We start from the raw sequence: 288,358 nt of genomic DNA on the forward strand, positions 1-288,358 counted from the left end.
ATGGCTATATCACCATCAATCATTGCAGTTTTGGAATCAATCACACAATTAAATAAATTTGAAAATCCAGAAACGTTGCAGTGTAGTGAGCAGCATGGAAAACAAAACTTTTATTCAAATTATATGGTTATAAAGAAAATCTAGCAAAGAGCGCTCCCTTTATAATCACTGAAGCTATCAATTCAGTGCCTGCATACTGAGATCTACACTCCTGCAAAAAAAAAAAAAAAAAATAATAATAATAATAATAATAATAATAATAATAATAAAAAGATATAAAATGGTTAACCCTGAGCATGTCATGGGTCTGGCCTATGAGAGTAAAAATCTGTTCAGTTTGACCAATATTATTCTTGTCCTCATCATCATCATCATCACTTTACAAAATGCTCCATACTTAAATGAACTACAAATCATTAAAACAGTATTAATGTTATTCTCACACTAGTCTTTGACTGTGAAAAAAAACCTTCAAACTTGTTTATTTTCCCCTCATTCCCCTTGTATCTTCTTCTTATCGGCACATATGTTTGCACAAGCAGGCTTTTCAATTAGCACCTTCCTGACAGTGTGCGAAAGATAACGCAAACCCAATTACACACAGCACTGCAGATAGAGCCTAATCCATTTACTGAAACGCACACACGTGGTACCTCAGGGGGGCCTCTTCCCTCTAACAGACATTCACTGACACTATCTTAAGATGAGTGAATAGGAGAAGAGACAATGCACAAACACATTAACACACACCAAAGGGGAATCAAAAACATAATACAACACTGACAGGCTCCTTTAGAAGTGCTTTTCTTAACAGTCCAGTCTGTCGAAAAATAGATTGTGTGTGTGTGCGCAACAGAGTGCATTTAAGTTTCTCTGTATTTTTCAGCGAATGTAATAATTGTTCTGATGTCATGTAACTGAATGTAATGTAGAATGCCATCAGAAAACAGTATAGGGCGGATTTGAACCTTCATTTCAACGTGTCTGGAACATGTGCTAACGGGATAGTGGAGCTTTTTAACACTCCCATGAAGCCAAGGTCATGTTGCATACCTGCAGAGATGTGATGATGGACTGCACCTCATCCGCAAAGTGCACCGCCACCAGCTCAGCTGTCTTAGCCGAGTTTAAGCTGACCAAATCCTACAACAGAAAAACAATGAGAAGAACTGATGAGATTTAAAAAAAAAAAAAAAAAATCAGGTTTCACCAACGTATCAGGTTTCAAATATAGCAAATATAAAAAGCATTTTTATAAACTCTTTTTTTATTACAAATGTCATTGGCAATAATAATAATTTCTTATTTTTATTTTTGTTGTTGCTTTAACCCTGCAAAGCCTGACATATTAAATAATTGTGCAAATTATTTTCTATTATTTGAAAAGGAACAGTTGAACATTTAGACAAAAAAAAAAAAAAGTGCTGCTTCTGCCGCTGTTTCTGGTTCAAAAGTGGCTTGACCTGGGGAATGCGGCACCTGTAGCCCATTTCCTGCACACGCCCGTGCACAGTGGCTCTGGATGTTTCTACTCCAGACTCAGTCCACTGCTTCCGCAGGTCCCCCAAGGTCTGGAATCGGTCTAGTTTAATTTTTATCATTACATTATGGAAAATAATGAACTTTATCACAATATGCTAATTTTTTTGAAGGACCTGTACACTGTTCGTTCATTGGCCAGAGGAGAACTGGCCCCAGACTGAGCCTGGTTTCTTTTTTCTTTTTCTCCATTCTGTCACCTGATGGAGTTTCGGTTCCATTTTCGGTTCCATGCCACTGTCGCCTTTAGCTTTTGGCTTGCTTAGTTGGGGACACTTAATATTCAATAATAATATTGATCTGCCTGCATTGACACCATTATATGAGAACTGAACTGAGCTGGACAATGACATCACGGTTTTCTCCAGAGCGGCTATATACATATATATAAAAAATGAACTAAATGATTAACGTTTTTATAACAAAAATAAACCATCACTGAATTTACGTAAGCTGGACTATGACTCTATTTTCTTGTAGAAACAAACTTTGTTGCATTATTTTCGAGTTATCTCTGTAAAGGGCAATATGAATAAAGGGTGATTTGACAATACAATTATGAGAGATGACCAAATAAAAAGCCTCAAAAGCCTGTTGTATCATATCTGATTCTCACATTTTAACATGATTTTTCTAAAACATGATGTATGGATCATTAGGTGAACCTAATTTGCTTCAGTCAGGTAAGTGTTTATCTTGAAATATATTACTAACAATATAACATCTATACTTACAGTTTACAGAATTATACTAAAAGGCCTTTTACTTACTATAAAAGTATAAATTATCAATCAGAAGGCATGTTGAAATTTGTGTACCGCCGGTCTCTCAGCAAAGTTTTGAACATTTAGGTAATGTACAGGCCTGTATCAAATATGATACCGTAGGCTCGAACTGACAAGGACTCCACAAGTTTGAACAAAATGATGATCATTGTAGTCCAGCATGTTCAAAGAGTATCTTTTGTGCTTCAATTGAAGCAACAACATAATTTCTGCAAATAAGCTGACATGTTCAGTCACAATTTTGCAAATCATCATTTTCATTTATCCTTTATTTTATGTTTCATGTTTCTAAAAAACAAATTTATTTCAAAGATTGAAGCCAGATTTTCAATGTGGACTCAACCGAAAGACTGTCAAACGACGTGGTGGCATCAACTGATTTTAGTGTTCTCAATTTGAACAATCAGAATCAGAGGAAGTAATTTGGACAAAGACCATTGACTGAACAAGATGAGAGAGAGCAGGGCCTGATGAGGCTTAAAATTAGCTTACTGATGCCTGAGCTCTCTCTACCTGGAGTGTGCAAGAGGAAGAATTATTTGAAGCCTTGTTTGACTCACCTTGATGTGTTGAAGGGCTTTGACCCACACCAAATGTTTCTCCTCTGAGCTGTAGCCTGGCATGGACAGAATGTTATGGATGTAGTTGAAGAGCTCTTCCTGGAGTTAGAGATAAAGATTAAGTAAAGGAATAACAGGAATGACAGGAAAGAAAAGAGTGAAAACGGAGCGATTGAGGTCGAGTACCTTTCTCAAAGAGTCTTTCAGGTAGCAGTCGACTATTTTGTCGTAAAGGTGCTTTTTTTCATACATAAACTCACAGATTTGATAACTGAAAGAGAGAACAAAAAGAGAGACAACAATAGAAAGGTTTGATCTTCAGTATAAAGATCACAATTTCAATGTCTTCACCTTGAGGAAATCAATATGATACATTCAACTGCATTCATTATCATTTATTTATTATGATTTAACTGCAACCTCGTGGCTTTTGAAGTCTAGATTAGAGTGGATTACATACGCTTACTGAAACTAATTTTCCTGGTAGTAATTTCCATGTGACTATTTTTAGGCCAATTAACTTTTTTTCTTTTTGCATTGAGACATTTCAACACAATTAACCACATTTTTCCCCTCATTTTCCTTAAAGGTGATTATCATTACATTCTCATTACTTTACTTTAATGCAAGAAAAATTTTTTAAATCAGCATTAAGTCTGTGCAACAAATACTTTCATGATATACCGGTGCACTACTGTTCAAAAGTTTAGGATTAGTAAGATATTTTCACGCTTTTTTTTTTAAGAAACAGTATTTATTTGGTCAAAATACAGTAAAACAGTAATATTGTGAACTATTATTACAATTTAAAAATCACAGTTTCTTATTGTTAGCAATTAAGAAAACAGCTAAATATTTTTGTGGATATGGTGATAATTTTTCAGGATTCTTTGATGAATACATTAAGCTCAATAGAACATTTATTTGAATTGTTTTTGTTTTTGTAACCAATGTAATATGCTTAAATAGTCTTTTAATTAATGCTTAAAAATAAATATATATATATATATATATATATATATATATATATATAAATATAATTTCTAATTTCTTTCTTTTGATTTCAGGGTGAAATATGATCTGGACATAGTCTTAGTCTGGACATAGTCTCACCCATGTGCACTTAATTTATTCTGGCAAGAAAATATATAACTAACATTTATGTATCTGTAACAGAAATGTTCTATTACAGTAACCTAATTAAGGTGCATATTAGTGAGTTGACTCTATGAGGTAAATTTAATTAATCAACCACATTTCCATAGAATATGGAAATATATGTCACCTTGAAACATATGCAGGACCCTTAAAAATTATGATTTGTTTTGATGCTATGAATGGCTTGTTTATGTTGTACTTTAGAAGATGGATCAAATCCTCATCATTCAAAAAATAAAGGGGGGGCAAACTCATTTTGACTATGAAGTCGAAACACTTCAGCTGTTTATTTGTTTGGTGGATGAATCTAAACTGTTTTGCTTTCTGATTGGATGGTATCTTACAACTCTGCCTTCTCTGCGAGCTCAAGGAGACGGCCTTCATCAAACTGGACCACGCCACCGACCTGCAGCAGCTCCAGCAGAACCTGACACAACCAAAATCAACACATCATGTGAAGATCAATCAATCTTTTAACTAATCTTGAGTCAAATTAAGCAGCGTTTTAAGACGGGTTTTGTGTTTATACCTGCTGTCTTTCTGTATGTCTGGAGTCATCATCTGGACTACATAGAAACTCTAGAACCTGCAAAAGATAATGAGCAACGGATAAAAGACACTTCGGCAAAACATCTTCCCATGTAGGAACGGTAGAATAATACTGAAATCCCAAGTGTCAACTTTCCTGACAGTAGCTGAAATACTTCCAGACTGATTTTAAATTGATGTGATTAATTTAGATCAGGCCTCAGTGCAGGGTGCAAAATCATGAAATATTTAACGTGCAGAAAAACAAGCATACCGCTTCTAATGTGGGTGAGCTATTTTTACAGAAGTTGCTAATTTTAATATCCAAAACTAACACCTTCTTAGAAATCTTTTGATGTTACCATTACAGCTCTGATCAAACATTTAAAAAAGCCAGAATACTGTAGATGGAAAAGGTGAGGGACTAAAAAAATGGACTATGAAAAAAAGCATACAGACACTTCACCTGGTCAAACAGCTTCCGGTTAACAAAGAGGGTATTATCTGCTTTGGCAAGTTGTCGAGCCAAGAAGGTGAAAAGACAGCCGACCTGAGATGGGGTGAAGTCGGAATTGTCCACCATAACCTGGAAAGTGTGCACACACACAGGGAATTTGTTAGCGTGTGTTTATAGACACTGCAAACATGTTTTTTCTTAAGTTGTAAATAAAACAAAGATTATTTGATATTATTTGATAATTTTTTGCAAGAAAACACTATTGCAGTCGTTCTACTTCAAAGTAGGGATGCTCCATCGATCAGCTAGAGATCGAAATCAGCCGATAATCACATTTTATAACTCGATCGGTACTCACTAAACTTGGCCGATCTCACAAACCGATCACAATTTGATGACGTCAAAACAGTAGGCGATGTTGACGCCATCTTCGCATGTAGTGAACGCGCCTTGCACACTTCATATGGATTAGCCTACATAAACAGAGAGTAGGCTACCCCATTTCTTATCGATTTGAATTGTTGTTTTTTTCAAGCTTTGCGGGCGCCTCCGTGTGCTATTATATTGTCTGCGATATTTCGCTTCTTATTTATTAAATCCAGCCAATTGGTTGATGAAACATTGATTGAAATTAAGATACAATTTTTACGAAACGAAATTCACTTTAAAGAATGGCTTTCTACAAAACAAAACTTAATTAAGTGGTCAAAATCATATCTGATCCACTCCAAATGTCTCCTGATATATTGGGCATCTTATGATCCTATCTTACCTTATCTCACGCGGTTCCTTTTTCATAATCAACATTGATGAAATTTAAAAAAGAACATTATATAATATAAAACAAATATGAAATGTATATTTATGTTTTTAAGTTATATTTAAAGTCAGACCACTCCGCTTTTCTCGTGTGTGGCCTATACATGCATGTGTGTGTGTGCATATGGGGGAGGGATGCGATTTTCAAATAATAATCGAATAATACTCAGCCATCTTCGAATATTATTTGTACTTGAAATCCCCATCCCTTCTAATGAGTATCATCAAACTACTCCAATTTGTTATTTTAGGAGTTTAAATGATTTATTTATTTATTTTTTGCTCAGACTTGTATTGGACAAGGTTTAAGTTACATCAGACTTCTCTATTTTAGGTGATTTTAATGTTAATGTTGTCCTCCAAAGTTTACTATTGGACAATGTTTAATTAAACCTTGTGGGCTGCATCAGACTGCTCCATTTTGTTTGTATTTATATTTGTCTTATATTAAGTATATTAAGCATTGGTATCGGCCGATCACCATGACAAGAAATCGGCTATCGGTATCGGCTGCAAAAATCCTGATCGGAGCATCCCTACTTCAAAGTCATATTTAATTCAATGTGTCTTGTCCAATGGAAGTTTTTCCATCGCATTTCAGAAGATTTTACTCAAGGAAGGAGATTAAACCACAGTATGTGGTACAGTTTTTAATTATTAAGCCATTTAGTAACATACAAAGCGAATTCCAGGAGTTTTTAACTTTCTTGTAATTAAGTCATGATGCAGGATCTTTTTATCGAGTTATTGATAATGTTCGTGTGGTCTCCTGAATGTTAACAGGATTTTGGATAACGTCTGTAATTTTAGTTCTGTTTTATTATGACATTGATAACCGAGTTAAACAATTAATACAGCTAACCTAGTTGAGTTTACATCCTAACAAACTGATTTGCTAGCTAATGCAGTCCTTAGCAAACTACATCTGTGTTTGGCTTGTAAGTATATTATTTTACATTTTAACATGACAGACGATTAATGCAAGCGCTAGAACTGCTTTATTTTTTTACGAATTGGTAATTTATTTACTATTCAGACATTGAATATAAATAATTTAGTAAAATGTTGTCTGTTGGTGTTATTGCCTTATGTTCAGATATTTTTACTGAACACATAATAAGTATTAATACTTCACAAATGAATTAGAGTAAAGTAAAACAAAAATAGTAAGCAGTCAGGAGTTTTAATAAAAAAGATTGTAGCAATTAGAACTTTACTTGGGAATTTCTAATTAAAGCCATCAAGAATTGTGTGTAGCCTTACTTGAAAACATGCTTGTAAATGCTACTTCGATTTTTTTTTCAGAGTAGTATTATCTTTCTTCAAAAACATAAACCCAGGCTTTCTATAAATCACTCACTCAAGTTTGGAATCTTAGAGAAATTTAATCCAAGCAGAACTTGTAATAGAGAGCTTTTTTAATCTGTGTAATTCATGTAAAATGTAAAATGGTTTCAAAAATGGTAAAAAGTTTGAAAAAGACGAGCATTAAGTTTTGCTGAATTTTTGGCAGAGTTATGAGAGATTCAGTTGGGGCCTGGTCTCTGTCTATTATGAATGAAAAAATGATTACAGATGGAGAGAGAGAAACGGAGAGAGAAGAAGCAGAGAGAGAGAGAGAGATGACTGATGATGATTTGAGTTGTTGAGGACTCTTGAATGAGCTGTGATGAGGAAAGGGAGGAAGACTGCAGGACTGAGCCGGTTCTCCAGCAGATAAAATGATCCCATTCACATGATTTACATTCCAATGACTAAAGCTTTTTACACAAATAGAGGGAAAGTGTGTGTGTGTGTCTGTGTGTGTCTGTGTGTGTGTGTGTGTCTGTGTGTGTGTGTGTGTGTGTGTGTCTGTGTCTGTGTGTGTGTGTGTGTGTGGCCTGGTAAACCCTACATTATGGGGACAAAATGTCCCCATAAGGATGGCAATATCTGAAATCCTTGTTCGTGTGGGGACATTTTTTGGTCCCCATGAGGAAAACAGCTTATAAATCATACTAAGTGATGTTTTTTGAAAATGTAAAAATGCAGAAAGTTTTCTGTGATGGATAGGTTTAGGGGTAGGGTTAGTGTAAGAGAATAGAATATACAGTTTGTACAGTATAAAAATCATTATGTCTATGGAAAGTCCCCATAAAATATGGAAACACTACGTGTGTGTGTGTGTGTGTGTGTGTGTGTGTGTGTGTGTGTGTGTGTGTGTGTGTGTGTGTCTGTGTGTGTGTGTGTGTGTGTGTGTCTGTGTGTGTCTGTGTCTGTGTGTGTGTGTGTGTGTGTGTTTGTGTGTGTGTGTGTGTGTGTGTGTGAGACAAAGAGGGGCAAAAAACAAAGAGTGTGAAATATGTTTCAGTCACCTTCAGTAAAATGTCCACAATCCTTTGCTGATACTCCAGAGCCTGTTTGTCATTCTTGAAGTCCTCAAATGTCTGTGAAGCAAGGATATATTAACATTCAGATCTGAAAGGGCAAATTAACTACAGTACACCCTGACTAGAACATAACACATTACTAGAGCACTCATGTATTGAGTAATACTTATTGAGTTATGGATTAACTAATGCACACCAGCGCCAGGACATTGAGGAACTCTCGAGTGTCGAAGTGCAGGAGAGTTCGGATGTAGGGATACACTTCCTCTTCCAGTGCAGCCTCCACCGAGTGCAGACGAATGAGGAACTCAAACACCTGGAATAGATTCAGAAATACCATATTAAATGCACAACACTGCTTTTTAATGAATCCTGGAAGTACTGTATAAATTGATAATAAAGATATTTTTAACTCTAATTAAGGATGAATGATATATCACCATCATATTGCTTGTAGGCAGATATTGGAGGGTTTTTTTTAACTAAGAGGTAGAGTATTGGTCGATTCTGGATATATACGTAATTGCAGATACTGCTGTTTTTTGTGCATTTAGATTACCTTTGCTGTAATCTAACACTTAAAGTTAATCTTTAAAAACACTAATTAAACAATATAATTTTTAGCAAATCTCCAAATGAATATCCATTTTTATACTGTATATTATAATGTTGTGATGCCTAAATTAATTTATTCACTGTTCAAAATGTTGGGGTTGATACAATTTGGAAGAAGTCTCCACAAAGGCTGCAAGAACAACAAATAGTAAACCAGTAATATTGAGAGATATCACTATGATTTAAAATAGCTTACAATATTAATATGTTTTAGTGTAATTAATTCCTGTGATGTGACAGCTGAATTTTCCGCATCATTACTCCAGTCTTCAGTGTCACATGATCCTTTAGAAATCAGTCTAATATGATGATTTGGTGCTCAAGAAATATTTCTTATTATCATCACAGAGAGTTGACAGTTGTGCTGCTTAATATTTTTGTGGAAACAGTGATACTTTTTTCAGTATTCTTTGAGAAATACTGTATATATAAGCAGGAAAACAAACGTTTTTGTACCAATGTAAAATTCTTTAAAGTCAATTCTGATCAATGCAACAACTTAAATTTCCTTTGTTATGGCATTTGTTTTGATGTGTGCCTTATGCATGTATGCATTATTGTGTAACCATGAAAAGGTAACTATTAAACCCCCGGTTTAACAGACAAGGCTTAAGCCTAGTCCCAGACTAAAATGCATGTTTGAGCAGTTTTAACTGAAAGCAACTTGCACTGACATATCTTATTATAAAGAAATTATAAACTATTTAAATATGCTGATGATATGGCCTTAGTTGGTCTTTTTTATAAGAATGATGCTGTGTCTGATTATTTAGCTCAGGTTTCCAGGCTGGAGCAATGGTGTAGGTCTAGCTATCTGTCAATTAATGCTGTGAAAACAAAGGAGCTGATTTTACATCATGCAGAACCATCCCTGTCGCTTACTCTCTGTGGTCAAACAGTGGAGATAGTAAACAGTTTTAAGTATCTAGGTTCACACGTGGATGATAAATTGAGTTTCACTGAAAATACTGATTGCATCTGTAAAAAAGCTGGGCAGAGAATGTTTTTAATTAGGACACTGAAGGAGTTTGGTGTTAGTCAAAACATCCTGGAGAAAGTGAATGTCAGACTGATAGAGTATTCTCGTGTTTAATATCTCGGTCTGGCTCGGTCACTTAACACTTAAATTTTTTTTAAACAAAAATAAGTTGGCCAGTCCTGTACAGCTCTATATAGAAAGGCCCTGAGCATCATTGAGGACAATAAACAACCCCCTCCATATTGAGTTTGTGCTGCTGCCTTCAGGACAACGATACAGAGTGTCGTGTAGTCGATCTAGTGTCGTGTAAACTTCATTTAGCCAAGTCTGCAAAGCCGACTCCGTGTTAAAAATATGTTAGACCTATCACTTCTGCCACTAAAAATTGCTTTATTAATAATCTTCCTGATCGGTTTCATCATCTCTGCATCCCAGATAGCTTAGAAGAACTCGATATTGCGACATAAACTTCTTAACACTCTCCTTTCCAGCACTTTAGACACAGTTGCTCCGTTGCGCTTAAAGAAAATAGTCCAACGCCGTGGTACAACGAGCACACTCAGGCCCTAAAGAGAGCAGCCAGAAAAATGGAGCGAAACTGGAAGAAAACAAAACTAGAGGTATTTCGCATTTCATGGAAGGAGAGCTCGATTGCATACAGAGAGGCTTTTAAAACTGCTAGATCTACTTATTTTTCAACCCTATTAGAAGAAAATAAACAAAACCCTAGGTATTTATTCGAAACAGTTGCTAAACTGACGAAAAATAAAGTTTCAAGCCCAGAAGTTTGCAAGCAGCAAAACATTAATGACTTTATGACCTACTTCACTTATAAGATTGATAATATCAGGAAAACAATTATAACTATGCAACCGTCTACTACAGTATTGCATCAGACAGTGCATTGCAGTCTCAATGACGAAAAATTCGATTCATTCATTGCTATAGGAGAGGAAGAATTTTCTAAACTCGTTAAATCATCTAAATCGACAACATGTATGTTAGACCCTATACCGACTAAACTATTGAAAGAGATGCTTCCAGAGGTCATAGATCCTCTTCTCAATATCATTAATTCATCTTTGTCATAAGGATACGTACCGAAAACTTTTAAGCTGGCTATGATTAAACCGCTTGTTAAAAAAACACAACTTGATCCTACAGAATTAGTCAACTACAGGCCGATCTCGAAACTACCTTTCCTGTCAAAGATACTAGAAAAGGCAGTATCCACACAACTATGTTCCTTTTTAGAAAGAAATGGTATCTACAAGGATTTTCAGTCAGGATTTAGACCGTACCATAGTACTGAGATAGCTCTCATTAGAGTCACAAATGATTTGCTCTTATCATACGATCATGGTTGTATCTCGCTATTGGTGTTACTCGATCTTAGTGCTGCATTTGATACTATCGACCACAACATTCTTTTAAATGGACTCGAAAATTATATTGGCATTAGTGGAATTGCACTAGCATGATTTAAATCATACTTATCTGACCGTTATCAGTTTGTAGCAGTAAATGAAGAGATGTATTATCGATCAAAAGTTCAGTATGGTGTACCACAAGGATCAGTACTAGGACCGTTGCTGTTCACTCTGTACATGCTACCCTTAGGAGATATCATTAAGAAGTATGGCATTAGTTTTCACTGTTATGCTGATGATACTCAGCTCTATATTTCATCAAGCCCTGACGAAACTTACCAATTCACCAAATTAACGGAATGCATAGCTGATATAAAAAACTGGATGACTAGTCATTTCCTATAACTTAATTCTGAAAAAACAGAGATTCTAATTATTGGACAAAAAAATTCCTCACGTAATAACCTAGAATACTGTCTAACACTTGATGGCTGCTCTGTCAAATCCTCATCGTCGGTTAGGAACCTGGGTGTGTTCTTTGATAGCAATCTTTCATTTGAAAGTCACGTGTCTAGTAACTGTAAAACCGCATTTTCCATCTAAAAAATATATCTAAATTACGTCATATGCTCTCAATGACAAATGCAGAAGAATTAGTTAATGCGTTCATGACATCAAGGCTAGATTATTGTAATGCCATTATGGGTGGTTGCCCTGCACGCTTTATAAACAAATTACAGCTTGTCCAAAAAGCAGCAGCTAAAGTTCTTACCAGAACCAGGAAGTACGACCATATTAGCGCGGTTCTGTCAACACTGCATTGGCTCCCTATTAAACATCGTATACATTTTAAAATATTGCTGATTAGTTACAACGCACTAAATGGTTTAGCTCCCCAGTACTTGAGCGAGCTCTTAACACATTATAGTCCTTCACGTCTATTGCGATCTCAAAATTCCGGCCAGTTGACAATACCTAGAATATCAAAATCGACTGCTGGCGGTAGATCCTTTTCCTATTTAGCACCAAAACTTTGGAACAAACATCCTAACATTGTCCGGGAAGCAGACACAGTCTGTCAGTTCAAATCTAGACTAAAAACACATCTCTTTGGCTTAGCATACACATAACACATTATAGACTTCTACTATAATTCAATGTTAGGCTGCATAGTTTAGATCAGCCGGAACCGGGAACACTTCCCATATATCCTGATGTACTTTGTACATCATTAGAAGGATGGCGTCTACGCTAATATTGGTCTCTCTGTTTATCCCGAGGTTTACCGCAGTCCGCCGTATCCAGGCCGTATCTGGATCTGATGAAGGACCTGTGCCTGGACACAACGACAACACAGTCCTCAAGTGTCAACTAGTCTCTCCCTTGTGACGGCCTCCTTCCCTTTACCTCTGTACTGATAAAACATTGTCGGGATAATTCCGATTCACGTGGCTACGCGGAAGCGATAAAAAATTCTCAGAGCCACCAGGCACTGTTTTATGCAGATGAGCGGCCGGATAGCATTAAAGAATTTTCTGTTAGAACGGTGTCGTGTTAGCAGCCCCTAAGTTAACAACTAATGATCGTTGCGACGGAAGTGAATCAATCAAAACTTTAGCTGGACAATAACTTTATTCTAGAGCTGCTGTAAAGCCAAACCAATCAATGTTACTTTAATTTCCTATTATCACTGTAAAGCTGCTTTGAAACAGTCCGTATTGTTAAAAGCGCTATATTAACGAAGATGACTCGACTTGACTTGACAGAGTGCCTCTGGCAAACAGGAAGATCTATAAGCAATCTTTTATACCTAGTGCAATAAATTTAATGATTAAATCGCACTAAATGGTATTTTACTGGACAGAAAGTATATCATACACGGTGTGTATGGGGTAAACTTCAGTGATGTGATGTGATGTGATGGGCAGAGAGATGTACTGTACGGCACCGATGTGATATGATGTTGGTATGTTTATATATGTTCATGTTTGTATAGTGATGTTTTTATAGGTCTGGTGAGACCAAAAACATTTTTTGGACAATAAAGTGGTATTCTATTATATTCTATTAAAATATGTTTGTGCCATTGTTTTGTCTCAAGATGCACATCAGTAATGTTTTTTTCTAAGGTACGTTTATAAAAGTCACTTAAATCCCATAATTGAACTAAGGCCTAATCCTGGCTTAATCTAAGCCCTGTCTGTAAAACCGGGCCATAATGTATTAACTGAGCTTGTAATTGTTGCTAAAAAGATGTAATGTATGACAAGGAATTAATGAACACATTATGAAAATATGAATTCTATAGGTTTCAAGTGAAGTGTTAAAAAAAAACACTGTAATATTCAAATCTCTCTCATTTGTTCTGCATATATACTCGGGGGCCAATCCCTCTACACAATAACTAAATCGAAATTCAACCCATTCTCATCGGAGTACAGTACAGGGCTGACTAGTTGCCATGGTGACCAGGTGGTAGAGTTGCCCACTAGCGTGTGTGTTTGTGTGAGAGCAGCACGTACCAAAAGGTTAGTCATTATCTCCTATTCACACACACATTAAAAGATGTAATTGGGCATCATTTGAAGGTGCTCATCTTTGCGACGCCAATGTTGTGTTTTACAGCTGGGAGGAGGATGGGCTCAAGGACACGGACCTGCAGATATGACACTGTGTGTGTGTGTGTGTGTGTGTGTGTGTGTATGTGTGTGTGTGTGTGTATGTGTGTGTGTGTGTGTGTGTGTGTGTGTGTGTGTGTGTGTGTGTGTGTGTGTGTGTGTGTGTGTGTGTGTGTGTGTGTGTGTGTGTGACTGTAGAGGAATGTGTGCATGTGTGTCAGTGTGTTGAAGGATCAAAGAGGAACAGGAGTCTCTCTGGGCACATGTGTCTCTTTGAACATGACCCCTTAGGGCCCAAAGATGATATGCCAAATTCACACACAAGATCAAAAATCCCTCTCTCATTTTAATACTCCCTGCATAACTTATATTGTATTGTACTTTGTAAACTTCTGTGTTCTACATGTACCTGTATATACATACATACATACATATATATATATATATATATATATATATATATATATATATATATATATATATATATATATATATATATACATATTTTGCACTCAAAGAAAATTCTGTAAAAATGGGACCCTATGTACGGTTACTATTTTACATAATGAATCATTTTACATAATTGTATTCACAAATATGTGTTTTCATAAGTGCTTTGTTGTGTTTTAGGGTTAAAAGGAATGTCTCTAAACTTAACCGATAATGTCCTGAAAGAAAATTACCCGCACATTTTCAGTTTTTCTATGGATCTTTCTTCTTGCAGTGTGTATACTGCAGCCCATCTTGAAACCCAATGCTTTTTTCCCAGAACATTTTGTCTTGTCTGAGTACAGATCATTTCTACACATCATTGAGGTAAACAACCCAGTCTGTCACGCTTTTCACTCAAACTTACAGAGTTTGACAGCACTCTATGAGAGTGAGAGAGTGAGAGAGAGAGTGAGAGAGAGAGAGAGAGAGAGAGAGAGAGAGAGAGAGAGAGAGAGAGAGAGAGAGAGAGAGAGAGATAGAGAGAGAGAGAGAGAGAGAGAGAGAGAGAGAGAGAGAGACTAGCTTTTGGTTGTGTGTGAGATCCATGTCTGTATTTAAGTTCCTTTGGAGGTTGTCCATCCCTGAACGAATTGCTTGAGCACTTTGGATGGGCAACAAAGAGGAAAAAGCCCTGCTGAGAGCAAACTGCTGAGAATACTAAACACGCACGCGCTTCTGTTTTCTATGGGATCTGTGCTGTATAAAACTGAGGCAGAAAGAGTGGCGTGACTCATACAAACAGAACAGACATGAGTGTTGTGGTGTTCAACTGTATGTAACATGAGCGTGTGAATGCAGAAATTAGCAGTACACTTGCTAACCAAACAATACACTTTCGCTCAATGCTATCTGGGTTTAATCAAACTAGTTACCTGGTTTTTCACCTGAGGCACCAGATCTTCAGGAATGTCACCTAACGGATAGGCACGTCCTGCCAAACAACAGCTGGCAGAGGAGAAAGAACAGATGTGTTATGGCCTGCAACTGTGCATTATTGCAGTACTTGCGTACAAAGTCACCTCACCTGATGTACACCAGCAGTTTATTTCCCATCACAACATGTTCATCTGTGATGGGAAACAAATGGAAAATGTGATTATGTACACTGCAGTTCAGCATTAGCTGATTTCAGAATTGTTTTTAAAATTTAAATTTTTTAAATCATTTACACTGTTATTATATTATACATATATCATCTATTAATATCAGTGTTCTTGGCAGATTTTATACATTTTGACCATAGTAATGTTACATAAATATTTATATAAAAAATGTATAAATACAAATACAAATGTTTTTGCTTCAATTAACTTATAATTATTGTGCAAGTAAATAAATAAACAAACAAACAGTGTTCACATTGTCTTCTTGCCTTATTCCAATTCACTATGGTAAGATTAAATTTACATCATTTACTTTTGCATATTTATGCGTTCTTAAATGCATGTTAAACAAACTCAGAGATGGAGTTTGTGTGGAGCAGCATTTACTCTGAACTGAGACACTGTGCAAAATCATAACGTACAAGAACTCATTGCCGAACACACAGTGCTAATATTTATTTAATTATATCACAGCCTTTGTGATTTGATAATCGCAAGCCACATGGCGGTTTTGGTTTTATTTTGACTAGTTCAAAATATTATTTTGTAGTTCAGCACTACAACTATCATTACTATATTTATAAATTAACATTAACCTAAACTAATAAATGCTTTACAAAATTGCTAATTGTTAGTTAATGATACTCTCTCCTTATGGAGGATCGCTATACCACTGTACAGATAAAGCGTTGTGGATTTTTTCGGTTCGCGTACCTACCCAAAGTGATAAGATAAAATAAAATTCTGCATCAAAATTTATAGACAAGACAAGTAGTTTGTTTAGGCATGGTTTGTAAGGAATTACAAACCTGCGCACATATATTCAAACGCACATAACTATTGAATCAATTCTTAATGCGCATGTGAACGCCATCAGCGTCTATCACAGGTTCACGTTTAAAGTCTGTTTAGAGAGAGCGGTGTCGTCTTAGCGGCCCCTAATTTAATAACAAATGATCATTTAGATGGAAGTGAATCAATCAAAACTAACTTTAGCTGGAAAAAACATTTTTCAAGAACCACTATAAAACTAAACCAATCTCTGTTACCTTAAATTATATGTTTATCTCTGTAAAGCTGCTTTGAAACAATCTACATTGTTAAAAGCGCTATATAAATGAGCATGACTTGACTTGACTTGATACCTAATCCAACTACTCTACCAAATCAAACAAAATCCATTTTTCAATGCACAGTAAAAAAAGAAAAGAAAAAGAAACGGACATTTTCTGAGATAGCTCCAGCCATAAAAAATGGGGACATCTTGTCACCGTATGTGGGATGTGTTTTTTTATGTAGTTCAGGTGTAGTTCAGTTCTCTGTTCTACCTGTGAGAGGCTTTCCTTCTTGCAGATGAGGACCAATTGCCTGAAAGAGTTTCTGGAAAGCAGGAAAAATAAAAGTAAAATAATTTATTTAACATAATATTTGTTACAAGTCAACAAATAAGTAAATGGGGTCCCTTTTGATTTCATTCTTTAACTCTTAAAGTGGTCATGAACTGCATTGTTTTATTGTTTTATAATGTTTCCTGGGGTGCACTTATAATGTTAGTGTGATTTACATCATTACATCAAAAATGGTCTTAATTTAGAAATAAAAAGCATTTCTCCTACCCTGATTTTAGCCCTCTGATTTGCACACATGCATGTATAGGCTACACACCAGAGCATTGTGAGCAAAGCGGAACGGTGTGACGCTTAAATAAAACTTAAATATACGTTTCATATTTATGTTTGAATTTTTTTTTTTTAAATGTCATCTATGTTGATATGAAAATGGAACCGCATGAGATTAGTAAGATAGTGTGACAAGAGGAGTCAAGAAAGAAAGATGGATGGTTTTGTTTTTTAGAAATCCTTTCTTTAAAGTGAATTTCATTTAGTATAAATTGTATCTTAATTTCAATTAATGTTTCATCAACCAATTGCCTGGATTTAATAAATAAGCAGCAAATATAGCAGACAATATAATCAGGACACGGAGGCTTTATCTTTGCAGCCGACACCGACACAGAAAACACTAGTTTAATAATAAACAATTAAAATGTCTCATGCATAATCATTACTTTTGCCGGTTATTTGTGGCAAGCTTTATGCGTGCACTTGAGATGCGGAATAGGCTATATAAATTGCGAAAACGCTCATTATGGTTTAGTATTCTTTCCCATATATATTTAAGTAATTAAATTAATATAAATATGCGATTAGACTAATGGCTTAAATTAACTACTACTAGTCGACTAAAAAAAAACTTTAATCGTGCACGGGCAGCCCTAGGCCTACTTATTTCATATATTTTCTAGTGTGCAGATGACGTAGTCCCCAGCACGTTGCAGATCAGCTCAATCCGCACAATTGTAGTTAAAAAGTATGTATATATATATTTTTTTTTTAATTGACCTATCGTTTCGCTAGATAAGACTCTTCATCAGCTGCGATCGTGCACAGCATTTTCAAGCACTTCAAAGACCTTTGAAACTGCATTGATTTGGACTTCAAAACAGTGGTTGTCATTGAAGTCCATTATTTGAAGATAAATACAGAAATGTTTTTGTGGCGAACAGGACGAGGCGCGAGGCCGGTGGCGTAAGTGTTAATGAGCGACACCTGTGGGACGCACCGGTCTCGCATCTCTCACGGAGGAGCGGAATAATAAAGGAGCGACAACGTTGATGATCGGGAGAGGAACAGGCCTGTGTTTTATTTGTTTGATTTTGATTTTGGTAGCCAGCAGTCGTCCGCGAGGGGCTGCTGGCGGTTCTTTTTGTTTTGTGTTTGTTTTATTTTAATAAAGTATTTAGTGTATTTAGTATTTAGTAAAGTGAATGTTCGCCGGTTCCCGCCTCCTTCTTCCCTGAACTTTGCAACAGTTTTCCTCAAAAAACTTATTTAAGAGTAAATTATTAGGAAATTTTCATTTTGAGGTGAACTAATCCTTTAACGCTGTAGTAAAGCGTGCGGTAATCATCTTCAGCTTCAGCGTGTGCTGCTCATACAGCAATGCACAACTAATAATGATTGGGACTGTCATTTTAAATTACAATTACATAACATTATGAAGAGAAGAATATTGTAATAAAACATTGTGAATTAATTGGGTTTGGTTTCCGTGTTTCATCCCGTTGCTCCAGGAAGAGCACGTCCACAACATGAGTCATTCTGAATGGCACCTAACTTAGTTCACCTGTGCATTCCCGTCATTTTGTGCAGATATAATTTGTTATATTATGTTTATTTTGTATGTATCTGATTAATCTCATATAGGATGTGTTTCTTTGAGTTAAATAACGCGCTAGCAAAGTACTCCAGTTTACCGGTGTTCATTTAGCGCGCAGCTCAAACAGCAATGCACGACTAATAATAACTATGATTGGGACTTTCACATAACATGAGAACACAATTTTAGTAAATCGTTGTGAATTCATTGGCTTTAGTTGTCGTTTTCAAGGCGTTATTCCAGGAAGAAAGTACACATTCGCATCTGAGGCGGCGTTGGTGACACATATTAGTCAGTTTGAGGAACATTTGCAGATCCAGTCATGCTGTTGTTGCAGTAGACACATATTGCAGTATTAAGGCTTAAAGATTAATTGATCGTTAAATTAAACGACGATTGATCATGGAAATTTGAGAAAATTAACATCCCTAACTGAAACCAGTGAACATTTGACAAAGGACATCTGACTGTACATTGAATCATTACATAGTATAAATCACTGGTCACAGATCAGGCATTAGAATTAAAACATTTCCTTGCATGTTGTGACATTTATGTCGAGTCCATATCTTAAAAGCCAGTTTGCAAAGCCTGCGCGACTCCACATTGAAATGAACTGAGCCATTCACATTGTTAAAAATAAATAACCACATTCCTAGCATTAAGATCCTTTGAAAGGTAATGTTATTTTTAGTCCAGTGATCCTGTATCGCTCTCTCCTAACACTCACTAACATGCCAGTGGGCGGGGCCAAAGTTGCAATGATGAAGTGGTCGTTGATTTTCTTCTGCAGAGGCGGTCTTTATCCTATCTATTACATAGGCACATTCCACAATGATTCTTTCGCTGGGCTTGGTTACAATAAAAGCTGTTTTTGGACTAATAAGGAAGTTTTCAGTCCTGAAACTTACAGGATATTCTTATTATATGATGACCTCTTACAAGTCAAAAGATAAAGGAAAATTAGATTTCTTAGTTTATGACCTCTTTAAAACATTTCCACAACATAATGCAGCCTGCTGAGAAAGTGTTTCTCATATCGTGTTGAAGATGAAAATGTATACAACACTGTAGTCTAATTTCCAAGACATGGTCACATAATCCAGCATAACACACACAAGTGTTTGGTCAGTGTGTATTTGTGTGACATTTTGGCCATGAAACAAATGAATCCCTTTCTCGGTCGCCTTTCATCTAGGGTTCAGAAGATTCCTCTGACAACAAGCCTTTCATCTTCTTTTCTAGCCTAATGGTTAGAAACACACACTAAAAACCCACACTCTATGGGCAAAAACTCACGTGTACACATCAAAAATGTGCACACACACCCTTGAGGTGTCCCCAACGGCTTACCGGGTTTCTGCTTTATGTGGCAATTAGACCATCAGAGTGTGAATTAAAAGCTGGAATGCATAACATTTGCCCAGTTTTTGGCCCCAATTTGCAGTTTGGACGAGATCATGCTAGTTGCCGTATGTCAGAGCCAGTCTGCAGATTTTGGCCATTGCTCAGATTCTGATTATTTTTAGCTTCAGACTATGATTCCATCCAGTTGGATATCAAATGTGTTTGATATTTTGAGCTGTTTTAGAAGACATTGTAGTGACATATTGTATCAGCCCATTTACTTAAAAGGTTAGCCATACTAATTTGCCATACTGACCACTAGAGATGCGCGGATGGGCTATTATTTCACCCGCAACCGCCCACAAAACTCATCATCCGTCCGCCATCCATCCGCACCAACGTTTTTGACTAATTTTCCCGTCCGCCATCCGCTGATACAAGGCGCTGCTGATGACAGCCACAAGACTAGAAACTAGGGCTGCAACAACTAATCGATAAAATCGATTATAATCGATTATGAAAATCGTTGTCAACGAATGTCATTATCGATTAGTTGGTCTGCTTACGTCACGGGGAGCGTTTACTGGTACGCACACACACGCAAGGTCTCTCTCCCTCAGGCGCTCTGCCGAGCGAGCGCGCTACACGGTTTGGAGCAGTCTCTTCTGTCTCGCATGCGCGCTCTTGCTTGCGCGCTCTAGATTTCGGGAGTTTGAACTAATTCGCGGGCATTAGGGAGCCGCAATCAATATGCGGGAGACTCCCGGGACTTCCGGGATGTCTGTATTTTGTCTCGAGCATCAGGTTGTGCAATCAGTTCGCTCGCAACGTAAGTGATGGATTAAAATAGCGCTACCGCAGAAATAGGTTAAATTAAAACGGTGTTTACAAAGTGAAGCACTAAATATAAAGGCAGTTAATAACAGCAGCAGTAAAATATTGTTTTTTAGTCACTGTACTCAGTGGTTTTCAGCGAATGCTTGTGCACTAATGCATAATTTCTCCTGTCCTTTACTCAAGCCTGTTAGCTTGCTGGGTAACGTTACCTCCATTCCGTTCTCTTTTTATAGCATTTGTCTACTAAGTTTTAATTGTTTTTCAAACGCGATCTACTGCGGCTCTACATTCACACAATTGTTTTCAGTCTTTCTATATTTATTTAATCAATTTATCCTTATATTATATTCTTTTATATATTATATATATAATATATATTATATTCTTTATCCTTATATTCCTTATATATAATTAATTTTAAATAAAAATTAAATGAATTATATATTTTAGATGTTTTTAGTTTGTTTTTAGTTCAGATATTCACATCTGAACAACATGTCTGTGTAAATTTGTTTTAACAAAAATTGTGTTAAAACATAATATGTTGGATATCATTTTTTTTAACAATAATCATGTTTGTCAACTTGCCATCAGCAATTATCATTAAAAACAATGCAAATATTGATATTAGTAAAACTCAATGTGTGGCTTTTGCACTTTTTAAAGTACACTTTTACACATAAATACCCTGATTTACGGTTTTATTTAGTTATAATAAAAAAAAATCTAATTTAATTTCTAGCCGATTAATCGATTAATCGATTATCAAAATAATCGTTAGTTGCAGCCCTACTAGAAACCGCCCGAATTTAATTCAAATATTTTTTTCCGTCACGTCATCCGCCCGATCTGCGGTTTATCCGCGGAGTCCGCGGCTATAACCGCCAACCGCACATCTCTACGGACCACGTCAACCAAGACCGAATCAAAAAGCGCTTGCCTTGATTTCTTCGCGATTCATAACAAAAAGTCGCCACAGCAACTTCTGCAGTCAGCTCTGGTACATCCGTGTTTGTTTTCATCTGTAATGTGTCTCCTATATAAAGGTGCATGCTTCTGAATGAGTTTGTTCCATTCTGAGTGCCATGAAAGTGTGTGATCCTCACTCATTTAGTGTATGAAGATCCCCAATTCTTCTCAATAACCATTTACAAATTTGGCAAGAGTACAATGCCAAGTGTTTTAAAATCTGTTCAGATTGAAAAAGTCGTGTAGTGTATTCCAGCCTTAAAACACTTTTTTAGCACAAAGCACATTGAACACAAACAATCATACCTCCATGGGGCTGATGTAGTCGTTCATGCCACTGTTGAAGACGTAGATCATAGCATCATACAGCTGGTTATCCCAGCACATCTGCACCACCTACAAGCATCCATGTTTTTAGGTAGACATATGTTGACTCGTAATACAGAAAAATACGCACATACACACCTGTTGTATGTCCAGGTTGGTGATGTCCATGTGGACCAGGCATCCCTCCACACTATCCATCATGCCATTCTCCTGGAAGTAGCTGAGGAGGTCTCTCATGACAGGTGCAGTCAGACAGCCAATCCGCTCGCTCAGAATGTAGGGCTCCAGACTCTCCAGAAACACACCCCTGGCCACTGAGTTTTCCACCAACCGAGGGTAGATTTGGTTAAACAGTAGGTCCCTGAGCAGAAAGTATTGAAGTAATGTGATTAAAAAGCAAGACTTGTTTGGAAACACAATATTATAAAAAGCAGAATACACAACAGTAGAAAATAAACGCAGAATCTTATAGTACATGTAAAATCCTACAATTCATCATCAGAATATCTAAATGTGTTGGTGAAAATTGCTTCAATAGATCAAAAGATCGCTCAGTGATTGTTTTGATACCACTCCATCACGAGGATAACAGGTTTTCAACACTTAACCTCTCTCACTAGTGAGATGATATTCTAAAAATAGCTATTATATTATGTTTACACCCCATTCCCTTTACAGTTACTGATCCTAAAAATTGAATTATTTATGTTGATGTAGCATTTCAAGCCTACTGTACATTCCACATCCATTAAAAAGCGTACTTAACATGGTAAAATGTACAGTATATTACACTTATATTCTATGGAGCTTGGGCAGATTGAAGCACATGCGCATGCCGCCACTAGTTCAGTAAAGTCTATGAAGTTTAGCAGACCCTAGTCTCTCTCAACCTCAGACGTCACGCTCACGGACCGTCGGCTGAACGTCTGATGCATATGGCACACTTTTCTGGAAACACTTCAGGAGTTTTGAAGTCGTGATCTAATTGGTTGGATTCAATAGGATGTCTGGGAGACGCGTGTCGCATTCTTTAGATGTACACCGGTGTGTTATTGTAGGGACATCGACATTATATTGTCACGCCCCTAAACATGACACGGAACAAAACTAACTGTGATTGGTTGCGTTATATGTCAGTCAAACGTCCTCTTGGGCAGGTCATGGCCAAGAAAAGCTGCGATAGAGTCCAGACCTTCTGCCGTCAGTCTGAAGGTCTGGCTACGAGAGACTAAGCAGACCCTTGCAATCTGGACTAGCCTTTATGCTAAATAAAAATACTCACAATATACCCATAAAATTTAATTCATGCACTGGGTAAAACGTCTTGAACGCTTTAAAAAAAATACATGGATCTGTTGAAGCACCAACCATGTTAAACTATATGCTTCAGCGCATGCAGCACAGTTTCAACCAGTATAACAAAAACTATAATATGAAAAACATCACCTAACCTGCCTTTAAGTACAAAACACAATGGAAGGCACATGACCTAAAGCTATAAATGCAAAGAAATGTGAAAATCATACAAGGTTGTCATCAACCTCCAGTCTACAAATTTCTGCAAATCTTCCTTTTTCAAAAATAAACCAAATATTATCTGTTTATAATGATCATGCAAGGCAAAATTTCACCGGCAATAGATAAATATTATAGGCAACTGGTCGCTCTAGTGAAGAGGTCTGTCACATGCAATAGAAGAGCTCTTTGATCAAAGTACAAACACTGAACACAGTATACAAAGCCTTAAAATGAGCATACAAACTACAGCTACAAACTATATGCATCCTTCAGTATAATGCATTAGTGACCGATTTGAATTCTGAAATTGAAAGTATTCGACTGATTAACTGGAAATGCATTTAAAAACAAACCTACTGTGATAAGGGCTTATCAGTTACTGAGGCAACAGTGTCAGAAGCACCTGGAAAGGGAGAGAGGAACAGAACTCTATACTAGAAAACAGGAAGTGATCACAGGGGTTAAAGTCTCTGTGGTGACAGTATGATAGGTAGTGGGAGTGTAAAGCTTGTGTAGCTCATAGATCAGCTAAAGACTGTATACACCAATATTGTGAAAATTAAGAGGTCCTCAATTTCTTTCTTTTTTTTACAAAAGCTGTGAATCAATTTTTTTTTAACTATATATATGAACGTTTTCTGTGATTTATTAATTATTCATGTAAGTGGTTATAAATTAAATCATTAAAAATTATTTAAAAAAATATTTACACATAAAATGGAAGTAGTATCAACATAAAGTATTTTAAATATATAGTATATTTTTCTTTAATGTAATCTTCTGATACAAACACAACAATGCTGTGTGAATATAGTGTATTAACATTATATTTGAAACCCATTTTAAACATGAAATAGTCCTAAACAGCAATTTATAAAATTTTTGTTAATTTATTAAAACAATTACAGAATATAAGCAATCTTGATCATGATCAATCAAACATAATAATTATCACATTATAATAAAGGTCACATTTAGCTTTGCCTTAATTTACTTTACTTACTAAATAACTTTCAGAACTCAAATCTTAATCCCTAAGCAGCCGAATTAATTTGATCCACAACTTTGCAAAGTCACGCAGATCATTAAAGAACACAACAAATGAGAGTCCATGTTTACACATGTTTATATGCAGCCTTATAATCTTTTAATAATACGATTTATAGCTCAAAACTGTGAACGCCTCATTCAGAAGAAAAATCCAACTGAGCTTCGGTCACGCTGGGGTTAAATAAAGACCTAAATAAAAGTGATGGATCTATTTGCAAGCAGTGTTTTAAATCAAAATAAACATAAGGTACAAACTTCTCAGGTTCTAAGAAAAAAAAAACATGATAAACAGAACAACCACAATAATAATGACAAGATCTGACAAAGAATAACTGAAAAAGAAGGTTTTAGATACACAGGGAAACACTAGGGACCAAACGAGGTAATAAACTAGACACAGGTGTGACACATGAGGGCAGTTCAAAAACCATGGCAACAAATGAACATTTATACCTTTTCAACTAAAAATGCAAATCTTTTTTTTATGCATTTTGGCCAATTATTTACACAACAAGGGCGTTTTGGGGGCCTGAAAACGGGTTTCAATGTACAAGGTTTTGAAAACGATATCGGTCTTGTCTCTGTGTAAACTACAAAATTGCAAATTTGTGAAAATGGTGACGTCATATACATGCGTATTACATAAGCTGTGTCCCAATGTGAAGGCTGCATCCTCCGAAGGCCGCGGACTTCGAAGAACGCAGCCTATTCGTCCTTCGAAGGACGCACCATGTAGCCTTCGCATGATTTCCTTAATTGGCAACCAGGTGTTCCAGATTACCGCTCCTGGCGCCAAGCAACGGTGCGAGAGTACAGCTGCCATTTTGATAATTCGTTTTATACAATTGAATAAACAGGTATGGATCCAGAATTGGCTATTGTCATTTTTTTTGTTTATATTTTACTGGAAGACATGGTGAGGATGTTTCAGTCATGTATTTTCGGCTTTAATAGCCAAGATCATGGCCAGAGCTGGTTTGCTGCGTCCCAATTCAGAAGCTGCTTCCTGAATTGCCAGATTAGGCTACACCTTAAACTGTTCAAGTATTGGGTGTTAACTTTCGTAAATAATGTAATGAAAAGAAAAGAAAACATAGCCTACATAGGCATATGGTTCAAATGTTCACTTATATAGGCTACCTTGATGCGATTTTGTAGGCTAGTGTATTATTTTTTATTATGTAGCATAAATGGACAAATGATGAATATGGTAAATATATATTTCAACCCCGTATTATGGAGGGGAAACCCTCCATCTGTAGGAAAAAACAAAACAATCCGTGGTGATGGTTGTGCAATCCGTCCCTTACTCACAATATTTTATTATAAAAATACAAAATTTTATTTGTGTAAACTCACAATAACAAGAAAACTTTGTGCTTTTGTAAAATAAAATAAAAGAATCGGGCGCGCTTTCATGATCGCCATGAACTGAAGCGCCTCTCAAAAAATTAACTGAAACAAAATATAGCCAACCTATACAAAGCTTGAAATGTCCACTTTTAAACTAACAAATTCGAATATAATTTCCAGGTTCTAATTTGGCCTTAGAAAACCAGTAAAATCGATTTTTTACCATATTCATTTGTGAATATTTCAAATATTTAATAAACGGGAAAAAAGTCATAAACAAAAATCTGAAAATACGTCTATTTATTTTTTTGCGCAGCATTTGGTGTGTACAGTTCAAATTCAAATTTTGGTGCTCAACTTTGCGTTTTAAAAATAGCCTAACAGCCGTTCATTTTTCGTTTTTCAATTACGGGTTAAAAAAAGAAAAACGAGTGGACGCAAAGGTACATGGACATTATATTATTATATTTCAAATAATGTAGGCTATTTGTAGAAAAAGTTAGTCTTGGGTCCGTGTACTTTTGCGTCCATTCGTTTTTGCACAAATAAAAGTAGGCTAGTTGTGAATGATGTATTATTCTTTTCTGTATGACCAGAAATGGAGTAAGTTCTTTCCACTGTTGATATAAAAATGCATGTTGTTGAGTCCGCGCCTCCACAGCCACACTCCACACACACACTTGGATATGCGTCAAAATGTTGTGTTAGGCTATTTATGACAATCTTAGCCCTGTATTATTATTGTCTAACCATTTATTATGACTGACATTTGACAAATTGCTTTGTTCCTTTTTTTGATAAAAGCGGCTTCTATGCAGCCTAAATGTACTAATAATAATGATAATTATTATTATTTGTGTTTATAATTATAACTATAAATGAATTCACTGAAGACAGTCATATGTTAATCATAAAATAATTTATGAATGTTTTAATTTTATATAAAACCTAACCTTGTGTTTGTGTTATATTTCTTTTTTATATGTGAAGTCTTTTTTTGCTTATTCTATTATACTGAGCTTTTTTCTCCCATAAAATGGAGTTTTAGAAAATTGAAGAAATTATCAATTTTAAAAAATCAAGTTTATGCAAAGCATCCCTCATAAACAGGTGGCCTGGTTGAATCATCGTGGGCACGATTTGTTAAACCAAGGGAAGTTTAAGAATTCGTGAGTACAGTTTATAAACTGAGGGGAAGGATTGCACAACCGTGGCCACGGATTGTTTTTTCCCCCAAAAGAGACTTTCCGGGCTCCGTACTACGGGAATATAAAACCCAGTTGAATATAAAAAAGTGCAGTTCAAAGTTACTCCCACTCTTCATCGGTAGCTGTCACAGTTGCTAGGCGACAAGAACAAGCATCCGTCATTTTTTTTTAATAAAAGTGGTGTCGTCAACGGCCCGCAATGACTTATGGGGTAGGATCGGGTAGGATAGACCGCGAAGGATCCATTTATGCATCCTTCCTTTCACGGGGAAACGAAGGGTGCATTTGGCGTCGCTTTTGAATCAGGGTAGCCTTCGTTGCGCCGCGATCACGCAGCCGGCCTTTGAATACGGCCTTCGAAGGATGCGAAATTGAATTGGGACAGCCTTCATCGCGCCGTGGTGACGCAATCGGCCTTCAAATGCAGCCTTCGAAGATGCAGCCTTTGAATTGGGAACATCCTTCGTCGCGCCGCTGTGACGCAATCAGCCTTCAAATGCGACCAATCAGCCTTCAAATACGGTCTTCGGAGGACGCAGCCTTCGTCTATAGGTGCGTAGTTTTTCTTCACAAAGTGACCTCGCCATCTACTGGCCTGGCATGCATTATACAGCATTTTTAGACGTATTCGTGGATCGTTATGGCAACTGTACGTGAAAAAAAAAAAGCAAAGAAAAAACTTTTCCATTTTTAGTACATCGTTGTGGTGTAAACGTAGCCTAAAACAACAGGAAACTGAACTGGAAACAGTGCAAATCAAACAAGATCACAACAAAATTCAAACCCAGAACAGACTTGACAGCTTGATCCAGAAGAGATTTCTATATGTCTAAAAGAGATTTCTATGTCTAATAATCTGTTAAATATAAGAACAAACGCAACGGAATCACCTTTTAATCAGACTAGTTTTAGACAAAAATTCCTTGTGTACACACACAGTTTATTTGAAAACCAATAGCCATGCGGGCGGGTGTAAAAAAAATTGACTACCTTTATTTTGAACATTTTGAATGATTCAAAGTGTGCAGAAGACTAGATGGAGGAAAAGTTTTTAAAAAAAGAAGAAAAAAAAAAGAAAAGCTTTCTGATGTCAAAATAAGAAACATGTAAATTACAGATCATGTAATTTGGGTTGACACTTTCAATGTGAAAAAATAAGGCACAGGATTTCCCCATCCCTATTCCCCAACACTTTCCGTTCTGAGCCCTACCCTCCATCACTAGGGGAAAAAAAACATTGACATAAGAAAAACAGGACAAATTGAGTTCTATTTTGATTTGATACAAGACACTTCATTTATCTTTGATTTCTGATGAAAGAGTCTTTACATGTACATGGTATCAGCCCATATTTAGAGAGCAAATAAATCTGAAGCTGAGTGAAATTTATTTGAAATGATGAAATTTTCTGCATGGCTACTGATGCCTATATGGTGATTAGAAACTTGGCCCACACAGTTACAGTGAGGGGTTTGTGGGAAACAGGATGGATGATTTTATGATAGCATTGTGGAAGTCAAAGTCATTCAACATTATTATTCATATAATTTTTTTCCTCACCTATTTCTTTCACAGAGAAAGAGAAAGAGCCCAACCGAGTAAATGTCAAAATATGTGTGTAAAATAAAAACAAAGAGAGAGAACAGAGTGCCAAGGACCACAGTGGGAAACTAAATTACCTGGGGCATAATTACGAGGTTGAGATTTAAAGGGTCATGAAACACTAAACTACATTTTATGAGATTTTTTTTGCACGCAAGCATCTGTTAGTTTTAACTGTAGGATAAAACGGGTTAATTTTAAGCCTTTTTGAACCATTTACAAATTTAAAATCTGTATCAGCAGGATGTGGTGTTTTCTTGCAACTTCTGCAACATCTTCAAACTGATGACTAATCGATGTCTCATAATTATTTATAAGACTGCATGTCCTTATCTTATGAGAAGACGCTTCTCTTAACTATTTAAGAAAGCACATGTTGATTTCCTTTGACAGATCTGTAAAAAAAAAATTCTGACAGTAACAATGTTTTCTATTAAAACAGTAACATACTGTAGAAAAGAAAGCATTGTGGCCAATAATTTTCATGGTAAGCAACTGTTAATTTACAGCCCATTTTCAACACTAATCTACTCTATGTATTACGGTTTTTTACTCTAGTCTATAATACTAGGCTATCATGTTTTATGTTTATATATTCTTTCTATAATAAACTCAAATACATGATTTTGGATATTTCACTTAAGCAGTGTTGAGTGCATAATGACAGAAATTTCCATGACTCTTAAAGATTTCATTCATTAAATCTATTTATTTTTTTATTTATTTTAATAGTCATCGCAATTTTAAGAGTTTTCCAGGTTTGCCATGACCATGAACTAGACCCCCCCATAGCAATTTTCCACCAGAATGGTTCGCATTCGGGATCTGGGTCGGTCCCAAAGAAAGATCGGCTCATCTCCGGCCCTAAAAACGTGCTGGTCTCGGACTGAGTCAGAGAACGGGGGGCAAAAATACTCATGCTATGTCAGTTTTATGAGAGATGCCAGTACACTAGAATCGCTCCCAGTATGTAAAACATAAGTGCCGCACTGCCTGCACAAACACCGGGACATGCAATGTTTGTTTTAACACTAGTTAGTTATAGTCAGGTAAACAACATGTTGCAGCATCAGGTCACCGTTTGTTTGTCAAGTCTTTGGAAACACGCAATTAATTTTTAACAGGCTCCAGTTTTCCGGCTAAGAACTGGCCAAGAATGGGCTCTGGCTCCAGAACGCAAACCATTCTGTTGGAAAAAACCTACCAGAGACGCGTTTTGCTCAAGAGTGACAGGATCTCACAGTTCGTCCCAATATGACAGAACACATTGCCCTGAAGGGGACGGGTCTTCGAAAGCCCCAAAATACACACACACACACACACACACAACAATGTCAACACACAGACACACATTCACACATTTATGTTGAGAGACTCTGGCATTCTGTGAACAGCAGGGCTCTTTAAACAGGACAACATCAGGGAATGCATCAACACACTGTAACAACTGGCACACAGTGTCACAGCTGTATATTTCACATCTAGAGACAGCACTATTATCTCATCTCTATACCTCAAACATGAGTCAACAGTGTATATGAGGACAAAAGCAGAAACCATCAAACAAGCACATACAGTAAATTAGACATTTCCTTGCATAAACTTTCCATCTATGCGTGCGTCATTGACAATAACAATGTCCAAGATAATAAAAATGAGAAATTGTTTCAAAATCTAGTTTAAAAACAACATCTAACATGTGAATATAAGCCAAGTTCTGAAATATAATAGTTGTATTCAGTTTGGTTTCATACATTTTTAGGAGGAAATAAAAAATAAAATTGTCAACAAATATTCCATATGTGAGTGACATGAACATAAGTGACATGTCTTTTGATAAATAAGTCAAAATTGACCTTGACATACATTTACAGATGTGGTCAGAATTATTGGCACCCCTGGTAAATATGATCAAAGATGCCTGTAAAAATAAATCTGCATTGCTTATCTTTTGTTCTTTCATTTAAAAAATTTGCAAAAAAACTAACCTTTCATTGAAGTAATAGTATTAAAGGGGTGTGTGTGGTGTGGAGGGGAAGATCACATTGTGAAATAAATGTTTCTCTAAAACACATTGGACACAATTATTCATATATTCAGTTATTAGACACGACTGGAACTTCAAACAGGACCTGGTTCTATGGTCAGATGAACTAAAAAAGAAGAGCTTTTTTGGCAGCAAACCCACAGGATGGGCTAGGTACAAACAGGGATAAAAAGTACCCCATGTCCACGGTTAATATACTGCTGGATCTTTAATGTTGTGGGTCTGTTTTTTTGCTGGAGGTCCTGGACATCTTGTTCAGATACATGGTATCATTGATTCTAGCAAATACTGACAGTTGAAAAAATCAATACCTAATGGCCTCTGCTAGAAATCTTCTGGTTGGATCTTCCATCAGGACAACGATCCAAAACAAACATCAAAATCAACAGAAAAATGTGTCACTAAGCACAAAATGACCTGAACCGTATAGAAAATGATTGGGCTGAACTGAAGAGAAGAAGCGCCAACATGGATCTGGGAATCTGAAGAATCTGGAGAGATTCTGTATGGAGGAATGATCTCTGATCTCTTGTCAGGTGTTCTCCAAACTCATCAGACATTATAGGAAAAGACTCAGAGCTGTTATCTTGGAAAAAGGAGGTTGCAACAAGTATTAAATAAAAGGGTGCCAATAATTATTCGGGCCAACGCGCTTTGGAGAAAAGCATTTATTTCATAATGTGACACCCCCCACTTTCAATTATTTTACTTCAATAAAAAAAAGTTAATCAAAAATAAAAATAATAAACAATGCAGACTTATTTTTACAGCTATCTTTGATCATATTTACCAGGGGTGCAAATAATTCTGACCACAACTTTATAAGGGACTTAAGGAGTTTATGATTTTCTTGTCACACATCAAGAAAGCTACATATATGTTGGTTTAACGCTGAGTTGGTTCTGGAAGACTCATTCAAATATTATTATTATTATTAAAAAGACTGAGAACTGCAGAAGTAGATGAAAGTTAACCACCCAAAATACTCGAGCTCTATCAGTTTTATTCAACTTTAAATTTCCTCTACCTGATAGATAACGGCAACTGCTGCTTACAGCTATATCATTTCCAGATGGATTACCATGGAGTGTCTGGTCATGTACAACACAATAACAAGGAATTACATGAGTGTATGATGATAAGAGAGGAGAGGCAGAGAAGAGTAGAGGTTGAAAGCATGAGGCAGGTCTGATAAAGGCAGCTGCTGACCTTTACTGGCACTGATAATGCAAGAAACAAAATTACACAGGGTGGGAAATTGGCCTGTGATAATATGAGATGAGATAATATAATATGAGAAACACAACACAGAGCATTGTCATCCGCTCGACTGACATTACCACAACATCTGATTAACTAAAAGAACACAACCAATGGCAGTAATACAACATTCCCCTAAGTGTACAGCTTCTTTACACAATCTAATTTCATTGTTCTTAATATATTTGAAGAACTGTTGTCATCTACACTGTATTAAGGGTTATACCACAGCTAATCTGGGAAACAGGTGGTATAACTTTTCCCCAGAATTTCAGTTAGAAGGAGTTGAAACTAGTTGCTTAAAGTCAGTTGACAGATTTCACAGAAAATCAGTGTATGATGGGCTAAAGACTAGCTTCAGTCTGTTCTCATTTGTCACACATCTAATAGAAACTAGAATCTTCTGAAATCATACAGCAGCTCTGGATCCTGAAATAAGTGAAGAAGATTATCTGAGTAAAGTGGTTTACACACAAGTAAGCTAACGTGATCACTAAACATTAAACTGCCTAATGTTACAGCGAAACATGTCAAACCACAAAGAGGTATATGACTTTGTACGCGTTGGGGGTGTTGATGGACTCAATCTACTTAATTATGTTTTGATCATGGATCTGAATCTGATCGAGGAGAAATCTTTGTCAAAAACACAATTTTCTCAGCTTTTTGTTAGTTTTTCTGTTTATTTTTTTTTTTATGAAACATCCCCACATTCAAGTGTTGATAAAAAAAAAAACAAAGCTAAATTTTTTTTAGGGGGTTAAAAGCAGAGGCTCTGTTCTTTCTTTTGATATATTGACTGTCTACATATTCACAAAACAAAATATTGTAGGAGCCATTTAATGATCAAAAAAAATGCTGGTGCTGACAGGCAAATACAAAATGGGCATGGTCAAGAGTTAATTATTGTTAACTCTTTCCAAGTGAGTTAGGAGAAAGTGAGAAATAGAAAACTTGGATTGAATTTGGAGTTGAGACTTTCAACGCAGAGGGAAAACTGCTGTTGATGCACTACACTAACATACTTTGGGGAAAAACTTTAGGACCCTGTTCCTGGATCAGAGGGAATATGAGGTTATCTGCTGACACTGACCAACACTGACACACTTCTAGAGAGAGAACAGATGGAGATGATAATCAGCACGAGAGAGAGAGAGAGAGAGAGAGAGAGAGAGAGAGAGAGAGAGAGAGAGAGAGAGAGAGAGAGAGAGAGAGAGAGAGAGAGAGAGAGAGAGAGAGAGAGAGAGAGAGAGAGAGAGAGAGAGAGAGAGAGAGAGAGAGATGTGCAGGGCAGTAATGAGATGTCTGAGAGTTTGGCCCAGGGATATGTGCTGCCAGTTTTTTTTTTGTGTGTGTGTGTGTTTATGTGTGTGGATGCATGAATCTGCTCATGTGTGTATTATTCCAAGGTCTTCACAAGCCACAGGCAATGAAAACAATGAGATTGGAAGACCATGAAGAACAGAAAATATTTATGAATTATGTGCTGTTTATAAAGATATGAATTCACTGATCATTTCTTACAGAATTTATACTATACAAACCTTGTGTGTGTGTGTGTGTGTGTGTGTGTGTGTGTGAGAGAGAGAGAGAGAGAGAGAGAGAGGGGGAGAGAGAGAGAGAGAGAGAGAGAGAGAGAGAGAGAGAGAGAGAGAGAGAGAGAGAGAGAGAGAGAGAGAGAGAGAGAGAGAGAGAGAGAGAGAGAGAGAGAGAGAGAGAGAGAGAGAGAGAAAGAGAGAAAGAGAGACTGTCTCTTCCATTTAAGTTGCAGTTTTCTCATTTGAGGATGTTTATCATTCATCATTATTTTCTAATGGTGTGTGTGCATTATAATGTTTAATCAGATCGTTTATCCAACCAAGAAATGCAGAGCTTTAAAAAGAACAAACAAGAACAATTCACCAATAAAACTATGTTTATTTGAATAAGGACCATGGTAATTTTATACTTTGAAGTTCCTTGAAATACCACATACTAAATACCATGGTCTATGATTATGTTCATCTTTCAATACAGGGATACACTCCACTTTGTATTTTCAATATTAACTAGTCGATGGATAACCAAAATGGCCACTGTATTAAAGTCCCCATGAAATCAAAATTGAATACGTTTGGCTTTTAGAATGAATGTTAGCTTTACTGTTATCTATAAGCTAGTGTGCTCCGATATGGACCAATGATTTTGATGACATCATCATGCTTTACCTTCTCATCAGATTTTCTGTCCAATCAAATGATCTCTAGAATCTAAAGTGTCCCGCCCCCTACACTATAAACAGACGCTGGATCTGCGTCTGAAATTGGTCACTTGTTCACACGGTTATTATTTTCTATATGTTGAATGGCGCATAGTGCACTATATAGGGGATAGAGAACGATCCAGAAATTGTAAATATGCTTTCCATTGGGACGAATAAAGTTTCGTTTCGTTAGTGTCACGTGAACTGCCGCAGCGCACACACATTCTTCTCCGGTCCAGAGACACGATAACACGGAGCGAATCATATGGGAACAGAACCAAAAAGAAAGAGTCCCATGCATGCACCAAAAAAAATATTTATGCTTTAGTAACAGTTTCATATTAAATCTAGAGTGGGGAATCTTTTAGACTGTGGCTGTCACAAACTGTCAAATACGGCTTTGCCGAACTCAACAGCTGGACAACTGTAAAATAAGCAAAGCGCTATTGGCTATCTTAAAAAAAGGGAGGAGCTGCTCTATGTCCCGCCCAGTCTTCCTGTTTAAGTAACCATGGCGACAGACGTGGATAACTGCGTTACATCTAACGGCACACTCACGCTGTTGTTGTTTCGTTCAAACATTATGGACCATGGCAAGCAGACTTTGGGACAAAAGGAGAAATAAAACGAGGATCAATATCAGCATGGCGTTTTCGAGATGCAGAGAGCTCCATGTCGGCAAGTAACTTCGACTTGACAGAGACGCAGCTCTAACATGTAGGCTTACTTTATTAGACAGGTGAGCAAATATACATAAAACAAATCAATGTTATATAGCTCAAAACATGATGAAATGTTAGAACATGATCAGTACTGTTGATCTAGCTTACTGCTAGTCTCATACAGACAAACTAACACACAGAATAACATTATAACTTTCAACACACTCAAATGCTGTTTAGTATGATAGTGTAACATTAGACCAAATGAAACAGCGCTGCGTTACCTTATAAGTGTAATTCGTCAAATAAACTGACCTGTATGAGTAGTAATTCAGCACTTGCGTTCGTTAGAATTAAATGTCCTTATTCCTTTATATCCGTGGGACTCGCATGTGGCGCTGATATCTGTCTCTTATTAGCAATCGCGCAACACGTATTAGCAATACTTAAAAGTATTGAATATACTAATCTCTCTTTTTTCTTATAAAACAATATCTAAAAAAAAAACTATCAATAACTATTGAATCAATAACTAAACAATCTGTAACTACTGTTGTTATCCAAGAACATACAGTTCTTTAAACTTTAGAATAACAAAATGAATTGTAGTTAATACATTTAATATATAATACTCTTAAGTTCTGTTAATTAAAAAAAGTTTTAAAAATAAGAATAAACAGGAGATATTTTAGCCTATATTGTAGCCTTTAGCCTTTAGCCTTTGAATATTGTGTTGGACAACAGGGGGCCTTTGAGTCAAAAAGGCTGAGAACCGCTGGAAAGCATGATCTTCAACAGTACTGACTCAAACTGACTCAAAATTAACTGTCCAGAAACTGCCCTCATTCTTAAAAACCATAAATATAGAAATTCTGTCATGATTTAATCATCTTCATCTTGTTCCAAAACTGTATGAGTTTATTTCTTCTGTGGAAGAAAGAAGTGTTTCACCACTTGATGTCCAATGTAAAAACTACTCGAAGTACTGCAGTATTACTACAATGCCATCAAAGTACCACCTACAAAAAACATGTTGTCCAAAATGAATAAGAGGAATATTAACTTTTGACAAACCAGCTATAAATCCTGTGTGGCTGAATAAAGTGCTTATACTAATGTAGAAAAGCGGGAAGTTGATGGAGGGGGGTCAGGGGTGCTGCATCCTGCTGATCTGAGACCTGATGCTGAAATTGGGCTGAGTGGCTGCTGGAGCTTACATGAAAGGGGCTATGTCCAAAAGCTGAAATATGTATTTCAAGGTAGGAATACATCAAGGCAGTCTGAATCCAATGTTAGCTTCACTTCCTGTCTCCTGAGAAACCTTCATCTGATCGATATTTAAAGGCAGCATAGATGTATCCTTTACTGCCTTTGATACCCCACGTGATAGTTGATGGTCAGTTTCTGTGCAAATGAATGTTTTTGACCAACTTTTCCCCACTTTTGATGTTATTTATAGCGAGAAATTACTATTGTAGCAACTAAATATTTGCTTGGTTATCACTCTATTCTGTTGCTTTATTAGATCAAAACCGCTACGCTGCCTCAGAAGTCTGTCCGAAATCAGTTTTGTGAGCCACCTTCGTTCGCAAACACTACCTGCGAAGTAATTGTCTGAAAAGGCAGCGGGGCAACAAGTCAACTGAGTTGAGATCTGCTCTTCATCACACTTCTTCCTCAAGTTAACAAGCTCCGCTCTGCTGGGTTATATGTGTGAGTGTTAACACAAAGACAAACAAACTATGATTTAACACTATGCAACACATTGTCACAAGACTCAAGATATTCTCCCACCTTTTAATCAGCAAACACAAACAAGCACATACATGCACATACATCCACTCACCCTCTCCAGATTCTCATTAGCACTCCCGCACACGCACATGCACACACACACACAAAGCAGATTATATCTGACAGTGACAGAACAGAAGATGTAGAAGACAACATAGGAAACACAGTGACAGTCATTCACATCACTTCCTGTAGAGTAGGAACTCTACACATTAAAAACTTTTTTAAAAATTATATTTTTTAGAAAGTTAAAGATTCCGGAATCAATTTAAGGTCTACAGCATCTGTTGTTTACAAGAAAAACAAAAATAAGTTAAAAGAAAAAAGAAAAAAAAACGTAGAAAAACTGTTTAAAGTAAATGAGAGCCAGCATTTAAGAGCATTCAGCGGTCAAAATATGTTGTTTCAAAAAGGAACAGTAAAAATTTACATAACAGAAAAAAAACTATTTGAAATAAATGCTGTTCATTTGAATTTATCAAAATGTATCAAATAATCACAAAAAAATATGGTTTCAGGAAATATATTAAGCAGAAAACTGATTTAAAATTGAAAATAATCAAAAAAGTTACTTAAGCACCAAATCAGCGTATTAGAAAGACTTCTGAAAGATTACTAGAGTAATGATGCTGAAAAGTCAGCTTTGACATCACAGGAATTTAAAATATATTAAAACAGAAAACAGTAATTTGAAATTTCAATATTTCCCAATATTACTGTTTTACTGTATTTTTGATCAAATAAATGTGGCCTTAGTGAATATAAGCCTTTAAAAATATCTTACCATGCCCAAATTTTTAAACGGTAGTGTTATTTATGCATTATACATATATATATATATATATATATATATATATATATATATATATATATATATATATATATATATATATATATATATATATATATATATATATATGTTTTTTTTACTGAAATGATTTTCAGTGGTAATTGATGCCATGCCACAGCAGCGTCCACAAAGCTTAGGTTGTATTGAAACCACCAGAACATGTAATTAATGCTTCAGACATGTTTGGCAAACTCATGCTTCCCAGAAAATAAACAAGCTCAGAGTTTACTGTGTCCTGAGTGTACACATATAACACCGTTCTATAGAAGTGTTTTTACTGTATGTGTGTAGGAAAAAAGGTGTCTATACACTTACGTCCTCTGTAGAAGGAGACAATAATCCACCATAACAGGAACCATGTCCTGGAGAGAATAGGAGTGATCGGGTTTAAAGGAAAAGAAGAAAAGAGAGAGACAGAGACAGAGAGACAGAGACAGAGACAGAGACAGAGAGAGAGAGAGAGAGAGAGAGAGAGAGAGAGAGAGAGAGAGAGAGAGAGAGAGAGAGAGAGAGAGAGAGAGAGAGAGAGAGAATTCATGAATTCAGATGCATACTGTAATAAACTGTATACATAAATATATTTACTTCAGGGTTGCCAAAGTGAACTAGAGAATGAGAAAGAAATCTGTCTCCTACACTTAATCTAACATGGAACTAGGGCTGGGCGGTATGATATATACACACACACATTAATGTTATAAAGAAACATGCATATATGAGAAATTAAAGAGCGGGATGTGCATGATTTTAAAAGTTTTATTATGCACAATAAGTTTAGAAAAAAGTACTCAATGCGGTGCTCACGCTGACTGAGACATACCCGAAACAAAAGCACAGAAAGCTGCCTCTCTCAGACCGAATGTGATCCTGATTGTGCTTGAACAGCCAAATACAAACAATTATGTCAAAATGTCCATCGTTTGGAGATTTCACGTCAACACAGTTGGTTATGTCTTAAGTGAATGCAAACAACTGGATGTGTGTCAGTATAGTAGACCTGTGCATTCGGTCTTAAAGTGACAGCAGCCTATACCTGCGGCCGCCTGTCCTTTAGGTAACAAAAGACAAAAAGTAAAACTCTCACTGCTCTTGACTGAATAACTTTAGCATCTTTAATAAGAATCAATTTATATTTAATTCATACAGTGAGTATTATGTGTTTTAGTGTTTTATTTTTACATTCAATTATTACATTTCTGCAAGTGGTGCTCAGTGCAGAGCCAAATGATGTCCAGCTCCCCGTCTCTGGACATAATGGCTGGAGTTTTGTTTAGCGATAGTGTTAGAAGGGATAGGGTGTGGTAGGACCGTCTAGTTCCACCCATTACGTCCAACGTAATTATTGGGTTTCATAATATAAATATTTTTGACATAGTATGTTTGAATACAGCTGACTCATTTACCTAATTTGACTAACTAAGACTGGTCTTAATTGTCTATCAAATAAATCAATAAATGTATTTTTATAGAGCACATTCATACAGAACCGAGGTTGACCAAAGTGCTTTTCAGTGAATAAAAGAATCACAATGAATTAAAGGGAACAAGATAAAAACAAAATAAAACAAACAAACAAACAATAGGCAATCAACAATATATAAGAGACCCAAAATTACATACATAGGGAAAGTTAAAAGTCAGGGAGAATAAATAGGTCTTAAGATATGATTTAAAAGCAGTGATAGATTAGGCATGCCTAATATAATGAGGAAGGCTATTCCAAAGTTTCAGTCCAGCGGTAGAGAAAGCACAATCACCACAATTTTTTACGTTTAACTCTAGGGGGAGTGAGTAGGTGGTCACAAGTTCTTAAGGTTCAAAGAAATGAAATGTGGTCATATTTGCGCTTCCCTTTGAGCAGTCTAGCAGCTGTGTTTTGTACCAGCTGCAGATGAGAAATGGAATCCTAAGCAGCGCCATAATACAGTGAATTACAGTAGTCAAGCCGAGATGGTACATCGAAATTGCTTGCGGATAAAAAGGGCTCAAATTTACTAAGGCGGCGAAGTTGATAAAAACATGACTTGACAACAGCAGCAATCTGTTTGTCAAACTTTAAACTGCAGTCAAATTGGATGCGCAAATTCCTTGCACACTGTGTATTATATAGGGTGAGAAAGCGGAGGTCAGAATCAAAAGCACTGTTTTCCTTAGTGCCAAATACGATTTCAGATTTCTTTTAGTTAAGTTTTTTTTGTTTTTGTTTTTTTATAGCTTGAAAGCCATTACTTAAGTTCACTCAAGCAATGTAACAATGGCTGAAGAGAGTGTTTATTGTTATGCTGTAAGGGAAGATAGATTTAGGTGTTGTAGACAAATAGATGAAAAGACTCAACATACTGTATTTATCAAAAATAGCCCGGGGGGAGCATATACGGTGAAAACAACCAAGAGACATGTTGGAAGATGAGAGATGCCCCAGGCAAACAGTAAACCACCTATTTAGACAAATAAGAGGGAAACCACTGTAATACAGTACAACAAAGTCCAACAAAAGACTAAGCGTGACAGAAGATAGAAATACCAATGGTGGTGAGTCTGCTTTTAGCTACTATGCCAGCCGCAGCTGGAACCAGCTTCCAGAAGAGATCAGATGTGCTCCTACAGTAGTCACAGTCAAATCCAGAATCGAAACACTTCTGTTTAGCTGTGCATTTACTGAATGAGCACTGTGCCACTGTGCATCCGACTGTTTGTACTGTATTCTACTTTCTTTTGTATTCTTAACGGTTTTAATTATTCTTATTTATTTTGATTATTTTAATTTCGTCTATGTAAAGCACTTTGAATTACCATTGTGTATGAAATGTGTTATATAAATAAACTTGCCTTGCCTAGAAGTATGTCGTGACTCGTGATCAAACAAATTGAATGCAGCATTTGGATCTAAAAGGACTATAGCCATGGATTTACCAGAATCAGTCATGAGAAAGATAGCATACAATCGGCTCTTTTAAGAGTCTCAAATGACATGTAAAGCTTTACAAACCTGATTTAAAAACGTGATTGATAGAATTATCTGATAAGACAGACAGTACAACTTTCTCCATGATCTTTGAAATAAAAGGCAGGTATGAAATTGGCCGAAAACAGGAAAGAGATGTAGGTTTTTTTAAGATATGATTATACCACAGCAGACAGGAAAGGTGGCGGTATGTAAGCATTTATTGAATACTGATAACAGACCAGGAGAAACTGCATCCATAATTTGTTTGAGGGAACGCAGAGGAATAATACCCTGTGTGCATATTGTGGGCTTAAGGTGTTAAAAAAAATGTCTTTACAGGGACTTAAATTAAGTGGCTCAAACACAAACCATGTAGAGGAACATAAAGGAGATTAATTTTGAGGTTCAAACCAATGACGCTTACCATAATTGTCTCATAATTGTCTTATCATAATTGTTTTTATGCATTAACATTTGGACTGGGCAATATGGCTAAACAAAAATGTTTACAGACACAATATACACATTGATAATTATGTATTTTCTCTAAAATAGCTTAAAATAACTATAAGCCATTAATAGTCTAATAGCCATTATTGCCAAGTAGATTTAAATGTAAATGCAAGAAGTAAAACAGTACAACTAAAAATCATGGCATGTTTTTTTATTATATATCTGTGAACTTTATGCCTCTATTTTTGCCTTCGTTTTTAAGGAGAGACAAGAAATGGTAAAAGAGAAGAGAGGGAAATGTGATAGGGAAAAGACCTCAAGCTAGAACTCGAACTCAAACTGAGTTTGTCAGAGGGCTGACTTATAATAAATAACCAGCGATATTTATTTATATTTTTACAAAAAACATTTTAATATATGATGCAACAGGTAATCTGTGAACTGAATTAGTGTTTTGAACCAAAGCTTGTGCAATTTGTCAGAAGTTTAAGTCAGAGATGTAATAAAAATATATATCTGTCTTAAAGGCATAGATCACCCAAAAATGTTCTAGTTTTTTTCCAAAAACCAAAATTCTGTCATCGTTTACTCATTTTTGGGTGAAGTATCCATTTAACACTCATGAACGCAAGTCAGGAGTCAGTGAAGGATTGTGAAGCAACTCTAATAACATGTTCTGTTGTCCGAATAAAACATCCACATTAAAATAATTATTTTACATTTCTTCATTTTATATCAGCAACATACAATTGTGAATATATTGTGAATATCCTAATTTCTAAAGAATCATAGTCCAATGACCATGGGTGAAGTAATTAAATGTGCATATTCCTTTTACAGTAAAAAAGTGTGTCTAACAGACAGGCAGTTAGAGCAGCATAACATTACACATTGCCCTAGATACACAGAGCTAAATCTGCCATTTGGCTATGGTGAGTGCCTTATTTTTGTGATGACAGAGTGCTTCTTAATGGCAAAAAGAAATCTGAGAACGAGCGAGACCCAGAGGCAGAGGAGAGATGACATTAGTGAGCCATTATTGTATGTGGTTTCCGCATTATGAGATGCAGTTTAAAAATGGATGCCGCAGGCCAAAAATCGGACATAAAGGAGATTGCATCGCTCTATGAGTCTGCTCTTCTCTTTCTCACCTCTCTAAAAAAGATTCTATTATGCTGAAAAACTCTTCAGCTCAGTCTAACTCTCTCATTAAATAATATCAAAATTGTTAAATAACAAGATATGGAAAAATATTTTGTCTAAACCTAATGATTCCCTAAAATATTCCCCACCATTTTAGAGTGCTTCTCTGGGTGACCCATTACCTGGAAGTGCTGCTCCATCACTTGGATTTTCCCTTGCTCTGGACACTTTTTCAGAGAGCGATCCACATACTGTAACAACATTTCCACCATCTGTGAAGAGAGAAAAGCAGGAGAATTTGCTATTTGTTTTTGCTCAAAAAATAAATGGAGAATAGTTTTTATATACCTAGTATGAGAAGTTCATTTAGCCATCATAACTATCATTTACAGCACTACAGATAGATAACTTGATTCTGAAATCGAGTCTCAAAAGAAAAAAAAAAAGTTCTTACTATAATAGAGGCAGGATTCCGGTGGAGTTTGAGAGTAGAGTTAATTCTTGGATTTATGGATAAGTTTAAAGTTATATATTATACTACAGGGTCAAGATTGAAACATATTTATTTAAAATAAGTATCAGGTATTAGATATGTTTATTTGTATGAACCTTTATAGTGCTAAAAAATTTCACATATATGTAAACTAAAAGGCGTGATTTAAGGTACAACATGAACATTAGCACTTTGGCTAATGCCAGACGAGAAAATTAAATAAATACGCAGAATTCTGAACTGAAATAAGTTTATTATCCATTTTAGGTTTTACCCATTTTTTTAGGCATTACCCATTAGCAAACTAAAGTAAACCAGAGGGTGCTGCAAAATGTCTTTTGGCTAAGTATGCCGACACTGGATACAGCAACAGAGCCCCATACTACCACACTTCCCCCTCCATGTATGATGTCACACAGTGAGGACTTATTTTACTTGGGGCCTAAAAACCCCAGCATGAAGAACTGAAGAGTGAAGACTGGCCATAAGACCTCCTAACTGTCTTCAGAACATCTCTAGTGGTACTTTATGGCCTAGACAAGCCTCTTTTTCTTATTCAGGCCCTGTTTACACTAGTGTGTAGGGCTGGGACAATAAATCGATGCATCGTGAATCGAGAAAATTATTCTGGATCGATTCTGAGATTTTCCGAATGCATCACAATTCTCTCTCGAATCAATTCTGAGCTTAGATTTTAACAGCAGATGGCACTGCATGCTTTAGATACAGCCATACTCTGCTTGCCTCCAATGCCTTGCGCATACCACTTGAACCTTTAAAAAAAAAATCATTCCTAAAGTTCAAACAGGTTGAAGCGAATTACAAGGGTGTTTGCAGTGGGCGGTTTACATTAATCTCACGTCATAAAAGCTTTGAGGTGCAAGTACATTCTCAGACTCAGTCGAACGCACGAGCGCTCTTCTTAGTGAGCATTTGAGCACGCGGTTAAAAACTATCCTATAACGCCATCTGCGGTTAAAAAACTAACCTCAGAATCGATTCCGAGAGAATGGCGATGCATTCGGAAAATATTGGAATTGATCCATGAATCGCGTTGCATTGATTCATTGTTCCAGCCCTACACTAGTAGTGTGTTTTTGTTTAAAAACGCATAACTTGTGCTATGGATACGCCTGGAGTCTACACACTACTACGGAGTTTTCGACCCTCGACAACGGAGACTTTTGGAAACACTGCTGACCCTGTTTTAGTTTGAAAACTCAGATTTGTAAACAAAGCAAAATGGAGACTTTTGAAAATGAAGGCACGGCAGCCCACATTACACTACCAGAATACTCTGGTCTGTTACGCTGCCTGTCCACTAGCGCAGAGCAGAGCGAGCGTTTTCAAACTACTCCCATGGAGGTTGAGCTTCACACTCGCGGGCTTCCATAGGAATTTATTGAACGCTCGCTCTGCTCTGCTCCAGTGGACACGCACCGTAACAGACCAGAGCCATCTCTCTCAACAGCTCTATACCAGTCAAGCCTCGATGACCGTGTAAACAATAACATGGAGACAAAACGGCAAGCTTTGCTGGCTTTGTTGTCCTTTTTAGCAGCCACTGTGCAGTTAAACTCTGCATAGGCTAATACTGCAGCTGCCTACATGCGCAAGAGGCAAGTTATTATTGGAGCAATCGACAACAGTCGGCAATTGTTTACACTACGCGCATGCCCAGTGTGCAGGAATGGTCGTGTGAAATGAGTTTTTGGTCTTGTAATGTGGACGGAGATCTTTTCTGAAACGCAGTGGAAACGCTAGTATGGACGAGGATCGTTTTCATTTTCAGTTTCAATTTTTAGCTCATCGTTGTCGTGTAAATGTACCCGTGTCATTGTTGTTGTTATTTTGTTCGTTTTTTTAATTTTTAACACCATTCCAGCTTCTATGGCTATGTTCATGGTGAGACCCAGATTTCAGATGTCATTGTATTAACTCCAAGAGTCTTACCTTGTCCGCAACCACACCTTTTCTCTTAGCAGGGTCTGCAAATAGACCTGTAACATAAACGCATCACATTAGGATTTTGTGATATAATTGGAGCATTCAAATCTGTTTAAACCCTAAATCAAACATCTTTCTTTCTTTTTTTCTTTTGGTGGGAGACTTTTTTTTCAAAATCTTTTATGGTCTTGGAAAATTAAAGACTGAGAGGCTCAAAACTCCAAGCATTTTCACAGAAATAAATAATTTTAAAAAACTAATAAATCAATAGAAACACATTTTAGAGTGGATGTTTACAGAAGGACTGACCCAACACAGCTTTGGCGGTGCCCTCGTGGAAGGACCAGGCCAGAGACAGAGCCTCCATGAACTTCTCCTGCTTCAACAGATGGTCCACACGCTGCAAGACATCAGAAAGACCCTCATCACTATCAGATTCACTAATGCTTATCTGATATCAGTGATGTGTTATAAAATAATGCCTTACCTCTCGCCAGTTCCTCAGGGTCATGATATGCACAGACTATAAAAAAACAGTGATTAATTAACCAATCTAATACAGGGTTCAACAGTAAGAGTACCCTAATGACCTGTGGCAGTGTAAGAGTTTTAAGCCAAATGACAGAACTGTCATTTTACGAGTTGGATTTTTATATCTTGCAAACTTAAACATTTGTTTTTCTGTATTAAATTAAACATTGTTATTTCAAATTGTGCTGATATAAATACATCAAATTTTCAATAGGGTTGATATAAGAATGGTGAAATTTTAGACGAGTGATGCTTTTAAAAAAACTTTTAAAATAATAAATATATACTGCTGTGGCAAGCAGGACGGGGCCGAGATCCATGGGAACGGAGCGAGGCCGGTGGCGCAAGTGTTAACCAGTCACCAGCGCGCCACACTGGTCTCGAGTCCCACGGAGGAGCTCTGGAAGGATAAAAGGAGGAGTGACGACAGAGCAAGATGAGAGAGGACTAGGCCTGGACTTTATGTTGTTTTGTTTTAGTTTATGAGGCAGTCGCCCGTGAGGGGCTGCCGCTTTACTTTCGTTTTGTTGTTGTGTTTATTTTGTGATTAAAATTGTGTTCAAATGTGCCGGTTGCCACCTCCTCCTCCTTCCCTTATCAACAAACTTTGTTAACTTTGCTTTCTTAAGAAATTTACTTTTATTCAGCAGGATGCATTAACTTAATCAAAAGTGATAGTAAATACAAAAGAGAAAAAAAGAAAAAGCACCAATTCCAGCATATTTGAATGGTTTCTGAAGGATTATGTGACAATGAAGATTGGAGTAATGATGCTGAAAATTCAGCTTGACAGGAGTAAACTACATTTTCAATATATTACAATTATTTTAAATTGTAATATTTGAAAATATCACCATTTTACTATCTTGAACGTCATAAATGCAGCCTTGGTGAGCATGAGACTTTTTCAAAAACTTTTGATTGGTATTATGAGAATACTAATAATAATAAATGAGAACACTAGAATATTATACTTTTATTCACATATGCTGCTAAAATATTTTACTAGTGAAATAATGAAAATTTGACTAGTGAAAATTTTGGCAATGCAAGTAAAAACCAGAACAAGCTGGAGAAAAAAATATCTGAGCCCAGTGAGGTACATATATTAAATGTATTGGCAGAGCATAAAATTAGAATCATTCATAAAACTGAGGTGTTTATTCAAGCACTGGCTGAACTATTAAATAAGCAGCACTTGGGTGAAGTGATACAGGGCACAAGAATTAATGTGACCTCCCAAAGCTGGCCCACTTCCATGTCTAATGGATAACCCACGGGCAATTTGAATGCAATCCTTCTTCCTCATTCTCCCTCCAGCTGCCCCTCTTTCCCTTCCATTTCTCTTCTCTTCCCTTCCCTCGCTCTGGCTGCAGGTAACAGGAAGTTCAGCAAGGACATTGCAGAGAGCAGAACTCGATGAATATTCAGGGTATTAGCATAATAGCACTTGAGTGTGCCAGAGTTCATTCAGAGGAGTCAGACAAACTTACAGCCGAACACAAGCCACACAGCATGTGCTACCAGTCTCAGAGTTCACAAGATACCCTTGCAAATCTCATGTATCAATTACACAACATTTACAAATGTAAAACAAACAAAAAAAAAAGATTATTTGTTGGATAGTTCTGATGTAGACCTTAAAAAAGTAATAAAGCTAAATCTTCATAACCAATATCTATACATGACAAGTTCCAGTGTCTTTGGCAAGGCAAATCTTGAGGATCAAGCTAAGCAGGGACAACACATGGAGTGACATGGCGACTGGCATAATCCCTCATAATCTAGTTCAGATCAAAACATTTAATTAGTTTAATATGTACATCAAATCAGCTTTTTAAAGACGGAATTTCCACTAGCCAGTTTTTCAAATGATTTGCCCAACACTTTTCTCAGCCAGTTTTTCACATGGGGAAAAACATCCCACACACTGTTAAAAATCGTTTTCTCATTGGCTAAATGTTTTGTCCATCAAAAATGTATCACAAAGGCTGGTGGTATACAGAGAAAATGATCTTAAGACATCACACCGCTTGTATATTATGAGTATAACTATCGCCTTGTTTTTATTTAGAGGCCGGCTAATTTTGTTTGTAAGAGTCTAATTTACAACATCATATACACAGTTAAACGGTGTGCGGAATGTATCATTTCTTGGAGAAAAATGACAGGATAAACCTTTCAAGGACAATTTTCCAAAGTTCTGTGGATTGGATTTATATGGGTGTTATGGATTTCATTTCATTTGTGCTCTCAACACAAATAGCTATATTACTGTTGCTGAAGCATCTATATCATAAAACAAAGACTGGATATCAACGTTAAGATCTTTCAAATTATTTGTATTTTGGAAACTTTAACAACATTTTTGGATAGCAGTCTATTACATTAACTGACATAACCGGGAATTGGAAAGAAGTCACCTCTCTTCAGACCAAACAGACAGGCCAAACCAGATCATTATATTTTTAAATGGTAACCGTTTAATAATAAAATTACATTGATAATTTTTAATGAAACAAAAGATCAAAACATATTCCAAATTTCAGATGAGTTACAACCCCTTTCTGTTCTCCTGTCCCCACAGGCTCTTATGATGGAAAGAAAAGTCACATGCTGACTGCTGTGACTGTGCGAGATTCCGCATCCTTATTCTTGCAATTTTGTCAAATTAGATACAGATTCAGAGCTAAGTGCATGCATTTGTTTAATGATGTAGCTGCCCACAGCAGAGTGTACTCTTATTTTTTAAACATTATTAACTAGCTTTTCATTTGGTTATAAGTGGTTTCTATTTGGAAAGGAGGACAAAGAACACTGCAGCTAAAACATTAAAATTGATATAGTTCCGTTCAGAAACTAAGCAAAACGACAAGCATTTATTTCAATTGCATCAATGAGGGATTGTACATTTATTTAACCAAATATTTCAGAAATATTGATTGACCACATATCTAATTGTATTGGTGGAGACAATGGACTCTATGCATTGCTCCTTCTGTATTTAGCCTCAGTAGCCACCGCAACATCTGTTGCAACACAGTGTATCGAAATTGAGAAATTTCAGCACAAAATTAAACTGAGGACAACAGAATAAAACAATACTGATACAATCCACCTTTACGGTAAAGGCATTTAAAGTTTCTGGAATGCATACTAAAATGCTATGTTTTAAAATAGTGTTAAAATGTTTTGTTTTTCAGTAATTCTATATTGAGTTGTGATTGCTAGTTATTAGCAATATGACAGAGGGAGTTTGCTAGTAACTATGGGAAAATACTAATTGCGTAGAACTGAAATTTTGACAGAAATACGTAGGCAGTAGGCCATTCTTATGTGCTTGTGTTCAGTGTTATCATGAGTGGCTTTACCTTTGTTCCCAGATACATAATCTGCCCTGCATTGCTGCAAACAGACTGGTAACATGTCTTCTCTCCAACTAGTGCCTGAAGATGTACATAGCAATAGTGATTTAATGTCTTCACCACTATATACAAACAACAAAAACTCATTTGTCTCTATATGCCTGACACAGAGAAACTATAGAAAGAAGCTTCACATCTCATAAATTGGGTTCTTCATGCGTTTCTGAACCTAATGACCAATGAATCTTGAATCTCTGCTCTCACAACCGGGGCTATTGTATTGTAACCGGGCCTAAAGTATATTGTGTATCAGATGTAAATTGTATACTGCTGGGCTCAAATTAACCTTCATGTCTACATGAATAGTTCAATGCCAGAATAAAGCAGTAGGATTATGGAAGTAAAAAATGTCATTCATTTCCTCCTTAGAAATATATGAGGGTCTAAAGAGAAATCTCCCTTGATCCAACAATTAAAGTTGTTACCATGGAAATGAGAAATTCAGCAAAGAGTGCACTACCATGCAACTTCCATGTAGCAACGTGAATGACATAGCAGAATTATAATTGAAATTTCGCAACAAACCTAAATAATTTGATATGTTTTACTTGACTATGACTGAGTATATTGTACAGTTGTTTTTGATCAGTGCTATTATATATATACTATTATAGTATTTAGTAATATTTTGAATTAACTTTTTTTTTGTAATTTTTATTTTATATGATGTTGTCTTTTTATTCGTTTTTTTTAAAATATATTTAGCTTTCATTTGTTTTATTTCAGTTTTAATAATTGTATTGCTAATTTACTGCAAACGGGTTATGTTTTTTTTATTTTAGCTTTACTTCAAATGACAAAAATTATTTATAATGGTTTTTAATGCAGTTTTTGATCCAATGACATCAAAGGGAGCATTTGCTGTTGCACATTATAACATGCACCAGACCAAATGGTGAAAACTTACCAGTGCTTGGCTGACATTTCCACCAGTAGCGAGGGATTTAAAATGGCTGCTGTTGTATACCAGCTGCAACTCAGCCATGTCCACTGTTTCCAGCTCCTCCTGACTGGGCCGATCCACCACTCGCAGCTTCTCTGTGCTGTCCATTAACACAAGCGTTCGGGGGTTTATCCACTGCCAATAGACAAGAGAACATGAAACTGCACATTGCCATAAAAGTAATCAAACTCAAAAGAATGTTAATGAGGGTCTGACTCACGCTCAGATTGATGAGGTCACAGTTGAGTTGGAGTTGTCTCTGTTTGATGACATGGATGGTGCCAGACTCATCTTTTTTAACCTGTGCACCAAAACAATAGATTGGGTTTATTATTGTATGACCTTTATTAAAAGTGAAGTATGCCACTCGTTTGCCACGGTTCGGACTAAGGGGTCAAGGTTTGATTGGGTATCATGGTCCAGTTAGTCCAGGCTGTAAGATGTTGTAGCTATACCATCTGGTTCCAAAAGCATTGTTCACCATAGATGCCCAAGTATGCATTTATTGGGCTTTTTTGTTAGTTACTTAGTTGTTTTTACTTATTTTATATTCAATATTATTTATTTATTAATCCATTGTATTTTGCTATTCTGTTTTTTTATTTTATTTTATTAAATGGCTATTGTTAGATAGTGCTAAAACTCAAAAGTTTTTGCAAGCAACATATGTATTACTGATTTTAATTTTTAGCAAATGTTAAACTAGTGCCCGGAGTTTCTGTGGCTCCAGAGTGATTGTCCACAAGAAGTGATTAGCAGTAGGGCTGCACAATTAGAGGGAAAAAAATCAAGTTGCATTTTTTCTGACAGATATTGTGATTGCCATTTAAAATTAAATTTAAACAAATAGGCTACAGGTTTGCTATGCATTGTCGTCTGTCGCTGTGGCTTCTCACATGTAAAAGAACATAGTGCCTCTCTCCACACTAAAACACACAGCGCATATATTGAATTAAATCACAGCCTTTGCAGTTTGATAATCTCACCAAGTCATATTGAGATTTCAGTTTTAATTTGATTAATAGTGCACCCCTAATTTAAGGATCAGGTAATTTGGTCCTAAAAATTCTTGCGTGCCAATCAGCAAAAATGTATCCGTAAATATACACTGATGAGCCAGAACATTATGACCAGTCACAGGTGAAGCGAATACCATTGATCATCTCCTAACAAAGCCACATATTAGGGTCTGGGTAGATTATATGGTAAAGAAAAAATCAGTTCTCCCAATCATTGTGTTGGATGCAGGAGAAATGGGCAGGAATAAAGATCTGAGCAACTTTGACCAGGGCCAAAATGTTATGGCAAGGTGACTGTGTCAGAGAATCTTTGAAACGCATCACACTCTGCTGCGAATGGGACTGTGTAGCCACAGACCAATCAGAGCGCCTATGATGACCCCTGTCCAACGCCGAAAGCGCCTACAATGGGCAAGCGAGCATCGGAACTGGACCTTGAAGCAGTAGAAGAAGGTCATCTGGTCTGATGAGTCACATTTTCTTTGACATCATGTGGACAGATGTGTACATGTGTGCCATTTACCTAGTGAAGTGATGGCACCAGGGTGCACTTCATGTGGAAGATGACAAGCAGGTGCAGGGAATGTGATGCTCTGGGCAATGTTCTGCTGGGAAACACTGGGTCCGGCCATTTATGCGGACGTACATTTGACATAACACCTACCTAAACATTAGTTCAAACCAGGTACACCCCTCATGTTTCCCTGGAGGAAGTGACCTTTTTAGCAGGATAATGCACCCTGCCACACTACACACATTGTTCAGGAATGGTTTGAGGAGCATGATGAAGAGTTCAATGTGTTGCCCTGGCCTCCACATCTGTGGGATGTGCTGGATCAACAAGTTTGATCCACCTCGCAACCTACAGGACTCGAAGGATCTGCTGCTAACGTCTTGATGCCAGATACCACAGGACACTTTCAGAGGTCTTTTAGAGTCCATGCCTCGACAGCTCGGCGCTGTTTTGGCAGCACACAGAGGAACAACAGCATATTACGCAGGTGGTCATGATGTTTTGGCTCATCATTGTGTAGTTTTCTCCTTAAATCACATTATGTCCTTATTTTGGACAAACAGGTACAGTTGTCCCTCCCCAAACCATTAGTATATCCGACCACTTGAGATGTTCGAACATAATTAAAATGACACAGTTCACCTTTAAGTCAAGATTCCAATTATCACTTTTAAAAGAGTGTTGCTCAAACATACCAGCAGGAAGTGGATGGTGTCTCCTCTACAGAAGGCCAGAACAGGGTTGATTGCTTTCTGTACTGCCACAAACTGCCACGCCAACAAGGGAACGCTCGTAGGATCCGTCTGCATACAAAAACGTAAAAATGTATGAGATGGTTAGAACTGCAATGATTAAAGTCCAGACCAAAAACACTCTTATCCTGCCTGCTATGTTCATACTGCCACACTTGCTGGTGCTTTTTAGACTTTGCACTTAATTGGCATCATTTCCTACCAGCAGAAATAATCATCACTCCTCACTACACTGACTTTTCCTCAGTGAAAAGGATACAAAGAAAATGTTTGCAGGAACCTCAAAAACTCCATCATAACCCAAATCAATCATGTGAAGGCAAAATTGAGTGATATGTGCATGCTAATGGGCAGTTGGTCAAAGTGCTCTGTAGTAATTGAATCCAATTTAGCTAAATTTAATTGAAGAGAACAACCTCCACACAGGCAAAACAGTTAAACAGTCACTTAAGGACCAATGTGGAATCTAAATGTAACTTCCAATAAAAAGTTTTACAGTTTTCTTACAGAAAAAAGTGTTTATCTAAAATGATGTGGCAGATATCATGCACTGACATGTCTAAATTTAGTCAGAATAATCAATTTGCAGATAATTTGCTCTAAAGCATGAAATGAAAGTTAAGACCAACTTTACTTCCGCATTTTGAAGTATTTCTGAGTGAAATGAATTATTTGGGCGAAAATGCTCAAATGTATGTGCATTGGTGAATCATCTACAGTAACACCAGTAACATAAGAAAATAAACATGATTTGTCAATAACTTTTTTTTAATTATTATTTCACGCCAACTTTAAAATCGAAAACTCACCCTCATGTCGCTCTAAATTCAACAAATGCAACAAAACGGATCTTTTCCATAAGCATTATGATCACGGGCTGTCAAATACAATTGCAATTTTGAAGTTGAACAAACGTATAATGGGTTTGGAATGAAATGACTGAGTAAATGACAGAATTTTCATTTTTGGGTGAACTAACTCTTTAAAGGCCAATTCACACCACTCAGAGAAACACCAACAAACACCAACAAACAAGTCTGCTGTTGGATTTATAATTTTATGAAAAACAACTGTAATGTTCACACTGCCCCAACAGACACCAACAAAAGCTGATTGTGAACATGTTCAGTCGGGTGAAAACAAACCCCGACCAACGCCAACATACGCCGACCGGGTTCACATACTGATCCAACAAAACCCAACAGACGTGTTTGCTGGCGTTTGTCTAGGTGGTGTGAACTAACCTTAAAATATGCATGATTACACTGAGATCAGGGCTGTGTAAAGTTAGGTACTGCAGGATAAATGTATCAACCTGTACATTATATTTGCAGTTGTTGAGAAGAGGAAAAACACTAGAGATGCAGACATTCAAATGTACGTGCTGTGAAAACAAATACTAACATAAATCTTAAATACAGAGGGTATAAGTTCATGATTTAGATGCTGTGTCAATAGCTGCTGGAAAAACAGAAACGGGCATAAACACACTCTGAGAATGAAAGTGTGTACTGCACCTTGCCGTAGGGAAAAGTCATCCACACTTTGAGTGAAGGCTTCAGTCCTATCAGCAGAATCTGTCAAAATAAAGAGTTCAGAGGCTGAATAAAACTGCAGTCAGACAGAGAGGATCTGATTGTGTTTGGATGTTAGTGGCTGACTGGTGCCTCAAACAAAGAAGTAATTCATCTGACAATACTGATATCAATTACTTTCATGCTAAATAAAACTTAATTTAAAGCAAAAAAGCCTACAACTCAGCACAAGATATTATAGATTTCACCCAAATAAATGAAAAATATAAGCCCTTTGACAACACAAATTTCACCCAATTTAATGCAGTGATACAGTGACATATACATGTATGATACACACTTCCATTCATAAGTTTAGGGTTGGTAAAATTGAAGACTGGAGTAATGATACTGAATTTTTTTTTGTTGCATACGACAAACATAAAAAAATACTTTTTTTACCCTGTTTCTAAATTTCAAGTTTCTAAAATTCCATTGTTTAGTCTACTATTTTTATACCAAATACTAGAGCTGCTCAATTAATCGTTAAAAGATTGTAATCTTGATTCAACCACACACACCATTTTATTCCTGAATGACAGCGATTCGCATTTTTTTTTAAATCTAAAGAGTTCTTGGAATCAGCAGTTGAAAATTTCATTAAGTCATAACGACACATCCACACATTAATTGAGATATCGCAATAATACTTAACATCATTATAAATTTTGCTGATATAGTACTGTGAGAACTGTACTTTATGAGTATACCTTAGTGAGTGATGCCATGGCCAGAAGGGAGTACTGGGTAATGGGATGATCTTTCAGTTCAGGTCCAGCATGTAGAGGCTCAACACAGCAAACCTCACCTTTAGAACCACTGAATAAACACCTGGATTCACACGTCCTCATTCCCATTACCCTCCTAGAGAAAGAGAGAGAGAGAGAGATTATGAACCACTGATAATAGATTGCCAGCAAAACAGCAGTGAATGATAAGATGCCTTGACAGGTTATAAAAATTTGGTTGTTTTTTCACTAAACAAAGGCATTCGGTGGAGAATGAAGGAAAATTTCCTTCTCCAATAAGGCATGAAAGACTACTGAGATAACACCATTCATCAATTGATACGGATTCGGATAATTAGATTTCTTTTGGCATCTATTGGAATTATTAAGTCGAGGGGTGTGACAGAGCTCTATTCTAAGCCATTGGCAGGAAAAGCAAAGAAAAAAGAAAATAAATTTGAAATGTGATGCAAATTTGAACACAATACTAAATATTTCAGTTAGTGCTTATAATAAAAATAAATATAAAATAAAATTGCAGCTTTAAAAAATATATATTTTTCTATTTTTAATGTAATATTGAAACACCAAACTTCATGTAATAAACAAATAGAAACTTTTAGGGCAAAAAAATATATAATTATTTAAATGCGAAAACCCTTTTAAATGAGGCATGGCATTCTGTTTGGCATTAACCAATCACATTCAAACTCTTAATGAAAAGTAATTATACTCCTGCAGTCATCAAAGTGATTCTGATTAATGCTGGATACATTTCAGATGCTTCTGTAGGACATTATTAGTATTTTCTTGGCAGTATTTTATTGTGAAAGCCTGGCTTGCGAAGAGCTTACAAAGTGAGTTGGGATCTCTCTGTGGATCAGGAGAAGGGTAAAAAGTATTTCCAAAACATTAGATGTGCCATGGAACACCATGAAGTCAAGTGATGAAAATGTTGTTTTAGGTTTTTAGTTTTCAGTATCAGCCTATGAGTCAATGTCAGACAGACAATGGATGAAGCTCTACTGCCCCCTGCCCAAACTTTATCTGTACTACAATGTTACAATGTCACTTTTGTTTATCAAATTAAATACAAGTTATTTCATGTAATATAAACCGATGTACTTTAATTCAATCATATCTTGACTTTTATAAAGCACATCTCACCTGAATGACAGCTCAAACACTGATCCGCCACTGTCATTACATACAGCTAGCGCCGGGTGGTCAGTGAACTGCAGAAAGAGAGAGAAAAGTGCTTTATTCAATGTCAATTAACAACAAAATGTGTGAAGTACATACATAAGTGATGTGCAGAACCTTCACATGTAGTATGGCAGTGCCGGGTGGATGGGCGTCTGTTATAGTGCGGAGCAGCTTCCCATTGGCCAGATCCCACATGGTGATCTGCATTAAAAATAAATGGACACTTCCCATTAAATATGTACATAAACATTTTATCTGACCAGACCATTATGAAAGTTATTCGCAATCGAGATCGTTTGTCAGTTTAAGGGTTTGTTGCCGCTCACCTGTCCTTTGGCAAAACCACACAGTAGTCGTGTGCAGTCATGATTAATACTAAGAGCTGACACCGCACCATACTCCGCTCCTGTCGCTGTGGTGCCCAGGCAGAGACGCAGAGCCTGGTTCTGATCTGAAATCATAATTTACAAATTAGGAAAAAGGAAAGTCGAAGCAAAGAATTTATGCAAATAGTAATTTTGTAATAATACTTGCAAATGCAGCCGCAAGTAAAACACAAATAAATAAAAAGCGTGCAATTATTATTCTACTACAAATAAGATGCTTTAGCTGCTTTAACATGCTCTTAGTATTTCATTTCACACTAGACATGCAAACAGCATGTATTTTTTGGTGCCCATTTTAACAGGTTAGAGCATTCACACTGCTCGAAGTGCACAGGAATTTTTGCTGTGCTTTTCATGTTGAATTAAAATGACAGTTCACTGTTCCTGGCCAATTATCAACTTCCCTATTAAATCATACACAAGGATCAGCCACAACATTAAGACCACTGACAGGTGTATTGAATAACACTGATTATTGTGGCAAGCCGGACAGCGCGGAGAGCCGTGGAAACGGCACAAGAAGGATAAAAGGAGGAATGACGACAATGCAAGATGAGAGAGAACCTGGGGCCTGTTTCAATAAGGAGGTTCAACAAACTCAGAGTTAAAACTTGAACTCTGAGTTGACTTACCCTGAGATGGGAAACTCTGAGTTTTCAGTCTCAGAACAGCTGAATTGAGCTTGTTCAATCAACTCTGAGTAGCTTAACTCTGAGTTAAGCACGTGCACCACGACTATGAAAAGCCATGATCAATGGAGCTCCGAAATTACGATTCACCATGGCAACAGCACCCAACAAAAAGACATCCACATACTTCCGAGTCAATACACAAATATAATTCTTATTCACTGTTATATTATCAGGTAAAAACTGACAGAAAGGTAAGTTATTGAACTAATATTCATTTGCATGATATCCCACAGGCAAAAAAAAGAAAAAAAGTGGCAGCAACTAAAAACGAACAATAAATTCATAATTCAATCAGTTAAATCTTTAAGCATAAAAGGTTCATTGCTGTAGGCTACATGACTTTACAAACATTTGACATATTAAATAAATATAATTCAGTGTCTATTTCAGTATAATGCTCTTTTCACATAATTAAATGTTCTCTAATCCAACCTATTAATTTTTTAAAAATGAAATGAAATTAACGTTTGACTTCTACTGGGCCAACAGCAAGAAGGCTGCACCTGCACCATGACTGATAGATGAAGAGGAGATACACAATATTGGAAGAATATTAAAATCCAACAGGAAAAAGAATAACTGTTGCTTTTGTATTTGTAGGAAATAAAGATGACCATTCCATAAAGTAATCTCTTTCATTTTCGGAAGGTGCGATGATGGGAATATGCATGTCATCAATGCATCAAACCACATTGGAAAATCTAATTATTAGGTTACTTTCAGAGGTTACAGCAAGATGTTATCAAATGAACGTCATTTATCAGATTAGCCTCATTTAAACTGATTTCTCCACCACTGTCCTGCAATCATGTGAAACTCCTCTTTGATGGATCTCATGAGTTTGTGTGCAGGAAACAACACAAAAAACTCTCAGAAAGAGCGAGGCACATTTTCCTCCCTGCTCTGATATACCACGGTAACTGACTCGGAGTATAAGTTACCCCTCTTTCAGAAACGGGCTTGACTAGCTCAGCTTTCTCAGGTTTGACGTACCTCCCATTCTGAAAATGAAAACCCAGAGTTTGCCTCATTTCAGGGTTAACATTCTCAAGAGTTTTCACTTAACCTCCTTTCTGAAACAGCCCCCAGGCCTGGACTTTATGTTGGTGTTTTGTTTAATTTAAGCAGCAGTCGTCCATGAGGGGCTGTCGCTTTACTTTTGTTTTGTTTAGAGATGCACCGATTCGCCAGGGATCGGAATCAGCCAATTTTCCACATGATCGGCCAGGAACCAGCCAGGAACCAGCCAGTCAGTCTCACGTCTTTCTGATTCCGATCCAGTCCGTTTTGTTGCCAGTGGCACAGACAATAACATTAGCTGCATGTTCTCGCTCTCTTCTCTCAGATGGCGAAGTTAAACACACCTGCCTCCTCTCACTTGTCTCATTGGCTCCGATTAATAAGGGCTTGTATTGTGCATAATTGTACTAATTCCCGCAGGTTTGACTAAACGACTGGGTCAGAGCGTCTCCAAAATGGCTTGTCTTTTGGAGTGTTCCTGGTATGCAGCGATTAGTATCTACCAAAAGTGGTGAAAGGAAGGACAACTGGTAAACCAGCGTCAGGGTCATGGTGCCCAAGGCTCATTGATGCATGTGGGAAATGAAGGCAAGCCCGTCTGGACCAATCACACAGGAGAGCTACAGTAGCTCAAATAGCTGAAAGACTTAATGCTGCCCATGATAGAAAGGTGTCAGAACACACAGTACTTCACAGTTTTGTGCGTATGAAGCGGTGTATCCGAAGACCACTCACTGTCCATGATGACCCCTGTCCACCATCATAGTGCCTAAAATGGGCACATGAGAGTCAGAACTGGACCATGGAGCAATCCGATAGGCTCCACCTCGCAACTTGCATGACTTGATGGATCTGCTACTTCTGTCTTGATGGATCTGCTACTTCTGTCTTGGTGCCAGATACCACAAGACACCTTAAGAGGTTTTGTTGAGTCCATGTCTTGATATATTAGAGCTGTTTTGACAGCATGAGGGGCCGTGGATATATGCGATATTAGGCAGGTGGTTTTAATGGTGTTAACCAGCGTATGTCTACTGCAGTGGTTCTCAAACAAGGGTCATGGGTACACTAGGGGGCCTCTGCAAACTTCCCAGGCTCTAAGATAACTTAAAATTACTTCTTTTTTTTTAAGCAACAAAAACTTCAAAATAATATTTTTGTCTTTGAAAAGTGTGATTTTAACTAGCCTTACTTTAAGTGTGATTTCTATACCTGGTCACGTAATGTAAAACAATAAAATTTTCTAAGTATGGCAAGATCTAAAATGTGTTATTTTGTAGAAAATGGAAGAGTAAAAAAAAAAATCTTAATCAAGGATCATTTGCAATGTATTTGCCCGTGTGATGTTTTAGATCCCGTAATATCAAACCGAGACATTTTTGGAGCTTGATTAAATGCTTGATTAAATGCATAATGAGGACGACGTTTTAATCTATGAAACTTGCAGGATGTTTTAACAGTACAAAGAACTCTTATGTCAAAAGATAAAGGCCCCTTTAAAACATTTTGGACAACTGAAATTTAGTTATTTTAATTGCATTATTTTAGTTATTTTAATCCATACTGTTTTCACACTTACACAGACACAGTAACTGTTTTTGTAAATTAAATGAAAAATTTAAAAATAATACAATTTAAAATTAATAATAATAAAACTTTATTGTATCATCAGTAGCAAAAACCACAGGAGCTATAGAAGTATATGTTAAGTTGAAGACTAATTGTACCATACTGTATTAACTACACTACACAGAATTCTACAGTATATGGCTTAACATCTTATATTGTGTGTGTGTGTGTGTGTGTGTGTGTGTGTGTGTGTGTGTGTGTGTGTGTGTGTGTGTGTGTGTGTGTGTGTGTGTGTGTGTCTGTGTGTGTGTGTGTGTGTGTGTGTGTGTGTGTGTGTGTGTGTGTGTGTGTGTGTGTAGGGGGGACATCACATCACAGAAGAGTATAGCAGTGAATCAGACAAAAAAATATAGCTGACGCTGATCAGACGACTACACAATAATCTGCGGCTCAGTTGTGCACTACAAACGCCCAGTATGAAAGCACATGCAGCTTTTTGTGCCGCTTCTGCTCTGCATCCAGTGTGAAACGGGCATTACTGTATTGCAATGCTAAACATGATGGAATGGAAAAAAATTTAAACTGTGATATAAAAAAAAAATATTGTACTATATTAATACATTACCTTTTCCTGAAAAATCCACCCCAGACAAGCCAAGGCAGTGAGATAGTAGTTTAAAACACTCAAACACATACTATTATAGTAGTACATTTAAATAGTAATAAAACTGCATTTTGATGTTAAAGGGGCATTCGGCAACTATTTCAACTTAATAAAACCGTTTCAGAAATCATTTGGATGGTTTAATAACCTGTTCCGGTGAAAATTGTGACTTTCCCCGCTCCCCCCAGCGTTCCTAGGCGGAAAACCAACCTTGCAACATGGGGACTAACGTCCCAGTAAGTTGGAAATAGGAAGTCTCGTGAGAAGCGAGAACGAGCGAGAAACACAAACTGCTTTACGGCAATTCGACATAAACACACACGCCGCCCTCAATGTGTATGATGTATTACACACCTCGGTAGATATACTCCACACGATAAAGTTGACCGGCTCCGATAGTAACAAATGCACATGAGCAGCGGTAGAAAGGGGGAGGAGGGGCCGCAAGTGAGATTTTTTACGACATTGTTGTGAAATATACGCCTCACAGCTGCAGGGGGAGCTCGATGAGAAAACATGCGACAACAGAAGTGAAAATCAGCGAAGAAATAGCTAGAGTTGCCGAATGCCCGTTTAAGAATAAGTGATAAGCACAGCGATAAAGCACTGTGATAAAGTGCAAAAGATTAAAAATATAACATCTTTGCAAAAAGCCTTAAAGTCCCCCTGTGGTGAAAATCAAGTTTTTAATGTTGTCTGTAAGTCTATGTGGTGTTTTTAATATGCTTTAAGACAAAGCTGAGTGTTTTCTCATTAAAACTGCAGTGAAAAAAAAGAGTCTCAAAAACGTTTGAAGGTTTGATATAGACAGTGTTTCTTACGTCACAAACTACTTTGTAACCAATCACGCCAACGTCCTGGCGGGCTTTAGCGTATCATTAACAGCGAACTAGCAGGGGAGTCTCGAGAGATGCCAGGTTATCCCGTAATATTTTTTTGTTGATATGAAAAATAGGGTAGAATTAGCAATATAGCAGGACGATGTATATTACGTTGTTATGATGAACTATATGCCTTTCCCCACTGACGTTCTGAGTTCAAAGCGTTTCTGAAGTTTGTTAGAAGGCAGTCTAAGATGGCGAACAGGAACATAATTTGTGTAACATGAGCAGCACATTATTAGCTGTTGGATGACATAGTCAAGCAAAGGTCTAATCATATTAATTACAGTTATGTGTCTAATATTGTAAAGAGCGATACCATTCTGCATTGTTTACCTCAGTAAGTTGGCCGAGTGAATCTGTGAGCCGGCGTGAGAGAGTGGAGGCGGGGCTAATTTGCATATTCATAATCCACGTGTACTAAATGAAGCAAGGGTGTAGAGTTGCATTCAAGCTATTTTAAGGCATGAAGAATTTTTTTTTCACTGGGAAAAAAAATTAAATATGTAATTTTGGTGATCAAAGATGAGCTTGAAGGGATAAAATTATTGACTACAGGGGGACTTCAAATAAATTCCACTGAAGTGTCCTTTATCAACTTTAACACAACAGGACAGAAATGAACGATGTGCTTACCAAATACCAAGGCCAGACCATGTGACGTCCCTACAGCAATCACATTTGAAACAGTCTGCAAACACAAAAGCATTTCAGACATGAAGAAAAAAAAAGAAAAAAATAATAAGTAAACACAAGTAAGTCAAATACTCACTATTGCAGTTGGCAAGCCAGCATCAACTTTATCCTAATGAGAGTTGGAAAGAGTAAAAGTACAAAATTATAGTAAAGAGAGAAACAATTTCACAGGTATAGAGGAAATTTCTTTTGAAAGAGTCTCTGGTTTACAGCTCTAAATTATTAAAAAAGGATTGTGCACTTTTCAGAACTGAATTGACAATGCCTAAATTTGAAATCAAAAAAATATATGAATTGTACTGCTGTATAGTATAGTTTTTAATAATACATTCATTTATTAAATATATGTTATCATGCATAAAACATACTGTATTTACACACAGCATATTTAGTATAGGTTAGTATAGTATTAGTATAGTATGGTATAGCATAGTATAGTATAGTATAGCATAGCATAGCAAACACCAGTGAGCCAAAACATCATGACCATCTGCGTAATATGCTGTTGTTCCTCTGTGTGCTGCCTAAAAAGCGCCGAGCTGTCGAGGCATGGACTCTATAAGACCTCTGAAGGTGTCCTGTGGTATCTGTCATCAAGACGTTAGCAGCAGATCCTTCGAGTCCTGTAGGTTGCGAGGTTGAGCCACCGTGGATCGAACTTATTGGTCCAGCACATCCCCCAGATGCTCAATTAGATTGAGATCTGGGGAATTTGGAGGCCAGGGCAACACCTTGAACTGTGTGCAGTTTGGCAGGGTGCATTATCCTGCTGAAATAGGCCACTTCCATTTCTTCAATCAAGGATTGTATCTGGTCTGCAACAATGTTTAGGTAGGTGGCACGTTAAATGTATGTCCACATAAATGGCCGGACCCAGTGTTTCCCATTTCCCACATTGCCCAGAGCATCACATTCCCTCCACCGGCTTGTCATCTTCCACATGAAGTGCACCCTTGTGCCATCACTTCACTAGGTAAACAGCGCACTGCTGACCAGGATCAACCCACAAGCCTTCACGTTTCAAAGATTCTCTGACCCAGTCACCTTGCCATAACATTTTGGCCCTGGTCAAAGTTGCTCAGATCTTTATTCCTGCCCATTTCTCCTGCATCCAACACAATGATTAGGAGAACTGATTGTTTCTTTACCATATAATCTACCCAGACCCTAATATGTGGCTTTGTTAGGAGATGATCAATGGTATTCGCTTCACCTGTGACTGGTCATAATGTTTTGGCTCATCAGTGTATAAGCAGTAGATTAAGTATTATTACTCTTACCGCAGCAGATACTATCTGTGCTGAGATGCCTTTCAGCACACTGCGTCTAAGAACAGATCCATGTACTGTAGCGTTGGTTTCCACTGCTTTCCTCCTCCTGAGATGAACATACACAAACTAATTACTAAAAGGAAAAATACTATATTCAATCACAAACATGCATCACAACATCAATATAGAGCATGTGCTGTCAATGTGTAGCCAGGTAAAGAAAGTGTCCGTTCCTCTTTAAGTGTGTGCGGTCTCCACTGTCAGAGCTGGCCAGAGAAGAGGTCTCACAGGAGTGGGCATCAATGTTCTCTGTGTTCAAAAGACATGTATCCTCTAGAATAAATGGCTCGTCCTCATCTTCAGGCTAAAAAAAATATTTTTGACAATTGAAATATTAAGCATGTCAAAACAAAAATACTATTACAAAACAAAGACTATAAATCTTACTATTAAACTAAATAGTTTTGGTTTGTGAAATACAGATATAACGAGAGAAAAAAGCATACATACTTTACCAGTGAAAAGTTTGGATGAATATAGCTGAATTTAGATGATCATGGTCGAAAGGCTTATTCTTGCAGTTAATTTAATAGATTATCATTAAAAAGTTTGGGGACATGAAAGATGCTTTAAACTGATCGAATAAAACAATAAACATTTACCATGTTACATAATTTTTATATTTCAAATAAATGCTGTTCGTTTAAAGTATCACAGTTTCCCCAATAATATTAAGCAGCACAACAGACCGTTTTCAACATTTATCGTAATAAGATGTCTCGCGTCAAATCAGCATATTACAATGATTTCTGTAGGCTAATGTGACACTGAAGACTGGAGTAATGGCTGCTGAAAATGCAACTGTGCCATCTAAGGAATACATTATATTTGAAAATATATTAAAATAGAAAACAAGCAGTTATTTTAAATTGTAATAATATTTCACAACATTACTGTTTTTATTGTATTATTAATCAAATAAATGCAGTAGGGGTGAGCATTATATAATTCCTTCAAAGCCATGATTAATAATATCTTACCAGCCCCAAACTTTCCAACGGAAGTATATTAATTGTGTCTACATATCAACTTCTTTATGAACCATTTTAATTTGAATTTGAATTTTGAGTGGACAATATTAGTGGATATGAGTGGATAACATTTTGATCACCCCGGCCCATAATTCGCATTAAATCTGAAGTGTGTAAAATACTCATGTAGTGAGTGAGTAGTTGTGCCCTAAATGTGACTGGCATATCTGCACATCTAAAAGGGTTCTGCTGAAGGGTGACTATAAAGGTAAAAGACATCCTGACATACTGACCTCATTCAGAATGCTCTCCAGGGTCGGAGGAGTGTCCACTTGTGGGATGTCAAACTCTTTATCATCAATCTAAGAGGTAAATAATTCTTAATATCAATATACTTAATAGTAAATCATACATGTATCAAAGTAGCAAGATGCCTGGATTGACTGTGAATACTTTAGGCTTCTTACCAAACATACTGTACATAATAGCAGCTAACGTTTGAAAATAACATCAACATTTACAAAAGCATATGACACAAATCCCGAACTAATTGACTAAGAAAACCAAAAACACATTAAACGCAGTGATATCAAACACTGCATGAGTAAAGTGTCATTAAGGTCAACACGAAGCTTATTAAAATAATTAACAAAATTAAACAAAACCATACAGACAAACACTGAAGCAGCTCAGTCTTACCGCCTCTATTTCCATTAAATTGAGCTGTGAGGACGCAGAAACAAGACTGCGACTGTCTGGAGATTCAGACATTATACAGTCTTAGCTCAGCTGTCGGGTGTAATATCAGTTATGTTAAATGTTTATCAGTTGTAGCAGTAGTCATAATGCTCTGCAGCAACAATCTAACGTTACATCCTTGATAGTGTCGGAAGAGGTGGGACTTAACGGCTTACGTAACCATTCCACTTCCTGTTTAGAAATATTTGTAATTTACAATGCAATGTTCCTTTTTATGTTTTGTTTTGCGTTTAGTTTATTTATTTCTTTTCACTTTGTTCAGCCCAATTTCACTTCCGTTTTACACATTGACTGTAAAAAAATAGTAAATGGTCAAATGGTTTTACATCTTTTGCCATTTTTATAGTGAAACAAAACAACATGGACATTAAAAGTTGCATGTTCGGAACCTGTCAAATAGCAATAATAATAATAATAACGACGATTTAAATTAATTATTTTTTTCTAAGAAGTTATTTATTTACAATTTGCCTACATATCATGACTAGACTCACTATAAACCACACGGACTCCTTTAAATAGTTTTTATTAATTATTACAAATAGCTTTTTTTAAAGTAGCCTAGCCCATGTTAGGTTCTCCACTGGATAATATGCAGAGGTTTGCTGCCCCCATGCGTTCAAGATTATAATAGGTTTAAGCATTTCTGAAATTATTCAATTTGTTGATATTACTTTACACATAATTTCTTAAAAATGTTTGCCCAATTTGGAAACGTGTGACACTGTGTAATAGTTTGTACTGTATCATATAGCCTACCATAGTGTATAATTAGAACTCACACGGGAATCAGATCCCATTCCCGTTTACACATAACTCAATATAATTCCATTATAGCACAACAACTATTTCTCACAACAGGTCATGGTAATGCACACTTCTTTTTCACACAGTGCACTCCCTTTAAATAATGGTTATTATTGATAAATTCATATTAGATTTACTGTCACATCAGTCTGAATAGGAGTGACAGTTCTATTGAAAAACAACCTAACTGCTTATGAAACTGCAGGGCAATTATACCATAGTGTATAATGTATGAGTTAGATATGGTACACTAACCCATCCTTTGTTAATGAGAGACCTTTTCCTCTTTTCATCTGCTGGCAGAGATACACCAGAGACGGCAGGCAAATGTCAACCTCTCATTTCAATGCTCTGGAAAAAAAAGGATACTGGTTCTGTTGCGATATGTAATGACAAACCTCACATTGTTACTGTTCCATTCAGTTATTTCTGATATGCAGAGGAGGTGTGACAATATAATTCCAAAAGTGCAGCCAGTTACTGTGTATAATGCTAAACAATCAGCAGTGTGCTTGTTGTCTGGAGTTAGTCGAGTTAGTGAGATACCACTTTCTCTTATTTAGAGATATTGCAGTTCTCTGCAGGGTTCTAGGAGAAGTATTTGATTGCTAGTCACAGATGGATGATCGTACACAGCTCTCTGTTTGGCTGAAGGAAGATCTGGGAGAGGAATCCAAAGACGGGGTGGTGTTTCTGGCTCTGGTTCACGGTCACCCTCAGGAACATATTTAGAACCAGCATCTCAAAATAGACAAAATGAAAAGACCATACAGACTGGTCCAAGAACACTATAAGACCAAAATTCTGTTTATGCAATTGAATACTGTATTGCAGTCTAGACCTGTTTTATCTATCTATTACCATGTCAGTCATATCCGACTCTTGTTGAGAGACTGTCCATGAATTTTCTTGGCAATTATTTTTTTTCGGGGTAGGTTGTCAGGTCCCAACCCTACCCATTACAGACTTGGGACACACACATTCACAATTTAGTGTCTTCATTTCACATATAGGCTACTGCATGTTTTTGGATTGTGGATTAAACCCAGACAGACACAAGTAGAACAAGCAAACTCCAAACAGAAAGGACTCCTGGTCCAGTCGGGACTTGAATCGGGGACAATCTTGCTGTGAGGTGCGGTCCTTGGTTTCACATTTTTCCATCAATATTGCGTTGTTAAAGCCTGCATCTGACCACAGGATTCAAGGGTACATGTCAGCTTTGTTGGTATGATAATCAGAACCTCAATTGTGCTGTTGTATGACCAGGTAAACGTGTGAAAGATATGCACGGATAAAGAAACATTTACCCGCATTGTGCTGGGAAGCACTGCATGCTTGCATAAGTTTGATTTATGGAAGATCTACAATAAGACATGCTAGAAGAGGTATGAAATATCTATTGCCATCAGACAATGATGCAAACTCTAACCATCGGAGTTCATTTGATACTGAAAGCGGTTAACCAAAGGCTTACAGAGAACGAACAGGGGTTATGTTGTGAAAAGTACATTTCCAATATTATTGTTTTCAAATCTGTAAATCTAAAAAGTCTAGGCTACATAAACCAAAATTTTACTAAAAATGTGGGGTTTGTACGATTTTTTAAAGCTAATTAATGCTGCATTTATTGGATCAAGTTAAAATATAAATTGTATATATATATATTTTTTTTTTAAAGTCATCTATCCCTGTTATAGCAAATCAAAGCTTTATTTTCAGCATTACTCCAGTCTTCAGTGTCATATGACCATGTCTTATTATAGTCAGAGATGAAAACATAATATTTTTTTTTCAGGATTAGATGAATTGAAAGTTGAAAAGAACAACATTTATTTAAAAAAGTAATCTTTAACAGTGTCAAATGTAATTTTCCTTGCTGAAGAAAATAATTATTTTCTATAAAATTAAATGAAAACATTCGTTAGTGACCTATAGGATCATCTCGGCCAGTCCTTCGGGAATTTGCAGCTGGCTTTTATGTCGATAGTGTTCAAGTTTAAACATGATGAGATATAATTAATTTGGGGTATCAATGGGCAATCTTTGGTTTTATCAATATATTGCTTGTTCCAGAGCAAATCGACTTTAAGGGGAACATTAAGGTTCATAACTTTATATAGGCTTTCACTTAAATCCTGTAGGTAGGCTACTAGAGTGCTGCTTGTACGTTGGACTGAATTGTTTGCTTGTTTATTTCCCATTGTCTTTTATAATGGCCACCAGGGGGCCCCCCAATCGAGTTTAAAAGTATATATATATATATATATATATTTTAGATGACTTAAACAAGTGACATAAATGAATGAATGAATGAATATGAAAATTCTGATTTAATGATCAATATACCTGCCAACAACTGCTGCTGTGTCAACCAGCGTTTAAGTCATGCGCATAATCTAGACACCTCTCGAGTTTATAGACAATTCGTGCGCAACTGCCCATATAGTCACGGTATCGGTTTAAGTTGGAGAAAATAGCCGCAGGGGAACTTAACCTTCTAGGTGTAAGGGTAGCAGTTTGAATAAATAATAAGCATAGCAGTTTGAACTCTTCTCCGCTTTATTATACCACACATCAGATCACTAACTCCAAAAACCCGCGACACTCCCAGTACCAAGTGCGCACGACCCATTCCTATCTACAGCAAGCCCCGAGGGGAAAAATAGATTGCATACACACATACAGCGAGCGCCAGTACATCATTACCGGTATTATAGTAACAGACTTTGTTGGATTCTATCATGTACAATCCAACAAAGTCTGTTACAATAATAATAATAATAAAGATTTTGAGGACAGTTACACTGTATTGATAATAATATTTTTACAGTTTTCAACAATAATTGTCATTGTTGAACCCTTGCTCTTATTATGTTTCTGATTTCTCAGTTTTGTCATTATTTTAGTTATGTATTACAGTTTATTTTACGTAAGAAGTTTCAAAGAGTTAGTAAAAGAGTAAAGTAAAAGTTAAAACTATTTTATTTAAGTAGGCATCTATTTATCACGGGGGCATGTAGCAAAACATGTCTTAGCATGTCAACATCATCTCAATTCACTGCAACACAAAATGGCATATAGGAGAGGGGGCGGAAACATACATTTCTAATTGAAACTCATCAAGACAGAATAACTCACTAAATGTTATGGAGAACGGAGAAACATCTGGCTGAACAAAGATAGAGAATTCACGGAGAATTCTCTGCTAGACTGTTAATTGAGCAGGGCCAGTTTTACTGTAACACAGGACCTGAGATACTTGCAGCACTAATTGGCCTTCCAATGTTCCTAGAGGAACAGAATGAATAAGTGTGTGTGTGTGTGTGTGTGTGTGTGTGTGTGTGTGTGTGTGTGTGTGTGTGTGTGTGTGTGTGTGTGTGTGTGTGTGTGTGTGTGTGTGTGTGTGTGTTGTGTGTGTATGTTCCTAGAGGAACAGAATGAATAAGTGTGTGTGTGTGTGTGTGTGTGTGTGTGTGTGTGTGTGTGTGTGTGTGTGTGTGTGTGTGTGTGTGTGTGTGTATTTGTTCATAAGTGAGTGTGAGTCAGTGAGAAAGCAACAGAGGGAAATATAGACAGACAGAAAGAAAGAGCAAATGCATTATAATTTCAACCAGGGACTGAAGCAGGCAAACCAAGTGTTCCTTCAAAAGGGAGACACGCTTTCTCAAAAAACTGGTTAAAGGTTCTTCACCAGTTCATAATATATTGATGTTTGTATACTTCTTTATATGATACAATGCTTAATAGATGGGATTTTAAAATGTAAATAATTAAATGTAATGGTACAGTTACATCAGCAAGATGTCAGACATCAGTATATATCCACATCAGGGTCCAAATAATTGTATTTTTCTGAAGCATTCCTTTTTTCTTTTTTTCTTTTTTGTAAAATGCAGTCATCCCATCATAATCATGGTGATTATTGTGTATATTACTGACTACATTGTGTTTGAACAAAATTTATACTAAAATTCATTGGAATTCATATTCCGTAAAGCATGTAAACATGCTAACCTGATTGTCATAACTCAGTTAAGCAAAATGTCCGCGTTTCTAAAAATCTGAATTACATAGCTGGCATAATCATTTAGAGTCATGTAAATATGCACTGTAACTGAGCATAAATTCACTGCAACTGAACATCTGTGTATAAAGGAAATTCTGTGTGGTGTTATATACAGAAAATTGTGAAAAGTTGAACTTTAATACATTTTAGGAGCAAGGAGACTGGATTTCTCAAACAGCAATACAAACCATTAAAAGCGATTAAAAATAAAATGAAAAGAAACATCCTGCTCTTCATTTTTCAATTAATTTCACTCTTGTGTATGTCAAGGACGTGAATGAGAATTCACAAAGTTGATTAAATAACTGCGCAGAATTAAATGCAGCATAATAAATGGCATAAGCGAGCATCTCCAGTCTTTCTCAAAGACAATAGCACACTGGATGTATTTTTTTGTTGTTGTTTTTTACATTTTCCAGTTTAGAGGAACTTTGAGTCACAAATAAGAAATGTGAATTACTTGAAATTACATAAAACCCATTTTAGAACAACAAAACGCCCCCAAATGTTGTCTCAACTATTACATGAACAAAGAATTTCAAATTTAAGAATACTGATAAAATGTTAAGGTGTGAGTTCCCAGCATACACTATAGCATGAACAAAAATTAAGCGGTTACTGTTATCAGATTTATTTTTCGCTGTTAGCTGACTTTTATTACTGTTGTTATTGTTTTGTTATTATTGTCAGTTATTTTTTGTGTTGTGATGTTCAGAGCTCATCTTTTCATATTTTTTTATTGTGTGTGTGTGTGTGTGTGTGTGTGTGTGTGTGTGTGTGTGTGTGTGTGTGTGTGTGTGTGTGTGTGTGTGTGTGTGTGTGTGTGTGTGTGTGTGTGTGTGTGTGTGTGTGTGTCCACAAAGATGGCAATATCTGAAATCCCTGGGCTTGTGGGGACATTTCTTCGGTCCCCATGAGGAAAACAGCTTATAAATCATAGGTGAATGTAAAACTCCAGACAGTTTTCTGTGATGGGTAGGGTTAGGGGATAGAGTATACTGTTTATACAGCATAAAAATCATTATGTCATAAATATGGACTATCATTTTTTTTTCTCCATCATGAATTTTGTTAATTTTGCAAAACTGTCTAAAAATAAAACCAGTCGTTTTAGTAGTACACCATGATACTGAGCGTGCCTCTGCTCTTATTCCGGATTCTACAAAGATTCTGCGAGACATCCAGATTCATTTGTCACTTCTTAGAGAAGCGGGGTTTGTTAAGCTGAAAGAGACCACCATTTCTACAGAAATTTAAGAATCTGTCAGTCACATGACTGGACTTAAGCCTTTTCCTATAAGACTTTGGGGGGACATCAACGACTGCATCATCGAGATCTGACTGCTTTTGTACTCCTGAGAATAAGTGTATTTGTGTGTACATATGCTGGTGTGTACATGTTTAGTGGACATGCATGCGTGTAGAGCAGCTGCTCGGTAAGATCTGAGATAATCCTCCTTAAAAATACCTTTTCCAGCTGAATGCTTGTCAAAGCTCAGCTTGTCAAAGAAACTGGTCTGCACATCAGTGCACACAGCTGGGTACCACTTTAGCTGGGATACTCTCCCAAGCTGCAATGAAAAAGGAATATACACTATATTGCCAAAAGTATTGGGACACCCCTCTAAATCATTGAATGAGTATTCCAATCCCTTCCATGGCCAGAGTTGTATAACATCAAGCACCTAGGCATGCAGACTGCTTCTGCAAACATTTGTGAAAGAATGGGTCGCTCTCAGGAGCTCAGTGAATTCAAGCATGGTACAGTAATAGGTTGCCACCTGTGCAATAAGTCCATTCGTGAAATTTCCACACTACTAAATATTTTGTACAACTGTTATTGGTATTATAACAAAGTGGAAGCAATTGGGAACAACGGCAACTCAGCCACGAAGTGGTAGGCCAAGTAAAAATCACAGAGCAGGGTCAGCGCATGCTGAGGCAGTGCGAGTTTCCATGGCCGAGCAGCTGCATCCAAGCCTTACATTACCAAGTGCAATGCAAAGTGTCAGATACGGTGGTGTAAAGCACGCCGCCACAGTGGAGACGTGTTCTCTGGAGTGACGAATCACGCTTCTCTGTCTGTCAATCCAATGGATGAGTCTGGGTTTGGCGGTTGGCAGGAGAACGGTACTTGCCTGAATGCATTGTGCCAAGTGTAAAGTTTGCTGGAGGAGGGATTATGGTGTGGGGTTGTTATTCAGGGGTTGGGCTTGGCCCCTTAGTTCCAGTGAAAGGAACTCTTAATGCTTCAGCATACCAAGACATTTTGGACAATTTCATGCTCCCAACTTTGTGGGAACCATTTGGGGATGACCCCTTTTTGTTCCAACATGACTGCACACCAGTGCACAAAGCAAGGTCCAAAAAGACATGGATGAGAAAGTTTGGTGTGGAGGAACTCGACTGGCCGGCATAGAGTCCTGACCTCAACCCGATAGAACACCTTTGGGATGAATTAGAGCGGAGACTGCGAGTCAGGCCTTCTTGTCCAACGTCAGTGCCTGACCTCACAAATGCGCTTCCAGAAGAATGGTCAAAAATTCCCATAAACACACTACTAAACCTTGTGGAAAGCCTTCCCAGAAGAGTTGAATCTGTTATAGCTGCAAAGGGTGGGCCAACTCCATATTAAACCCTATGGATTAAGACTGGGATGCCATTCAAGTTCATGTGCATGTAAAGACAGGCGTCCCAAAACTTTTGGCAATATGTTCAGTCACATTTTTCTCAATAAGTGATAAGCAAAGATATAAAATGTCTATAAGTGTTTGCAATTGCTTGCAGACATTTATTGAAAAGACGCTGTAACACAACACAACATTCCATGTACTAAATGTCAGAAAGTGTTTGATCTAATTAATTTACAACAAAAGTAAATGCAGTAAGTAAAATCAGCTTATTATTTTCATCTTGAAGTATTTTAGAACTAAGGGGTAACTTCTGGCTTTTCATGCAAAAGGTGGTGTAAAAATATATAAGGCTGTGCTCAGTTTGGGATGATGCATCAGTTTGCAAATTGCATTAGAGGAAAGTATCTTCTTAATGACTTATTACATTCAAAATATTACAGTTTTTTTCGATTGCTAAACGACAGTGAGCACAACTGGAGCTACATGTGCAAAACTCTAACTACAGTCTGTACAGCAGCAGTTCATGTGGGCTAAACTCTAGTTTGTTTTTCATTGCTTGAACACAGTTTTGCTTGAACTGTTTAGCTCAGGTGACTGTTGGTAGTGCAGACTGTAGTTAGAGTTTTGCACATGTAGCTCCAGTTGTGCTCACTGTCGTTTAGCAATAAAAAAAAATTGTAACATCAAGTTGATGATAAACTCTTCTCTGTTCAGTCATAAAATGCTCTCACTGTCAATCAGTTGTAAACTTCTGACTCTGCTATCAACAGCCAGTCAGACGGGGGCATCGGTTCACACATGACTGGCTTTCTTAGCTTTGGTTTAGTCTTTGCATGGCTCTTTATCCATGGTTTACCTTCTTCTGTCTCTATGGCTTATCTTCACAGGAGTGTGGAAGAGGCTGTGAGCCACCACAACTCCTCCAAGAACATGCACAAAGACATTCATTACGATGGCTTTACCCATCACTCCAGTGAAATCTGCTAAAGCTGTAGTATCCCAAAGCACAAAAAAAGCCAGTTAGCTCAGGAATCTCAAGGGATATTTAACGAAGCATGAATTTATTTAAAACTCCCGTGCTTTTTGTTAAGATAAATAAGCAATGAAATTCCTGAGACCAAAGGGATAATTCCCACAAATGTTTGAATAACAAAATGTATGTTTTGTCTCTTTGAGCATAATGAGTAATAGGAACTTCTCTGAGATGCTGAAACCTTCCAAGTTGAATTTCTCCTCCACATCATGGGGGAAATGGCTCACAGCCAGTGAAAGATACAGGCCAGTCTGCCATGGATGGTTAGTGTTTCAGCTAGACAAATGTCTCAATCTATTCTGTGTATTCCCTCAATTCTCTCAGCTTCACTTAGAGGGTTTTTATACTCCCATTGCTGGGCAGTTTTTGCCCAACAGGACAAATCTATATTTTTGCTTTCTTGATAAGTAGAATTGACCTGTATTTAAGTGTTTATTTTGTCATTTTGGTCAGTATAATATACAGATTTTCTGCCAATAACCCTAGCAAGTAATAACAAAGAATTGTTACAGGAACTATTTATTATTTTACCCTTAAAATTACCTTTGCTGGTGTAACCTAATGTATTCAGGTTGTTTTAGTGCTATTAAATCATATTTTTTTGTATTTGAATAAAACTAGTTAATTTACCGCATGTTACCTCGTGAATTACACTTTACATCTAAACACCTCTGACAAAAGTTTTTCAGTGGAGTGTAAAACATTTTAGTACTTTTAATGGAAAAATAACTGATAAAGTAATGTAATGTTACTTACGGTTTAAAATTATATGTTCTTTAAAATACAGTATATTCAATTTTACAGCAAAATATTATTACAAGTGTTCTCAATGGGGGGCCTGGATATTTAGTGAGAGCAATCAAAAGCATGATCATAAGAAATGTTAACAGACATGTTACAATATTCCCAATTCCATTCAATTTAATATGTGTGTGTGTGTGTGTGTGTGTGTGTGTGTGTGTGTGTGTGTGTGTGTGTGTGTGTGTGTGTGTGTGTGTGTGTGTGTGTGTGTGTGTGTGTGTGTGTGTGTGTGTGTGTGTGTGTTTTGTCTTTGTTATTATTACAGTTGCTGGAAAGACCAATTTTGATGAACTTTAAGTCATCATGTGGCCATCTGTTACACCACCTGCATTATTATAACTTCATTTACAGCAAATAGCTTTAATAGCTCACACTGGTTGGTAAATTAACATGATATAATTTACAGTAATGGCATAAACAGATTGTAACTGTAAAACATAGTAATCATCATCTACTGCTGACATCCACACTATTTTATGACAACCACAAGTTTTTACTGTAAGTTTAACAAATTTTTTTCACAGTGCAAACTCAGAGCTGAAATCAGACCAGATCATTCCAAAGAAATTCCTGTCATCTCTATACAGCGGCTTTATGCTGGGCTTAAATGTCATGCTGTAATTGATGGACTTAACGTTCGGGAAATACAGTATCTGCACAACGTGTCTACTACTTGATATCTTGAGTTCAGCGGGTTCAGCGTCTCAGAGGGGGCGAACGCTGGTAACACTGACCTAGAAACATGTGCTTGTGAGTCGGTCTCACATGAGGGCTGAAACCAAATCCGTTTGTGGCTCGTAGGATAGATGAGGAATGCAGACTACAAGAACGATCACCACTTGTTCGCATTAGAAAAAATTCTCATTTCGAAACCTATTCGACTCAGTCCCACTGGATGAGAGTAATGTCTTCATTTATACCGTTGCACAAATTGTTAGGACGTGATTCAATTAGTTTTGCTGGCCCTGAGCTCGCCCACTTTGCTCACATCACACTCTCTGCGAGAGAGAGAGAGAGAGAGAGAGAGAGAGAGAGAGACGGGCCCGCGCCTGGGAGCTGTCCCAGGCAACATGGTGCTGAACCGCAGCGAGAGCGAGCATCCTCCGGCTTTACTGATGATCATCATAAACAACTCGTTTTATAACTGCACAACGCCTTTCGTCGCATGAACCGCAACGCTTTGGATTACAACGCAGGAGCCACTTCAGTATTTTTATTAAAATTCATTACGACGGAGTGTGGATGGCAAAAACATTTCCTCATCGTCGACCGCGAATCTGTTTCTTTTCAGGACTGATTTTCGAGTCATGTTTGACATTATATGGGACAGTGATCGAAACTGCATTGGGATTTCTGCAACAAGGGCTGGGTGCTTAATGTGATAGGCTGCCTGTAGGCTACTAACGTTGGCACCTTAAATTTTTCAGAAGGGGACTTGTGCGGGATTAATTTGTAAACCGTCGGACCTGAAACATGAGAAGAACGCAAAGGACAATTGCTGGCTAATAGTCAAGATTGTGGCTGGATTTCGTTTCACGCAAGACACTTTGCGTTCACATTAACACAAAATTACACGGTAGTCCGCGATCGCATCGCTATTAAAGATTGCTAATGATCGTGGATAATGTGTATTGTAGAACAGAAATTAATAGCCTATTTCATGGCTGGTCCACTGAGCGTGTGTGTGTGTCGTAGACTTCTAGTTGTTTAATTAGGAAAAACCAAGGCTGCCATTTGTTTGGCTCTCCTGGCGAATATACAGTATTTCTGTTTTCCTACTTTGATGAATAGATGCCACTACCTCAGGACAGGAGCTCTTTGTCAGAGGCTGTTCGCGGGAATCCCCGACATTTTTCCATTCAAATCGGTGTAGCCTACTTGTCCGCAGTTTCATGTGAAAATGTTTGTATCTGTGTGGATATGGATATTGTTGTAGATAACAGCTCTAAAATCCCAGTAAACTGTTTTGTCAGGTAACCTAAAATGTGCTTCACGTGGTAACATCTTATTGAACTGGTTTTATTCAAGTACAAATATTATTTAATATGACTAAAGATGTTTAGTAAGGTAACAACTGCACGTTTCCTCTTTTGACAGCTACTAACATGTGCGTACAATCGTCATCTTCACAGTGGAACACCAGCGCGAGGAATCGCATCTGATGTAGCTCTCAGAAGAACTGTTGAAAATAAACACGTTCTCCATGTTCAAACGGTCACTTGGGGTGAGTGAGTATTGAGTATGAGAAGAAAGCGGTGTTGCTCACGAGACTGAACCGGCTGCACATGTGTTTCTTCCTCGTTGGAAACCAAACAGTAAGTTCTGATATGTGACCTGCTGGAGACCAGTAACAGATAGCCTTAGTTTTATAAGCCGTTTAAAAACATAGACCGCCTTTCCATTATTCATAAGACGGGCACATGTTGTTGGCTATCGGTGTCATTGTATGTTGTTGGGGATTGTTGAGTCGCAGACCGATGCTGCGCCACCAGGGCAAGCAGAAAGGCCGCTGTTGCGTCTTGTTCAGTGACCTGAAGGTTTTCCTTCTCAGGCCACCGGCACCGTCGGCATCGCCACCTGCCTTCACACCCATGAACGAACTAAACGCGGAGGGCAATGCGACGAGCAGCGCCACGGAGAGCCACTCTTTAGCCAACGGACATTATCAGCCGGTGACAGGTGAGGCTTTGGACACACTAGGGCCCGAAGACTGGACTCATAGCGCAGTGGATACGCCGAGGACGCTGGACTGTTGCAGCTCATCTGAGGATTGCTCTAAGGAGAAGCTGGACGAGAGATTATCCCTGAACAGCTGCACGGACAGTGGAGTCAGGACTCCGTTGTGTCGGATATGTTTTCAGGGCCCAGAGCAGGTAGGGAGTTCACTTCATGCATTCTGTTACTAAGGCTGAATGGATGATTATTGCACAGATTTGCTCAATACATATACCTACTAAACTGTGAGGGGAAAATCAGTGAAAACCTGTTCTAAGTTAATTGCACTTTTTAGATCACTTTGAATGTAATTACTGGTGAAGAACTGAAGTGGAATGAAAACAAAGATTTTGTTATAATATACGTTAGGTTAATATTAAGAACATTTTCACAAACAAATTTCACTGCATGAATATCTATACAGTGGGCTCAAAAAGTATTTGGATACTATGAAATTTAAGTAAAAAATATATGAATGTGAATGCATTACATAACAATATAGCAAACTAGTAGCATTTATTTTAAATAGATAGCACAAGTACATTTTAAAGCAAAACATCTCATTAAAATTATAAAACGGTTAGTAGGCTACTGTTAAAAACTAATGCAAATGCATTTGGATATTTTCTTGGTGGATTCTGGAAAATGTTCATAGGTAAATGAATAGTTCACCAAAAATTGAATTCTGTCCTCGATAATGTTCCAAGCCTGAACAACTTACTTTCTTCTGCAGAACACAAAAGAAGATATTTCTTGTTGTTCTGTTCTTGTCAAAACAACAAGTCAGTGGGGTTTTTGACCCTGTTGACTTTCATTGAAAAAAAAAAAACATAACAAAAATTAAAACACACACAGATTTTCTAAATATCTTTTTCAATAGCCTATACATCTTTTTTTTTTACTAGTTCCAGGGAAGAAAGAACTGCATTATTAATGCATTACAATAATCACCAAAAGTGCAGGTAGTTCTGTGAAAAGGTCAAGTGTTGTTATTCAAATGTGTCTGAATACTGTATGTGAGATTCCACGTCATTGCTGCTGTTCTTGAAGTGATTTGTCCCCATAAATCTGACTGTTACTCTGCTTCAGTGGTTTTATGACAGTGACATTTATCCACATGCAGCTACGGTGATTTTGTTTCTAATGGAATGTACCACATGACTGAAAGGTCAAGGGTGTGGACACAAAACATTGCTCAAAGATTTAGGGCCAATAAGCAGAACATTCTTAGCCTAGAAATCTAGACGCACCCTAGCAGCAGCAAACATTATTTTGCAGAAAGGGTGGTCTAGCAAATCTCCATAGACTTTTGAGCTGTAAAAAACAAACTCTGGTCAGGCCAATCACATCGTGTATAGAGTTGGTGGGCGGGCTTAACATAATGACGGCAGAGTTGTGACGGTTCCGCGCATAGTTCCGCGTGATTTCCCTGCTACTTGAAAACAAAGAAGATGCTGCTGGCGAACAGCGGTCTTTCGAATCGGCTTTGGCCGCGACTCTGGATGACTTGGAGTTAAGAGAACGTCACTTAAGTCATTCTTAAAAAAGGAAGATGTGTTCGGAGTTTTGACGACCGGATACGGCAAAAGTTTAATATATCAACTAGCTCCACTGGTGGAAAAACGCATGGGACTCACTCAGCCACAGCCGTCCATTGCTCTGGTTGGTTGTAGCGCTGTCCTATTGCGTGCAGAGGGAATTTGAAAGACAACCGTTTATCCCGCCCCTCGGATTGAGGTATGCCAATTGTTGGTTCCCAGACCTAACATCTTAATAGGTCTGGCTTGCCAGGCTAGAACATTCTGTGACAGTTACATACTTAGTATTAACAAGTCCTCTTCACAGGCCTGATTTAGCCTGTAAACGCATGTGACATTATATTTTTCTCTTCCTCTCCCCCCTTTCTATCATTCTCTCTTTCAGTTGTTTCCTGTCTTTTTTCATTTTCACTTTCCACACGTCTCTTTCTCTTTCCTCTTTCCATTAATGTGGGCTGTGGCAGAGTTGTGTGACTGCGGGCTGATGGATGGGCCTGTGAGTGTAATGAGAGCTGTGTAGAGAGCAGATGGGACTGAGGAGATTCTCTCCGCTCTGACTGAGCTGTGTATATGTCTCCAATCCAGACACACATTCCCCTCTTTCTTGCTCTCCTCTCAACTGTATGCTTTGAATTTCTCCAGCTGTCTCTCCCTTTTCTATCCCATTTACTTTCAGAACCCCAAGAAGGTCTCCTGTTCCCCTGAATCTGTCAGGGAGGCAAGAAGGGTCCTTCTCTTCTGTACACAGAACACACAGGAATAATTCCATGCTTTAGACAAGAAATAATATTTCTCACTTGCACTCTCTCATCCTCAAACCCACTGAGAAAAAAATGCCCTGTAACGCCTTAAGGTCTTGTTTTAATCGGTGTGAAAAGAAGAAATGGAGAGGGAGAAAATCGTCACAGATCCTGGAGTAGCATAACACTTTTTCACACCCTGTTGTGAGAAACCAAATATGTGAACATCACTTCACCTTTATCAGAGAGAATAATTGGGCATTATTGGAGAATATTATTGTATATATGACACAGAAAGACTATAAACCATTAATTTAATTTTTAATGATTTGTGTGTGTGTGTGTGTGTGTGTGTGTGTGTGTGTGTGTGTGTGTGTGTGTGTGTGTGTGTGTGTGTGTGTGTGTGTGTGTGTGTGTGTGTGTGTATAATGTCCTTATAGGATAACAAAATTTCAACAAATATTTGTCTGTCCACACTTGACACAAAACTCCTGTGACATATGGTGAGTTCAAGTCTTCTTGGGAAGTTTGTAATTATGACATCATGTGCATTCAAATACTTTGGGTCAGAGTAAGATGGCGATGTACCATGCATGTCTACAAAAAGTATAGCAAGAATTTGTAACTTATAGAAAATTATTAAAGCATGCACATTAGGTGTGCTTTTGCTTTTTTATGTTTTTATTCAATTAATGAAGGTTCTGTAAATTGAATCGATATTAAATCGTAATTGTACGATACTACTCGTCTTTTGTACATGCAACTCATTTTCAGTCAATACAGATGATGCATCCATTGGTTCCATCATGTTTTCTCAGTGGCACAGAAACACAGGGCTCAGCAAATATTAGGCTACGTTCACACTGCAGGCTGAAACGATCCAATTCCGTTTTTTTTTGGCCCTATGCGACCTGCATCTGATCTTTTCATGACAGTCTGAACGACACAGATCCGATCTTTTCAAATGCGACCCAGGCCACTTGGGTATGTGGTCCAAATCCGATATGTATCCGATCTTTTGAAATGCGACTTCAATCTGAACGGCCAGGTCACATGTATCCGACCCGCACGTCATTGATATGCGACAAACGTCATCATTCTGCGTTGAAGTAGGCGGGAATGAGAAGATAAAAAACAACTATGGCGTACGATGCTGAGACCAGTCAATGGAAGGGAAGCGAGGTTTCTGATTTAATTAATATTTGGGGGGACAGCTCTATTCAGGCCATGTTTAGCTACTTCCGCAAACATCAAGTGACATCGTTGACCGTTGAGTACTCTTCTGCGCATGTGGGTCACTTCTGGGTCATTTCACGTTCACGTTCACACAGGAGATCACAAAAGGTCGCATTTAATTGGAAATGTGAACGGCCTTGCAAAAAAATCAGATTTTTTTTTAAAAAATCGGAATTGAGCATTAAGCCCCTGCAGTGTGAACGAGGCCTTAGTTTCCACATTCGTAATAATGACTTTGTGGTGGTGTTCATGTGCGTTTATCTTGTAAAATACATGACTTGTAAGCACCAGTAATAGCAATGAGAACACATCTGATGTTTAATATGTAGTTAATAAACATTTCATAGTGAGCAAGGCTACCAAGTGTGATGCTTCAGAAATAGAAATCAAGAAAATGACTGCAACTTTGCCTGAACATTTCCTTTGTGTTTGGCCAAACAGGTAATCCCACCTAATATTAACATTGACCAAAATTATACAAGTATTTATTATGTTGTTTACTAAATCGAAGAGATCAAACAAGTATTTATTGAATAATTTGGTGTGGAGGTGGTGGTTAGGTGAGAAAGAACAAACTTCCTTCATATCCTCCATAATCAAGCTCTTCTAAATGTTCTCAAATGTTTTCCTACTTTTCCATTTGCTCGTTCTCTCTCTCTTTCAAAATCTATTTAAAAAGTTGGTGCTGTAGAATGCTGATGATGCAAAATCCCTATGTGACCTGCATTAGCATGAGATTTCTTTTCTTACAAGATGCCTTCATCTGTATACTACACTGTTAGAACTTACCAGGCTTTTTTTACAGTAAAATACTAGCAACACTGTTGCCTGGAAATTACTGTTAATTGTGCAGTTCTTTACTATAATCTACAGTATGTTACTGTAAAAATACCATGCACTAAAATAAAACTCGAGTTAACTAATTTCACTTGCAGAAACTGACTGTCTTAAATTGACCAACTGTCGTTTAAATGTATTAACTAAAATTTATAATGCACCAATAATGTGAGCAAAGTATTACTTTGAACTTACTTCATTTGAGACCATTAAAAAATATTGTAAATAAAGAGATGTCCACTGGACCAGCAACTACACAGTCACCACCTGTTAAATAAAGCAACATGCAACGTATTGTAGCGTCTGGACCAATCACACACACACAAATTATTCATTATAGTTAATGAATTAGTCCGGCAAACTCACTCTCCCAACAAAGGTCCATGTAACTTCCCCCGAAACTAACATTACAATGAAGCTAACACCACTGGCAGAACTCAGGGTCCTGTTACATTGATAAGAATTTTTACGACCTCAAAAAGGGAATTCCTGAGAGATGTGACACTCACTTACTGAGAAGGAGAAATAAACCCTGTTAATCCTATATATTCTATATATATAACCACTTGAGAAATGTATGTATCTAATTTTCCCATCTCATGATTTTCCTTTTATGTTGTTTTGGCCTATGTTTTCTTGTAAACTCTAATGGGTTAATGTTTCAGACTTTGCATACTATGGTTAACCAAAATCATATGTGTGGCATGTTTGGTCTCTATAAACTCCCCATTTGTTAATTTACAATACATTTTGCTAACTTTGTGACACATGGGTATTATAAGAATCTTGAAGATTCTTTTTCTTAAACACCCAATGAAATTGCAGATTCAAATGTCCTGCTCGAACACAAAGGGTCGTAAAATCTCCCTCCAAAGGGCCAACTTCTTATTAGCTCACACACCTCCAGAGGGTGTGATATCTTCACTCTTTAAAAATCACTGATCACAAGATCAAGTCCTGCTGATGTGAAGATGAAGGCGAACTAGAAGTTTTCTAAGGACCCCCTAGCTTGTGCCAGGCTGCGGCCTTGTCTTTCCATTCACCAAAAATCCTCTGACTCCAACTGGTTCTTTCTCATCAAGACAACATCAGCAAAGGTTTGTGCAAATTGCATCAGGACAGTTTAATTCAAATGGGTTAGACATGCAAGTATCAAACTTAGTCTCATTATTTAAAGGATTAGTTCACCTCAAAATGAAAATTTCTGTGACGGCAAAAACCACAGAAGCAATAATGCAAGTGAAGGAATATTTAATGTACAGTTTCACGGTCAGATGACAACAACAAGACTGGTAGCGCAGGGACAAGATGGTCAGGGTCCACGTGAAGAGTCTTGAAGTGAAGTGAAGTGAGAGTCCAGGTGAGGTGAGGTGATCCACGGCAGTGATAATCCCAGGGAAAACACGAACAAGACACGAGCTGACACGCCGACAGGAAAGGACAACCACACACGAAGGACTTCCAAACAATGATCTGACAATGAGAGTACAAAACAGTGAGTATAAATAGGGAATGGAATGAGCTGCAGCTGGTGAGTGGATAACGATCAGCTGAGCGCTGATCAGCTGGATCGCTGATCAGCAGAACGGAGTGGTAACGCCAACTCACACACACACACACACACAGATAACAACAGAAACACGAGACAAGAAGGAATCAATGAATTTATGAACCGTGACAGTACCCCTTCTCCTAAGAACGCCTCCTGGCGTTCCCAGACTCCCTTACCTGTCGATTGTAATCATCAATAAGGGAATGATCCAGGATGTCTCTAGCCGGTACCCAACTTCTCTCCTCCTGACCGTAACCTTCCCAGTCCACCAAGTACTGGAATCCGCGTCCCCTCCGCCTCGAGTCCAGAATACGATTTACCGAATAAGTGGGTTCCCCTTCTACGAGTCGCGGCAGGGGAGGAACCGGGGCTGGCGGATTAATACGAGAATAAAACAAGGGCTTGATCTTGGATACATGGAAGGCGGGATGAATCCTCCTGTACACTGGAGGCAATTTGAGGCGGACTGTCACCGGACTAATAATCTTGGTGACAGTAAACGGGCTAATGAATTTGGGAGCAAGTTTATTAGAAACGGAGCGGAGAGGGATGTTTTTAGTAGAAAGCCACACTCTTTGACCAACGACGTATACGGGAGGCTTAGACCGGTGGCGATCGGCCTTGGCCTTGGTGCGCTCCCTCACCCGGACTAGAGTCTCACGGGCTCTAGTCCAGGTGCGGTGACACCTCTGGACAAAGGCGTGGGCGGAGGGAACCGCGACCTCGGATTCCAGACTGGGAAAAATAGGTGGCTGGTATCCTAAACTACACTCAAACGGAGACAGACCCGTAGCTGACACCGGTAACGTATTGTGGGCGTACTCCACCATAGACAGTTGCTGGCTCCAAGAGGAAGGATTCTTGGAGACCAAACATCGTAACACCCTTTCCAAATCTTGGTTGGCTCTCTCGGTTTGACCATTGCTCTGGGGCTGAAACCCTGAGGACAGACTAACAGTCGCTCCCAGTAATCTACAAAACTCTTGCCAAAATTTGGACACAAACTGGGGTCCTCTGTCGGAGACCACGTCTGTCGGGAGGCCATGAATACGAAAGACGTGATCTACGACTATCAACGCTGTCTCCTTTGCTGAGGGTAATTTGGGTAAGGGAATAAAGTGAGTTGCCTTCGAGAATCAGTCCACCACGGTTAAAACCACCGTGTTACCCTGAGAGGGTGGGAGGGCGGTGATAAAATCTAGAGCGATATGGGACCAGGGTCTCGAAGGAACAGGCAGCGGTTGAAGAAGCCCATCTGGGGGTCGATTGGAAGTCTTACCAGTGGCACAAACTGAGCAAGCCAAAACAAAACTGTGGATGTCACGAGCCATACGTGGCCACCAGAATCATTGCTTGACTAAAAAACTAGTACGGTTAACTCCCGGATGGCAAGCCACGTTGGAACAATGAGCCCACTGGATAACGTCAGACCTTAATTCCTCTGGCACAAATAAACGGTTCGGAGGACAGGCGGGCGGAGGCATTACCCCTTCTAAGGCCGTCTTGACCTTCGATTCGACCTCCCATACGAGTGTGGAGACGAATAGATTCCCCGGTAAATTGCACTCGGGAGTAGACGGGCGTTGGGATCGATCAAAAATGCGCGATAAAGAATCGGGTTTGATGTTTTTGGAACCCGGGCGGTACGAGAGAGTAAAGTCAAAACGTCCGAAAAAAAGTGCCCACCGAGCCTGCCTAGAGTTCAATCTTTTGGCAGTTCTGATATATTCCAAATTCTTATGGTCGGTCCAGACGATAAAGGGTACCCCTGACCCCTCCAACCAGTGGCACCATTCCTCCAACGCTAACTTGACTGCCAACAACTCTCTGTTACCAATATCATAATTGCGTTCGGCAGGGGATAAACGATGGGATAAAAACGCGCATGGATGAACTCTGTCGTCTGTGGGAGAATGCTGAGATATCACCGCTCCTACCCCCACCTCTGACGCGTCGACCTCCACCACAAACTGCCGTGATGGATCAGGGGTAATCAGGATGGGGGCCGAAACAAAGCGGTCCTTTAGTTTGGCAAACGCTGCCTCAGCAGCGTCTGACCACCTGAACGCAGTTCTGGGGGAGGTCAAGGCGATCAGAGGCGAGGCTAATTGGCTGAAATTGCGAATAAAACGCCGGTAAAAATTGGCGAATCCCAGAAACCTCTGTAGGGCTCTACGGGAATCTGGGATTGGCCAATCTACCACAGCCTTAACCTTCTCAGGATCCATGCGAATTCCCTCAGACGACACAATGTATCCTAGAAATGGAACAGACTGTGCATGAAAAACGCATTTCTCCGCCTTGACAAAAAGCCCATTCTCTAACAGCCTCTGAAGCACTCGTCGGACGTGCTGCTCGTGTTCCTGTAGAGAAGATGAAAATATCAATATGTCATCCAGGTAGACATAAATGAACTGATCAACCATATCTCGCAGCACGTCATTGACGAGAGCCTGGAAGACTGCTGGGGAGTTGGACAGCCCGAAAGGCATGACCAAGTATTCAAAGTGCCCCCTAGGGGTGTTAAAAGCAGTCTTCCATTCATCCCCCTTTCTAATGCGGACCAAATGATAAGCATTACGTAAATCCAATTTCGTGAAGATAGACGCTCCCTGCAGCCTCTCGAAGGCTGAAGACATCAACGGCAAAGGATAGGTATTCTTTACCGTGATGTTGTTCAACCCTCGGTAATCAATGCAAGGTCGCAGAGATCCGTCCTTCTTCCCCACGAAAAAGAACCCCGCCCCCGCTGGAGAAGAAGAATGACGGATGAACCCAGATGCTAGAGAATCAGAAATATATTTCTCCATAGCCTCCCTCTCTGGGACAGAAAGTGAATATAACTTGCCTTTAGGCGGAGACTTACCTGACAGCAAATCTATAGCACAGTCATAGGGACGATGAGGAGGTAGAGAAGCAGCACGAGACTTACTGAACACTTCCTTCAGGTCCGAGTACTCCGCGGGCACGCTAGATAAATCCACTGCCTCCTCCTGAAACACAGAGACAGCAACAGACGAACAGGCAGACACAAGACAGGACTCATGACATCTACCACTCCATTCTAACACTGATTTCTTAAGCCAGTCCATCTTGGGGTTGTGTTCAGTTAACCAAGGGTGTCCGAGAACAATGGGTGCAAGTGGTGAGTTCATGATGTAAAAGGAACATGTCTCAGTGTGGTTTCCAGATGTGGTGAGTGTGATGGGTCCGGTGATGAGAGAGATGGTAGGAAGATCTTGACCGTTGAGTGCCTGAACTGCTATTCTACTGGTGAGTGGTAGAAGGGGAATGTTAAATCTTTGAGCAAAACCATGGTCCATGAAGTTACCTTCTGACCCAGAATCCACCAGTGCCTGACAGTCGTGATTGTGGCCCGACCATCTTAGTCTTACCGGGAGGAGGGTCGATGTAGATGAGGTCTTCGCAGCGGAGATCCCACCCGACAGTAGCCTCAACCTTACTGTCGGGCTTGGCCTTTTACAGGACAGTTGTAGGCAAAATGTCCAATGGCCCCGCAATAAAGACATAGTCCTTAGGATCTCCGCCTCTCCTTCTCCTCCCGGGAAAGCCCAGCTCGCCCGACCTGCATGGGCTCGTGATCGTAGACGGGGCTGACCGCGTCCGCGCCGCTGGATCGTGGACTCTCAGCTCCTCCCCTGGCCCGATTCGTAGGTGCTCTCCGTTCCACTCTCGATAAACGTACGTCCACACGAAGGGCCAGATCCACGAGTCCGTTGAGAGATGTTGGAAGATCCAGGGCGTAGATCTCCCTTTGAACGCGGTCAGCCAGCCCATGCAGGAACATGTCCCACTGCGCCTGCTCGTTCCAGTGACACTCTGCCGCCAGGGTTCAAAATTCGATGGAGTAATCCGATACTGATCTTTCCTCCTGTCGTAATTCTGCAAGCATCCGAGCCGCCTCTCTCCCGGTAACTGCCCTGTCGAAGACCCTTTTCATCTCGGCGGAGAGTGTCTGGAACGAGGCGCAGCATGGATCCTGGTTCTCCCACACCGCCGTTCCCCAGAGAGCCGCTTTCCCAGTCAGTAATGTGAGCACAAATGCCACCTTAGATTCCTCCTGGATGAATGTGCGAGGCTGCAGGGCAAAGTGCATAGAGCAACGTGTTAGAAAAGCACGACAGAAACTTGGCTCACCATCGTAGGTCTGTGGTATGGGTAGGCGGGGTTCTGACTGGGAAGCTCCCTCAGATGGAACGAGGGGAACGGCCTGGTGCGGGGGGCGCAGCGGGATCACGTAGCTGTTGTATCTGCTGGGTGAGCTCGGACACCTGCGCCACCAGTACTTGGACAGCGCGTCCCGTCTCATTGAGGTTCCTCTCCTGGGTTTCCATGCGTTGAATGCTGGAGTTAACAAACTCCTCCAACGGATTCACCTCACTCGCTGCTTCCATTATCGGTCAGATCGTTCTGTGACGGCAAAAACCACAGAAGCAATAATGCAAGTGAAGGAATATTTAATGTACAGTTTCACGGTCAGATGACAAACAACAAGACTGGTAGCGCAGGGACAAGATGGTCAGGGTCCACGTGAAGAGTCTTGAAGTGAAGTGAAGTGAGAGTCCAGGTGAGGTGAGGTGATCCACGGCAGTGATAATCCCAGGGAAAACACGAACAAGACACGAGCTGACACGCCGACAGGAAAGGACAACCACACACAAGAGACTTCCAAACAACGATCTGACAATGAGAGTACAAAACAGTGAGTATAAATAGGGAATGGAATGAGCTGCAGCTGGTGAGTGGATAACGATCAGCTGAGCGCTGATCAGCTGGATCGCTGATCAGCAGAACGGAGTGGTAACGCCCACTCACACACACACACAGATAACAACAGAAACACGAGACAAGAAGGAATCAATGAATTTATGAACCGTGACAATTTCCTAATGATTTACTCACCCCAATGCCATCCATGATATCCATGTCTTTCTTTCCTCAGTGGAAGAGAAATTAAGTTTTTTGAGAAAAACATTTCTTGATTTTTCTTCGAATAATGGACTTCAATGAAAACCAGCGTTTTGAAGTCCAAATCAATGCATTTGCAAAGGTCTTTGAAGTGCTTCAACGGACTGTGCACAATCGCAGCTGAGGAGGAGGGTCTTATTTCGCGGAACGATAGGTAATAAAAAAATAAAAAAATATATATATATATACTTTTTAACTACAATTGTTCGGATTGAGGTGATCTGCAACGCGCCGGGAACTACGTCATCACGTTGAAAGGTCACTGTCGATGTCGCGGGCCCCGGCAGAAGTACCGCCCTACTGTTTACAAAGCAAAACAAATTGTATTGGTCGCTTTGTAAACAGTAGGGCGGTACTTCCGCCGGCGCCCGCGACATCGACAGTGACCTTTCAACGTGATGACGTAGTTCCCGGCGCATTGCAGATCAGCTCAAACCGAACAATTGTAGTAAAAAAAATATTTTATTTTTTTTAAATTCTCAGCTGCGATTTATACAATTCGTGGAAGCACTTCAAAGACCTTTGAAACTGCATTGATTTGGACTTCAAAACGCTGGTTGTCATTGAAGTCCATTATTCGAAGAAAAATCCAGAAATGTTTTCCTCAAAAAACTTTATTTCTCTTCAACTGAGGAAAGAAAGACATGGATATCTTGGATGACATTGGGGTGAGTAAATTATTAGGAAATTTTCATTTTGAGGTGAACTAATCCTTTAGGTATCCTTACACCTTTTAAAGAAGGACGTGTTAGAACTAAACTTATGGTTTGCTCAAGGCTGTTGATCTGCTGAATTTCAAACAATGAGCAACTTCTTGCTTTCCTGTATTCTGCTTCAACTCTCTTTCCCTTGGTAAACTGTATGCATGTATGTATGTGTATGTTAGTGTAGTTTAAGTGTTTAGTCTAGTTAATAAAATCTTGTTCATGTCAAACGTAAAGTTTTCCGTGTCTCAAGCTCATATCTGGAGTCACTAATCATATCGATCTTGACTACTTGCTCTCTTAGTAGTATTTAGTAAGAAAGAAATTTCCCATGCCCCGGAAATGTACATTTCTATTAATTAATTAATAACCAATATTGAGGGTTCACAGGAGGAACTGCGTAATTGGTTGTTATGTTAATGTAGCTACATCAAGTTAACCCAATTAACTGACCCAAATATTCATAATCAATTATAACAAGTTATGCTTGGTTATTAATATTTTATAGAGCTAATTTGCTTCAATATCATCAATTTTTCTTGGTCTTCTCCTGGACTGAAGCACATACTCTACTCTTCAGCACAATGGTTACCCCAAAAAACTAAATTTTACAGTAAACTACTGGCATATACCTGTTTTATAACTTACAGTTTATTACTGTTAAAATACATGTTGTGTGTGTGTCTTTTTATCTTACATTGTTAACCCTTTCAGCCCCAGAGGAAAATCCACACTACAAAGAGTAAAAAGTAACATTGACAGTGTTGCAGTAAAATAATGAAGTGATTATGTAAGTGATTGTTGATCATTAGTGATGAACACCTGCTGTTAACAAGCAGAATCACTGAAGGACAGAGGAACACACAAACAGAAAATAGATAAACACAAGAACTACAACTGACTTCCAGCCATTACACATTATAACACTTATTATTAACCAGTATGGCTTTATTTCTGTCATACATCTACAGAAGTTGTTATTGAGATGTTTCATTGAAAATGTTTGGTTTGAAGTAACCATTATGTATCAGTGTTTGCTTTAGTTGGGATGCTGACCCTTGCTTTTTTAACATTAGTTTTTCTCTTGCTGCTCGAACTGTATTTTTGGAAGCCACACTTCTGCACACATGCATGGTTTGTGAACGCAGTTTGTTATATTGATTATGATGACAAAATCATCATATAGCCTGGTCGTTCACTGATGTCATTCAGAGTTTAATCCTGTATCAAAAGTGAAACTGTGAAACTACAGCAATCAGTTGCAGTGACAAATTGTTTTAACACATCATTCACAACCAAAGAAACGAGAGTTACACTGTCTTGTAGAAATACAGATATATAAAAAATCAGCACACATCTCTCAACAATGGTGGCAATAATTTTTTCTTTATTTATTCATACTGCAGTGCATGCTGGGAGTTTTATACTATCCTGGAACCCAGCATGCATTGCGACAGGAAACTTTTGATTTTCACCATTGTCAAAGAGTATAGAAGTACCAAGAGGCGAAACTCAATAGAACGTTCCATTGCAACAAACGCACACATGCGCAGAGCTGCAGTTCCGCCATTTTGGACTGAACGCAACACAGCTGTCATCAAATTGAACGATACCGGTTCCAATTCAAAAGCGGTTAAGGGAACTAAAGAGTAGTTTCTAGTTTTTAATATCTAAACTAAAACGGCGTGTTGAGTAATGTACAACAAAATAATGCTTATGGATCGGTTTATAATTAAACAATTTCGTCATAGAGCATGAAAAATAGCTCTAAAAATAGCTCACTGAAAGTTGTAATGAGCAGGTATCGCGCTTATTCAAGCACGAAAGAGAACTGGATTCTGGCGCGCTGTCTGTGCATCGTGTGCGTGTGCGTCAGAACATTCACAGACAGCGCGCCAGAATCCAGTTGTCTTTCGCACTTGAATAATAACACACACATTTATGCCAAAATTCCCGTTTTGTCAATTGTATCTTTACAAGAACAGTCTTAAATGAGTTAAATAAAATCTTAAATGAAAGTTAAGAGTAAATGAGAAAATTAAATGCGTAAGATTCTGTCATCAGCGACAATTGACAACAGCCAATTCTGTCAGTAAAGTTAACCAAAGAACAAAGGGGAACAGAGCAAATTACTCACTTTATAAATTATATATAGATTAATCCTTATTAATGTATGCAGTGCAGACTATTTGATAACCTTATTCAATTTCTGTATTTCGTACCTGTTAGACAGGAAAGGCACAGGTAAATATGACATTTATTATGGGTTGTGAGGATTGTTTAAAGTTCACTTAAATTAAAAGTTGTTATATTTTTGAAGCCTAATAAATGTTTCACTTTTTTTGGGGGGGGGGGGGGGGGGGTCCTTTTCATCGAGATATCAGTAGCTACATGGCCTTCATTCATAAAAAGATGCTATTAAACAATTATTTAAAATATACTGTCTCTATGTTGTTTTGACATTACAGTGGAAATTGGGTCTCACATAATTTCAATTTTATTTACACACGAAACATTAAGGGTGAACATTTTTGACTTATAAAATGATTCTCTCAAGTCTTGGCAATCTATTAAACAATAAAAAAGTAAGAAATCTTTTTGTTATACATACATAGTTTAGTAGCCTATTTTTATTTTTGGCAGAATTTATTGTTATAATCAACTTAATTATTTCCTAGATTTTGTATCACCACAGTCCCTAAATATATGTAAATGCAGGAAATGGGATTCAAATAGAAAAATAAATTCCCCTATTTAACACAAGACACTCGTGGTACGTAAATGCATTCAGTAACTGACAAAGACAGGGCAGAAACACAGGGCTTAAATAATCAGAGACAAACGAGCAGACAGGATAACAAGGGGGCGTGGATAACAAGAAACACCTGGGAGAACTAATGACAAGACAGGGAACCACTAAACATGACAGGACACAAAACCACATCGTAACAGTAGATCACATCATTTCTGGCTGCATTAACTTACACACAACAAATCAGACATTGTGCAAGTAAAGTGCACACATTTACTACAAATAGAATGGCAATGGTAAGTATATTAGCTGTTCTATATGTTTTAGTCTTTAGTTTTATTATTCATCTTGACTGATAAAAACTTTGTACAACACATGTTACATGTGATACAGAAAGAGAGAGTTAATGTACAGATGACTTAGCTTTAAAAGAAATTCTGTTGCGCTTCTGTTTGGGCTGTGAGAGTTGTCGATTTTGGGTCCGTAATAGATGATGGATTCTGACTCTATTGAATAGTTTCACCACGTATACAAGAGTGTTTTTGCACTTTTCCTTATCACACACAACTTCCCTGCACTCACTGGTGTACATCCATGCTGCTATTTACGTATGGAGACGTAGGCCTACGTACGCTGCTCACTTTAACGTTAAAAAAAACATTTTCTACTTTACCTCTCTGGATCTTTGGGGAATCTATGAAATGCTAGTTGATTGGTTGTACACTGGTAGTTGTTGCAGCTGATGGCAGAACACTGTTTTCTTTGTTTCCAATTATTTCCAGAGATAATGCTGTACAGTTGTGCTAAAGGTAAAAGCGTTGGTTCAGTCCAAAATGGCGACAGCAGCGCCATCTAGCAATTGTTACCAACACTGCAACGTAGTTTCGCCTCCTGTTACTTCTATACTCTTTTCCATTGTTGAGATTCATATGCTGATTGTTGATGTCTGTCTGTGTCTGAGTCAAGCAAGAGTTCAAAATGTTTTAATGCAATAAATCATTTCAATATCCTTCAGAATAACTGATTACAGAAACATTGCTGGATTTCATGTTGTATATTTACAGATATATGATAAATATTAAATACCCATAAATTAAAAACCTATACACAGGATGAGATCATAGAATGAGACAAGTTCAGGGTGTTTATGGCATCATCACAACAGCCAAAAACACCTGATCATCTTCCTCTTGGCTTTTTCTTGCCATACCAAATGTGCTTTATAAACTCACAGTTACAGCAGCTAGAGAGAAACAACCTGGTTGCATATGCAACCTTCAGGGAACGGAGGACATAGTAGACCCTATTCAGTTCACGGCAACTACGTCCGATGTTATTGACTGAAAAGAAACTTAAGTTATAAATTCAAGGGTCAAGAGACAAACTAAAGCAAGTACTGATCTCCATCATGGTGACTACAAACTTTATTCAATAAAAACATCAACAACTAAATATCTGTTAATTCTCAACAAGTACTTTTGTACATGTATGAAAGAAATAATATTAAATTAGTTTGTAAACTGGTTTCACACTCAGTGTAGCTGGAAGTCAGTTGTAGTTCTTGTGTTTATCTTTTTTATGTTTTTGTTTCTGTCTTTCAGTGATTCTGCTTGTCAGGTGTTCATCAGTGTCTGAATTCACTCTCTTCTTTTCACTCACTCTGTCAAGTGGACTATATTAGTGAACAAATGTAGTGAACAGTGAATGAAGGTATAGGGTGTGATTTGGAACACAGCCAAGGATCAATATCAGCCTGAGTGTCAACTTTGAGCATTGTTATTTCACAGTATAGGCTACTTTCTCGAAAATTACAAATATAACCCAGAATGCATTGTTTTCTATGGTATATTACTGTTTTAATGGGAAATGGTATGATACTGTCAGAATTTGGCTTTTTTTTACAGCCAGTGTTAATAGTGTTTGGGAAAAAAAAGCACAAGTTTGGATTGCCATAGAGAGCGGATGCTGATGTAAATGTGCAGACGGATGATGACAGTTTGAGCTTGCATGAGAAATATTTACAGTTTTACAAGTGTACTCCGTTACAACTGTACTCATTTACCCTTACATAATAATGGCAATAATCATGACTGTGAGACATGTCCCTTGAGCAGCTCTGGTGCCTGATTATTAGTGGATTAATCTTGGACCATGTTTCTTTTTTGTAGAGTCAGCACAACTTTAAGTAATATTACAACAGCAACAGTGTTGTTGATCATGTGGATTTCTTTTTGTAGGATTCGGCTGTACTGTATATAATCACAACCGTGCAGTAACAACAGTTCAATAAACAAGAAGTTAATTATTGAGTGACTTTTCATTTACACAGAATATTGCTGGTTACTGTGTCTATTTATATGGAGTAGCACACACATGTGGGGGGAAAAACAAGATATTGTGGCCACAAATTTAACAAAATTATTAAAACAATATCTTTTTTTTCACATGTCATGCGAGGACTTTGTATATTTATGCTCTGCCAGTGACAATTCCAAAGCCACAGCAGAATTAACATACAACAGTGTTTTTGAATGACTTGATTGAGTGAATGATTCAATCATTCACTCTTAAAAAGAGCCACATAAAGCTACAATATGTAATTTTTTTCGTCGCTAGGGGTCACTGACCGCTTACAATAATAAAGGCGTAGGTTTATGACGCATAAGCGGAATTATGGAACTTGTCGTCATGCCGATGGATCTAATAATGTTTATGGATGAGTGAAAACATTCATTTTTTTAACATGACTGTGGTATCAAGCAGGTCGCGATTGCTAATAAGAGACAGATATCAGCGCCACATGCGAGTCCCACGGATATAAAGGAATAAGGACATTTAATTCTAACGAACGCAAGTGCTGAATTACTACTCATACAGGTCAGTATATTTGACGAATTACACTTGTGAGGTAACGCAGCGCTGTTTCATTTGGTCTAATGTTACACTATCATACTAAACAGCATTTGAGTGTGTTGAAAGTTATAATGTTTGTGGTGGAAATTTTAGACTGTATATTAAACTAACCATGTTTCTAACATCTAACATTTGAATTCAAAATGTATGTTTCCCCTTTAGTTGAAAACTCATGGGAAATGAAACTAGACAGATGTCTAGGTTTGAAAACTTGTGATTATGAAGTAATGGAGAACCAATCAAATTGTAGAGAAATTATGTAATGTATCATGTCATTTTGCCACACCCCATACTATAAAAACTGTTTTGTTAGTGTTTACTGGTGGAATTCTCAAAGGAATTTGTCTGAGATCCACCGGCCTTGCTTCTTCTTGGGAGATTCTCTGAGTATTGCTCGAGAACTCTCCCGGCTGTAATTAAAAGCATTTAAAGGACATTTGCTGAAATCTGTCTGATATTACTGTTACGCAGCAGGTCAGTTTAGGGAAGCAAGTAAGCTAGAGTTAGGGAACTCGGTCAGTTGTCGACGGAAGACGCTGGAGCTAGAGTATAAAAGTTATTAAGTGTCGATTTGGAGACGCTTGGTTAAGTGTCGATTTAGGAGACGCTTGGAAGTCGACGAGTAGACGCCCCAGATATGTATTAAATGCCGACGTGTAGACACTTGGGTGTTGACTGGATGCCCCAGATAAATTTATTTACAAGGTAATTGACCCTTCGCAGGGAGCTTGATTGACAGGTGATCTGACCAATCATACTTCGCCATACGCCATTTTGTCCGACAAAGCAGTCAGGATAGATAGTAGATTAACATGGGAGGATTTGAACTTGAAAAACTGAATATACTGACGCCTTTCCGCGGTTAAAACAACATTCCTTCTTATGTTCATTCATGTTTATTTGATGCTATAAATGAACTAGAAGGAAGAGATGATCGGTTCATGAGCAGCTTTAACTGAGGCTCTACAGGGATCTGTCACGACACATTAAAGAGCCACAAAACGGTATTTATTGTTTAATTTTTTTTTAAAAATGACCAAATTTGAAAGGTGAGACTTTGTTTAATATGTTTAATATCAAAAGTAACCGAAAAGTAACCTGGTCTGCCCTGTCTGTCAGCGTATTGTCAGTCTCCTCTCTGATCCGCGATGTATTTTTCACTGCGTGAGAACATGGTGTGTGCGTGAGAGCGGCGTAGCTTGTCGGACATAGCGACAGTAACTAAGGGGGGCTGGTCTTTGCGAAGGGTCAATTAGGTTCCAGGTACGTAGTTAGGTTTAGGGAAAAATCTATTACTTGTTCTTCTGTGTGTTAGTTTGTTTGCTATATGAGACTAGCAGTAAGCTAGATCAACATTAGAATAATATACTGAATATATTGTAACATTTCATCATGTTGTTGAGCTACACTGTTAGAACTTACCAGGTTTTTTTTACAGTAAAATACTGGCAACACTGTTGCCAGTAATTTACTGTTAATTGTACAGTTCTTTACTGTAATCTACAGTGTGTTCATGAAAAAATGTACTAAAACTCGAGTCAACTAATTCCACTTGCAGAAACCACGTGCCTTAAATTGACCAACTGTCATTTAAATGTATTAATTAACTAACACTTATAATGCATTAATAATGTGAGCAAAGTATTACTGTGAACGTATTTAATTTGAAACCAAAAAAAACTTTTGTAAATAAAGAGATTTCCACTGGACAAGCAACTACACAGTCATTGCCTTTTAATTAAATCATCAGTGTTTCTAGATCTTCTCTTGGACTGAAGCACAGGCTCCACTCTTCAGCACAATGGTGACCCAAAAAACAAGATTTTACAGTAAACTACTGGAAACAGTGTTGCCAGTATAAACCTGTTTTATAACTTTCAGTTTATTGCTGTTAAAATACATTTTGTGGGTGTGTCTTTTTATCTTACACTGTTAACCCTTTCAACCCCAGAGGAAAATCCACACTACAAAGAGTAAAAAGTAACATTGACAGTGTTGCAGTGAGATAATTAAGGGAATATGTAAGTGATTGTTGACCATTAGTGATGAACACCTGCTGTTAACAAGCAGAATCACTGAAGGAAAGAGGAACAACAAGAACAGAAAATAGAGAAACACAAGTACTACAACTGACTTCCAGCCATTACACATTATTACCCTTATTATTAACCAGTATGGCTTTATTTCTGTCATACATCTACAGAAGTTGTTATTGAGATGTTTAATTAAAAATGTTTGGTTTGAAGTTACCATTATAGAGATCAGTGTTTGCTTTAGTTGGAATGCTGAAGTTATAACATGAGGTTTTTTTTTTCTGCTTGAGCTGTGTTTTTGCAAGTCACACTTGTGCACACACACAGATTATGCATGATTGTGGTTATTATGATGACAAAATCATCATATTAGAGTTGTGACGTTCGCGAACGAACCGATTCTTTTGAACGACTCATAAACATGAACGATGGGAGCCGAGTCGCGGCTGGAGGGGAGCCGTTCTTTCTGTCGTTCTTTTTTCCTATGTGTGTTTCACACAGATGCACACAAATTAGCTCCTCAGTTATAGGGGAAGGGGCGCACCCAGCGCAGGGGTGCTACTGCTTAACATCATGATGATAATAGTTGTGCACGCGCGCGCATCCTTTACGTGAGTACTCCAGTGGGAAAAAAAACCTACGTGCCTCTGTCATTGGGTAGGAGCGGAGCCAATGACTTGTGCACGCTGCCGTCAAGCTGGCTTCTTAAAACTGACTAAATATTTAAGAAGAGCCAAAAGAGTCGTTTTTTTTATTATTTTTTTTATCAAAATGTTCTTGTGGGATAACAATTGTCTCGTGTGGAAGTGTTAGTGTTTGTAGTAAAAGCTGTTTTGCACAGAAATTCATTGCAGCCGGCTTTGTTTTTGATGTTAATTTGTGAGTAGGTATTGTATGAATAACATAAGTCAACATAGCTTTAAACACACTTTGTACTAAAGGTAAATCCAAAATAGTGATGTCACTTTCTAAGCAGGGGGATGTTGTGCAACCCTATAGAATATAGTCCACACACGACAAATGAGGTAATAATCAATATTTCAGAATAATTCAAACTCAGATATTGGTGTGTGATATCTGAGTTTTAATTATTTGACTACAAATCTCACCTCATCATTCCTCCCAGTGATTATTTCCTGGATAAACTGAGATACCCCCAAGCTGGCTTCTTAAAACTGACTAAATATTTAAAAAGAGCCAAAAGAGCCGTTCTTTTGAACGGGTCTTTGAAAGGAACGGATCGCCAAGTTCCGGATCCCCTCAAAGAGCCATAAATCCCATCACTACACCATATTGCCTGTTCAATCACTAAGGAATTCATCCTCACTCATTCAGAATTTAATCCTCAACCAAAAGTGTTACATTACCACCACCGTGAATCCACAGCAATAAATTACAATGACTCATTCTTTTAACACATCATGCATAAACCAAAAAAACAGAGCTACAATTTCTTGTAGAAACACAGAGATAAAAGGTGTCTGTGTGTGTCTAAGTCAAGCAGGACTTTAAAATATTGTAATGCACTATATGGCCACAATATTCTTCAGAAGACCAACATTACAGAAACATTTATTTCATGTTGTAGATTCACAGATATATGCTCAATATGAAATTCCCCTAAATTCAAAGATTATAAACAGGAAAGATCTGAAAATCAGACATGTCCAGGATGATTGTGACAACATCACAAAGGCCAAAAACATCAGATCAACTTCCTCTTGACTTCTTCTTGCCACAACAAATGTGCTTTATAAACTCACAGTTACAGCAGTCAGAGAGAGATGAACGATAAGAAGTCCATGGACAAGAGACCAACTAAAGCAAATACTGATCTCCATTATGGTGACAACAAACTGTATTATTAACTAAATCTCTGTTAATTCTCAACAAGAACTTTTGTACATGTATGACAGAAATAATGGTAAACTGGTTTGTAAACTGTTTTCACACTCTGTTGCTGGAAGTCAGTTGTAGTTTTTGTGTTTCTCTTTTTCAGTTCTTGTTTCTCTGTCCTTCAGTGATTCTGCTTATCAGGTGTTCATCAGTGTCTCGATTCACTCACTTCTTTTCATTCAAGTGGATCATATTAGAGAACTAATGTAGGGAATAGTGAATGAGGGTATAGGTTGTGATTGTGAAAACAGCCTCTGAGTGTCGACTTTGAGAGCTGTTAATTCACAGTATATTCCTGTAGGCTAGTTTTGTTTTCTACGGTATTACTGTTTTAATGGAAAATGGTATGATATTGTCAGAATTTGGCCTTCTTTTACAGCAAGGGTTAACAGTGTAGGCTATATAAAATATATTTGTTTTATGTACATTTGCTCACCTGTCTAATAAAGTACATGCTAGAGCTGCGTCTCTGTCAAGTCCAAGTTAATCGCGAACATGGAACTCTCTGGATCTCGAAAACACCATGCTGATATTGATTCTCGTTTTATTTCTCCTTTTGTCCCAAAGTGTACTTGCCATGGTCCATAATGTTTGAACGAAACAACAACAGCCTGCTGCTAAACGTTACGCACTACGCAGTTGTCCACGTCTGTCGCCATGGTTACTATGGCAGTACAAGCGGAAACCAGGGATAACACGGATATTACGACATTGACAGACGACAGTTGAACAGGGACGGGTACTATTTAAAATTGTGAATTTCTCTGAATTTACAAATTCTTGGAAACATTTTAGGATAATGGAAGTACACAATTGAAAGAAATATACAACACTGTGTAAGTGGGTTTTGGATATTTTGATACAAAATTCTTACACATTGTACCTTTAATTAATTCCTGAATGAATCTATGTTTTTGAACAAATCTGTTGGGTCACTTTTCAAGTCCCAGTGCTGTTGAACTGTTTACCAAAATGATAAGGATTTGTCCTAAAATTGTCCAAAACCTTAATTTTGCCTTGGTTGTTTTCAAACCTTCGGAGGATGCTGTAATACAGAAGGCAAGTTTGTATAATATGCATGCGATAGCTAATACAGTTGGGGTTGTTTTGTGTTTTTGAGTCCCAGTCCACCCTTGACTGCAGCCAACACTGCATCCTTCTCTAGCAGTGTGTGTGTTTAATAGAGGATGATCTTGGTTAAAAAGAATCACTTAAAATTTGCATTGCAATAAGCTTTTAGAAAGCACATTAAACACAGTCCAATGCTAAATCAAAGCATTTCTCTCTCTCTAACTGTCTCAAACACTCTCACCTCCCTTCAAGTATGCGAATAACTCAAAATACGATTTGTTACTCCCCTCGAGTTTTAATAAAGGCTCAAGTCGTTCCTGGGTTTTAACGGGCATACAGCGTCCCTATTGCAACAAATTATGATTTCCGCACGGAACAAAAAATAAGTTCCACCCTTTTCCTCACAGTTTTTTCACAAAAGAAATAAACATGAAATTATTATTTATTGGCCATGAAACATTATTTCAAATCATATGATTTTTAACCTCATATATATATTTATATTTTAATTGTGAAACATATTTAACAGAAATTTATGAGTTGCCTTTGATTGCAGCTACACGATTTATTTGATCTCTGCTCAGGGCTGATTACAAGGATACTCTCTTTCATTTCTCTTCTTCTCACAGTAGCCTTGCTGGTTCTTTTACTGTTCCTCTCCTTATTTTCTGTCCCTTCGTGCCTCTTTAACCCACAAACTTGTGTATAGGTTGGCAGTGTCTCTCTCTCATTATAAAACATGGTTATTACTCGAGCTTGGTTCCTACAGAGGGCTTGTTTCTTTCTGCTCCCATGAATGGGCTGCAATGTAACGCTGACCTAACATCCAGCGCAATAAATTAAGGCTGTGCTCACCGCCGAGGGCTGTTAGGGGTTATGTGTAAAGGATCAGTCATTCAGATTGCATTGATAGTTCTGCTTTAATACCACAATTAGATAAAGTGGCCTCTTCTCCCACTCTGACGAGCCGCTCTCTGATCTCCCATCACAGATCTCTGCTGCACAACGTATCATTACAACCCCAAAACATCAATGATTATGGATAATTAATGTAGAGAAAATCAAGTGAATCTGAATGTACATTCACTTCCAAAATCTCCCCGTCCTCAGATTAGACTCATAACAACGCATGTCAAATGAAATCAGAGGGACTTGATTTCATTTGCTCTGGGAATTATCTGCATTCAGTTTTCAATGTTCTTCAGTATGGATACTTGATCACAGATGAATCAGTCAAGTGAATCTGAAGAGCAGCGTCCGCATTTAATACAGGTTTCATTACTGCATCAAAGACACAGATTTTCCCAAAGCTAATCTGTAATCTGTTTAGTGCAGAGACTAGTGCTGAGATTAAGGCCTATCACAGTAATCCTGTTAATTGATGTTTGTTTGTGACGGATGAAATGACACACATTCATACTGTGTTTGTCAACCTGGAAACTCTAATCCTCTCAAAGGGAGAGGAAGTGATGGAGAAAGCAATAAACGCCATTGACACACAGAATACACAGTATACATATAAACACAGCAGTCATTGTAAAAGAGTTTCACTTAAGTCTCTTAAAGCCAAATCCAGCTATTTTCCATTGAAAAAACTTCAGCTGTGTGTTATGTGTGAATGTGAATTTATGTACAGCTTAGGTGTGTGTCTGTGTGTTCCAATTATAACTTGTTTAAATGAAATTAAGAAATTAACTTTGACGGTTTCATGTTAAATACACTACTGTTTAAAAGTTACAAAAACTCAATTTATTTCAAATAAATTTTGTTCTTTTTGACCTGCTATACATTAAATAATCCTGAACAAAATGCATTACTATTTCCACAAAATTAACAGCACAACTGTTTTCCATACTGATAATAATAATAAATGTTTCATGAGCACCAAATCAGGATATTAGAAGGATCTCTGACGTGACACTGAAGACTGGAGTAAAGGCTGCTGAAATTGCCATTACAGGAATAGGTTATATTTGAAAATGTATTTAAAAAAAAGAAAATAGCTAAATCTTACTTATATTTCACAATGTTACTGTTTTTATATTGTATTTTTGATCAAATGATTACAGGCTTCTTGTGCATAATATTAAAAAATCTTACAGAAGCCAAACCACAAACTTTTGAAAAGTAGTGTAAGTCTGGCTGGCCTTTTATCACAGCAAAGTTTTTTCCATGATGATTTTGTTTTTTATAAATTTTAGATGAATATTACAGGTGCAGCTCAGTTAACTAAACCAAATTAATTTGGACCCTCCTTTTCTTTACAAAAGGTGAGTGAATTGGGCCACCTAAAAACACTAAACCAATCTAAAAAACAACAAGAACAACTTTACAACTTAAATAAAACAGAAGTTTTTATTTTTGAAGAATGAATTTTTTTAAAAGATGTTGTTGGAGCAGTGGTGCAGGGCACTCGTGCTGCTGTTGTGCTCATGGGGATCGGGATCAAGTCTGATCTGGGTCATGTCCCGAACGCATTCTCTTCTCTCCCCCCACTTTTCTCTAAACTCTCCACTGTCCTATAAAATAAAGGCAAAGAAAAAACCCAGTAATTTAAAATGCATATCGTCGCTGTCTTCTATCTCCGAAAATGCTACTATTCAGAAAAAAGAAAAAAAACTCTGACAATTAAAGGTGCTCAAAGCGATGTCACGCGTTTTTTAGGCCAAAATATTTTTTGTCACATACAACAAACATCTCCTCACTATCCGCTAGCTGCCTGTCCCCTGAACACACTGTAAAAAACACGGTCTCTGCAGACACCCCAGGCTCCACAAACACCAACAAAAACAAACTGGGCTAACCCGCACCACGAAACATAACAAACTGTTCCAGCCAATAACCGATAAGAAGGGTTTGGGGGTGCGGTTTGGGGGGGTTAGTGCGCGGATGAGGAGGAGGGAGGGTCTAGCTAGCCTTCGTTTTGTTTGACGATACTTTAAACGTCAACAAGAAGTGATGTCACCCGACATCGCTTAGAGCACCTTTAAACACCATGTTGTCAAAGTTGATATGGCTTTATGTATGGTAAGACACTTGCATAGGTTTTTGACCAGGGAATTTCTGAGAATTTTGGACATAGTACAGTGCTGGTCAGAAATATTTGGTAAACAAAAATAAATCTGCATTGTTAATCCTTTTGATATTTTATTTTAAAAAATTGCAAAAATCTATCCTTTCAGTGAAGTAAAATAATTAAAAGTGGGGGAAAAATAACTTTATGAAATAAATGTTTTTCTCCAAAACACGTTGGGAACAATTATTTGCCCCCTTTTATTAAACACTTTTTGCAACCTCCTTTTTCCAAGATAACAGGCTTCTCCTATATTGCCTGATGAGTTTGTAGAACACCTGACAAGAGATCAGAGATCATTCCTCCCTTCAGAATCTCTCCAGATCCTTCAGATTCCCAGATTCATGTTGGCGCTTCTTCTCTTCAGTTCAGCCCACTCATTTTCTATACGGTTCAGGTCAGGGACTGGGATTAAATCATGGCTGATGCTTGATTTTGTGCTCAGTGACCCATTTTTGTTTTGATTTTGATGTTTGTTTTTGGATCACTGTCCTGCTGGAAGATCCAACCATGGCCCATTATAAGATTTCTAGCAGAGGTTGTCAACTTGAAATCAAGTTACATAGTTGTTACATGAAACAGTTGTCAAAAACGTGAAACATTTGTGCGTATTACATATGCTTTATAGAGAGCCTAAGTCCCTCCCCTCCGCTTCCGGCTCATGGGACCTTATTTCGGAAGAAATATGTATGGCGAGAGACAACTTATCTTTTTATTCCGTCTGAACCGCCTAAATTACACATATGATGTTTATCAATTTAAAAGATAATTATGAAAGTCAAGAAAGTCATTTTGTCATAAAACAGAAGAGTAACATTAAGCTTTATGTGAAAATTGCTCAATGAACTACATCTCTCGTCTCGCACTATGTACGTCACCGTGCTCGTATGTGTGCAGTCTGGTACAAAACACACAGGCATGACGGTGTAACGTTACAATTATAACGTTAGACTATAGAAAAATGACAGACGTTAGCTTCAGTAAAGTTAGCTTCATTCATTGAGAGAAAATGTATGATGTCACATGCGCGCCTTTTGGGTTTGTAGTCTTTGTAATTACGTATTTTCACAGTCTTATACCTCAACAGTTTTACATCAAACTGCAACTTTCTTGACTTTAAAATGTATCTTTTAAATTGACAAACATCATATGTGTTATTCAGGGCACAATTCAAACGGGATCCAAATATTGTTGTCTCTCGCCATTGACTACCATACAATATTTTTCCGAAATAAGGTCCCATGGTGGTCCACCGGAAGGGGAGGGTCTTAGGCTCTCTATAAGTTGGTGTTTCGTGTAAACGGAATTATGAATGAATCAGCCTTTGTTTGTCACACTGTCGTTCTTACAGACTTTTCGTAGTTCACCTTTTCAAAAATGTGAAAAATGTATACGTTGTCAATTGCAGTGTCGTGTTTTAAATAAAATGAAACATGTCTTACTGATGACATAACAGAAGATGACGCTCAACTGAAGCTTTTTTTTTACAGCGAATGGTTTGGATTAAAAAAAAACAGCATTCTTTACTTGCTTTCTTCCATATCCGATAATCCAAACGCATTAACCCCATAAATGCTGAAGCAAAGGAATAAACAGCAAATCACAGCTATCACAAGTTTGACTGTGGTGCTACAGTGTAAATACTCCGTATTTACGGAAAGTACATATCAAACGATCTTTATCAAAGCAATAGTGACACATGGGAAAAACTCACACTACTGTATTGCGACATTACTGTCGGAATCCATTGTAGTTGGCACTGCATCATCGGTAACACTTTATTTCGATAGTCCACTTTAGACATTCAACTAACTATAAGTAACTTTGCAGCTACATGTCAACTAACTGTCATTAGATTATTAGTAGACTGTCTGCTTAATATATGCTAACACTTTATTTTGTTGGTCCCCCAACAGATATTCTACTGACTATAAGTAACTTAGCAACTACAAGTCAACTTGTTCTCCTAATCTGAACCCTAACACCTAACCATAACCTAACAGTCTACTGACAGTCTACAACAGTCTACTAATACTCTAATCAGAGTTAGTTGACATATAGTTGAAAAGTTACTTATAGTTAGTAGAATGTCTAAAGTGACTATCGAAATAAAGTGTAACCGCATCATCTTTTATTTTCAGTCTCTCTGAAAGCCTGTATAGAATTGTGTCTTGTTTAAATATTAATCCTAAGTAAAATTAAACGAACAAATGAACAGTGTGTTACTGATGCAGTCTGACTGGAACTTCGTTAAAAATAAATATATAAATATAAATATATATATATATATATATATAAATAAATATATATATATAGAGAGAGAGAGAGAGAGAGAGAGAGAGAGAGAGAGAGAGAGAGAGAGAGAGAGAGAGAGAGAGAGAGAGAGAGAGAGAGAGAGAGAGAGAGAGAGAGAGAGAGAGAGAGAGAGAGAGAGAGAGAGAGAGAGAGTGTGTGTTTCTTGAGTAAAGAAAACACTTATGAAACACTATATAGGCTACTATTCAAACAACTAAATCTTTATTTACCCTTGCATTGCAAACAAGCAGAGATGATCCAAACTGTGTGCGACACTTGATCACGATAGAGGCTGGGTGGAGATTTACTGTTTAGTCACAAGCTCTTTTTAATAGATTTCACTGGTTAAAATTTTGCAAAATCCACGGACAAAATTAAAGGGTGACCAATAGTGATAATTTATGGATTTAATTTTTTTTAGGAAATATGGAGATACGAAGTTTCCCCCCAACAGCAACAATAGACCCTCTTAAAATATTCATATAGGTTTTTGAGGTCTTTCAATCAGGATTTAGAAAATACGATTCTACAGAAACGGAACTTTAAGGTGTTAAATGATGTAATTTTAACTGCGGATACTGGTAGCTCTGTTGTGCTTGTGCTTTTGGATTTAAGCGCTACCTTTGATACAATGGATACAGTCCTGTTGTCTCGCTCAGAGAAATGTGCAGGGAAGGCTCTAAATTGGAACAGTCTTTTCTTGAAAATAGATCTTTCTCAATGAATATTGAAAATTACAATTTCTCAAATTGTAAATTTGTATCAAGTGCAGCTTACTTGTGGAATCCCCCAGGGTTCCATTTTGGCTCCAATTCTATTCTGCATTTTGCTGCCACTAGGGTCAGTTTTTAAGAAACATGACATTTCCTTTCACTGCTACGCAGACGATACTCAAATTTATCTCCCCTTAAAAATAAAAATTGTTTAGATTCTCTTTACTAGCCTTCCTTACTGAATTTAAAGGCCTGGATGGCTGTATTTTATTTTTTTAAATACCGGTAGTTTTTACTTTAATTGAAAATAAGACAAAGATTATCGTATTTGGGCACTCTGAGTCCAAAAAAACTTCACATTTTAATATTGGCCTTCTCTCCCAATATGTAAAACCCTGTGTAAAAAATCTGGGAGTCTATTTGGTTAGAGCTTTGAAGTTTGATATACAGGTCAGCTCTGTGGTCAAATCTAGTTTCTTTCATCTAATTGCACTCACAAAGATGAAGTCTTTTCTGTCTTTTAAGAACTTTGAAAGGACTATTCATGCCCGTCATTACTTCAAGGCTTGACTACTGTAACACACTCAATAGAGATAAATCAAGTTACACTTTCTAGGCTTCAAGTGGTTCAAAATGCAGCTGCCTTGCTCCTGACTGGGGTTAAAAAATATTAACATATCCACGTTAATATCATTACACTGGTTGCCGGTCCACTATAAAGCTGATTTTGCTCTCTAAATGGCTTAGCACCTTCTTACCTTACTGGTCTTTTGTTGGAATATGACTCAGGGAGGTCTCTGAGGTCCTCAAATCAGGGTCTATTAGTGGTTCTAAAGACAAAATTAAAATTCAGAGGTGACCGGGCATTTGCAGTTGCTGCGCCAAAATTGTGGAATAGTCTACCATTTAGTATTAGGACTGCCAGAACTGTAGGTAATTTTAAATCAAAACTGAAGTATTATTTGTTTGAAATAGCTTTTAGTCAATGATACAGTGTCATGTTATCTGTTTTATTGTGTTATTTGTTTTGTTTTATTGTGTTTAATGTTTATGCGATCTATAGAGAGAGAGAGAGAGAGAGAGAGAGAGTTTGTTTCTTGAGTAAAGAAAACATTTATGATACACTATACTATTCAAACAACCAATTCTTTATTTACCCTGGCATTTCAAACAAGCAGAGATGGTCAGAACTGTGTGCGGCACTTGATTCACGATAGAGACGGGGTGGAGTTATGAGGTTTTACTGACATTTTGAGGATTCAAAGTTACAAGGTTTAGTACCACGCTCTTTTTAATAGTTTGTCATTGGTTAAATATTTGCAAACTCCACAGACAGAAGTGAAGGGTGACCCATAGTGATGATTTATGAATAAATATAAAAATGATGAAATATGGAGGTATGAGGTTTCCGCCTTACTCTCTTAAAATATTCATAAAATATACATGATAAAAATGTTAAGTTCCCTTTCAAAGGAACTCGAGCTGCGTTGAGATGCGGTGGGAACGCCCTGCGTGATTGCATCGTGAAGCACGTGTATAATCAGTCCAATGGAAAGACGAGACGTCATAGATGACGTCATAGACCAGGAAGCTATAAAGCACCCCTGAAAACAGACCGCGTCAGCTTATGTGCCTTCAGCAAGCGCTCTCTGTATATCTGTCCTTGTCATATTTATTGTTGTCTGTCAAGCTCAATATATATATCTATATTATCCCTATTATGGCGAGCAAGCAAGATTTCAAGTGTTGTGTTGTTCCCTGCCCTCGCTACATCACGGGTGGGGACACACATCAGCTTTGTGTTGCTTGTTCGGGAGTGGAGCATGCCCAGTCAGTCCTGGAGGGGGCTGACTGTGAGCCTTGCGAGAATCTGTCTGTGAGGACACTCCGCTCCCGCCGGGCATTCCTCGAGGAGGGCGGTTCGGTTCGTGCTCCCCGAGGTCCGGCTCCCGCTGCTGCCGAATCACAGTGGCGGCTTACATCCGCCCTTTCTCAGCCCTTACCTGCAGGATCCAGTACCTCTGCCCAGGAAGAAGCCCGCGCTGCGGTTTCTCCTCCCCAAGTTGAGGCACCAATGCAGCGGCTATCCAGTTCTGAGGAACTGGATGTCGTTAGTGTTGATGCAGGGGATTATGAGTCTTCGCCAGCTCATACCCCCGTTGATGAGGAGCTAATGGAGGTCCTGACTCGTGCTGTAGCTAAATTAAATATTGACTGGCCAGCCGATGATGCTGAAACTGAATCTAGAAAGAGTCTTTTAGATGAACGATATTTGCCATCTAGATCATGACCTCCTCGTCGGGAACTCCCGTTTTTTCCCGATCTCCACACTGAGGTCTCGAGATTGTGGAATAAACCGGCATCTTTCAGAGTACATAATCCACAAACTCTTAGCTATAGTAATGTTAAAGGTATTTCACACTATGGTTATATGACAATGCCTCGTGCGGAAGAGACACTTGCGTGATATCTCTCCCCCGAGTCAGCGTCATCACTGAAATCCCCGAAGTTTCCCACCAGGCCATTAAAAAATACATCTTCGCTGGTGGGTAAAGCGTATTCGGCAGCAGGTCAAGCCGTGGCATGCTTACATAGAATGCCGATTCTCCAAGCATACCAGGCTGACCTGCTGAGGGACATGGACGATTGTGAGGAAGTTAGTGCTGACGCAATTTGAGAAATTCCGTCGCACAACAGATCTATCTCTCCGGGCCACCAAGGAGACAGCCAAATCTGTAGGCTGTTCTATGGCAGCCCTGGTGGCCACGGAACGTCGTCTATTGCTGAATCTTAGATAGAGATAGGTCTGTTCTTCTGGACGGACCGCTTTCACCTACAAGTCTGTCCGGCGACGCTAGGTGTCGCCGATAGGTTTCAAGAAACGAAAAAGCAATCTGCGGCGTTCCAGAGGTTTCTTCCTCGCCGATCCAATGTCCCCAAGACTGCTCGTAATATAAAAGTTGAGCAGTCTCGACCGTCTACAAGCTCCTTACAGCAGCACAGAGTGCAGCAAAGACAGAGCGTTGCCGCTCAGGCTCCCCCTCAATCTGGGGATCCTGGGTGGCGGTCGCAGTCCAAGCCTGTAAGGGGAAGACAAGATCTGAGGACTGTCATCCCCAAGAGAGCTTGGACTAAGAAGAAGTCCTGACGCCCAGTCCGTCAGACTTCTCAGGGTGGTCCCCTCCAGGGAGGGACGGTTTCGAGAAATCGTTCCTCCTTGGCGCCCTCTGGGGGGCGATTCTATGAGGGGAGTCGCATCGCTGCCACTTCGGTTGTTCCCTGCCGGTTCGCCGTTTCAGGGCACCGAGGTGTCATCGTCCCCATACGATCCTCCGAGGAGGGTCGTAGAGCGAACAGTTCGGTTGTTCCCTGCCGGTTCGCTGCTTCAGGGCACTGAAATGATTGTTCAACCAAATCCAGAGGCCAGTCTCGAGAGACTGGTTTCCTTAGCAGTTTTTCTGGCAGTGTAGAAACTACAACCAAATATCCGCCCTGCATATATATAATATAATCCCAGCAGGCTCTGGTTATGGAGCAGGAAGTACTGACACTTCTGCAAAAAGGGGCTATAGAAAGGGTTTCTCCTCCCAGCAGTGAGACAGGGTTTTACAGCCATTACTTCATTGTCCCAAAGAAGGATGGAGGGCTGCGTCCTATTCTAGATCTGCGCTATTTAAACAGCAGAGTTCAGAAACTCAAGTTCAGAATACTTACACTCAAACAGATTGTATCACAGATTCAGTCCGAGGACTGGTTTGTTACAATAGACTTAAAGGACGCATACTTCCATGTATCCATCCATACTCATCACAGGAAGTTCCTGAGCTTCGCTTTCGGGGGCAAAGCATACCAGTATCGGGTTCATCCCTTCGTGCCTAGGTTTATCACCCTGCACCTTTACAAAATTTGTGTTGGCAGCTCTGGCTCCTCTGAGACTCCAGGGCATTCGCGTATTAAATTATATTGACGATTGGTTGATTTTAGCTCAGTCCGAGCTTTTGGCAGTTCGACATCGAGATGTCATTCTGTTCCACATAAAGAGGTTGTGTGTGTTCACCTGCCATACTTCCTGCATGCCCTGATCGACTTGCTTCAGGCTTTCCAGAAGCTGACGCGGTCTGTTTTCAGGGGTGCTTTATAGCTTCCTGGTCCAAGGACCATTGTACCATTGATAAATGTACTTTGGATACATATGACAGATCCCTAATCTTTACATTCCATGTATCATTCATTTGAGGGAGTATAAGCAGCTTCAAAACACACAAGGATATAAATGACAGTAGCAGCAATAGCTGAGAGCTGAGGCTGTCACGGAGAGAAACACATTACAGTTGGGGTTTAAATGTTCACACATTGGGGTAAATGAGTCAGAGATGACAGAGAGGCGGTGAGAGGTGTAACCTTGACAAAGAGAGGATGTGGAAACATTCTTCCTGCTTTTTATTGCAGAGGGTAAATGTTTTGGATGTTATACTTGAATCTTGATGTTGATCTTGAGTAGTGATAAACACTTTACAATCATTTTGAGATTATCGTCGATTAAGTGTCACTTGTGTCACTCAGTTCTAAAAAAATATCTACTATCAATAGATAAACAATTACTGTTTTGGGAGGATTTTATAGTGTATAAAATAAAATAAAAATTATTTTTATTATTGTGTATATGTCAACATTAATATATCATCATCAGTCTTGCTCTCTAGGTCAGGGGTTTTCAAAAAATTGTTAATGCCAAAAAACCTTAGGAAGGGCTGCCTTCCTAAAAATACAGCTATATATGTTAAGACTTATTTATAGCTTAAAAATAGTAAGAATGACATTATAAAGACTACATGTAGTTTTAAAATGAAATAATTTATATTTATGTTGTCATTTTACTAAGCCAAAAGAAATTGTAATTTTATTTGGAAAATATTAATTAATTAATTAATTAATTAATTAATCATAATTTCAAATTTTGTATAGCATATTTTATTTTGCCAGTGTTGGTTGCCGGCAATGATGATAAAGTCAGGATCTAGGTGCAGCAATAATAAAACAAAATAACAAATCAAAATAACAAGATACTCAGATAACTAGAATAGGCAATAGGCTACATGAAGAGAACAGAACAGAACAATGATATCCAGCAAAAAGACTGACAAAGAACTGAGGAAAATACAGGACTACACAGTGACTAACGAGTTAATTGACAAGACACACCTGAACTGAAACTCAACTCAATCTGTTATGGAGACAAACAGGCGGGGAAACGGAGAGAACTGAACTAATTAACAAACTGACAGCAAAAACTAGAACTGAAATACAAACATGATTCAAAACACAATTAACACGTGACATATTTACAGTAAATATCAGTCCAGCACAAATAAATATAAATAGTTTTTCCTGAAATTTTCCATGGACCCCCTTGAGGCCCACACAATTTAGATATTTTACATCAGCCATTAAAAAAAACAACTAATATTGATGTATTTTGATCTTGAATGTTGAAAAATACATATATTTTTCTGAAATGGATCACTACATGAGGACATTGTACAGTATTCTGATTAAAAAGTTGGGGGTTTGTCTCTAGTTGTGCTTTCTGAAACTCTTGTCAAATTATATCTGGATAATTTGCCCCACTGAATAGCAGTAGGTGTTATGAGCAGGGAAGTGATGTGTGAGTGAATGTGTGGGCATGCATGTGTGTGTTATGAGCCATTGTGTGCATGTACAGGAGATTGTCACAATTTGAATTAGCATCACTTGTCAGAGGAAGTAAATAAATCAGGCAGATTATGCAAACAACATAAATAATAATAATAATGAATAACATCTCTAAACCAGCATGGTGTGTTGCAACCCAGAAATGGGTTGTAGGAATGTTCTGATGCAGACAGTAGCAAACGAGCACGCAAATTATAAAATGCAAGATAAAGAGGATAAAGAATGGCAAAATACACTGTAAAAATATCATAGATTTCATATATTTTATACAGTGTATAGGTTTATCAACTTAAAAAAGGAGGAAAAACACTTATATATTTAACAGTTGATGACATTGAATGGTTTATATGGAAGGTTTTTTTGGAGCTCTGGAAGGAAAGACAACTTTTGCTCTGTACCCCTTGTGTTTCTGTGATTAAATCGAAAAGGTTGTGTAACCTAATTTTGACATTAAAATGCACTTATAGCAAAACATTGATAAAGTCAACTTTAAATGGGGGAACACAAAGAAACAAATGTTTTGTTCAGGTCCTCTTCACATTTACACAGCCTTGAATAGTCTGGCCCAAGTCTACAAAACAGTCTGGTTTTTATAAAGATGTTTGCAGTGCAGTCTGATATGACCTTAGACACCTGAGTACTTCAACAAGTTTATTGCGGGGACCAGAAAAATTGCAAAGGAACACATTGTAAGGAACTCAGCTTTTTGGAAATATTAATGATCAATAATATCTTGTTATTATTAATTATAAATATTTGGGTCAGTTAATTGGATTAACTTGATGTGGCTGAATTAATATTACAATCAATTAATCAGTTCTTCCAACGAACTCTTTTGATTATTAATTTATTCTAATAAAGGGTATCTTCCATGGCCACCGAAGAATAATTATTTCTTCGCCTGTACAGTACTTTGAGCCAGTAGCAAAAACCGTGATCGTAAAGTGACTTGTATTGCAAACAAAACAGAACCAAATACATATTATGTACAAGTTTTATTAACTAAATATAGATATTTATATGAATATAAATAAACCAAACAACATACACAAATGAATACATAAATAGGTTAGTGATAGGATGAAATTGGAAACCGGAAGAGGGTCTATGAGAAGAACCATCAGAATTTCATTTTCACATTTCATTGAATTGAATACTTGCATTTGTAATGGGAACAATTCTTGAAGTTGTTGAAAATTGAAGTCGTTGATGGTTCCGGCAGTGTCAAGTGGAAGTTGGTTGAGCGTTCTCTTTCTCCAGGAACGCATGGCTGGTTTGGTCAAGGCCTGGGACTCTGTTGAGGCCACGCCGAGCACCCAGGAGAAGTGAGGAAGTCGGAAGGATGGGTGATTGGAGTCGTTGTTGGTTGGAGTCTTTGTTCCAAAACTCTTGAGATTGTCCTTGGTTCTTTGTGAGAGAGTCATCTCTCTCCTGCCTGAGCCCATATCTGGTTGGAATCGAGGCCTGCTGGGCCCTGGGGCCCCCGTGGAGGGGGAGGGGGTTCCCCAGAATCACCAGAACAGTGTTGCGGCTGGATGAAAGAACTAAGAGAGGGAGGTCACATGTGGACTGTCTCTAATAAGGCCTGGAGAAGATCCTCCCCTAAGGGTTGAACTCGACCAATCAGAAAGGGGACATGTCTGAGAGGGAAAGTGGCTCTTAGTTGATTTATGGATCTTTGTCCCTAGCAAGATTATACCTTCATTTATGCTAAAATAGCTATAACACATCCACACTGCATTCTAGAAGAAGGTGATGTACATCAAAGTGTGAGTCATTAAATGAGGATTATTTAGGTAGGAGGCATTATACAGGTGAGGTTACATTGATCGTTAGTTTGTTGTATACCAGGATACATACCATAATATATACCTAATAGTACACGAGACAGTAAACCATTTACACTGTTTCTTTCACAGTTTTATGCATGTTCATTTATAGATCAGTTAGTCTATGATTAATGCAGCAAAGTCTGTTTTAAAGAGGGTTTCTTTTTCATAATCTCTCTCTTGAGTATGTGGCCACATTCCTCGGAGGTCGTAAAATCTCCTTGTCATGCCCTGTAACATGACACTGTTTCTGCCCTTGTGTTTGTTCATTTGGGCTGTGTGAGGAGTTTCATAAACCTTTGTATATAATGAATAATTAGTATGTGTCTGATTGGTCCATACCCTACAACATCTTCCGAGGAATTATTAAATTTTAACACAACTTGTAACTAACATGTTAACATGAAAAACCAACCCCCACGGGACTTTGTAAACAAGACTCTAACACCCTTAACATTTTGAAAAAAAGAAAGAAAACAATGACTTTAACATGTTAAAATCCATTATGTTTGAGAACAACAACCATACAAAATGATCTACTAAAAAAAGGCTATCTACTATAGATTTGTAATTTTAAATAAACTGGGTGCGGGGGGAGCATAAACTTTTTGTTTATAATCCTCATATAAGCAAAATACAGCCTTTTTCCTTCTGCAAATTGTGTACATTTGCACAAAGTGTATTCAGATTTTTTAGCAGAGGATCATTAGTAAACAGAATTAACCTGATCACTTTTTAGCACTGCAGGCTCGAAAGAAATGAGACACGTTTAACACTTGAAGCAGGGTAATTAATGCAAACTGTTCTCTTTCATTCTTTCTATATTAAAAAATAATATAGAACTCATAGACAATTGGAAAAGTTTTTGGGGGGAGACCTGACCTGTTGAAAAGAGATGGTATTCATCTCTCCTGGTATGGTGCTGCTCTTCTCTCTATTAATATGGCACATAGTCTTAGAGCTCAAACATGAATTGGGGCTCAGGTCAGGAAGCAGACAGACTGGCTAAACTGACCGTCTGCTAAAGCCTGGCTCACACTACAGGAGTTTTAGGCCGATTTATGCCCGATTTCCTCCTCCCGAGAATCGGAGAAAATATCTTGTTGAGGACCTCGATCGGTTCCGATGTTCGGCGCAGATTATCTGGTAATGTGAGGCGTTCACAGATCGAATCTTGCACCTCCCGATCTGCTCTCACACAAATCGGGCTCGCCCCGATCATATCAAACATGTTTGATATTTATCGGGATGATCAAGATTGTGATTACGTCAGTACTGTCACAATAGCCAATAAGAAACAAGTAGGGCTGTGGTGAAGGAATTTCCATTGAGGTAATTTTGAGTGACTCAACAGCGTGATATGCAGTATTATCTTAATTTATTTATGTATTGCTAAATAAATAAGTGTTACGCTGTTGTCAGCAGGCACGAGGACTAGTACATATTCAGTAATGAACCCGAAACTAAAAAAAGTGGAGTAGGCCTAAACAGAAGATGTCAAAATAAGGGTCCACATAATATAATAACAGAACATAAACCTGACAATAAGTTTGTTAGATCATTGTTATATAACAGTTAGTCCCGATCCTCGAATTTCACCTAACGAGAGGCTTTCTGCTGATATTTCACCAGTATCGTCATTGCTCGTCTCTGCGTGTTATAGACAGGCTGTCACTCAGTCCAGTTACACTGTTAGGCCACTAGGTGGCGACAAGGCACTGCCTTTGAGTGAGTCATTGTTCATTCAACGAAAATGTAAAAAAAATCGGATTCATTCTAAGATGTAATGAAACAAGCTGTTAATTATTTTAATATTTAATTTAAAAAAAATGAAAGCTCCACTTAATAAGACTCAGCTGAGCAGCAATCTGGCGCATGGGTAACGCTGAAGCTGATGCATCACTTCATGATAGAGATCAATGGCATTGATTTATTGTATTGACCAGAGCTGACGCCATTCATAGAAATATCCTTAAATGTTAAAAGGGTGATTTTTTTTTTTAAAGATTTTGCTTTCCTTGGTCAAGGCAACCTTTTCATGAATATGACTTGATATGAAGGACAGATATTTAGTTTACACCCACTTTTCTGCTTCCGATCTGTTGCGTGAGATCACATGATCATGGTGGAATCATATCAAGGCGCTTCCTCTGGCACGATAATCTTAATAACATTGTGTAGTGTGTGATGCGCTGCGATTTTCAAATCTTGTAGTGTGAGCATGTTTAAGATTTGAGGGAAGAAGATCTGCAAAGATTCTCCTGAAGCCTAGTTCACACTACATGATTTTAAAACGTCGGGCTGAACTGTGCGGTTCACACTACATGACTTGCTCTCTGAGAAATCAGGAGTGTTCAAGTTGTTGAGCTGTTCACACCACACGACACAGCATGATTGATCCGCAACAGGAGGTAACGCACTACACGAGTTGACAACAACTCTGTCACCCAACGATTCTATCTTGTCTACAAATCTATCTGTCTAATGTCTATCTTGACGCGAAACAGCACGCGCCAATACACAGCAAAGAACAACACAACACGCGAATATGGACGTCAGACAGAAACTAGTGCTGCAAACTGTTTTTGCGATGACCTGCGATGACCTGCGATGATTTGCTCTGAGAAAAAACGCAAAAAAAGAAAAAATAAGAGAGTATGGGGGAAAGAGTGGATCTGCATACGCGAAGAGCAGGTCTGTGCTACAGAGAGAGTTGGAGGTGAGTACAGCATGTTTATAGCCTATCGGAGATGTAGCTGCATGTTTATGTTTAGCTGATGGCAAAAATCACGTATTTACCCGGTGACCTCAACTCATGCGTTGCTGTGATTGGCTGTTGCTCATGACATCAGTGAGATTGAGTTGTGCGACAGCTCTGGATATCTAGCATGCTAGATATTTTTCTAGGCTCGGCGACGCGTCTGCGAGGCGTCTGCGAGGGTCTTTGATGCGTTGTTGGCTCTTTCATACTAACAGATTGGCAAGCGTTCATCGCTCGCTAATCCCCCGCGATTTGCACGCGATAACACCCTGACCTGTCGGCGAGCTCAACGATTTGCAAATCGGGCTTAAATCGGGCTTAAAATCATGTAGTGTGAACTAGGCTTTAAGTGTGTGCTGCAACCAGATTTCAATATCGGTTAGGATTTTAAAACTCCTGTAGTGTGAACCAGGCATAAGTGTCTCACGTCACTGAGGTCAGATAAATCCCATCACATAGAGACTCTGTCAACTAGATATCATCATATAGAGAACGGTGTCTGTTCCCCGAATTAGGACATACAAAAAACTCCCAAACCCATATAAGGGTAAAAATGTAATTGATGTTCAAAAAATAAAAAACAGACATAATACAGATGAACAAATGATAAAGCCTGGGTTGCTGAATATTCGATCCCTTACTTCAAAAGCACTTATTGTTAATGATATGATTGCAGATTATAACCTAGATGTGCTGTGTTTGACAGAAACTTGGCTAAAACCAGCTGATTAGGGTAAACGTACCTATTAAGCTTACCAAAATCTACATTGAGACATTTTTAGTGCACAAGATATTGGTTTTAGTACAAGAAGTTATTTTAAAATAAAATATTAATCTCTCACACTATAATATTTCATTTTATTTTAGTAAGTATTTAAATTAATATGTACATCATTAAGTATAAAAAGTCTGGCTGTGCTTAATGGGTACATTTTGTACCCTTTAAGCACACCCCTGTTGCCAATAAACTCACAACATGTTTTATGTTTATTTTAAGCAACCTTTTTAAAGAATAATTGAAAAATGTTTTATTTGAAGGTACAGAGTCAATCACAAAAAAAACAGAACTCTAAAATCAAGCACAGATTCTAAAAGATCCAACATGACATCATGACTTTGCGTAAACATACACGCCACTTTCAAGTCAAGTGGCGTGTTATCTATACGCATTTTGAGCTATCCGCGTGTATGTCCACGCCGAAATCTTTTGCGTGTATGTCTACGCCATTAAATGTCCGAGTGATTCCGCGTGTATGTGTACGCCGTTAAATGTCCGAGCGAAACGAAGCAAAATCTATATCTACATCTGTGGAGCGATCTTTTTTTTCCTAGGATTCAATTCAATTCAATTCAAATTTATTTGTATAGCGCTTTTCACAATACACATTGTCTCAAAGCAGCTTTACAGAAATTGCAGGATGGTAGGAGAACACTCATAAATGGTATTAACCCCAGTGACGGGTAGGTTTAGGGACGGGGTTGGGGTAGGTCATATATCTATATATACATAATACAGTAATATAACGTTAAGTCAAAGGCGTTGATAAACACGCTGAAAAGCGATTATGCGTGTTGATAGCACGCCAAAAATGGAAATACGAATTGGCGTGTCATACATACGCCATTTCATGAGATCAGTCTGAAAAGATCAGATCTGGTACTCCACTGGCGTCTAAAGCGCAACTTATGCAACTGGTGATGTCAGAAGTAGCGAAGTGTGTCATGGTATACCGTAAATATCAGCAATGCGTCACAATACTCGCATAAGTTGCGCTTTAGACTTTAGTTGAATCCGTATGCTAGTTTGACCGTAAGCTAGTTACTTTACTTCATAAAGTTTGAAATATGAATATTTTTGTTACACAAACTCATGGCTTTGCTTCAGAAGGCATTTATTAACCAACCGGAGCACTGTGGAGCACTTTTATGATGGATAGATGCACTTTTATGATGGATGGATGCACTTTTTTGAGCTTCAAACTGATGGTTGCAATTCACTGCCACTTTAAAGTAACACTATGTAGTTTTTCAACCTTCATTATATATTTCCAAGACCCTTGTGATGGTACATCGACTTACAATAGGTTGAATGACAGGTCTGCCATAGCCTGACAGTGTCTGTATCGCTTTTACTGTCACTATGTAACTTCGGGTTTCGGGTAGGAACCCGAGCACAAAAAAAAACTACAAAATTCGACTGCTATAAGGCATACGTCACTTCCCCCACTTCCTCAGATTATGTGTGAGAGCCCAACTAGCGTTTGATACCCGTCTGTATGTTGTTTTCATGACCGAAGCAACAACTAAAAGGAAGAAGGCAAAGGTTTTGTCAGAGGAGACTAAAAGAAGAAAAAAGGAGAGTGACAAATTAAAAGACCGGACGAGGATCACTATTGGAGGGAGAGCAAGACAGTTTGAAGACGGTGAGAGTGTGCGCGCGCGCGACCGGCTCTCTTTCTCTCTGCTCGTTCTTTCAGTAACATGCACCCTGTCACAAGCGCAGCAGTCAGTCATCTATAAAGTGTTTATACATTTATAAATAAATCAGGGAGTCAGGGAGCTTACTATCGCGCAAAATGTAAAAGGCTGAATAACATGGCCTGGCCATGTTACGGAATCTATCTGGTCCTCCATTTATCTTCACGAATCAAGTAATGCTAGTAGAGTAGCGAATTATCAATCTGGTAGCTACACTAACATGCTAGTTTACGATGGTTATAATAAATAATCTTTCAGGATAACTATCCTAAAGTCTGCAGGCTGATATGTTTGTGTATTTATTTTTCTGGTGAAAGTGTCTTGCCTCTGGCTATAATGCAAATCGATTTTCAAATTTGCAGATTCATCTATGGTAGCTTAATATTATAATATTGACGATATATGGCTATTACCTACCACACAAACATTGAATTGAATTAGCATATCCGTTATGTAAAACAGTAGAAAATAGGCTACTATAATGACGCTGTCTTATAAACGTGAGCTACGCGATTTATATTCATATGACATGCTGAAATATATGCCAGTGAACCTGGGATGAAGACATTTCACACGCAACTCTGGCAGTCTGCCCGCGAGAACTCAAGACAGTATCGGCTTGTCAACAAATGCACACATGTATCGCCTGGTGTAACCATGACAGATTTTACAACAGTAGTAGAAGACAATACTGTTTCCCAACTGTAGGGGGACCCCGAGAGCAAAAACCGCAAAAACGACATTGTGTTGCTTTAAAGCTCGGAAGTGTCAGGGTGTTTATTAATATAACTCCGATTGTATTCTTCTGAAAGAAGAAAGTCATATATACCTATGGCTGGAGGGTGAGTAAATCATGGGGTAATTTTCAATTTAAAGTGAACTACTCCTTTAAACACCTCTGGTTGGCCAACGCGTTCACACGCTCAATATTGCTATGTCTGTGATTGGCTAAAATGATCATCGCTTCAAAACATGTCTTCACCAAGCTCTTTTCTTATCAGTGTTTGAAAGCAGGCGTCTATAGGAGGATTCCAAATATATTCACTGATAAACTGATCCACTGAAAGACGCCTGCTTTCAAACGCTCACGTGTGTGTGTGTGTGTAAGAGCTGGTCGGTAGTTCAGAATAAACTATAGTTCTGTCTAGATTTTGTCATCTCAAGGCTGTGAAAAAACAAGTTATTAATTATCTTATAAAGATTAACTTAAAGTGACAACCATCAGTTAATATTTAAAGTCTGTTTATGAGGTATTTACATAGACGTTCAATGTGGGTGAGCTTAAAGGGAGCACACTAAGCTTAATTGGAGCAGCAACAATTTTGAATTAATAAATATTACGTGAAATTTAAAGGACAAGATTTTGCTAAATAAATCATCTATGTCATGTATCACTTTTATACATATTTTAATATGAACAATTATTAACAATATCTGTGAAATTATACTTTTTCTAATTGATGTCACACTGAAGCTCTGTGATTTTCATTGTAGTGCACCCTTTAAGCTCACCTAACAATATTATGAAATATTACACCATCAATAAACTGTAAATGTATAATATTTTGGATTTAAAAGTACAAGCCATTAATGCCTGTGAAGTCATAGTGTAGCACACAATCTTATACAGCTAGTAAGTTCTGCAGCATCTGCATTATGTTGCTAAAACTATCTTTTGGATCTATCGTTATTATAACCCAAAATAAAGGCTTAAAGGGATAGTTCACCCAAAAATGAAAATTCTGTCAGTATTTACTTACCCTCATGTTGTTCCAACCCCGTAAGACCTTCGTTCATCTTCGGAACACGAATTAAGATATTTTTGATGAAATCTGAGAGCTGGATTACTCCTCCATACTCCTCCATAGGCTTCAAAAGGATTGAAACTTGCCGGCCTCGAAAAGTTATTAAAGACATCGTTAAAATAGTCCAAGTGACTACAGTGGCTCAATCTTAAGTTTATCAAGTGACGAGAATACTTTTTGTGCGCAAAAACAAACAAAAATAACAACTTTATTTCAACTATTCATTTCCTTCTCTGTTGGCCTCTAGTCAGTTAACTTAGTGTAATAGCGTAGAGCTACGTCACACGTAGGCTCACTATTGGCCTACGCTGGTCATGTGGGTGATGCGTGTGACGTACAACAACAGAAGCTCTACGCTTTTACACTAGTGAACTGACTCGAGGCCCAAAGAGAAGGAAATGAATAATTGAAATAAAGTCGTTATTTTTGTTTTTTTGCGCACAAAAAGTATTCTCGTCGTTTGATAAACTTAAGATTGAGCCACTGTAGTCACTTGGACTATTTTAATGATGTCTGTAATAACTTTTCGGGGCCTGCAAGTTCAATCCCTTAAGAAGCCTATGGAGTATGGAAGTATGGAGGAGTGATCCAGCTCTCAGATATTATCAAAAATATCTTAATCCGTGTTCCGAAGATGAACGAAGGTCTTACGGGGTTGGAACAACATGAGGTTTAGTAAATACTGACAGAATTTTCATTTTTGGGTGAACTAACCCTTTAAACATTTAAAAATGCACATTTAAGAGGCTCCTCTTTTAGTGAAAGTTTTCAGACAGCTTTCAAAATGGGTACCAGACAGTGTGAACATATAGATACCCATATCTCAGTGTGCAATGTCCTGATTTGCTTGAAATTACAGGAGGTATGTAGTAACAAACACATCAATTGGTTAAGACATCAAGTAGGATAAAACATTATTTTTTTTCTTATTATAATCTGAGCTGAAATATGGTAGTGTGCTTAATGGGTACTTGAGCTTAATATGTACGTTTACCCTACATTACTTTAAATGAGTCCACCCCCCAAGATTACTGTTATAAAAATGAGCCTCGTCTGAAAGGCAAAGGGGGAGGTGTTGCTGTAATTTATATTAATATCTTCAGAATTATTGAGAAGTCTTGTTTTAAATATAATTCTTTTGAAGTGTTGGTGCGTAGTGTAACACTATCTAGTGTAAATTATAAATCACATTTGAGATTTGTGCTGGTTACTGTATACAGGCCACCAGGGCACCTCACATAATAACCTAGAATACTGTCTAACACTTGATGGCTGCTCTGTCAAGTCTTCGTCGTCGGTTAGGAACCTGGGTGTGCTCTTTAATACCAATCTTTCATGTGAAATTCACGTGTCTAGTATCTGTAAAACCGCATTATGCTCTCAATGACAAATGCGGAACAATTAGTTCATGTTTTCATGACATCAAGGCTAGATTATTGTAATGATATTATGGGTGGTTGCCCTGCACGCTTAATAAACAAACTACAGCTTGCCAAAACGCAGCAGCTAGAGTTCTTACCAGAACCAGGAAGTATGACCATATCAGCCCGGTTCTGTCAACACTGCATTGGCTCCCTATTAAACATCGTATACATTTTAAATATTGCTAATTAGTTACAAAGCACTAAATGTTTTAGCTCCCCAGTACTTGAGCGAGCTCTCAACACATTATAGTCCTTTTATTGCGATCTCAAAATTGCAGCCAGTTGATAATACCTAGAATATCAAAATCGACTGCTGGCGGTAGATCCTTTTCCTATTTAGCTCCAAAACTTTGGTACAGTCTTCCTAACATTGTCCGGGAAGCAGACACACTCTCTCAGTTCAAATCTAGACTAAAAACACATCTCTTTGACCTAGCATACACATAACACATTATAGACTTCTATTATACAATGTTAGGCTGATAGATTAGATTAGATTCCCCGAACCGGGAACACTTCCCATAAATCCTGATGTACTTGTTACATCATAAGAAGGTTTGATGTCTATGCTAATATTAGTCTCTCTGTTTATCCCGAGGTTTACCGCAGTCCGCCGGATCCAGGCCGTATCCTGATCTGATGAATGACCTGCGCCTGGACACGAGGACAACGCAGTCCTGAAGTGTCAACTAGTATCTCCCCTTTGAAGGCCTCCTTACCTTACCTCTGTACAGATAAAAAGTTGTCGGGATAATTCGGGTTCATGTGGCTACGCAGAAGCGATAAATATTTATTTACTATAAATTGTTAAGGCGAGACAAGTCGTTTGTTGAGGGTTGGTTTGTAAAGATGGACTACACGCCTGCGCACATATTCAAACGTGCATACCTATAGACTAAACACGTGATGCGCATGTCCACGCCGGCTTCGTTTTCGCAGGTTTGTGTTTTTGAGGTTTGCGCAGAGATAATTTTTTCAAAATATTGACATTATTTCAAGGTTTGAAAACCATGAAACCATGAAATATGTTCCAAGGTCCAAGCCTTGAAGAATGTATAATACAGAATTTTTCAAGCTGTAGTTTGTTTATTAAGCGTGCAGGGCAACCACCCATAATAGAATTACAATAATCTAGCCCTGATGTCATGAACGCATGAATTAACTCTTCCGCATTTTTCATTGCATAGCATATGACGTCATTTAGATACATTTTTAAAGATGGAAAAATGTGGTTTTACAGATACTAGACACGTGACTTTCAAATGAAAGACTGGTATCAAAGAACACCCAGGTTCCTAACCGACGACAAAGACTTGACAGAGCAGCCATCAAGTGCAGCCATCAAGAGCTGAGTATCATTAGCATAACAGTGAAAACTAATGCCATGCTTCCTAATGATATCTCCTAAAGGTAGCATCTACAGAGTGAACAGCAAAGGTCCTAGTACTGAGCCTTGTGGTACTCCATACTGAACTTTTGATTGATAAGACATCTCTTCATTTACTGCTACAAACTGATAATGGTCAGATAATTATGATTTAAACCATGCTAATGCAATTCCACTAATTCCAACATAATTTTTGAGTCTATTTAAAAGAATGTTGTGGTCAATACTGCCCTGCAAAGGCAAAAGACCTTAAATTGCTAGAGTGTAGAACTGAGAAAAATGACTTTAAAGATTTTTAGTTGTCCCGCCAAATGAATTATAGGCAGGACACTGAAAATCGGGCAATTAGATGTTTAAGTAATGAAAAGTATCTACATAAAAAATAGTGAGCTTAAACTTGACTTTTGACCACTATTTTAAAGTTACTGTACTCTCCCTTTGTATTGTCAGCAAAAAGTGAGAAGTCATGCCAAGGCAAAAGGCAGTAACTTCCACATTATCAATATTTGGTTGCTGATCACCATTAACAAAATTATTGTAACAACACCTGTATAAAATCTAGTTTAAAATAAAATATAGTGATCATGGCATTTATTTTGTATGATTTACAATTATAGCCATATACTTATTGCTATCCTGTGCTTTGGTTGCATTCTGGTGGCCCTATATTAATAGCCTACATTAGACATGACAAAATACCTCCATGGGGTAAAGAGTAGTGGTCGACCGATATATCGCCACAGCCGATATATCGGCCGATATTTGGCTTATTTAAAATATCGGCATCGGCCGATAAGTTTTTCTGATTGGCCGATGTGTTGGCAGAGGGACGTTTATTTTGACGGCGCTGCGGACTTTTATTTTGACGGGCGGCGCTGAGAACACCAGCACCTGAGAAGAGAACGGCGCAACGCCTGATCACACAGCGCTCACTCACATTCTCCGTCTTCATTAGTTTACAATCTCTGTCAGTCAGATCTAATACTTTGATAGACAGAACTGGTGGCTACAGAACTGATCATAGAAAGTAAATGGTATGCGAAAAAGTAATACGTTTGCTTTTATATTATTTGTAACCGAAAAGGCAAACAATCAGCCTAAAATACTTTCTCATTTACCGTCAACATTCAGCAAATGCGCATCTACATAATTTAAACAAATCTCTGAATATCTAATAAATATTTAATTTAACAAACCTTGCAGATTTAATCGAATCCAGCTGTGATATCTTGTGAAGTGTGCATTTGTAGCCTGCATAAACGTGTTCCTGCGAGTGACGGTCGGTCCGTGCTAAGTGAGTAAATGTGAACAGAAGATCAGCTTTACAGGAGACGCGATCGAAACACTTTAAATCCTTCATTTTAAAATATGCTGTGCTATATCCAGTGGCCCACTGTGTCATATTCATGTCGTTTTCACTGTGTGCTGTACCCTATGTTAAATTAGCGTTAACTTGTCAAAAGTCAAAGTAAAAAAAAGTCTTTATTTGAAAAAATATGATTATCAGTGATTACTGATTAATTACCAGATTACTGAGTGCCCTGTTACAGTGTTTACTTCCTTTTTATTCACATATTCATATTTTTTTAAACAATTACTTTATTTGTGAAAAATTCTGTAATAGGATTGCAGATTCAAGAAGTTGCCATCTAAAGTATAGGGCCTAAGCATGTTTATTTTAAAGATTTTTAAATATGTATTAAATTTATCAAATTTATTAAATATTGATTTATATAAATATAAAGTGTGTGTGTGTGTGTGTGTGTGTGTGTATATATATATATATATGTGTGTGTGTGTATATATATATATATATATATATATATATATATATAAATATCGGCCATCGGCCACCCTGCTCTCTAAGATATCGGCATCGGCATCGGCCATCAAAAAACCCATATCGGTCGACCACTAGTAAAGAGTATTTTCAAGTGGTACCGCGTGGCATAAGACTTGCTAAACATGCGTTCAAAATGATCACGATAAAACAGATCCTCGCACACATTCGACCCAGAGACTGGTTTATAGCGGTGGATCTGAAAGACGCATACTTTCACAGGCACTTACCGAGATTCGTGTTCGTAGGTGTCACGCTCCTCGTCCGTTCACGAAAAGTAGCCTACGCAGTGCTTTCCCCCTTGAGACTCAGTAGGGAGCGCGTTCTGGACTACCTAGACGACTAATGCATTTATAGCACAACCTTCTGTGTTCCGCGTCTTTTCAGTATGCGGTGGTTTCAGCTGCCTGGCCTATTATTGTGCTTGTGCACTTCGCTCGTCCCGCGGATTTATTCCGGACGTGATTGTATTTGTATAACCTGCTTGTAAAAGCTGGTCTGATGTTGTATGCACCAGCACTTCTTGCTTATGTTGTATGCATCAGCATCAATATACCCTTGTTGCTTCATTATTATCACTCCCTGTGATATATTAGTCCCGCGTCAGCTCGACCGTGTTCAGGGCGGTGCTTAAGGCACTCTGCCAGCTATGCATGATTATTTCAACCAGGTCGGGTATCCGAACTGGGTGAGGCGGGGCTTTAGTTCTTTGTTGTATTCACCTGCTATGGCATGTGTAACATTTTTCTGTCATCTCTGCATATATCCTTCGCGATCGTCATCGCACGTTTGTCAATGGAGCGGGTTCAGATACTAAATGTTCTGACCGCATTAGTGCAGGACAAAGCTCTGAGGACATCAGAAGACAGGGACTGATGGCAGCTGTACACAGCTCTACACAGGCTACATCTTAATTTTAATGAAGAGTAAAACAAAGGCAGACCACCGTATAATCTGGTAGGTAGCATTATTTTATAGAACGCCGGCACCATAACTTCATATTGACGCGCGGCTAAACAAAGGCAGAGTACCGTAACTCCGTAAGCGTTCGAAAACAAAGCCAAAGAGCGGTAACTGGTGTTACGGTGTTCTGCCTTGGTTTCTCATGGGCTTTTGGAAGTTACGGTTAAGACAACCCATTATTTTCTCGAAAAAACTACACTGTAAAAAAAGATTAGTTGACTCAACTTAACTAAGTCAAGTAATCTTGTTGCTTTGACTGAGTTAAGTTGAGTCAACTTATAGTGTCAAGTTTATTGCACTTCAAAACACGAGTTGACTCAACTTCCTGTATCAAGTAATGTGGACTGGAAAATATTAGTTAAGAGAACTAAAAAAAAGATGTTGGTTGAACTTATGTTGGTAAATGGACTGCATTTATATAGTGCCATCCAGCTCGTCGGGAGCAGCTGGGGTTAGGTGTCTTGCTCATGGACACCTCGACACTTGGTCAGGTGGAACCGGGGATTGAACAACCAACCTTCTGGTTTGTAGACTACCTACATGAACCACTGAGCCACTGCCGCTCAGATTTTATCAAGTTAGTTTACAGAAATTACTAGATTTCAAAAATTTAAGCAAACTAATATCTACAAAGTATCTACATGAGAATTGAGAATTGGCCAGTCAAACTTAACACTGACACTCTGGCGGCGCTAGCCAGCTGAATTAACAGCGCTCAAAGTCGACACTCAGAGGCTGTGTTCAAAATCATATCCTATACCCTCATTCACTATTCCCTACATTAGATCACTAATATAGTCCACTTGACTGAGTGAATAATTCAGTTAATTTTCAGTTAATTAAGTTCATTGAGACCCTGATAAACACCTGCTGTTAACAATCAGAATCACTGAAGGAGATAGGAACAAGAAGAACAGAAAAAAAGACGAAATCAAGATAAAAGACATTAAATCTTAGCAAAAGATCTCAGCAGATGAGGATTAAACATCTCCACAAACAGCAATACCAGCTTCACTTATTACTAACCAGACTGACTTTATTTCTGTCAGACGTCTACAGAAGTTCTTATTAAAAGGTGACAGAGGTTTAGATGTCATTTTATTTTTATTTGATGTTACCATAATGGTGATCAGTGATTGCTTTAGTTGGGCTCTTGACACTTGACTTTTGAACATTAGTTGTTCTTTGGCTGGTGTAGCTGTGTCTTTAAAATACATCAGCTATGGCACAAAGCTGAAGACAACAGGATGACAATGACTGTTTGTTAATAGTCACAATCATCATATTATGGCCTGATTTACTGATCTCATTTGCTGTCTAAAGTTGTTAAATGGTGATGTCTTGTAGTTTTGATTTTGTTGTCATTGTGATTTTCCACGCTAGATTGAGATCTAGCGTGGATTTGATGTAAAGAAAATAATGTTTTTAAAAAGGTTATACTCAGAACATTTTGAACTTCTTGATCAGCCAGACACACACAGGCATCTAATTGGTGTATGAATCTCAACAATGGTGACAATCATAAGTTTTATGCTGCAATGCATGTTGGGTACCAAAAAAAAAACATGACTCCCAGCATGCATTGCAGCATGAATAAATTATGCAGCTGATTTGTCTGGTTATTTGCTTTAATTTTTACTTTTTGTTTTTATTTTTGCTTTTGGTTTTGTGTTGACTTTTAGTTGCGTATTTTGGGATGTTCAAATTTAATGTTATCTTTTTTGTTGATTGTCACCATTGTTGAGATTCATACACCAATTATTGATGCCTGTGTGTGTCTGGCTGATCAAGAAGTTCAAAATGTTCTGAGTATAACCTTTTTAAAATCATTATTATTTTCTTTACGTCAAATCCACGATAGATCTCAATCTGTAAAATCACAATGACAACAAAATCAAAACTACAAAACATCACCATTTAACAACTTTAGGCAGCAAATGAGATCAGTAAACCAGGCCATTACATGATGATTGTGACTATTAACAAAAAGTCATTGTCATCCTGTTGTCTTCAGCTTTGTGCCATAGCTGATGTATTTTAAAGACACAGCTACAGCAGCCAAAGAACAACTAATGTTCAAAAGTCAAGGGTCAAGAGCCCAACTAAAGCAATCACTGATCACTATTATGGTAACATCAAATGAAAATAAAATGACATCTAAACCTCTGTCACCTTTTAATAAGAACTTCTGTAGACGTCTGACAGAAATAAAGTCAGTCTGGTTAGTAATAAGTGAAGCTGGTAATGCTGTTTGTGGAGATGTTTAATCCTCCTCTGCTGAGATCTTTTGCTAAGATTTAATGTCTTTTATCTTGATTTCGTCTTTTTTTCTGTTCTTCTTGTTCCTATCTCCTTCAGTGATTCTGATTGTTAACAGCAGGTGTTTATCAGGGTCTCAATGAACTTAATTAACTGAAAATTAACTGAATTATTCACTCAGTCAAGTGGACTATATTAGTGAACTAATGTAGGGAATAGTGAATGAGGGTATAGAATATGATTTTGAACACAGCCTCTGAGTGTCGACTTTGAGCGCTGTTAATTCAGCTGGCTAGCGCCGCCAGAGTGTCAGTGTTAAGTTTGACTGGCCAATTCTCAATTCTCATGTAGATTCTTTGTAGATATTAGCTTGCTTAAATTTTTGAAATCTAGTAATTTCTGTAAACTAACTTGATAAAATCTGAGCGGCAGTGGCTCAGTGGTTCATGTAGGTTGTCTACAAACCAGAAGGTTGGTTGTCCAATCCCCGGATCCACCTGACCAAGTGTCGAGGTGTCCATGAGCAAGACACCTAACCCCAGCTGCTCCCGACGAGCTGGATGGCACTATATAAATGCAGTCCATTTAACAACATAAGATCAACCAACATCTTTTTTTTAGTTCTCTTAACTAATGTTTTCCAGTCCACATTACTTGATACAGGAAGTTGAGTCAACTCGTGTTTTGAAGTGCAATAAACTTGACACTATAAGTTGACTCAACTTAACTCAGTCAAAGCAACAAGATTACTTGACTTAGTTAAGTTGAGTCAACTAATCTTTTTTTACAGTGATACGGATTTGACTCAAGCTACTTATCCACATAATAAAGGAGGTCTTGAATGTGCCAAAAATATAAATAACTCATTTTCGAACAAAAACGAAGTTACGGTCTTTTTGACTTTTCACGACAGAATAGTATCAAATACAGCACTAAAATCGAGTAACACTAGAGAGATACAACCATGATCGAATGATAAGACCAAATTTGTGACTCTAATGAGAGCTGTCTCAGTACTATGGTACGGTCTAAATCCTGACTTAAAATCCTCGCAGATACCATTTCTTTCTAAATAGAAACATAGTTGTGAGGATACTGCCTTTTCTAGTATCTTTGACAGAAAAGGTAGATTTGAGATCGGCCTGTAATTGACTAATTCTGTAGGATCAAGTTGCGTTTTTTTAACAAGCGGTTTAATCATAGCCAGCTTAAAATTTTTTTGGTACGTATCCTAATGACAAAGATGTATTAATGATATTAAGAAGAGGATCTATGACCTCTGGAAGCATCTCTTTCAATAGCTTTCTCATTTCATTTCTGTTCTCCCAACTTGCAAAAATGCATTTGATTGCATATAGATGCAATCAAATATGTGGGTTTAAATGTGTTTGAGGAAAATAGCATATCTGAACTATGGCCATAAAACTATTAAACACACTCACTCCATTATGGATTTGGACCGCAGATTGGTAATCGATGACCTCAGCGTACAGTTGAACTCACCACTGAGTTTTCTGATGTATTGAGCAGCACCGCAATTTTGTCAAAATCAATTAATATAATTAAATGTAGTTTTATTTTAAAGGTGCTCTTACCCAGGTCAGAATAGACGATGGACTAGATCTACCCTGCCTATGTTTTGGTCATCGTTCTGAATCCCATCTAGACGTATAGTCTTTGACAAAAACACAATGTTCTCAGATTTTTTCTCAAAATGTAGCTTTTTTTTTATGAAACTTACCCACATTCTTACCCACGTTTTTTTTTTTTTTTTTTAATCTGGTCTGTTCTTTCTTTTAATGTATTGCATTCAGAAGTAAACTAATTAAACTTTTGTAAAAATTATCAAAAATGCTGGTGGTGTCTGGCAACTTTTTTCAAAAACGCTGGCAGGGAAAGAGTTAAAAAGAGCTTGTGACTAAACCAACTCCATTGGATCCTCAAAATAGTAATACACCTCATAACTCCACCCTGCTTCTATCGTGAATCAAGTGCTCCACACATTTGGATAATATCTGCTTGTTTGCAATGCAAAGGTAAATAAAGAACTTGTTCTTATTCAAGAAACTATATATATATATATATATATATATATATATATATATATATATATTAGATAAATACATATATAAATACAAAAGTCTATTTGTCATCAAGTCATAGCCAGTACTGTCTGTAAATAGCCTGTGTTAAATAACCTTAAAAAGCCACTTTTATAACATATTTTATAACATGGGATTTTGGCCAAATGAGAGAAGAAAACTGAGCAACCACATAGCTACAATAAACTTAATGAAATTGTAATGAAATCGTAATGCAATACCCTTACTCGCTCAGATGTGGCCATTCTAATGACGGCAAAACACTTCCAAAATTCTCAGAAATGTACTGGTCAAAAGATATTGTAACTCCATTGGAGCTTAATTTTGGTAAAATGTTAATAATATAATGACACATCCAAATGTCTGACCATATATAAAGCCACAAAATCAACTTTGACAGTTTATGGTAAACGTACCTATTAAGCTCACCAAAATCTACATTGAGATTTATTTTTAGTGCACAAGATATTGGTTTTAGTACAAGAAGTTATTTTAAAATAAAATATTAATCTCTCACACTATAATATTTCATTTTATTTTAAATGACAAAAGTATTTCAATTAAGATGTACGCATCATTAAATATAAAAAAGTCTGGCTGTGCTTAATGGGTACGTTGTGTAAGCACACCCCTGTTGCCAGTAAGCTCACAACATGTTTTATTAAAAATTTGTGTTTATTTTAAACAACCTTTTTAAAGAATAATTGAAAAAAAATGTTTTATTTGAAGGTACAGAGTCAATCACAAAAAAAAAACAAAAAAAACAGAACTCTAAAATCAAGCACAGATTCTAAAAGATCAGATCTGGTACTCCACTGGCGTCTAAAGTGCAACTTATGCAACTGGTGATGTCAGAAGTAGCGAAGTGTGTCATGGTATAACGTAAATATCAGCAATGCGTCACAATACTCGCATAAGTTGCGCTTTAGACTTAAGTTGAATCCGTATGCTAGTTACTGTACTTCATAAAGTTTGAAATATGAATATTTTTCTAACACAAACTCCTGGCTTTGCTTCAGAAGGCCTTTATTAACCCCCCGGAGCACTGTGGAGCACTTTTATGATGGATAGATGCACTTTTATGATGGATTGATGCACTTTTACGATGGATGGATGCACTTTTTTGAGCTTCAAACTGATGGTTGCAATTCACTGTCATTATAAGCTCGGAAGTGTCAGTGTGTTTATTAATATAACTCCGATTGTATTCGTCTGAAAGAAGAAAGTCATTTTCACCTATGGCTTGAGGGTGAGTAAATCATGGGGTAATTTTCATTTCAAAGTGAACTACTCCTTTAAACACCTCTGATTGGCCAATGCGTTCACACGCTCAATATAGCTATGTCTGTGATTGGCTACAATGATCAACGCTTCAAAAACATGTCTTCACCGAGCACTTTTCTTATCAGTTTTTGAAAGCAGGCGTCTATCAGAGGATCCATTAGTATATCCACTCATAAACGGATAGACGCCTGCTTTCAAATGCTCCCGTGTGTGTGTGTGTGTGTGTGTAAGAGCTCTGAAGTCGGTAGTTCAGAATAAACTGTAGTTCTGTCTAGATTTTGTCATCTCAAGGCTGTGAAAAAATAAGTTAATTAATTAATTAGTAAGGATTAACTTAAAGTTACAACAATCAGTTGTTATTTAAAGTCTGTTTATGAGGTATTTACATAGACGTTCAATGTGGATGAGCTTAAAGGGAGCACACTGAGCTTAATTGGAGCAGCAACAATTTTTGATTAACATATATTACTAGAAATTTAAATGACAAGATTTTGCTAAATAAATAATGTAGGTCATGTATTACGTTTTATACATATTTTAATATGAACAACTATTATTTACAATATCTGTGAAATATACTTCTAATTGATGTCACACTGAAGCACTGTGATTTTCATAGTACTGCACCCTTTAAGCTCACCTTACAATAATATTAAGTCTTATTAAAATTAAGTTTCTAAAACACCTTTTGCCAAATTAGTTTAAACTGTCTTCATATATACCAATACATATCTAAAATGTAAGTACTCTGAAAAGGAGTTTATAAAAATAGAGTGTCTGTAGTCCTCTCAGGGCTGCAATAAACACAGCTCATTATTCCATTCGGACCGAGTACTCTTATTGACTGGGCGACTGTCACTCAGCCTCGTTGCTATGGCTACCAGCCCTTCTGCAACAGGAGCGGCCCACATGCGCGCACTCTGTGGACACGCTCATTTCGGAAGAGGAGAGGCGCTTACCGACCGCAAGCCACGAAGTCTCACAATTATGGCAGAAAAAGAGCAGTCAAAAAGGTATTTTATTACCTGTGATTCTGATATGATGTCACTCCATCGCACTGCGCTCCTCTCCACTCGGCACTGGTAAACGCGTCCTCCAGCTGAGCGGTTGGCCTTGCACGTTCAAGTGTTTTTGGGGCGTGGCTTTGGAATGAGCTCAGAAGGAAGGGGGTGGGAGTTTCTCTGTTGGATACTTTCAAAATCCAGCAGTTTTCTGCTAGTTTCTGCTAGACTTACCTACCCCGCCTTTAATGCAGTGTATCACAGACCATCAATAAACTGTAAATGTATAATAACACCATCTTATACAGCTAGTAAGGTAACTATGTTCTGTAGCATCTGCGCTATGTTGCTAAAACTATCTTTTGGGTCTATCTGTAATTATTTCCCACATCCATGTCACAGGTTATATAATATGCAAAGGTCTAAACATTAATCACTTAATTTTGCTGTAAGTAGTTATACTAACCCAAAATAAAGGCTTAAACATTTAAAAAATGCACATTTAAGGGGCTCCTCTTTTGGTGAAAGTTTTTAGACAGCTTTCAAAATGGCCACCAGACACTGTGAACATATAGATACCCATATCTAAGTGTGAAATGGTCTGATTTGCTTGAAATTACAGGAGGTATGTAGTAACAAACACATCAATTGGTTAAGACATCAAGTAGGATAAAACATAATATTTTTATTTTTTTAATCTGAGCTGAAATATGGTAGTGTGCTTAATGGGTACTTGAGCTTAATAGGTACATTTACCCTAATTATTCCTGAAAAGTAGAGGTTTTGGACATACAAGGTTTCCGGCTGACAGCAAAGATATCTTCTAAAGGCACATGACAATAAGGAACAGACAAAAATATAAGCAACTGTGCCCTCTAATCTTGATTTGTTTCAATAAAAGTAAAACAATAAAAGTAAAAATGCAGCAGTTGAGCAACAAATTTCAGGTTTTCAATTTTTCCTCAAAATTGGGACAGTTTTTTTTATTGTTTTTTAGCAGTTTATGAATGAGTGTCTTGTTAAAGACATTGGACATAACCGTGTGCATGTAGAGCATAATGAGTCTGTCAGTTCAGTGAGGGACATGAAGCAAATTGTTGGAAACGACGCTCATTAGTGTTGCTCCTCAGAGCTCAATGGCAAAGTTGTGATCTGTGTTTTCTTACCCTGAAAAACTAGAAGGGAAGTTGAGTTGCAATCCTGATCTCTCCCCAAACGTCGTCTTCTAAGAACGCTCTGAGTAAATAATTAATTCTCTATGCTGATGGAAATTCAGTCCCCCTTATCTAGGTGCAAAACTGAAGCAATATAAAAGAGACCGTGAACCAAGCCTGATTAGCACAGGAAGGTAATATCTATCAGTGCCACAGGGATCAGTTTGACTCCACTCCATATCAGTGAGCAAGTGCCAGCGACCCAACACATGCTTTTATCTGATCATCTCTTATTATTGTGCCTGTATGTGTGGATGTGTGTGTTTGTAAGGCCAAATGATGGATGCCGCCATTGTGTTTGGTTCCTATTCACAAAGCAATGGTTGTTAATTAAAGGAATTTGCTCTGACCAATGTTTGCAGTTGTGTTTATTAATTAATTCTGTAATTTTGACATTAGCGGCTGGATGTACATGGATTAGGCAACTATTTGTCACCCTCACAACCCTCACTATGAGGCATGTTTGAGATGTGCTGTGTTTTGAAACATTGTGAATATTGCTGCCAGGCTTCTGTGAAGATATTTTGACATGCAGCACTTGAAATGTTTAAGCCTGCAGTAAGACGAGTGATTTTGAGGCAGTAGGTTTGTTGTCTCAGTTGCATGATTCACATGGGATGCAAAGTAGCAATCAATCTAATTATGTCCCTTTGCAGCTGAAAAGAGATTCTGGCGTTTTAATTTTCTATTGAAGTCAAACCGGACACCGCTCTGTTTTTTAACAAGGCAAGCAGCACTGTTAAATGTATTCCCCAAATGAATGAGTAGTTCTTGTGAAGGTCGCCAAGGTCATGTCCCTAGTAACATTCTGTGGATTCATAAGTGGAGCCCATTAATAATTTATGCAACTATTGGACGGGTCAATGACGTGGCAGTTGTGTTTTGGTCTGGATCTATTTAATTGCTCAAAAATAAAGAGAACAATAAAGGGATCAAATGTAATTCATACATACAATGGCTTGAATAGCTATATGAGCATGTTTTAAAGGTAAACATTTTGTATAAATTTGTATATGTTAGTGTGATACAACACTGTACTGTTATAATAATGAAGATTTAATAACTGCTTCACTACTAAAAAAAAATGGTCTGCTAAGTCAGGAAATTATATATCACATGATTCGATCTTTTTATGAAAAGGCACGATTAATTCAGATTGTAAAATGTCATGTGGTGCTACTCTCCAAAAACATCATATTTATGATTTTAAAATTAATGATATTTATTTTTTAAATACAATTTTAAATTAGCGTAAAATTTCAGGCAAAAAAGATCCATTGTCAATATTGTAACATTGCATGAAGCACATCTCACACAGAAGTCACTTTCAAACCAAGCAGCTGTTGGTCAACGCCACAAATTCATGTGACCAAACAAACTCTGCAAGGGTAACTTTTTCGACTCTTGCGTGAAATTTTGGATTACGTAGATTCCTATTAAAAAGACTTCGCCCACAAAATTTCACAGAGGATGAGTAAATGTGACCACACCTTGAAGTCGAGATTAAAAAAGGAAGTAGCTCCTTTCTTCAATATTGTGAAGTAGCCTACATGAGAGGAACATATTATTGAAAAAAAAAAGTAGGGCAATGACTTGGTTTTGCATCGGTTGTTTATTTTGAGATATGGGCGTTGCACACAAAAACGGAGGCAGATGATTGTGAGCTTTGTAGGTGTGGGGTTTAAGAGGACTAAATAATTGGAGAAGTCCTGCATCTGTCACCAGGCCAGAGAGAAGTTTGTTTCACCGGAAGGTCAAGTTATGACATTTTTGGTAGTAATATCCCAATAAAGCAGCATACATTTATTATTGTAATAAATATAATCAAATATGTTGTTATTACTGCATACTGTTTAATAATATACTACAATACACTGAGGTGCAAAATAGTATCTGCCACTATTTGCACTAAGTATTAGAATCTAACTATGTGCACTCAGTGCAAAGAAAATACCGCTATTATCAATTAGTGTAAATTGCTTCTACATGAAAATACTTTTTGTTGCTATTAACACAACACGACACGACGTGTTTTCAACTAAATACGCAAAACTTTGTATTCGCTTTGGCCATTCATTTACACTACAACGGAGTTTTGGGGGCCTGAAAATGCAAACTTTTTAAAACGGGTTTCAAAGTGCAAGTTTTTGAATACGGTATCTGTGTAAACATCAAAAACGCAAATCTCTGAAGACGATGACATCATGGACATGCGTATTACGTGTTCAGTCTATAGGGTTTCATCGCCATCTAATGAATAGAATACAGGGAATACAGGGTTTTTATGAATTTGTGTCAATGGGGATCATTTTGACAATGGTGTCGTCTGAATGCAGAAAACTCAGAGGAAAAACTTTTCAGTTTTAAGCATATCGTTGTAGTGTAAGCGTACCCTTATATTAAGCCCTGTGTCCGCCAAAGCGTTTTTTCATGCGGCTGGTGTATTTTTCCAATTGTTTTCAATGGGAGCACCGCGTTTTTAGAATGCCAGGAGTGTAACGAGGCCCTGAGCATGTATTTAACACTCAAGCACTGAGCGCTCAGCGTTTTTTACCGGTCGTCGAGAGTTGAAGAATGTTCAACTTTGGGTAAAACGCAGCACTCATCACTGTCACTTTTTACCCAACTGTCCAATCACAGTGGAGGAGGGGCGGGACAAATTCCACACCGACCAACTGCCACATTCTGCTTGTTCAAACAAGCATAATAACAGAACAAAATAATTTAAAACAAAAGCCAGACCAAATACTTTACATTGTATCAACATTTTAATATAGAAACAACACAGAAACAAACTATCTGTGAAATGAGATACTAGTAACACTTCGCGGATATTCCCTATCATAACAAGCAAAGCGTCTCAAACGAAAAATTGTTTTCAGCTGGCTAAAAACGCTTTGGTGGACACGCGGCCTTAAATCAAGAATATATTTGTCAGGGTTATGTTTGATATCTTTGTGTTTTCGTTCCTGTGTCTTTGTTAGGTGTTTCATTTCAGTTTGACCTTAATTACTCTCTGTTAGTTTCCTTATTGTGTTTGGATCTATTGCTTGTCTCGTCTTCATTTAATGTGTGTGAATTATGATTCCCTTTCAAGGGAACTCGAGCTGCGTTGAGACCCGGTGGGAACGCTCTGCGTGATTGCGTCGTGAAGCACGTGTATAATCAGTCCAATGGAAGAGCGAGACGTCATAGGCGGTGACGTCATAGACCAGGAAGCTATAAAGCACACCAGAAAACAGACCGCGACAGCTTCTGTTGCCTTCAGCAAGCGATCTGTGTATTCTGTCCTTGTCATATTTATTGTTGTCTGTCAAGTTGCAATATATATATATATTATGGCAAAAGAGAGCAAGCAGCTTTTGTGTTGTTCCCTGCCCACGTTATATCACGGGTGGGGACACACACATCAGCTTTTTGTTACTATTTGGGAGTGGAGCATGCCACAGACAGTTCTCGAGGGGCTGACTGTGAGCATTGCGAGAAACTGTCCGTGAGGACGCTCCGCTCCCGCCGGGCGTTCTTCGAGGAGGACGGTTCGGTTCGCGCTCCCCGCGCGGGTCCCGCTGTTGCCGATGCACGGCGGCGACTCGCATTTTGGGGTTCGCAAACGGATCTGACAGCGGGGGTTGGGACGGGCTCCGCCCTATCTCAGCTTTCACCTGCCAGATCCAGTGCTGGCGATTTCCAGTTCCGAGGAATTGGTATCGTTAGTGTTTTGTTTAGAAAAAGAGAACAAAACAAATAAAGATATTAAAAAAAGGCAGATGTTTGAGTTTTCAATAAATGAATAAATAAGTCAGCTCATAACTCTGTTGAATAAAGAGGAGCTTTAAAAGGAGGTTTATCTAGTGCTGTTGCTAGTTAAATATTTTCTGGCCAGCTGAGCTTTATGAGAGTGAAAATAAGGAGTTTATTAGATGAAATATATCTAAAAACAGAAAAACTCTGTATCTCAGCCTCCTCGTCGGGGACTGCCGTTTTTCCCTATCTCCACACCACACTGAGGTGTCAAGATCGTGGAATAAGTCGGTTTCTATTTTATGTGTTTAATGCCCTACGTCTAACTATAGTAATGCTATGGGTATTAAGTATCATGGTATGACAGTGCCTCGGGTTAAAGAGACGCTTGCTAGCTTTCTCTCTCCCGAGTCGGCGTCATAATTTTTAACCCCGACGTTACCCACCAGCCATCTAAATAAAAAATTTTATTAGGCAACGCTGGTGGGTAAATTATAAAGACATGGATGAATGTGAGGTTGTCAGCACTGACGCTATTCGAGAATTGCGTCGTGCAAAAACAGATAAACTATACTGGGGAGGGACGGTTTCGAGAAATCGTTTCTCCTCTGCGTCCTCTGGGTGGCGACTCTCTGAGGAGGGTCGCACACGGCCAGTTCGGTTGTTTTCCTGCTGGTGGCCACGGACTGATATATATATATATATATATATATATATATATATATATATATATATATATATATATATATATATATATATATATTTATACGTTTTTCTGATTTAAAAGTAAAGAAAAATAAGATAAAATTATGTCTGTTCTTCTGGATGCTCCGCTTTCAAAAAACTAAGAATAAACCGTTCAGCGGCGTTCCAGAGGTTTCTTCCTCACCAATCTATGTTCCTGAGACTGCTGGGCGGAGCAGTCTCAGTCTACTAAGCTCCTCGTAGCACAGCGAGCATCGCCATTTGGGCTCCTCCACAATCAAAGGGGACTTGGGTGGCGGTAGCAGTCTAGCCAGTTAGAGATATGCAAGATCTGAGGACTATTTTATCTCTAAAAAAGCTTGGACAATAGGAAGCCCTGATGCCGAGGCTATCAGGCTTCTAAAGGGTGGTCCCCTCCGGGGTAGGGATGGTTTTTGAGAAAATCGTTTCTCCTCGGCGCCCTCTGGGGTGCGACTCTCTGAGGAGGGTCGCAGCGCTGCCAGTTCGGTTTTCCTGCCGGTTCGCCGTTCAGGACACCAAGGTGTCAGTGTCCCCAAACGATCCTCCGAGGGGGGTCGTAGAGCAGTCAGTTCGGTTTCCCTGCCGGTTCGCCGTTTCAGGGTGCCGAGGTGCCTGCTTTTTCCAATGATCCTCCGAGGAGGGCCATTGGAACTAAGTTATTTAAAGGGAGGCAAGATCTGAGGACTGTCATCTCTAATAAAGCTTCTGAGGGCTCCTTCGGGGCAGGGACGGTTTTGAGAAATCGTTTCTCCTCGGCGCCCTCTGGGGTGCGACTCTCTGAGGAGGGTCGCAGCGCTGCCAGTTCGGTTGTTCCCTGCCGGTTCGCCGTTCAGGGCACCGAGGTGTCAGCGTCCCCATACGATCCTCCGAGGAGGGTCGTAGAACGGTCAGTTCGGTTTTCCCTGCCGGTTCGCCGCTTCAGGGCACCGTACTGACTGTTCAACCAAATCCAGAGGCCAGTCTTGAGAGACTGGTTCCCCTAGTAGAATTTCTGGCAGCGTGGAAACTACTGCCACATATTTCTCGGTGGGTCCTGCACACTATAGAAAAGGGTTCAGAATTCGGTTCTTGTCCGCCCAGATTTCTAGGGGTCCTCCCCACTGTGGTGGACCCCGAGCAGGCTTTGGTTATGGAGCAGGAAGTACTGACACTTCTGCAAAAGGAGCTGTAGAAGGGGTTCCTCCTCCCGGCAGACAGTCAGGGTTTTACTGCCATTACTTCATTGTTCCGAAAGAGGATGAGGGGCTGCGTCCTACTCTAGACCTGCGTCAATTAAACAGCATATTATGCTTACGCTAAATATGATTGTGTCACAGATTCAGTCCGAGGACTGGTTTGTCACAATAGACTTAAAGGACGCTTACTTATCTATCCATCCTCATCACAGGAGGTTCCTGAGGTTTGCTTTCAGGGGCGAAGCATACCAGTATCGGGTTCTTCCATTCGGCCTAGGTTATCACCCCACACCTTTTACAATATGCGTGGATGCAGCTCTGGCTCCTCTGAGATTCCAGGGCATTCGCATATTAAATTATATCGACGATTGGTTGATTTTTAGCTCAGTCCGAGCTTTTGGCAGTTCAACATCGAGATGTCGTTCTGTCCCACATAAGGAGGTTGGGGTTGCGGCTCAACACCAAAAAGAGTGTACTCCTCCCAGCTCAGAGGACCACTTTCTAGGTGTATTATGGGATTCGACAACAATGCAAGCACGTCTGTCTCCTGCACGTATTTCTGCGATTCTCACAGCCGTAAAGAATGTAAAACTAGGTCAGTCACTCACTGCAAACAGTCTCTGAGACTGTTGGGGCTCATGGTAGTTGCGTCTAACGTAGTTACTTTTGGCCTTCTGTACATGAGACCCCTGCAGTGGTGGCTCGGGACCAAGGGGTTTTCTCCGAGGGGAAATCCGTTTTCGCATGATCAAGGTCACGCGGCTATGCCTTCGTGCCTCGATCATGTGGAAGAAGCCTTGGTTCCTCGCCCAGGGTCCAGTGCTGGGTGCTTCTTGTCGACGCGTCACGCTATCGACGGATGCTTCCCTCACAGGATGGGGGGCGGTCATGAGTGGCCGCTCGGTGAACGGTCTTTGGCTGGGGCTCATGGCAGTTGCGTCCAACGTAGTTACTTTTGGCCCTCTGTACATGAGACCCCTGCAGTGGTGGCTCGGGACCAAGGGGTTTTCCCCGAGGGGAAATCCGTTTTCGCATGATCAATGCGGCTATGCCTTCGTGCCTCGGTCATGTGGAAGAACCTTGGTTCCTCGCCCAGGCCCAGTGTTGGGGGCTTCTTGTCGACGCATAATCTATCGACGGATGTTTCCCTCACAAGTCGGGGGCAATCATGAGTGGTTGGTCGGCGAAGGGTCCGGACAACACACTGATGGTCTCGTATATCAGAGCAGATATCCTGTTGAGGCAGGGGCTGTGGCCCGGGGAATGGAGACTTCACCCCGAGGTGGTGGAGCTTCTTAGGGAGAACTTCGGTCAAACTACAAGTCGACCTTTCGCATCGCTTGTACAATTTATTGCCCTTGTGTTTCTCCCTCACGCATCCAGCTCCGCTTGGACTGGATGTAATGTAATAGGTGTGGTTGCCACTACACCTATACGCTTTTCCCGATATCTTTGCTCCTGGGAGCTCTGGAGTTGTGGATACTGTGGGCTCGGCCTCTGAGGGGGCCCAGGTCATAGATTCAGGTTTCTCGACCGAGGTCGTGGAGACCATACTCCAGTCTAGAGCTCCCTCCACGAGAAGACTAATATGCTGTTCTCTGCCTGGTGCAGAGAACGCCTTCTGAATCTCGTTTCTGCCCTTTTTGGTACGGTACTTGATTTCTGTAATGAATGTTTCTTTGCTGGGCTATCTCTGAGGAGAGATCCCTAATTTCGTCTTCTCCGTGGTACATGAGGCTGAGGCCTGCACGTACTTGGATTTGCACCTGGTTGGTGGTAGTATTTCTTCACCCCAGATCGGGTTGTATTTCTAGGTCCCTACTAAATGTGAGGTCATTTGTGCTCCAGGCCTTCTGTCCTCCACCTTTAATGCCCCAGATCAGGAAAATCTTAAATCTGTTATGCCCTGTCCGGGCTTTGGATGCTTAGGTCCACAGAGCTGCTCAGTGGCGTTTATCAGAACAATTATTTGTCTGCTTCGGGTAACCTAAGATAGGTTGCCCTTTATCTAAACAGATAATGAGCAAGTGGCTAGTTGAGGCTATCTCACTTGCTTATGAAGCGGCCGGACAGCGTTCACCTGTGGCTGTTCAGGCCCATTCTACTAGGAGTATGGCTGCATCTAGGCTTTAATTTCGGGTGTTTCCCTTCAGGATATTTGTAATGCGGCAGGCTGGTCCTCACCTCATACATTTGTCAGATTTTATGACCTACACCTCTCCACTCCCGGGGCTAGGTTGCTTGCTTCTAGTGTGCGCAAGGACTTCACACAGAACGGGCATTTGTCTTATGGCGTAGTGGGTATGGGGTTCCCACCGCGTCTCAACGCAGCTCGAGTTCCCTTGAAAGGGAACGTCTCAGGTTACGTATGTAACCCTGGTTCCCTGAGAGGGAACGAGACGCTGCGTTCTCCCGCCATACTTCCTGCATGCCCTGATCGACTTGCTTCAGGCTTTTTCAGAAGCTGTCGCGGTCTGTTTTCTGGTGTGCTTTATAGCTTCCTGGTCTATGACGTCACCGCCTATGACGTCTCGCTCTTCCATTGGACTGATTATACACGTGCTTCACGATGCAATCACGCAGAGCGTTCCCACCGCGTCTCAACGCAGCGTCTCGTTCCCTCTCAGGGAACCATGGTTACATACGTAACCTGAGACGTTTCTCCTGGGTGATTCTCTGTGTAAAAGACTTAATTTACTTTATCTTTGTCAAGAGTTTTGGATTGAACCATACACAGCGTGACAATATTGTTGTCTTATCATCGATCTGGGTGTCTGGTTTCCAACTTATTTGATAAATCGGGGGAGATTAGCTACTGCTAATGTGAGCATGTGTTGTGTCCTGCAGGGGGAGCTGCTGAGCCCGTGTCGCTGTAGTGGTTCTGTTCGCTGCACTCATGAGCCCTGTCTAATAAAGTGGATTAGTGAGAGAGGATCCTGGAGCTGCGAACTCTGCTACTACAAATATCAGGTCATCGCCATCAGCACCAAGAACCCGCTACAGGTAACTCAATGCTTGCCTGAGCTTATTATAACATTTTTATTATTACCAAAAACATTATTACCATGTTTTTATGTTTCTTTGTAATTCCATGTACGCTGATGAAATATTACATTAGTAAAAGTAATCCATTTTGATTTAAAAAGTAACAGTATATGTTTTAAAAGTAAAAGAACTGATCTATAGTTTAATTTATTTATTTTTTACACTCCATCCTCCTGCTCAAAATACTTATTTAAAGAGAGAGGAGTCTAATGCCCTAGTCACACTGATAGGCTAGAATTTAAATAGGTTAGTCTGACCAATTCAATGATTTGTTAACCTGAGTTATTGAATCAGTTGTGAACAGTTCATTGAAAGAATTGGCTTTAAAGAAAGATTTGTTGTTATGCTTTGAAATGTAGTGAAGAAAAAAAATCTAAGAAACTCTGATTAAGTCCAAATAAATAAATATACTTACATGTGTTACGAAAGTAAAACTGCTTTATTTTTGTCCACCATGCAAGTATTCAAGCATTGCACTAAATAGCCAATACAGTTTGTGGACACCTGAACACAACACCCAAAAGAGTTTAAGTAAAACCATGGACGATCCATTTTATAACCATGGGCATTAATGAGGCATCATTCCTCCCTTCCACTCTTCTGGCAAGGCTTACCACTAGATGTGGGAACATGTTTGCAAGTAACATTGCTCTCATTCATTACTCTAGAGCATCAGTGAGGTCAGACACTGATTTTATATGATGGGGCTTGGCTCGTAGTCTTCACAAAGGTGCTCATTGAGTTTCAGGTGGGCTTTTTTTTAAGGGCAGCCAATTTCTTTCACACCACAGTCGGTAAATCATTTCTTTATAGATCCTGCTTTGTCCAGAGAGCATTGCTAAATTGGAAAAGAAAGCATTTGTCTCATTGTTTGGAGATTTACATGGCTGTATTAGTATACTTGATTAAAGTAGAAAATGCATTCATTAGAAGGTGATTTTCACATCTGGCCATATAGTGCACCTTGGCATACCATGTATGATGAATATGAGTATGAATATGGTAGTCATTCAGCACCAAAATATAGCCATCTGATTCCATCAATGTGCCATTGTACCACCATAATACTGAGAGCATTAGCACTGTGTTTATCTTATTCCTTTCATATGATCAGCTCATATGATTAATTTGCTTGTCTGGGTTCAAAGCTTCTGCTCTCAATGATTTTACTTTCAGCCTTTTTTTATTTTCTTTTGATCTGACCATCAGATGATAAATAGAATATTTTCTTCTTTGTTTTCGTTATTTTAAAGGTGCACTACAGAAATTTGGCCATACAATTACAGAAAAAAAGTTTTTTAACATCAATTATACTTTCGGTTGACCTGTCATTCCACACAAAGATCTACAACCAGCAAGAACTACATGGCACGTATTTAAAAAAATAAAATATAAAAAAGAAGAAGAAGAAAGAAAGTTGTCTGAGCAAGTAGAAAGACAATATTTTAGTTTATGGAAATGATGTAAAATGGCAAGAAATTATTCTGACATTTTTCTTGGCAAATCCATCCCAACTGCTCAAAATATAATATTATTGTGAGCTTACTGTGAATTGGGGTAAGGGAAGAACAGAGTTTTTGTTTTTTATGTACTTCATCTCAAAGATTTTCCAGAGCGCACCTTTAAAATAATGATATGAATAATAAAACCAAAAAAAAAAGTAAACCACTACCATTCAAAAGTTTGGGGTGGGTAAGATTTTTTTAAATAGGCCTAGGCTATATTTTTGTTTCTTTTGCTCATCAAAGCTGCATTTATTTAATGAAAAACAACAATATTGTTAAATATTCACACAATTTAAAATAAAAGTTTTCTTTTATTTTAATATCTATTTAAAAGTGCATTTTTAAATATATTGTAATATTTTAAAATGCAATTTATTCCTCTAATGGCAAAGCTGATTTTTTTAACAGCTGTTGTCTTAATGTCACAAGATTCTTCAGAAATCATTCTAATATGCTTATTTGCTGCTCAAGAAACATTTATATCAATGTTAAAAACACTGTGTAAACACTGCTCAGTATTTTTCTGGAAGCCACAATACACTTTTTTCAGGATGAATTGAAAGTTCAAAAGAACTGCATTTATTTTAAATATCTTTTTTGTAACAAGTCTTGATCAATTTAATGCCTCCTTGCTGAATAAAATTATTCATAAAAAAAAATTCTTACTGACCCCAAACTTTTGAAAGATGTGTATGCCTGCATCAGTCTAATTTACAGACTAATTCTAGTAATATTACCAAAGGCATATTTGTTTATATTGTTTTATTCTGAATGATATTAAGTCACATATATTATCTGTGTACTATATAAATATTTTCTAGTGTCTTCTTGTTTTTCACATGTTAAAATGTGTGTTTGGTATCATATTTTCTGTCTCCAGTGGCAGGCCATCTCTTTGACAGTGATAGAGAAAGTCCAGATAGCTGCAGCTGTTCTGGGTTCTCTGTTCCTGATAGCCAGTATCTCCTGGCTGGTGTGGTCCTCCCTCAGCCCCTCAGCCAAGTGGCAAAGGCAGGACCTGCTCTTCCAGATCTGTTATGCCATGTACGGCTTCATGGACCTGGTTTGCATTGGTAGGTCATTGGATGCTCAATAACTGCAGCCACCTGGCTCAGCTACACCAATGCTGTGCTTTTACATGTTCGTATGTTTACATGTCTGAGAGTATCAGACACTGTCTGTGAGGGGGGACCTTTGAGTACACTATTACCCCTTTTCCACCAAAGCATTTTGAGAGCCGGTTCGGAGCCTGTGCCTACTCGCGAACCAGTTCGTTGTGTTTCGACAGCCAAAGAACCGGTTCTCGGCCAGGAAAACTGGTTCCAAAGCGGCACCAACTCTTTGCTGGACTAGAACCAGAGAACCATTCTTTTACCACGTCATGCTTACGGCGGGGGCTGGGGGCGGGTTTAGATGTGTTCTAAACATCTTTTCTGACCGCAAAACCATGTTATTGAAAACATGATGTAAGCAAAGAAGAAAACAGTCACAATATAGAACAAATAAACGGAAAGAAAAAAAGACACAAGACAGGTGTACATAACTAATCAGAAAAGATTACATATCAAAGGAAAAGATTAAAAGACTTACATATTTCAATTGTTTTTAAAGCCTTCTTGGTACACGAGTTAGAGATAATCCCAAAGTAATGTTGTACTTGCAAGCGTTTCTAGCCTTGACGTATAGCGACGTACACAGTGACGTAACGACGTCGTTCGCTGGGCGCTCTAGTCAGTGGAAAAACAAACAGAGTTGAACCAACTCCGAACCAACTTTGAACCAGCACCAGTTCCGAACCAGTTCTTTTTTGGTGGAAAAGGGGTATGTGACTCTAGTGGCCTCCCTGGTAACCAACATCTATTGGAGCCGTCTGAAAGTGAACAAGACATAATGTTGAATTACAAGCCCACTTTCCTCTAAAAACCTGTGGAAATGTGCAGGCAGAACTAAGAGGATTGTGTTTTTCAGGCAAACCACAGGGAGCCATGAGTAATTGCTGCATTTCAGTTGATATCATGCAGTTTTTATGTATCTTCTGAATAAAATTCCTTACAATAGAAACGGAAAGGCAAAAAGATTGAGAACTGCAAAATTGATTCTTGCATAGATGCCATTCAAAGTCAATTTAAATTCATTAAGAATGTACAATTTTAAATCCATCCAATATTAAGTGACTTAAACTGTTAGACTATCAGAATGAAACTCTATCTTACTGATTCCCAGCTAGAAATTTTACATTCCCAGAACATTCTGAGAACGTCCCCGCTGGTGTCAAGGACGTTGCCTGGTAACGTTCCCACAACGTTCCTAGACAGACACGATGTGGAGTTCTTTAAAGGCTTTGGGGACGTTATTTGGAGGACCTTCAGGGAACATTCAGGATGTTCTGGGAACGTTTAGAGGACAATATTTAATTCAGAAATCCAATGTTTCCAAAACATTCTGAGAATGTCCCGCTGGTGTCAGGAACGTCGCTTGGTAACGTTCCCACAACGTTCCCAGACAGACACGATGTGGAGTTCTTTAAAGGGTTTGGGGACGTTATTTGGAGGACCTTCAGGGAACATTCAGGATGTTCTGGGAACGTTTAGAGGACAATATTTAATTCAGAAATCTAATGTTTCCAAAACATTCTGAGAACGTCCCGCTGGTGTCAGGAACGTCGCTTGGTAACTTTCCCACAACGTTCCCAGACAGACACGATGTGGAGTTCTTTAAAGGGTTTGGGGACGTTATTTGGAGGACCTTCAGGGAACATTCAGGATGTTCTGGGAACGTTTAGAGGACAATATTTAATTCAGAAATCCAATGTTCCCAGAACATTCTGAGAACGTCCCCGCTGGTGTCAAGGACGTCACCTGGTAACGTTCCTACAACGTTCCCAGACAGACACGATGTGGAGTTCTTTAAAGCGTTTGGGGACGTTATTTGGAGGACCTTCAGGCAACATTCAGGATGTTCTGGGAACGTTTAGGGGACAATATTTAATTCAGAAATCCAATGTTCCCAGAACATTCTGAGAACGTCCCCGCTGGTGTCAAGGACGTCGCCTGTTAACGTTCCCACAACGTTCCCAGACAGACACGATGTGGAGTTCTTTAAAGGGTTTGGGGATGTTATTTGTAGGACCTTCAGGGAACATTCAGGATGTTCTGGGAACGTTTAGAGGACAATATTTAATTCAGAAATCCAATGTTTTCAAAACATTCTGAGAACGTCCCGCTGGTGTCAGGAACGTCGCTTGGTAATTGTAATGATGCAGCGGACGAGGAGAGATCCATTTGCAGGCTTTATTAAATAACAGGGTCAGACAGGCAAGGGTCGAAAACCAGTGATATAAGCAGAGCAGAATACACACAATCAGAGTCCAAGAACAGGCAAAGGGTCGGGGCAGGCGGCGAAACAATCAGAATACAGAGTCCAGGCTGAGATTAAGGCAGGCAGCAGACAACGAGAGGAAAGGTCCAGATAAAGTCGTAACAGGTAAACAAAAACAGTGTACAAACGCTCAGAATAGTTCACTGGGAAAGCAATACTTTGCACCGAGTAAACGTGAAAACCAGGTATTTATGGTGTGAGAGAAACAAGGTGATAAGACACAGGTGAATGAAATGAGTGCTGATGAACCCGGGCAGTGAGTTATGGGAAATGTAGTTTGTGAGGAAGTGATCAAAGTCTATTGTGGAGCGCCCTCTGGTGGCTCTCGAGGGCACTCCAGCTGGTGATCGTTACAGTAATGTTCCCACAACGTTCCCAGACAGTCACGATGTGGAGTTCTTTAAAGGGTTTGGGGACGTTATTTGGAGGACCTTCAGGGAACATTCAGGACGTTCTGGGAACGTTTAGTAGACCATATTTAATTCAGAAATCCAATGTTTCCAAAACATTCTGAGAAGGTCCTGCAGAACTTTTAGGGACCAACTTAGAATATTATTTTTTTGTCCTATTAACAGGGATTAAAGTTCTCCGTCGCTACGACGGATTTCCGTTAATTGCAGCGAGTCTATGACGGATTTCCGTCAATTGCAGGGTTCCCGTCTGTCCTTAATGTCTTAAATTCACTTTTCATAATGTTAAGGCCGAAAATAGGCTTTCATTTCTCAAATAGTGTGATAAATGTCTTAATTTTAGTTTGAATAGGTCTTAAATTAAGGAAAGACGAGGTGTATTCACCCTGCTGAGGGGGATGTGATAAAGCCTGGATCGGAGCGAAAGCACGTTCCTCTCTCCACTCTAACATTCTGTAATCACTTCGCTTATGGTCCAGTCCGGGTTTTCAATTCCCGCTCACAGAAAAACTGCTCCGTGTTCACTCAATTAATCTTAGTTTTGGAGAAGTGCATGTCAGGCTACAGCTGGTTTGCTGCGGTCCGAATCCGAGCGAGTTTGTTCCCTGCGCCCCCCGCAGCGTTGGTCTGGTTTCACGTTCAACTTAATTCTATCGAACCCTGGTGCGTTTGCGTGCATATTACGTCAACGCAAACGTGCACGGCGCATGATAGAAAACAGAACGCGGTTCAATATGGGCCGTTTCTCAATACCAATAGGCTACGCAAACCTCGGACTTGCGTCCTTGATAGTTCGGACTTGGCAAGTTCGACTCGGGAGAACGAACTCCCGAGGACGCGAGTCCGGTTATTCTGCAAACGGATCCGCGGCGATCTTGGTTTCGTCACTCAGCTCGCTCTGGCTACTCCGGTTATCTCTCTATGTATATTTTAGGCAACAATAAAATGTAATATGGTATAAAATACAACTCTGCCTCTTTTCATCAACAATAAAACGAAATATATACAAAACACCTCTTTTCATTTATAAATGAACATTATCATAAACATATTAGGCCTATATGGCCACACAAATGTGGTTCAGACAACGCACATTGATTATCTTCACTCCATATATTTATAACAACACGCAATATAAAACACAACCCTGCTTCTTTTTGTTTTCATTTTAAAAATATGAAACATTATTGATCATTAAAACTGACAAACTAAACAAACAGAGACAGGGTTGTATCATTTTATTTTATTATGCATGTACACATACAAGAGAATGCATAGTAAAATATATAAAGAATATTTTATATATTTTAGAATATATAACATTACACAACCCTGTTGCTTTTTGTTAAATGTCAGTTTTAATTATCAATAATATCCATAAAAGTATAAGTAGCCTAATATGTAGGCTATAAGAAGCTATACAATGAGAAATAAAGCAAACAATTCAGTCAAACATTAGTCAGCTCTCTAATAGGCTAGACAGTTAAAGTTAAATAGCCTAAATATATAAAGTTATGAAACTTCACTTTGCCCTCAGCCAAAACGATTTGCCATTAAACAAACTATATATTAATATAATTTAGCATTGTTTGGTCTTATAAGATAAATAAAAACATGCACTGAAAAGTTATGTAGATGGTTGATTATTTGTCTAGCTAAGTAATTTTTTTTCATAGATTAAAATAGCTTTTAAAATATGCAAACTGGCAATATTAAAGCGGTTTAAAACATCTCCCCTTAAAACGATATTGGTCTCGACTATTTAAATAAAGTTAAAGGAATATGACTTGGCCTGAAAAAAAATTTCAGTCAGAAGAATTTTTTTCACTTTAATCCCTGTATTAAGGTCTTCTGTTATATTTAAAGAATAAGAAGCTGATGCTTCTCCGCTTCAACCTGATCTGCAGGCTCTGTGTGTGTGACAGGAGATTTTTTTTAATATACTGTGTACATTTTGCTGCCATTGTTGCTGAGCTTAAAACGTTTGCATTCTTGATTTTATAATAACAATTGTAAAAGACTGTTTTACATCAACGAGCCAAATAGTGGGATCACCACAATTTTTTTTCCCATGGAAAAGTGGTGTAGCCTTTACCAAAAAATAGGAAAAAATGACAATAAAAGAATAGAGAAAAAAATAATACAAACATATTCTAAAGACCCTTGCATTTAACTTTATGCCGCTTAGATTTCGTGAGGAGACCCTGCAGGCTATGTAAACAAGAGTTAAAATAAGCAAATTGGAATCGGCCTAGCACTTACGTTAGCTTGTTTATCTAAAAAAAAAGCCAATACAGCCTGACCATCTACGCGAGAATGGTTCATTAAAATAACTTTACATGATAATCACATTGGCTTTTTCTGGCTCGCTGTCGGTGAAGAAAACAGGAAAAAGACCGCCGCCAGGTGTCCGTCCGAGAAGGGTCCAGCCCGCAGACAAACCAGATAAACGTGACAGAAGTTGACGGAAGTTGAACCTCGGTTCGTCCCACGTCACCACGCACAAAACGTGATGTTTATGAGAATGTTCTCATTAAGTTAGTCACAAAACGTTCTCATATGGTCAACAGAGAACCATATGGGAACGTCCTTATTATGTCCTCTTTGTAATGTTGCTATGTGACCATAAAATAACAAATATGGAACGTCCCCCTAAAGTCACATAAAGAACGTAATTGTATGACCAACTTAGACCCATATGAGAACGTTTTGATTATGTCCTCTTTGTAACATTGTTATGTGACCATAAGATTACCATTACGGAACGTCTCCCTAAAGTCCTATAAGGAACGTTATAATAGGACCAACTTAGACCCATTTGAGAACGTTTTGATTACGTCCTCTTTGCAACGTTGTTATGTGACCATAAGATTACTATTACGGAACGTATCCATAAAGTAATTTAAGGAATGTTATAATAGGACCAACTTAGACCCATATGAGAACGTTTTGATTATGTCCTCTTTGTAACGTTGTTATGTGACCATAAGATTACCATTACGGAACGTCCCCCTAAAGTCCTATAAGGAACGTTATAATAGGACCAACTCAGTCCATATGAGAACGTTTTGATTACATCCTCTTTGTAACATTGTTATGTGACCATAAGATTACCATTACGGAACGTCCCCCTAAAGTCCTCTAAGGAACGTTATAATATGACCAACTTAGACCCATATTAGAACGTTTTGATTACGTCCTCTTTGTAACGTTGTTATGTGACCATAAGATTACCATTACGGAACGTATCCCTAAAGTAATTTAAGGGACGTTATAATAGGACCAACTTAGACCCATATGAGAACGTTTTGATTACGTCCTCTTTGTAACGTTGTTATGTGACCATAAGATTACCATTACGGAACGTCCCCCTAAAGTCCTATAAGGAACGTTATAATAGGATCAACTTAGACCCATATGAGAACGTTTTGATTACGTCCTCTTTGTTACGTTGTTATGTGACCATAAGATTACAGAATGTTCCCCTAAAGTCCTATAAGGAACGTTATAATAGGACCAACTTAGACACATATGAGACATTTTGATTACGTTCTCTTTGTAACGTTGTTATGTGACCATAAGATTACCATTACGGAATGTTCCCCTAAAGTCCTATAAGGAACGTTATAATAGGACCAACTTAGACACATATGAGACATTTTGATTACGTACTCTTTGTAACGTTGTTATGTGACCATAAGATTACCATTACGCAACGTCCCCCTAAAGTCCTATAAGGAATGTTATAATAGGACCAAATTAAACCCATATGAGAAAGTTTTGATTACGTCCTCTTTGTAACGTTGTTATGTGACCATAAGATTAACATTACGGAATGTTCCCCTAAAGTCCTATAAGGAACGTTATAATAGGACAAACTTAGACCCATATGAGAACGTTTTGATTACGTCCTCTTTGTAACGTTGTTATGTGACCATAAGATTACCATTACTGAACGTCCCCCTAAAGTCCTATGAGCAATGTTATAATAGGACCAAATTAAACCCATATGAGAACGTTTTGATTACGTCCTCTTTGTAACGTTGTTATGTGACCATAAGATTAACATTACGGAATGTTCCCGTAAAGTCCTATAAGGAACGTTATAATAGGACCAACTTAGACCCATATGAGAACGTTTTGATTACGTCCTCTTTGTAACGTTGTTATGTGACCATAAGATTACCATTACGGAACATCCCCCTAAAGTCCTATAAGGAACATTATAATAGGACCAACTTAGACCCATATGAGAACGTTTTGATTACGTCCTCTTTGTAACGTTGTTATGTGACCATAAGATTACCATTACGGAATGTCCCCCTAAAGTCCTATAAGGAACGTTATAATAGGACCAACTTAGACCCATATGAGAACGTTTTGATTACGTCCTCTTTGTAAAGTTGTTATGTGACCATAAGATTACCATTACGGAATGTTCCCCTAAAGTCCTATAAGGAACGTTATAATAGGACCAACTTAGACCCATATGAGAACGTTTTGATTACATCCTCTTTTTAACGTTGTTATGTGACCATAAGATTACCATTACGGAACGTCTCCCTAAAGTAATTTAAGGAACGTTATAATAGGAACAACTTAGACCCATATGAGAATGTTTGGATTACGTCCTCTTTGTAACGTTGTTATGTGACCATAAGATTATCATTACGGAACGTCCCCCTAAAGTCCTATAAGGAATTAAGGAATGTTATAATAGGACCAACTTAGACCCATATGAGAACGTTTTGATTACGCCCTCTTTGTAACGTTGTTATGTGACCATAAGATTACCATTACGGAATGTTCCCCTAAAGTCCTATAAGGAACGTTATAATAGGACCAACTTAGACCCATATGAGAACGTTTTGATTACGTCCTCTTTGTAACGTTGTTATGTGACCATAAGATTACCATTACGGAACATCCCCCTAAAGTCCTATAAGGTACGTTATAATAGGACCAACTTAGACCCATATGAGACATTTTGATTACGTCCTCTTTGTAACGTTGTTATGTGACCATAAGATTACCATTACGGAACGTCTCCCTAAAGTAATTTAAGGAAGGTTATAATAGGACCAACTTAGACCCAAATGAGAACATTTTGATTACGTCCTCTTTGTAACGTTGTTATGTGACCATAAGATTACCATTACGGAACGTCCCCCTAAAGTCCTATAAGGAATGTTATAATAGGACCAACTTAGACCCATATGAGAACGTTTTGATTACATCCTCTTTGTAACGTTGTTATGTGACCATAAGATTACCATTACGGAACGTCCCCCTAAAGTCCTATAAGGAACGTTATAATAGGACAAACTTAGACCCATATGAGAACGTTTTGATTACGTCCTCTTTGTAAAGTTGTTATGTGACCATAAGATTACCATTACGGAATGTTCCCCTAAAGTCCTATAAGGAACGTTATAATAGGACCAACTTAGACCTATATGAGAACGTTTTGATTACGTCCTCTTTGTAACGTTGTTATGTGACCATAAGATTACCATTACGGAACGTCTCCCTAAAGTAATTTAAGGATTAATTTAACATTAGTCAGCTCTCTAATAGGCTAGACAGTTAAAGTTAAATAGCCTAAATATATAAAGTTATGAAACTTCACTTTGCCCTCAGCCAAAACGATTTGCCATTAAACAAACTATATATTAATATAATTTAGCATTGTTTGGTCTTATAAGATAAATAAAAACATGCACTGAAAAGTTATGTAGATGGTTGATTATTTGTCTAGCTAAGTAATTTTTTTTCATAGATTAAAATAGCTTTTAAAATATGCAAACTGGCAATATTAAAGCGGTTTAAAACATCTCCCCTTAAAACGATATTGGTCTCGACTATTTAAATAAAGTTAAAGGAATATGACTTGGCCTGAAAAAAAATTTCAGTCAGAAGAATTTTTTTCACTTTAATCCCTGTATTAAGGTCTTCTGTTATATTTAAAGAATAAGAAGCTGATGCTTCTCCGCTTCAACCTGATCTGCAGGCTCTGTGTGTGTGACAGGAGATTTTTTTTAATATACTGTGTACATTTTGCTGCCATTGTTGCTGAGCTTAAAACGTTTGCATTCTTGATTTTATAATAACAATTGTAAAAGACTGTTTTACATCAACGAGCCAAATAGTGGGATCACCACAATTTTTTTTCCCATGGAAAAGTGGTGTAGCCTTTACCAAAAAATAGGAAAAAATGACAATAAAAGAATAGAGAAAAAAATAATACAAACATATTCTAAAGACCCTTGCATTTAACTTTATGCCGCTTAGATTTCGTGAGGAGACCCTGCAGGCTATGTAAACAAGAGTTAAAATAAGCAAATTGGAATCGGCCTAGCACTTACGTTAGCTTGTTTATCTAAAAAAAAAGCCAATACAGCCTGACCATCTACGCGAGAATGGTTCATTAAAATAACTTTACATGATAATCACATTGGCTTTTTCTGGCTCGCTGTCGGTGAAGAAAACAGGAAAAAGACCGCCGCCAGGTGTCCGTCCGAGAAGGGTCCAGCCCGCAGACAAACCAGATAAACGTGACAGAAGTTGACGGAAGTTGAACCTCGGTTCGTCCCACGTCACCACGCACAAAACGTGATGTTTATGAGAATGTTCTCATTAAGTTAGTCACAAAACGTTCTCATATGGTCAACAGAGAACCATATGGGAACGTCCTTATTATGTCCTCTTTGTAATGTTGCTATGTGACCATAAAATAACAAATATGGAACGTCCCCCTAAAGTCACATAAAGAACGTAATTGTATGACCAACTTAGACCCATATGAGAACGTTTTGATTATGTCCTCTTTGTAACATTGTTATGTGACCATAAGATTACCATTACGGAACGTCTCCCTAAAGTCCTATAAGGAACGTTATAATAGGACCAACTTAGACCCATTTGAGAACGTTTTGATTACGTCCTCTTTGCAACGTTGTTATGTGACCATAAGATTACTATTACGGAACGTATCCATAAAGTAATTTAAGGAATGTTATAATAGGACCAACTTAGACCCATATGAGAACGTTTTGATTATGTCCTCTTTGTAACGTTGTTATGTGACCATAAGATTACCATTACGGAACGTCCCCCTAAAGTCCTATAAGGAACGTTATAATAGGACCAACTCAGTCCATATGAGAACGTTTTGATTACATCCTCTTTGTAACATTGTTATGTGACCATAAGATTACCATTACGGAACGTCCCCCTAAAGTCCTCTAAGGAACGTTATAATATGACCAACTTAGACCCATATTAGAACGTTTTGATTACGTCCTCTTTGTAACGTTGTTATGTGACCATAAGATTACCATTACGGAACGTATCCCTAAAGTAATTTAAGGGACGTTATAATAGGACCAACTTAGACCCATATGAGAACGTTTTGATTACGTCCTCTTTGTAACGTTGTTATGTGACCATAAGATTACCATTACGGAACGTCCCCCTAAAGTCCTATAAGGAACGTTATAATAGGATCAACTTAGACCCATATGAGAACGTTTTGATTACGTCCTCTTTGTTACGTTGTTATGTGACCATAAGATTACAGAATGTTCCCCTAAAGTCCTATAAGGAACGTTATAATAGGACCAACTTAGACACATATGAGACATTTTGATTACGTTCTCTTTGTAACGTTGTTATGTGACCATAAGATTACCATTACGGAATGTTCCCCTAAAGTCCTATAAGGAACGTTATAATAGGACCAACTTAGACACATATGAGACATTTTGATTACGTACTCTTTGTAACGTTGTTATGTGACCATAAGATTACCATTACGCAACGTCCCCCTAAAGTCCTATAAGGAATGTTATAATAGGACCAAATTAAACCCATATGAGAAAGTTTTGATTACGTCCTCTTTGTAACGTTGTTATGTGACCATAAGATTAACATTACGGAATGTTCCCCTAAAGTCCTATAAGGAACGTTATAATAGGACAAACTTAGACCCATATGAGAACGTTTTGATTACGTCCTCTTTGTAACGTTGTTATGTGACCATAAGATTACCATTACTGAACGTCCCCCTAAAGTCCTATGAGCAATGTTATAATAGGACCAAATTAAACCCATATGAGAACGTTTTGATTACGTCCTCTTTGTAACGTTGTTATGTGACCATAAGATTAACATTACGGAATGTTCCCGTAAAGTCCTATAAGGAACGTTATAATAGGACCAACTTAGACCCATATGAGAACGTTTTGATTACGTCCTCTTTGTAACGTTGTTATGTGACCATAAGATTACCATTACGGAACATCCCCCTAAAGTCCTATAAGGAACATTATAATAGGACCAACTTAGACCCATATGAGAACGTTTTGATTACGTCCTCTTTGTAACGTTGTTATGTGACCATAAGATTACCATTACGGAACGTCCCCCTAAAGTCCTATAAGGAACGTTATAATAGGATCAACTCAGACCCATATGAGAACGTTTTGATTACATCCTCTTTGTAACGTTGTTATGTGACCATAAGATTACCATTACGGAATGTCCCCCTAAAGTCCTATAAGGAACGTTATAATAGGACCAACTTAGACCCATATGAGAACGTTTTGATTACGTCCTCTTTGTAAAGTTGTTATGTGACCATAAGATTACCATTACGGAATGTTCCCCTAAAGTCCTATAAGGAACGTTATAATAGGACCAACTTAGACCCATATGAGAACGTTTTGATTACATCCTCTTTTTAACGTTGTTATGTGACCATAAGATTACCATTACGGAACGTCTCCCTAAAGTAATTTAAGGAACGTTATAATAGGAACAACTTAGACCCATATGAGAATGTTTGGATTACGTCCTCTTTGTAACGTTGTTATGTGACCATAAGATTATCATTACGGAACGTCCCCCTAAAGTCCTATAAGGAATTAAGGAATGTTATAATAGGACCAACTTAGACCCATATGAGAACGTTTTGATTACGCCCTCTTTGTAACGTTGTTATGTGACCATAAGATTACCATTACGGAATGTTCCCCTAAAGTCCTATAAGGAACGTTATAATAGGACCAACTTAGACCCATATGAGAACGTTTTGATTACGTCCTCTTTGTAACGTTGTTATGTGACCATAAGATTACCATTACGGAACATCCCCCTAAAGTCCTATAAGGTACGTTATAATAGGACCAACTTAGACCCATATGAGACATTTTGATTACGTCCTCTTTGTAACGTTGTTATGTGACCATAAGATTACCATTACGGAACGTCTCCCTAAAGTAATTTAAGGAAGGTTATAATAGGACCAACTTAGACCCAAATGAGAACATTTTGATTACGTCCTCTTTGTAACGTTGTTATGTGACCATAAGATTACCATTACGGAACGTCCCCCTAAAGTCCTATAAGGAATGTTATAATAGGACCAACTTAGACCCATATGAGAACGTTTTGATTACATCCTCTTTGTAACGTTGTTATGTGACCATAAGATTACCATTACGGAACGTCCCCCTAAAGTCCTATAAGGAACGTTATAATAGGACAAACTTAGACCCATATGAGAACGTTTTGATTACGTCCTCTTTGTAAAGTTGTTATGTGACCATAAGATTACCATTACGGAATGTTCCCCTAAAGTCCTATAAGGAACGTTATAATAGGACCAACTTAGACCTATATGAGAACGTTTTGATTACGTCCTCTTTGTAACGTTGTTATGTGACCATAAGATTACCATTACGGAACGTCTCCCTAAAGTAATTTAAGGAACGTTATAATAAGAACAACTTAGACCCATATGAGAACGTTTTGATTACATCCTCTTTGTAACGTTGTTATGTGACCATAAGATTACCATTACGGAACGTCTCCCTAAAGTAATTTAAGGAACGTTATAATAGGACCAACTTAGACCCATATGAGAACGTTTTGATTACGTCCTCTTTATAACGTTGTTATGTGACCATAAGATTACCATTACGGAATGTTCCCCTAAAGTCCTATAAGGAACGTTATAATAGGACCAACTAAGACCCATATGAGACATTTTGATTACGTCCTCTTTGTAACGTTGTTATGTGACCATAAGATTACCATTACGGAACGTCCCCCTAAAGTCCTATAAGGAATTAAGGAATGTTATAATAGGACCAACTTAGACACATATGAGAACGTTTTGATTACGCCCTCTTTGTAACGTTGTTATGTGACCATAAGATTACCATTACGGAATGTTCCCCTAAAGTCCTATAAGGAACGTTATAATAGGACCAACTTAGACCCATATGAGACATTTTGATTACGTCCTCTTTGTAACGTTGTTATGTGACCATAAGATTACCATTACGGAACGTCTCCCTAAAGTAATTTAAGGAAGGTTATAATAGGACCAACTTAGACCCATATGAGAACGTTTTGATTACGTCCTCTTTGTAACGTTGTTATGTGACCATAAGATTACCATTACGGAACGTCCCCCTAAAGTCCTATAAGGAACGTTATAATAGGACCAACTTAGACCCATATGAGAACGTTTTGATTACATCCTCTTTGTAACGTTGTTATGTGACCATAAGATTACCATTACGGAACGTCCCCCTAAAGTCCTATAAGGAACTTTATAATAGGGCCCACCAGACCCATATGAGAACGTTTTGATTACGTCCTCTTTGTAACGTTGTTATGTGACCATAAGATTACCATTACGGAATGTTCCCCTAAAGTCCTATAAGGAACGTTATAATAGGACCAACTTAGACCCATATGAGAACGTTTTGATTACGTCCTCTTTGTAACGTTGTTATGTGACCATAAGATTACCATTACGGAACGTCTCCCTAAAGTAATTTAAGGAACGTTATAATAGGACCAACTTAGACCCATATGAGAACGTTTTGATTACGTCCTCTTTATAACGTTGTTATGTGACCATAAGATTACCATTACGGAACGTCTCCCTAAAGTAATTTAAGGAACGTTATAATATGAACAACTTAGACCCATATGAGAACGTTTTGATTACGTCCTCTTTGTAACGTTGTTATGTGACCATAAGATTACAACTACGGAACGTCCCCCTAAAGTCCTATAAGGAATTAAGGAATGTTATAATAGGACCAACTTAGACCCATATGAGAACGTTTTGATTACGCCCTCTTTGTAACGTTGTTATGTGACCATAAGATTACCATTACGAAATGTTCCCCTAAAGTCCTATAAGGAACGTTATAATAGGACCAACTTAGACCCATATGAGAACGTTTTGATTACGTCCTCTTTGTAACGTTGTTATGTGACCATAAGATTACCATTACAGAACATTCCCCTAAAGTCCTATAAGGAACATTATAATAGGACCAACTTAGACCCATATGAGAACGTTTTGATCACGTCCTCTTTGTAACGTTGTTATGTGACCATAAGATTACCATTACGGAATGTTCCCCTAAAGTCCTATAAGGAACGTTATAATAGGACCAACTTAGACCCATATGAGAACGTTTTGATTACATCCTCTTTGTAACGTTGTTATGTGACCATAAGATTACCATTACAGAACATCCCCCTAAAGTCCTATAAGGAACATTATAATAGGACCAACTTAGACCCATTTGAGAACGTTTTGATTACGTCTCCTTTGTAACGTTGTTATGTGACCATAAGATTACCATTACGGAACGTCTCCCTAAAGTAATTTAAGGAACGTTATAATAGGAACAACTTAGACCCATATGAGAACGTTTTGATCATGTCCTCTTTGTAACGTTGTTATGTGACCATAAGATTACCATTACAGAACATCCCCCTAAAGTCCTATAAGGAACATTATAATAGGACCAACTTAGACCCATATGAGAACGTTTTGATTACGTCCTCTTTGTAACGTTGTTATGTGACCTTAAGATTACCATTACGGAACGTCCCCCTAAATTAATTTAAGGAACGTTATAATAGGAACAACTTAGACCCATATGAGAACGTTTTGATTACGTCCTCTTTGTAACGTTGTTATGTGACCATAAGATTACCATTACAGAACATCCCCCTAAAGTCCTATAAGGAACATTATAATAGGACCAACTTAGACCCATATGTGACCCGTCACAGAAACCAGGGACACAAGTCGGCAGCACAACTTTCGAGCAAAATGAGAAAGAAGAGTTTTTTTTCAAAATTGGTGATTTTCAATTTTTTGGAGAATCTGTTAATTGAAATCACGAAGAAGCCTCTCCATGTTTGAGATAGCAGTATTGGTATATTTAAAAGCTTACATTTTGAGGTTGAAATCGGCTTGTTTTCGGAGATTCTAGCATGCAGTAGGGGCGTGGCGTGTCATTGTCTGTGTGTATTTCCATACTGAATAACCCGGCGCTTTTGCCCCCGCCCTCCAAGTCAACCACATGGCTACTTATTATGCTGTGCTCTGGCCAGCTCTCTCTGATATCAAAATTCAATGAAGATGGATGCCGCAAAATTGGCGCAGACGAGATGAACCGTCTGGCAGTTACACCGAAAATGTTTTCGCCGCACTTCGTGGGCTCGGGAAACTGAACCGGAGGTATGGGCGCAGCGCGCGCGCCCTCAGTGCTTCAATACGGCGGCTCGGCTCGCTGACAGCGGTGGCTGGCTGTTTCATATGTGACGGAGAATCGAAATAGAGGATGCAGTTAAGACCTTTGCTGCTGCGATGAAGGCCTGCCGTGCGTGTTTCTGAAATGTAAGTTAAGCTTCATTTGCTCTTTAGTCGTTATTTAAGATGCTGAACCTGCTGATGATATAATGTGCTTGCGGACATTTCATTTGTGTGTGTATACGCACATAAGAAAGTGGTGTAAAGAGATTTGCAACAGTAATTTGAGGAGGTGAAATGTGATTATTTGGAAAATTGCAGAAATGACTGCTTAAAGAAAAATGCCAGCAGGCATTTGCCTCCTACATAAACTTTAATATTGTTGACATTTTGGGCACACGAGCGTTGCGTACTATTTGCGCTATATGTAGGCCTATGGCTTATTGGTCTTTGTTTGTTGTTGTTGGTTTTGCGTTATATGTATATGGCATATTGGTCTTTGTGTGTTGTTGCTGGTTTTGCGTTATACTGTATGTATATGGCATATTGGCCTTTGTGTGTTGTTGCTGGTTTTGCGTTATATGCAGGCTATATGGCATCTTGGTCTTTGTGTGTTGTTGCTGGTTTTGCGTTATATGTATATGGCATATTGGTCTTTATGTGTTGTTGCTGGTTTCGCGTTATATGCAGGCTATATGGCATTATTGGTCTTTGTGTGTTGTTGCTGGTACGTTGCAAATAGAGGGGCAGCACAATTGTTTTTCGCCTAGTGCGGCAGAAGTGCACTCATTCGAAGTGTAAAAAAAGCTGTAAAGCACATGGAGGAGCTTTACAGGGGGTATGGCTTATCTAAATGAGATGTAAATGAGCCCTATTGTCACCCCCAGCAGCAGAGACAGGTGAGAACTGCACAATCTTTAGCTCGTTTTCTCCTCTTTGAGCTTTTTTAAGTGCCTACTTTAAAATGGCCACAACTTCTCCAAATATTATCAGATTTCCACATGTTACACATCGTTGGATAGCTTGGATATTACACTCTCAGAATCTATGAATAACTCAAAATGCCCCAGAACCGACTTGTGTCCCTAGTTTCCGTGACTGGTCACATATGAGAACGTTTTGATTACGCCCTCTTTGTAACGTTGTTATGTGACCATAAGATTACCATTACGGAATGTTCCCCTAAAGTCCTATAAGGAACGTTATAATAGGACCAACTTAGACCCATATGAGAACGTTTTGATTACGTCCTCTTTGTAACGTTGTTATGTGACCATAAGATTACCATTACGGAACATCCCCCTAAAGTCCTATAAGGAACGTTATAATAGGACCAACTTAGACCCATATGAGACATTTTGATTACGTCCTCTTTGTAACGTTGTTATGTGACCATAAGATTACCATTACGGAACGTCTCCTTAAAGTAATTTAAGGAAGGTTATAATAGGACCAACTTAGACCCATATGAGAACGTTTTGATTACGTCCTCTTTGTAACGTTGTTATGTGACCATAAGATTACCATTACGGAACGTCCCCCTAAAGTCCTATAAGGAATGTTATAATAGGACCAACTTAGACCCATATGAGAACGTTTTGATTACGCCCTCTTTGTAACGTTGTTATGTGACCATAAGATTACCATTACGAAATGTTCCCCTAAAGTCCTATAAGGAACGTTATAATAGGACCAACTTAGACCCATATGAGAACGTTTTGATTACGTCCTCTTTGTAACGTTGTTATGTGACCATGAGATTACCATTACAGAACATCCCCCTAAAGTCCTATAAGGAACATTATAATAGGACCAACTTAGACCCATATGAGAACGTTTTGATCACGTCCTCTTTGTAACGTTGTTATGTGACCATAAGATTACCATTACGGAATGTTCCCCTAAAGTCCTATAAGGAACGTTATAATAGGACCAACTTAGACCCATATGAGAACGTTTTGATCACGTCCTCTTTGTAACGTTGTTATGTGACCATAAGATTACCATTACGGAACGTCTCCCTAAAGTAATTTAAGGAACGTTATAATAGGACCAACTTAGACCCATATGAGAACGTTTTGATTACATCCTCTTTGTAACGTTGTTATGTGACCATAAGATTACCATTACGGAACATCCCCCTAAAGTCCTATAAGGAACATTATAATAGGACCAACTTAGACCCATATGAGAACGTTTTGATCACGTCCTCTTTGTAACGTTGTTATGTGACCATAAGATTACCATTACGGAATGTTCCCCTAAAGTCCTATAAGGAACGTTATAATAAGACCAACTTAGACCCATATGAGACATTTTGATTACGTCCTCTTTGTAACGTTGTTATGTGACCATAAGATTACCATTACGGAACGTCTCCTTAAAGTAATTTAAGGAAGGTTATAATAGGACCAACTTAGACCCATATGAGAACGTTTTGATTACGTCCTCTTTGTAACGTTGTTATGTGACCATAAGATTACCATTACGGAACGTCCCCCTAAAGTCCTATAAGGAATGTTATAATAGGACCAACTTAGACCCATATGAGAACGTTTTGATTACGCCCTCTTTGTAACATTGTTATGTGACCATAAGATTACCATTACGAAATGTTCCCCTAAAGTCCTATAAGGAACGTTATAATAGGACCAACTTAGACCCATATGAGAACGTTTTGATTACGTCCTCTTTGTAACGTTGTTATGTGACCATGAGATTACCATTACAGAACATCCCCCTAAAGTCCTATAAGGAACATTATAATAGGACCAACTTAGACCCATATGAGAACGTTTTGATCACGTCCTCTTTGTAACGTTGTTATGTGACCATAAGATTACCATTACGGAACGTCTCCCTAAAGTAATTTAAGGAACGTTATAATAGGACCAACTTAGACCCATATGAGAACGTTTTGATTACATCCTCTTTGTAACGTTGTTATGTGACCATAAGATTACCATTACGGAACATCCCCCTAAAGTCCTATAAGGAACATTATAATAGGACCAACTTAGACCCATATGAGAACGTTTTGATCACGTCCTCTTTGTAACGTTGTTATGTGACCATAAGATTACCATTACGGAATGTTCCCCTAAAGTCCTATAAGGAACGTTATAATAAGACCAACTTAGACCCATATGAGACATTTTGATTATGTCCTCTTTGTAACATTGTTATGTGACCATAAGATTACCATTACGGAACGTCCCCCTAAAGTCATTTAAGGAACGTTGAACTGCAGCACTTTTATTACCAAAAGAGGACGTTTCATGAACGTCCCTAATGTTCTGTAAAGGTTCGGAATGTTCGTCACCTTTAGAGAACTTTTAGGAAACTTTACCCATGGTCGCGGGAACTTCACCTCCTACCTGGGTTACTGCTTTGGACTGATAACTGATATCCGATACATAACAGTAGGCCTACACAACAATAACCATTTCAAGCAGTAGTTTGCTACATAGTTGTCACATGATCTCATCACATTAGTTAAAGGTATTAGGCATTAGTTAAATATTATGCTTTTTCACTTTTTCAACTTTAGTTAGTGTGTAATGTTGCTGTTTGATCATAAAAAAGATCTGCAAGGTTACAAATCTCCAAGATATTTTATTTAACAGAATCTTCTTTCCAATAAACAATGACTCGTTTGGACTTCAAAGCATTTTCCCGGGCTTTATGAAGTCACGGTGTTACTCGTTTAAATTATCCCCGCCCACGGAATATACAAAAAGGGGGAGGAGGCCTGGCTGAGCTGCATTAGAGAAGACCGTGTTGACGCTAAATCAAAAAGACACTGTTTTATCCACCCCGTTTCCAAAACTCATCTGTTTGACTTCCTAAGGCTGAGGAACTTTTTTGAGCAATGTTGCCAAACAATGTTGCTTGGGAACTTTCCCATTGAGAATGGGCAACAAATTTCTATCTGGATAGTTTAGATCGGTCGCGGGCCCTGTGTCTCACCTGGTTGCCCGTTGACAGCAACATTGCCCGGCAACATTGCTCAAAAAGTTGTCTCGTGTATTATCACCTCAGAGAGGTTAACATTTATTTGAACATTGTAACACCAACGTTTATCCGTATGCTGCACATTTTACTGAGAACATCTTCCAGAACCTAAGAGAGTTAAATGCAGGCTACGCACAAAAAGCTTCCGCTGAAACGGAGCAGTTCCCTCTTTGTTTGTTTGTGGATCACAACTTGTAAGTATGTCTTATTATTTCTAGTTGCGTTTTCTATTAACAGTTCCGATTATAAGTTTTATGTTGTTGCTACGAACTACAATGTAAACAAAGGGCAAAGCTTTACCTCCACTCGCCTGCTAGCCAACATTAGTGTTGATAAAATGTTTACTGTAACTTTTGTAAGCTCTCCCTTTTGTAAGATTGTTCACTGCCCCTTAGGAAATTAACCATGGTTTTATGATCGATTACTGTTTGTATTACCATTGTTTTCTGACAAGTATCATGATTAAATGGTGTATAACGTTGTATCTAAAATGTAAGAAAATGACAAAAACAAAAAAATATCACTCTGACACGTCCTGTAAAATCCGTTTCTTGCAAAGTCCGTACATGAAATTCATTCAGCACGATCCTCTTGTTGGTTAACATTCATAAGTCTGAATCAGGCTTGAATTGGTTTGAAATTGAGGCCATCCTTAATATTTACACTGAGCAGATGAAACCCGTGGTTATGGTAAGGGATGTGACATTTCAGAAACACACGCTAAGCAGTACCAATTACAAGACACTGGGCCAAGTAACCAATCACAGCACATTTCTTATTTCGTAAGGACGGGCTCATCGTTTTCTAGCCAGACTGGGGAGAGAGGCGCTGTAATAATGTAAAATGTGTGAAATATGTGTTTTTTTTAACAATCAAGCATGAAAGCATACTCCAGGACACCACAAAAACAAAATCAAGACTTCGTAAAAGGGCATATTAGGACCCCTTTAATTCAGTGAACAGTTAAATTAAGAAGTTGGAGAGTGTAGGGAGTCTGACTTCATTGTCATTCACAATGCTTCGTGTGAGTGGATGGTTGATGGTGAGCTCTTTTGTCCTAATTTGTTTGTTGTGATTTTCTGATTGGGAACTGAGCATTTCAAACTGAACTTTAAAAACGTACGATTTAGGGCTTTAACAGAAGCATACCATAGATTAATAGTCTGCCTGTCTTGAAAGGTTTATGCGGAATCATTAAAAATCAATTTCTCTGTTGAGAAAAGTAATGGAATTTTTACTTCCATTACAGCACTGTTGCTGTCTGTTCCAAATGGTACTTTCATTATTACTTGCCTTCTCTCATTTGGAATGACCCTTCAAACTGGATTCCTCTTTCACAAGGCCTCTTTCACAGCATACAGACAATCGTCAGGTAAAGGAAATAATTTTGTTTGCCATTTATGTGATTTTGCCTTTGATTTTAAAATGGTCAATTGTTCTCATGCGTCCAATGACTATCAGCGGAAATAGAATTATAAAGGGTCGATATTCAATGCAAAAGTATACTTTCTACAACAAATTTTACAATTAAAATCATTACTTTAGCTCCTATGTTAACATTCCTATTCAAAATGAAGGTTGAGTGATAGATTTGCGTAGTGTTCTAGACACATTTCCTATAAGACCAAAGCCCTCTCACTTCAAGAGCTCTGCGCTCTCTTCTGATTCACCCTATTTGTAGATATTATAACAATAGTCATATGTATGTAATTTGGAAGTGAATAGAATATTTAGGACTTTTTGTGATATGTAATGCGTTGTCACAATTACAGGGAAGGACATGCGGAGTTTGATCTCTTGAGGAAAGGCAAGACGATGGGATAGTCTAATCAGGCCAGCTTATGGAGCGATCCTTCTAATGCTTCACTATGAGAGAAAATACACACTGCTCCCTCGTGATCCGCATACAATCGAGGCAGTAAATAACACGCGCACACACATTGTATCAGTCTTTTTGTCTCTCAGAGGAAATGTGCTCCTAATTAAATGATTTTTTTTTTCAATTAAACATCAGCTGAAGAGCATTGTTGTAACAAAACCATTTTTTAAGGGAGGTTGGGGGTGAGGGTATGGGCTGCAGCTAAAACTAGAGCAGCACGTGGCAAAAAACCAAACAGTTCAGCTTTTCCAGAAGTGTTATAGAAAAAAAAAGAACCTGGAAACGAAAAACAGAAATGTGAGGTTGATTGCGGGATAGTTCACCTGTTTACTCACCATCATGTCATTGCAAATTGCAAGACTTTCGTTCATCTTCAGAATACAAATCAAGATATTTTTTTTGATATTCTCTCCCCATGTTTGACCCTTGTAATCAAGTATAAAAAAGTACAGACATCATGAAAATGTCTCGATCTTCTAGATTTGCTGATTGATTCAAACGAATCAGTCTTCTGAGGAGACATGATGAACAGATTTAATTTTTTTCAACTTCACAAGAAATTCGCGATTCCACAGATTCATATCAAAATGATTGTATTTTGCCTGCAAAATTTCATAGAGAAATGGTAAATGTGACTGCACCTGAATTCACAATAGTATTGAGAAATGTTTTTAACCATTGCAAAATATAAGAAATCAAGACTTTGCATTGCTACTTAAGAATTTCATTTTTATTTCTAAACTATTCGAAATAATTCCTGCTCGTTTCATTTTATTAGATATGCAGCCAAAAAAATATCTGATTAAATTTTTTCGTCAATCATTTGCTCTGTCTCTATTTACTCAAAACCCCTAATTTCAAGTTTTTGATGTCAATGACATGACAGATACCAGTAACTATAGGGAAATGTTGACACTGCGGCAGTATAAATGGCAGTTAGTCACATTTTAGAGTGCTAAATATATTCTATAGCCAAACAGCTCACTACTTTAAATTATCAGGACTCACACCTTAAAATATACTATTTTGGTTAACCTGTACATGGAATCACATTGGAAAACTATTTGTCATGTCATAAAGTGCTGTAGCCAGTCACTGCACACACGTGTATTTTGACATGTATTTTGTGTATTCCTGTGAGGTTCCGATAACTCACAAAGATGGAGTTATGAGCCCTTCCAATCACTGTCTTTCATCAAAGCCTTTATCAGTTTTGTGGTCTGGGTCCTTCCCGAATGCTTTGCTCCACACTAAACAATTCAATGCCACTGTAGGATAATGGATGAATTTGTGCGTCTATTGGGCTGGTTTATCAAATAAAGTCATGTTAACTATGACTATGAGTTTTGAAAGTCACCATTTTTATATATTATTTTCATCACTGATACAGGCATTATTTACAACTTTTGCAAGAAAAGAAAAGAGCATTTTGAGAAAAAAGCTGAGAAAAATGCGTTTTTGATCCAGAGTGATGATCAAACCATAGATAGAGTAGATTGAGTCCATCAACAGCCCCACAGCTTACACAGTCCTATACCTCGTCCTGGGTCAACATTTCATTCGGTAACTTTTGGCAGTTTTGATTTATATGCTGTTTAATGTCTGCTTACATAGATATTGCTTGTTTATACTTCTTCATCACGTGTCTTTTGATCAGGAGATTTAGTATTCTTTCAGATGTGTAATAGCGGCCCCTACCGTATAACAGTGAAAACACGGAAAGCCTTAAATTTCCGTCTATGGCGGGGTAGTCTCGCGTAGTCAGACCTTCAGATTGACGGAAGAAGGTCATAGCAGCTTTCATTGGCCTAGAACCGTCCAGAGGCCGTCTGACTGACATGTAAAGCATGTTCAGGGGCATGAAAACGTTGATGTCCCTACAATAACAGACCGGTGTGTAAAACTATTGGACGTATTTTAAAGAGTCTGTGCCACGAATTTTTAATACTTCACATACTTCTGAAAATCCAGCGTTTAGTTGATGCTGATAATTGTCAAAGTTTCACTTTCCTCTTCCATGAAGGGGTTTAGCGTCACGGCATCTTTGTTTCCAGGCGGACCTTTAAAGAACGCGACAAACACGAAAATCCTATAGAGTTCAACCAATCAGATGACAACTTCTAAAATCCTGAAGTTCCAGTTAGTTTCCAGTTAAGTGTACCATATGCATCAGACATTCAGCCAGCGGTTCGTAAGCGTGACATCTAAGGCTGAGACTAATGGCTGGGAAGCATTGCCTCATAAATGACGGACATTTTCGCCAATGGTGGGGAAAGAGTTAAATGCAATAAGATGTTTTATGTGAATGGTGAAAAAGTGTGTATAAACATAGCCTAGTTATAGTAAAGGTGCAGTCAAATTTACCTTCGTTTGGAGAATTTTCGAGAAATGGAGAAATCCAGTCATTTCAGTAGGAATCAATGCGATCAGGATTTACATGTGAGGACAAGATTTTCCTGTGCAGATTTCATTTCGGGTTCAGTATAGCCAGAGACAACAGCGCGTTGATCCCGGGAAATTGCCAGAACATCTTCTGTGTGGACGCAAACACGACCCGGGATTGATGCCGGGATCGATGCCAGGTTGGGGATCTAGTAACATTGCCGTGTTCAGTCCCGGAACGCGCACTGTGTGAACAAAAGCCGTAATCAATGCCGTGTCATAATGATGGCGCTGAAGCCGGGATCGTTCGCCAGCGTGAAACGGTACTTAATGCGCTAGTTTATGATCAAATCAGAGAAAAAAATGCACAAGCGTGGTTTCTCGATAGAGAAATCGCAGCTCATAAGAAAACGTTAACGAATGGGGTTTCGCTTAGAACACCTATCGACTTCGAGTATTACAAATCAAGCCAATGGCAAAGAAATGCCATGGGTCTGCAGAATTTGCATAGCGTATCTCCGCCTTACCTCGTGGGTATAAAAGGAGGACGCCGGCAACATGCAGATATGTTTCTTCGCTGAGGACTCGAGACTGAACTCAGGCGATCCCCGCGGCACAGCGGAAAGTGGCAGGAAGACGTAACGTCTCCGTTCCCTACTCAGGGAACGAGGATTACATACGTAACCGAGACGTTCCCTTTCGTTGTCACTCCGAGTTACGTCGGATGACGACAAATTGGGTTACCAGTCTAATCACGCCACCTTCACAGCTGTATTCCAGTGCCCTGCGTAAATCTGAGATCCCTGTCGTAAGACTAGCAAGGACCCCTATTTAACACAGGAATACCAAGGTACACTGGGGAGCATATCCCATAGTTTAGAGGAAATATGCAAATACTGCCAGCCCAAACGGGGGGGACTTAGAGAATACACATATGACCCGAAGGATGCATATGGAGAACACTGGGGTGTCCAGCCGCAGGTGGAATATTTCAACCCCAGGGGTGGCAAGGTGGCTTGCCAAGGGAAAGACACATGCTCAGTGAGGCTTACAGTGGAAATACACATGTGGGGGTCACTCAGAGGAGGGACCATGCACACGGGAGGCACCTAGCCGACGCGCAGGCAATAGACACTGGCGCCGACGTCAGGAGTGCTGGAGGAACTCAGGGCTTTCGGAGAAGCTCACCTGAGGAGAATATCGCACGTATCCAGTCCGTGGAGTGGAATGGCCAGCAAGCGAAGACACCTGAGCGGGTCCAGTACTAGCTGGTTGAAGCGAGTACATGAGAGGACACTGGCTCCACTCGGAGATTGTAGAATCTGGCGAATGTGTTAGGTGTCGCCCAGCCTGCAGCTCTGCAGATGTCTGTTAGCGAGGCGCCATGCGCTAGAGCCCAAGAGGACGCCACACTCCGGGTGGAGTGGGCAGTCACACCAAGGGGGCACGGTCGACCTTGCTGCTGGTATGCCAAAGCAATGGTGTCCACTATCCAGTGAGACAACCTCTGCTTGGAGAGAGCCTTTCCCTTCAGCTTCCCACCATAACAGACAAGAGCTGGTCTGAGGTCCTAAAACACTGCGTTCTGTCTACATATGTGCGGAGAGCACATACTGGACAGAGCAGTGCCAAGGCTGGGTCTGCCTCCTCCGAGGGCAGCGCTTGCAGGTTCACCACCTGGTCCCGGAAGGGAGTGGTAGGAACCTTGGGCACATATCCAGGCCGGGGTCTCAGGATCACGTGAAAGTAAGCCGGCCCGAACTCCAGGCACGCTTTGTCAACGGAGAATGCGTGCAGGTCCCCTACCCTCTTGATAGAGGCCAGTGCAACCAGGAGCACTGTCTTCATCGACAGTAGCTTAAGCTCCACTGATTGCAAAGGCTCAAAGGGAGCACTCTGCAGGGCAGTTAGAACCACCGCGAGGTCCCAAGAGGGAACGAGAGGAGGTCTCCTCGCTCCTCTCAGGAACCTGATGATCAGGTCGTGCTTCCCCAAGGACTTACCTTCTACCAAGTCATGGAGTGCGGCAATTGCGGCAACATAGACTTTGAGGGTGGAGGGAGACAGCCTTCGCTCCAACCCTTCTTGAAGGAAGGAAAGCACGACACCGACCGAGCATCTCCGGGGGTCTTCTCGGTGAGAAGAGCACCAGCTGACGAAGAGGTTCCACTTCAACGCGTAGACGTGTCTCGAGGACAACGCTCTAGCGGAAGTGATGGTAGCCACCACCGCAGGTGGTAGGGTACTCAAACCTGCCTGGTCCCGCCCAGGAGCCACACTTGGAGGCTCCAAAGATCGGGACGAGGGTGCCACAGGGTGCCCCATCCCTGAGAAAGAAGGTCCTTCCTCAAAGGAATGGGCCAAGGAGGTGCTGTCGCGAGGAGTATGTGTTCGGAGAACCAGGTCCGGGTGGGCCAGTAGGGAGCAACCAGAAGGACCTGCTCCTCGACCTCCTTGACTTTGCGCAAAACCTGCGCAAGAAGGCTCACTGGGGGAACGCATATTTGCGGCCCCGCGGCCAGCTGTGCGCCAGTGCATCCGTGCCGATGGTGCCCTCGGTCAGGGAATAATACAGGTCGCAATGGGTCGAGTCGTGAGAGGCAAACAGATCTATCTGTGCGTCCCCGAACTGGTCCCAAATCAGCTGAACCGACTGGGGATGGAATCGCCATTCTCCAGGGAGGGGCTGAAGCCGTGAGAGCTCGTCGGCTGCAAAGTTCAGGATTCCGGGAATGAAAATGGCTCGAAGCGACCTCAGATGCTTCTGACTCCATAAGAGGAGGTGGCGGGCGAGTTGCGACATACGGCGCGAGCGTAGACCACCTTGACAGTTGATGTACGCTACTGTGGCGGTATTGTCTGACTAGTACGTGTTGACCCCTGAGCAACGCCCGGAAGCGGTGCAGGGCAAGGCGTACTGCCAGCAACTCGAGGCAATAGACATGCCATACTGCTCAACACTACATGCGAGAATCACTGAGCTTCAGGAGCAACCTTGCTCAACACCTAGGGGTGAAGAAATTCACTGAACTTCAGGAGCATTTCTGCTCAACACCTGGGTGTGATAAATCTCACTGATTTTTTCAGGAGCATTTCTGCTCAATATGAGAGTGAGACAGCATGTCCATTGTGCATGGCGCCCCAGCCCGTGGAGGCATCTGTTGAGACAACAACATGCCGGGAAGCTCGTTCCAGGGGCACTCGGACCCGTAGAAAACTGAGGTTCGACCACGGGGTGAGTACTGACGGCAGGTCGGAGTAACTGGTACTCGGAGGGGGCCGTGTTGCCATGCCCACCTGGGACTCGGTCGCGAAGCCAAAGCTGAAGCGGTCTCATATGAAGCAATCTGAGCGGCAGATGCCATATGCCCCAGGAGCCTCTGAAAAAACTTCAGTGGAACCGCACTCTTGCGCTTGATAGTCTCAGGCAAGTCAGCAATGGCTGAGTGGAGAAGGCCACCAAGTCCATACCTAGAAAAGAGCTCCTCTGCACGGGGCAAAGTTTACTCCTTTCCCAGTTGACCCGAAGCCCCAGACGAGCTAGCTGCTGGAGCACTGGGTCCCTGTATTCGCAAACCTGGTCTCAGGAGTGAGCTTCAGACAGCCAGTCACCGAGATAGTTCAGGATGCGAACTCCGTGTTCCCATGGAGGAACAAGGGCTGCCTCAACAACCTTGTGAAGGAGCGAGGAGACAGGGCTAACCCGAATGAGAGAACAGCGTACTGATATGCGCACGCCCTGACAGGGGAAAGGAGTGGCCCTGCTACCAACTCCTGGAAAGAACTGAGTCTCATCTCTGAGCAGCCCATCTCAAAAGTGCCGCTTAACCCGGCGTTTTGCGGGGGGCGGGGCTGGAGAGGGCTGTGGCATCCCCCCTACATTCTTCCAGAGCCAGGCCCGGGTGAACGGGCGGGGCTGGAACCGTGGGAGGGCGCCTTCGGCGGTGGGCAGACTGAGGGATCTGAGCGGACGGCGGGGCCGTCGGGCAGAATAACCTCAATTTGCTCACGGGCGGTTGAGAACTGTTGGGCAGAAGCACTCAACCGCACCGCCCGAAGAGGCCGACCTGGGAGATGGGGGTGTCGAGCAGACGGGTCCGCCCAACATCGTGCACATCAGACCGGTCACCCCCAGACTGGTGAACATCACCTGACTCCGAGAGCGTACGGCCACTTTCGTCGCTCGGAGAGCAAGGTCAGTGGCGGCGCGCAGCTCATTGAAGAGCCTCGGGTCAGTCCCTCCCTCCTGCATGTCCATGAGCATCTGGGTCAGGTAGACCAGCAGAACGGTCATGGGATGCAGTGAGGCGGCTGCCTGTCCTATGGCACTATAGGATTTCGCCACAGATTAGTGTAGACGAAAAGAACTACAGGCTTTGGACGGGTGCTTAGGATTGCACCGGGCACATTAGAGCGTTCACCCGGGGGGACCCCAGTGTACCCATGGGCAGCGGCCCCTGAGGGGAGGAAAGGCAGATGAGACCAACGAGAGGACCCGTGATCTCATCATGCACGTCCGGGAGGAAAGATATTGGGGTTTGCCGTGGACGCGGGTCGGCGGCCTCACCCAAAAACCAATCGTCCCGGGAAAGCATGGCCTCATCTCCAGATCAGACTCAAGCACAGCCGTATGCACACCAGAAGGTGGCAGCTGTGACGAGTCATCATTTCCAAAAGAATCAAGCCCACCTAGTGATGCTGCTACAGACACAGCATCATCCTCTGTAGCTTCAAATGAAAACACACGGGCCACCCGAGGGTAGACTCGTGGAATCATCAGTTCGCTAGCGGGCACCGTCATTAAAGAGGGGGGGCTGGGGCGTTGACACAGAGTCGGCGCCTTGTTCCAGACCAACACCCTCAGGTCACCCTGGCCACCAGCCGAAGATCGGGTGGTGGATGAGGGGACTCTCACTCTTGCGAGTTCACCGAGTCTCGACCTATATATGACGCGATAATCACGTTCCCAGAGAGAACATGAGTCATCCACGAGCGCTGTTCAAGCATGATCAAAGCCCAAACATACTAGACAGCGCTCGTGCCCATCAGAGTCCGATACCAGTCCGATGCAACCAGAAATGGTTTTAAAAAGACGTGCCGCGTGCGAGCTCTTTTATGAGAGGAGAAAAAAACTCTGCGATGTTGAAGCGCACAGGGAGACACACACACCATGGCAGATCACTGCACAGATCAGCAGGCACTGTGAGCTCGCTGCCGATCGCCGTCACACCAACACCAGAGAGAGAAGCTCGTCTCGTAGAGCGAAGTCAGAGATGGCTGTGGAGTGAAGAAATACTCTTGGCTCCGAAGCGAAAACATATCTGCATGTTGCCGGCGTCCTCCTTTTATACCCACGAGGTAAGGCGGAGATACGCTATGCAAATTCCGCAAACCCATGGCATTTCTTTGCCATTGGCTCGTTTTGTAATACTCGAAGTCGATAGGTGTTCTTAGCGAAACCCCATTCGTCGTCATCCGAGGTAACTCGGAGTGACAACGAAAGGGAACTATAGATGTTGCTGAGACATTAGGCCTACATGTCACATCAATGTCACGTGTCTTTACGGGATTTGTGAAAGCACTCTCTAATTCCGGAAAATCACTGACAGTGTTAATGAACCAAAGTCAAACGAACCCGGGTCAAATCCCAGGTCACTTTATCTGTGTATTTTCTCTGTGTGAAAGGGGCTTATGTCACTCAAATTCGCCACATTGACCAACAGAAAGCTGCATGGTTTGAAAGTGACTTCTTTGTGAACTGTCACTACACTACTAACAACAGATAATGAGCCAATTTTCATCAATTTCCTCTAATATTACCATACCTTATGTCTGTTTCAAAACAAAAATGTGTATGAATCATATTCAGCACTGACAATTGTATTCTGCCATTTGAATAAATGCAAAGGTATTGGACAGAGTACCTGCGATATAGCTGCAGTTTGATGTATGAGGTTTAGACAGCTCTCTATTCTGATATAAGTGCAGATTGGACATAAAGTTATATGGGAGTTACAGCAAGAGTGTCAACAACTGCAGCTCTCTCCTTAACATCCACACATGACAGCTGCAACATAAAATATTTGCCACCTAGTGCCTTCTGTCTAAATGGGCATCACAATGCTGCAGAAGCTGGAGTGGAATGGCTGTTTCACCTCTCCAGTGGCTCACAGGGATTAATGAGGTTTTCTCAGAGCAGCGCTATCTTGGGTAATCGCGACTGCAAGAAAAAAGAAAGAGGGTGAATGTGATGGAGCTGAACAATGGTGATGTCGAGATTGTTTTAGTGGCTCATACGTTTGTGCGTGTGCATGCTGTAGGTTAATGGCAGAGTTCCTCAAGAGTTTCCCTCTGTGATGTATCGCTCTGCTGCCAGACTGGAAGGGAGACAGAACAAGAGTCCATTCTGTCTGATTAGATGGAGAGAATGGAGATAATGCATAAAGGTGATCATTTCATTGAAACACTATCACTGAGAATAGTATTGGCCTTTTATTATTTCCCCTCTTGACAGGAAGGGAGCATCAGGTCTTCTGAGATTTTTATGAACAATGTATCACACAACATTTATATTTATTCACTTAGCTGGGGCTTTTATCCAAAATGTGGGTTTATACAATATTTTGGATAACTGTTGATGCTTTCAGCTATTGATAAAACTGTACAATCATCTCTGTTTTTCTTTTTTAACCATATGTGAAATGTATTTTACAGAACTCTCCATATTTTTCCTCAAAAAGCAGTGCAGAAACTGCATGAAGTCCATGGATTATGTCTGGGGTTACAAATAAGCCATACAACATAACATAAATGATACATCCTATGCAACAACCGAGATGAAAGTAAGACAGTGAAACAAACAAATATATGTGATATTTACACATTATATATGTGTATATATGTGATAATTGATGTACAGATATCATATGATACATGATATGTGTACATGATATACATGAATGCATGGATTGAACTGTATAGTTATGGGCGATACATTGAATATTATTATATATTTGCAATAAATTTGCTGCCAATATATATTTTCAAGCAACATTTTAAATATCACTATGATTCTAATCTGGTCACTACGTTTTTTAAAGTTCGATCTTTGATTTAAAACTGTGATCAAATAGTTGTTTTTGTCATCATTCAAAATTGAGTGTTTATATGTATTATGTTGCCACTTTTACATGAAAATGATTTAACTTTTAATTTATATTTAAACATTTAAATATAATGTTGTGTTCAGTGAGTGGAATACAATGATTATTTTTATTATATTTTTATTTAGTTTTATTTCTTACATATTAATATTTTCAATCTACTTTGCTGTTTGGTTGAAACAATAACCGTTTTAAGCATTTCGGAAAAAAATTTAGATATCAAATATTATGAAGAAATGCGGAGATATATTTTTTAGATGTTTTACCTAAAATTCTGTATGAAAAAGGTTTTTCTTCTTCTTTTTCTTGATGTGATAATTCAAGAAACATTTTTAAAGCTTTTCTAAAGGTGTTCCATTACTATTTAATGAAATGCTATTATTCATCACTATTACCCAAGAAGCAATTTTGTTTATTTTCAAGATTGCTCAGATGGGATGATATCTTACTCATACAGCTTTCAGTTTAATACTGAAATATGACATAACAGTGTGCCTAATTATAGTCATTAGTTTAATATCATCTGCCATAATGTAGATTCATCTGACAGGGAAAGCACTATGGGAACAAAAAAGGAAGGAGAACAAGAGAAAGACTGAGAGTGAAGCTAAGAGAAGAGACAGGTGGCAACGTGGCTTTTCACAGCCGGCCCTGTTCCCATCCACTGTGGGACTGGTTTGGATCCAAATAAATCCCACAATACAGCAGAAAAAACTGTTGATAAAAATTCAAGCTTTTCCCTTAGAATTTCCTTCAGCCATCCTCTTGGCGCAAGAAAAATGTGCGTGTTTGTGTCTCTGTTTGTGTTAAATCCATACACGTCTCACATTCTCTCCTTGTAATGAGAGGATGTTCAGTCCAACTGGGGAAGAGAGAGAAAGAGAGACTGGAAAAATTAGGTTTCAGCTGCAATAGCATCTTCATGATGCTGGAACGCTAATAAACTCCTCCACAACCTAATTTCAACTCGTACACATTTGCTGCATATAAATGCCACTGTGGACACATAAATTCTGCTCTGTCTACTGAAACACCAGTTACCTGTTCCAATAAAACTAATAACAGCAACCACTACAGCATCAACCCCCATCATTTAACTGAACAAATATGACTGATGTCATATGAAAGGTGAAACAAATTTGGTGCAGTCTTGTTTCATTTTCAGCATTTCCAGTTTTCTCAACTGCAGGGCTTTGCCTTAGGCTGTTGTAGAAAAGGCGATTGAAAACCGTGGTTTATCATTACCTTCTCGCACGCTGCTTGTTTTAGTGGTCTGCAGTGTGCAGTGATAACATCTGTTAGTGGTCTGTCTCATTGATTCTGGAGCAGCTAGAGTGAGAGGAGAACCTCAGGGCTCTCGGGACGGCACTAGCCTTTCACAGTGATCAGAGATCGGTTTCAACTGCACAAAATACAAGCCTTTGTAATCTAACATTTGCAGAGAGATGAAAAAACTGTCATCAGAGCTCAGAGAGTGAAAATCGAAAGGGGGGAAGATAGTAGCAGTCTGAAAAAAGTGTAGAGATACAGTACATGTGCGGCCTTGCAGACATTCAGAGGGGAACCCACTGTCACATAAAAGATTAATGCAAACCACCACTCTCTTTCTATCTGGACCTCTCAAGAAACAAATACAATGGTGCGAGTTAAACCAAGCCAGAGGTATTAAAAAAAAAATTACAAAAAAGAGATCATTTTGACAGCACCTCAACCTGTTTGTTACTGTGTAACATTTGTTACAGTACTCAGTAACATTTGTTACTGTTTCTTGTTCAATGGAGTCATTGGGATTTGTTGTTGTCAAGTAAATGTTTTACAAGTGGAGAGAAAATGCCTGTATTAACCATGTAGCTTCAAAAATACACTAATAGCATAATTACACGTAATTTCTTATATAATATTAATTAAAGAGGTTCTAAAATGCCAAACGTGATTAAATATAGAAAAGTGGGGCACCATATTTTGAAAAAGACTATGCTTAAATGTTAATTGGATTGGCTTGTATGTCCAGGAAAATGTCATGATGACCTCTGAAAAATGCACTTTGGCGGTCTAAATGATTTGTGAGAAGTAAAGTATCATGTTTTGCCTGGGAAATCTAATTGAGTAAAAGTAAAAGTATAAGTGTTCAGTTTCAGTGTTTCCAAATGGAGTAGAAGTTCATATTTTTGTGGAGTTTACATGATGCTCATGTTTATCAGTGCAAGTATGAATGGAATCTAGCAGTTAGTTATTACACAGCTCTTAGGAATACTTGATTCTGATTGGCCAATCGTCCCATCCAACAGCGTGACATGTTCCTGTTATTCACCATCATCCACAGCAATACTGTACTTTTTTTGTACACAGTAATGGATTTTTTTCCCTAGGTAAAGCTTCAAGCATATAATTTAAAAGACATTAATGGTTGTATTTAAATACACTACCGATCAAAAGTTTGAGGCGATTAACAATTTTTTTTAACTTTTTGAAAGAGATCTCTTTTGCTCCTCAAAGCTGCATGTTTGATCAAAACAGCAAAATTGGGAAATATTACAATTAAAAAAAAAACATTTTGAAATGTAATTTATTCCTGTGATGGCAAAGCTGATTTTTCAGCAGCCATTATTACAGTCTTCAATCCTTCAGAAATCATTCTGATATGATTTTGTGTTCAAAAAACATTTCTTTGTTAAAAACAGTTGTACTGCATAATATTTTCTATGCAGTACATTTAGAATTAAAGTTGTATTTTTAATTGGGCACTGTACAAAGCACCCATTAAAAGATCTTTCAGCAAATTGAATCTCCTACACAGACCCATTTGTTCTGACAGTACATTATCCCTCACTTAACAAATCTGTCTATCCTTCTCTTTTAGCTCTGATTGTCCACGAGGGTCCCTCCGTATTTCGCATCTTTAACCGCTGGCAGGCTGTTAATCAACAGTGGAAAGTCTTAAACTACGACAAGGTCAAAGACAATGAGGAGCACCAGAAGACCTGTGCCACATTCCGGAACTTCTCTCTGCCGCTGCCACACCGCATGGGGCCGTCCGGCACAGAAGGCGAAGCCTCCACCTCCACGTCCTCCCTCATGGCTGCGGCTGCAGCGGCCGCGGCGGGAACCGTAACCCCCTCCACAAACTCCGTCCAGTTGGCAGCAGGTGCCACGACAGAGCCGCAGGACTCACCTGAGCCCAGCAACGGACAGCCCTCGCTGCCGGACCACCACTGTGCTTACAACATCCTTCATCTCCTCAGCCACCACCTGAGACCCCAGGAGCCGCGCGGACAGACCAGCAACAGCAACCGCGAACTGGTCATGAGAGTTACTACAGTGTGAGGCCTGGTTTACCGTTCAATCTCTGCATGCAACGTATTTAAAGAAAGGATTCACTGAAGAGAATTAAACCGTGTTACCCAGTGCAGTGTTGTCCGGGTTTAAAGGAGTTTTTGTTTTTCCATTTTTTTTACAGTATTGAATAAAACAAGAAAGCAAGTTTCTCTCGCAGTGGTTACAGGAAAGATTATGGCCATAAAGCTGCATACTAGAAATTATGCAAGCCGCTGAAAAAGGTCAAAGATCAGTGAAGTGTCTCTGAGTGTGTTTGCTGAGTTTATTGTCAGGTCAAGGTCAGAGCTGTGACCATTATGAAGCACAACCTTACCGATGCAATCCAGTTTCTACACTGACAGTCACTGCTGAACTAAAATGTCTCAGAGTGAAGAACAAATGCGTTCTTTGTAAAACATGCAGCATTACACTAATTTTCTGATAACTACAGGTTGTATTTTCAGATAAAATCCTATTATTAAATGTCAATGCGGCATTGAAGAATCAAACTATTGTGTTTACACTTTTAGGCAGTTTTTTAGGGAAATCGATCCTCTCTCATTTGGACAGTCTTGTACACCAACAATAGGAAACCACGTTACAGTGGAGACAACGTGCAGCAATCAAACTACTACTACTACTAAAAAAAAAACTGACTCAATTTGAGGCAAATCTCTTGGACTTACTTTGTTTACATTTGTTAAATATGTGAGAAAAAAAGGTTGCTACATTAAAAAAAGAAAAAAAAGAAAACAAATCCAACTGGTTTAACTGTTGTATGTGTCCGTTTCTTTTATGCAAGAGATGACTCCAGTCACAGAGCATATTCAATTATTCAATTAAATCATTTAAGTAATGCATTTTATGTGCTCCAACGTGTTTGCTTTCCAAGCCTGGGGTTTCAAACAATCAACAGCACTTGGAATGTTAACATTAATCCCATTTTTATTACAACACTTATTTTTTTCTCAAAACAAATACAGACAGAAAGTGGATCTAAGTGGCTGAGTGATAGAAAACAGGAAACAGCACCAGTGCCGGTGGGTCTTCTGGCTTCCAAGCCTGACCACTGCTGTCTGTGATACGAGTAATCATATCTGCCTTCACCTTCTGGTAATGGTCCACTCCTCCATTTCTTTCTCCTTAGATCCTACATATCCAAGAACAACTTGTGCAGAAAAAAATCACATATGATCATGTGACATTATTAGCTTGCATGTTTCTTGACAAGTTTAATAGAAATGAGGCGTGTATCTGTATATTCTGAAGAAACGCTTAAATATACGAGTGTGGGATTGGCGATTTAGAGGTGAAAAGAATACATAGGCCATAGTATGTTTGAATAATCATGGGACAAAAATCATTGCATACTATGACCTAACAATTAAGATTTAGTTGAAGCAATGCCAATCATTCACAGCATTTCTCTAAACAAGGTTAAATGTACACAGAGAGTAGAGAGAGAGAGAGAGAGAATGAGTGAGTGTGTCAACAGCTTTCATTGACTGCTTTTAAACATGTGTTCAAATACAATCGCAACTGCTGCTGATGATGTCAAATTGTGGTTGGTTCCATGTGAAACAAGAAAACCTCCAACGGAGGGCCAAGGCACAAGGATAATGTAAGTGTTTTGACATTTCCTTCAGTGGAATTCCAGGGAGATAGATACATTATAGTCAGAATGTATAAAAGAAAGTAAAACTATGAATGGAGGAATGTTCCATCTACTCTATTAGTGTCTTTGTTTGCTCCTCCACAGCGACCTGCAGATGATGATGATGATGATGATGTCCTGCTACTCCAGTTCTACCAGTAGATCTCCCTCTCCGACTGTATCTCCAGCTTTACAGTGCACACTCTTCACCTGAACAACAACACATTAAATGAGAAAGGTCCATGCGTTCTGCATCTGAAAAAGCTATTTGTGTATACTAATTTATCAAAGTCAATCAAACACACATTGGACACCGGAAGCTTCCCAGAGAAACAATGGAGAAAGTTATTTAATAAGAAATTAATGCTTTCCATATTACGAAAGATGGTAAGAGGTTTTGTTTTCATTTGAATTACAACACATGAGAATTATCATTGCAACCATTTGGCTTCATTGTTTCTTCACCCATACGTATTCTTTCCTATATAAGAGTATATGGATGATTCTTCAATTAAGAGAACTCATCGGTCACCTAGGATGATTTTAATGTGATTTTAAATATAAAATCAATAACTAGTTTAAAAAGATAGATACTAATAGCTTTAAACTTTATAGTGCCTCTTCTATATGCGTTATATTAAAATCAGGGAAATTCCATTTTGTACTCTTCCTAAGAACCTACAATCATATTTTCATTTTTTAATTTAGTATGCATTTTTTTACAGAAACACTATCCTCAACACTGCTCTCATTACCATACACACACACACACACACATATACATATATATATACACTAATGAAGCCCTTGATTAGTTGCATCAGGTGTGCTGTTTTGCAGATTTCTGCTGTTATGAGGGATTGCATTCAGGGGGTTGATTCATTTTGAGACTGCAGAAGTTGAATTTGGGGAAACCACTTGAAACATTTGTTGTGTTGAGCTATTTCAATTATTTTTGCTTGATCTGTCCATTGCAAACAGATGAAAGTATGTATGTATATATATATATTTTTTTTCTTTCTTTCTTTTTTTTTCATTAGGATCCATTACCAAGTCATTTAGTTTTTGATCATTTTAACAAAGATCAATATTTTCTTCAAAAAGTAAAATAAAGTAACATAGTTTGTTTACATATTTTTAAAGATTTCTAATCCAAAATGCCCATAATTTAAGAATCAGCATACGTGTGAAATATATGAGCTGTTAATCACAGAAGAGCACAGAGCATTTGATCAGATATTCTAAGACATATAATCCATTAGATGTACACTACCTTTCAAAAGTTCAATTTTATTTTAGAAAAGACATTAATACTTTTATTCAGTAGGGATGCATTAAATTGATCGTCAATGACAGTGAAGATATTTATACAGTACAGTTTAAAAGTTTGTGGTCAGTAATTTTTTACTTTCTTCCTGTTTTTGAAAGATATTAATACTTGTATTCAGCAAGGATGTGTTAAATTGATAAAAAGTTATAGTAAAGATTTAAATTGTTAGAAAAGATTTCTATTTTGAATAAATGTTTCTCTTTTTAACTTTATATTCATCAAAGAATCCTGAAAAAAGTATCACAGGTTATACATTTTTTTAAAGCAGCAGAACTGTTTCCAACATTGATAATAAATCAGCATATTAGAATAATTTCTGAAGGATCATGGGATGCTGAAGACTGAAGTAATGGCTGAAAAAAAATTCAGCTTTGCACAAACAGAAATAAATTATATTTTAAAGTAAATTAAAATAGAAAACAATTTATTTTAAAATGCAATAATATTTCACAATATAATTTTTTTTCTGTATTTTTAAATCAAATGAATGCAGCCTTGGTGAGCATAAGATCATTTTCAAAAACATTAACAACAGTAATGTTTCCAAACGTTTGACCAGTACTGGCCATACAGTTTTAAATTATTATTTCAGTCTTAGTTTTAGTTATTTTAGTACAAGTCAAACTAATTGAAAATGAGAAGCTAGCTGAAATTCGTACACATACATATATATATATATATATATATTTTTTTTTTTCTTCAGGTTAAGTTTAAGTAACAAAAATATTTGTTTTATTTTTAGTTAACTATAATAACCATGGCATGAAGTACAAAATACTGCTGTCCATCAAAAGAATCATAAATACCATGACCACAGTCTGGTTTCAGCCCTCTGACAAGAAGGAAAAGACTTTCACAATAGCTAAGTGGTCTGGTCAGAATACAAGTGTGGATAATGGACTGTGGCCCCTTGATCTCTCTCTCTCTCTCTCTCTCTCTCTCTCTCTCATGATGTTGAGTACTGTAATGTAGCTGATGTATGTGGAAGAGTATGTTCTATATGTTATATCGATTTATGATGCACTGAGTAGTGAGAAGGATTATGTATCAGTGTGTGTGTGTGTGTGTGTGTGTGTGTGTGTCTTTGTGCGTGTGTGTGTGTGCGTACCTTGGCTGCCTTAGCTGCGGTCATGCTGTTCTGCATCTTCATGGCCTCAATCACACAAATCTCCTGTCCCTCTGCAACCTTCAGAACACATGCAGATATATGAACAAAACCCACAACAGGCATTCCACAATGACTACTTTCTAATAATGTCTTGAAATGTTCAATTCACAGAATATCTTAATAGACTAGCACATAAAACGACCTCAGCACAAAGAGCAGGGTAATATTGTAATATCATTTCATAAAGGAGCATGCATTAGAAGAGTGATAGCGGTTAACAAACGAACAAAGCTCGCTGTAACGTGAGAGCAAAATCAATAAAAGAAACCTCTGTTTATATCTATCAAACTCTCCATTAAGGAAATGGATTATGGAAATAAGCAAGCACTGAGGAATAGCTGTTTCCCTCCATCCACAAGGAATAATAATGTCTTATCTATGCAGAAGTGGTAACATCAGGTGTGAACGTCGCTGGTGTGTGTGTGTGTGTGTGTGTGTGTGTGTGTGTGTGTGTGTGTGTGTGTGTGTGTGTGTGTGTGTGTGTGTGTGTGTGTGTGTGTGTGGAGACTAATCAGCGTGAGAGCTCTTCATTGCAGCGTTCTTGTGTGTGTGACGTTGCTGAGTGAATGAGATGTTTTACTGGAAGAGCTCAGATGTATTAGTCGGAGCCAGTCGGTCTGTGCATTATATATAAGTCATTAACAAACTGAGTCAGGAAACATTCAATTCAACTTGACAGCAACACGCGCACACACACAGAGACGTTTTGTCATACTGAAGTGCACTGTTAGCTTTACAAATGATGTCATCCCAATGCAACCCACGTAATTCAAAGGAATAGTTCCCTCGAAATAGAAAATGTTATTCTCATTTACGCGTCATTTCAAACCTGTATGACTTTCTTTGTTCTGTGGAACACAAAAGGAGATCATTTGATGAACACCTGGTTGGGTGAATTGAATACAATGGCAGCACTTCAGGAATCACTTTAACGCTTAATAAATCACCTAGAGTGTGAGCAACTAAGCACAAGTGGCTCATTGATTTTTTTCCAAGTGCTCTCATTGTTTATATTGAAAAACAACCCAGTACTTAAAGCTACACAATGTTATTGTTTTTTACTCAAAATGAACTAAATGTAAATAATGAGGGAGTACATCATAAATCCATCATGGCAACATAAATCCATCATTTATTGCTAATATCCCTCGATTCTTTTTTATCTTGTTTTATCTTTATCGTGTCTAAGTGACTGGCATTTAACTGTCTGATTGTTTTTATGTGTAATATTTAGAGGTCAGCTTCCTTAAAAGTTGCAGTTATTTGGAACAATTCACCTACAGACCTTTAAGCAATCAAGACTGAATTTTAATCCATATCATAAAGTTAAACAGAGAAAATGAGAGTGATATAGTTATGCTGAATGTGCAGAATTTCCAGTAAGCCACTTACCCTATCCCCCGGTTTAACAGACACAGCCACCACTGATCCTGGCATGGGAGAGCGGAGGATACTACTGGTGTCTTCAGGAACCTTCTCTGGCATGTGCTTGCTGAGGGACGCTGCCAGGTTACTCAGCACACGCAACTTAAACTGAACACATGAAACACATAGAAATGAGTACACGGATAACTCAATGAATTGAATACAGAAAACTACGATGCTATAACCAACCAAAAGACAAACACTCCAGAAGACAAACACACAGACAAAAACACATTTCACCCATTTGTTTTAGCAGTACAAAGTCTAGTAGATATTGTATCTTGTTCAGACCCATCATTTCACATTAGTCTTAAAAGACTACACACCCCCAAAAAATGTGGAAAATTACCTTAGGTGGATGGAAATGCTGCAGAACATACCCATATATTATGCCCATGTATATTTAATTTACCTGATACTAACGGTCTCAAAACTAATGTTGAAATTTCATAAACCTATTTTTGTGTGTAATATGTATCAGACATGGTCGTGATTATAACGTCTGTTAGGCTCTGCTGCTTGATGCCGGAAGGTGCATCGGCCTTCACTGACAGCCATTCAAAATTATAAGTGTATTCTGATTGTGTTTTTGTGAGCGACATACACTACAGTTCAAAAGTTTGGGGTCGGTAAGGTTGTTTTAGAAAAAAGAATCTCGTATGCTCAGCAAGGATACATTTATTTTATCAGAATACAGTAAAGAGAGTCATATTTTAAAATATTATAACATTATTTACAAATATTAAACAGAAATATAACACAATGGTTTTAATTTGTAATATATTTTGGAATTTATTTTATTCCTGTGATGGCAAAGCTGAATTTTCAGTTGAATGCATCTTTGCTAAATAAGTATTAATTTCTTTAAAATATTGAAAATCTTTCTGACCCCAAACTTTTGAAGGATAGTGTATAGCTATCACTAACATTTCATATTATTATAGCATATGTTTTACCAGTTCCCGCTCTTTTTTAAAGGCTCTAGTCTAAATGAACTAATTTCTCCGCTTTTTATGCCACAGTTCACGATAGTTGCTAAAAAAAAGGCTTGGGACTATGCACATTATTCATGTGATGCGGTCCCATCAAGCAATCATATACTTCCAGGGGGATCCAGTGAAAAAAAGTGCCAATTACATAAAAGATACTAATGGTTTTCTCTGTGCATTTCAGACCTACTCATGGCAACATATGGTCAGTGAACAACTCGGCTAGGCTGGCCTGATCTCCCATTATATTCTCCTAAGCTTCCCATCTCCTTCTTTAGATGGCAGCACAAATCGGTTTCCAAACACATGCCGGGCAGCTAACAGTTTATTTTTCTTTGTGAGTCTCAGACAGATGAAAGGCTCTGTCAGTGCCCAGTCTAATTCAATTAACAGACGAGTGAAGCCTGGCCATCCGCACTGCTCAATGAATGAAAAGCAGTTTTGCTAATGTAATGATTACCAACGTAAACTCCCACAAACTCTCAGTCTCTCTCTCTCTCTCTCTCTCTCTCTCTCTCTCTCTCTCTCACACACACACAGTAGCAGCAGTATGCCAAGAGCATCAGTCCCCTGCTCTCCATACAGACACTAATGGAGAGCCATTAGCTCATAACAGCCGGCAGAGCAAATGAAGAGCTAATTAATACAGTCACATAAAGAACAGGCCACTGACACCACAGGACGGAGGGATGAGAGGGAGGTGAGATGGATATTTGAGTACAGTGGGGGGTCATACTTCCAGGGCCATTTTCAGAGCATCAATTACAGAACTCAAAACCTTAGCAAATGTTTAATTTATATGTCAGTAAAAGAAATTATACCATCAGGTTTCATTAAGGTATTTATCTGAGAAAACAAATTGGCACATATATATATATGTGCCAATTTGTTTTGTATGTATATATATGCACCAATTTGTTTTGTGACGTAATTAGTATCGTAATATGTGTGTGTGTGTGTTTATAGTTTCTAAAAACCTATTTTTAATTCTTTGAATGTTGTATGTCCTCAACAAAAGAGCCAAATACTTTTGTACTACTAGTTCTTTACTAGTTAAGTTTCTCACCCTCAGTGACACTTCCTGACCAGTGTGTCATTGTGAAGACCCCCCTGTATATTTGTGATGTCATTTCTGTGCTATATTTAGCAAAAAGGAAAAGGGGGCTCACTAATTAATCCCTGGGAAGCTCTCTGAAGGGAATATGTCTGCTTTCCAGGAATTCAACAAAGGAAGCCTTACATCATTCTGCTAAACTCAGGTCACACACAGTAATGAAGGGTGATGATTCTGTGACCGGGGTCAACTCACTAAATCTCTGAGCAACAAGATAAGTCACAATTGAAATATTTAGATGTTGCCAGCATGTGCTTACGAGAAGAACTACAACATAGTTGGGTACTTGATCTAAATAAAATAAAAAAGTAAGTCTGGCACCACTACTACTACATTTCCATATTGTATCATTCCAAATTACACTACCGTGGAGGTAGGGGTCAGTAAGAAGTCTCTTATGCTCAATAAGCCTAGAATCATTTCACCAAAAATTATAATACAGTGAAATATTTCCAGTTTTGATATACTTTAAAATGTAATTTATTCCTGTGATGTAAAAGCTGAATTTTCAGCATAGTTACTCCAGTCTTCAGTGTTACATGATCCTTCAGAAATCATTCTAATATTCTAAATTTGGTGCTCAAGAAACATTTCTTATTATTATCATTGTTGAAAACGGATGGATGGATGGAGCATCCTAAAAGCCAATCACACCTATGGGAAGTGCTAAAACTTCACCTGAATATTTTTATAAATCGACTGCCAGAATGCATAAGGTCTGCACAGCCGTCACCACTGCACGTGGAGGATTTCTACACACACTGAAGAAATGTAAAAAAAATTGGGGGGAAAATGTGGTTGATATTAACCCATAAAGCATGCAAGTATGTGTCAAATCAACACATGGACAATAAACAGTCTGTAAGATTAACATCAAGGTTTTCTTTTTTTTATTTTATTTTTTTTTTTTTTTAAAGGCCTGGGACTACTTCTAGGACTCATTAATGACTTAATTAACCCATTAACCCATGAAAGAGGTTAGTGCAGTGTTTCCCAACCCTGTTACTGAAGGCACACCAACAGTACACATTTTGTACCTGACCCATTCATTTCAGGTCTTGGAGTCTCTACTAACAAGCTGAGTTGAATCAGGTGGGTTTGATTAGGAATAGTTTGAAACTGTAGTGTTGGTTGGTGTTCCTCCTGGAACAAGGTTGGGAAACACTGGGTTAGTGAAGGCAGTTTGAGGTGCTCTACTAATGGTCTCACAGAATTTCTAAGTGTGATTCCTGAGAAAAGAAACATCTACTTTACTTTTCTGACAGGAGGAAACCCTAAAAACTCTTGTTTCTGCTGGACCTGACATAGAAACAGACAAGCACTGACGACCACAGCCCCACTGATCTGTTAACATAGAATGAACGGAAGGCATCCCATAATAGCCGTGACCCCATGGAAACTCGAAACAAACCACCTCAGAAGGCCTTTGAAGCAGAGCCCCCCCATGAAGCACACGCGTGTGCAGTCTGGAAGCCGGCATTTCCTCCTCTTTTACAGAGTTACTGTGTTTTTAACCCTATTTGTTTGTTTAAGCTTGCAGAACGTCGATGCTGATTGTTTAGGTGGCTTTGGGTAAATAAAGACAGGACGGCTTGGTTTGATTTGTAGTTGGGTTGAGACACCTGTGCTTTAAGTGTGAGTCTCTGTGTGTTTGCGTGTGTGAATGTTTGGTAGATCGACTGAAGTGTAAAGACAGGATACATGCCCCAGTGAGTGACATAATATAGCATATATCACCCAGCATGAGGTACACAGAAAAACACCACAGAGTGCTCATGAACACACACAAACAAAGGCACGACCATACAAAGAACGATGAATATAACACAATAATAACTATATTGGCGCTCACAACAACGGATGATAATGTTGTTTATTTTCATTAAATGAATGAATGATTAAATGAAGCTGGAAAACATTCTGAAAGTGATTCCAATGACATTGTTCCTCTGTGTAGTAATCGATATTGCTGTGGTGTGGAAGTCCATATTCTCATAGAATCTCATAGAATAATTATTATATTAATTATCCTTGGTATGCACAGCCTTATAGTTTACTGCCATATACAGCTACAGAACAGTGCACATAAGAAACACTTGAGGACGAACTAACACAGAAACATCTATGATTAGCTACAAAATGTCCCATGACTACAGTCATTTTGGCAGTGGTTCTCAACTGATGGGTCAACAAATCAAAAATGTGCTTATTCTGACAGGGTCTTAGACAACAGGGGGGAAAATATAAATACAAATAAAATGCAAATCAACCATATAATTAGGAATGGCTAGGATATAAATACAAATATGCTTATTAACTTTTAAAAGAGGAGTATTTTGGTTATTATTGCCCAAAGGGTTCTTTCTTTTTTTTGTCGTTGATTATTGTTTTGGCACAAATTTATCTTTCACTTGGTAGAAAGCAAATTAAGCAGAACACTTACTGACATGCTCATCCTTAAACAGAATCCTCATCCTTTATTAACTGGGAAAAAATGGCAAAGTGTGCAAGACGAAAGAAAATATGCCCATCACTACATTAAATGCAAGTTAATTTACAGCATGGATAAACTTGGATAAATTTGTGTGTTGTGGAAAAATAGTAGCTTAATAATACAAAAAATAATACATTCCAATGTTAGAATTGTTTTGATTAATACAGTAGCATAAAATTTGCTATTATGCTGGGTCACCATTTTATCTCCAATGTATAATCTGGGTTTTGAAGTATAACCAGTTGAGAACCATTGACCTACAGTTTATATCGGTAGGTGTCACAATGAGGTGCTTGTCTAAAGACTTACTGAAGTGCCCTGATACTGCAGGGTGATCTCCCCAGCTGCTGTCCGCAAGAGGCACTGCAATCAGAGAGGAAACATTTAGACAAAGCCTGTTAGTTTCTTTGAATGTATATTGTGGTGGGCTTATACCACAGCGATGGTGAATTCTTCATTCTGATTGGTTGACATGTTAGTAGTGTCTAGAAACGATTCTGGAGTGCCGCTGTCCTCCAGAATTTAGCCTAATCAAACACACCTGAACAAGCTAATCAATGTAATATAAAAAGTATGCCTTTTCCATATTGCTATAGTCTTGTATCACGCTGAGGGGGTTTATTTTGCAATAATGACCAACTGACCATCCATTATCAAACCTATTGCATGTCTAACTGACAACTAACGAACCAACCAACCAATTAAATAAATAAACATCACATATTGATTTAATCTGCAGAAATAAATCATGCAGTGATAAGAGCGACAATTGCCTGGAGGCTGGGACGCTGGTCAATTTAGAGTTTAGCCATCTTCATTTTTTTTTTTTTTATCGTTATTTTATAGTTGACCAATCAGAATCATATGTTCCAAAGAGCCATGTAATAAGTTGAATAATTGACTCTGGACCAGTGGCGAGGTGAGAAATCTCCAAGTGGGTAGATCTTTGTGAAATAGGATGGACCTCTTTTCTGTGCCTCTATCCAATTATATCATTTATTTCTATAATATCAGAGTGGGTTTTTTCCCAAGAACAATCCCAGTAAGTGTGACAACATCAAACTTGAAAAAATAAATGAATACTAAATATAAAAAAGCTAGAAAATTTCCTATTTTATATAACCAAGATATATAGACACAAAAAATCCATGAAATGCCATGGGAGGGTATTTTTGGAACATTCATCAGAATGAATCTGGTTATCCGAGGCTCAACAGGGTCTGTTTAGGAAGATCCGATTCACTAGAACAGGTCTTCAACATGCTTCAGCACACCTGCCTGTGATTTTCGCGAAATCCTGAAGAGCTTGATCAGCTGGTTCAGGTGTGTTTGAATAGAGTTGGACAGTCGGTCCACAAGAGCAGGGCTGAAGACCTCTGCACTAGAATGAATCAAACTTAATGAATCAACGCTACATATGAAAGGGAAAGAACCGTTTAGTATGAATCAGACTTTTCTAAGCTACATCTGAGAGGATTGATTGGAGTGAACAATTTCCATATTGTTATTGGATTGAACAATAACGCATTTACACCCGTAGTGTAAATTTTACTACCTCAAGTGTGCATTACTTTACAATATTTCATCATAACTTTTCAATAATGAACCAGAGCTAGTTATTCCCTACATATGCATGTATGTTTGTGAACCTGGAGAGTCCTGTGTGTGCCGTTGATGGTGATGGGCAGCAGTGCTGAGGCCAAGTTCCATTCTCCAGACACTTCAACCTTCTCTCCATCCATCTCCACCTAAACCAACAAACAAAACACACCATGGGAGTTTGACATAGGGCAACAAAAGTTATAATTGTTATATTTGAGTAACTATGTGTGACAGAGGTAAAAGAAAGAGCTGCTCTGTGTGACAGAAACAGAAAGACAAAGAAATCAAAATGTAAGTTTCTGAACCCATGTTAGGTCATTCAGTAGTTTCTACACCCAAATCCACCTGATGCCTGTTAGCGGAGGTGGGGGGTTTCATGTAAGTCTCTTCTTTAAACCAGTGTCACTGGTCAAACTGATTACCCTCAGCCCTCAAACACTTGTCTAAACAACAGTTCTGAATAATCAGTCACATTCCCAAAGCATGCTGGGACACTGGAAGCTCCAGGGCCATCTGTGGAGCAGGGGGTCCAGTTTGATGTGCAGTTGTGGGAGAGAAACACACATACAGCCCTCAGCTGTAAGAGCAAGAGAGAGAGGGGTCCACGGAGATCAGGTGAGGCCCCTGAACCCCCGAGGCTCCTTTTATCCCTGACTGAAGGGCCACAGGTGTCTAAACACACAGTTAGTGAGTGACGTCTTAGAGAAAGTGTGAGAGCAGCGGCTCCATAAGGGTCTTTCAGTAACAGAAGAGGAAGACACACAGATCCTAAAGTAATTTAGGCTCAAGAGTCGAGGGATTGATTTCAATGCAAATACTACCACAGAGGACATTGTGTTAGACATTAGTGAGGGAGCAGGAGCGCTCACTGGAAGTACTATAACAGAAGCAGAGAAAAGGCCTTCTCACAGAAATCAGCTGGATAGGCAGGATGAGTTATGACCTTAATGAGGACAATATTTGTTGCTGGAATTGTGTGAAATCACTCATCTTTGCTTATGGGAACAAGAGAAATCAATCACCTGAGCCATAAATGTTAATCATGTTACGCATCACTATGCAGCCACTAAAAAATGTATTGACAATACTGAATAAAATAAAATAATGAAATTAAATTAAATGTAGACCCCTTAATTACGAAATATTTGCACTTTATCTACTTTTGAATGGCAATTAATGGAGAAAGATTGGGTCCAGACTTAAGATGATGTACTTAACCATACTTAACCGGACAACAGTGTTATTGAGACATGAACAATTATTTTATTATTTTTAGGCTTTGACAGGAGATTATTAGAGATAAAGAGACGAAATAGGATCGAACCAGTATCCCCCACATGAGCACCACTGCTCAATGTGTCAAGCACATATGCACCACAGCTCCTACACGTGGAAAATAAACTCAGATCTGACATGAGATGTAAAATTTTAAACACGTTCACTCACCGTATAGTTGTTTCCAGACCGAGAAACACCCAGCATGTGAACACTTTTATCAAGTTCCACACACAACTCCCAAACTCTGCTCTCCACAGGAACACTGGTCACTCTGGAACGAAACACACACATAATGTTTATCATCTGTCATACTAGGCGTAACAATACACTTTCTTTTTCCTCTCACTATAATCTCGTCACTCACAAATCTCTCAATATAATCATTTTCAACCATACAGTTTCTCTACTCTACAGATGAATTAAAAAACACAACAAACACCACCTGGTCACTGGCTGTTTGACTGACAGCTCTTCTGCTAGGAGACCTAAAGTAAATGTATTAGGAGGAATGCTGTGTTTTTCCACTATGGTGGGCTGCATTCACTACAAAGAGAAAGCCCACCCCCCACCAATAACTTTTGAAACGCATAAAAAAAAGAGAAAAGAGACAGTGGAGGGGGAAACTGAAGAGATGTTTAGACAGATGGTCTCTCTGCATCTTTTTTACAAGTGTAAATTGGTCTTCTTTTCCAGATGAAGAATAATTCATGAGTGTTTTATTGGCAGAGTCTGAAAGGTACATTGACAACCAATTAATTTACACTAAAAGGACTATTTTATATTAATTAAAACTTGTGTTGTGAGGTTATACTTTCAAAGCAGTTTGATAGTTGCATACACAAAGTTTATTCACAGTGCTGTATGCTTGTAAGTGGATTACTGCTAAGCGCATTTCCTGTTTGTTTGTACATAAGGTGGTTATTGTCTGAAGCTTGTATTTACGGTTCATATGGAACATGGTGCCCCCTCAAGACATGAGCGAGCTCTCATAAGCACAGAGAGATAATACACTGCTGCAGATGTTTAGAACTTTGTCTGAAAACGCTGGATAGAGAGAAGATACAGTTAGATTATTTATTACTAACCAGTGTTCAACAATAAGGATTTATTCTGCTGGCATTTTACAACACTTTTCACTTGGCCCTCCAACACTTCTCACATTCTCCAACATCCATACATAAATATTTACATTTTTGTTGTATATCGTTTCCTTCAAAAAAAAAATCATTTGTTTTCCATTTGCAATGATTACTAGTCCTTTTACAGCTACAATGTAACTAATGTAATGACTTCACAAACACTTTTGCTGAAAAATTATGGCATATGGTGCAAAACATTACTGATTTGTTTAGAATCTGAGACTCATTCTAACTCATGCTACCAAGACTGCCATTAGTTATTCTCACAATTTCACCAAAACATCATCTTTTATGTGAGCCAGCTATACAATGTTACCTTTTTGACATATTTTCATCAGCAGAGTTTATAAAACAACAACATTCAAAACATTGCAGAAAAATGAAAAATGTACATGAACAAGAATTTAAGATTTTTGTCATGGGGCCCAAAACTCTCTCAGCAGTTCTGCTACTAACATAAGACGCAGAATATCACACAAAATAATGGAAAACCAATGGAAAACATTAAACAAATAATGGAGGACCGGATTTTCCAAACTCTTATGAAGACAAAAATGTTGATGGATTATTATATAATGTACTAGTAGACATTCTCTAATGTGCACTACACAAAACTCGCTCAGCAGTCGATTTATGAAAACCAAGCTGAAAATAAGAAACGGTTATTCAAAAATCATCCTAGTTATGATAGCATAACTATAAGCACATTAATATGTGAACACCCATGTTTAGATATCAATGCCACTTCGATATTCAGCCATTGTTAACACCCACACCAAGAAAGATAACTATAACAGTAACTATACTGGCATTTACACCAAAGGACGATCATTATATTCTGTTTATTATGTGGTGTGGACTTCTCTATTCCAATAGAATGAGAATGATTTTTAAAAGTATATAGGTATAGTTATTATCGGTGTGAATTGGGCCTTTGCTTTACTAATCTCAAATCTGAAGAAACGATCTAATCATGTTTGTTTAATGAGGGTCTAATAAGAGTCATAGATAACTGGGAAATGGTCATGTGAAATACTATTTAAAGGTTCATGAAGCCCAAAAATATGTGTGAACATTAAAGGTGGGGTATGTGATTCTCTTTTTTGTCCATTTTTTCAAAATAACTTGAAATCCTATTCCTAACCCGCTTACAGCTTAGTTAGAAGAGTTAGAAGCACTGAAATAAAAATTAAGCAATTTAATCATCTGTGGAACGGGCAGGACTCGAAAAATTCCAGCCAATCATTTCCAAGACCACCTAGAATCATTGGACAGTAAGTTCGTCAATCAAACGGTCGACCACACCCCCCTCCCCCCAGCGCGCGTGACCCCCTTCGTGCGCATACTCAAAGCTCGTGACGCATGCGCATCTCGTCAGTAAAGCCGGTTCCATGATTAGTAGTAAATCGTCATTACAATCTCTCGCTCATCTGAGTTTTCACTCGTGCATGATTGCGCATCCATGTTCTTCGAATGGGTGGAGTCAGAGCCAGTGTTGGAGGAAAGAAGGTAGGACCATTTGAATTGTGTATTTTCAAAATCTGCCGGTCGTTTTCCAAATCACACACCCCACCTTTAATGTTGAACATCATTGAAGTCAATGTTACCATCCATTAGTTTTTAATGTAGGAGAAAACTAGTAAATGTTAAACTGTTTTAGGCTATTTCCAACTTTCAGTTGAAATTTGTCTGTGTCTGCATCACAGGATGTGACGTTTTCTTGTGTCTCATAATTATTAATGAGACTGCGTGTCCTTATCCAATGAGAAGATGCCTTGCTCAATTATTCATGACAGCACGTGTTTATTTCCTATGACAGGCGCTTCAAACAGTGAGATTGTATACAGTAAGTGAGAGATGCATTAAGCTGGGATCAAAAATAAGTGTTTGTTTTTGCTTTTTAAGAGTTTCTGCTTGACATAAGTTCTCTTCAATTCATCTTGAGTCTTCGGCACAAACACGATTCATCCACACTGTGAGTGTAACCGGTCTTAAAAGCAATTTAACCGATTAAAACAGCTCATAAAAACAAAGCAAAATAAGCCAAAAGTGATCAAAGATGCAACAGCGTGTTCATATACATTTTCGACAGAGAACAAATGCGAATGGCTGTGCATTTATTTGTGCATTAAATTATAGCTGTCACAGGATATGTATGCATTTATGTAATTTACTGTGAGCTAAAAAAAACATGTGTATATTATGTTGCATGCAATGGTAATTTCCAGAAATTGGATCAGAAGCCGGTGCAGTGTTGTCGGTCTCTCCTAAACCACGGCCACTTCTGTAGCATTTTTTCAAAAATTGGGGTGAAAACTGACTGCTGCTGAGACAGGGGTTTCATGACCTTTTAACTAAATGACTATTTTTGCTGCAAAAAACTTTTGGGAAAAAGAAAATACTACAAGAGTGCAGTATAGGCCCCTAACCATCGTAACTGGTAGTTGTCAGCGTGTGTAATCCAGATACCCTATCTGTCTCTCACCTCAGATCTCCCAGGAACTTCTGAGAGCGAAGCTGTACTGCTACATAGAGTGCCGCAGCCGTAGCCAGCAGCTCCCGTCGCTCTCCAGCTGTTAACATGTGACCTTTGAACCCATCAGGATACACCTCCGGGAGAAACTTAGTGCTGATATCACCAGACACAAACCGTGGGTGAACAATGATCTCTCTCAGTAGAGGAATGTTATGGGTCACACCTGCGCGAATGACAGAATTATAAATGAAAGAAATTTGCATTTGGAATATTTTCCCAATTAATGTTTTTGCATACTTCTTTATGCCATTTACCTCGGATGACATAATTATCAAGCGCGTTTTCCATTTTCTTCAGAGCTTCTTCTCGTGTTTTACCATATGTGACCAACTAGTCAATGACAACAGCAGTAAATCAATCTGTCATTTTAAATCAAATGAGACTGTTAAGATGGTCTGATATTATTATTCTATTACCTTGGAAATCATTGGATCATAATAAATACTGATGTCACTTCCTTCCTCAATTCCACTGTCTACTCGAACCTTCAAGAAAAAGCAAAACAACAATTATCATTCAAAAAACGTTCCAAAAACTTCATGCATGAACTGGCCAGCACCAAGGGTTTTAGCAGAATGTCAAAAATAATTTAAGAACAATTTCATATGGCCTACTTCATGAAATGTCTCCTGCATTTCATGTGAATTTTTCAAAACAAACCCTTTTACAGCAAAAATCACCGGAACAAAAAGCTATTAATAACCACACAATGGCATCTTTTTGGACCTGCCTATAAATGAAAGAATAATGTAAATATCCTCAGTTGTGTTTGCTTTCTTTAGACATTTAAACATCATCTTTCTGTGTGCGTCTATGTGTGTGCGTTTCTAAAATTAAAAACATCCTGTTCTGAGCAGCTCCCAGAAACCAGTGATCTTTCATTGAAGAGGACGAGTCTACCTGTCCTTCCTTAATTGACTGATGTGTGAATCTTACACAAACACTTGGAAATTTTGTCACTTGAAAATGCTTGACTATGCAGAGTGTAAAGGGGACTGGAGGAATTTTTCACAGACTACTACAAATTTATCTGTCATAATTTGACACAAGTAAGAAGAGCCTCAATAAAATGTTGCCCAACTCAACTGAGCACAAATTAAAGTAATAATATAATTACTTTAGTACTTTTTATTAATATTACGAAAACAGTTTTAACTGTATATGCTTTGAGTCAGGAAAAGGAATTGAAAACAACTAGTTTTACAATTGGCCCCAATTTTGCAACCTAGATTCATGTGTTAACTACTAGTGACAGTGTAAATATATGTCATTCATGTCAACTTTTTAATCAACAACCTAGAGATAAAAAAGAAACAAAATTGGGCTCAAGACTTTAGCAGAAGAAACTATAGTTCATAATGTGAAGCGAACACACTTTTTTTCTCATGCAGAGGAAGAATATAATGTTCTGAGCAAGTGTCATCCTCACTATAGCTTGGATGGTGTTACAGGAGCCCCTATTCTAAACAAAGCAAGTCTCCCCTGCACACACACCGACAACACAGCGCACAAAAAAGTGGCTAAACAGATCTGTGTACTAACGTTAGCCAAGTCGACCGGCTCCTGGTACTGAGACAGCCGACCAATTGAGGGGAGCCCAAATGATTTGTATGGATCCTGAAAAAGAGAAAGATGGAGAGAAGAAATATAAGCTCTTATATAACACAAAAGGTCAAGTGCCTGTCCTCAAAGCTTGTGTCTTAACTCAGGTCAAACTGTGGCTCAGTTAAGCTGCTTAATATTTGAGATTAAAACCAAATGAAACGTCAGTCCATGACTTGTATCATAAATCCTAAGAACACACTGTATTAAGCATTCATGGCTTGTTGGTTTACCTCAGCATAGACTCTGCTCTCGATGGCCCAGCCATTTATGGGTATGTCGGGCTGTTTGTACTGGAGTTTGTAACCCTTTGCGATGCGGATCATCTGCTGCACCAGATCCAGTCCTGTGATGCACTCAGTGATAGGGTGCTCCACCTGAGAGAGAAGGACACACTCACTGACATCTTAAAATAATACATGGACTGCTGTGTACAAATGTAACCGTACATACTGCATCGATTTAATTTTACTGGAGGAAAAAAAGGGAAACTATCACCAGACTTAAAACGCTACAAACCGTCTCCCACCAAACGCACTCAAACACTAACATAGGTGTCTTAAAGACTCTTGTTAACCAGACAGCGCCGCTAACAACTACTCATTAACCCTGAGCGGAAATATTTAAACGTGTTCCTGCCCAGAGCAGTGCGGCCCCTCTCCATATTCTGCCTGTTTCCCTTTGGGAGGTCCACACTAATGAGCTTTATAGACACTTTGATGTCTTCTGTGGCTCTGGGTTCTAGAGAGGTGACAAGATCAAGATTGTGTACTAGACTTGTTAAATAGAAATGACATATAAGAGGTCTTGTTGGATGTACCATTAGGATGTACCATTAAAACATCCTGCAAGTTCATAGCTTAAACAGAGCATTTATTTAAAGGAGCCGTCCCCTAAAAAGGGATCATCACAGACAGAGAAAGAGGGTTGAAAATATTTGTTATGCATATAATTTTTGTGCAAAAAACTTTATTAAAATTATATGTGAACCTAAAGGAACATTAAAGGGGCATTCGGCAACAATTTCTTAATAAACTTTATAAAACCGTTTGGAAATGAGGAGTTCTTTTCCAAAACGCTATAAATCCCTTTCAATAGTTTTCAGGAAAATTAATTTTTTTACCTAGACCCACACATTTTGTGAATATTCAATTTATCCTGTTAAAATGTTTTATTGGCTCAGTCTGAACATGTTGAACAATGATTATTAAATCAAACAACAATATTGTTTATGATAAATTAAAAGTTAATTTTTTTTTTCAAAACGCTATAAATCCATCCATTTTTTCCAAAACGCTATAAATCCATCAATTTTTGCCAAAAATGTATGCTTTGTCTTTTAAAAAAAAAACAAAAAAAACAAGAGAACATGCAACATATAATCAGGGGCTCATACTATAAATTAAATTTAGTAACACATTTAGGATAATACTCATTCAACTCATACTCATCATTTGGTGCTGAACCTGAAGTAATGTAAAAAAAAGTAATGATAGTAATGATATCAATATTCAATAAGTTATTTAGTAATACATTCAGAGTCATTCTTAGTAAAGTGTCAAACCTGTAACAAGTAGGACAAATTTATCCACTACTTATGCATGAAAAAAAAACGAATTATTAAAAATATTCAACAATGATAACGATATTCAAAAGTAGGGTTGGGCACCCCTCCACCACATGCATACACACATGCATGTATAGACTACACAGCATGTGAGCAAACCGGAGCGGCATGACGCTTAAATAGAAGTTAAAAAAAAAAACTTAAACATGAGTTTCATATTTATGTTTAATAATGTTATTTTTTTGATGTCATCTTTGTTGATTAGGCTATATGCTATATGTATATGCTATATATTTGGCTATATGCCAAAAGAGAACCGCATGAGATGAGTAAGATAGGATCATAAAATGCCAAATATATCGGAAAACATTTGGAATGGGTCAGACATGATTTTGACCATTTATTAAGTTTTGTTTTGTAGAAAGCCTTTCTTTAAAGTGAATTTTATTTTGTATAAATTGTATCTTCATTTTAATCAATGTTTCATCAACAAATTGACTGGATTAATAAATAAGAAGAAAATATAGCAGACAATATAATCAGGACACGGAGGCACCCGCGCGTGAACTGGAGTGCTTCTCATAAATGAACCGAAACACAGCGATACTTGCCTCACAGACCTGAGAACTATAGAAAGCTTGAAATGTCTACTTTTAAACAAAACAATTAAAAACGAAAAGAAATTGGCTACTCTCTGCGTATGTAGGCTAATTCGAAGTGTGCATTTCTCTCTATAGGTGCGTTCACTATAGGCTACTGCGAAGATGGCGAGTCAGCATCGTCAACTTTATCTTTGTAGCTGATCACTGACAGAAAACACTAGTTTATTAATAAACAATTCAAATGTTTCATGCATAATTATTACTTTTGCCGGTTCTTTGTGGCAAGCTTTATGCGTGCGTTGAGATGCGGAATAGGCAATTAAAAACGCTCATTATGGTTTCTCTCCCATTTAAGTAGCCTAATTAAATATATAATACAAATATAAATATGTGATTAAACTAGCATATGATATGTGATTAAACTAATGGCTTAAATTAACTACTAGCACTAGCACTCATTTTGAGGAATGAATGAACATAAACAAACCTCTGTTCAGAACGCTGCCGTGCTGTATTGCGTAGAACGCTCACCGAATTCTGATTAGTCGAGAGGATTTATCGCGTTTAGGCTAAAAATAGGTTCGTCGCTTATCGCGGTTTGGAAAGAAACTGCATCTTGCATTTGTACATAAACAAGGAAATATAGCGATTTGGCATGAAACGTTGATGGAGCAGTGAATAGGTTCAGTACACAGCAGAATGACATGACAAACTCATTTTGTTTAAAAATGGCATTTATCGCGTTTTGGAAAAGAGCTCTTCAAATCATTTGGATGGTTTAATAACCTGTTCCGATGAAAATGGTGACTTTCCCCGCTCCCCCCAACGGACCAACATGGGGACTAACGTCGCGAGAACGAGCGAGAAACACAAACTGCTTTACGGCAATTCAACATAAACACACACGCCGCCCTCAATGTGTATGATGTATTACCCACCTCGGTAGATATACTCCACACGATAAAGTTGACCGGCTTCGATAATAAAAAATGCACATGAGCAGCGGTAGAAAGGGGGAGGAGGGGCCGCAAGTGAATTTTTTTACGACATTGTTGTGAAATATACGCCTCACAGCTGTAGGGTGAGCTCAATGAGAAAACATGCGACAAAAGTGAAAATCAGCGAAAAATAGCTAGAGTTGCCAAGTTCCTCTTTAAAATAATAAAAACAAATCCATCCCATGACCACTTTAAATACAGTCACACAGTCATCCAACTCGAAAACTTCCAAGGGGGCCACAGGATTAATTTAAATTAATCTATTGTTATTATAATAATATCAATAATCTAACTTTAATATAAATTAATTTTAACTAAAATCATATTTCTTTCATTTTTTCTTTCTTTCCTTTTTAAAGAAAATGCAGTTCTTAAATTCTAGAATCACAAAATGAATTGTGGTTAATTTTAATATATACTGTATGTACTGCCAGTTTCTGTTAATCAAAAAAAAAAGAAGCAGCTGGAAATCAAGCAGCTTTGGCATAATTACATCAGAAATATCTATGGAGGTAATCTTTGAATATTGTGTTGGACAATGGATATTGTGTGGAGAGCAATCAAAAGCATGATCACAAGAAATGTTAACAGAAATGTTAATTACAATATTCCCAATTCCATTCAATTTAATATTTTAAAAGGTGTGTGTGTGTGTGTGTGTGTGTGATGTCAGAGTCGTTAATGTACTTGAACTTCACATATAATTGAACTTCATATTTAATTGAATTTCTACATGCAATGCAGTTGTTCCATGGCATAAATTAAAGCTCTTTTTAAAAGTCTACATCTTGTTAAGTGTCAGGTACATTTTTTTTCTAATGGACAGACAAAACTCTTTACAGAGTTCTCATGCAGACAGTCTGCATTGTGTTTAATAGGTGCTCAGACAAATTGCAAAGCTAATGTAAGGCTAAAAAAAAAAATGTTTACTACCAAAATGCCTTTCAAGGAAATTCTGCTCACTCAGCAGCCATATTTGCAACGCCTCCGGGCAGCAATTTCAGGCATCCAAGACCAAAGTCCTATCTACTTGAATGGGGGAATGCTGAAATCGCATTTAAATAACTGATTTCAAATCAGCAACAAAATCTGATATGAACTGTTCCATAAATGTTCTTTCTTATGCTCTTGTTTGAGGGAGTTAAGAGACACCCGCAACTTTAGTTTAAAAGAGTATTAAGACATGTTTATCAGTAATAACTTCTGAGGAAAAATAGCGCAGACACTGGACAAAGATGAAACGTTCTAGTGCACGTTTCGACAGTATACGTTCGCACACTCTATCACGTGGAGTATACTGAAATGCTAAGCATTCGACTGTACACATTTCATAAAGTGATCAGCTGTTTCCTCACAAAAGTCAGAATACTGAACTAAACTTTATTCACATACTCAAGTTGATTTGAAACAGTGAATCTAAACACTAGTATGCTGGCAAAAGTTCATTTATCTTCAGCCTAGGGTGACTGTCAGTATAAATTTTTTTAAATGTAATTTAATGGGAAACTATGTGAATGGCGCAGCAGGATTTTGAACAGCCTCTGGCGTGTTAGCTAGGGCCATTGACAGATGCTGAGAGGTGCCGCCAGTTTGTGAACAGAAAACAAACTGTTTGAATCTTAAAAATATGGCACAGTGTGTGACCCTCTTTATGCTTTGTTTTGCTGTGGTTGTGGTTGGAGGATATAATTATGAAAATGAATCAGTCGTTACCCACCATGGTTCATTATCACCTGCATTTGGTGGGGTGGCAGGTGTTAATTACAAACCCTGAATGTAATGTAATGATATTTCAAGAAAGCAAAAAGGATGTGCTTCAAACATACTCATGCACATACAAACCTGTAGACGCGTGTTCATCTCCAAGAAGAAGAAGTTCTTCTTGGAGTCGACAAGAAACTCCACAGTGCCAGCTGAGGAGTATTTCACTGCTTTAGCCAGAGACACGGCCTGCTCTCCCATCGCTCTTCGAGTGTCAGGGTCCAGAAAGGTGCTAAACAGACACACAAACTTATAGCAATGTAAATCGCATAAGGTGGAGATGCTTGCTGTCCACACATTTAATTCAATGTCCCTGAAATAAAGTCGAAATATTTTGAAAATAGAGTTACGAGAATATAGTCTTCCATAGAAGTAGAAGTTATTAATTTATTTATTGTTTTGAAAAAGAAAAAAATTTTCTTGTGAAGTCAAACTGCTTCTGATGGATCTAAATATAATAGTAGCTTTTTACTTTTATCTGGGCTTTCAACAAAATGAAATTCTACATCTGCTAATCTAACAACATGACATTACCATTTGTTTTAGGACGCCTATAGACGAGCACGAAGACTCCACAATCCTGGTCCATACTTTATGTGGCACGTTGACTCAAAGCCTACGTGTCTTCGTGCTCGTCTGGGTCGAGAACACTTAACAGTAATCGTACTGTCTCCCTCTTCACAGTAAATAATTTCTGGATACCTTTTAAGAGCTTCATTCTGTATCCAATCATTTGGCCGGTTCCCGCGATTTCCTCAGATAAAGCTGGATAACTCCATCCAGTCTGAAAAGTGTTTTCGCCTGTAAAAGTATATTCCGGCGCAGTATATATTTTGTAATGTCCTAAAACAAATGCCATGTTGTTAGATTAGCAGCTGTAGAATTTCCCTTTGTTGAAAGCCCAGATAAAAGTAAAAAGCTACTATTTTGTTTAGATCCATGTCCGAGGCAGCTTGACTTTACGTGCGCATTTCTTTACACACACACTTCTCGTAATTTTGACTTTATTCTCAACATATTACGACTTTATTCTCGTAATGTTTCGACTTTAATCTCGAAATATTTCGACTTTAATCTCGAAATATTTCGACTTTAATCTCGAAATATTTCGACTTTAATCTCGAAATATTTCGACTTTAATCTCGAAATATTTCGACTTTAATCTCGAAATATTTCGACTTTAATCTCGAAATATTTCGACTTTAATCTCGAAATATTTCGACTTTAATCTCGAAATATTTCGACTTTAATCTCGAAATATTTCGACTTTAATCTCGAAATATTTCGACTTTAATCTCGAAATATTTCGACTTTAATCTCGAAATGCTAGAATATTTTTTTTTTTTCGTTGCGTTTCAGGGCTTCCGTAGAAAATAAATAAATACAAAAAAAATTAAACAAACCTGGGTGCCTCCTCCACCACTTTCTGGTTTCTTCTCTGGATGGAGCACTCTCTCTCATTCAGCCACAGTGCATTGCCATGTTTGTCCGCCAACACCTGCAGAAAACAGAATGGAAGCCATTAGCACAAATATCCACACTGTGGCCACTCAAAATAAATCCTATGACAGTGAAAGAACATAGCCTCTGCTGTAGAGAAAGATGGTGATACAGCAAAAGAGTCTCATTGGACAGTTAGTCACTGGGAACTTGTATGTGTTGATTCATAACCCTTAAGCCAGTCTCTTCCAAAATCAGCTCCACAGCAGAGTTAATGATGTCCTTGCCAGAGTTAATGATGTCATATAACTATGCCATCTAGCTTTATAATTTCGAACTGAATCCCATTTACTGGTATGCATTTGGCAGTTGCTATTATCTAAAGTGACTTAATTTGCAATCAAGGTATACATTATCCATTCATGCATTCTCAAGGAATCGATTGGCATTGATAGCGCCATGCTCTATGGTTTAAACTACAGGTATGTTATTGAATGTTGATTTTTACAATCAGCAGAGAAGGAATGTGCAACCTATTAAGCGGTACAATGACGACGACTCAAGGCTCACTTTTCCTGGGAGTAGAGCCAACAACCTGCTGGTTACTAGCCCTGATCCTTAACCACTACATCAAATAAAAACAACCTCCTACAAGAAAAAAGGGAAGCTCTCGTATTCTATTCCACATTTTTGGGTAATAAACATTATATTTTATCGGTTTAGTTTTGTTTGATTGAACTGTTGAATGAATGAACTGCAAAATGAATGAATGAATGAATGAACTGTTGAATGAACGAATGAATGAACAAATGAATGAACTGTTGAATGAACAAATGAATGAACTCTTGAATGAACAAATGAATGAACAAATGAATGAACTCTTGAATGAACTGTTGAATGAACTGTTGAATGAACTGTTGAATGAACTGTTGAATGAAGAAATGAATGAACTGTTGAATGAACAAATGAATGAACTGTTGAATGAACAAATGAATGAACTGTTGAATGAATTAATAAATTAATGATTGAATGAATGAATTGGTAAAGGGTATCTTAATCCTAATGCAGGTAGTGCCCATTTAACAGTTTTTCTATCTTTTCATCATTTCTAATTTCCACAAAAAATATTAAATAGCACAACTGCTTTCAACAGTGGTATTAATAAGAAATGTTACTTGAGCACAAAATCAGCATATTAGAGATTTCTGAAGGATCATGCGGATTCATCTGCCATCACAGGAATAAATTACATTTTAAAAAACATTAATAGAAATTTTCTTAAATTATAATACTATTTCACAATGTTACTGTTGTTACTGTATGTTTGATCGATAAATGCAGCCTTGGTGAGCATAAGAGACTTTTCAAAAGAGTCTTACCAGCCCTAAACTTTTCAATGGTACTGTATATAGGAACTCATTGATCTTAATGAATGTTTGATCTTCATAAATGTGGATGACTATGCTATTATACTTAGCACATTATAAAAGAATGACTAATTGTTCACATACACAAGCAAGGTGGTCTTATCCAGTAAATACCTGAATCTCAATATGTCTGGGGTTATCTATGAACTTCTCAATCAACAGACGATCATCTCCAAAACTAGATGCTGCCTCCTGAGAGGAGAAACGAAAGCCTTCCCTGAAACAAAACATAAAGCTTCATAAGACTACATTGCATTCCAATAAAAAAACGTTAACATACTTTGATCCACATGTTCTTAGTTTCACATTTCACTGAACATCAACTGCTTGTTTGTTAATAACTTTTGTTTAGAGTTAGGACAGTGTTTTTATTATTAACTTCGGACGTACCATTCAAGTCTGCTTATATACAAATGAAAGAAGATTGAGAGAGAGAGAGAGAGAGAGAGAGAGAGAGAGAGAGAGAGAGAGAGAGAGAGAGACTAAGGGGTGGATTTGTAATGTAAGAGCCTTGTCACTTAAGTTGTAAAACTGTACAATTCCTTATCGAAAACCAAATTCATTTGATTAACTAATTAGTTTCATGAAGTTTATCACAGCTTGAAAAGAACCTTAGGCGACTCTCTCCAAAGAAAACTTACACAAATGTCTCATTTTCTGTCTAGTGATCTGGGGCCTCATTTATAAACGTTGCGCACGCACAAAAGAAGGCACAAAGCAAGTCTTACAATCAACAGCCTACACGAACACCCGTTTGATCGATCTGAAACAGAAATGCAAATTAATATTTCCAAAAAGAAAAGTCAAATATGTTCTGCAATAATATTGGCATGTTATACAATTCATCCTCATAAATAAGATGGTAAACAGAATGAAATAATGTACAAAACTGATATTCTCGCCAATGTGTCCGTCTGGCGGAGCAGATATAGATGCAATTAGATAGTCAGTCAGATAGATATATAATTAGGGAGATATATAGCCTAGATAGATTTATAGACAGATAGATAAATCGTTGTATTATTTGTCCTCTGGGGAAAGTTGTTTTCATACTAAAAATGTCTTCATCAGCTACGGAATCATGGTATTCATGCATATGCCTTTAGTTTGTTTTATTTTTGATAAAATAACGTATGACGTAGCCTATGTCTCAACCATTCAGAAAGCTGCAAGAAATTACATTTGCGCTGAACTAATTCCCATTTCCAAGTAGATTATAACCAACATCTGTAGCTTGTCAGATGCAATTAAATGGATGGAAATAAAATGCCCCATCACAATGCGTAATGACGCACAATGGCTGATCTTGCGCTCTTAGAAGATGTGGCAAATGGAAGGATTCGGAGTGAACGCATCTTCAGACAGCAAGAAGATTTGCTGGCAAATGAGGACGAGTGGCTCATGAGCCGGTTCCGACTTCCTCGAGCTGTCCTGTTGGACCTCTGCGGTCTTTTGGCCCCCGCGTTACAGAGGAGCACTCGGAGGAACCATGCCGTGCCAGTCCAACTTCAAGTCCTAACAACACTAGGATTCCTGGCGACTGGCACTTTTCAGAGGGAATTGGCTGACAGGTCAGGCATATCTCAGCCGACCCTTAGCCGGATAATGCCAGACGTTTTAAAAGGCATAATAGCTTTGTCCCATGACTGCATAAAGTTTCCATACACGGCGGGTGAACAGGCAAACAAGAAAGCTCAATTTGCAGCTATGTACGGTTTCCCAAACGTTATTGGTACTATTGACTGCACTCATGTTGCCATAAGGGCACCGAATGTGAATGAAAATGCTTTCATTAATCGAAAGCATTTCCATTCGATCAATGTCCAAATTATTTGTGATGCAGACATGTTGCTCACTAACGTAGTAGCTCGGTGGCCTGGGTCAACCCATGACTCATTCATTTTAAGACACAGCAGTGTTGGGCGCAGACTCGAGGCTGGTGCTGTGCGTGATGGCTGGCTTCTAGGTAGGCTACGTTTGATTACTAGACATTTTACTGTACTTCAAAGTCTTAACCCTTTCACTATCCTTGCAGGGGACAGTGGATATCCCCTCAAACAGTGGCTGCTTACACCTTTCCTCAATCCACATAATGCAGAGGAAAGGCACTACAACATGTGCCACAGCCGAGCTCGCGCTATAGTGGAGCGCACCATCGGCCTGTTTAAGGGCAGATGGCGCTGCCTCGACTGCACTGGAGGGAGGTTATTGTACACTCCTGAAAAGGTGTCCAAAATCGTGCTGGCATGTGCTGTGCTACACAATGTGGCACAGCTTAAAAACGTGCCTCTACCCCCTGACGCCGATTGCTGTGTTGGCCCCGACCCTGACCCCCATCCCCAGGCATTTGAGCCAAATGCTGCTGCTGTGCGCCAGCGTTTGGAAGTGATGCGTCGCTTGTAAAGAACAACAAAAGGTGTGGAAAAAATATATTATTTATTCAAGAATTCCCTCATTGTGCTGTTTATTTCAGTTAGGACAGTCTTGATTTCACCCAACTCCTTTGCCACCTCTCTGACTGAGTTAATGACTTCTCTCTGCATTTCAAGGACTGCATCGGTGAGGACACGCCCGCTGCTGGAGGGTTGAGAGCCGCGTGCCGTGGAGACGCTGGGCACAGACGGCTGCTCAGCTGCAGCCTCTGAACCACTGGCACTGGCCCAGCTAGAACACCCAGCGACTGAAATAAAGATTGTTCTATATGAATAAATTGTAATCGTGTAGCCTACATACATGTGACTTGACTGCATTCATTTGACTTATTTCACTTACCTGTGTCATCCGGTGCATCTGGCGCGTCAGTGTCCCCCTCCACCTCAGTCACCACTCCACTTAATAGGGATTCCCCAATAATTGCCGACAGTCTCTCATCAAGAGGGGTCAGCTCCGGTGTCCCCTTTCCCCCACTCGTGGCAGACACACTCTGGCGATGGAGCGCTAGACGCTTTTTTGCCTCGACTTTGATGTCTGACCATTTCTTTTTTATTTCGGCCACAGTCCGAGGTTGTGAGGCTACAGCATTTACAGCGTCTGCAACCTTTTGCCACTCAAGTGCCTTTTTGGAATTAGTAATGCCCACACTGTGCCCTCCAAACAACATTTTTCTCCTCTTTTCCACCTCGCCAACGATAACTTCTACTTCACATTGAGTGAAGTTAAGTTTTTTTGATTTCCTCTCTATGTTTGCCATAATTTCACAATCTATGAATATTAACTTGTGGGCGTTTCACTGACTATTTATGGGCAACTATGGGCGTGACATGAAGCCGCAAAAGCTGCGCTACATTTAGAATTGATTGGGATTTATTAAGGGGAAAATGCGTAGGATGTGCGTGCGCACGGTTTTATAAATCCGAATATTTCTGTGCGTACGCACGTCCTATGTTTCATCCGTACGCCACTTCTGACGCAAAACCTACGCAAAGTTTTATAAATGAGGCCCCAGATGTCTGTGATCCTTTAGTATTAAAAATGTCCCTGAATCATCTTTCCTCACGTCTCACCTGGTTTCCTCATCATTCCAGGAGATCCTCATCCCTTTCCCACCTCCGCCAGCAGACGCTTTGATCATAACAGGGTAGCCTGCAAGAGATGAACACAAATTCTGACTTGGCATGACCTTATTCTTAATAGATGCAAACTCTTAATTATTAAGAGATGAGTATAATCACGCTTACCAATTTCTCCTGCAATTCTCACAGCCTCTTCTGCATCCTTGAATAAAATATAAACATAACTTTAGTTCATGTGTCTGTTTGTGTGATGTGGCTTGCAGCAGGGAAGATAACTCAGTTTCCTCTTCTAGTCCAGCAGAGGGAGCTACATAGCATAATAGTGTTTACTACCTAGACAGTTATTGTAATTTAAGGGTAAATGATCAGATTTGACCCCCCCAAATAAAGCGGATTAAGAATTCATATTTAAGATAATTACGTTAAATAGTTTTAACCATATTAAACCAAAGGACTGATGCATGTTTCAGCTATAGGAACTTTTGGACCCGAGTTCATTTTCTATAGCCACTATTATATTTTTGACAGTCTGTCTAGTTTAATTGTTTACTAACAATGAGGACACACATGTCAAAGGTCAAGAAGATTTCTATAAAATGTCAATTTATTAATTGAGTAATGCATTGTGGTATATATTAAAGTGGCGTAAAAGAGGGTGTTTGAATTTTTAAGAATAATTTCATAGCATCTGAAATACAATGAAATATTATCCTACTTACTGCATAATGACAAAATAACAGCTTTATTTGAAATGCAATAAAAATATGCTATTCACAAGTGAGATTTACCCTCACATCTTTGCTGAAACTTACCGAGTACTCTAACCTTTGAAAATATTTTAAGGGCAGAATTGTTGGTAGTGGTGGACATGATTCCACAACTGAAGGGCAGTGATAGTTTGTGTAAAATAAAGTTATAATATTTGGGGAAAAAATTAACAATTTTATAATGGATTTTAAGTTTCAAGATTGGATGCCAGTGTCTGGCTCTGGGACAAGGGTTTGACAAAATCTATAAATAAAGGCATTTGATGAGAAGGGAAATGGTTTTAAAAGCAAAAGATAAGAATCTACAAGGGTTTTAAATTCACTTTAAATGTGATCTTAAATGTTTAATCATGTGACGAAAATAAAATAGCTGAAATCCTCTTGTTTTAATAAAACGTATAAATAATTGCCTGAGACATCAGTGACTGAAGTGAATTGAGGAACCCCTTAAGGCCCCAGATATGCTCACGCTTAAGTTTGAAATACACGAGTAGCGGTAAACTGTTAGCAAACATCCTGATGCCGTCTACGCTGCTGAGAGCGACGTTTAGATGAATATGTTAATAAGTGCTTTGCTGCTTTTCTTTTAATAACAAAATTAACAACAAAAATGACAGCGATGAGAAAACAGTAGATAAGAAAGCATCTGATCATGGCAATGTGGATGTTTGCACGAGCTCTGCAATTCGGCGCTCCAGTAAAGTTGTCACATTTATTTACCACTTCATAAAATAGATTGTTTAAAAGCAAGCAGATCTACAGTATTAAACATGAAAAACAGTGCCAGTGTCTCTTTCAATTAGAATTTCAACAACATTTTCTACAATAAAACGGCTCTCCAGTAGGACCTTGAGGGACTGAACAGAAGAGATTAACCGGAGAAGATTTCCATGTCAAAGAAGGCGGAGCTTCAGAGCATATCCACCTATTACAAAATCGCAAAAGACCGATGGTAGTTCACCAGCCAGAGCAAACTATTTTGGAAAGTTTGCTTTGGCAAAGGCGGTGTCCGACATCGCCACTTTACCCTTAAATAGGGCACTATTTGAGGGGACACCCATTTGTAGATGTGTTCGAAACCATAGTGGACATTATCGAGTGAACTCATTCAATCCCAAAATGCACAGCAATAACGAGTGTACAACTGATACGCTTAATGGCTAAAGAATACCCAGAATGCACTGAGCGACGTATGAATTCCCGCGTCTGACCAGAAGATGGCGACCGCAGCAGAATCATCCATCCATCCATTTTCCAAACCGCTGATCCAATATGGTTACAGCATAATATCATACAGGTATGCATTCCTTTTTAATTGATTATTAAATTATTTAATTAAGGTTTATACATGCTAGTTTCCATGACATAGTTGTTCAAGATAAATGTTTTCATTACTACTGGAGCTGCCAGTTTGCTGAGTTTCAAATAATAATTACACAGCAAAAGCACAAACTGTGAAAAAGCGGCAGCTCTTCTGGAGGGCTCAGGTTCTGAATTCACTCACTCGTTTACATTCCCTCAAGTGAACTACTGGACTAAAGTAGGGAACAGTGAATGAGGGTATAGGGGCGATTTCAGACACAGCCAAGCTGAACTCCCGAAACGAACACAAAACAAACTTCGTTTTGTACTGATTTTGTTCGAAATGACGCCATGCCAGTTTTCCATTTCGCTTGAACTATATCAGGGCCTTAATGTAGAAAATGTTTCACTAGGTTTAAGGCAATTTATTTAGGACAGTTTATCTCTGATTTGCCTAATTTGTTTTGCTGTATAAATAACACAAAAAAATGACAATTAAGGACAACTACTACATTTCTGAAAAAAAAAATCTAATATGTTCCCATAAAAAAAATTTAAAAAAAGGGAAAAAAATGTCGGTCAAATACTTGGAAGACTGCCAAATTGATCTGAAAAAGTAAACAACTGTGTCAGTGGGCAATGGCCATGTTGTACTGTGATTCCTTTCAGACGGCAAGCTGCTGTGTTTAGTGACTATTAGGTCATATTTAATTGCTTTAAACAATTGTTGCAATTATGTAACTGCAAATCTCTGAGGGCTGAAAATGGTGACAAAATAATTGTTTACAAACAATTATTGAAATACTGAAACAACTATTGAAATGTATTTCTCAGCAGACATTCAAAATACATTAGCAGCTGAAGCATTAAATGATGTTAAGCTAAGGTGAGAAATCCAGCAGAAGGGACTAAAGGGGAGATTTTTGCATGTGTGTGAGAGTCCGACTGTGATCAGTGTGCTGATGTTATCAGGGTCATTGAGGAGGTGTTCACAGATGGTAATGCCCATACAATCAGAGTGTCATGCGGCACATCTTTGCTTTATAGAGCCCTATCAGCTCAGGAAGTGTCAAAACGGCCACCACACGGCCATTAAAGGCCATTTAAACAGCATGCAGGAGGAGGGGTGAGTGGGGGAGGGGACATTGGAATAGAGGCAGGAGAAAGAGTTTAAAGACATTTTGGAGGACTGATATGTAGCTTTATTGTGGTTAAGAGCTTTGTTGTATGCTTTGCAACAGAACAAGTGGCATATAAAAATATAAGCACTACTGTTCACAAGTTTGGGGTCAGTTTTACTGATTTTGGAATAAGTCTAATATGCTAATATGCTAGGCTGATCAAAAAACGCAGTAAAATAGTAATATTGTGAAATATCATTACAATTTAAAATACATGTTTTCCAATTGAATACATTTTGAATACATTTACACGTAAATGTAATGTACTGTGATGGCTGGATGATTTTTCAGCATCATTACTCCAGGCTCCAGTGTCACATGATCCTTCAGAAATCAATTAATATGCTGATTTTGTGCTGAAGTAACATTTCTTATTATCACCCGTTTTTGTTGAAACCGTGATGCATTCTTTTCAGGATCATTTGATGTACAGACAGTTCAAAAGCACATTTCTTTAAAAGAAATCTTGTCTTTACTATCACTTTTGATCTATTTAATGCATCCTTACTGAATAAAAGTATTAATTTCTTTTTTTTTAATTATGCTGACCTCAAACTTAAATTATAGAGTATATATGACAACTTAACTGAACAAAACGAGGTCTATAGGACAATTTGTTACGTGATGAATATCACAGTGTGTACTTTCAACAACAATCACCTCTGCTTTACAAAATGTTTCCGTTAGACTTTAACTCCTGTGGAGTGTGAAAATGATCAAAAGATGTGGTTAATAACAGAAGCTACAATAAATGACAGGAGTTGCTCTGACTATTACATTATTTCTGCCACTAGTCGACGCTTTGGGTCTGTTCTGACTAGTCGCAACTCACATGACTGCAGTTGCGCTTGTTCAATACATGGCGACCGGAGGAGGAAAGCTCCTCTGTCCACAAAATGCATCCCACTGTGATGTGCCAATGGACTTGGACTCGTTTTACATATGTTAAACACCAACCCGCCGACAAGTCAATTACTTTTTTGGATGAATGAGCAATTATGAAAGTCCTAGTAAAATGTGTCTGAACCTGAACAATCAGCTTTCTTAAGTCCTACCTGAAATCACTGCATATCATAAAAAAACAAACATACTACCAAAATAGTGGGCTTTTTGTACAAGAACATGTCAGTATACAGATGACATAATTCAAATGTACATTTTAAAACCATAATAAAAAAAAACATTTTAAATTGTGATACTATTTGAAGTTCTATATTTTTGATAAAATAAATGCAGCGTTTTGAATGGCAGTGTATGTACTGTATATTATAAACTATACAACATATGTATATTGTTATCCGCAACACATATAGTATACTCTATTTCAGCAAGACTATTTGTTTAGCTCCACTAGAAAAGTTTTTGTGATTCCGATATACCACCCATCTGTGCTGGGCTGAACATTTCTTTACACATTTGTTTGCAAGACTCTTTTATCAGATAAACAGCACATGTGATGTGAGAAATTCTTGGGAAAAGATTAAAATAATATCTGACCTTGACTACTCCATCAAAGCCTGGGATGGTGTTGACTTTGGCAGCTTTGGCGATGAGTTTGCTCTCAATCTTATCCCCCATGGCCTGGATGGCATGCGTGTCAGGACCAATGAAGGTCACCCCTTCGGCCGCCTGTAGAGAAAGAATTTATAATAAGGAACATTTTATGTCATCCAAGTTATTTATTCAGAGGAGATCTTACTACTTACAAATCTAGACCATAGGCAACAAATGTATTAAGGCAACAATCAGAAAATGTCACGTCTCACTGCACTACTCGCATGCCTCTGAGGTAATCAGATCCTACATCATAACACACGCACCCTGTTTTTACTCCTACATCAAACCTCAAAACACCTGCACATTATGTGATCCAGACGTACTTACGCATCAAGGGGACACCGGCTTCCCCTTTTTCACCTTTCACAGTATTAGTCAAAAGTTTGGATACACACGATCTCTCATGATCTTGAAGAACTTCTATTTTGAATAAATGCTGTTCTTTTGAACATTCTGTTCATCTAAGAATCCTAAAAATATTTTATCACAGTTTCAACAAAAATATTAAGCTGTACTGTTTTCAACATAATAATAAGAAAAGAGAGGCATTAGAGACTTCTTTCAAAAAACGTATAATATACACAAACTTTTGAACAACAGCGTATATAGAAAGATTTGAGATTATATACTTGAAATTAGTTTTGTAAACAAAAAGAAACTGTGACATTTCTTTATAAAAGTATACTTGTTATTGACAGATAGGCCTACATGTAAACTCAAATAAACCAACTTGAAACTGTATATAGTAAACATAATAACACAGTTACTACGAGCACTGGTCACGCACAGCATAGGGACATCTTGAATATCTAAATCTCTCGACCTCAAAAGAGGTAAGCTACCATACTTTTGTTGCCAGGGGAACCAAATCCCTTCACAAAAACAGGCCCCAGGGCATCAACTCTGGTGAAGTAAAGAAAGGTAGCTTCAGGTAATGCCCGCAGAAACATACATCTAAATAACGAAGCCAGAAAAAAGAACGGGAAAAAGGAGATCTGTTCTTTCCTTTGTTAGTCTCGAGAATCGGGAGGCTATTGCTTCCTGGCTAATATACTACAGATAGTATGCCTGAGGCGCGCAGAACCCACGGAGCTCTGTAATTAAAAGAGGGATTTGACCCCATGACTCTTTCAGCTCCAACTGGACCCATGGTGTCATGAGATAAAGGATAAATCTAAATGAGGCAAAAAAGGTGATTGTTTGTTCTTGACAAGTGCTTGGGAAAAAAACAAACTAAGGTGTCAACAAATTTAACTTCTGTAATCAACTGAAGTCCATTACATATCACTAAAACTATAAAGTAGAGAAAACCCATATGAAAGTTTATTTTTCACTGAATCAGAAGTACACGTGCACAAACAACTTGATGGAAAACCTTGAAGTAACTACCGACAGTTTGCCATTTTAAACAAATTAAGTTTTAAAAAAGTACATTGTGCTTTAAAATGAAATAAAAACTAGAAAGCAAAAAAAAAAACTACAAAAAAAGAAAACAAAACAGGTGACATGAAATGAAAAATACAAATGATATGCAATATCACTGTAAAAAAATAAACTAGATAATAAAATAGGAAATGAAATGAAATAAAAACTACAAAGCAAAAAACAAAACAAGATACATGAATAAACAAAAAAAACTATAAAGCTAAAAATCCTAGAAAACAAAACTATAAAAAAACAACAGGGGAGATGAAATTAAAGAGCAAAAAAAGATACAAAATCTAGAAAAAAAAAACTACAAAGCAAAAAAAACCTAGAAAACAAAACACAAAAACAGGGGACATGAAATTAAAGGGAAAAAAATACTTAAATGGGACACAATATCACCGTTTATTTTTTATATGCACTGGCAAATCACAGCGGCCCTCGTCATGCTAGAGACCTTCCACTCAAACCCTTGTCTGTGTCTCTGTCAGGCTCTGGAAAATTAAACCCAATAAAACAGTTGGGCCCATTCAGATGTCACTCAATATCTCTTCCTCCTTCTGTTCATTTTTACACTTCCCTCATGTGTATTTGTGCATGTGGTACATTTAAAGACCTAAACAACCAACAAGCCACTACAACAACAACAAAAAGAGTGTGAGCCACTAGAAGTGTCGAGAACTTGTGTACAGCTGCGCACGTGAGGAAGAGAACACCAGGATAATGAAAACATCTTGTTCAGGACAACATCCAAAGAGTGAAAAGGCATGAAAACACACACGCACACACTCCACTCAAACTCTGCCATTGAAAAGCACTTCTCTTTTAACATGCTAAAGAGTCTGTAGAGGTAATCCTAACAGGTCTCTCTAGGCTGAAGCTGCGCATGCCCAGGGGCTCTGGCCAATCGTTTGCGCTGCGTAAAACTACTAACAGTCGGGCAGAGGGGGCAGCTATTCAGGATGGGGGGCTCATTCACCTCTTATTCATGTGGGGGGTATCGCTATTCAACTGCTAATGTAATGACATCTTCATTTCCACACACACACAGAAGGCAGTGGATGGCCCACTCATCCGTGTGTGCGCATGCGTATAGGGAAATGTTAAAGAGTGACTGGGGGATGGAAAGTTAGACAGAATTGAACAGGTACAGATGTGGTTGAGGGATTGCTTATGAAACGAATTATTTACATTTATTCATATAGCACAACTCTTTTATCCAAAGCAATTAAGTACATAGGGCAAGCTGGAGGAAATTATCGGGAAAATACAAGATTAAAACAAACTTCTAATAGCCTAATATATAACATGAGGCAAACATATGGTTTAAATGAAGTGCTTATGCTTTTACCACTTTCGGTAAGTCTGTGAATTATTGCATTTACTATTTTCTGTAAGTGATGCATTACTATGACACTCCTGTCTCATTTGTAAGCCCACACACAAACAGACTGCTTTCTGCACAGATTTTTCTTGGGGGAAATGGAATTAGTCATGGTAAAACAGGTTGAACAGAGATTAAAGTACTACTATTATTAGCTGAAAGACATTAATGCAAATTTTAAAAAAAGAGTCTATTTCAAAATTAAGTTCGTAATTTCTGCATCACCAACAGCCCCAAACAGGACCACAACACTGTTTCAAACGGTTCTACTTTTTCAGACTGAAGTTGCACACCTTGCTGCCGCCAGCCATTATTCAAGTCTAACAGCTATTCCAGACTCACAACATTGGTTGAGACAATGCTGTTACAGTCAAGTTAAGCTGCTAAAATATATATATTTTTTTCTTTTTGCTCTTTTTATGCCATTCATTTAAAATCTTGTTTGTTTGAATAGTTTTAAACTGAATTTTGCAGAAACTATTGTTGGCAAGGAAATGAGAGTGACCAGAGGTATTCCTTTTTCCAAATCTTGATTCAAGTCACAATAGACCATCACAAGCTGCATCTGAAATCTCTGAGTAGGTACTTCATTAGGTTCTATATAGTAGGAAAGAAATTTGGACATTCGCCATTTGTCACTGTCATGTCACCCGCAGTGTCAGTTGCCATACCAAAAATCCTCTCCCATGGCCTCACTGGACAGTAAAATGTCTACTGGATCCACACCGCAGAATCTTGCCAGAAGTAGCAGTTCATCCAAGTACTTTTTGCCTACTGATTAACATATACTGTGAACTTGGACATACAAGTCTTTTCACATACCGTTTTTCACCTTACAAAAATTAGGGAAGTCCAAATATTCAGATGCAGCCTCTCTCTTTTCTCTTTGGTTGACAGTGCAAAGTATTTCCCTCAAATCTACAGTTCTTTAAAGAAAAATAGCAGATCAAATGTTTTGCAATGTCCCAATTCATTCCAGCCCATGGGTCAGTTCCATTTGGTGCTGCTAGTGACGCAGTAAAGACACATTTCAACTTTTTAAAATAACATCACACAATTAATGGATACGGGCTGGGAAACGTAGATTTGTAGAGTATATGCATTCAGATTTTTATGATTTCTGCTTGCTAACTAATGACTGAGATACAACCCAAAAAAGAAGGTGTTGCTAGGCAGATTTCCTCCATTAAAAACCGGTGGTTTGTGATTTATTCACTGCAGGATAACAGTCAAATTGAAAGGTGTCCTCTTCAGCAATCCTGTCGACAATCTCGAAGAGACATGCAACACATCTAGGTTTAGCTGAGCTGATTTGGGTCCCTGACTGCTTAATATTTAACACTTATTTTGACATGCTGATGAATTTTTAACAGGCTCTGTTGATTAACAGTAGGATGTTCTGCCGAAAGCCTTTAAAACTGCACCAGAAAAGCTCATTTATTTAAGATTTTTAGCTAAAATTTTTATCTACAACTACTTCTAGGCAACCTATCAACGTGAGCCCGCTGTTGCTGTGACGACGCCCGGTGTGTGTTTCCCTCCTGCCTGAATCTGATTTGTATCAAAGGAGATCTTGCAAGCACGTCAACGCAGCTGCCGGAAACTCTGCCAGGAGAGTCTTGCGTTTTAAACTACACTGCAGCACAGAGTAAGAGACACAGAACACAGATGATACACACACCAGATACAATAAATAACCAGGACTGACTATTATGGACAAAAAAAAAGAAACAGAAGGCAAGAAGAGAAACAGAGAGGCGTGTCATCTTCCCTCATCTCTATTCTCAAATTCTGTCTGATCTGCTTTTCTCTCTTCTACAACACAGCAAACTCGGCAAAAAGAAGAAATCTGGCAGAAGAAATCTGGAATCCTAAAAAAAAAAAACGATCAAAAAAAAGAGAGTGACGGCCCCATGCGAACTCTCGGAGTGTGTTTGAGGCCTGCCATGACACGAAGCATGTCCTTATTTAGTCGTAATCGATTGAAGGGTTAAAAAAAGATGGTAGCTTCTGAGTTTAGTTGCCATGGCAACTCTGAGGCACAGTTGGATATTGGCACACGCACTCGTCGGCACCGAAGCTCTTGGCTCAATTATTTTGGGACACAGGGGTTAAAGGGATAGTTCACCCAAAAATTCTATTCTATTCAACCTTTACTTACCGCAATGTTGTTTAAAATTGTATTTTTCTTCAAATTTACTTTCGGTGAATGCAAAAGGAATCTTTCTAGAATAACATATTCGTTCTTTTATCACAAAAAAAGGGGACTGGAGCTTTGAAACTTCAAAAACAATGCAAAAAAAACAAAAACCCATAAAATTAGCCCATTTGGCTTGTGTGTTATATATAAAAGGCTTGTACTGTATTTTAAAAGGCTTTGCATAAAGTCTAACAGTCTGAAATGTTTTATTCACTAAAAATCTCATCATCCATCTAAGCAAAGAGTTCATGAGGAAAGTTGTGATTTGGTTCAACAAACCCAATATGAATGATTTCATCTTGAATATGAAAAATTCACATTGTTCCTTTACGTATTACTGACGTATTAACAATAAAAATCTGGTTGAAAATCAGAGAATTTATCCTTTAACAGCTCTCTGAAGGGGAAGAATATCGCAAAACTAAGCTGAATTCAACACATTGTTAAAAAGCTTACAAGTCATGTGGACCAATTTTATGGTGCTTTTTGTGTCCTTTTTTAAAAGATCCGGTCTCCAATAAAACATTTTTGCATGGGATATCCATAAACATTTTGTAAGTCACGTGGCTTAATAATTCCTTCAGGATTTTAAATATCAACCACCTCCTCTACCGTTCAAAAGTTTGTGGTTGGTTTGTGGTTGGTAAGATTTTTTTTTTAAAAGAAGTAAATACTTTTATTCAGAAAGGATGCGTTAAAATAAATTAAAACTGACAGTAAAGACTTTCACATTGTTAAAATATTCATTTCAAATATGCCGCTGTTTACACAAAAATATTAAGCAGCACGTGATGTTTTCAGCTTATTTATTATAATAATAAAAATAAAAATGTTGAGCACCAAATCAGAATATTAGAATGATTTCTGAAGGATCATTTGACACTGAAGTAATGATGCTGAAAATTCAGCTTTTGACAACACATTTGAAAATATATTTAAATTGAAAAAAGTTACTTTGAATCGTAATATTTCAGAATTGTAGTGTTTTACTGTATTTTTTAGTAACTTAAATACAGCCATGGTGAGTATAAGTGTCTTTAAAAAATATATATATATATTGGAAAAACACAGTACCCTAAACTTTTGAACAGTAATGCAAGTACACTCAATATTACATAGATGCATTTTTAACAATCAGCACTGGCTACATTCTAATAAACAGAGCGCTGTCCTTCAAAAAAAGGGGTTAAACCAATAATGAAACTGGAACTGAATGTGGTACTGAATCTCTTTATCAAATGACCCTTTTGGCCTTTCTTCCCTTATTTGGGTTGCAAATAATCTTCTCACCTCAGAACTCAGACCTTTAATTAAATTACTACTGGGGGGTCCGAGCTGTTAATTACAAAAAGTGTGTGTGTGTGTGTGTGTGTGTGTGTGTGTGTGTGTGTGTGTGTGTGTGTGTGTGTGTGTGTGTGTGTGTGTGTGTGTGTGTGTGTGTGTGTGTGTGTGTGTGTGTGTGTGTGTGTGTGTGTGTGTGTGGGAGGGACACTGGCTGACGTAGAACAATAAGTGAGGGACTTCTCTGCCCCCAACTCCAACACAAAGTCATTTAAATATTCAACTATCCATTTCTCTTTTCTTTAACTAAACACTTTTTTTCAGGAAAAAGGCAGACTCACAAGTCTCCTGGCAAACTCCTTATTTTCAGACAAGAATCCATAGCCAGGGTGAACCTACAAAAGAGAGACAGCTTTTAGAAAATGACTTACCTTTACGCATCCAAAATATGCGTGTTATAAAGGTGACATTTCACAGCTTCATCGCATCAATCAGTTATGTTTATAGATAATAGCATTGACCAGTTTACCATGTTAATAATATATGACCTTGTTTATACCAACACGGATTAGGCTCCAACTGTGCTAAAGTCCCCTGTGTTTTACCTCACACACACACACACACACACACACACACACACACACACACACACACACACACACACACACACACACACACACACACACACACACACACACACACACACACACACACACACACACACACACACACACACACACACTCACAGCTTGAGCTCCAGTCTGCTTGACGGCATTCATGATAGCATCCATGTTCAGGTAACTTTTACTGGTAGGGGCAGGACCGACACACACAGCCTCGTCAGCCATCTTCACATGAACCTAAAGGAAAGAAAAAGCACAAGTCAAATAACATGAAGCAGGTCAATTTAACCCATTTCGGTTTTTTAGTTGTTGGAAATACTAGTTAACCTATGGTTGTTCTTGAAATTCTCTCACGTTTTCCTCATTAAGGCCCATGAACATGCCTGCAAAGTGTTGACAGTCTCATGTGTTGTGAAATGTGCATACAAAATTGTGGAATGTTTGTACAAAATTACAATGTTTCCCGAAGGTGTACATTTTAATCAGTTCATGCATGTTCAGTTTGCAGGAAAACAAATCTAAGATCTTGTCATTGCTAGTGCCTTGCTCTGCTGTTTGAGATTCAGGATAGCAAAAAAATAAGTGCTTTTCCAGTTGTTTTAAAATGCTAAATGTAAAATTGCTGAAATGTAAAAAGATACAATTCTGTTTATAATTTTCAGTTTATGAACATTTTTAAAAATCATATGCTCTCATGGGTTTTTTGTAATGTGTGAGAAGTATTAATGCAAAGGTTTGCTGTTTTAACCAGATTTTGCATAGTCTGATGTTTGATCATTTTTTGTTGTCATACCCAGATTTAAGCCAATAATCAGCATTTTAAACACTAATTTTCATTGCTGTTAATGCCAGTGGGTTCATCCCACAGAAAGCACAAACAGATTGTCTGTGTGGCCGAGATGTCGTCACACACGGTGTGAAGCAACTGTGACAGTGAGCTGACTGAGTGACAGACCTCACAATGGGGAAGCATTAATATTGACAACTGCATCAACAGGGGAGGTTTGGAAAAGGCATGCTAGCCAACTGCTGCTTCTCAGCTAATGTTCTCCATGCATGTGTAAAAAGGGAGACGCAAAGTTGTTTTTCCTCACATTTAACGAGGGTGACGCAAACAGAGGTGGAGGAGCTCGCTCAAAGATCTAACAGGGATGCAAGATACTATAATGAGCCCAAAAGACTGAAGCAGCACATACTAATCTTATGGCTAACTGAAGAATTGATCATTTCATTGTACGTTATTATTCTTTTTGTTTACCAAATACATATCTTAAATTAAAATTAAATAAATACTACAAAAAACGGCCTTGGTCAGACAAAGCTCTAGACATGTTTTCATTGCCAGTGAGTTTAATGGGTATTCTGTCTGAGTCTTTTAAAGCAGCGCCAAACTCGACTGCTTCCCACCATTTGTTTCAGGGGCCCAATAAACTTCTTTTTCTGTCAGCACCTACCCTGTTAACCAGATAGGACGTGAGACAGCCTGTGGGTTCCATTACTTTTAATGAAACACTTTAATATCAAGACCAAATTATTAAATCAATTCATTTACCTTTCTTGGTGTTGTGGAAAATGACATTAGAAAGTGTAAAAGTGTAATAAAAGGTTGAAAGAAAGAAATTAGGAACGTGTTTGTAAAATATTTGAACATCAATCCTGGGGTCAGTATATGGACTTCTAATGTCAATTTGTTCCCCTATACAGAGTCCAGATTATCCCCCACTGCTCTGTTTAAACATCTCCATTTAGATGCTCTTTGGAGGCTGCAAATCAAATGCAAAAGATCCCCACCTCTAACCCCCCCATCATTCCCCCAATCCAGCACAGAGCACAGCAGGGGAACCGAGCAGAGTTTAAAACACTGCCTCTATCAAACTCTCATGCATATGGAATAGGAGGGGGAGAAAACTGACAGCTATCAATCATGGGAACAGAGGATTACACTCCATGAAAAGATAAAGGTGAGAGGAGCAAAAGCTTTGGTTTATCTTGCAATGCTTGTAAAAGTCTAGTGGGGTAATTTAGATATTAGTAGCAGACTACCTCCAGATGACTAACCTGCTTCAGGAAAGCTATTTATTCAATTCAAATGCTGCTTCAGTCTTCCTGTACTGTATATATGGGCAGATACATTAGTAATCTCTTCTTTTATATGTGAAAGTTATAAATAATTATGTTATAGTGGAGTCCAAAAGAGATCCCAAAAGTGAAAAAGATTTTTTTTTCTTCTAATTTAATACAAGGATTTTAAGTAAATGATACCATCAGGATAATAATTTGAGCAAGGAATTGAAAAATTAAAGGGATAGTCCACTTAAACATAAAAAAATCTGTCATCATTTCTTTACAAACCTGTTACTTTCTTCTGTGGAACATAAAAGATATTTTGAGAAATGTCTGCATTTTTTATTTTGTCCATACAATAAAACACAATGGTCACCAACTATTTGGTTATCAACATTCTTCTAAATAACTTACTTTGTGCTCCACAGAGTCATGTTTATAGCAACATGAGGGTATGTATGCAGGTATCTTTTTTAAAATCATTAAATTATCTTAATTTCAAAAGTTGGTTTTAATGCTTTTTATTTTTTATGCCATTCCAGAACTGAAGGTCATTTTCATGACAAATGACAAACAATAAATAAACTCCTTTGAAAGAAATTCTGAAACACTGAAAATGTTTTAAAATACTGATTAAAGGATTCTGGAAGAAGAAAAAATGCATAGTGCTATTATAAGCAGGGCAGTCCTGTAAAGTATGCTTAATAGACAATGATGTTTTACATAAATCAGATTATGGTGATTTTTCTTCTTTCAATAAAACACATGAATGAGTCTAGAATGTACAACAGAAAGATTTTCAGCTTAAAATTAAATGTGCATCTCAAATTTTAAATGTATTGTCAGACTATTAAACTTCACTGTATTTTTAGCCAAATTTCCATCCAAAGTTGTGAATTTAACTTTAGCACAAAATTGGAATATGGTATAAAACTTTTGTGAATAAAGCGCAGATTCCAATCCATGTGTTCAACAGAACAAAATCGTCACTTCCTGGGCAATTGATGCAAAATATCTGCAATACAAGTGGAAGTTGCTGCAACCGGAGAAGCCACTGTGGCTCTTTTTCCTACATCATAAATGACTTGCGTCTCAGATCGCGCAGACGAAACGCAATTAACACTGTCAGGTTACATTGTGTTCCGACGCCTGGTGTTTGGGAATGCAATCAGGCGAGATGCTTCTGGGAGGGAATTAATCCAAATCATTTTAATGACAGACTTTGGCTCAGGCATTCCAGAATGACCAACATTTGAGATGCTGTGCAATGAAATTAGTGCACTGGTTAGTCCAGTTTAACTAATCACATCCTCTATTGAGAAAGTCATGTGAGTTTTTTGTTGCGCATTGAATGATTTATTCTGTAAATGTGTTTCAATTGTAGTTTATGTGCATGTCTTCTTATCTGATAAAAAGTTTATCCGCCTCAATTGAGCGCATGAGTTTTTTATGCACATTTACAATTTATGCGCATCTTGGCGTTTCCATCCAGAGATTTTTTATGTGAGAATCCAAAATGAGCCTAAAAATAGGTGGATGGATACATAGCTAGTGTCTATATTTAGGGTATTTTTAAATATTACGTTTGCTCACCGCACTAGAGTCAACATCACTGTGAACTGCAACTGTCTTGATGCCCATCTTCTTACAAGTTTTAATCACCTATGAATGGAAAAGAAAAGAATTAAGACATTTAACAGTACAAAAATATGAATGTTTATATTTCATAGTAGTAAAACTGCACTGGAAGTTCATGTAACTTCATGTAAACAATACATGTAGAACTTCACCCTGATTAAAAATGAAAATGGCCTAAAGACAAATGTAATGTTTTGCCATAAACACACTGAAAAGAACCTTCCTGGTGAAGAACACACACACTCGCTTACCCTGCAGGCGATCTCGCCTCTGTTTGCGATGAGGATTTTATCAAAGGTCTGTGGAAAGGAAAAGGGAACAGGGCGATTAAGACATTTGTTTTGTCAACACTTGATTTGTCCACAGTGTGTCTGTGTGTGTGTGCTCTAACGCTGACTAAAGCTCATTTAGCTGTAAGTGAAAGCTGTTCAACACAACACACACACTGCTTTTTAGACAAGAAAGTGAAGAGAAGAGATACAAATCTTTGAGAGCAAGTTCTAAGTGCAGACATGAAAAATTAACATAACTAAACAGGTGGTCCAAAAACTACTTTAGCCATGTCCAGACCGTAAATATTAAATTATGGTTATCTATTCCATGTAGTGCAATGAACATTCACAAAAAATAGGGATATCTCGATGAGTGTTAAGGTGGATGTTAGTGGGCCTTAAACATCAAAGCATGAGGCTTCACTAATGTTGCCTGCCACATGTAAACAATTTATGGAAAAACTGAAGGAAGTGTCTGCCAATAAACCATGTGTCAAGATGAGCCTTGGGCAACATGTCTCCCAAGAACACATTCCTAAACTCAAAGCATATTTGCCCATTTGCTCATATTGCTACACCCCCAATTCCCCAACACACAAACACATATAAACAAACAACCTCCAGGCGAAGGTTCGTTGTTTGAGAATGGCACATCAAAGCTACATGGATGCATAGGATTTTGGGAGTGTAAAGGTAATGCGCACAAAAAGTATTCTCGTCACTTGATACACTTGATAAACATAGAAGCCTATGGAGGATTGATCCAGCTCTCAGATTTAATCAAAAATATCTTCATTTGTGTTCCGAAGATGAATGAAAGACTTACGGGGTTGGAACAAAATGAGGGCGAGTAATTACTGACAGAATTTTCATTTTTGGGTGAACTAACCCTTTAAGGTGGTTGTCAGTATGAGTATTATAAAGGTAAAAAAAAGTTAATTTTAAATTAAATCACAATCATTATAAGGGAAACTAAATCAGTAACTATACCAACCAAAGGAGGACAACATAACAACATGACGACAAATGAGATGAAAAAGCACAAACTCCATGTGACAAACAACCAAAGATATCTATAGTAGGCTTCTCAGAAGATGAGTAACATTTACAAGAGTTGATAATCAATAATCAATATTCATTTTAATTTACATATTATACAGAAATATCTAACATTAATAAATCCTGTGAAAATTAGGGGTTTAAAGTCCCCCTGTAGTAAAAATCAAGGTTTTAATGATGTTTATTTGTCTGTGTTGTTTTTAATGTGCTTCAAGACAAACCATGTGTACATTCATGAATCAACGCCATTGCTGAGTATTTTCTCCTTAAAACTGCAGTGAACCAAAGACAGTCTCAAAAACACGGTTTGAAATCGCTGGTGTTTCTGACGTCACAAACTACCTTGTAACCAATCACGTCAACTTGCCGGCGGGCTTTAAGCATGTCATTACTATGCTCTGAAGCAGGGGAGTGTAAAGAGATGCCAGGTTATCCTGGTATATTTTTCTGTTGACATGAAAAATCAGGTACTTTTATCAATATAGTAGGTGAATTATGTATATGATGTAGCCTATATTACGGTGTTATGATGAACTATATGCCTTTCTCCACTGACTTTCTGAGTTGTTCAAAGCGTTTCTGACGATTGTTAGAAGGTCTAAGTCTAAGATGGCGAACGGGAACATGGTTTGTTTAACATGAGCAACACGTTATTAGCTGTTTGATAACGTAGTTAAGCAAAAGGCTAATCATATTAATTACCGTTATGCGTCCGAGGTTGTAAAGAGCGATACCATTTTGCATTGTTTACCTCAGTAAGTTGGCCGAGTGAATCTGTGAGCTGGCCTGAGAGAGTGGAGGCGGGGCTAATAAGCATATTCATGGATCTGCGATATAGAGTTGCAATCAAGCTATTTTAACGCATGAAAAAAATTCACAAGATTTTTTTTTTAAATATGTCATTTTGGTGATCAAAGATAAGTTAAGGAATAAAATTATTGGGTACAGGGGGACTTTGACACTTTATTTTAAAGTGTCCCTGTTACATGTAGTTACTATTGTAATAACTATAAATTATGCATAATGACATGTAACTAACCCTAAACCAAATCCTAACCTTCACCCTATAAGTACATGTAGTTATTTTACATTACTCAGTACTTAAATGTATAATTAAACTGTAACATAGACACCAATTAAAGTCTAACCAAGTTATCTTCCAAAATTTATTACAGATATAAATATTCATACATGTGATTAACTAGGTTGCAGATGCACAGTCAACTTGCTCTCGAGTGTTTCATGGACCAGCTTAGATCGCTGCTACTATATCTACGTATAGTTATGGTTCCCTTACTCCTCCATCCTGTCATCAACATCATATCAATTGACAAATGACTGACGTGACTCGTGTACCTTCAGTGTTTGACTGGCAATCTATCATACAGTCTGACAAGCAACAGTTGTATAGGAGAGTGAAAACAGCACAGTCACACGCAAGGACGGAGGAAAGGAAACAAGGATGCACAATTAAGAAAGTAAGCATCCATGAATACAAAAAACTTATTTTATCTGACTTACCTTCTCATTTGGGTCATTCACCGTAGAGTATCGGCAGATTATAACACCACACCTCTGCTTTAGACAGACATGCTAAAAGACAGAGAAACGCTGCTGTCAGCAATGAGTGGAAACATTAATTCTAGAGATGCCCAAACCCAATGCTCAAACCTTTGATTTGTAAAGTCATGACTTATTACAAACAAAACATGCCATTGAAGCCATCTTCATTTTTAATTTATAGTTTTGTTTTAACATTTTCTGTTAAAATTTAAGTCAATATAAGTGAATTTGATTTATTTGGATATAATACAGCATACTTTTAGCCCACAGACAGCACTAAGTCACATTTCATTTTTAGCCATTCAGCCCTAAATTGTTTAAATATTATTCATAAGTCTGAATGAAACTTATAAACTTCCTACAACTAGAAGATGGCTCACAGTGAGAGAAACAAGGTTCACAGTTTGAAACAGCCCACAGCAAAGATATTCATATTCTCACTTGACTGTCATTGGTTAAAGTGGAAATCTAATAAACATATGCTCCTTTCAAAGTAATCATTAGTTGTGAGCGACAATCACAAGAATAAAATCATCTTTAAGTCAAATATTCATTACATGTCTGTTGCACAGGCGTGTTTAAATGCCCAGAGTTTTCATTTACATTAGGCACAGCTTAATCAGCAAGCGAAAACACTTCATGAAATCATTTTGACATTGACATGAGTTCACACAGTCATCGCTGATAAAGACATTTGGTTGTTTCTTTCTGCAACAACAACAATGAAGCACACACCATATTATTATAAGGAGAAAGTGATGTTTCATAAATAAATCTTTTCAGTTACCAATCAATGAAACTGTCCATGTGTCGTGACAAGTCAAGTGAACTTTCTTGCTGATATCTAAGACAAGCAAGCATGAGCTCTTAATCAGATAACGTGGCAATGCTTTAAACATAAATCAGACAAATCATCAGATACGTTATTTGAATTGTTCCCCTACACGCAGCCGTTTTAGATAACAAACGCTCACCTTAATAGCATGCAAAACTCTTTGAAAGCCTGCAGCGCTTCTGTAAGCCGCCATGATAGTCAAAGCTGCTAAGAGCAGAGCGGCGCGCACTCTAGACGTCACAGACAGAATTTGGGGGTGTTAGCCCTCTCGACCAATCAGATGTTCTCGGATGTGTCAGAAACCGAAATGTGTTCCGAGAAGGGGTTGAAGTTGGGCGACAGGTTGCTGATGAAAACCGTGACCTTGGAGGCTAATCTAAATTTATTATATTGTATAAGCACAAATGTCTAATGTATGACTATGCATTAATAAAGACTCTTAATGTTTCATTAAAATATCATGTCATGCATTTCAATTATTCAAGTTTTTATTTAATTTGTATTGCTGTTGGTTGGATTGTTTTAAATGTGTGTCATTTTTTTACTCAGCAGATAAACAAATTTATCCTTATTAATTATTTCATTGTTTTGTTGCAACTTAAATTAGCCTATAGCCTACATCTAGATAACTTGCAAAGGATTGTGAAAATAACCTAGCCGTCCCTAATTTCCACTTCCATTGCCTGCATATTAGTCATTCCTGGGATTCGGTGCCTTTTGTGTCCCCAGCAAAGATCACGAACTTACTGCCCTAAAATGTTGAACAATATCAATTTTACACCTGAATTAGCCATAAATAACACAATTTGAATTCTAAGCATATTGAATTTGATTTAAAAATAATAATAATTTGAGATATTTTACAGCATTTTGGACCACCATATACCACCATTTTTCATATGATCCCAGTGTATTCCAATTTCATAACTGCAACATATGTGATTTTTTATAAAAAAGAATATTCTTTTCAATTATTACATTTATTTTAGCAATTATAATCAAGGTTTTTAGCTTTTCCCTCAATGTATTGTCCACCCTGTTATTTTTGACTACTTTCCCTTTAAATGAAAGTTGGAAAAATTAAATGACATCATAGCTGTCGTCACTTCTTTGGAGGGAAAACAGCTTGGGAACGTGAGTAAGATCCTATTTTCTATTTTTACTCAATTATATCCTTCACATTTGATGTGGTCAACCTAATAGCCATACGTCCACCCTGTTAAGGGAAAAAGGGAAAAAAAGTTAGTAGAAAAATAATAGTTAAATAGTTAATAGTTAAAGACCATAAAATTCTTTATTAGATAAACGCTTATTTTTGCTCAGATATGGTGCACTGGCTGATTTTAGGTCAGAATGTCCACTCTGTTAGTGTCCACCCTGTAGAAGACCTAAGAGAGGGGGCACTGTGATTGTGAAAGTAATTTTTGTTTACAGTTGAAGAATTGTAGGCTACAGTTGTATTTTGGTAATGTTTTACATATCGGTTCCCATCTAAATCCAGTTCAAACTAATGTAATAATGTAACTGGTTGTCTAGAGATATGGAGTATCAATGCAGTAGCCTACTTTTAAGTAAAAAAAAAAAAAAAACTTTTAGGCATTTGTATCTAAAACCGAAAATTGTACAATTATGCTTTTGTGATTAAGTAGCCTATACAATTCATACACTATGTTTAGTATAGTTTTTTGATAATTTATTAACTGATAGGCTTTTAAAGGGACAAAAGTACATGATCTGACTAGACCATAAATTAGAATCACAAGTATTTGAAACGGTTGTTTATTTGTCCCTAACAGCGTGGACATTTTTGATCTTCTATTTTTTTAAATAAATGGTTAGTTTTATTTACCCGAGCTTGATCAAAATCTTTTTACAAATGTTTTACATCACCCTATCGTGACATCAAAAAAATTATTTTAAAAACTAAGTTTCATTTTCTATATTTTATGATCGCCAAATGTCACCGAATTACACAATCTGTATTACTATTTCACAGTCAGATAGTACATATTTATTTAGATACATCTGGTATGTCTTCTTCGGGACACTAAAATACTTCTAAAGTTTCTGTAGCTCCCAGAAACGTTCTATTATCTTGGTTTAAATAGCCAAGTAATTAAGAAAATAATACAAAATAATAATTAGCCTCCTATTAGGTTATTTAAACAGGAGGAAACTTTCAGAGCGTTTTGTGCCCGTGATGTCTTATTTGAAAAATGTCAGAGAAACACAAAATGTGAAACCCAGTTATGTCATTATGAATTAAAAGCGTTCTTAAAATTTTATAAAAACGAACTAGACTTGTTTTATTTTTGGTTTCATTTTATTGTCTTTATATATTTTCCTTCATTATACCGTTTGGCATTTGTTATCACAAGAATTTACATCTTAAAACTGAATAACAATGTACAAACACTTTAAAGGTAACAATTCTTTACACATTTTAATCGAGGAGTTTTTTCATAAATATTTTGTAGTACTTTTTAGCAAGTATAACCATAATTTAAGAACAAGAGGCTTTTCTCAAAATTACTCTAACTCGAAGTGAATGATTTCCAGACATCTGTAACATACATACATGGAAATAATTTCTTACAATAAAACACATTCACAAATTGTATCCATTTTAGCACGCTACATTTGACTTCGGCACTTAGGATCCCCAATAATACTTTAAGACAATCATGTAACGTCGAATAGCTCTAATCTACATGACAGGGATAGTGTGCTATACAAACATGTTAACTTGACACGGCCTTACTGTAAAACAATTGACCTTACAGTAAAAAAATACATCCATCCTTCGTCTTTCGCAAACCAATTACCAAAGTATAGGCTACATTTTATTCTTCATAGGCCTATAAAAAACAACCTTCATTTTAGTCACATAATAGCCTATATTGTCGGCTTAATTCAGTCACAGTGCAACACTAAATCTTAGACATGCTGAGAACATAAACCGTCATTTAGGATACTATTTACAAATAATATTTTCTTTCATATGTCGTTTTGGTCCTTAAACGTACCACTCGCTAAAATTCGACGTTAAGCTGCTGTGCCCGCTGCTGTTGAGCGCAGCTGAGTCGGGCGACATGGTGCTGTGCGTCTCCGAGCAGGGAGAGATCAAACTGGACGGAGTAGATGACTCGTACCCGGAACTTCCAGTAGGAGAGGAGTCGACTACCGGACCTTGGTCCTCGTGAACCTACAAAAAAAAAGCATCAAACAGTTTGTTAACTCTGTCTCAACTCTGACATGTGAGGCAATGAATTGGTGAACAGAGAATAGCTGTCCCACGGATTAAATTATCACCTTCATGTGTTTCCTTAAAGAGCTGGGATGTGTGTACGACTTGTCGCACAGTTTGCACAGATATGGCTTGTCAGACGTGTGAACGTGCATGTGCTTCTTCCGGTCACTGCTGTTGGCGAAACGTCTGTCGCAGCCGTCGAATTCACACTGGAACGGTTTTTCCCCTGCAAGACAATAGGTTATATATATTTAATATATATTTACCACCCTGGTTAAAACAAGAACGCAGAATCAATGAATGCTATTTCTACAACTAGGCCTACTCTATGAAAAAGTAAGCTGACTTTGATGCTGCAAAAGGGTGATGGCGCAATAGACCTCATACAAATCCACGCATTCAAATATAACAGTAATTCGCACTTATAAAGCAACAGGCATAACTGATCAAATATCACTCTAGGATTTCAAGGATTTCTGTTTAACTTGTCTAGTAGCTGCTCTAGGATGCGAAACATACGTAGACAAAGTGAGTGTTGTTTTTGGTAGGCCCTATAACTGAATGTCATTTATAGTAGTAACCTACATTATTGAGATGTAGATTACTGACATGTCAATTGAAACGAAATGTAAACATTTCAAGTAATAGTTATAATAACTTTTAATAAATAATCACCTGTGTGTGTCCGTTTGTGTATTTTCAAATTCTCTGAACGCGCGAACACCTTGCCACATCCCGGGAAGGGGCACGCGAAGGGTTTCTCTCCAGTGTGCACTCGAATGTGATTCACCAGTTTGTATTTTGCCTTGAAGGGCTTGCTCTCCCGTGGACAGTCATCCCAAAAGCAGATGTGGTTACACTGTTCGGGACCGCCGACATGCTCCGTGGACACATGCGTGACCAGCTCGTGCATAGTGCTATAAGTTTTACTGCAGCATTTTTTGGGGTCACCAAGCTGCTCCGGGTCGATCCATTTACAAATGAGCTCTTGTTTAATGCACTGTTGTCGCATGTAGCGGAAGAAAGCACCGGGATGGTGCGCCATGTTCATACTCATATTTAGGCCATACTGACTGTAAGGATCGGCCCGCGCATTGGACACTTGGTGGTACTGCTCCGTTCGCCCGAAAACCTCACCGGGTAATCCAAGGCGTCCGTTCAGGATGTTTGGAGAGCCGTGATGGGACCCGTGCTGCTCATGAATTCCGGGGAAAAGTAGGTGACCCTGACCTTCTGGGTGAGAGTGATGGAGAGGCCCTGCTGTGGAGCTGAAGATGGGGTGTTGTCCGCTACCCGGAGTCGAATCCCCAAAGCCTCGGCTGCGCAAGAGGAACTCCCTGGTGGAGTTGAAAGTGGAGCTGGCGTACGAGGCAGCGTGCGCCGCCGCATGCGCTCCAAGAGCGGCCGCGGAATAGCTGGTTGCTTGGGGCGCAAAAGCTGCGCTCTGGCCCGGGGACAAATCGGGGTGGTTCAGTTTGAACGCGCCCATGTGAGCCGATTCCATAAAACTCATATCTCTGTCCTGCGTCTCGCTCACAGCCGAGTGATGCCTTGTGAACGTGCCAACTCCTAAGCCAGAGATCTGGTGGCCGGCGTCCAGTAACATCACCACGATTTTTGATTAAAGATGCGTAAAGAGCGTTTAAAAAAAGTAGGCTATGAACAAACTGAGTGTCTGTTGCCCGTAATAAGGTTAATTACAACTCATTCCATGTGATGAAGTTAGACTGAAATCAAAGAAATCATTTTGATACGATGGAAAAGCTCTAAAATTTGACAAAATGTGTACATCGGTACAATCAGTGCGCCAAAGTGGAACTAGTAGCGATGGCGCAGGTTCTCTGTGCGTCGTGTATCCAACTGAGTGTTTTTGCGCTCCTGACTGCGCTTATCTCTGGGGTCTCTCCAGGACACCCCACGCCCCCTCCCAACAGTAACCCCGTTTCCCAAATCTAAGAATCTCATTGGTCTGTGTAACTCCCAAATCCTGTTCACTCGACCAATCAAACGTTTACTCACCGCGAGTAATCAGGGCTGACGGTGCTTGGTGCTCCGCCCAGTTTTATGCGTTTACGAGAGAAGAGCCTGCGCTTGAAATGAGGGGGGGAATCAATGAAATACAAAAAGTGCAATACTATTTTATATCAACCATTGGTTTGAATTCAGTAACTGTAATAAGCACATTGTATTAGTGAGTTATAACATATATTTGCAGGTCTCTCTTATTTACTTCTGTCAAAAATCTTTATTGACTAAACATAATCCATAAATCGCTCGCGTAGCCTAATAGGCTACACAAAACAGCCCGAGTACTATTTTCCCGAGTTGAAGTTTAATTCGTGAGAACATTCTCATCGAACCTTTTATTTTAAATTACTATCTCACTTACAGCACATCAGTAAATGTGGTTTTAATGTTTATGTCATGGGTGCATATTTTTAGAGTGCGCGCCTCTGCGTTACGGAGAACTGCGCCATGTCAGTGCTGACTCGTCCTCGTTTATGTATTGTGATCGGTGTTATCACCAAAATACACAACTGCATAAAATGATAGATTTTGCCTGATTGAAAGGGTTATCATTTTATTTTTAAATCATCTAATGAAATCGTCTCAACCATTTTAGTCTCCAGAGTAAAGACTATGTCCAGTTTGGTAATTATTTTCCACAATGTTTTTTTTTTCAACGGATAAACTGATATTTTAAAATCAGCTGTGTTAAAATAGATTTTTAATGCTGGCCTACTAATTTTACGATACAAATTACGTGTTATTTGTAATTATTTTTATTCATTCGAATCCGTCAGTGTCAATATGAACTTGATGTAGCCTATTATGACATTTGATTTTTTATGTTTATTAAACTACCACATTTTAAGAAATCGACCTCAATGTGTTGCATTCGCATCATCTCTGACATAATCTAGTCCAAAGCACACACACTCCTTCTTTCCAGCGTCCGCGAAAACCAACACTTTTGTCTCTATCTTATTTAGACAGGGGCTCAAGCCTTAAGTCTCAGAATGAGCAGTCAAAGAGAAGGAAGAGGGAGGACATGAGAGTGTTGTAAAGAGGCAAGTCACCGGCTTTGAACTGAAACTTATTATGGGGACGGATACCGCTCGGGTTGTCCTGACAACGGCGGCGAGATGGGAAGTCTCTCCATTGTGGATGAGTTGCTCCTCTTCAGAGGATAGCTAACCTTTAGACACATATTTACGCGGCGAGACTTGAATTGGTGACATACACAGACGAGGAGACGCCGCTATGCCATGAGTATAAAATCAACAGTGTCAAGAGGTTAAAATGGAACAACTGACCCTTTTCACCTTTTCTGAAGAGCACAGAACAACTTCATGCATATTTCAAAAACACTCACTCCACTAATCAATTACAATATATAAGGCTCACATAATATAGTGTGCATAATAATAAAGTGTGTATAATAATAATAATAATAATAATAATAATAATAATAATAATAATAATAATAAATACATTCAGAATTTAAAATGGTTTGTTTTGCTTGTATCATTCGTCTAGACTTGAATTTAATATAAGAAAATGAAAATGGTCAAGAGAAACGCAGCCTATATTTCCTGTCATGTTTCTAAATAGGCAGAGGACGCCCTTAAGGTGAAGTTTAAATGTCAGCCAAAAATGGTCTCAACAACTGACCTGTAAATGAATTCGAAATAGATTCATTAAAACAATTACCTTGAGCACGTCATCATCTATTGCCCTGTGTTTCTGTGAACCGTTTTGAACATCTTGCAAACTTTTCAAAAGGTATTTGATAATTTGGTTTATTAATTTGACATTTTTTTCTGCATAACACCGATCTGTCTTGAAGCAGCAGTTTCGTTTTAAAACACTTTTCTTTTCATTATTTTAAAATTAAAACCAGATTATTAAAAAAGGAAAAAAAGAAAAGAGCAATAGCCTAAAAGCTGCAGTGAAATTATTTTGCTCAACAAAATCTTGTCTTGTTTCATACTCCTTTAACAAATAAGATTATTTAAATAATGTCAATTTGTTGTTAAAAAAACAAATCTCATGAAAAAAAGAGGTTTGAATAGATTTCAATTGGCTAAAAGGTGTTTCTGCGTAACGCAAAAACTGTAACACCGCCCCTCACACTTAAACAAAATCTGTTTATGTAATCTGAAATATTACAGAGATGTGATTTATTGTATATTAGCTAATATATATATTAAACCACATTTTGTCAATTTTTACCCATTGTGGATTTACTCAATATTGTGTTTAACCGTAAAACAGGCAACATGACTCACGAGATACATCGTTTTTATTGTCTTTTTTGGGGCATAAGAACGATTTTTTCATCAAATCATTTTATCACTTATGACAGCCTGGTCTGTCTTGAGTATGCTGGTCACATAATTTGCTTCAAATTTTTTGTGATCATTTAGTCAGCCTGACCTAAATCCAACATGGCTGCCAGTGGTGCAGAACATTCAGATTTTGAGATAAGTAAATATATATAAAACTTACTTTTCTTCTGAAAAACAAGAATACTGCTAACATTAATTGTGAACATTGTCTTAAGATGCTGAATGAGAAAATGAAGTAATATGTTGTTCATGTTGTTATTTAGCACGTTTTGAAATGTATGCGTCTCCTGAGACACGTTGGCTGTTTAGGGTAGGCTATAAAAAAGGGATTAAACTAGCTCTATTTAAAATGCACTATTTAAACTTAAATTATTGTAATTCAAGAATGCTTTGTAATATAGACCTAAGTTTGATCTTGTTTTAAATAAAACAGTCAGCAGATTATTGTTGAAGTGAAAACACTTCAAAAAAAATGAAAGTATGAAAAAGTTATGGAAGTTTAAACTTACATTAAATCAAATGCAGTACTTAATATTTTCTCTTTTTTATAAAATATGTATTTTACTAAATATGTTTTTACTATAAAATCAAAGCCATATATCTAACCAAGTTGTGTTCCAAATTTGAAGTTGATGTCACAAAAATTGAAGTTCCCATAAGATTTTGTTTAGGCGTAATACTAAAAATAGCCACCGGGTGACTTACATTGCATTGAATTTAATTGTATGCATTCTGCCATAACAAATTAATAAATTTCTGTCCAAATATCACTTCTGTCACAAAATATGGAACCTTGAGACTCAGACCCTTCTGACAACATGTGTTTTGTCAAGATTAGAAAAGGTTTTGATCTCAAATTATGAAACACGACGATGCACAAAAGGGGAGGACCCCCTTACAATAATACAATAATTTACCGTTTCTATGGTAACGCAACGTCCAATTTCAAAAGGGGTTCCACAGGCTGAATCTTGAGTTCGTAAGCTTTCGAATGATATATCATTTCTCAACATTAGATCAGGTGAAGTATGGGATATATTTGTTTTAAACATACAGTGGCAGTAACAGTTAACATTGGTCCTTTTTATACCCTTATCAGGCAACGTGTCTCAGGAGACGCAACTCATAAAATCCAAAATATATCAAAATTTTAAAGAATTCTTTTGCATAGGCCTATGTTAAATTTAAGTCCAGATGATATAACAAATGACATGAAATTATTTTTTGCTTAGCATTTTCCACTCTTGCCTGTTTAAGGGTTAAATAATCTTCATCAATATATTTATATTGTATATGAATAAAGATAAATAGCAATTTGGAGACTAAAAAAATTAAACCGCATTTTCGCTGGATATGAACAAGTGAATTGTGGAACAGGTGGTCGCTATTTTTTACACCATGGAAGGACCAGGTTTGTGCATGACTGGTCACAATTTTTAAACAATTACAAATTCAATTTAGAATCATTTAATTTATTCACAAAGGCTATCTGTATGGTACATTTGGGTCACAGTAATGATCCCCGGATCTGTTGTTGTCTCTGACCATCACTGTGTGTGGGTGTGTGTGTGTGTGTACAATTTTTATATTGAATAAGAGGCGGAAAATGTCCCATTAAGCAAATTGCAATAAATACATATGCATGCACACACATTTGCAAAGCTCTGAGTGCACAATTACTAACTACAGTGTGTGTGTGTGTGTGTGTGTGTGTGTGTGTGTGTGTGTGTGTGTGTGTGTGTGTGTGTGTGTGTGTGTGTGTGTGTGTGTGTGTGACTAGTCTGACTGAATCACCTATATGTTGTTTAATGTTTCTGCACTGTCAACCAGTGAACCAGATCTCTCTCTCCAGATCGATCTCTCTCTCTCTCTCTCTCTCTCTCTCTCTCTCTCTCTCTCTCTCTCTCTCTCTCTCTCTCTCTCTCTCTCTCACACACACACACACACACTCATGCACACACACACACATGCAGACACACACACGCAGACACACACACACACTGTAGTTAGTAATCGTGCACTCAGAGCTTTACAAATGTGTGTGTGTGTGTGTGTGTGTGTGTGTGTGTGTGTGCCAACATCAGAAGATGTTGAAGTACACCACAATCCGTAAGCAAATCAAATAAGTGACAGAAAACAAAACAGCTACAATCACAACAGCTACAGACTTATATGTAAAAACAAACAAACCTTTCCCTCGACTGATTCATTATTTGCTAGAGTCTGTGACGAATCTTACATTTGGCACATCTGGTTTGCTGCTGGCAGACTCGTATGCTTGACAAAAACCCCAGGAACTCAATAAATAAATAAAAACCCTATTTGGCTAAACATTGGCATGAGACTGGTCATTTAAAAGAGGATAGAAAAGATGTCTATCTGAAATTTGAGGTGGTTTGGTTGTCCAAACAGAAAAATTATGGGCGTGAATGTGGTATAGGCCAACTATAGTTCTGACACAGATCTGGCAAATTTACGTAAATAAATATCATAAAAAGCTTTCCATCATCACCTTCATCTCTTTTCTCTTTCTCTGCCCCTTTTTCTCAAAGACACTAAACATTTTTTGAGGTTCAAACCCCAAAAGCCTCTAGAATCATTTGAAGTTGAACTCCCCAGGAATAATGCTGCTATGGCAACCATATATATAAAGGATAGTTTGGAGGGCTTAGCATAATATCTGCACTGACAGACAGGACAGAACAGGACAACTGCAGGGAGAAACAGGGAACCGTGTTTGGTCCTATTGAAAACAGTAGCAGCAGGCGTCAGCGCCTCGTCCCACCTGCGTTTATCAGGAGTGACCACGTTGTGCACTTGTTTTAATTATAGCCTACGTATTAGTTAAACTTAAAGAGTTAAAATGTCAACTAAAACAACAACAACAACAAAAAAACACACAAAAAAATTAAGGTTCCAAAAGCAGGTTTCTGCAGCAATGCAATATAAGAACCATTTTTGGTTCCCCAAATAACCTTTCAGTGGACATTTCTTAAAATAACCATTGTGTTTTTTTTAGAAGACATTTTTTTTGACTGTAAAGAGATTTTTGTGTGAAGGAAAGTTTTCATGGATTTTGAAGGTGTTTCATGGAAACATCAATGTAAAGAAACTTTTTTAAAGAGTGCTGAAAGTCATTGTTGCCCTAAATAAATGTTAAAATTATGTCATCACATAAACACTCATGAGCCAAAACATTACTGATCAAAAATTTAGGGTCGATAATATTATTTTATGTTTTTGAAAGTCTCTTATGATCACCATTGTTGCATTTATTCAAAAATACAGTAAAACACTAATATTGTTAAGCAAGAATATTATATAGTAATATTATTAGAAATGAAATAATCAATGTTCTATTTTAATATTTTGAAAATGTAATTTATTCCTACGATGACAAAGCTGAATTTTCAGCATCATTACCCCAATCTTCAGTGTCACGATCCAGAAATCATTCTAATATGCTGATTTTGTTTTCAATAACATTTCTGATTATTACCAATGTTGAAAACAGTTGTGCTACTTCATATTTTTGTGGAAAACATGATACTTTTTTTTTCTTCTTATGAATAGAAAGTTCAAAATTACATCATTTAATTGAAATGATTTGAAATAGATATTATGTCTTTACTGTCTTTTGATCAATTTAACCCATCCTTACTGAATAAAAAATAATAATTTATCTAAAAATCTTACATATTCCACACTTTTGAGCAGTAGTGTAAATTAGAAACAACATTATTGTAAATAAAATTGGCAAATGCCCAAAACGGAAACCATATTCAATTTTTATGCCCCAGTGCATGCTAGGAAGCAAGCAAAAAGAAGTTTGGGCCTATTCAGCTAAATAATAATAAAAAAAAACATTAATCCAACTCACCTGCTGTTTCTGTTAGATCAGCTTAAAAATGTCAGAGTAAAGAGACAGGAATTCATTATTTCTGTAGTAGTACATACAGTTCTTAGCGGTTAGAACTTCAGAATAGTATGCAAAAAAAACAAAAAAACAAACAAAAAAAAAACTAATATTTTACGTAATCTTTAGTAATTTTTAAACTTAAACTCCTCATGGCAGAAAAAGCACAACATATAATATACAATGTAAAGGCTGATACGTATACGTATGTCAATAGTGTGGCAGATATTCTCTTCTGACCATATAACCATTCATAACATTGACCAAAGGTGTGGGAGCAGCTTCAATTAAAGCTCTCTGCTGGAGACAGAGGCACACAGGCTGAAGGGGGCAGATTAAATGTTTCTATAGAGCTGAGGAGATCATTTCACCATGGGGAGAGATCAAAAAGAGATTATGATGATGATGATGATGATGATTGAGGGAATTTGGTAATAGAAAATGACATCTAAATAAACATACATTAAACCAACATAATGTGCAATGGTTGGAACAACAAAATTTGGATCACTCTGAATCATTTTTGCTGTGAAATGGAATGTTATTATTGATATCCAGATTTTAATCAAATTAAAATGTTTTTTCCAAAAGTGTAAATTTGTTATTACATGGTTATAACATCTTTATGACAGATTTGATGTCATATAACCGTTTGGCAGATGTATCTCTCCAATCAGATGTATACCAACACACCTACAATAATATGAGTGCTGTATCTGTGTGAACATGGCTCTTGAACAATTCGGTTAGAGCAATTCAAGAATAGCCATAGCTTTTATGCAGCACTTCACATGAACAAAAAGTAAAACAGGTCTCATTGCATCAACTTGTCAGAGTATGTGTTAACGGCAGAACTGGTAATGATATCTATGGACTTTTAAGGTTATCAGCTAACCTAACCTAGCCAAAAATTCTTTCAGCAATTACTTACCCTCGTGTCGTTCAAAAACCGTAAGACTTTCGTTCATCTTCGGAACAGTCACCAATGAATTGATGAAATCTGAGAGCTTTCTGTCCCTCCATTGACAAACTACACATCTACCACTTTGACACTTCAAAAAGTTCGTAAAAAGATTGTAAAACTAATCCAGATGAATTGACAGGTTTATAACCAAGTTTCTGAAGAGACTCGATCACTTTATATGAGGAACAGATTGAATTTAGGCTTTTATACACATATAAACATTCATCAACTAACACATCATTTGAGGTAATTGGAAGCTCAAACATGCTTTTTTGATGCGTGTGAGGACCAGTAAGGGTCATTCTCGAGTTACCCAGTACGTTTGAGCTCCTGCAAGAACCAATGAGGTTCATTCTCGTGTTACGTACCAATGAGGTTCATTCTCGTGTTACGCAGTACGTTTGAGCATCTGCAAGAACCAATGAAGTTCATTCTCGTGTTACGCAGTATGCTTGAGCTTCAGCCAGAACCAATGAGGTTCATTCTCATGTTACACAGAACGGTTGAGCTTCAGCCAGAACTAATTAACTTCATTCTCGTGTTACACAGAACGTTTGAGCTTCTGCAAGAACCGATAAGGTTAATTCTCGTATTACACAGAACGTTTGAGCTTCTGCAAGAACCAATGAGGTTCATTCTCATGTTACACAGAACGTTTGAGCTTCTGCAAGAACCAATGAGGTTCATTCTCTTGTTACACAGTACGTTCGAGCTTCAGCCAGAACCAATGAACTTCATTCTCGTGTTACACAGAACGTTTGAGCTTCAGCCAGAACCAATGAGGTTCATTCTAATGTTACGCAGAACGGTTGAGCTTCAGCCAGAACAAATGAGGTTCATTCTCGTGTTACACAGAACGTTTGAGCTTCTGCAAGAACCAATGAGGTTCATTCTCATGTTACGCAGTAGTTTTGGGCTTCTGCAAGAACCAATTAGGTTCATTCTCGTGTTACACAGAACGTTTGAGCTTCTGCAAGAACCAATGAGGTTCATTCTCGTGTTATGCAGCACGTTTTAGCTCCTGCAAAAACCAATAAGGTTCATTCTCGTGTTATGTACCAATGAGGTTCATTCTCATGTTACACAGTACGTTCGAGCTTCAGCCAGAACCAATGAACTTCATTCTCGTGTTATGCAGAACGTTTGAGCTTCAGCCAGAACCAATGAGGTTCATTCTAATGTTACGCAGAACGGTTGAGCTTCAGCCAGAACTAATTAACTTCATTCTCGTGTTACACAGAACGTTTGAGCTTCTGCAAGAACCGATAAGGTTAATTCTCGTATTACACAGAACGTTTGAGCTTCTGCAAGAACCAATGAGGTTCATTCTCGTGTTAGTTTTGGGCTTCTGCAAGAACCAATTAGGTTCATTCTCGTGTTACACAGAACGTTTGAGCTCCTGCAAAAACCAATGAGGTTCATTCTCGTGTTAAGTACCAATGAGGTTCATTCTCGTGTTACGCAGTACGTTTGAGCTTCTGCAAGAACAAATGAGGTTCATTCTCGTGTTACGCAGCACGTTTGAGCATCTGCAAGAACCAATGAGGTTCATTCTCGTGTTACACAGAACGTTTGAGCTTCAGCCAGAACCAATTAACTTCATTCTCGTGTTACGCAGCACGTTTGAGCTTCAGCCAGAACCAATTAACTTCATTCTTGTGTTACACAGAACGTTTGAGCTTCTGCAAGAACCAATGAGGTTCATTCTCATGTTACACAGAACGTTTGAGCTTCTGCAAGAACCAATGAGGTTCATTCTCGTGTTACACAGAACGTTTGAGCTTCTGCAAGAACCAATGAGGTTCATTCTCGTGTTACACAGTACGTTTGAGCTTCTGTAACCTACCAATGAGGTGCATTCTCATGTTACACAGTACGTTCGAGCTTCAGCCAGAACCAATTAACTTCATTCTCGTGTTACGCAGAACGTTTGAGCTTCAGCCAGAACCAATGAGGTTCATTCTCGTGTTACACAGAACGTTTGAGCTTCTGCAAGAACCAATGAAGTTCATTCTCATGCTACGCAGAACGATTGAGCTTCAGCCAGAACCAATGAGGTTCATTCTCGTGTTACACAGAACGTTTGAGCTTCTGCAAGAACCGATAAGGTTAATTCTCGTGTTACACAGCACGTTTGAGCTTCTGCAAGAACCAATGAGGTTCATTCTCATGTTACGCAGTAGTTTTGGGCTTCTGCAAGAACCAATGAGGTTCATTCTCGTGTTACGCAGTAAGTTTGAGCATCTGCAAGAACCAATGAGGTTCATTCTCGTGTTACGCAGCACATTTGAGCTTCAGCCAGAACCAATTAACTTCATTCTCGTGTTATGCAGAACGCTTGAGCTTCTGCAAGAACCAATGAGGTTCATTCTCGTGTTATGCAGCACGTTTGAGCTCCTGCAAGAACCAATGAGGTTAATTCTCGTGTTATGCAGCACGTTTGAGCTCCTGCAAGAACCAATGAGGTTCATTCTCATGCTACGCAGAACGATTGAGCTTCAGCCAGAACCAATGAGGTTCATTCTCGTGTTACACAGAACGTTTGAGCTTCTGCAAGAACCGATAAGGTTAATTCTCGTGTTACACAGCACGTTTGAGCATCTGCAAGAACCAATGAGGTTCATTCTCGTGTTACGCCATACGTTTGAGCTTCAGCCAGGACCAATTAACTTCATTCTCGTGTTACACAGAACGTTTGAGCTTCTGCAAGAACCAATGAGGTTCATTCTCATGTTACACAGAACGTTTGAGCTTCTGCAAGAACCAATGAGGTTCATTCTCGTGTTACAGAGAACGTTTGAGCTTCTGCAAGAACCAATGAGGTTCATTCTCGTGTTACACAGTACGTTTGAGCTTCTGCAACCTACCAATGAGGTTCATTCTCATGTTACACAGTACGTTCGAGCTTCAGCCAGAACCAATGAACTTCATTCTCGTGTTATGCAGAACGTTTGAGCTTCAGCCAGAACCAATGAGGTTCATTCTAAAGTTACGCAGAACGGTTGAGCTTCAGCCAGAACTAATTAACTTCATTCTCGTGTTACACAGAACGTTTGAGCTTCTGCAAGAACCGATAAGGTTAATTCTCGTATTACACAGAACGTTTGAGCTTCTGCAAGAACCAATGAGGTTCATTCTCGTGTTAGTTTTGGGCTTCTGCAAGAACCAATTAGGTTCATTCTCGTGTTACACAGAACGTTTGAGCTCCTGCAAAAACCAATGAGGTTCATTCTCGTGTTATGTACCAATGAGGTTCATTCTCGTGTTACGCAGTACGTTTGAGCTTCTGCAAGAACAAATGAGGTTCATTCTCGTGTTACGCAGCACGTTTGAGCATCTGCAAGAACCAATGAGGTTCATTCTCGTGTTACACAGAACGTTTGAGCTTCAGCCAGAACCAATTAACTTCATTCTCGTGTTACGCAGCACGTTTGAGCTTCAGCCAGAACCAATTAACTTCATTCTTGTGTTACACAGAACGTTTGAGCTTCTGCAAGAACCAATGAGGTTCATTCTCATGTTACACAGAACGTTTGAGCTTCTGCAAGAACCAATGAGGTTCATTCTCGTGTTACACAGAACGTTTGAGCTTCTGCAAGAACCAATGAGGTTCATTCTCGTGTTACACAGTACGTTTGAGCTTCTGTAACCTACCAATGAGGTGCATTCTCATGTTACACAGTACGTTCGAGCTTCAGCCAGAACCAATTAACTTCATTCTCGTGTTACGCAGAACGTTTGAGCTTCAGCCAGAACCAATGAGGTTCATTCTCGTGTTACACAGAACGTTTGAGCTTCTGCAAGAACCAATGAAGTTCATTCTCATGCTACGCAGAACGATTGAGCTTCAGCCAGAACCAATGAGGTTCATTCTCGTGTTACACAGAACGTTTGAGCTTCTGCAAGAACCGATAAGGTTAATTCTCGTGTTACACAGCACGTTTGAGCTTCTGCAAGAACCAATGAGGTTCATTCTCATGTTACGCAGTAGTTTTGGGCTTCTGCAAGAACCAATGAGGTTCATTCTCGTGTTACGCAGTAAGTTTGAGCATCTGCAAGAACCAATGAGGTTCATTCTCGTGTTACGCAGCACATTTGAGCTTCAGCCAGAACCAATTAACTTCATTCTCGTGTTATGCAGAACGCTTGAGCTTCTGCAAGAACCAATGAGGTTCATTCTCGTGTTATGCAGCACGTTTGAGCTCCTGCAAGAACCAATGAGGTTAATTCTCGTGTTATGCAGCACGTTTGAGCTCCTGCAAGAACCAATGAGGTTCATTCTCGTGTTATGTACCAATGAGGTTCATTCTCGTGTTACGCAGTACGTTTGAGCTTCTGCAAGGACCAATGAAGTTCATTCTCATGTAACGCAGCACGTTTGAGCATCTGCAAGAACCAATGAGGTTCATTCTCGTGTTACGCAGTACGTTTGAGCTTCAGCCAGAACCGATTAACTTCATTCTCGTGTTACACAGAACGTTTGAGCTTCTGCAAGAACCAATGAGGTTCATTCTCGTGTTACACAGAACGTTTGAGCTTCTGCAAGAACCAATGAGGTTCATTCTCGTGTTACACAGTACGTTTGAGCTTCTGCAACCTACCAATGAGGTTCATTCTCATGTTACACAGTACGTTTGAGCTTCAGCCAGAACCAATGAACTTCATTCTCGTGTTACGCAGAACGTTTGAGCTTCAGCCAGAACCAATGAAGTTCATTCTCATGTTACACAGACGTTTGAGCTTCTGCAAGAACCAATTAGGTTCATTCTCGTGTTAAATAGAACGTTTGAGCTTCTGCAAGAACCGATAAGGTTAATTCTCGTGTTACACAGCACGTTTGAGCTTCTGCAAGAACCAATGAGGTTCATTCTCATGTTACGCAGTAGTTTTGGACTTCTGCAAGAACCAATTAGGTTCATTCTCGTGTTAAGCAGTAAGTTTGAGCATCTGCAAGAACCAATGAGGTTCATTCTCGTGTTACGCAGCACGTTTGAGCTTCAGCCAGAACCAATTAACTTCATTCTCGTGTTACACAGAACGTTTGAGCTTCTGCAAGAACCAATGAGGTTCATTCTCATGTTACACAGAACGTTTGAGCTTCTGCAAGAACCAATGAGGTTCATTCTCGTGTTACACAGAACGTTTGAGCGTCTGCAAGAACCAATGAGGTTCATTCTCGTGTTACACAGTACGTTTGAGCTTCTGCAACCTACCAATGAGGTTCATTCTCATGTTACACAGTACGTTCGAGCTTCAGCCAGAACCAATGAACTTCATTCTCGTGTTATGCAGAATGTTTGAGCTTCAGCCAGAACCAATGAGGTTCATTCTAATGTTACGCAGAACGGTTGAGCTTCAGCCAGAACCAATTAACTTCATTCTCGTGTTACACAGAACGTTTGAGCTTCTGCAAGAACCGATAAGGTTAATTCTCGTATTACACAGAACGTTTGAGCTTCTGCAAGAACCAATGAGGTTCATTCTCATGTTACGCAGTAGTTTTGGGCTTCTGCAAGAACCAATTAGGTTCATTCTCGTGTTACATAGAACGTTTGAGCTCCTGCAAAAACCAATGAGGTTCATTCTCGTGTTATGTACCAATGAGGTTCATTCTCGTGTTACGCAGTATGTTTGAGCTTCTGCAAGAACCAATGAGGTTCATTCTCGTGTTATGCAGCACGTTTGAGCATCTGCAAGAACCAATGAGGTTCATTCTCGTGTTACACAGAACGTTTGAGCTTCAGCCAGAACCAATTAACTTCATTCTCGTGTTACGCAGAACGTCTGAGCTTCAGCCAGAACCAATTAACTTCATTCTCGTGTTACACAGAACGTTTGAGCTTCTGCAAGAACCAATGAGGTTCATTCTCATGTTACACAGAACGTTTGAGCTCCTGCAAAAACCAATGAGGTTCATTCTCGTGTTATGTACCACTGAGGTTCATTCTCGTGTTACGCAGTACGTTTGAGCTTCTGCAAGAACCAATGAGTTTCATTCTCGTGTTACGCAGCACGTTTGAGCATCTGCAAGAACCAATGAGGTTCATTCTCGTGTTACACAGAACGTTTGAGCTTCAGCCAGAACCAATTAACTTCATTCTCGTGTTACGCAGAACGTTTGAGCTTCAGCCAGAACCAATTAACTTCATTCTCGTGTTACACAGAACGTTTGAGCTTCTGCAAGAACCAATGAGGTTCATTCTCATGTTACACAGAACGTTTGAGCTTCTGCAAGAACCAATGAGGTTCATTCTCGTGTTACACAGAACGTTTGAGCTTCTGCAAGAACCAATGAGGTTCATTCTCGTGTTACACAGTACGTTTGAGCTTCTGTAACCTACCAATGAGGTTCATTCTCATGTTACACAGTACGTTCGAGCTTCAGCCAGAACCAATTAACTTCATTCTCGTGTTACGCAGAACGTTTGAGCTTCAGCCAGAACCAATGAGGTTCATTCTCGTGTTACACAGAACGTTTGAGCTTCTGCAAGAACCAATGAAGTTCATTCTCATGCTACGCAGAACGGTTGAGCTTCAGCCAGAACCAATGAGGTTCATTCTCGTGTTACACAGAACGTTTGAGCTTCTGCAAGAACCGATAAGGTTAATTCTCGTGTTACACAGCACGTTTGAGCTTCTGCAAGAACCAATGAGGTTCATTCTCATGTTACGCAGTAGTTTTGGGCTTCTGCAAGAACCAATGAGGTTCATTCTCGTGTTACGCAGTAAGTTTGAGCATCTGCAAGAACCAATGAGGTTCATTCTCGTGTTATGCAGCACGTTTGAGCTCCTGCAAGAACCAATGAGGTTAATTCTCGTGTTATGCAGCACGTTTGAGCTCCTGCAAGAACCAATGAGGTTCATTCTCGTGTTATGTACCAATGAGGTTCATTCTCGTGTTACGCAGTACGTTTGAGCTTCTGCAAGGACCAATGAAGTTAAATCTCATGTTACGCAGCACGTTTGAGCATCTGCATGAACCAATGAGGTTCATTCTCGTGTTACGCAGTACGTTTGAGCTTCAGCCAGAACCAATTAACTTCATTCTCGTGTTACACAGAACGTTTGAGCTTCTGCAAGAACCAATGAGGTTCATTCTCATGTTACACAGAACGTTTGAGCTTCTGCAAGAACCAATGAGGTTCATTCTCGTGTTACACAGAACGTTTGAGCTTCTGCAAGAACCAATGAGGTTCATTCTCGTGTTACACAGTACATTTGAGCTTCTGCAACCTACCAATGAGGTTCATTCTCATGTTACACAGTACGTTTGAGCTTCAGCCAGAACCAATGAACTTCATTCTCGTGTTACGCAGAACGTTTGAGCTTCAGCCAGAACCACTGAAGTTCATTCTCATGTTAAACAGAACGTTTGAGCTTCTGCAAGAACCGATAAGGTTAATTCTCGTGTTACACAGCACGTTTGAGCTTCTGCAAGAACCAATGAGGTTCATTCTCATGTTACGCAGAACGTTTGAGCTTCAGCCAGAACCAATGAGGTTCATTCTCGTGTTAAACAGAACGTTTGAGCTTCTGCAAGAACCGATAAGGTTAATTCTCGTGTTACACAGCACGTTTGAGCTTCTGCAAGAACCAATGAGGTTCATTCTCATGTTACGCAGTAGTTTTGGACTTCTGCAAGAACCAATTAGGTTCATTCTCGTGTTAAGCAGTAAGTTTGAGCATCTGCAAGAACCAATGAGGTTCATTCTCGTGTTACGCAGCACGTTTAAGCTTCAGCCAGAACCAATGAAGTTCATTCTTGTGTTACACAGAACGTTTGAGCTTCTGCAAGAACCGATAAGGTTAATTCTCGTGTTACACAGCACGTTTGAGCTTCTGCAAGAACCAATGAGGTTCATTCTCATGTTACGCAGTAGTTTTGGGCTTCTGCAAGAACCAATGAGGTTCATTCTCGTGTTATGCAGTAAGTTTGAGCATCTGCAAGAACCAATGAGGTTCATTCTCGTGTTACGCAGCACGTTTGAGCTTCAGCCAGAACCAATTAACTTCATTCTCGTGTTACGCAGAACGCTTGAGCTTCTGCAAGAACCAATGAGGTTCATTCTCGTGTTATGCAGCACGTTTGAGCTCCTGCAAGAACCAATGAGGTTCATTCTCGTGTTATGCAGCACGTTTGAGCTCCTGCAAGAACCAATGAGGTTCATTCTCGTGTTATGTACCAATGAGGTTCATTCTCGTGTTACGCAGTACGTTTGAGCTTCTGCAAGGACCAATGAAGTTCATTCTCATGTTACGCAGCCCGTTTGAGCATCTGCAAGAACCAATGAGGTTCATTCTCGTGTTATGCAGTACGTTTGAGCTTCAGCCAGAACCAATTAACTTAATTCTCGTGTTACACAGAACGTTTGAGCTTCTCCAAGAACCAATGAGGTTCATTCTCATGTTACACAGAACGTTTCAGCTTCTGCAAGAACCAATGAGGTTCATTCTCGTGTTACACAGAACGTTTGAGCTTCTGCAAGAACCAATGAGGTTCATTCTCGTGTTACACAGTACGTTTGAGCTTCTGCAACCTACCAATGAGTTTCATTCTCATGTTACACAGTACGTTTAAGCTTCAGCCAGAACCAATGAACTTCATTCTCGTGTTACGCAGAAGGTTTGAGCTTCAGCCAGAACCAATTAAGTTCATTCTCATGTTACACAGAACATTTGAGCTTCAGCAAGAACCAATGAGGTTCATTCTCATGTTACGCAGAACGTTTGAGCTTCAGCCAGAACCAATGAGGTTCATTCTCGTGTTACACAGAACGTTTGAACTTCTGCAAGAACCGATAAGGTTAATTCTCGTGTTACACAGAATGTTTGAGCTTCTGCAAGAACCAATGAGGTTCATTCTCATGTTACGCAGAACGTTTGAGCTTCTGCAAGAACCAATGAGGTTCATTCTCATGTTACGCAGAACGTTTGAGCTTCAGCCAGAACCAATTAGGTTCATTCTCGTGTTAAGCAGTAAGTTTGAGCATCTGCAAGAACCAATGAGGTTCATTCTCGTGTTACGCAGCACGTTTAAGCTTCAGCCAGAACCAATGAAGTTCATTCTCGTGTTACAAAGAACGTTTGAGCTTCTGCAAGAACTGATAAGGTTAATTCTCGTGTTACACAGCACGTATGAGCTTCTGCAAGAACCAATGAGGTTCATTCTCTTGTTACGCAGTAGTTTTGAGCTTCTGCAAGAACCAATGAGGTTCATTCTCGTGTCACGCAGTAAGTTTGAGCATCTGCAAGAACCAATGATGTTCATTCTCGTTTTACGCAGCACGTTTAAGCTTCTGCAAGTACCAATGAGGTTCATTCTCATGTTACGCAGTAGTTTTGGGCTTCTGCAAAAACCAATTAGGTTCATTCTCGTGTTACGCAGAACGTTTGAGCTTCAGCCAGAACCAATTAACTTCATTCTCGTGTTACACAGAACGTTTGAGCTTCTGCAAGAACCAATGAGGTTCATTCTCATGTTACACAGAACGTTTGAGCTTCTGCAAGAACCAATGAGGTTCATTCTCGTGTTACACAGAACGTTTGAGCTTCTGCAAGAACCAATGAGGTTCATTCTCGTGTTACACAGTACGTTTGAGCTTCTGTAACCTACCAATGAGGTTCATTCTCATGTTACACAGTACGTTCGAGCTTCAGCCAGAACCAATTAACTTCATTCTCGTGTTACGCAGAACGTTTGAGCTTCAGCCAGAACCAATGAGGTTCATTCTCGTGTTACACAGAACGTTTGAGCTTCTGCAAGAACCAATGAAGTTCATTCTCATGCTACGCAGAACGGTTGAGCTTCAGCCAGAACCAATGAGGTTCATTCTCGTGTTACACAGAACGTTTGAGCTTCTGCAAGAACCGATAAGGTTAATTCTCGTGTTACACAGCACGTTTGAGCTTCTGCAAGAACCAATGAGGTTCATTCTCATGTTACGCAGTAGTTTTGGGCTTCTGCAAGAACCAATGAGGTTCATTCTCGTGTTACGCAGTAAGTTTGAGCATCTGCAAGAACCAATGAGGTTCATTCTCGTGTTATGCAGCACGTTTGAGCTCCTGCAAGAACCAATGAGGTTAATTCTCGTGTTATGCAGCACGTTTGAGCTCCTGCAAGAACCAATGAGGTTCATTCTCGTGTTATGTACCAATGAGGTTCATTCTCGTGTTACGCAGTACGTTTGAGCTTCTGCAAGGACCAATGAAGTTAAATCTCATGTTACGCAGCACGTTTGAGCATCTGCATGAACCAATGAGGTTCATTCTCGTGTTACGCAGTACGTTTGAGCTTCAGCCAGAACCAATTAACTTCATTCTCGTGTTACACAGAACGTTTGAGCTTCTGCAAGAACCAATGAGGTTCATTCTCATGTTACACAGAACGTTTGAGCTTCTGCAAGAACCAATGAGGTTCATTCTCGTGTTACACAGAACGTTTGAGCTTCTGCAAGAACCAATGAGGTTCATTCTCGTGTTACACAGTACATTTGAGCTTCTGCAACCTACCAATGAGGTTCATTCTCATGTTACACAGTACGTTTGAGCTTCAGCCAGAACCAATGAACTTCATTCTCGTGTTACGCAGAACGTTTGAGCTTCAGCCAGAACCACTGAAGTTCATTCTCATGTTAAACAGAACGTTTGAGCTTCTGCAAGAACCGATAAGGTTAATTCTCGTGTTACACAGCACGTTTGAGCTTCTGCAAGAACCAATGAGGTTCATTCTCATGTTACGCAGAACGTTTGAGCTTCAGCCAGAACCAATGAGGTTCATTCTCGTGTTAAACAGAACGTTTGAGCTTCTGCAAGAACCGATAAGGTTAATTCTCGTGTTACACAGCACGTTTGAGCTTCTGCAAGAACCAATGAGGTTCATTCTCATGTTACGCAGTAGTTTTGGACTTCTGCAAGAACCAATTAGGTTCATTCTCGTGTTAAGCAGTAAGTTTGAGCATCTGCAAGAACCAATGAGGTTCATTCTCGTGTTACGCAGCACGTTTAAGCTTCAGCCAGAACCAATGAAGTTCATTCTTGTGTTACACAGAACGTTTGAGCTTCTGCAAGAACCGATAAGGTTAATTCTCGTGTTACACAGCACGTTTGAGCTTCTGCAAGAACCAATGAGGTTCATTCTCATGTTACGCAGTAGTTTTGGGCTTCTGCAAGAACCAATGAGGTTCATTCTCGTGTTATGCAGTAAGTTTGAGCATCTGCAAGAACCAATGAGGTTCATTCTCGTGTTACGCAGCACGTTTGAGCTTCAGCCAGAACCAATTAACTTCATTCTCGTGTTACGCAGAACGCTTGAGCTTCTGCAAGAACCAATGAGGTTCATTCTCGTGTTATGCAGCACGTTTGAGCTCCTGCAAGAACCAATGAGGTTCATTCTCGTGTTATGCAGCACGTTTGAGCTCCTGCAAGAACCAATGAGGTTCATTCTCGTGTTATGTACCAATGAGGTTCATTCTCGTGTTACGCAGTACGTTTGAGCTTCTGCAAGGACCAATGAAGTTCATTCTCATGTTACGCAGCCCGTTTGAGCATCTGCAAGAACCAATGAGGTTCATTCTCGTGTTACGCAGTACGTTTGAGCTTCAGCCAGAACCAATTAACTTAATTCTCGTGTTACACAGAACGTTTGAGCTTCTCCAAGAACCAATGAGGTTCATTCTCATGTTACACAGAACGTTTCAGCTTCTGCAAGAACCAATGAGGTTCATTCTCGTGTTACACAGTACGTTTGAGCTTCTGCAACCTACCAATGAGTTTCATTCTCATGTTACACAGTACGTTTAAGCTTCAGCCAGAACCAATGAACTTCATTCTCGTGTTACGCAGAAGGTTTGAGCTTCAGCCAGAACCAATTAAGTTCATTCTCATGTTACACAGAACATTTGAGCTTCAGCAAGAACCAATGAGGTTCATTCTCATGTTACGCAGAACGTTTGAGCTTCAGCCAGAACCAATGAGGTTCATTCTCGTGTTACACAGAACGTTTGAACTTCTGCAAGAACCGATAAGGTTAATTCTCGTGTTACACAGAATGTTTGAGCTTCTGCAAGAACCAATGAGGTTCATTCTCATGTTACGCAGAACGTTTGAGCTTCTGCAAGAACCAATGAGGTTCATTCTCATGTTACGCAGAACGTTTGAGCTTCAGCCAGAACCAATTAGGTTCATTCTCGTGTTAAGCAGTAAGTTTGAGCATCTGCAAGAACCAATGAGGTTCATTCTCGTGTTACGCAGCACGTTTAAGCTTCAGCCAGAACCAATGAAGTTCATTCTCGTGTTACAAAGAACGTTTGAGCTTCTGCAAGAACTGATAAGGTTAATTCTCGTGTTACACAGCACGTATGAGCTTCTGCAAGAACCAATGAGGTTCATTCTCTTGTTACGCAGTAGTTTTGAGCTTCTGCAAGAACCAATGAGGTTCATTCTCGTGTCACGCAGTAAGTTTGAGCATCTGCAAGAACCAATGATGTTCATTCTCGTTTTACGCAGCACGTTTAAGCTTCTGCAAGTACCAATGAGGTTCATTCTCATGTTACGCAGTAGTTTTGGGCTTCTGCAAAAACCAATTAGGTTCATTCTCGTGTTACGCAGTAAGTTTGAGCATCTGCAAGAACCTATGAGGTTCATTCTCGTGTTACGCAGCACGTTTGAGCTTCAGCCAGAACCAATTAACTTCATTCTCGTGTTACACAGAACGTTTGAGCTTCTGCAAGAACCAATGAGGTTCATTCTCGTGTTATGCAGCACGTTTGAGCTCCTGCAAGAACCAATGAGGTTCATTCTCGTGTTATGCAGCATGTTTGAGCTCAAGCAAGAACCAATGAGGTTCATTCTCGTGTTACGTACCAATGAGGTTCATTCTCGTGTTACGCAGTACGTTTGAGCTTCTGCAAGAACCAATGAGGTTCATTCTCGTGTTACGCAGCACGTTTGAGCATCTGCAAGAACCAATGAGGTTCATTCTCGTGTTACGCCATACGTTTGAGCTTCAGCCAGGACCAATTAACTTCATTCTCGTGTTACACAGAACGTTTGAGCTTCTGCAAGAACCAATGAGGTTCATTCTCATGTTACGTACCAATGAGGTTCATTCTCGTGTTACGCAGTACATTTGAGCTTCTGCAAGAACCAATGAGGTTCATTCTCGTGTTACGCAGTACGTTTGAGCTTCAGCCAGAACCAATTAACTTAATTCTCGTGTTACACGGAACGTTTGAGCTTCTGCAAGAACCAATGAGGTTCATTCTCATGTTACGCAGTACGTTTGAGCTTCAGCCAGAACCAATGAGGTTCATTCTCGTGTTACACAGCACGTTTGAGCTTCTGCAAGAACCAATGAGGTTCATTCTCGTGTTACACAGTACGTTTGAGCTTCAGCCAGAACCAATGAACTTCATTCTCGTGTTACGCAGAACGTTTGAGGTTCAGCCAGAATCAATGAGGTTAATTCTCGTGTTATACAGAACGTTTGAGCTTCTGCAAGAACCAATGAGGTTCATTCTCATTGTCACGGTGTGGGTTTTGTGTCTTGTTCCTTGTTCTTGTCTGTCATGTTATTCCCTGTTTGTCATGTGATCCTGCCATGTGTCTTGTCCCATGTTCAGCTGTTCCCCGTTATGTTGATTAGTCTTCCCAGGTGTTTCAGTTTAACCACGCCCCCTCGTTATCTTGTTTAGCTTGTGTTCCCTTGTATTTAAACCCTGTGTTTTAGTTCAGTCCTTGTGAGTTCTTGATGTTGTTATGTTTGCTATTCCTGTCTTCGTCTTCGTGTTCCTGTTCTGAGTTCCCTCGAGATTACTAGTTTGTTAAATAAAGTGCTTGCGATTGGATTCACTCTCTGCTTCATTCCTGCCAGTACGTAACACTCATGTTACGCAATAGTTTTGGGCTTCTGCAAGAACCAATGAGGTTCATTCTCGTGTTACGCAGTAAGTTTAAGCATCAGCCAGAACCAATGAGGTTCAGTCTCGTTTTACACAGAACGTTTGAGCTTCTGCAAGAACCGATAAGGTTAATTCTCGTATTACACAGAACGTTTGAGCTTCTGCAAGAACAAATGAGGTTCATTCTCATGTTACGCAGGAGTTTTGGGCTTCTGCAAGAACCAATTAGGTTCATTCTCGTGTTACACAGAACGTTTGAGCTCCTGCAAAAACCAATGAGGTTCATTCTCGTGTTATGTACCAATGAGGTTCATTCTCGTGTTACGCAGTACGTTTGAGCTTCTGCAAGAACCAATGAGGTTCATTCTCGTGTTACGCAGCACGTTTGAGCATCTGCAAGAACCAATGAGGTTCATTCTCGTGTTACGCCATACGTTTGAGTTTCAGCCAGAACCAATTAACTTCATTCTCGTGTTACACAGAACGTTTGAGCTTCTGCAAGAACCAATGAGGATCATTCTCATGTTACACAGAACGTTTGAGCTTCTGCAAGAACCAATGAGGTTCATTCTCGTGTTACACAGATCGTTTGAGCTTCTGCAAGAACCAATGAGGTTCATTCTCGTGTTACACAGTACGTTTGAGCTTCTGCAACCTACCAATGAGGTTCATTCTCATGTTACACAGTACGTTCGAGCTTCAGCCAGAACCAATGAACTTCATTCTCGTGTTACGCAGAACGTTTGAGCTTCAGCCAGAACCAATGAAGTTCATTCTCGTGTTACACAGAACGTTTGAGCTTCTGCAAGAACCAGTGAAGTTCATTCTTATGCTACGCAGAACGGATGAGCTTCAGCCAGAACCAATGAGGTTCATTCTCGTGTTACACAGAACGTTTGAGCTTCTGCAAGAACCGATAAGGTTAATTCTCGTGTTACACAGCACGTTTGAGCTTCTGCAAGAACCAATGAGGTTCATTCTCATGATACGCAGTAGTTTTGGGCTTCTGCAAGAACCAATGAGGTTCATTCTCGTGTTACGCAGTAAGTTTGAGCATCTGCAAGAACCAATGAGGTTCATTCTCGTGTTACGCAGCACATTTGAGCTTCAGCCAGAACCAATTAACTTCATTCTCGTGTTATGCAGAACGCTTGAGCTTCTGCAAGAACCAATGAGGTTCATTCTCGTGTTATGCAGCACGTTTGAGCTCCTGCAAGAACCAATGAGGTTAATTCTCGTGTTATGCAGCACGTTTGAGCTCCTGCAAGAACCAATGAGGTTCATTCTCGTGTTATGTACCAATGAGGTTCATTCTCGTGTTACGCAGTACGTTTGAGCTTCTGCAAGGACCAATGAAGTTCATTCTCATGTAACGCAGCACGTTTGAGCATCTGCAAGAACCAATGAGGTTCATTCTCGTGTTACGCAGTACGTTTGAGCTTCAGCAAGAACCAATTAACTTCATTCTCGTGTTACACAGAACGTTTGAGCTTCTGCAAGAACCAATGAGGTTCATTCTCGTGTTACACAGAACGTTTGAGCTTCTGCAAGAACCAATGAGGTTCATTCTCGTGTTACACAGTACGTTTGAGCTTCTGCAACCTACCAATGAGGTTCATTCTCATGTTACACAGTACGTTTGAGCTTCAGCCAGAACCAATGAACTTCATTCTCGTGTTACGCAGAACGTTTGAGCTTCAGCCAGAACCAATGAAGTTCATTCTCATGTTACACAGACGTTTGAGCTTCTGCAAGAAACAATTAGGTTCATTCTCGTGTTAAACAGAACGTTTGAGCTTCTGCAAGAACCGATAAGGTTAATTCTCGTGTTACACAGCACGTTTGAGCTTCTGCAAGAACCAATGAGGTTCATTCTCATGTTACGCAGTAGTTTTGGACTTCTGCAAGAACCAATTAGGTTCATTCTCGTGTTAAGCAGTAAGTTTGAGCATCTGCAAGAACCAATGAGGTTCATTCTCGTGTTACGCAGCACGTTTGAGCTTCAGCCAGAACCAATTAACTTCATTCTCGTGTTACACAGAACGTTTGAGCTTCTGCAAGAACCAATGAGGTTCATTCTCATGTTACACAGAACGTTTGAGCTTCCGCAAGAACCAATGAGGTTCATTCTCGTGTTACACAGAACGTTTGAGCGTCTGCAAGAACCAATGAGGTTCATTCTCGTGTTACACAGTACGTTTGAGCTTCTGCAACCTACCAATGAGGTTCATTCTCATGTTACACAGTACGTGCGAGCTTCAGCCAGAACCAATGAACTTCATTCTCGTGTTATGCAGAACGTTTGAGCTTCAGCCAGAACCAATGAGGTTCATTCTAATGTTACGCAGAACGGTTGAGCTTCAGCCAGAAATAATTAACTTCATTCTCGTGTTACACAGAACGTTTGAGCTTCTGCAAGAACCGATAAGGTTAATTCTCGTATTACACAGAACGTTTGAGCTTCTGCAAGAACCAATGAGGTTCATTCTCATGTTACGCAGTAGTTTTGGGCTTCTGCAAGAACCAATTAGGTTCATTCTCGTGTTACATAGAACGTTTGAGCTCCTGCAAAAACCAATGAGGTTCATTCTCGTGTTATGTACCAATGAGGTTCATTCTCGTGTTACGCAGTACGTTTGAGCTTCTGCAAGAACCAATGAGGTTCATTCTCGTGTTATGCAGCACGTTTGAGCATCTGCAAGAACCAATGAGGTTCATTCTCGTGTTACACAGAACGTTTGAGCTTCAGCCAGAACCAATTAACTTCATTCTCGTGTTACGCAGAACGTTTGAGCTTCAGCCAGAACCAATTAACTTCATTCTCGTGTTACACAGAACGTTTGAGCTTCTGCAAGAACCAATGAGGTTCATTCTCATGTTACACAGAACGTTTGAGCTTCTGCAAGAACCAATGAGGTTCATTCTCGTGTTACACAGTACGTTTGAGCTTCTGCAACCTACCAATGGGGTTCATTCTCATGTTACACAGTACGTTTGAGCTTCAGCCAGAACCAATGAACTTCATTCTCGTGTTACGCAGAACGTTTGAGCTTCAGCCAGAACCAATGAAGTTCATTCTCATGTTACACAGACGTTTGAGCTTCTGCAAGAACCAATTAGGTTCATTCTCGTGTTAAACAGAACGTTTGAGCTTCTGCAAGAACCGATAAGGTTAATTCTCGTGTTACACAGCACGTTTGAGCTTCTGCAAGAACCAATGAGGTTCATTCTCATGTTACGCAGTAGTTTTGGACTTCTGCAAGAACCAATTAGGTTCATTCTCGTGTTAAGCAGTAAGTTTGAGCATCTGCAAGAACCAATGAGGTTCATTCTCGTGTTACGCAGCACGTTTGAGCTTCAGCCAGAACCAATTAACTTCATTCTCGTGTTACACAGAACGTTTGAGCTTCTGCAAGACCCAATGAGGTTCATTCTCATGTTACACAGAACGTTTGAGCTTCTGCAAGAACCAATGAGGTTCATTCTCGTGTTACACAGAACGTTTGAGCGTCTGCAAGAACCAATGAGGTTCATTCTCGTGTTACACAGTACGTTTGAGCTTCTGCAACCTACCAATGAGGTTCATTCTCATGTTACACAGTACGTGCGAGCTTCAGCCAGAACCAATGAACTTCATTCTCGTGTTATGCAGAACGTTTGAGCTTCAGCCAGAACCAATGAGGTTCATTCTAATGTTACGCAGAACGGTTGAGCTTCAGCCAGAAATAATTAACTTCATTCTCGTGTTACACAGAACGTTTGAGCTTCTGCAAGAACCGATAAGGTTAATTCTCGTATTACACAGAACGTTTGAGCTTCTGCAAGAACCAATGAGGTTCATTCTCATGTTACGCAGTAGTTTTGGGCTTCTGCAAGAACCAATTAGGTTCATTCTCGTGTTACATAGAACGTTTGAGCTCCTGCAAAAACCAATGAGGTTCATTCTCGTGTTATGTACCAATGAGGTTCATTCTCGTGTTACGCAGTACGTTTGAGCTTCTGCAAGAACCAATGAGGTTCATTCTCGTGTTATGCAGCACGTTTGAGCATCTGCAAGAACCAATGAGGTTCATTCTCGTGTTACACAGAACGTTTGAGCTTCAGCCAGAACCAATTAACTTCATTCTCGTGTTACGCAGAACGTTTGAGCTTCAGCCAGAACCAATTAACTTCATTCTCGTGTTACACAGAACGTTTGAGCTTCTGCAAGAACCAATGAGGTTCATTCTCATGTTACACAGAACGTTTGAGCTTCTGCAAGAACCAATGAGGTTCATTCTCGTGTTACACAGTACGTTTGAGCTTCTGCAACCTACCAATGGGGTTCATTCTCATGTTACACAGTACGTTTGAGCTTCAGCCAGAACCAATGAACTTCATTCTCGTGTTACGCAGAACGTTTGAGCTTCAGCCAGAACCAATGAAGTTCATTCTCATGTTACACAGACGTTTGAGCTTCTGCAAGAACCAATTAGGTTCATTCTCGTGTTAAACAGAACGTTTGAGCTTCTGCAAGAACCGATAAGGTTAATTCTCGTGTTACACAGCACGTTTGAGCTTCTGCAAGAACCAATGAGGTTCATTCTCATGTTACGCAGTAGTTTTGGACTTCTGCAAGAACCAATTAGGTTCATTCTCGTGTTAAGCAGTAAGTTTGAGCATCTGCAAGAACCAATGAGGTTCATTCTCGTGTTACGCAGCACGTTTGAGCTTCAGCCAGAACCAATTAACTTCATTCTCGTGTTACACAGAACGTTTGAGCTTCTGCAAGAACCAATGAGGTTCATTCTCATGTTACACAGAACGTTTGAGCTTCTGCAAGAACCAATGAGGTTCATTCTCGTGTTACACAGAACGTTTGAGCGTCTGCAAGAACCAATGAGGTTCATTCTCGTGTTACACAGTACGTTTGAGCTTCTGCAACCTACCAATGAGGTTCATTCTCATGTTACACAGTACGTGCGAGCTTCAGCCAGAACCAATGAACTTCATTCTCGTGTTATGCAGAACGTTTGAGCTTCAGCCAGAACCAATGAGGTTCATTCTAATGTTACGCAGAACGGTTGAGCTTCAGCCAGAAATAATTAACTTCATTCTCGTGTTACACAGAACGTTTGAGCTTCTGCAAAAAACGATAAGGTTAATTCTCGTATTACACAGAACGTTTGAGCTTCTGCAAGAACCAATGAGGTTCATTCTCATGTTACGCAGTAGTTTTGGGCTTCTGCAAGAACCAATTAGGTTCATTCTCGTGTTACATAGAACGTTTGAGCTCCTGCAAAAACCAATGAGGTTCATTCTCGTGTTATGTACCAATGAGGTTCATTCTCGTGTTACGCAGTACGTTTGAGCTTCTGCAAGAACCAATGAGGTTCATTCTCGTGTTATGCAGCACGTTTGAGCATCTGCAAGAACCAATGAGGTTCATTCTCGTGTTACACAGAACGTTTGAGCTTCAGCCAGAACCAATTAACTTCATTCTCGTGTTACGCAGAACGTTTGAGCTTCAGCCAGAACCAATTAACTTCATTCTCGTGTTACACAGAACGTTTGAGCTTCTGCAAGAACCAATGAGGTTCATTCTCATGTTACACAGAACGTTTGAGCTCCTGCAAAAACCAATGAGGTTCATTCTCATGTTATGTACCACTGAGGTTCATTCTCGTGTTACGCAGTACGTTTGAGCTTCTGCAAGAACCAATGAGTTTCATTCTCGTGTTACGCAGCACGTTTGAGCATCTGCAAGAACCAATGAGGTTCATTCTCGTGTTACACAGAACGTTTGAGCTTCAGCCAGAACCAATTAACTTCATTCTCGTGTTACGCAGAACGTTTGAGCTTCAGCCAGAACCAATTAACTTCATTCTCGTGTTACACAGAACGTTTGAGCTTCTGCAAGAACCAATGAGGTTCATTCTCATGTTACACAGAACGTTTGAGCTTCTGCAAGAACCAATGAGGTTCATTCTCGTGTTACACAGTACGTTTGAGCTTCTGTAACCTACCAATGAGGTTCATTCTCATGTTACACAGTACGTTCGAGCTTCAGCCAGAACCAATTAACTTCATTCTCGTGTTACGCAGAACGTTTGAGCTTCAGCCAGAACCAATGAGGTTCATTCTCGTGTTACACAGAACGTTTGAGCTTCTGCAAGAACCAATGAAGTTCATTCTCATGCTACGCAGAACGGTTGAGCTTCAGCCAGAACCAATGAGGTTCATTCTCGTGTTACACAGAACGTTTGAGCTTCTGCAAGAACCGATAAGGTTAATTCTCGTGTTACACAGCACGTTTGAGCTTCTGCAAGAGCCAATGAGGTTCATTCTCATGTTACGCAGTAGTTTTGGGCTTCTGCAAGAACCAATGAGGTTCATTCTCGTGTTACGCAGTAAGTTTGAGCATCTGCAAGAACCAATGAGGTTCATTCTCGTGTTATGCAGCACGTTTGAGCTCCTGCAAGAACCAATGAGGTTCATTCTCGTGTTATGCAGCACGTTTGAGCTCCTGCAAGAACCAATGAGGTTCATTCTCGTGTTATGTACCAATGAGGTTCATTCTCGTGTTACGCAGTACGTTTGAGCTTCTGCAAGGACCAATGAAGTTAAATCTCATGTTACGCAGCACGTTTGAGCATCTGCAAGAACCAATGAGGTTCATTCTCGTGTTACGCAGTACGTTTGAGCTTCAGCCAGAACCAATTAACTTCATTCTCGTGTTACACAGAACGTTTGAGCTTCTGCAAGAACCAATGAGGTTCATTCTCATGTTACACAGAACGTTTGAGCTTCTGCAAGAGCCAATGAGGTTCATTCTCATGTTACGCAGTAGTTTTGGGCTTCTGCAAGAACCAATGAGGTTCATTCTCGTGTTACGCAGTAAGTTTGAGCATCTGCAAGAACCAATGAGGTTCATTCTCGTGTTATGCAGCACGTTTGAGCTCCTGCAAGAACCAATGAGGTTCATTCTCGTGTTATGCAGCACGTTTGAGCTCCTGCAAGAACCAATGAGGTTCATTCTCGTGTTATGTACCAATGAGGTTCATTCTCGTGTTACGCAGTACGTTTGAGCTTCTGCAAGGACCAATGAAGTTAAATCTCATGTTACGCAGCACGTTTGAGCATCTGCAAGAACCAATGAGGTTCATTCTCGTGTTACGCAGTACGTTTGAGCTTCAGCCAGAACCAATTAACTTCATTCTCGTGTTACACAGAACGTTTGAGCTTCTGCAAGAACCAATGAGGTTCATTCTCATGTTACACAGAACGTTTGAGCTTCTGCAAGAACCAATGAGGTTCATTCTCGTGTTACACAGAACGTTTGAGCGTCTGCAAGAACCAATGAGGTTCATTCTCGTGTTACACAGTACGTTTGAGCTTCTGCAACCTACCAATGAGGTTCATTCTCATGTTACACAGTACGTGCGAGCTTCAGCCAGAACCAATGAACTTCATTCTCGTGTTATGCAGAACGTTTGAGCTTCAGCCAGAACCAATGAGGTTCATTCTAATGTTACGCAGAACGGTTGAGCTTCAGCCAGAAATAATTAACTTCATTCTCGTGTTACACAGAACGTTTGAGCTTCTGCAAGAACCGATAAGGTTAATTCTCGTATTACACAGAACGTTTGAGCTTCTGCAAGAACCAATGAGGTTCATTCTCATGTTACGCAGTAGTTTTGGACTTCTGCAAGAACCAATTAGGTTCATTCTCGTGTTAAGCAGTAAGTTTGAGCATCTGCAAGAACCAATGAGGTTCATTCTCGTGTTACGCAGCACGTTTAAGCTTCAGCCAGAACCAATGAAGTTCATTCTTGTGTTACACAGAACGTTTGAGCTTCTGCAAGAACCGATAAGGTTAATTCTCGTGTTACACAGCACGTTTGAGCTTCTGCAAGAACCAATGAGGTTCATTCTCATGTTACGCAGTAGTTTTGGGCTTCTGCAAGAACCAATTAACTTCATTCTCGTGTTACACAGAACGTTTGAGCTTCTGAAAGAACCAATGAGGTTCATTCTCATGTTACGCAGAACGTTTGAGCTTCAGCCAGAACCAATGAGGTTCATTCTCGTGTTAAACAGAACGTTTGAGCTTCTGCAAGAACCGATAAGGTTAATTCTCGTGTTACACAGCACGTTTGAGCTTCTGCAAGAACCAATGAGGTTCATTCTCATGTTACGCAGTAGTTTTGGACTTCTGCAAGAACCAATTAGGTTCATTCTCGTGTTAAGCAGTAAGTTTGAGCATCTGCAAGAACCAATGAGGTTCATTCTCGTGTTACGCAGCACGTTTAAGCTTCAGCCAGAACCAATGAAGTTCATTCTTGTGTTACACAGAACGTTTGAGCTTCTGCAAGAACCGATAAGGTTAATTCTCGTGTTACACAGCACGTTTGAGCTTCTGCAAGAACCAATGAGGTTCATTCTCATGTTACGCAGTAGTTTTGGGCTTCTGCAAGAACCAATGAGGTTCATTCTCGTGTTATGCAGTAAGTTTGAGCATCTGCAAGAACCAATGAGGTTCATTCTCGTGTTACGCAGCACGTTTGAGCTTCAGCCAGAACCAATTAACTTCATTCTCGTGTTACGCAGAACGCTTGAGCTTCTGCAAGAACCAGTGAGGTTCATTCTCGTGTTATGCAGCACGTTTGAGCTCCTGCAAGAACCAATGAGGTTCATTCTCGTGTTATGCAGCACGTTTGAGCTCCTGCAAGAACCAATGAGGTTCATTCTCGTGTTATGTACCAATGATGTTCATTCTCGTGTTACGCAGTACGTTTGAGCTTCTGCACGGACCAATGAAGTTCATTCTCATGTTACGCAGCCCGTTTGAGCATCTGCAAGAACCAATGAGGTTCATTCTCGTGTTACACAGAACGTTTGAGCTTCTGCAAGAACCAATGAAGTTCATTCTCGTGTTACACAGTACGTTTGAGCTTCTGCAACCTACCAATGAGTTTCATTCTCATGTTACACAGTACGTTTAAGCTTCAGCCAGAACCAATGAACTTCATTCTCGTGTTACGCAGAAGGTTTGAGCTTCAGCCAGAACCAATTAAGTTCATTCTCATGTTACACAGAACATTTGAGCTTCAGCAAGAACCAATGAGGTTCATTCTCATGTTACGCAGAACGTTTGAGCTTCAGCCAGAACCAATGAGGTTCATTCTCGTGTTACACAGAACGTTTGAACTTCTGCAAGAACCGATAAGGTTAATTCTCATGTTACGCAGAACGTTTGAGCTTCTGCAAGAACCAATGAGGTTCATTCTCATGTTACGCAGAACGTTTGAGCTTCAGCCAGAACCAATTAGGTTCATTCTCGTGTTAAGCAGTACGTTTGAGCATCTGCAAGAACCAATGAGGTTCATTCTCGTGTTACGCAGCACGTTTAAGCTTCAGCCAGAACCAATGAAGTTCATTCTCGTGTTACAAAGAACGTTTGAGCTTCTGCAAGAACTGATAAGGTTAATTCTCGTGTTACACAGCACGTATGAGCTTCTGCAAGAACCAATGAGGTTCATTCTCTTGTTACGCAGTAGTTTTGAGCTTCTGCAAGAACCAATGAGGTTCATTCTCGTGTCACGCAGTAAGTTTGAGCATCTGCAAGAACCAATGATGTTCATTCTCGTGTTACGCAGCACGTTTAAGCTTCTGCTAGTACCAATGAGGTTCATTCTCATGTTACGCAGTAGTTTTGGGCTTCTGCAAAAACCAATGAGTTTCATTCTCATGTTACACAGTACGTTTAAGCTTCAGCCAGAACCAATGAACTTCATTCTCGTGTTACGCAGAAGGTTTGAGCTTCAGCCAGAACCAATTAAGTTCATTCTTATGTTACACAGAACATTTGAGCTTCAGCAAGAACCAATGAGGTTCATTCTCATGTTACGCAGAACGTTTGAGCTTCAGCCAGAACCAATGAGGTTCATTCTCGTGTTACACAGAACGTTTGAACTTCTGCAAGAACCGATAAGGTTCATTCTCGTGTTACACAGAACGTTTGAACTTCTGCAAGAACCGATAAGATTAATTCTCATGTTACGCAGAACGTTTGAGCTTCTGCAAGAACCAATGAGGTTCATTCTCATGTTACGCAGAACGTTTGAGCTTCAGCCAGAACCAATGAGGTTCATTCTCGTGTTACACAGAACGTTTGAGCTTCAGCCAGAACCAATGAGGTTCATTCTCGTGTTACACAGAACGTTTGAACTTCTGCAAGAACCGATAAGGTTAATTCTCATGTTACGCAGAACGTTTGAGCTTTTGCAAGAACCAATGAGGTTCATTCTCATGTTACGCAGAACGTTTGAGCTTCAGCCAGAACCAATTAGGTTCATTCTCGTGTTAAGCAGTACGTTTGAGCATCTGCAAGAACCAATGAGGTTCATTCTCGTGTTACGAAGCACGTTTAAGCTTCAGCCAGAACCAATGAAGTTCATTCTCGTGTTACAAAGAACGTTTGAGCTTCTGCAAGAACTGATAAGGTTAATTCTCGTGTTACACAGCACGTATGAGCTTCTGCAAGAACCAATGAGGTTCATTCTCTTGTTACGCAGTAGTTTTGAGCTTCTGCAAGAACCAATGAGGTTCATTCTCGTGTCACGCAGTAAGTTTGAGCATCTGCAAGAACCAATGATGTTCATTCTCGTGTTACGCAGCACGTTTAAGCTTCTGCTAGTACCAATGAGGTTCATTCTCATGTTACGCAGTAGTTTTGGGCTTCTGCAAAAACCAATGAGTTTCATTCTCATGTTACACAGTACGTTTAAGCTTCAGCCAGAACCAATGAACTTCATTCTCGTGTTACGCAGAAGGTTTGAGCTTCAGCCAGAACCAATTAAGTTCATTCTTATGTTACACAGAACATTTGAGCTTCAGCAAGAACCAATGAGGTTCATTCTCATGTTACGCAGAACGTTTGAGCTTCAGCCAGAACCAATGAGGTTCATTCTCGTGTTACACAGAACGTTTGAACTTCTGCAAGAACCGATAAGGTTAATTCTCATGTTACGCAGAACGTTTGAGCTTCTGCAAGAACCAATGAGGTTCATTCTCATGTTACGCAGAACGTTTGAGCTTCAGCCAGAACCAATTAGGTTCATTCTCGTGTTAAGCAGTACGTTTGAGCATCTGCAAGAACCAATGAGGTTCATTCTCGTGTTACGCAGCACGTTTAAGCTTCAGCCAGAACCAATGAAGTTCATTCTCGTGTTACAAAGAACGTTTGAGCTTCTGCAAGGACTGATAAGGTTAATTCTCGTGTTACACAGCACGTATGAGCTTCTGCAAGAACCAATGAGGTTCATTCTCTTGTTACGCAGTAGTTTTGAGCTTCTGCAAGAACCAATGAGGTTCATTCTCGTGTCACGCAGTAAGTTTGAGCATCTGCAAGAACCAATGATGTTCATTCTCGTGTTACGCAGCACGTTTAAGCTTCTGCAAGTACCAATGAGGTTCATTCTCATGTTACGCAGTAGTTTTGGGCTTCTGCAAAAACCAATTAGGTTCATTCTCGTGTTACGCAGTAAGTTTGAGCATCTGCAAGAACCGATGAGGTTCATTGTCGTGTTACGCAGCACGTTTGAGCTTCAGCCAGAACCAATTAACTTCATTCTCGTGTTACACAGAACGTTTGAGCTTCTGCAAGAACCAATGAGGTTCATTCTCGTGTTATGCAGCACGTTTGAGCTCCTGCAAGAACCAATGAGGTTCATTCTCGTGTTATGCAGCATGTTTGAGCTCAAGCAAGAACCAATGAGGTTCATTCTCGTGTTACGTACCAATGAGGTTCATTCTCGTGTTACGCAGTACGTTTGAGCTTCTGCAAGAACCAATGAGGTTCATTCTCGTGTTACGCAGCACGTTTGAGCATCTGCAAGAACCAATGAGGTTCATTCTCGTGTTACGCCATACGTTTGAGCTTCAGCCAGGACCAATTAACTTCATTCTCGTGTTACACAGAACGTTTGAGCTTCTGCAAGAACCAATGAGGTTCATTCTCATGTTACGTACCAATGAGGTTCATTCTCGTGTTACGCAGTACATTTGAGCTTCTGCAAGAACCAATGAGGGTCATTCTCGTGTTACGCAGTACGTTTGAGCTTCAGCCAGAACCAATTAACTTAATTCTCGTGTTACACGGAACGTTTGAGCTTCTGCAAGAACCAATGAGGTTCATTCTCATGTTACGCAGTACGTTTGAGCTTCAGCCAGAACCAATGAGGTTCATTCTCGTGTTACACAGCACATTTGAGCTTCTGCAAGAACCAATGAGGTTCATTCTCGTGTTACACAGTACGTTTGAGCTTCAAACAGAACCAATGAACTTCATTCTCGTGTTACGCAGAACGTTTGAGGTTCAGCCAGAATCAATGAGGTTAATTCTCGTGTTACGCAGCACGTTTAAGCTTCAGCCAGAACCAATGAAGTTCATTCTTGTGTTACACAGAACGTTTGAGCTTCTGCAAGAACCGATAAGGTTAATTCTCGTGTTACACAGCACGTTTGAGCTTCTGCAAGAACCAATGAGGTTCATTCTCATGTTACGCAGTAGTTTTGGGCTTCTGCAAGAACCAATTAACTTCATTCTCGTGTTACACAGAACGTTTGAGCTTCTGAAAGAACCAATGAGGTTCATTCTCATGTTACGCAGAACGTTTGAGCTTCAGCCAGAACCAATGAGGTTCATTCTCGTGTTAAACAGAACGTTTGAGCTTCTGCAAGAACCGATAAGGTTAATTCTCGTGTTACACAGCACGTTTGAGCTTCTGCAAGAACCAATGAGGTTCATTCTCATGTTACGCAGTAGTTTTGGACTTCTGCAAGAACCAATTAGGTTCATTCTCGTGTTAAGCAGTAAGTTTGAGCATCTGCAAGAACCAATGAGGTTCATTCTCGTGTTACGCAGCACGTTTAAGCTTCAGCCAGAACCAATGAAGTTCATTCTTGTGTTACACAGAACGTTTGAGCTTCTGCAAGAACCGATAAGGTTAATTCTCGTGTTACACAGCACGTTTGAGCTTCTGCAAGAACCAATGAGGTTCATTCTCATGTTACGCAGTAGTTTTGGGCTTCTGCAAGAACCAATGAGGTTCATTCTCGTGTTATGCAGTAAGTTTGAGCATCTGCAAGAACCAATGAGGTTCATTCTCGTGTTACGCAGCACGTTTGAGCTTCAGCCAGAACCAATTAACTTCATTCTCGTGTTACGCAGAACGCTTGAGCTTCTGCAAGAACCAATGAGGTTCATTCTCGTGTTATGCAGCACGTTTGAGCTCCTGCAAGAACCAATGAGGTTCATTCTCGTGTTATGCAGCACGTTTGAGCTCCTGCAAGAACCAATGAGGTTCATTCTCGTGTTATGTACCAATGAGGTTCATTCTCGTGTTACGCAGTACGTTTGAGCTTCTGCAAGGACCAATGAAGTTCATTCTCATGTTACGCAGCCCGTTTGAGCATCTGCAAGAACCAATGAGGTTCATTCTCGTGTTACGCAGTACGTTTGAGCTTCAGCCAGAACCAATTAACTTAATTCTCGTGTTACACAGAACGTTTGAGCTTCTCCAAGAACCAATGAGGTTCATTCTCATGTTACACAGAACGTTTCAGCTTCTGCAAGAACCAATAAGGTTCATTCTCGTGTTACACAGAACGTTTGAGCTTCTGCAAGAACCAATGAAGTTCATTCTCGTGTTACACAGTACGTTTGAGCTTCTGCAACCTACCAATGAGTTTCATTCTCATGTTACACAGTACGTTTAAGCTTCAGCCAGAACCAATGAACTTCATTCTCGTGTTACGCAGAAGGTTTGAGCTTCAGCTAGAACCAATTAAGTTCATTCTCATGTTACACAGAACATTTGAGCTTCGGCAAGAACCAATGAGGTTCATTCTCATGTTACGCAGAACGTTTGAGCTTCAGCCAGAACCAATGAGGTTCATTCTCGTGTTACACAGAACGTTTGAACTTCTGCAAGAACCGATAAGGTTAATTCTCATGTTACGCAGAACGTTTGAGCTTCTGCAAGAACCAATGAGGTTCATTCTCATGTTACGCAGAACGTTTGAGCTTCAGCCAGAACCAATTAGGTTCATTCTCGTGTTAAGCAGTAAGTTTGAGCATCTGCAAGAACCAATGAGGTTCATTCTCGTGTTACGCAGCACTTTTAAGCTTCAGCCAGAACCAATGAAGTTCATTCTCGTGTTACAAAGAACGTTTGAGCTTCTGCAAGAACTGATAAGGTTAATTCTCGTGTTACACAGCACGTGTGAGCTTCAGCCAGAACCAATTAACTTCATTCTCGTGTTACACAGAACGTTTGAGCTTCTGCAAGAACCAATGAGGTTCATTCTCGTGTTATGCAGCACGTTTGAGCTCCTGCAAGAACCAATGAGGTTCATTCTCGTGTTATGCAGCATGTTTGAGCTCAAGCAAGAACCAATGAGGTTCATTCTCGTGTTACGTACCAATGAGGTTCATTCTCGTGTTACGCAGTACGTTTGAGCTTCTGCAAGAACCAATGAGGTTCATTCTCGTGTTACGCAGCACGTTTGAGCATCTGCAAGAACCAATGAGGTTCATTCTCGTGTTACGCCATACGTTTGAGCTTCAGCCAGGACCAATTAACTTCATTCTCGTGTTACACAGAACGTTTGAGCTTCTGCAAGAACCAATGAGGTTCATTCTCATGTTACGTACCAATGAGGTTCATTCTCGTGTTACGCAGTACATTTGAGCTTCTGCAAGAACCAATGAGGTTCATTCTCGTGTTACGCAGTACGTTTGAGCTTCAGCCAGAACCAATTAACTTAATTCTCGTGTTACACGGAACGTTTGAGCTTCTGCAAGAACCAATGAGGTTCATTCTCATGTTACGCAGTACGTTTGAGCTTCAGCCAGAACCAATGAGGTTCATTCTCGTGTTACACAGCACGTTTGAGCTTCTGCAAGAACCAATGAGGTTCATTCTCGTGTTACACAGTACGTTTGAGCTTCAGCCAGAACCAATGAACTTCATTCTCGTGTTACGCAGAACGTTTGAGGTTCAGCCAGAATCAATGAGGTTAATTCTCGTGTTATACAGAACGTTTGAGCTTCTGCAAGAACCAATGAGGTTCATTCTCATGTTACGCAATAGTTTTGGGCTTCTGCAAGAACCAATGAGGTTCATTCTCGTGTTACGCAGTAAGTTTAAGCATCAGCCAGAACCAATGAGGTTCAGTCTCATTTTACACAGAACGTTTGAGCTTCTGCAAGAACCGATAAGGTTAATTCTCGTATTACACAGAACATTTGAGCTTCTGCAAGAACACATGAGGTTCATTCTCATGTTACGCAGAAGTTTTGGGCTTCTGCAAGAACCAATTAGGTTCATTCTCGTGTTACACAGAACGTTTGAGCTCCTGCAAAAACCAATGAGGTTCATTCTCGTGTTATGTACCAATGAGGTTCATTCTCATGTTACGCAGTACGTTTGAGCTTCTGCAAGAACCAATGAGGTTCATTCTCGTGTTACGCAGCACGTTTGAGCATCTGCAAGAACCAATGAGGTTCATTCTCGTGTTACGCCATACGTTTGAGTTTCAGCCAGAACCAATTAACTTCATTCTCGTGTTACACAGAACGTTTGAGCTTCTGCAAGAACCAATGAGGTTCATTCTCATGTTACACAGAACGTTTGAGCTTCTGCAAGAACCAATGAGGTTCATTCTCGTGTTACACAGAACGTTTGAGCTTCTGCAAGAACCAATGAGGTTCATTCTCGTGTTACACAGTACGTTTGAGCTTCTGCAACTTACCAATGAGGTTCATTCTCATGTTACACAGTACGTTCAAGCTTCAGCCAGAACCAATGAACTTCATTCTCGTGTTACGCAGAACGTTTGAGCTTCAGCCAGAACCAATGAGGTTCATTCTCGTGTTACACAGAACGTTTGAGCTTCTGCAAGAACCAGTGAAGTTCATTCTTATGCTACGCAGAACGGTTGAGCTTCAGCCAGAACCAATGAGGTTAATTCTCGTGTTACACAGAACGTTTGAGCTTCTGCAAGAACCGATAAGGTTAATTCTCGTGTTACACAGCACGTTTGAGCTTCTGCAAGAACCAATGAGGTTCATTCTCATGTTACGCAGTAGTTTTGGGCTTCTGCAAGAACCAATGAGGTTCATTCTCGTGTTACGCAGTAAGTTTGAGCATCTGCAAGAACCAATGAGGTTCATTCTCGTGTTACGCAGCACGTTTGAGCTTCAGCCAGAACCGATTAACTTCATTCTCGTGTTACGCAGAACGCTTGAGCTTCTGCAAGAACCAATGAGGTTCATTCTCGTGTTATGCAGCACGTTTGAGCTCCTGCAAGAACCAATGAGGTTCATTCTCGTGTTATGCAGCACGTTTGAGCTCCTGCAAGAACCAATGAGGTTCATTCTCGTGTTATGTACCAATGAGGTTCATTCTCGTGTTACGCAGTACGTTTGAGCTTCTGCAAGGACCAATGAAGTTCATTCTCATGTTACGCAGCCCGTTTGAGCATCTGCAAGAACCAATGAGGTTCATTCTCGTGTTACGCAGTACGTTTGAGCTTCAGCCAGAACCAATTAACTTAATTCTCGTGTTACACAGAACGTTTGAGCTTCTGCAAGAACCAATGAGGTTCATTCTCATGTTACACAGAACGTTTGAGCTTCTGCAAGAACCAATGAGGTTCATTCTCGTGTTACACAGAACGTTTGAGCTTCTGCAAGAACCAATGAGGTTCATTCTCGTGTTACACAGTACGTTTGAGCTTCTGCAACCTACCAATGAGGTTCATTCTCATGTTACACAGTACGTTTGAGCTTCAGCCAGAACCAATGAACTTCATTCTCGTGTTACGCAGAACGTTTGAGCTTCAGCCAGAACCAATGAAGTTCATTCTCATGTTACACAGAACGTTTGAGCTTCTGCAAGAACCAATGAGGTTCATTCTCATGTTACGCAGAACGTTTGAGCTTCAGCCAGAACCAATGAGGTTCATTCTCGTGTTACACGGAACGTTTGAACTTCTGCAAGAACCGATAAGGTTAATTCTCATGTTACACAAAACGTTTGAGCTTCTGCAAGAACCAATGAGGTTCATTCTCATGTTACGCAGAACGTTTGAGCTTCAGCCAGAACCAATGAGGTTCATTCTCGTGTTAAACAGAACATTTGAGCTTCTGCAAGAACCGATAAGGTTAATTCTCGTGTTACACCTGACTTCCTGCTCAGCTACTGTTCGGACGCTCTCGCTTACTGCTCCGCGCTTTGCTCTATCGCTTTTATATTTCTATATTTTATCTCCTTTTATCACCTAATTTTAACTTCAGCAAATCAGCACAGTGCTCAAACGCTTGGATTATTACAAAAAAAAAGCAGAATTATTTTATTCGACCAGCCTCCCACTGAAAGCTTACATTCCGGGGAAGAGAAAACACAACTGCCTACATTCATAAGGATAAGAAAATGCCTCCTCTGGAATCTACTTGCTGCTCCAACTGCCACAGACTTTTACAAAGGATTGGAATTCTTGAAACAAAGTTAATTGCGGGACCAACAAACCAGACGGAATACACAACAGAGCTTCGTCATGGACGTCCTCAGCATACAGCCGGTGAGTCCCATGAATCTAGTGCTTCTCGACAGGCCACACTGAGTGTAGAGAAACAAGCCGATCGTTTTACTAATCGATGGCACAAACAGGGTGCGAGACCCAGAGGCACTCGAGACATCAGATTGTCACGAGCATCACATATTACTGCAGTAGTATCCTCTACCCCAGATACGGCTCTGACAAGGACTGCAAACACTGGTCTCCTACCACCGCCTATACATCTTGAGAACAGATTTGAAGTATTAATGAATGAGGAATCCCCAAATTTGATGAATGTGATCGCACACAGACTGAATCAGCCAGTAGCTAACACTGATGCTAACTGGGGCTCAAGGTCGAGCAGACAGCGGCACTCACCTCAGAGCGCAGCCGGGCCCAGGACTCTGATAGTGGGCGACTCTATAATCAGAAACATTAATAGCAGGGATACAACAACGTGCTGCCTTCCACAAGCAACAACATCTGATGTAAACAGGGAACTTCAGAACATTCTGATGAAACATAAGACTGCAAATCGACTCATCATTCATGTGCGGAAGAATGATATTCATAAAGAGCAGTCGGAACTTCTTAAAAAGGATTTCAATGAACTTTTTGAAACACTTAAAAGACTGAAAGTTCAAACATTCATCAGTGGACCACTCCCAGCAAGAGGAACAAACAGGTTTTCACGGTTGCTTGGGCTTAATACATGGCTGCAAAAAACCTGCAATATAAAAGGAGTGAACTTTATTGACAACTTCAATCTTTTCTGGAGTCAGAGGCAACTGTTTCAACAGGATGGCCACCACCCAAACAAACTTGGTTCAAGAGTGCTAAAGGACAATATCTACTTCTCCCTCCGTCATCCTTCTGCAATGTGTGCCAATCCATTCAACCTGAATGGCACACACACACCTGGATACATTATGAATGACCACAGGACTTCACTTCAGCACCTGAATGGACATGCGGTTGACACATCACACAAGGACAGTGATAACACCACTCAGCCACAACAACCTCTGCTCACGGACACAATCTCAGCTGAGCCCTGCCCACAGAGCTCACCACAGACAGACTGTGACATACCAGCACTGCTCCAAGATACAGCACCCAAGGATGACTTTCTGGAAAACAGCCAGCGAAACCAGGACAGCATATTACAGCCTCCAATAACACCAGAGCAAAAATCCCTCTCACCGGAAACATTATCACTCTCTCCAGCATCTCCACTTCTGTGCTTCTCAGAGAAAATGGAACAACTGGTGCATGCTGGAACTAGACTATCCCACTCTTTTGCTGCGAGCCCCCAGATACCAACCAAAAAACGCCAGGCCCCACAACCACCAAAGCCTGCGGGCCCAGCTCGCCCTCCCCCTCCCCCTGTGAGAGCTCTTCGGCCTCTGCCACAGCGCCAGGGCCCACACCCTCCTCCAGCGGCTCGAGGTGAACCAAAAACAACTGATACCAGCTCTCAGTGATATGCGTCGGGTCCCCGCTATGATAACAATAACTTTCTCAAATGTTTACAGAACAAGCGGGAACCCAGTGTGCCTGTATCTTTTTCTATTGCTGTTCGATTACATGATAGAAAGTCTAAGGCCTTCAAAAGCCATACAGCAAACCCATCTAATCTGGTGCCTATTACACGACATACCAAGATTGCTGTGGGGACAAAAAGTAAGACTGTTAAGTTAGCACTTTTAAACATCCGCTCACTTAAAAATAAATCACTTTTAGTCAACGACTTAATAACCACATACAACCTGGATTTTATGTTGCTAAATGAAACTTGGCTAGAAGAAAGTTGCAGTGCAACAGTCCTCAATGAAACAGCCCCTCCTAACTTTACTTTTATGAGTGTCTGCAGAGCTGTCAGAAGAGGCGGAGGTTTAGCTGCTCTTTATAAAGATGTCTATCAATGTAAGCAAATATCATTTGGGAATTACCCGTCTTTCGAATATCTGGGTATTGTGTTAAAAGGTGCTCCACGCATTTTACTTATCATTGTTTACAGGCCTCCAAAATACTCTCCAGCTTTTGCTCAGAACTTAACAGAACTGTTATCAACAATTTCCTCAGAGTTTGACTGCTTTGCCATTGCTGGAGATTTTAACATTCACATAGATAATGCAGAAAACAATATGGCAAAAGAAATCAAAACTGTTTTAAAAACTTTTGATCTGACTCAGCATGTACATGGACCCACACATAATCGTGGACACACTCTAGATTTACTTATCAGTAAGGGTCTAAACATTTCATCAATTGTTATTAAGGATGTAGCACTGTCTGATCATTTTTGTATTTTCTTTAATATATTGATCTCTCCTGCCATTGAAGCTAGATATGTGTCTGTCAAGAAGAGATGCTTAAATGAGAACACTAGTGTACTATTTATGAAGGCTATATCTTTAACACCAAGCATATCTGCTGACTCTGTTGATTTTCTCCTTGATTCTTTTAACTCAAAAGTTAAGAGTGTAATTTATGATATTGCTCCTGTGAAAGTCAGGAAGAAGAGTGGCAGACAAAAAGCACCTTCGGAGAAACTCAACAGCAGTGCAAAATATGAAAAGACAATGCAGAAAAGCAGAGCGCATGTGGCGGAAGACAAAACTTGTAGTCCATTATAACATCTACAAAGACAGCATCCATGCTTTCAATAAGGAATTAAGCAAAGCTAGACAGACTTGCTTCTCGAATATTATAAACAGCAATATAAACAACACGCGCACTCTTTTTGCTACTGTAGAGAGACTGACAAACCCCCCAAGCCAGATTCCCAGTGAAATGCTCTCAGTGAGAAAGTGCAGTGAGTTTGCTTCTTTCTTCTCTGAGAAAATCAATAATATCAGAAAGGTGATCAGCTCCTCCTTGAGTTGCGCTGGGGTCAGGCAGATCAGACAACAGCACGAGAAAGTAGCCACTATGTCTGATTTCGAAGAAATTGATGGCAAAATTTTGGAAGAAACCGTACAGCACCTAAAAACATCAACCTGCGCCCTTGACGCACTTCCCACATCTTTTTTCAAAAATGTGTTACACAGCTTAGAAGCAGATCTCCTAGAAGTGGTAAATGCCTCACTTCTCTCTGGGAGTTTTCCGACCTCCCTGAAAACTGCTGTTGTCAAGCCCCTCCTGAAAAAGAGCAATCTGGATAAGACCATATTAAACAACTATAGACGGATCTCAAATCTTCCTTTCATAGGCAAGATCATTGAAAAAGTTGTCTTCAATCAGCTGAACAAATTCTTAAGCTCGAATGGATACTTTGACCATTTTCAATCTGGTTTCCGACCGCACCACAGTACAGAGACCGCGCTCATAAAGATAATAAATGATATTCGCTTAAATACTGATACAGCAAATTATCAGTGCTGGTACTACTCGACCTCAGTGCTGCATTTGACACTGTCGATCACAAAATACTTCTTGACAGGCTGGAAAACTGGGTCGGGCTTTCTGGGATAGTCCTAAAATGGTTCAGGTCATACTTAGGAGGCAGAGGTTATTATGTGAGTATAGGAGACCATAAGTCTGAGTGGACATCCATGACATGCGGAGTCCCTCAAGGCTCAATTCTTGCGCCACTCCTATTCAACCTGTACATGCTCCCAATGAGCCAAATAATGAGAAAGAACCAAATCGCTTACCATAGCTATGCAGACGACACACAGCTCTACTTATCCCTATCGCCTAACGATTACAGCCCCATTGACTCCCTTTGCCAATGCATTGATGAAGTAAACAATTGGATGTGCCAAAACTTTCTTCAGTTAAACAAAGACAAAACTGAAGTCATTGCGTTTGAAAACAAAGATGAAGTTCTCAAGGTGAACGCATACCTTCAGTCTAGGGGTCAAACAACTAAAAATCAAGTCAGGAATCTGGGTGTGTCTCTGGAGTCAGACCTTAGTTTCAGTAGTCATGTTAAAGCAATAACTAAATCAGCATACTATCACCTGAAAAATATTGCAAGAATTAGATGCTTTGTTTCCAGTCAAGACTTAGAAAAACTTGTGCATGCTTTCATCACCAGTAGGGTGGATTATTGTAATGGACTTCTCACTGGCCTTCCCAAAAAGACCATAAGACAGTTGCAGCTCATACAGAACGCTGCTGCTAGGATTCTGAGCAGAACCAGAAAATATGAACACATCACACCAGTCCTCAGGTCTTTACACTGGCTGCCAGTTACATTTCGGATTGATTTTAAAGTATTATTACTGGTATATAAATCATTCAATGGCCTAGGACCTCAATACATTGCAGATATGCTCACTGAATACAAACCCAACAGATCACTCAGATCATTAGGATCACATCGGCTAGAAATACCAAGGGTTCACTCTAAGCATGACGAGTCCGCTTTTAGCTACTATGCCAGCCGCAGCTGGAACCAGCTTCCAGAAGAGATCAGATGTGCTCCTACAGTAGTCACATTCAAATCCAGACTCAAAACACATCTGTTTAACTGTGCATTTACTGAATGAGCACTGAGCAACTGTTCGTCCGACTGTTTGTACTGTATTTTATTTTATGTTTTAATTATTCTGATTTCATTTGATTATTTCTGTATTTTATCTTTTATTCTAAACTGTTTTAATTATTCTGATTTCTTTTGATTATTTTAATTTCTTCTATGTAAAGCACTTTGAATTACCATTGTGTATGAAATGTGCTATATAAATAAACTTGCCTTGCCTTGCCTTGCCTTGCCTACACAGCACGTTTAAGCTTCTGCAAGAACCAATGAGGTTCATTCTCATGTTACGCAGTAGTTTTGGGCTTCTGCAAGAACCAATTAGGTTCATTCTCGTGTTACGCAGTAAGTTTGAGCATCTGCAAGAACCGATGAGGTTCATTATCGTGTTACGCAGCACGTTTGAGCTTCAGCCAGAACCAATTAACTTCATTCTCGTGTTACACAGAACGTTTGAGCTTCTGCAAGAACCAATGAGGTTCATTCTCGTGTTATGCAGCACGTTTGAGCTCCTGCAAGAACCAATGAGGTTCATTCTCGTGTTATGCAACATGTTTGAGCTCCTGCAAGAACCAATGAGGTTCATTCTCGTGTTACGTACCAATGAGGTTCATTCTCGTGTTACGCAGTACGTTTGAGCTTCTGCAAGAACCAATGAGGTTCATTCTCGTGTTACGCAGCACGTTTGAGCATCTGCAAGAACCAATGAGGTTCATTCTTGTGTTACGCAGTACGTTTGAGCTTCTGCAAGAACCAATGAGGTTCATTCTCGTGTTACGCAGCACGTTTGAGCATCTGCAAGAACCAATGAGGTTCATTCTTGTGTTACGCAGTACGTTTGAGCTTCAGCCAGAACCAATTAACTTAATTCTCGTGTTACACAGAACGTTTGAGCTTCTGCAAGAACCAATGAGTTTCATTCTCATGTTACACAGAACATGTGAGCTTCTCCAAGAACCAATGAGGTTCATTCTCGTGTTACACAGAACGTTTGAGCTTCTGCAAGAACAAATGAGGTTCATTCTCGTGTTACACAGTACGTTTGAGCTTCTGCAACCTACCAATATGGTTCATTCTCATGTTACACAGTACGTTTGAGCTTCAGCCAGAACCAATGAACTTCATTCTCGTGTTACGCAGAACGTTTGAGCTTCAGCCAGAACCAATGAGGTTAATTCTCGTGTTATACAGAACGATTGAGCTTCTGCAAGAACCAATGAGGTTCATTCTCATGTTACGCAGAACGTTTGCGCTTCAGCCAGAACCAATGAGGTTCATTCTCGTGTTACACAGAACGTTTGAGCTTCTTCAAGAACCGATAAGGTTAATTCTCGTGTTACACAGCACGTTTGAGCTTCTGCAAGAACCAATGAGGTTCATTCTCATGTTACGCAATAGTTTTGGGCTTCTGCAAGAACCAATTAGGTTCATTCTCGTGTTACACAGAACGTTTGAGCATCTGCAAGAACCAATGAGGTTCATTCTCGTGTTACGCAGCACGTTTAAGCATCAGCCAGAACCAATGAGGTTCATTCTCGTGTTACACAGAACGTTTGAGCTTCTGCAAGAACCGATAAGGTTAATTCTCGTATTACACAGAACGTTTGAGCTTCTGCAAGAACCAATGAGGTTCATTGTCATGTTACGCAGTAGTTTTGGGCTTCTGCAAGAACCAATTAGGTTCATTCTCGTGTTCACAGAACGTTTGAGCTCCTGCAAAAACCAATGAAGTTCATTCTCGTGTTATGTACCAATGAGGTTCATTCTCGTGTTACGCAGCACGTTTGAGCATCTGCAAGAACCAATGAGGTTCATTCTCGTGTTACGCCATACGTTTGAGCTTCAGCCAGAACCAATGAACTTCATTCTCGTGTTACACAGAACGTTTGAGCTTCTGCAAGAACCAATGAGGTTCATTCTCATGTTACACAGAACGTTTGAGCTTCTGCTAGAACCAATGAGGTTTAGTCTCGTGTTACACAGAACGTTTGAGCTTCTGCAAGAACCAATGAGGTTCATTCTCATGTTACACAGAACATTTGAGCTTCTCCAAGAACCAATGAGGTTCATTCTCGTTTGAGCTTCTGCAAGAACCAATGAGGTTCATTCTCGTGTTACACAGTACGTTTGAGCTTCTGCCAGAACCAATGAACTTCATTCTCGTGTTACGCAGAACGTTTGAGCTTCAGCCAGAATCAATGAGGTTAATTCTCGTGTTATACAGAACGTTTGTGCTTCTGCAAGAACCAATGAGGTTCATTCTCATGTTACGCAGAACGTTTGCGCTTCAGCCAGAACCAATGAGGTTCATTCTCGTGTTACACAGAACGTTTGAGCTTCTGCAAGAACCGATAAGGTTAATTCTCGTGTTACACAGCACGTTTGAGCTTCTGCAAGAACCAATGAGGTTCATTCTCATGTTACGCAATAGTTTTGGGCTTCTGCAAGAACCAATTAGGTTCATGCTCGTGTTACACAGAACGTTTGAGCATCTGCAAGAACCAATGAGGTTCATTCTCGTGTTACGCAGCACGTTTAAGCATCAGCCAGAACCAATGAGGTTCATTCTCGTGTTACACAGAACGTTTGAGCTTCTGCAAGAACCGATAAGGTTAATTCTCGTATTACACAGAACGTTTGAGCTTCTGCAAGAACCAATGAGGTTCATTCTCATGTAACGCAGTAGTTTTGGGCTTCTGCAAGAACCAATTAGGTTCATTCTCGTGTTACACAGAACGTTTGAGCTCCTGCAAAAACCAATGAGGTTCATTCTCGTGTTATGTACCAATGAGGTTCATTCTCGTGTTACACAGTACGTTTGAGCTTCTGCAAGAACCAATGAGGTTCATTCTCGTGTTACGCAGCACGTTTGAGCATCTGCAAGAACCAATGAGGTTCATTCTCGTGTTACGCCATACGTTTGAGCTTCAGCCAGAACCAATTAACTTCATTCTCGTGTTACACAGAACGTTTGAGCTTCTGCAAGAACCAATGAGGATCATTCCCGTGTTACACAGAACGTTTGAGCTTCTGCAAGAACCAATGAGGTTCATTCTCGTGTTACACAGTACGTTTGAGCTTCTGCAACCTACCAATGAGGTTCATTCTCATGTTACACAGTACGTTCGAGCTTCAGCCAGAACCAATGAACTTCATTCTCGTGTTACGCAGAACGTTTGAGCTTCAGCCAGAACCAATGAGGTTCATTCTCGTGTTACACAGAACGTTTGAGCTTCTGCAAGAATCAATGAAGTTCATTCTCATGCTACGCAGTAGTTTTGGGCTTCTGCAAGAACCAATTAGGTTCATTCACGTGTTACGCAGAACGTTTGAGCTTCAGCCAGAACCAATGAGGTTCATTCTTGTGTTACACAGAACGTTTGAGCATCTGCAAGAACCAATGAGGTTCATTCTCGTGTTACGCCATGCGTTTGAGCTTCAGCCAGAACCAATTAACTTCATTCTCGTGTTACACAGAACGTTTGAGCTTCTGCAAGAACCAATGAGGTTTATTCTCATGTTACACAGAACGTTTGAGCTTCTGCAAGAACCAATGAGGTTCACTCTCGTGTTGCACAGAACGTTTGAGCTTCTGCAAGAACCAATGAGGTTCATTCTCGTGTTACACAGTACGTTTGAGCTTCAGCCAGAACCAATGAACTTCATTCTCGTGCTACACAGAACGGTTGAGCTTCAGCCAGAACCAATGAGGTTCATTCTCGTGTTACACAGAACGTTTGAGCTTATGCAAGAACCGATAAGGTTAATTCTCGTGTAACACAGCACGTTTGAGCTTCTGCAAGAACCAATGAGGTTCATTCTCATGTTACGCAGTAGTTTTGGGCTTCTGCAAGAACCAATGAGGTTCATTCTCGTGTTACGCAGTAAGTTTGAGCATCTGCAAGAACCAATGAGGTTCATTCTCGTGTTACGCAGCACGTTTGAGCTTCAGCCAGAACCAATTAACTTCATTCTCATGTTACGCAGAACGTTTGAGCTTCTGCAAGAACCAATGAGGTTCATTCTCGTGTTATGCAGCACGTTTGAGCTCCTGCAAGAACCAATGAGGTTCATTCTCGTGTTACACAGTACGTTTGAGCTTCTGCAACCTACCAATGAGGTTCATTCTCATGTTACACAGTATGTTTGAGCTTCAGCCAGAACCAATGAACTTCATTCTCGTGTTACGCAGAACGTTTGAGCGTAAGCCAGAACCAATGAAGTTCATTCTCATGTTACACAGAACGTTTGAGCTTCTGCAAGAACCAATGAGGTTCATTCTCATGTTACGCAGAACGTTTGAGCTTCAGCCAGAACCAATGAGGTTCATTCTCGTGTTACACGCAACGTTTGAACTTCTGCAAGAACCGATAAGGTTAATTCTCATGTTACACAGAACGTTTGAGCTTCTGCAAGAACCAATGAGGTTCATTCTCATGTTACGCAGAACGTTTGAGCTTCAGCCAGAACCAATGAGGTTCATTCTCGTGTTAAACAGAATGCTTGAGCTTCTGCAAGAACCGATAAGGTTAATTCTCGTGTTACACAGTACGTTTGAGCTTCTGCAAGAACCAATGAGGTTCATTCTCATGTTACGCAGTAGTTTTGGACTTCTGCAAGAACCAATTAGGTTCATTCTCGTGTTAAGCAGTAAGTTTGAGCATCTGCAAGAACCAATGAGGTTCATTCTCGTGTTACGCAGCACGTTTAAGCTTCAGCCAGAGCCAATGAAGTTCATTCTCGTGTTACACAGAACGTTTGAGCTTCTGCAAGAACCGATAAGGTTAATTCTCGTGTCACACAGCACGTTTGAGCTTCTGCAAGAACCAATGAGGTTCATTCTCATGTTACGCAGTAGTTTTGGGCTTCTGCAAGAACCAATGAGGTTCATTCTCGTGTTACGCAGTAAGTTTGAGCATCTGCAAGAACCAATTTGGTTCATTCTCGTGTTACGCAGCACGTTTGAGCTTCAGCCAGAACCCATTAACTTCATTCTCGTGTTACGCAGAACGCTTGAGCTTCTGCAAGAACCAATGAGGTTCATTATCGTGTTATGCAGCACGTTTGAGCTCCTGGAAGAACCAATGAGGTTCATTCTCGTGTTATGCAGCACGTTTGAGCTCCTGCAAGAACCAATGAGGTTCATTCTCGTGTTATGCAGCACGTTTGAGCTCCTGCAAGAACCAATGAGGTTCATTCTCGTGTTATGTACCAATGAGGTTCATTCTCGTGTTATGCAGCACGTTTGAGCTCCTGCAAGAACCAATGAGGTTCATTATCGTGTTATGCAGCACGTTTGAGCTTCTGCAAGGACCAATGAAGTTCATTCTCATGTTACGCAGCCCGTTTGAGCATCTGCAAGAACCAATGAGGTTCATTCTCGTGTTACGCAGTACGTTTGAGCTTCAGCCAGAACCAATTAACTTCATTCTCGTGTTACACAGAACGTTTGAGCTTCTGCAAGAACCAATGAGGTTCATTCTCATGTTACACAGAACGTTTCAGCTTCTGCAAGAACCAATGAGGTTCATTCTCGTGTTAGACAGAACGTTTGAGCTTCTGCAAGAACCAATGAGGTTCATTCTCGTGTTACACAGTACGTTTGAGCTTCTGCAACCTACCAATGAGTTTCATTCTCATGTTACACAGTACGTTTGAGCTTCAGCCAGAACCAATGAACTTCATTCTCGTGTTACGCAGAACGTTTGAGCTTCAGCCAGAACCAATGAAGTTCATTCTTATGTTACACAGAACGTTTGAGCTTCTGCAAGAACCAATGAGGTTCATTCTCATGTTACGCAGAACGTTTGTGCTTCAGCCAGAATCAATGAGGTTCATTTTCGTGTTACACAGAACGTTTGAACTTCTGCAAGAACCGATAAGGTTAATTCTCGTGTTACACAGAATGTTTGAGCTTCTGCAAGAACCAATGAGGTTCATTCTCATGTTACGCAGAACGTTTGAGCTTCAGCCAGAACCAATGAGGTTCATTCTCGTGTTAAACAGAACATTTGAGCTTCTGCAAGAACCGATAAGGTTAATTCTCGTGTTACACAGCACGTTTGAGCTTCTGCAAGAACCAATGAGGTTCATTCTCATGTTACGCAGTAGTTTTGGACTTCTGCAAGAACCAATTAGGTTCATTCTCGTGTTAAGCAGTAAGTTTGAGCATCTGCAAGAACCAATGAGGTTCATTCTCGTGTTACGCAGCACGTTAAAGCTTCAGCCAGAACCAATGAAGTTCATTCTCGTGTTACACAGAACGTTTGAGCTTCTGCAAGAACCGATAAGGTTAATTCTCGTGTTACACAGCACGTTTGAGATTCTGCAAGAACCAATGAGGTTCATTCTCTTGTTACGCAGTAGTTTTGAGCTTTTGCAAGAACCAATGAGGTTCATTCTCGTGTTACGCAGTAAGTTTGAGCATCTGCAAGAACCAATGATGTTCATTCTCGTGTTACGCAGCACGTTTAAGCTTCTGCAAGAACCAATGAGGTTCATTCTCATGTTACGCAGTAGTTTTGGGCTCCTGCAAGAACCAATGAGGTTCATTCTCGTGTTACGTACCAATGAGGTTCATTCTCGTGTTACGCAGTACGTTTGAGCTTCTGCAAGAACCAATGAGGTTTATTCTCGTGTTACGCAGCACGTTTGAGCTTCTGCAAGAACCAATGAGGTTCATTCTCGTGTTACGCTGTACGTTTGAGCTTCAGCCAGAACCAATTAACTTAATTCTCGTTTTACACAGAACATTTGAGCTTCTGCAAGAACCAATGAGGTTCATTCTCATGTTACACAGAACATTTGAGCTTCTCCAAGAACCAATGAGGTTCATTCTCGTGTTACACAGAACGTTTGAGCTTCTGCAAGAACCAATGAGGTTCATTCTCGTGTTACACAGTACGTTTGAGCTTCTGCAACCTACCAATAAGGTTCATTCTCATGTTACACAGTACGTTTGAGCTTCAGCCAGAACCAATGAACTTCATTCTCGTGTTACGCAGAACGTTTTAGCTTCAGCCAGAACCAATGAGGTTAATTCTCGTGTTATACAGAACGTATGAGCTTCTGCAAGAACCAATGAGGTTCATTCTCATGTTACGCAGAACTTTGCGCTTCAGCCAGAACCAATGAGGTTCATTCTCGTGTTAAACAGAACGTTTGAGCTTCTGCAAGAACCGATAAGGTTAATTCTCGTGTTACACAGTACGTTTGAGCTTCTGCAAGAACCAATGAGGGTCATTCTCATGTTATGCAATAGTTTTGGGCTTCTGCAAGAACCAATTAGGTTCATTCTCATGTTACACAGTACGTTTGAGCTTCAGCCAGAACCAATGAACTTCATTCTCGTGTTACACAGAACGTTTGAGCTTCTGCAAGAACCGATAAGGTTAATTCTCGTGTTACACAGTACGTTTGAGCTTCTGCAAGAACCAATGAGAGTCATTCTCATGTTACGCAATAGTTTTGGGCTTCTGCAACCTACCAATAAGGTTCATTCTCATGTTACACAGTACGTTTGAGCTTCAGCCAGAACCAATGAACTTCATTCTCGTGTTACACAGAACGTTTGAGCTTCTGCAAGAACCGATAAGGTTAATTCTCGTGTTACACAGCACGTTTGAGCTTCTGCAAGAACCGATAAGGTTAATTCTCATGTTACACAGCACGTTTGAGCTTCAGCCAGAACCAATGAACTTCATTCTCGTGTTACACAGAACGTTTGAGCTTCTGCAAGAACCGATAAGGTTAATTCTCATGTTACACAGAACGTTTGAGCATCTGCAAGAACTAATGAGGTTCATTCTCGTGTTACACAGAACGTCTGAGCTTCTGCAAGAACCGATAAGGTGAATTCTCGTGTTACACAGCACGTTTGAGCTTCTGCAAGAACCAATGAGGTTCATTCTCTTGTTAGGCAGTAGTTTTGAGCTTCTGCAAGAACCAATGAGGTTCATTCTCGTGTTACGCAGTAAGTTTGAGCATCTGCTAGAACCAATGAGGTTCATTCTCGTGTTACGCAGCACGTTTGAGCTTCAGCCAGAACCAATTAACTTCATTCTCGTGTTACACAGAACATTTGAGCTTCTGCAAGAACCAATGAGGTTCATTCTCGTGTGTTACGCAGCACGTTTAAGCTTCTGCAAGAACCAATGAGGTTCATTCTCATGTTACGCAGTACGTTTGAGCTTCAGCCAGATCCAATGCGGTTCATTCTCGTGTTACGCAGTAGTTTTGAGCTTCTGCAAGAACCATTTACATTTACATTTTTACATTTATTCATTTAGCTGACTTTTATCCAAAGCGACTTATAATTGCTATATGTCAGAGGTCGCACGCCTCTGGAGCAACTAGGGGTTAAGTGTCTTGCTCAGGGACACATTGGTGTCTCACAGTGGATTCGAGTGGAGAACCAATGAGGTTCATTCTCGTGTTACGCAGTAAGTTTGAGCATCTGCAAGAACCAATGAGGTTCATTCTCGTGTTACGCAGCTTGTTTGAGCATCTGCAAGAACCAATGAGGTTCATTCTCGTGTTACGCAGCACGTTTAAGCTTCTTTGTCATTTTTGGCTGAACTGACCCTTTAAAGGTGCAGTATGTGATTTATAGTGACATCTTGTGGTGAGGTTACGAATTGCAACCAACAAAAGTTACAGTGGCCGACAGGAAAATATGTCATCGTTTGAGACAGTAGAGAGTAGCCAGTTCAGAAATGAGGTTTCTTTACAAGGATAAATTAAGAAATTATGTTTACTTAATTATTCAGTAAAACTATATGTTATTGCGAATATTATTTTTACTTGTTCATCATTGTGTCAGTGTTTTATTCGCTAAACTAAGCTTGCTTCCTTGCACGAAGAGCAACATAGTAATGAAACGTGTTTGTCCGTTTAGGGCTACTGTAGAAACATGTCGGCACATTTCAATGTAAGGGAACCCGCGGTGTATGTAGATAGAAACTGCTCATTCTAAGGTAATACAAATATAACGGTTCGTTAAGTAAGGCCTTTATACACCACTGAAAACTTATTTTTCAAGGTAGTGACGAAACGCGCTCTTTAGCGCTGTTTGTTCGCTGTCGGCTACGGAAGAAACATGACGACACAATATGTCGACCTCCATAAAAGGGGGTGCCCGCGGTTATGGAGATATAAATGTCTAATTCTAAGATAATAAAAACATAACGGTTCATTATGCAAGGTCTTTATACACCACTGAAAACATAGTTATGGATCTTATATTGCATTTCTGTCAAGATCCTCAGAAATATTACACAATGCACATTTTAGCACATACAAAAGACCTGAACCAGAAGTGATGCAACCTGTTTTACAGAATATGGTAGTTTGTTTCACATAACCCCTATTCACAATGGAATTATCGCCAGTGTGTGAAAGCAATAGATCCAGTAGCCTCTTAATTTTTATCACCTGTTGCTAATTGACCAGGTCACACCACTCTCAGCAAGATATCCATGATAGAACCCCCATCATCCGAGTTTCAGCTGAAGAAGGGGGGACAGTGGAACTGATGATCAGGCTGAAGAAGCTCTGAAGAGGCTAAAGGTCTGGGAACAATGCCTATAGAAAGAAGGGTTACCAAGATGGACGACACATGGCCTTAGGCCATCCACATCGGAGGAGGCTCTCACCCGCCAGGCATCTGTGGACAACAGGTGATGGAGGACAATACAATAGTGTTTCATAGGCTTTAGTTCAGCATTATCTTCATATAACTGCAAGTTAACAGACTGATGCTGGAGCCACAGGCAAAGAGGACACTAATGGAGTCTCTAGCTGTGAAGATTGTTTCAGGTCATAAATGCCAGTTTCTTTCCAGGTTATTATGGGTTCACACAGTGGAAGCTATATCATATGGTTATTTTAAACGTCTGGTTCACTGCAAGAGAATGACAAGACAATTGCTTCTGAAACTACAAGCTTCATTGCTGTTTTGCCTCAGAACGGAGAAAAAAAAATTTGGTAGTGAAGTGCTTTCATTAGACGTCTTAGTTTGAAACATTTATGTATGAGAGATATATATAGAGAGGCAGAAACAAAGTGAAGCCAGAGGGTTACTGATGTGCACAATTTGCAGAGGTCTGTGTTTCTTAGATGCCACACTTAGATGCCACCACAACTTAGAGTAGCTTCTTCCTTATCTGTTTTTAAATCTCTGCTGAAAACCTATTTGTTTTCATTAGCTTTTAATACTTGTTAATGTCTATACTCTGTATGTTATCTATTTGACTTCATTGTTGTCTGTTCTAAATTTATACATGTAGTTTCTTAGTTGTTTTCCCTTTGATTTTTAGCTTATGCCTGTACAGCACTTTGGGCAGTCATGTGACTGTTTTTAAATGTGCTTTATAAATAAATTAACTGAACTTAGATCAAAGAAGACAGTTATTGTTAGTTAGAAATCTTGACAACAAGCTCTCATCCATCCATCCATCCATCCATCCAATTTCTGGGAAATACCAATCTAATAATTATTTTACTAGCCAATGATCAATAAAATCATGATCAATGATCAATGATCAATTCTATACTATTTTGTCTAAAGAGATTAACAATGAAACCTTATAAACTAAAATATTTATACTAAATATACTAAAACTTCCAAAGGTGCAACAGATGATGTAAAAAATTTAACGATATGAAAACTTTTCAATAAAAATGTATTAAAATGCAACAAATCATAAATTTTCCCCAAATATAACTGTTATTTTACTATATAATCATAAGTATAATTTTATTATACAATCACAAAAATAAATTGTTTGATTATATTAACATACTAGAATTCCCAGTTTCTGTCAATAAAAAAGAAAAAGAAAAGCTAAGCTATCATAATTACAACAAAATACCAGAGGAAATATCTTAGGGCCTTTGAATATTGAACCACTGGTTTAAAATGTACAAGTGAATCTATGAATGAATCACAACATTATAATTTATGCAGGACATAAACAAAAATTACAAAACAGCGTTATTCAATTTTATTTTTTATTTTTACAGATCTATGTACAGTGAGTGATGGCCAAGGTAAAGTGAAAATGAGCATGCACAAATTAAATAACCAATTTAGTCCAATACCAATCAATTTAAAAAAAAAGTCCAATATCCAATATGGTTTTGTGGATCACTACAGAACATCATGGAATAATAAAATAGAATAGAATATGGGATACAGAATAGAATAGAGCTCTATTTCCATAATTAATTAAACTTTGAGTTGAAAATAATCAATAGAGAGTAGATAAACTACACTTAAGCTAGGATGGAGGATGTGTGTTCTACAGCTCTTAAGAGGCTTTAAATGAAGTAGTTGATAGCTCCTTCTCTTGAGGGTGTCAAGGATCCTCAGTGACTTCAATAGGGTCTAAATCCCATCATCCACGCTTCCAACTGCCCTCCAGCATCAATCAGCATCAGACTTACTGGGACTCATTGCATAATAAACCCCAAAACAGGACACAGATTAACTGTACATATGACGTTCTTATTCTTATTTACACTTCAGTGGAAACTCACTAAGTTTATGAATGGAAGACAAACCTCAAAACTACAAAATAATCTCAAAGGACATGAAACAGGATTTAGTGGAGTCATTAGACAGGATTAAGGCAGTGTAGTGTATGAAACAGGATGAAGTGGGATTAATTAACTTCAGGAGTCTAATCTGATCTCTTCGAAAGGCCACTTCTACCTTAGCAAAGAAGCGACTACATACAATCTGCACTTACTCAACACCATCAGTTGTTATAATGTGGTAGAGAACAGAAAAATTCAGTCTACACTCTTAAAAATAAAGGTTCTTTATTGACATTGATGGTTTAACATCCATGGATCTTTCGATTACACAAAATGTGTTTTATAGTGGAAAAAGGTTCTTCACACTTAGAAAAGAAGAAGAAGAACTGACCAGTGAAATGTTCTTTGGGGAACAAAAAAATGGTTCTTCAATGGCATCACTGCGGAAACCCCCTTTTGGTACCTTGATTTTTAGGAGTGTAAATGTTTGGAGAGAGATTATTCCCCAGTGGGATTGTTTGTGTATGTGGTGGAACAAACATCATTCAATGAGTCAGTCCTCTTAATTAGTGAATTACCAGCAACTTTATATCCATCCCTCTTCATAAATAAAGGGATTGAGAGCAAACATGAGACAGGAGGGTCTGATCCGAGGGAGGACCTGTACAAGCACTGGGAGGGGTTCACAGGCTGGACGGGGTCGTCTTTTCAAGGCCTTGCGTTTTTATTGACTCCTGGCAAACCAAATAACCAGATTGTGCGATCTGCTATAGACACAGGGACATTGTGGGGCAAGTGAGGATTGGACACGGACACGCTGGTATTCCGCGGCCCTATTGTGACCCGAATGAAAGAGGACAAAGAGACACCCCACTGATCAGAATCTGACGGGACGCCCCAAGAGACACAGGGCCACAACTGACCCTCTTTTCCAGGTGAAAAGGGGGTGAAAGAGTGAGAAAGAGAGGGAGGAAAATAAGAAAGACAGCAAGAGAAAGAAAACAGGGTAGAGGAGAGAAAAGAAGAAGGGGAGTGACAAACGTCTGCAGTGTGACGGAGGGACAAAGACTCTAGAAGACCCGTGACGGGAAAAAGAGAGCGAGTGGTTGTAGTGGGCGGAGGAAAGAGAAAGAGAGATATAAAAGAGAGAGAAGCTGGACAAAAGTGTTTTGGTGATCCAAAAAAGCAAAGACAATATATGCCAGTTGGTCACTTCCGGCACAAGCATGGACAATATGCATAATCAGGACTTATAGATTTAGATGAAGTTATCCTGAAGATTGAATTACAAACAAAATAGTGTATGATTTGAGAAGATGCTTGAAAACTGTATATATTAAAAGTATGATGGAGATTTGATGTTTTGGAAAACCAAAATGACTCGATTCACCCTTAAACAAATAATTTGTCATTGACTAGTGTTTAATTATTTATTTATTAATCTATTCATGATGGATGGATTTGTGCTCAA

At 38.9% G+C, this 288,358-nt stretch overlaps 4 protein-coding genes across 5 annotated transcripts in view; 1 reads left to right on the top strand and 3 right to left on the bottom strand.

Annotated features, from left to right (window-relative positions):
* The window catches only part of vps8 (VPS8 subunit of CORVET complex), a 138,627-nt gene extending 74,177 nt beyond the window's left edge, over positions 1–64,450 (bottom strand). The window contains exons 1-33 of the mRNA XM_077246890.1: positions 64,262–64,450; positions 63,856–63,924; positions 62,763–62,895; positions 62,541–62,635; positions 61,337–61,369; positions 61,201–61,255; positions 55,679–55,803; positions 55,467–55,553; positions 55,314–55,381; positions 54,129–54,282; positions 53,362–53,421; positions 51,788–51,895; positions 49,780–49,860; positions 49,524–49,694; positions 48,563–48,637; positions 45,148–45,183; positions 44,970–45,060; positions 44,667–44,713; positions 42,403–42,492; positions 37,993–38,039; positions 22,230–22,452; positions 22,071–22,160; positions 16,721–16,772; positions 15,314–15,356; positions 15,162–15,234; positions 8,412–8,531; positions 8,201–8,272; positions 5,037–5,156; positions 4,572–4,628; positions 4,387–4,469; positions 3,071–3,155; positions 2,885–2,983; positions 1,054–1,143 (exon numbers count right to left, since the gene is read on the bottom strand). Of these exons, the coding sequence (XP_077103005.1) occupies positions 1,054–1,143; positions 2,885–2,983; positions 3,071–3,155; positions 4,387–4,469; positions 4,572–4,628; positions 5,037–5,156; positions 8,201–8,272; positions 8,412–8,531; positions 15,162–15,234; positions 15,314–15,356; positions 16,721–16,772; positions 22,071–22,160; positions 22,230–22,452; positions 37,993–38,039; positions 42,403–42,492; positions 44,667–44,713; positions 44,970–45,060; positions 45,148–45,183; positions 48,563–48,637; positions 49,524–49,694; positions 49,780–49,860; positions 51,788–51,895; positions 53,362–53,421; positions 54,129–54,282; positions 55,314–55,381; positions 55,467–55,553; positions 55,679–55,803; positions 61,201–61,255; positions 61,337–61,369; positions 62,541–62,635; positions 62,763–62,895; positions 63,856–63,924; positions 64,262–64,333 (2,904 nt within the window). The 5' untranslated portion in view covers positions 64,334–64,450. The remainder of the gene's footprint in view (positions 1–1,053; positions 1,144–2,884; positions 2,984–3,070; positions 3,156–4,386; positions 4,470–4,571; positions 4,629–5,036; positions 5,157–8,200; positions 8,273–8,411; positions 8,532–15,161; positions 15,235–15,313; positions 15,357–16,720; positions 16,773–22,070; positions 22,161–22,229; positions 22,453–37,992; positions 38,040–42,402; positions 42,493–44,666; positions 44,714–44,969; positions 45,061–45,147; positions 45,184–48,562; positions 48,638–49,523; positions 49,695–49,779; positions 49,861–51,787; positions 51,896–53,361; positions 53,422–54,128; positions 54,283–55,313; positions 55,382–55,466; positions 55,554–55,678; positions 55,804–61,200; positions 61,256–61,336; positions 61,370–62,540; positions 62,636–62,762; positions 62,896–63,855; positions 63,925–64,261) is intronic.
* Positions 64,451–74,431: 9,981 nt separating this feature from the next.
* Positions 74,432–178,841, top strand: marchf4a (membrane-associated ring finger (C3HC4) 4a). 2 transcript variants are annotated; one of them, XM_077246900.1, is made up of 6 exons: positions 74,728–75,637; positions 75,762–75,979; positions 76,216–76,537; positions 141,270–141,425; positions 143,853–144,045; positions 177,630–178,841. In XM_077246900.1, exons 3-6 carry the CDS (start codon positions 76,256–76,258, stop codon positions 178,091–178,093), a joined length of 1,095 nt encoding a protein of 364 aa, XP_077103015.1. In that variant the 5' UTR covers positions 74,728–75,637; positions 75,762–75,979; positions 76,216–76,255; the 3' UTR covers positions 178,094–178,841. The 2 variants fall into 2 exon arrangements, with proteins under 2 accessions (XP_077103014.1, XP_077103015.1); XM_077246899.1 differs by having other exon boundaries at positions 74,432–75,637; positions 75,762–76,537.
* A 170-nt stretch (positions 178,842–179,011) lies between these two features.
* pcca (propionyl-CoA carboxylase subunit alpha) lies at positions 179,012–227,111 on the bottom strand. Its single transcript, XM_077246898.1, has 23 exons — positions 227,013–227,111; positions 225,997–226,068; positions 223,396–223,443; positions 223,100–223,168; positions 219,566–219,679; positions 219,161–219,214; positions 212,470–212,601; positions 207,888–207,924; positions 207,714–207,792; positions 204,325–204,427; positions 202,747–202,841; positions 201,425–201,575; positions 196,649–196,792; positions 196,356–196,430; positions 195,230–195,298; positions 195,068–195,143; positions 194,763–194,976; positions 191,307–191,409; positions 189,908–190,006; positions 188,568–188,621; positions 183,629–183,769; positions 182,177–182,254; positions 179,012–179,948 (listed from the first exon to the last, which is right to left on the bottom strand). Exons 1-23 carry the CDS (start codon positions 227,064–227,066, stop codon positions 179,880–179,882), a joined length of 2,130 nt encoding a protein of 709 aa, XP_077103013.1. The 5' UTR covers positions 227,067–227,111; the 3' UTR covers positions 179,012–179,879.
* Positions 227,112–229,177: 2,066 nt separating this feature from the next.
* On the bottom strand, positions 229,178–232,007 carry zic2b (zic family member 2 (odd-paired homolog, Drosophila) b). Its single transcript, XM_077246974.1, has 3 exons — positions 230,799–232,007; positions 230,186–230,349; positions 229,178–230,078 (listed from the first exon to the last, which is right to left on the bottom strand). The coding sequence occupies exons 1-3, from the start codon at positions 231,727–231,729 to the stop codon at positions 229,890–229,892; spliced, it is 1,284 nt and encodes a 427-aa protein (XP_077103089.1). The 5' UTR covers positions 231,730–232,007; the 3' UTR covers positions 229,178–229,889.
* Between the last annotated feature and the right edge of the window lie 56,351 nt (positions 232,008–288,358).

The sequence above is a fragment of the Siphateles boraxobius genome, unplaced genomic scaffold (genome assembly GCF_051911475.1).
Source record: "Siphateles boraxobius isolate OS27281-9 unplaced genomic scaffold, OSU_SipBor_1 29, whole genome shotgun sequence".
Lineage (NCBI taxonomy): Eukaryota > Metazoa > Chordata > Actinopteri > Cypriniformes > Leuciscidae > Siphateles > Siphateles boraxobius.

Coding starts and splice junctions, on each gene's coding strand:
- zic2b (XM_077246974.1), bottom strand. CDS start 231,729: ATGTTACTGGACGCCGGCCACCAGATCTCTGGCTTAGGAGTTGGCACG. Junction 230,350..230,798: donor ACACAAACGGACACACACAG/GTGATTATTTAT, acceptor ATTGTCTTGCAG/GGGAAAAACCGTTCCAGTGT. Junction 230,079..230,185: donor CTTTAAGGAAACACATGAAG/GTGATAATTTAA, acceptor TTTTTTTTGTAG/GTTCACGAGGACCAAGGTCC.
- pcca (XM_077246898.1), bottom strand. CDS start 227,066: ATGGCGGCTTACAGAAGCGCTGCAGGCTTTCAAAGAGTTTTGCATGCT. Junction 191,410..194,762: donor AAGTTCCTGGGAGATCTGAG/GTGAGAGACAGA, acceptor GTTTCGTTCCAG/AGTGACCAGTGTTCCTGTGG. Junction 188,622..189,907: donor GCACACACAGGACTCTCCAG/GTTCACAAACAT, acceptor CTCTGATTGCAG/TGCCTCTTGCGGACAGCAGC.
- marchf4a (XM_077246899.1), top strand. CDS start 76,085: ATGTTGTTGGCTATCGGTGTCATTGTATGTTGTTGGGGATTGTTGAGT. Junction 76,538..141,269: donor GTTTTCAGGGCCCAGAGCAG/GTAGGGAGTTCA, acceptor TGTGTCCTGCAG/GGGGAGCTGCTGAGCCCGTG. Junction 141,426..143,852: donor GCACCAAGAACCCGCTACAG/GTAACTCAATGC, acceptor TTCTGTCTCCAG/TGGCAGGCCATCTCTTTGAC.